Source organism: Falco punctatus, assembly GCF_963210335.1.
Source record: "Falco punctatus genome assembly, chromosome: 13".
NCBI lineage: Eukaryota > Metazoa > Chordata > Aves > Falconiformes > Falconidae > Falco > Falco punctatus.
Genome location: NC_137593.1, coordinates 571,665 through 843,333, shown reverse-complemented (window position 1 = coordinate 843,333; position 271,669 = coordinate 571,665). Strand labels below are relative to the sequence as shown.

Below are 271,669 nucleotides of genomic sequence, written 5' to 3'. Positions count from 1 at the left end.
AAGAGTAAAGCCTTTTCCTTCTGGGGTTTGCATCATTAGTTTCATCAACTGACATCATCAATGTAGCAAACAGTAGGAAAACTGGAGTTACCTTCACCAGCAAAAAATGTTTCTTCCGCTAACCAGCAGTCTTTCCCAAATGGAGCGTTTGAATGTAAAGCCAGATCCAGGACTTGCAAAGTTCCAAACCTTGAGTCGTGATCTCAATTTCTAATAAATAACAAAATACACATAAATTGCAGAATGTAAATTATAAGCTGATCTGATTTTACTAAGGTTTTGGAACAGTCTTCTAAGAAGTACCTATTCCTGGGGTTGTATTTGGTGCATTTTTTGCAAGGACATGGATACCATGCGTGAGGAATCTATTCTTCCCATCCAGATATTTTTCAGGCAAAGCACAGGCACGCTGGTCATTTTTCTGGGCTTTTCAGAGGTTCAGCAGCCTGCTCAGAGTAACATTTCTGACAAGGGTGAAAGGTACCCAGAAATTTCAGCCACAAAGATATGACAGATAAAATTTCCCACGGGTGCCAGCCACCAGTGTAGGAGCCCAACACGCCCTCAAGGTCTCCATCCGAACGGCAGCATCCCCAGTGAGGGGTCCTGTTCTGGTCTGAAAAAATCACAGATAAAACAACAAAGATTTTCTCACTTGTCGTGAAGCTCTTGCCCTGCTAGGCACAGCACGTTAGCAAACATCACCCCGCCTTGGCTCTTCAGGCAATTAATTTTATTGTGTTATTAATACATGGGCTTATAAAGTGTTTAGAGCAGGGCCAGTACGTGTTCCCTGCAGTGTCAGATACGCAGCTGGGGAAGTCTTCATGCTGTGATTAATGAGTAAAACTGTTTGTTAATTACTGATAAAAGATGAACTCATTGGCACACTTTTGCTCAGACTGTCATTTGCTTTGTTGTGTTTCTTCTGCATGGAGCTGAAGTGTCTCCAACACCAGACTGCTTGGGAGATATATGGTGGCAGGTCAGATGACAACGCTTTCTGTCTAGCTCTTTTCCTTCTTTATTATTATTAAAAAGCCATCCAAAGCCTGAGCTCTTTCTCAGGCCTTATTCCACAGATATTAAAAAAATGAGCTCCTTTGGAAGGGCTTTCTTCTCTCTCTCGAAGGTTTCCTGCAGCAGTGCTCCCCGGGAGGATAGCCGGACCTGAGCATGGCACGGCTGTCTGCCTCCCACACCTGCTGGGCCATCGGCGCTGCCTGGCAGCTTGCCGGTGCGTTCGGCGCCTTCCCTGGCTAAAGCGGCGGCGCCGCGAGGGACTCATTGCTGGGGAGATGCCGGTATCACACACATGTGAACACCACGCCAGAGCGTGGAACAGGACGTGAAAGCAGAAGAGCTAAGCAGAATACTTTCTTTCCCTACAAATGCCATTAGCGATTGCTAACGCCATGAAGGAAGGGTCTCCAGAGCGCGCCACCAACGTGTCTGCTGCCAGGGCTGTGCTGGGGCCCCGTGTGCCGTCCCCTCATGTTCCATCCCCAGGGCAGATGCCCACCCCAGGGCTGGTGCCAGGTGCCAGCAGCAAGGCCACCATGTCACCGACTGGCACGGATTTGCCATGATTTAGGCTCTTGGTTTGAAAATGTAAACGTGCTGAGATGTTTGATTCACAATTCACATGACAAAGCCCTGGAGAGGCCATGGCACAGCATGGCAGCCACTTGAAAAGCCTCAGAGGAGCATGTGGCACTGTAGCCTGTGTGAGACTGGGGAAGGGACCAGGGGGACGCTCCCCGGGTGGGCTCCAGCACTGTCCCCACAACAGCAGCCCTGGCGGGGAAGTGCTTCATCCCCGAGGGCCGTGCAGAGCCATAAGATGACACCATCATTACAGGGCTTAGCATGTGTTATAGTTTTTGCGGGGTTCATAGAATCACAGAACGGTTTGTGTCGGCAGGGCCCTTAAAGCCCACCTAGCTCCAGCCCCCTGCCCCGGGCAGGGCCACCTCCCCCCAGCCCAGGTTGCCCGGAGCCCCGTCCAGCCTGGCCTTGAGCCCTGCCAGGCTTCTGGTATCATTTGTTCTTACAGATCATTATTGCATTTTTAATTCTATTTGGGATGCCGCTTCAAAAGAGATTCTGGGCACTGGAAAGGTGGGCAAACATGACCAGAAGACTTACTGAGTAGCTGGGAGACCAGCAGGTTTCAGGTCAAAGCCTAAAGAAAAGCCTTACTGAGGAGGAGCGGCTCTGCTGAGACCCTCGGCCAGGCAGTGGGTGCAGGGGGAGCAGGCTGCTGCCCTCCAGCCCGACACCGTCCCCCACCACCCTCTGTGGAGGCAAAGGCTCTTACAAATGTCCACTTCAACAGCTGTTGTAGAAACTACAAAAATCAGGGCAAAACCAGGGTGTACAATTGCTCATGGTTTGTAAACAGTTCTACATTACTTCATTTTTTTTTTTGAGTCAATAACACGATTTCATAATTACACAAATTATAGTGGCTGCAGTATAGATGAAAAATTCATAAAGCAATTTGTTCTTCCAAACGCACATATCCTTCATAATGCTGAAAGGCTCCAAGTTTATAATCAGCTGGGTTTTTTAACAGAGAATTTCTGCTTTTTTTCGGGGGAAATACCTCTCATTAATACTTGTTCTCTGTTAAAAATATTATATTTGAGCAAGAAGCAGAAATTTAAGAAATGCCATCCATGTATGTCATAGCATTTGTGTTTTACAAAGGAGCTAACGGGCACATACACTCACGTATCACTCATACACAGTATTTCCCAGGCAGGACATTTACTATTCAACAGAGCAGGATCTGAAAGAGAATAACATAGCCAAGAAGTAACAAGAGCTAAAATAAAATAATTCTCCAGGGAAACTGTGTACTAAACTCAGCAGGGATGCAGCCAGTTCCTGAGAGCTCCAGGTAGCTCTGTACGAGAGTCCCACTGACACAGGAGAAAAAAAAAAAAAAAGTCTTCCTAAACCCCATCAAAAATCATTAGGAATGCCAGCAGGGGAAAGCCCCTTTGCGCAGCACACCCGCGCAGCATGCACTGCCTGGCATCCCCCTGTAGCTGCTTCGTTCCCAGGGCTCAGTCACACTAGCCACTGCTGCCACGAACCTCATTTATAAGCCTCCCAACTTCAGTGAAAGCTCTGCAAATTTCTTGGCTCAAAGGAGCCAGGCAGTCACGCAGACCTTTGTGCTATATATAACCCCCTAAAAATGTCAGTGCTCTCCTATGAGGGGATTTATAAACTGGCTCACATCTCCCCAAGCCAGTTTGCTCTTTGATAAACAGACTGGACATCTGCTATCCTGCTCCAGTGACAGCACACGTGGGGCTAAGCAGGAAGAAAATACCTGAACTTCTCTGCCTTTTCAATATTCTGTTATATGGCCCCACTGGCATACATCTTGCCAGGCAGCATTTCTGTCACTGGTATCATCCATAGTTAAAAATACCAGGATTGAACCGTACAATAATGTTTATACACTATGTGATCCCGACCCCGCAATACGAGCTGCATTTGTGCTGACATCCTTTGAAAACAAACTTAATTCCAGTTTTGTTCACATTAATAGTTGTTAACTGCAGCAGGCTAATTGGCATTTCCATTTCTGACATCACAGTGCCAGCAGAGAAGGGCTATGACACGCAAAAACTTTTTTTTGAATTAATATTTCCATTGCCCTGGAGACCCCTTCCATTTTCCAACACTTGTGTCTGTGCTTTTGATGAGATGGTAAAGCCCTAATGAAGCTTTTGCCAAAGGGAACAAACTTTACGTTACACCTGGAAACCACAGAATGCCCAAGTTAGTTTACTTACAGATTCACAGACTGGTTTGTGTCGGCAGGGCCCTTAAAGCCCACCTAGCTCCAGCCCCCTGCCCCGGGCAGGGCCACCTCCCCCCAGCCCAGGTTGCCCAGAGCCCCGTCCAGCCTGGCCTTGAGCCCTGCCAGGGACGGGGCACCCACAGCTGCTCTGGGCAGACTGGGCCAGCGCCTCCCACCCCCACAGCACAGAATTTCTTCCTAAGATCTCATCCAAAGGTCCCCTCTTTCAGCTGAAAGCCATTCCCCTTGTCCTGTCACTGCACGCCCTTGTAAAAAGCCCCTCCCCAGCTTCCAGGTGATCCCTGACACCATGCTGTGTACAAAAGCTGTGCAATTAAATCTGGTTTTTTCATCTGTGGGATAGAAATGATGATGACTGGCAAAGGAAAAAAACCAAACCAGCTAATATGTTAAACTGAAGCTACGTGTTCAAATGATGATCTAGTAACATATAAAACTGAAGGGGGAGAATCCATTTGGAACGTCCTGAATTCTACTTTTTCTTCCCCCACTGAAAAATAATAATCCAGGCCACTTCCATCAGAACAGACAGAACTGATCCTATGCTGCTTTTTTCTTTTTCTGTGTTGAAGGGTTTTCTGTTCCAAACATATCAGTAGCTTTAATACTTTCTTACTAAAGCTGAAGTTTGTCTGGCCAGACGTCTGACTCTGTTCTTCTCATTATTTTTCTGAATTTTGATCAGGTCTTTGACTCTATTTTGAAAAGTAACGATCTTAAAAGTTTTCAGGAGCAGGAGCTTTTTGTTTGAAAAGAATGAGGACACTTTGATTAATTTGTAAGGGCTTATCTGAATTGGAGGAAATGTGGGAAACAGATGGTCAATCTCTTCTCTCCCTAGTTCGGGGATAAAATACCCTCTCTCCTCATTTTCATCCCCATGTTTGCAGATAACGGTTTCGCCTTCCTGCCATATCTCATGTCAAACAGATCCAGACTGGAAACAAAGGTATCTTCCTTAGTAAGGGAACTACTAGCAGGATCCTAATATTTTTAAATTAGAAACCAGTGTAATTTGTAGTAATAAACTGGGGCTGTGAAAGACCCTCTTGTACCTTCTTGTGTCATTTAGGCAGCTTCCCTAGAACTCCCCACGAGAAACTGTGTGAGCGGAGCCACGCTGGCCGCCAGTTTTGCCATGGGCACATCGGTGGGCAGCAGCGGCAGCACCTCAGCGCCCCTGAGCTCCATCCGATAGTCACAGAATCACACATATTGGAAAAGACTTTCAAGACCATCAAGTCTAACTGTAAGGAGGAAGCGGGTTGGCTCGGAGAAGTAAAACATTTAATTCCTGAATATTGAAGATGGGAAGTACATAAACACAAAGTACACTGGGTAAAATTGAGCGATACTTATTTGGCTTCTGTCTTTTGCATTTTTTCCTTTCAGAATTTAAATCCCAAACAACATTGATAGCTGTTAAAGGCCCTTCTGCTGTATTTATTTATTGCTGAATGTATCCAGGCATAACAGATAGTTTTAAAGAGTGAGCTGGTGAGTGCTTTGGAGAGCAGGCTGACAAATCCTCCAAACAGCAGTTCGGACCATTTGTTTATATTCAAGACTGCTTTGCCCCTTGGACACATGCCAGCATAAGCATGGCATTTGAAATGGGTGAGCCAGCCGTGCTCCCGTGCTTTTCATTTTTAATACTGGAGAATATCTTTATTTCACCTTCCAGTTAACTTGATTTGTGAATCTGGAACCAGAAACATTCTCATTTCACATCAGGGTCAATATATGGTGCTCCATTATCGCTCAGTTACTGGACTGGCAAGGTTACCTGTTCATGCCCCACCCTGACCTTCACTTTACTGAAACACCTTTTCTTCAGTATCAAGCGCTGGCATGAGACCTACAACACCATTCATTGTCACCAACAGCTTTGCTGTTCGACATTGCTTTCAAAATCCCATTCCATGCCATGGGAATAATGAAGATCTGCAGTCTGAGTATGCTACAGCCCTTCAAAAATGCCATCTCCCCCCTTAAGGTTCTCAACTAATTTCATTTCTCCCAAATCTGAAGGACTAAGAAGTGGATCACCAAGCTGAGGTGTTGATCATTTCCCGAAGTTTGTTACTGCAATGAACCTGCCACCGCCAGCCTCTCAAAGGACGGGCCTCCTGACAACGCAGCGATTTAAGCCTCATTCATGTGAGAAATACAGATGCCTAATATAGCAAAGTCACAGACTGTTAGAAACAAAATAAGGTCTATCCCCATTTGCTCCAAGGAAGCACACGCTGTCACTTCCCAACACGCGCTCCCGGGTGTTGTGTGCCGGCGGGTGCCTCTCCCTTTGCTGAGCAGCACAGGACGCAGCCACAGATGGTTACTGCAGATGTTCAGGCCTGGTGCTTTAGTTAATTTGCTTTTTCAGTTCCACCCGTTATCACCCAACACCTGGCAAACAGCCAGTAACTCCTTCCCTGCTACGAGCAACCTCCTTGCCCTTCCAGAGCAGTATCACATTCCTGCCTGTACCAGCTCAGCCAGATTGAACGTTAACCCCTGGCAGGGTTCCCCAGCCCTCTCTCCCCCTCCCTGGGCGGGCGAGGCCCCCTCACGCCTGCGGCACACGGTGCCTGGATGCCGACGGCCATCCCCGGCACTGCGCTGCGGAGGAAGGCTGCCCTTGCTGGCTGCACCGCACACCCAGCCCACTGCCCGCCCCCACCGCGCCTCTGCCAGCTCTCTCCTTCCCAAGGAGGGTCATGCCCACAGCCGGTCACCAGCCGGCATGGCTGGGAGTCTCCGGCGCTGAGGGCCAGCCCGCTGCCCCACCAGTCAGTGCTGCTGCCCTTTGCCCAACATGCCAGCTTCACCTGGGCATCCAGGGGCTCCTACCGAGCCATGTCATCCAATTGTGTCATTATCCTCCCCTTACACATCCTTAATGATATTAAAGGTGATTTGACGTAACCTCACCCCTTTGACATACATAGAGAAGAAATATTTATTACTGACCTCCTTTACTAGTCCATCCTTTCTGTGAAGCCCCGCAGAGCCGTCCCTTCGGTACCATTTCATCAGGCACATTATCACATGGTTGCTCAGCCTACAAGGCAATGGCACCGTGCTCCCTCGCTGGTTACAGCTTCCAGCAAGAGGCGCATTCTCTCTTGCTTCTCTTATTGCTTCCCTTACTTCACTAGGGAGACTAGAACTGGATTTACCAGAAGGAAATTGTTTTTCTCCTCCAAGGTGGTACATACAGCCCCCTGCAGTAAGGCTTCTGGAAACTACCAAAACCACTGCCAGTGTTTTCAAAAGTCATTAATCCTTAACAAATGGAGATATAGGTTAGCTAGCCAGCTGCTTCATATGGATTCACCCCTTCTGCTTCCTCAGCACCGGTAACTTATTTTGGGAGGAGTTATGTGCATGCTAGACCGCCTTTCCAATTAAATGCAAGAGTAAAGCACAGGGTTACTTGTGTGCTACACATAGAAGAGCTTTTTTTAGTCTCCTAATCCCATATAGGTGTATTTGCCCACAGCCAGTATGCCAGCCCCGTGCTGGCAGTCACTCTGGCAGCCTCCACGGCTGCAGCGCACAGAGAAGCCATCACACCAGTCACAGCCTGACCAAGCCGCCGCTACCCCGGTCTGATTTTACCAATCTCCTCCTCTGGAGTAAAACCTGGAGACTCTGGATTTTACAAAACCACAGAGCAGCTCACCCAAAGAATTAATCACTGCAGAGCAGCCCACCTGAAGCAGTTGCTAGCTGACAGCCCCTGAAGGGGGGCCATGTCCCCACCTCGCCCCCACACCTTTGGCTGACAGACACCCAGCCAAAGCTGTGCTGGTCACCCCGAAGAAGAACCGTGGCTACAGGGTCCCTTGCAGGCAATGAGAGCCCCTCCATGTGATGTGTCATGCCGGTGTTGAGCTTGAGGGTTTCCACCACTTAGTACAGGCTTTGGCAGACTTTACAAACAGATGTTTTCATTTACCCTCCTTAACAACACTTGAATTCTATCCATTTTAAAACTTTAATTCTTAACAAAACAGTTCATAACAGTCCCCCAAAAGAAAATTAGATCTGCATATATAACACTGTTTTCAAAGTGATATCAAACCCGTAACAGTTTTAAATGTTTACTGGAATTAGAAATACTCAGTATTAGAAGCCAAACAGAAGTAGAAGCAACTCCGATACCTTCGTCAAAGAAAGAAGTATCTTCAAAGAGAAAGAAAACAACTAATTGTTGATTTTTTAAGTATAGATATCCATCAATCTAACTCTTTAAATTTTATGACCCTGTGTGCCAGACAAGACATAGCTTCCCAAGCCTTAGTGTAAACAATACTTATGACAGCCACTGAAAAGCTCTTGTATGTCTAATAAAAAAGGAAAGAGACCAGCAAATATCACAAATATCTCTTTACTTACTCACGACCAATCGTCATTTCTTCATGCCAGACTCAGCTCTCCAGTATCCTAAACTAGCCTTCACAGGCAAGCCCAGTACTCTTTTTTTAACTAAATATAAAGTATTAGACTTGTACACTATGTCATAGTTGAAAGCCCACAAGCACTCTTTCACCTAATAATAAAAACCCTGACATTTTATTGTGGATACATTCCCTTCAACCTTATTTCCCCCCCTCCAGAAAGCCCAAGTGCCAATTCATGTACGAGGAACACACAACGGCATTTATCGTAACAGCAGAAGACATCCTGTAGCCACTTCAGTAAAAAGAAATAAAACAGGATTTGGGAACTAGCAGAAATAACAAATCTCTTCCATAAGTAAGCTGTGGAACATGTGGGCATGGTCAGCGAGGTTTGCCTTGCTCCCCAGGAGCATTCCACTCTCTCCAGACCCTGTGTCAGACACCCAGACACCCTCATCACGAGCCTAGTAAATCCCAGGGGGGCGTTTGAGTCTGCTGTGATGCTCTGCTCACTGCCCTGCGCTCGGGGACTCGCCTGGGCACCAGCACTTTCCTGACCCCCACCCCGAGCTCTTCCACCTCTCCCCCACAACCCATCCACCAGGAAAAACACTATTTAAGCCAAAATACTGTAACAATGCAGCAGCCTCAGCTTCTTGTTTGCCTGAAGCATTGCATTTCAAACAACTCCAGCTTGTCAGTTTGAGATGGAGGAGACCATGTTAAGCAGAGACCCTACAGGAATTCAAATCCTGGACATGCCGCCTCCTGAAAAGCCACAGTGGGCAATAATGCGTAAATTCAGGGAAGAAAAAAAAAGTCATTTTCCCCATCTCTTGCCTGGTTTGTGTCTGCAGCAGAGCCCCTGGCTGTCAGGGCCATGCAGCCAGTTGAAGGGGCAGCCCAGGGCAGCCCCAGCCCCAGGCTCACACAGGACTGCCCCCTAACCCAGGCAGCCCCCTCAACACGCTGTCCCAGCAGACCAGGTGTACCTGTCTCCTGCGCACCCCCAGACCGAGCCCGCAGCTCCCAGGAGAACACTGCCCAAGGTCCCCACGCAGCTCCCAGAACGCTGCCCAAGCTCCCCAGGCCCGCTTGCCCCTTCCCAGCTGCACCAGGCCACGCAATCCAGCAGAACAGCCATCAGCTGGAGCAAACACAGGATCACACCTGAGGAACAGGTCTACCCACCTTTGTTGTTTTTTTGTGAAACAAGCAAGGGGCTGTTGCATGCTTCAGCAATTAAATGGCGTTTTGAACTGCAGTTCGAGTAGAGGCATCAAATAGTTTACCAGCCACATTTAGAAACAAAGAAATTCCTCGTGGAAGGACTGTAGCCAACTACTTAGTTAAATATTAAAAGCAACTAACATATGTATACTGCTGTGCTTACAGAAGCAGTAAACTCTGATCTGTGTGAAAGCTCTGGCATTTTGGCACTTTATCAAAGTATTTCCTTTGCTTTGCAAGAGGGTTTTATATATCTGCAATCCAAAGCAAGGGCATTTTCAAAGTATTTTGTTGCAAAACTGCCAGGTTGCACAAGTGGAAGTACGCAGCAAGTCTTCCTTTACAGACAGTACAGCAATTTCAAGAACAGAGACGTTTGAAAGGATCACAATCTAAAGGACAACCATCATTTCTTTTCCAACATTTGTTACAGCAACATCGGCTGATTAGCATTAGCTCGCCAGCGTGGTGTTGGCTAGGTTTACCACTGAAATGCCGAGACCTATTAATATTGCTGGCTCACTTCAACACTGTGAGTAGCAGAACGGCTCCAAAATAATACACGGGCTTTCATGTATAGTCACACTAACAGTACTTATGTAGATGGAAGTCTACAACAGCGAGCGCAGTTCCCCTCCTGCCAACAAGGGAGATTAAAATTACATTTCAAAGTGAAATTTCACATTGATGTGAACATGGACAGTAATTGCAGGTTAGCTTGCACATTGACTTAAATAATTACATTATAATGAGTGTAGCAGACATGATTTTCTGTGCCCCACATATTTCTAGCTACATAAAGAGAATGCCTGGTTTTTTTCCCCTTCATATTTTAGCAAGGGAGTTCAGTGCTCTGGCAGCAGCTGTGCCCCTGCTCCAGCCAGGAGCCTTGTGACAGTGCCGTACACCTTTTGGTACATTGGTACTTGGGTTTGCAGCCCTTCTGCCAGCTGCGGCAACGCCAAAGGCTGTCTCCCTCCCCTTCTCTATCACCAGGCCTGCGTGCCAGGAGGGAAATGCCCTTCCTCTCGTTTAAGGCTGGCTGCATGGCCCGGCCAGGTGGGCACACGGGTGCTGAGGCCAGCCCACAGCGGAGGCGTGGGGCAGCGTGCCAGCAGGGCACCGTGCCACACAGCAGCGCGGGAGCTCAGCGCCCGCAGCCGCTCTGCCAGGATGCTGCAGCCTACCTGGCTGCTACCGGAGCTGTGCCGTCAGCCTTTCGGCAAACAGCCCAGCTCGGGCCACCAAACGCCCTGCTGGGTGCTGCTGGGAGAGGGAGCCAAGACAGGACCACCAGCCTTGGTGACCTCAGGGTGTCCCACAGCTGGTCTCAGCCCCTGCTTGGGCACAGCCCTCCCCACCTGCTTGCACTGTGCTGAACAACAAAACACGGTCCCTGCAGTGAAGAAATGTTGGGGCTTTGGGAACTGTTGCGTCAAAGCACAGCCACGAGCGCTCAAATGGAAAAAATTACCCGTAAGTTGGTGTCGGCGGGGCTGTTTCTAAGAGGACAGGCTGGGGAGGAGGGTGGCAGGACCTGCCCTGGCTGCCTGCCATCAACAGCCTTTGACACTGGCTCCACGTTGCACCTTGGCACAGTTCGCTGCAGGGAAGGAAGAGCGTGGCAAGGAGGTTGTTTCCACATTTCAGCTCCCACGCTTTCCCTCTGGCCCTGGGGGGGGGGACAGCTGAATGTGCCTGAGGAGACGGGGCGCAAGCGGCATCCCGGGAGAGGACCGGCTGGTACCAGCCCCTCCAGCGTGCGAGGGCACCTCCGGGGAGCCCAGGCACAGCAGTGCCCTGGCAGCCTGAAGCAGCTGAGGACGGGCTGCTTGGTTCCCTGCCCAGAAAAGGGCATCACGTGTTTACCACTTCACTGAAGCAATGCTTAAAGTTCTCCTCCAGCCTGGCAAATTGAAGTACTCAAATCGATCTATACTTCCGCACACACTTGGTCCCACTTTTTCTTTGATGCGTAATTTTTTAAAACTGATAACCAGCTCAAGTACGACATCGATGACTTGGAGCAGACCACACAAAACACACTACCTGCTTTTTATAGGTTCCTTAATCTCTGCGTAGCACTTCTGGGGAAGGTGAGCGCACGCCTGTAGCCCAGCGCCATGTCGGTGCTCCCAGGGCTGCAGCTGGCCAGGATGCCGTAGCAAGCGGGAGGTTTCCCCATGCCCACTGCCCGTGGGAGGGCCAGGCTGCCCTCACTGCCCAGCTGGGAACCAGCCGGAGCTGCTCAGGGCCCTGGCACAGGACAACCCATGGGGCAGAACCACAAATTTCTGCTCAGCACCAACCCTGCGCTTTGTAACTCTTCACCCCCAGAAAGAGGCAGCAGCTGCCAGCGCTGGGAATGCGTTAAGAGGAATAATACTCTTAAATATTCTAAATGAAAGAAGTGATTTTATTTAGGCAATGCTCTAAATCAAAGAACAATTTGCTTGAGTGATTTTTTTTCTTCCACTGGTTGACCAAATGATTGACATAATATTGTCCTCACCATATATATGGCTTGTCAATCCCCAAAACTTTATTATAACTACTAGAAAACTTGATATTTAGGAAGAGGGCTTCATGTTCTTTGATGACAGCTGGGGCAGTACAGCTGGCAGAGCTTTTGTTTGGCTTCTGCAGATACAGTCATCACAGTAAAGTCTTGAATTGTGGCATCTCACACTAAATATTCTTCTCGAGGTAATGAAAAATCCACTTGTGGAAAAACCATTCTCTGTGCAAGATACAGAAGGCTGCACAAGGATGCAGGGGAATTTGTTGACTGCATTACTGCAGACAGTAATAGAATGACTTTCCAAATACTCGGAATTAGAAGTTACAAAACATTGCCATAGTGATTAAATCCCTAAATGACAGTCAAAGCTCTATATGTGCTGGACACCAGATTTTGCATTTTAGAAGAGCGAACTGACTGTCCCTGCAGGTGAGAGGGTCTGTCTGCACTGATGAAATGATGAAACATATTGCCAGAGTACAGCAGCTCTTCCCAGAACCTGCACCAAAAAAGGGTGCTGAGCCTAACAGAAATTTGCAGCCTGGCCTTGAGGTCTTTCAAATAATAATAAAAAATCTACATTAAATCTGATATTTTGTCATAGCAGTAGTAGATGGCAACGGTCCTTGTTACGCAAATACACTATAGCATGTTACAAGTGTGAGAGAAAGACAGAAAAAGAGAAAGGAGAAAGAAAAAACTTAATTCCTTACCTGAAGAGCACAGCAGCAGATACAAGGGCTCTGGAGAAGACCAACATTGTCAGTCCAAGGGCCACCTGCCTTGGGACTGGCTGTTTCTCGGCTCCGAAGAGCATTCCTGGGGCCCTGTGCCCAGCCAGCACCACCCCAGGCACGGGCAGGGCTTTATGCTTTACAGCTCATGGCAGAAAATGGGATCCCGGGGCTTAAACCAGATATTTAGGGTCACTCCTCAGCATGCTGGTTACAGGTTCGAAGGGAAGCCCTGCGGTGTTACAATGGGAGTTACACCCCTTGCCCCAGAGGTCCCAGGGCTCGGCTGTGGCTCTGGCTCCCGATGCAAAAGTTACATTGATATCTGATGTCTGTAGGAAATTTCTCAGTCACTGCAGACTGCAAATGCAAATTCCAAGGTATTCCAGTTCACAAATCACCACTGCCTCACCCTTCGGTGACTCCCTGGCTCTTCAGTAAACCACAGTCCTCAATTTCTTTAGAAGATGCTGCTGATTCTCATGGGTCTAGTTGAGACCTACTTTCAAACACATCGTCTGCTATGAAACACTTTCCAAACAAGCATTTTTATGGCACATATTTTCCCAGTCTGAGGAATTAACCAACAGAGATAAAGTTTTAGGGCTGGCGCTGGGTTTGCAGCACCTCAAGAAGTCACATTGCTTCATTATGCCGCTTCCCCTGCCAGCAGCCCTGGTCCATACACACCCACACCCATCCCTCCATGCCCAAATTAAAAGTTATCAGATCCCCCAAAAAAGGGAAGACAACACAAGTATTACTTCTTCCTCTCACCTAGGATCTGAGTATGGCCACGGCAAAAAAAGAGACACCCACAATTTCAGGGATTCTTCTGTAAACACGCATTGCTGGAGCACTACAAACGGGTTGATGTACCGCTTAACCAAAAGGCAGTGACAAACACAAACCCCAGCGGACAGACAGCAAACAGACAGAAAACACCCCAGTCACTTCACTTTGACACAAACCAAGAAATTCCATGATCTGTTTTTCTATGACACAACTGTCCATAGAAACAGCCATCCCATTTGTAAACTGTACAGGCTCGTGACTGCATTCTGTAAACACTTGCTTCAGAGCACAGCCCTTCCACAGTGCCGTCCCACTTAAATAAAAACAGAACAGTGCTCGCTCAGTGCAGTTCAGTTGGTGCAATCGTCACCAGCTCCGGGCACAGCAGGGCATAGGGCAATATCTCCAGGGCCCAGGGTTAATGATTAGTTTATTCCGTAAATGTAAGCTGGATTTTCTAACACAGCATTTAAAGTTGTACTCTTTATATTTCAGTAGTAAGCATTGATGTATACCATAAAAATCAGATTCCAGGTGAATGAATATTAGGACAATTTTTAATTATTTTTTTTTTTTGGTGAAAAAGGCACTAGCCTTTGGGGGATACACAGACCTATAAGGCTACACACAGCACTGCTGGCGGCAGCTTTTGTTTACCTGTTGAGCTGTCTTTACCCCAACCCACGAGTTTTCTCACTTTGCCCTTCCCAATTCTCTCCCACACCCCAGCGGAGGGGAAGGAGCAGGCGGCTGCGGGGGCTGAGCTGCCCGCCAAGGTGAAACCACGGCTTGAGGCTGCAGTGGTGCTTTGGCCACGTGTGAGCTGAACTGTCACCAGCACGGAGCATGGAGCTGGAAGTGATGACTTCAGTGATGCTAATGAACAGAAGCAGCAAAAAAAAAAAAGGTCAAATTCAAAGTGATCTTCAAAAGCAGCTGTTAACTGAAATAACACCATATTTGTAACTGCCACATCTGGGATCAACCAAATAACACTAATTTTGGGGCACTGGCTATCGGTGAACTGGGATGGCCAACAGTGGAAACAACTTCAGGATTGCACAGGCTGCTTCGTTTGGGTTCTGCCAAAAGCTCATTCGGACTGCAAAGGGCAGAATCCCCACGGCCGCATTCCCTGGTGTAGCTGCTGTGCTTTTGGAGAGACTCAGCTTTGAGACAGCATCACCTTCAGAACTGCACGCAGAGCAGCTACAGCTGGTCCTGCTACATCCCACATGCAGTTGCGCACCGGAGCTAAGGCTGCGTGTCAGAGGGGAGCACTGAGCTGGCCGGTCCTCTTGAGAGATTTATTATTAATGGCCATGTTGGGTCAGAACTACCTGAAAGATGAAAATTTGAGTACACTGGTATGAACAGCAAATACCAGACTGCAGCCAAATAGTCCTGTCATTGTATGGCAGAAAACCAACTGACAGCATGCGAAAGAGCAAAGCTATATGCTGAGATTTGTGTTTCTACACTTTCGCTGTCCCACTCTGACAAGCATATTAAAAAAATTACAGGCTTTGGACGCTAATGTCATGATCATACATAAGTAGTTTTAAACATTATTTATGTTGGGATTTTATCCAGTCCTGCAGGCAACAACAAAATTCATGGCAGGGTTACAGAAAAGCAAACCCTTAATTCCTAAACACAAGAAACTGCTGAAATTTACTTTTTGTGCTCAACACCTGGTAGCAGCAGAAAGACTTAATCTCTCTAATAAATCTCCCGGTTCCTGTGTTTGTGCAGCAGCTCCACTGACACACACCAGAAGCCGGGGAGCAAATCATGATGGGCATTTTCAGGCAAGTTGTCTTCCCCCCGCTGCAGGCTGGTCTGCCACATCCACGGCAGGCTGCACCCCCCGGCAGGGCACGGGGGGCTCTCCAGAGGAACAGTCCCGCAGCATGTGGGATCGTTACTTGTACCTTGTGCTTTAGAAATGGACATAAAGAAGAAAAAAATATGAGAGATCAAGTTACAGAAAGACACAAAAATAAACAGAAAGTGCACATCCAGACAGCAAGTCCATGAAAACAGATTTACAGGTTGCCTGTCAAAGGCATAAAGTGGAAGCCTTCTTTAAAATAAGATTTAATTCCAGCACAAGGAATCAAATTGAAGTACTTCATGCTAAGAAATACTGTTTGAGAAAATTACATGTAGTTAGATCAGTACATTATACAACAGGTTGAATCACTGTAGTGATATGCAGCAGCTTTCCAAAAAAAATGATTACTTTGGTATAATTAAAAATAGCAATAAAGTAGCTAAAAGGAAGCATTTAAGTCTGTTAGTATTGTTTTACACAAGACAAAGATCAAAATAAAGTGTTATATAGAGCAGTCTGAAAACTGTTTTATGTAGTACACAAGCTTATTCTTCCTTGCGCAGGTGGTAGGTCTTGAAAAGCTACTTTCATAAGCATCACAAAAGTCACACAAAACTCCTTGAAACCTCATATATTTTACAGTAAGCAGAGGAACTATTAAAGAGAACAGAATAATTAATATTAAACATTGATTCCTCTCTATTTATTTTGGTACCAAGGTCAATTCTGATGTTATTTCTTCCCTTGCCAAGTTGTACCAAATACTATGCCCAAAGGTATTGCAGTCAGGAGAAAACAAAGACTATTAACCTCTGATGGTAACTGGAAAACTAATTTCTGGCTTCGTTAAGGATACTACTAAAACCACTCCAGGAAATAACGAAATCAAAGCGAAGGAGAGAGCGTCTGCCCACCTAACTCTGGCTCCATGCCCAAGATGAAGAGGAAGATAAATGATGCACAACTGGTCCTAGGCAATGGCAAGGGTGAGGACTGGAACAGGCATTCAGAGGTCACAACGCTCATCCTAAAAGCCAAACAAAACCTGAACTCTGTGTGATTTTATGGAAATCAAGCCATCTGAAATGTCCCATGACATTTCTCTGAAGTGAAGCAAAACACGCCCAACACCCGGAGCAGGGTCTCCCGAGAGTCCCTCCTGGCTGCCTGCACTGCCAGGCCCTCATCACGCCAGCGCCACAGACTCGAGTGATGCTGTCTGGGGCTGGGGGTCCCACACCTCCCATGGGGATGGAGCCCACCCTGCCCTGGCTGGGGCTCCCAGCGGGCAGCACCGGCAGCAGCTCCCTGCACCCAGCTCCTCGGGCAGGGTTCACAACAGAGCAAGAGATGCACCAGCTTCACAGCCCAAATGTCAAATTAAGGTTCGGGATTAGATCTGCAGGCATGGAGCAGACAAACCCTAATAAAACATCGCAGTAGACAACACCAGCTGGTTGAAAGAGCCATACATCTGCATTATTTAAGTTAGACCCACTGAATTCTTGGCTTGGGTACCCAGAATTTCAATTAAAACCCCCAGAAAAGCACCTGCTGTCCCCCCAGCCCTGCTGATCGGGCACTCTGCTGTGTGCTCCCTGCTGGCCAGGTGGCTCCTGCTCTCCACAGGATTTATTTCCGGCAGAATGGGACACTCATCCAGGCAGCTGTTAAGAACAGACATCATCTGCAGCGCAAGCACTCCAGCACATCGTTTTCCCAAACAGCCTGAAGATTGTGTTTCACTGGGTGTTATCATATTGAAACAGCAAACTTCACCACATGCAGGGAAGCAAAATTAGGAAAAATATCACTGCCATCATACTTTTATGCTTTAGTCCTTAAAAACTGCTGAAACAGGTTTCTAATTCAATTGAAGCAGCTCTCTGCATTACACTGATTTTTTTTTAAATGGGATATATCTGCTCAAGTACTGTAGAAAAAGCCCCTCTCCTGTCTTCCCCTCCCAGCCTCTCCACACGGGAGCCAGAGGGCTCACCGTCAGACAGGGTCGTGCCAGTATCCCACCTCCCAGGTCAGGCTCAGGCAGGAGCTCAGTGACCACCGAGGTGACCAGGACAGCAGCCCCCGGGGGCCAATGGTGTGGGCTGCAGCTTGGCTCCAGGCAGGGCAAGCTGGCTGATGGAGAACAAACCCAGCGACCGGCTCAGCTGCATTTTTTAGAAAACCATAAAGAAAAAAAAGTCCTGTCTGGGTAGGCTGATGAAGGAGAAAAAAAACCCCAACCAAACACAAATGGGTGCTCATGATCTCATTTCAATGTTCAGAACAGTAATCTATCAGATCACTCTCCTCAAACAGGCGTATTGGACAGAACCCTTCACCACGGACAAGCTCCAGGTGGGAGCAGGACAGACGCGTGGGTCTCGCCCAGGAGGCACCGAACACCCACCGTGGGGGGATCCTGGCACCTGGCACCCGCTCTGCCAGGGTGGCACCCAGGCTGCCCCAGCAGCTCGGGGAGGGGATTGCACGTGCTAAGGACTCGAGGGCCGTTTCTGTACTTGTTAAATCCCAAAAGTGCTGTGGGCTGGCATATTTTCAGAATATCTCAGTGAGGATTTGCTGCCCCTCGCCAAACAGACACGGCCGCGACGGAGCAGCGAGGCCGCCTGCTCTCCAAACACATCAGGCAGCACCGAGCGCAGAGGCAGCGTGAGAATTCAGCACAGCCTGCTGATGTTCTACAGGCACCATCCTTCCTGGCACCTCTGCTTTCCCTGCACAGATGATGTTACAGCTTTCCAAGAGAGCTCCCTGCAGAAGCACTCCTCTTGCCTCCCCTCCCGGCAAAGCCGGGCCAGGAGCAGGTGGCTTGTGCCAGGAATTAAATTCCTCTGCAGGGAGGCTCCGGCCTGCAGGTCCCCGGGACGCTCCGAGCAAACGGCTGCTGCTGGCGGAGCTGCCCCGGGAGGAATACTCTCCCTGCAGGACCGTTCAAATAAGACCTTAAAAACAACAAAAACAAAAAAAAAACCCACAACCAAAAGGCACCAGCAAAGGCACCTTCAAAACCATGGGTGTTAATGTGCAAACTGATGCTAAGCTGATGTTACAGCCATTATAAGATCTGGAGTTGGTGTTTTCATGCCATTCAGCTCCATTTTACAAGGAATTATTTCCCGTTCCTTCAACATTTGTGTCCAAAAGCCCCATGGAACTGGAGGCACTTTTACCAAAATTTGCATGAAGAAAGTTTAAAGTCACCGAAAATGTCTTTGGGAATAACATGCAAACGTGCTCAGCAGCAAGTATGGCTGCTACACCACCTACACCACAGACTTCTCCTTGGACCTCACAGCACAGCTTCTCGGACATTTAGGCACCCGACAGACCACACACATGGTTAGCCCAGCAAAACCAAATTCTTGAAGATATATTGCAACTTGCCACAGGGTGACTAAATACATTGTTGGCAGTTTCATAATGACCTCCCTAAGATGCTCAAAGTTAATTAGAAGAAGATAAGACAAAATCAACCTGGAAGCCAGAGAGGCACTGAAAATAATTTGCTTTCATATCAGGAAGAGGTTATTTCCCTGTGACAGAACTACAAACGTGAACCTCAAAAGGCAGCTTTGCTTAGGGTAGCCGATATCTAAATCCTCCCCTCAAATATATAAATTTTGAAATCACAGCAGAAACCAGAATTTTTCCACACACCATAAAGAAAAAAGTTCTTTTAGGATGATAAAAGTACTTCCTCTCCACTCAAAAATATATTGTTAGATATAAAATTATGGCAATCGATCCTCACACATAAGCTTTTTAAATTCAGGCTTTTGTAGAAGTACACTGTAACAGGGTAATGTTTGTTTTTACTGGCTGCTGCTCACCCTGGAGGAATCACCAGCCATTGTGCGCCTTCAGAAGGAGGATTTCCTCTAGTAAACCTGTCAGTGAAAAACAATCAGGCATCCTGATAGCTTTATTTGGTTAGAAGAATGGTAAACTCATGAAGTGCCAACAGCTATTCAGTACAAGAAGATTAGATGTGAGCAGCCAGGGCTCATCATTTAAAGTAATGACGATTTGAGACTTTCCATTAGCTGATTAGAGGAAATAAGATGCCGGGGTTGTTTTTATTGTTTAAAAGACCGGGGGGGGGGGCGGAGCAGGGGAAGGGAAAGTAAAAATTTCTTTTAAGCTAGCTTCCATGAGCTACCATTACAAGGATGGAGAAAGCACGTCTGAGCCAAGCCATTTGCGGGACCGGCAGAGGACAGGGGTGCGGCACGGCGCACCTCCCGCGCACGCGTCCTCCCCGGGAGCCTGCGGCGCGCTGACTCCCGCCTGCTCTCAGGTCACATTTGCTGTTCGTGCTTTCGTTTACATGGGATATTTCTTAGTATTTGTGCTTGTAAACCAGCTCTACAGAACAGCATTTTTGCACATCACTTCCCATTTGCTACATCTACAGAAGTGTATATTATGAGGAAAGTGAGACCTTACAGGAGCATATTGATTAGAACGAACATCTGAAGTATACATCAGGGACCTGGTGCTGGAAAAGCAGGAGGAAGGACTATACCGAATCAAAGTACTCTTATTTCTAATTTCATACTAAATTTAATACCAATATGCTTATTAAAGTGGTATTTTCCACTGCAAGGCATGCAAGTGCATAGTTTTGTACTGCAAATTCTAAACTTCTCTAAAAAACCTTTAATAGCTTCCCAATGCTTTGCATGCAGCCACATGATTTGCAGTGTAGAATCCTATTAAATCCCTTTGAAAATATCTCAGCCAATCACTATTAATCATACATGAGATGACTAAGCAGTAATCTGATAAGTTGGATATGGTGCCATTACATGTTAATATTCTTTATGCAAAAAAAAACAGCCATCAGAGAAGAAACCAATGCCCAGTGTTATTGATTGGCAGTACAGTAACCACACAAGGAAACCTCGAAGCAGCAGTCCAGAGGAACCAGTGCTATTAGCATGTAACTATAATTCATTGATGCAAATTCAGGCCTGTGCTGGTCTCATCACAAATTTCACCTGCTGTGTTCCTACAAAAGTTTGGCATCGGTTTCCATTGAAGCCCTGTTGACCATTGCCAAGGCCCCTGCACATGCCCCACGCAGACATGTGTTTTGCCTGTGCCTGGTGCCCAGCAGCCTGGGCAGTGCCAAGCTCTCAGCAACAAGGATCCCCGGGCTCTTCTGGGGTGGGAGTTGAGATGGGGACATTTATTTTTTTTTTTTGTCAGTCAAGGCCTCCATTAAACCCGTCTTTCGCTTTACCTGTTGAACTGTCTTTATCTCAGCCCACGAGTTTTCTCACTTTTACTGTTCTCATTCTCTCTCCCATCCAGCCATGGGGAGCAGGCGAGCAGCTGGGGGGGTTGCGCTGCTGCCGGGTGCAACCACATCACACAGGCAGGAATATCGCTCACACTCACCTGCTAACAAGAGTATTTTCAGCCAGGGGTCCCTAGCTCGGTACTATTTCTTGGTTTTGCTTTAGAATTTCATCACCTGCAAATGCAGTTTGTTGAAGGCAATGATGAATTTTCCTGCTTCCTGACCTCGTTGTCGGACAAGCCCAGCAGCCCCCGTTCACGTGCTGCTGGCTTCTCCCACCCACAACAAGCACAAAAGGACATTGCGTGGGTCGGTCCAGAGCGCAAGCCAACGGAACGGGTGCTGCGCCCACCCTTCCCGGCCAGCTCACCTCTGACGCGTGGCGGGCACTGCTAGCCATGCTGAGCCATGCCGAGCCGTGCCGGGAGCTCCCCTCCCGCACCCCCCCTCGCAGAAGCAGCCCCTTGCTCCGGATCAGGGAAAGTGCCATCTGGAAGAAAAAAGGCAAGTGTTGAGCTTCAGAGCACACTGAACATCATTCGCCCCCCGCTCGAATGAATCAGTCTAAATATTTAAATGTTTGTGATTGAAGCATTCTAAATGTAGTTAAAATATTCTAAATTTAATCTAATCTAAATATTTCACAGGACAGATTATTTTTTTAAAGCGACTCCTCAGAGTCAGAGTAAATCCATGGAAATGAATACTCCTTTCTAACCGCTTTCCCTGTATCCATGAGAGTGCCTTCCCAAGAAGCCATCGTCTCACGGCCGCTCAGTTCAGGAGACAGATTCTTACACTACAGACACCCCTTCCCTAGAGCTTTTTTTCCAGCCTCTTGTACCCCTGGCCCCGGCCCCAGGCCTGCCGAGGGCTTGCTGGGGCTGGGGAGGGGGGCTCGCAGCACCTGGCACACCGCCTGGCACACCGCCTGGCACGGGCATCACCGCTCACACAGTGGCCAGAGGCGAGGAGGCCCAGAACAGCCGGGAGGCAGCTGGTGCCGGGAGAGCCACAGGCAAGGCCAGCAAGGGCACTGCTGCTCCCGCGGCCAGCGCTTCCTTCAGCCTGTGCAGTCACGCAACACGTACACAACAAAGCACACTTTACTTGTCATCTTCTCAGATACTTGCTGAGATATGCTGCAATAAGCAAAAGCCAATGTTTTAAAATAAGCAGATGACACATGACTAAGGAAAAGAAAGGTTAATAGCCAAGGATGTTCTTAATCAATGTCAGATGACAAATCATGGAAGAGCCAATACATTAATAGGTCAATACTTAATTTACTGATTTGGGCATTTGTGTTCCGTTTGGAGCATTTGCAGCCAAAACGCGCTTGAGCACAGTTTTACACCTGAGACTTGCATCCTGCACACAAGAAACTTTTCTTCTGCCAGTACTACCCAGGCACTATTTTGCCCAGTGCTCTTTAACTGAGGCAAAGGAAGACACCAGAACATCCTGAAAATATCTTGATATATAAAATTTTTTTATTGTCAAATTCACATTGTCATCAAACCCCAGAGAAGCATCTTTGATGCCAGCTCACACTACGGCAGTTTCTGGAGTCACTTCAGTGTGCCATAACTGTGGTTTCCCCTTGCAGCCGCTCCATGCCAGCATCCCCCTCCCCATAACAGCCCGTTATTTTATGTGCTGGCACAGCCAGTGTCCCCGGCCAGCGCAGTTATGTCTAGCGCTGCCAAGCACCGTCTCCAGCCCTGGGCAGCCTGGCTGCCCGCTGCCGCTCTGCAAAGCAGTCCTGTGCCTTCAGTGCGGTGGCAGCGCCGCAGCCACGGTGCCCTGCCACACGGCCCATGCCAAGCCCGGCTGCACTGGGGCAGCCCCAAGCTGTGTTTTCCCAGATGCCATCAGTCATGCTGCCGCGGGGCTGCCCAGCATCTGGCAAAGTCACGGTCTGGCAGAGGGTGGGGTTAGCTGTTCTATGGCATCTACATCTTGGGTGGAATAAATCCCTAAAGTCTTAGTTTATGTTAAATACTACAATAAAATGCTACATAAAGAAACAGCAGGTTTCAGCATCTTATTCTGCGGGGGGGGGGGGGGTGGGGGGTGGGGAGGGCAGGGGGAAGCCCCATCTCTTCAACAAATACTCACACTCTCTTTTCTTCCTAAATTAAGAATGGAGAAGTCTGTACTGAACAAAAACTTACAAGTTGAAGTCATCCTCACCTGTATTACAAAGGGTTATAATTTTCAAAGAAAAAAAGTACTTTAGGTGCCTTTTCAACATAACTCACTATTACATCTTTTACATCCCCCAAGGCTGCACTTACACAGCCACTTCAGCTTCTCCATCTCCCAGAAGCAGCCAAGTAATTAGCACATAATTGATCTCTTTGCTGAACCTCAGTGGTTTTTTATTGTCAACCCCTATAACTCAAACCTTGTTCCTAAGAGTTACAGTCATTTCTAGCTTCAGCTTTCCCAGCTCTCCATATCACAAGTGGGCAGCATTATTCGAGTTAGCAGGTTAACGATCTGGATGTGTCATTAGAGAACATTAAAGAATGGTTTCTGTTCTGTTGATATGAAATAATAACAGAGGACATAAGCAAAATTTAGATTACCTTGTTGTTACATTGATTTTTTTCGGGGACCATTGCAAGCAGAGGCCAAGCACTCCATCCAGGGGCTTTTCCTTCATCTCTCCCTTGCACAGCGTGGGAACTTTGGCACACGGCTGGACTGCCCTCCTGCATGGCAGAAACACACACTGCTGCCACCGCAACCCCACTGCCACCGCAACCCTGCTGCCTCCAGCCTGCTTCAGGGCCCACAGCGCTCTCAGCCTAATCAAAGGTTTATACAAGGCAAGCACAGAGTAGGCAGAATCAAGAGAAAAGCCCCAAAGCAAATCCCGCCAGCCAGCCAGCTTACAGAGAAGTGTCTGCATCTGCATGTTTCTCCACCAACAGAGACATTAACAGTGACCAACAGTTTTTAGTGGTTTTTCAGCCCTTCCTAAGGGTGATTACCTTCCCACTTACTCATGTTATACTCATCAGTTACATTGATAGCTCCTGTGGTTAGATACAGAGGCAGAAAATACAGTGTTTGAACTGTACTGAACTGCTGCAGGGCCTAACCAGTAATGCTCTTCCTCACCACCACTCCTCTTGCCAGCCTGGCGCAGGAGCATCCTGGCAGGGAGCGGCTCTACTAACCCCACGCTGCCGCGGTACCCCAGGCAGGGACATGACGCTGGGCAGGGACCTGACGCCAGGCTCCTTAGCCTGGCACATGTGGGAGCGGGGAGAGTGGCAGAGCCAAATCCCCATCTTGGGCTGGGACGGACAGATGGCACGTGTGCCAGAACAGCATTTCTGATGCTCCTCACTGGAGCTCAGGGGCTGGAAGGTATGGGTTACCCAGCAGGGGCCATCAGCCTCCAGTCCTCTTCATACACAGCAAAGCCATTTCGTTTAAAGTTGGTTAATGTTTTGATGTAGCATTGGAAGACTAAGGCCTTTAGGATTTCCATCGCATTTGCCTCAGGACAATATTAAGGAGAGGATGCCTTTTGAAGGAACAGCCTGAACTATCATGCAGGACCGACGCAGCAAAGTCTTGGCTCATCCAGCAACGTCCATCTGCAGAAGACCGTGGGCGCTGTATGCCTGCCCCACCTTTGCTCCCATGTGTCACAGAAGGCATCTTAGCAAAGACCGGTTCAGCTTCACATCACTGCACAAGCTCCCGATATATATTTCCATTGCTAGATAAACCAAACCAGGCTGCTTTGTTTCTCTACAGTAATTCCTGTTTCCATCTGATGGTTCATACCACAGCCCAATGACACACAACATGCTCATACGAGCTTTGCTTACACAGATCATCTAACAAGGCTTTCCCAAGAAATGCCACAGTCAGCAGTAAAATTTTCTGCTGCACTTCATTACTTAGCTTAAAAAAAGACATTTGAGGAATGTAATCTCTTTCTTACCTTTTCAGCTGGCTCTTTCTTCACACATACCTGGCACAGCACCCAGGGTGCCCCCACCCACAGCTTGCAGGCAGCACTCTGGCTCCTATGTAACCCCTGCTCAGCTGCCGTGCCCCGGCTGATAGAGAGCCCAGGGCTCCTGGGGCAGCTGGGATTTATCCCCTCCTCCAGCTCATCCGTGCTGCTGGCCACCCCCAGCCCTCCAGGTGTGGGACCCTGCCCCGCACCTCACCACCTGGCCCGGGGGCTGGGAGCCTGGCTGCCTGAATGGGAAAGAAGGGATCAAGCTGCCAGCAGCGGGGAGATGTTTTCTGCTTCTCAACAGCATCACCCAGACAAAGCAGGTCTCCAGGAAGGAAAAAGATTTACTAAGAGCAAGCCTTACAGTAGCTGAGAAAGCAGAACTCCAAAAGTCAGCCTGCAAGCTGACTTCCATCCTGCAGCTCTGGCCTGACTACATCAGCAAGCGAAGGGAGAGTGCAGGAATGGGCGAAGTGAGTCAAAAGCAGAAGTTAAATGTTTGGCCTCACTTACGTGGATCGCAATCAAGGTAAGTATGGAAAATTAAGAGAAGTCTAACAGCCACCTTGCCTGTGACATCAGACACCTGCAATGCCCTCTCCTGGGGGCGTTTGTGCATTTAGGGCAGGCCCTTGTGTTGCTGATCATTTGCTATAGAGCTGCTTTGAACAAACACGTAAAAATGTAATCACGTAAGCCTGTGTTGTACTGCACACTTCAGGTGCTGCTCATAGACCTTAGGGGTGCTGCTGAGGTGACAACATTTAGGCAAAGAATGGAGTGCATTTGGCTGGCTTACAGGCTCTTAAAGAATTAAGCTCCTGCTGGGCTTCAGGAATTTAGCTTAAATATTTTTAGAAAGTGGAAACCAAACCGAAAACAGCAGAAGTCAGCTGACAATATCTCTGTCGCTGCCTGCATTAGTAGTTAAAAATCCGAGGCCGTCCAGCTGCAGGAGGCGCGGTGGCCAGAGTACACTGGTGTGCCCCCTCACGCGGAGGGGTGCCAGTGGGCAGCGGGGTGAGCCCGGGGGTCCTGCACTCACACCACAGCTGAGCTCGTGTCCAGCTTCCAGGACTTCTGACCCTGCAGGCAGCTTTGCCTGGCACAGCGCTAAATCTACAGCCGCTGCAGCAGCCTGTGGGCAATCCTGTTCTTCTGCAAAGATATTCGTATAAATGATTATTAAAATAATGTAGAGCAGAAGCTGCTTGGGCATAGGGCACTGCTGGAGAGCTGGTGGGGAAAGGAGCAGGGCTCCTGTCCGTGATGCAGGCATGAGAGTGGCAGCACTGCTGGGGCAGTGGCAGGGCAAAGGGCACTGGGCACAAAGGCAAATCCTGGAAATTCCCTTTAAATGGAAAAAACACCGTAGGACACTTTATGTACTCCGAGCTGCAGAGGAACTAAGCTTTGCTTGCATTTTGAATGAATTAAAAAATGCATGGATGCATTTTTCAGGCCACTGCTCTGACAGGTGGGTTCAGGGCCAGTCATGATTCCCTTCAACAGGCGGGTCCTGCTCCCGCAGCTCCTTCCCCTAAAACCAGGCATCTCCTGGAAAGCGATTCTTCCTCTTTCAGGCTGACACATCAGGCGCCTAAAAACAGCGGTTAAAAGTAGCCCAATGTCTTGGCTTCTGCATTCGACTGGGAAAGCAGCTGGCTGGGCCCAGGGCCCAGCTCAGCACCGGCAGAGCCGAGGGCACCCAGCGCAGCAACGAGCCCCCTGGCTGTACCCAGCACTGCCCATCGCAAGGAACATTTATTTTTAGATCACTTACCGCCACTAAAACATACTTGGACTGTTTTCAGTCTGACTCACAGTCGAATTCCTGTTTTGGAGGCCGGTTTTCTGTCCCCACCCAAAATGAGGGAAGAACGAAACCAAAAACCCCAGCTGGACCAAAACCAAAGCCTGGCACCCACGGATCCAGCCCATGCTGGTGCTGCATCCCAAGTGGGGCAGAGGGTGGCTCGGGGGCAGCCGGGCTCTTGGGCCAGCAGTGACGGGGCATGGTGCGGCTCTCCCCGCGGAGGGCTCACGGCCACAGCTCACGGCACGTACCCTGCGCCCGGCTCAGCCCAGCCTCGGTGAAGCCTCAGGAGAGGCTGTGCTCAGGGCGGTCATTTCAATTTGCCTGTGTAATGCTCAGGAGCGGTGTAAGTAGAACAAAGCAGAGAGGAGCACGGTAAGTGTAAGTTTAACATAGAGCTTTTTATCTTCACAGTACCTGGGATGTACAAAACAAAGCCAGAAGCCTGCGAGGGGTCACAGGGCTGGAAGCCCCATGAGAGCCAGGGCCGGGAGCAGCACCGGTACCTTGGGGCGGGTTTTACAGGTTTATACATTTTGCCTGTGAAGCGAGAAACAGCCAACCCATGGAGGGCCTGGAGACCTGCCCCCTGGAAGCCAAGCAGGCAACCTGCTGCGTGCCTGGGCAGGGCAAAACCAGCCCACTGGGGTGGCAGCTGTTTTGGAAAGAAACTTCCATGGTTTTCTAGCTGGACACTACAGACTATTTAACTTTGAGATAACTTCTCTAAGGAATCCCTTTTTATCACATTTTTGCTATCTTTAATTGCAAGGCCAGAAGCACCACAGTAAAATGTGTAATGATCGGAATTTTCACCAACCAGTTTGGGTAACTGGAAGCAGATGGGGATTTTAGAGACCACCACTAAACAGAGGGGACAAATCTGGATTATCCCAGAAGGTGAAAGGGGCCAGATCCCAGCAGGTCTCCACAGCAGCCAGGGTGCCTGGGTCCTGCCTGGGAGCCCCCAAGCTGAACAGGGCAGCTTTTATGGAGTCTTAAGAGAAGGGAAGGGGGGGCAGGGGGGGTGCTGCCCCCACGCTGGGCCTGGCTCAGCAGAAGCACGTGCAGAGCTCCGAGCCTTGGGGCACATGCAGAAGGTTTCTTACCCTGTGGCTTTCTGTTGTACCTGCCATGTAACATCACCATCACCATCGCTCCCCACTCCCATGGCCGTGACGGGAGTGATGTGGGGTACGGAGGCCCTCTGCTAAATTTTCCTTCTAGAAGGAGCTAGTCTATACTGCTTGATCTTTATAATTTGTTGTCTTCTTCCATTCTGAACAGATTTGTTCTAAAACTTAATTGTATAATTAACATGGATTTTTATTTTGGCTATATACATCTATTTTCTGTCTAACTTCATCTAGAGTGAAACCACTCGCCTGTCACAGTTACTGCAGGTACACAGGTCTGACCTCATGGCTGCTGGCTTTGAGCAGGAGGTTGGATTAGCTGATGTCCTGTGGTCCCTTCTACTCTGAGTTATCCTATGACCCGATGATATTATGCATTTTTATATTATTAAATAGGAAATATTTCCTAGGATTAAACAACAGCTCATCTTACAATAAATAGCCAATAAAATCTAAGTTCTTCCCACATCTCAGGTGGCCCACAAGGTCAACCGCTGGAGTTCAGCACCTGTAGCGTGCACATTATAAGAGGGAAACACTGAAAATGGCAATATGAGACACAAACCAACGGTCACCACTGGGGAATTTTGGCAAAAAAATGTGAAACTGGAAATAATATCTGCCATGAGAAATCTCAGGTGATGTTGGTGTTGCCTACCACCTGGATCTGTCAGCGCCACAACCTGTATGGTAGTTAGTGCTGTGAAAGGTGGGTTTCAAAAGCATCAGGATTTCTAATCTGGAGTCTCAAACTGGTTTCAACAGGGTTTGTAAAGGCAAATATGAGGGGCTGCTGGTTCTATCGCAGCTGAGGCACCTGCTCTTCAGACAGGCTGGATGTGACCTGTGCCGGGCTGGAGCGTGCAGCAGAGCCCACTCAGCGCTGGGGAGAGCAGCCACCCAGGAGGATGCTGGCGCCAGGGCTTGTCCTCTTGGGGAAGGAAGCGAGCGCTCAGGGTGCCGTTTGCTTAGTCAGGGCATGCAAATATTTCTGGTTTCCTGTTCAGCGGCTCCGCTCGTTTGTGGGCACCACAGGCGGGTTTCAGGCTGGGCTGCAGGACACGGTCCGGAGGGGCAGCGCGGGGCACCCCTCGGCCCTTAGACCCCGCCTGCCGCAGCGGTGCTCACCCCTGTGCCCCCTTAGCAGCCTGATGCTGCCACTTGGTGCCAAATTGCCAACGTGGTGGGGGTTTTGAGTATTTTTCTTGCAGTTTAATTGCATGGAAACCAAAAAGAGCATAACGGCTGCCAGCCTGTCCTTGCTTAAGTGAGAGCTATTGCAGTCTTTCAGAATGTCAGCTAAATGAATTAATAACCAATTTTCTAAATAGCTAGCCTCTGTCTTTTAAAATGTTGTGTGCTGTGATATGATCAGTACACACACTAGAGAAATAATAGCACTGCTATTATAAAAAAACCAGTTGATGTAACGTATGGGAGATCTGTTACATAGTGCTGGCCTCTCAGATGCACAGGCACTAGTTTCTAACTTTGCACCCTTTTTATGATGGATATATAGTATATATTAACAGAAAGAGTATATATTTAGAGATGATGATTACTTGCTAGGTACCAAGCCACGTGGGTAAACGCAACACCAGTGTATACACAGGGAAGTATCCTTAGTGACTCAATGCACTTAAGGAGCAGATGACCCTGCTCACCTCAATGGACACAGCAAAACAAATCATTGAACATATTAATCTAAGAACTGTCACTACACATTGTTTATGAAGAAACATCACCTCCTGGCCATCAATGACCAGGAGATGGGATGCCACATGCTGTACAGATGCATCTCTGGTGGGGAGAGGGCAGTAGCATCTGCCACGTCCATGGCTCCAGCCCTGTCACGGGGCTTGGACTGGCCCCGTCCCTGCTGCCTGGGAAGGCAGCAGAGCCGGACCCTGCCCAGATGCTGGTGGGACCAGAGCCATTGCTGGGCCAGCAGCACTTCCTCTTCCAGCAAACCCAGCCCCAAGGGGAATCACTGCTGGTGTGTGCTGATGGGAAAACCAGACCTTGCTTTGATAACACTGTGACAGGATCATGTCCTCGTGCCTTGGCTGTGGTGCCCATCTTGGAGCACCCTGTGCCCACCCACGGGCAGGAACGAGCCAGGATGAGATTCAGGCAGGGCCAGCTGAGCACCCACCGCCCCCCCCCCAAGCCTCTCTGAAGGGGCACAGATGTGCTTTCTTACATCATTAAAAGTAGGCTGTGGCTTACCATTTCAGATTCATGCAGGCCTAATTAAATAGATACTTTAAAATTACTAGTGTGGATGCTCCCAGGGAAGCTGCGTGTCTTCATCTGCCCTTCTGCACGCACAGCTGCTGGGGGAGGCTGGGCTGCCAAAGCTACACTGAGCTAAGTATTGCACAAGCTGTTTTCTGGAAAGTGGCGGCTTACGGATCTTTTGCCTTCTTCCTGCCTGCCTGCCTTCTGCATGGGACCTGGCCAAGCGCCTGGCAGCCCCTTCCGTTCAGTTCCCCACTCGCAGCCACGATGCAGATGCTGAACTGACATTTGCACAACTGGCCGTGCTGCCGTTTCACCACCTAGCACACATGGCCATCACGTGCAGGAAAAAAGGGATGGCTAGTATCACAAAACTGCCCCTTGACATCAAGTGGTGAAGAAAGACATTTCCGTACCCTGTGAAGACGGTGGCAGTCACCAGAAGAGAAACACTACTACCGAGAAGGAAGGGCACGTGGCAGACTGCCCACATGGGCATGGCTCTGACAGGGCTGGGGGCACCAGAAGCCGTGGCAAGCCCCTTGCCAAGGAACCACCTACCTAAAGCCAGGAACGCTGTGCGGGTTGCAAATCGAACCAAGTGTGGTATTCCAGCATTAACAATATTGACCACTTCATTACACTGACCTCACAAGTAACTCTGCCAGGTGAACAGGGAACAGAAGGTGCAATCAATGGCGTTGTGGAGCCGTAGGCATTGCATTTGGTTTGGCACATTCCTATAACACACATAAGAGATCAGGCTAAACAGATAGTGGGGTTGTGTTGAAAATGCAAAATTTCCCTTTTCGCGTTCTCTCTCAGGTCCAAGATGGATGGCAGCAGTGAAAGCAAATACAGTCAGTCAGATATAGAAGCTGACAACCACAAATCTCTAATACAGAAAATATTAAATTCAAACAGCACATGCATGGCCTTTCCACTTCTGCTATAGGATTACATATGTATTTAAAAAACCAAAACCCACCAGTTCCTCTTGTGCCCCACACAAGCCATTCACAAGAAAAAGAAGCCACTGAGCTGATACAGGAAAGCCACAAATACCTTTAGAAAATCCACATTCCTTTGAAAAGTCCTGTTCTGTCCACTGCAAAAGGCAAAGGTGAGCCTACTTTCCCTGGAAGAAAATTATTTCGGTGTGTTAGACTCCAACTTTAAAAAGCGAATATTCAACCTGCTTTTGGAAATTCTGCTCTTGGCTTCTCGTATTGGGATGAACATGCATAACGTCACACCCAGCTGAATAACTGCCTCTTGGTGCTACCTACAATGGTCCTTACAAAACCAGGAGGCATTTAAAATGGAAATTCAAGCACAGCCTTATCTGTCCCAGGCCACGCTGCTGTAACACGCATGATGGATCTTTTTTCCACCACTGACAGAGTGATTTAGCAAGTTACAAAGCAAAAAGAGAAGAAAATCAGGATTTATGTACATTTCCTTCCAGTCAAGACTCTGGTTAGCGCTCCCCGGGCACCCCTCTCCCCATCACCACAGCCTGGCTGCCGCCTCCAGCCCCCAGCCAGTGGCTTTGGCCAGGAGCATCGCTGGGGGGGACAGGACTGCCCCCACCCCAGCAAACCCCTCGGGGAGCGGTGCTGGAGACATTTGTGCAATGTGACAGCAAAATCCTTCCCGCAGCATCCCCCCGAGCTTGGGGGCATCCCCAAAGGCACCTGGGCGTAGCACCCAGCACATGTCACGGCCACCCCAGAGGGACACAGGCACGGGTGCTTGTGCGAGACGCTCACAGCGGGAAGCAACTACTTTATCCCTCCAGTTGAGCCAAATGGGTGCTTTTGCTCACAGACTTTTAGGGTGCTACTGCAGAGGCAGTGGCTCCATGGACATTAAAGAGAAGAAACAGCACATAAACTAAAACACTCAACACAAAGCCAGCTTTTTTTATTATTACTTTTTTAAAACAGTAGTTTTAAAGCAGAGTTTCTTATCAGACAGATGGGTATAAAGCTATTGCAGATGACCACCACATCAGAAAGCAGAACTGAAGCTGTCTCTGATGAGACACGATGGGTGGTCCTTTCCCCCTGCCCTGGGAAGCAGTGAGCCCCCGGGGGCTCCTTCATCACCATGGGGCTGCCAGCAAGGGAGGGGGCTGCCTGCACCCTGCCCAGCACGCCCTGGTGCTCTCCGCAGGCCCTTCCCCAGCCCAAGCTCGTACCAGCTTACTGCTTCATCAGTCTCTTTGCCCTCTCTATTTGAGGTCAGGTCAGTCAATTGGAGAGTAAGTTCTGCTGTTGCAACGATTCCGCAGGGACATTAGGTAGGGAACTGGTTTCTTGTTAGCTCCTGTTTCATTATTGGAACTGTTAATGAAGTACAAACTCTGAGGTCCAAATTCTGCTTCAAGCTATACATTCTGCTCGTACTTATAGATAATTGCATTAGTTAAGTAAATCTATACTTTGAAAAGTGGCTGTGAAAATGGCAGTATAAGCTTGCATAGCTGTCTCAGCGATGCTCAAAGGCAAATCTCTGTTAAGAACTGAAATGACAGATTTTCTTGTTTTTACTCCTGCAAACTGAGTCTAGCTTTAATATTGAAGCACAAAAGAACTGTCTGCACACACACACATCTTCACTGTCTCAGTGGTTCCATGAAATGCTTGTAAGACCAGCGGCCAGACGTTACAGCTTTCTGCACTCCTCGCACGCGTTACAAATGCAAACAGCAACCCAGCCACGGCCTCCCCTCTGAAACACCGACGAAGCTCTCCACCTGGCTGTTCGCACACCCGCCTTTTTGCCGCTTCCAAGGTGCCAGCCCTCACCAAATCAGCGAGGTAAATCTCCCAGGAGATGTGGGGTTTGCAAACACTTACACAAAGGAGGCTCAGCTTGCTTTGTGCTGAACATGTGAATTAGTGCCCCTGGCAGTTTTTCCAAGCCTAGGTCCAGCCCAGCATCAGGTTATGGATCACAAAGGAACCGTCTGAGAGCAGTGTATTTTCCCTCTGAGAACTACCATGATGATCTCTTATTTTCAATATTAACAGGCCACAGGGCATCCTGCTACGAGAGCAGAGTTTCCTGCTGTACTGTTGTACAGGGAGCATCGCTTCTGGTTTGCTGGAAGCAGGTCAGCAGGAGGAGGTCTCCTGTACGGTAAGGTAACAAGAGCATTTAGAGGAACACAATTAGCTCATGCATATTCCATAGCATAAAGTTATCTAAAAAGATGGCACTGTGCATCGGCAAATGGCTTCCCTAAGCCAGTTTCCTCCCCACCATCTCCCACTACGAGAAGTCTCCTTATTCATTCATTTGCCGGTGGCTGTGCATCTGCTCAAGAGCTGCCTTATTTTTGCCATCAGCATCTCTCTGAAGTGGTCACCCATTAAGAAATAAAAAACGGGATTAATGGCACTGTTTAAAAACGCAATAGGTCTTGTGATGGTGTAAATGGTGTTGATGATGCCCTGCATGCACACAGAGATGTTCAAGGCTGGTATTCGGGAAGCCAGTCGGACATTGCGCATTATGTGATAGGGAGTAAAGAGCACAGAGAAGATCACCACCGTGAGGATGACTAAATTGAGAGGTTTTTCAAGTGTCAGGAGAGAATTGAGTTGCTCACTCCTGTCTTTAAGAAAAAGAACCATCTTCACATAGAAGCAGCACATGATCAAGAGAGGGATGAGGAACCCAAAGACAGTCAGGAACATGCTATAGATGAGGCTTTTCATGGGGTGTCCAGAGCTTGCATAATCAAGACACTTGTAATTATTGGCAAGCGTTACAGGCTCCAGGAAATATATCAACGGCAACAGTTCCAGTACCACCCCGATCCATATGGCAACAGACACAATAAGGGCCGTCTTCCTCTTCTGTAGAAAATGGTCTCTGAAAGGGTGTTTTAGGAGCATGTATCGGTCAATACTGATAGCGGTGAGGAAAAGGATGCTGCTATACAGGTTCACATGCAGCAGGAATCTGTTGCTGTGGCACAAGATGTTCTCCTTTGCCCACTGATGTCTGGAGTAGCTGTTCACAAGTACTGGAAGAGTACACAGAAATAGTAAATCTGACAGTGATAAATTTAACAGGTAGATGTTGCCGCTTTTCCAGTTTTTCAGGCAGAAAATATAGCCAAACACAACAATGATGTTTCCAATGAAGCCTAAAATGAACTCAAGGCTGTACATGGTGGAAAGATAATATTTTTCGAGGACTCCGTTCATCAGCAAACAGGAATCTGTCTCATTCACAGCCTGGAAAGTCAACAGGGAAAAAAATAAACATCAAAAATTAGCAAAAGATCGTTGCATGGCTATTTCTATACTGTTGCTGTAATAGATGAATCTGGCGTGCAGTTTCCTTACAGCTAACGCAGTAAGTAGATACTCAAACTCAGAGAATACCTCTCATGCACACATGATTTCTACTTTCAGCTGTTGACCAGAGTTACTGAGCAAGATGAAAACTTGCATGAGCAAAAACCTGCTTGAGGAGTTTGAAGTAAGAGCAGGACCTGAAGCACCTGCCATGACATGCTGTTTGGCAGTACCAGAGGCTGGGAAAGTGAAACATGCCTGTCACCGCTTTGTCACAGCTCTTACTAGAAGTCATCTGCCTACCTGTTACCCAACTCCGGTCCCATGGTCCCTTCACTCATCACTAAAGCAGAAGTCCCCTGTCAAGACTGATAAAGGATGAACTCATTAGCAGCCATACAGCCACGCTCTGACAGCATTACTCAGAATTCATTAAGTCAGGAGAGGAATTAATCGAACCGTTTCGTCATGCACTTTGTAGGGTTTTGCTGGTAACTCGGTACCAGGATTGCGTGTAAAGCATTGTCAAGATGAAGCACGTATCCTGTGCATCACAGCAGATGTGCTGGAGCACTTCTGAGCCATTCCTGCATACACAGGGCCTTTCTGCTCCTGGGGTTTTATAAGTTGCTCCTGTTTTCTACAAAAAGCCCTCCCAAGAAGGGAAGGTTCAGTTACGACTGAGACCTCGTTAACATGAAAGCAAGTGCCATCCAGGGGACAGTCCAGTCAAGATCAGGACAAAATGCCTGCAAAGCCAAATTCACAAACTTTAATTCACTTTTCTTACTAACTTCCCACAAAACGAGAACACTGTGTACGATTTACTCAGCCACAGCTTGTCCCTTCGGCTAAATCCGTGCCCGTGCCCGATGGAGCACCCCACACCCAGCCCCATGGAGCAGCCACTCTCTGCCGGGATGACGGTGGGTGCCGGGCTGGCAAACACATAGCTGCAGCTGCAGCAGTGCTACCAGCACCACTGCCAGCCCTCCTGCCCCGCTGTCTTGTTTGCTCCTTGGCTCCGAACAAAGAGCTTCCCCTTTCGGCCTGGAAGTAAGTAGCACAACCAATATTCTTTAAGGAGAAGAGCTTTCTAGGAAGCTGCACCAAGCATGAGTTTGCCAGAGGAGAATTTTTGCTTTATTCCTGAAGCTTGTTAAAAAAAAAAATGCTTTCATGCTACAGGGAAAGAAATAGAGTAGGAGCTCAAGTGCTCGCTCCTCTCCCTCCTCAGGCAGACATGTATGTACACCCACCTGCAGGGGAACTGCAAGATAAAGCTTTTAGTGAGAGCCTTTGGTCAAAATATCAGCAGAACAATTAGAAAGCAGGGGAGAACAAAGCGTTAGGAAAAGGGGATATAGATTAAAACTGAACTCAAACTAAGTCTAAGGTCTGAAAAAGCAGCAACGTGACTGCCACAAAAACTGCTAAGGACAGTCTCCACAAATGACGTGAGAGTTTTAGGTTTCCAAAACTGCTCTGGTGTCTAGAATTTGTTAATAGGTCTCTGCCCTTAAAGCACTGTATCTTATTTTAAAGGTAGATCATGAGACAGAATAAAATACAGCATATACAAAATTTCATAAAGTTTTACCCAGCAAATACCTACACTTGTACCGCGTACAGCCGGAGGCAAAAGTTACACAGCCATGAGAGCTCACCCTGGTCAGAATAACCTCACCCGCAGCACCTAGCCTAACCCTGGCTGCTCAGGCTCTCAAGAAGAAACTCAACACTAGTGAGACTTTAATTGTGGAAAACACTGCATTAGCATTAGTGCTTTAAATACAAATAATAATTTAAAAATTACTGTATTGACAGATACATCGATTTAGGTAGTTGTTAGAAAAAGACTGATGAATCTATTTTAAAGAAGGCAGTCAGGGTAGAACAGTTAAGGGTTCATCCAGAGACAGCCCAGCTAGAGGAAGAGCAGAGTCGCCCCGAGAGCCGCGGGCTGAGCACCAGCTCGCCAGGCACAAGGGCACCTTACCATGGCCAGGCCCGCGTGCTGCCCCTCCACGCCTCTGCCTCATGGACCCGCTGCACCGCACCACGCCGCCTTTTAACCCGGTTTGCATGTGGCTCGGTCACGCCTGAGTCAGGGCGAAGGCGCTGTCTGTTTGGCTGCGCGGGGCGGGGGCAGCTGTCATGGGAGGAAGGTGCCACACGATGTGCCCAGCCCCGGGGAGAAGCAAACAAGCACTTCCCCTTTGCAGAGCCGTGTTTAGGAACTGCCCGGGGAGGACAGGAGGGCTGCAGCCACACTCCGCACCGTGGGGAGCCCACAGCCAGCGCCTGCCTGGCACTGGGCTCCGATCAACCACCCCTTGTGGAACGGTCCCACGTGGGTGACACGCAGAGCCCACGGCGAGCGCGGGGCCGCCAGGGCAAAGCGCTTACCTTGTGCGGGCTGCAGCGGCCGGCGAGGCAGAGAGCCCGGCACTGCTCCCCGGGGGGTGAGGAGGAGTGGGTACTGCTCTCCATTCCACCTTGCAAGAGATCCCGGAGGCTCCAGGAGGGCAAAGCTGGTGGCTTGAACCCCGACCACACACCATCTTCCCCAGCCACAGAACAGCCTCTCCTATGACACTCGGAGACCAACGCAAGAGATACAGCAGCTCAGTGGCACTCTATAGCTAGCAAGCCAATTCAAACAACTTAATTATATTAAACAGAGCACTGAAGAAAAGCACTTCATTTTCATATAGTAATGCATTTCAATGCTTCAAAGCTTGCCAGTTTATTCGTTGTTGCCATATAATGTAATTATCTGTTTAACTTTCAGGATAAATGTTGCTAATGTAAAATGACAGCTCCACCCCAACCAGCACACCCAAACCAGTTGATATCAGCACAAAAACTGTTTCTTGCTTTCAAACGATACAGTGGCATTATACAAAAATGGTTAATTATACAGAAGTTGTTTCTGAATTTTACCAGCCCAATGAAATCATAATTTTAAAAAGGCAAATCAGAAAACAAACAGATGTTGAAACTGCCCACTAGTTTAGCAGTGCTGTGGGCCATGTCGATGCTTCCCATGGAGCAGCTCTGGTTTTGTGAAAGCCAAGAGCTCTGACAGCTAAACTCAACAAAACATGCAAAACCAACTAAAGGAATAACCAAGGGTTTCCATTATGCCTGAAATAAGTCTTTTAGGTCTGCAGATCTTTTGCCACAGCTACAGGAGGGATTTCGGTTTCCTAACTGTGATCAGCAGTAACTTGGCCTGAGCTTTAACAGGGCAACAAGCTCCATGTCTGTGTCCAGCGGGGAGACAGCTACCAAGGTACACAGAACTGTATGGAAACTGAAGGCAGCAACCACTTCATTTCTGTACCAGTATCACAATATGTGCCATAAAAAATCCAAAATGGAATGGAATAGGCACTGATAATGTAAAGCAAGTCATCATACATGATTGGTGATGGAAATTCATGGCAGATGAAGCACTGTGACACAACTGAATACGTGTGTGCAGAAAGCTCACAGTAAATGAGCCACTAAAATGAGACGTCCTTCAACGGCCAAGTAAAGCCTAAGTAAAGGTAAGACATTACGTTAACCCATCATTTTAGAGTGCTACTTTATGTCAGTAATGATTTTTAAGGAAAACAAACAAATTAACTGATTATAAATCACCACAGCTTTCACACAACTGTATTACAAACCTTGGAATCTTTCAAGGAGGCCTGGTAGGTTACACCGGGGAGTGATGCTTGAAGCCCTGGATGAAGCACATCTAGTAGTCACAATATATCTGGATTTTCAAAAAGCCTTTGATGAGGTTCCACCTACACAGATTCATGAAGAAATCCGTTTACTCTGTGGGTTTTCCTGGGTAAGTCCTGGAAACCCCCGTGGGCACCAATTCCACCGCCCAACCCGCTCCTATGAACACACAAGTCCTGGGGCGTGTGCCGGTGTGCCCAGCACACTGTGGCACTTAACAACCCCAAAATGGTGCTTACCGTAATTTTGGATCTTCCTTCTCTGGAATCAGCTGCCACCGACAGGCGGGAGGGGAGCCAGGCTGGCACCAGCCAGCCACGCTGGCTGCCGGGGACTACGGTGGGGCACGGCAGGGGTGGGAGCTCAGCCGGTGGGCTTCAGCCCTGCCTTCATTCCGTGAGAAAGGTTCAGATCCAGTTTCTTTGTCAAATGAGTCAAAACTTCTGCTTTTATAATAGTCACAGAATTCTTACCATGATATTTTTTACGTACTGTATTTTAATATTATGATTAGATATAACAAGATCGCTAATAATTCACACTTCATGTGAACAATTGCCAACATGTACATAAGTGCCAACACATACATGATGCCTCATGGCGCATCACTGACTCACCTGAGAGCTGAGAAGAGCCAGCCCCACCAGCGCGCTGGGGACTCGTGAGCTCTTCCAATAAGCACACACGCAATGGTACGTTACTGGGAGCTAGATTATTCCTGTTTCACTCCTAGCAAATGCTGCTCCCCATACAGGTTCAGAGACAAATGCAAAACACAATGATTAGAATTCTCCCTGCAGCTTTTTTTATTTACACAATTTCTGGTACTTTCTAGGCACATCATGAATGGTCGCTCAGAACAAACTGGAAGCATTCAAAGCAATCAAATGAAGTTAGGTAGCATTATGCTAAAGTACACCTCATGCAGTTCAATGGTAATTAAAGGCTGTTTCTTTTTCCTCCTATAAAAACAATGAAAAACAACCAAATTTTGGCTCAGAGGAAAGGATGGTGAGCGGACAGCAATGTGTTTTCGCAACTTTTTTTCCCCTCTTGGCTCCATCTCCTCTACTGACTTGTTGCTCAAGACAGAAGTTTGGACCTCTTCAAAATACTGAGGCCAACTCCTACAACATGCATTGGAAGAGCAAAGGTGCTTTTGGAACAGATGGATCTCCTGTGCTCTTGGTCCTGTGCCTGCCCCAAAGACCACGGCAGTGACCAGCTGTGGGACAGCCACATGCCAGGGTAACCACTGCTCCTGAACATATGTTACTGGGAAGCAATAACCCCCACAGAGTGCTTTTCTCTCAAAACACTACACACCTACCATCCCTGTGTGAGGTTAGTTTCCAGCTGCTTGCATCCTTGATGGACCGTTTATTTACAAATGAATTCATAAGCAACTGATGGTCTTTTCTGACACACCAGGCTTTAGGAAAGCACCAACATTCCTATTCAGTTCTCTGCTCCAGGTTGTGGTAGATGCTTATTTTATTAAAAAACAACTACATGCAAACAACCGTCCACAGCATCCAGTAAAACCAACATCTACAGTGAAAATAGCATTGTGTGGTCAGAATTACCAGGGTGCATGCTTTGCCTTTCCAGAGCACCTGAGACCTGTGTTTGCCAGATAAGGTCTCCAGCACAAGTAATAAAGAAACTTTAATTACACCATGTTGACACACCTCGCAAATCTCTAAACACTTGGGAAGCTGGTGAGGTTTTCCAGTCTTTGACTGAAAGGCAGAGGGATTTACTTTTCAAAACAAATTGTGCTTGTGAAAGACGTTGCTCTGCTTGGCAGCAGCTCGCAGAGTCACACTGCACCCCATGGGGTTGACTTGGGAAACCTGTTGCTCTCCATATCTGCTAACTGAGCCTTCAATCACACAGGGGGTTTTAAAGGGTGTTTCGAGGAATACAAGGTCTCTCATCTATAGCTATGTTGAAAGAACAAGTTAATACAAGTTGCAAAGTCAGCACTGGGGCATTTACATTTGCTATGCAAGTCTAACCTTCCAGACCAGATTTCGGACCAGAAGTGAGAAGACACAATTATGGGATGGGAGCACACCAGAGAGGCAGGGGCGGAAAGCACAGTTGCTCTGAGGGTGCATTAAAAGCCAGGTGAGCAGGACAGCAAGTGCCTGCAGGCAAGCTGCGGCATCCCATGGGGAGCCTTCATGCAGCAGCGAGCATCCCTGGAGTGCGTCAGCAGCGTAGGGATGGAGGAAACCGGAGCAGCAGGAAGCGGCCTCAGCCACTGCACACAATTTCCTGGTCCTGGGTACATGCCCATAGGGACTCATCAGGAGGGAAATCCATCCCAGACCCGGGAACCCTCATTCCCACAGCACTCCAGTTACACGCTTTTTTGTTACACACAACTGCTTTTTCAAGGAACGCAGCCAGAAGTCTCTTCACTGAGAAACACCCTAATGCAGCCACCGTCTGTTCAAACAGCCCCTAACAACTACAGAACTTCTTTGCGCTGTTTTGATAGATGTCTATAGTATTTCTCAAGCAAGCTGTTGAAACTGTGCCACCCAGATTTAATCCTGCAGCTCCCAGGCAATATGAAGCAAGTTTGCAAAAAGTAGGCATTTAGGCTGGGAGACAAGGGCAGGCTATGGCTGTAAATTAATGCATTGCTGTTAAATTCATTGGGTGCTTTAGCAACGTGCAGGCTTTAAAGAAGAAATGCAACTGAGTCAGGCAGTCAGGCACGTTTGTTGTCATTAAATACCCATTAGTCAATTTACATTAGACTGAGGCCTATTAAACAAGTAATGCATATTTAATGATTTTTTTATAATGCATTTACATTTGACTGATTGGAATGAGTCATTACGGTTGACCTTGAGTGAGGTGCGGTGCCCTTCCTGAGGAGCCTTTTGAACAGGGGATGTGTAGCTCCACCCAGGGTTCGCCCCTGTGAGCAAAATGGAACATGGGAATGTTCTTTTAGGTTATCAATTATTACTAGGAGAAATTAGTTACACCTTGCCCTGGCCACTGTGAACCGGCAGAGGAGCACTTGGCAGCGACAGCAGCAGCACAAACAGGTCAGCAGCACCTGCTGCTGCTGCACACCAGCCAAGACGGCACTGGGCAGAGCCTGTACAGCTGGTTACCATAAATGCTGTTTCTGCTCTTGGTACAAAGAAAGGACAGAATCAAATATTTACTTTTTTTTATCTGTGGCTTGCTTACATTAGCCCAGCAGTACCCGATTTCCCTGTGCTCCAGAATAAATATGCCCCATCTCTCCCCTCCTTAAGTCCCCAGGCCAAAGCCGTTGTGTTTAGACTCTGGTGTTTGTTCACCAGCTCACTCCCAGAAAAACCATCCGTGCTTTCCACGCCTCTAGCTCTCTCCGAGGAAGGGCCCACAGCACTTCCCACCCCAACTGGTCTGTTACCTAGGGACATCTATAGGGTGCCTCGGGTATTTTAGGCGCTAAAAGCAGCACACACCCCGGCAGCCTCACTTCAGCCCCCCGCCGTGTTCCCCCGAAGGCACGGGGCAGCAGGACCCGGGCTCCAGGCTGAGCTCGGCTGGTGCCCCGCGGCAGAACATCCCCCTCAGCTGACCCCCAGGGACAGGAGCCAGGGGACAAGCGGGCACTGAGGGGCCATTGCCCCCACAAGCACGAGGAGCTGCCACCGACACCAGCATGGCGCTTCGGTAGCTGCGCTACCACTTTCCAGCTGCGGGCTGGGACAGACCCTCGGAAGCCCCCAGCCTGGGGCCAAGCTCTTGGCTCAGCTCCTCCTGTTGCAGCAGCCTCAGAGAGATCTCCCACCCTCCAACAGCTCCTGCAGCTCAGCTGGGCAGGCTCACCGGTAAGGAGCACCCAGACCAAACGGTCCCCGCAGCAGCTGCTGCCAGGCCAGCCAGGCACCCGGCAGCGTGCTGGGAGCAGCGTGCTGGGAGCAGCGGGCAGCGCCAGGCACCCCAGCGCTGGCTGTGCCGCTGGGCCCAGGGCTCCTGCCCCGCCTGAGCCTGCAAAGCCGAGACAAGACGGAACCGCTTTAGGGGTTCAGCTTTCAGGGGAGCCTGTGCAACTGCTTCTATGAAGCGCTTAGTGAAAACAGTGAATATGCTGAGCAGCACCAGTGCGACTGGGCCTTAAACTGGATTTGTCAACGGGGAACAGCTTAATCAACAGTTCCAAAAAAATACTAGAAACAAACCCTATTTGCCATAGTTGTGGGGTTTGGGGGTGGTTTTGGTTTGTTGGCGTGTTGGGTTTTTTTTGAACTAGTACAGTACTTCAACAAAAAGTTACGGACTCTTAAAAAAACTGATAATGGGGGAAACCCTAATTGGAGGTGACTCTTTATCTCTGCCTCCACTCACTCACAAGTGGGAATTCCATTTTCCCTGCGTACTTCTACCACTGCATCCGTTTTATACATGCCTCTCCCCCATCAGGCTGCTCCTGTCTAAGGCACACCATGATAATGGGCAAGGCTGAGCTTTGCCTTTTACTATCAAACACCAAATTTCACTTCGGTTTCTACCGGGAGATGGAACAAAGCCTTCCCTTGGGGGGGCTTTTACTGTTTTCTGCTCTGGATAAACACGTTGCTTGCTGCAGCTTCAGCCTCTCCTGTCAGGGACACTGACGTTGCAATTTTCTCAGTCTCATTTTGTGCCTCACCAAGCATTTCAACTCAAAAAGTCTATTTTTGGAACCTAATCAAAAGCATATACAGTCCAATCAATCATGAATCCATATTTAGGTGCTGGTGGTTAAAAGACATTTACTTCTTGTTCCAAGCAGAGCCCTGTAAGAACGTGCAGGGGGCGCCTGGCTACACTGTTAGCATTTTTGCTTAGAAGGTAAGTTTTGCTACTACCTTACAGGCATAAAACGTTTCTAAAGGTAAGAAAGATCATATCTCCATGTGTCTTTCACCCTGTTCCTCTCACTGCCAGTATCTCCACTGCTTTATCTCCTCCAATCCTAGCCAGATTGTCCACTATTTTAAGCATTTGCCCTTCAGGCATGGCTTCACCTCCTCTTTCACCACCTCCCCAGGCTCTCCTCTCAGCCACAAGCATCCCACCAGCAAGCCTGCCTTCCCTTGCCAAGCCCTTCCTAAAGCCTTCCATGGGTATTTGTTTGAAGAAATGGGGGAAATGCCAGGACCCACACCCAAAGCCCTCCCTGAGCTCTGTCCCACCGTGCTATGCCTGCGTGCGGGCAGCACAGGAGGGGCCAGCAGCCCTGCCGGGAGTGCCATGGCAGCAGGTAGCCATGCCCTTCAGACAGACTCCCACCACAGCTCTCATGGCACCAGGTACTCCCTGTGTCCCTGCCGCAGCCGATGCCCACCCTGTGACAGAGGCAATGCCATGTCCGTGGCACCATAGACAAGGAGGGTGCCCCAGGCTGGCTCCCACTGGGCTGGCATGCTCTACGCCAGCACAGGCAGTGGCTCCCGTGGTGCTTTTAGGCCACCCAGGCTGCCCTGGCCAGTATGTGCCCAGCTTTTCTGTCTGCTGGGAACAACCACCATCATCCTGCTTGTCTTGATGGTCCTTGTGACCAACTGAGTGATGGGCGAGCTCTCCCCAGCATCCAGACTAGTGCCACTTCATCAGCGATGCCCCGGTGCCCCCAAGGCAGGTCAGGCTCTACTAAGTGTTCACATTAACGGTAACAGCAGAAGTAAAACAGCGTCTCCCTGTGCTTGGCCCGGAGTGTTTGCAATAGCTACTGCATGTAAAGTCAGCTGGTTCTTCCTTTCCGATAAATGGGGCACTTGAGTGGTAAAAAGTATATTGCATTAGAATCAAAGCCAAGTTTAATCTTTCGATTCAACATAAAGATGAAAGAGAAAAACAGAGCAGTCATTGCATAAACATTCCATCTAAGCAGGCTGTGCACACTCAGGAAAAAAATGCAGAATTACTAAAGATTCAGTATCTCCTATGCAAAAGAAAAAAGCAGAGTGCTGGAAGTATGTGTTTGTGGCGTGTTGTGATTAGCTTAAAACCAATAGCCAATCGATGTGTGTATTCATAATTCAAATTTTTTAGGGCTTATATTAATATACAGAATATTTATATAGAGGATATTTGTTCAAGACTGACAGCTTTTTTTAAGCCTATAAAGCTACTAAGCTGATTTTATTTTTAAAAATTCATATGTAAAACCCACTAAACAATTTTAAGGATAATTGGAACATAATACATAACTTATCAAATAAGTGGAGCACAGAACATACAGCAGTGCTACCTAAGGCTAAGATCTCCACAGTCTTCCTTTATCTGATGGATACCCAGTGCTGTTTTGTTACACAATTTCCTTCTAGCATAGGGATTAAAGTGAGCGATTACCAAGTAAGAGAAATGCTTAAAAAAAACCCCAAACCAACACCACACATACATAAAAAACCAAAACACATGAAAAATAAAACACACCACAAAAGAAAAAGCCCAAACATTTGCCCTGTTACCACCATCCCACTCTGTTTTCAAGTGCTTCCCTTGAGCTGTGCTGGACAGGGACAAGAGCACAAACCCAGCTGGCGCGTGGGATGGGCAGGGTTCCACAAGCTGCTTGCTGCTTCATGAAGTCAGGTCCCTGCACCCCTGCCCACCCCATGGCCTGACAGCAGCCATGGGGCCTTGCCGGCATGTCCCACAGGACAAGGGAGCCCACCAAAGGGAACAAGGAATAAGCGGCCACCGAGCACCTCCCATGTGCAAACCATGACCTTACCCATTTGCACAAGCGTGTGCTAGGAAGACATTGCGATAGGAAGAAACAAGCAACCGACACAAGACATGGGGCAACCAACCCTTCTGATCTTGGCCAGGAGAGAAATCCCAGGGCAGTCCCAGCAGTTTACGTGGTTCTGAGCTCAGATGACAGCACTGAAGGAACACTTAGCTTAGAATCAGACTGATTTTCCTGCCAGAGAAGATAAAAAACGCTGCAGTCCAGGTACTGCAGGGCAACACAATGAAGACTGCAACCACACCCACAAGCTCACATAGCTCCTGCTCTCCTACACTCCTCAGTCACAGCCAGTGACTGTGAGCCAGACACACTAGAGCAGTATTTTCAACTCATAGATTCTCGTTTAACCACTCAATATATCTGTTCAACAACCGGTGCCCTACAGCTAGCTCCGCTGGACCAGAGACAAACATGATCGCTCCATGAAAGGCGTCCTTGATGTGATCGTGTGTGACAGGAACACCTGCTGCCTGGAGACGCCTGGCATACATGACTCCATCGTCCCGTAAAACGTCGTGCTCGCAGGTGAGGATATAGGTGAGGGGCAGCTGGTGCAGCTGGGCATCACTCACCAGCAGCGGGGCTGCCCTCCGATCCAGAAACCCTGGGTACTTCTGTGCAAGCTCAGAGCTGCCGTAGGTGGGACTGCTGTAAACATGATCTTTCTTCAGCTCTTCAGGCAGCAAATTGCTCCAGTTTACAAACTGAAACAAGTGGCTCGATTCGACCGGGACATGCCTGTTGGAGGCCATCGCTTCCCTGAGGGATGAATCAGAAGTAAAATACTCACTCCAGAACTTGACCATGAGTGACTTCGGTAAAATGAGCTTGTTTTTGTTTTCTTGGTAAGACGGCAAATTTAGGTCAAGGGTTTGAAGAGCAGGGTAAATCAAAGCTTGGGCTTTGAGTTTAGTTTCCACTTCAGTGTCCTCTAACAGCTGTAGAAGAAAACAGAAGTAAATACAAAAAGTCATTTTATAAAAAGTCATTCATCCAAAAGACATTCTGTCACTTGTCCCACACTGGCAGAAGATCTTAAAAGTAAGGAACTAACACACATTTTACAGCATAAGCAAAATAAGATCATCAATAAACCCAGGATATATTGGTTTAAAGACATTCTAAATTCATAGGCAGGTCACCTAAAACAGTACGTTGTCTTAAAAATTCTCAAACACCAAATATAATTTCATTTTCTTTCTTATGCTGAAGGATAACAATATTTGGGAAATATTCTTTTTGAAGCACTGATGTCTTCCGAAGTAGTAACAAATGCTTTTTCTATAACTATAGAAAATTTCTATTCTTATAGCTTAAAAATTGCAGGTTTCTGCAGATCATTTAATCATTTCATACAATTTAGAGCTTATCCATTTGGTTTTCTAACACTGAGGTGTTAGAACTCAAACAGCTACATTTTTGTGCATTTTAGACATGTGAAAAATAAAACGTGATGAATTGAACACTGACATTTCTTCTATCATCATTTTTCTCTCTTCACTAATAAATTTCCACCTTCTTCCTCATCTTTTGCCTTCAGTGTTCACAGCAAATTCATGACCTTTCCGAGAGAGATGCACTACAATCCAATTAACTTCTCAAAAGAGCAACAGCATCATGCTGACTTTATTTAATAAACCTGAGAAAGAAGCGCAAAAGGCACTGAAGCATGTGTCAAATGATACTGGAACATTTAGTTGTTTTTTTTTTTTTTTTTTTTTGGCTGCCATTTACATCTAAGTCCAAATGCTAAAATTCACTTTTCAAACAGCATACTTAAAGCAGTCAAAATGTGCTTAAGGACAGAGTGATATATGCCCCAATTATAGGGCAGAGAGCCCTTTTTTTAGGGTATAAAGGTTTGGAGGACATGATAGCATCAAAGCTACTTTGATGTCATTAAATGGCTTGAGTAAATATGCTTGCCTGGCAACTCAGAGCCCCCACTGACAGCCCGCAGACTGCAACATCCCAGGTATACAGACCATGAGACACATTTGGGAGGTGCACTTGTTTTGAGCAGAGGTTTTTGTTAGCCTTTTGTAAGTTTTCATGAAACAACAACAAAAAAATTTTTTTTGAGTTAGCAAACCAGGTTTTTGGGGGGTTTTGGTTTTGGGTTTTTTTTGTTTGTTTTTTTTTTTTTGTTTGGTTTTTACCTGTTGTGCCACAGCTGCAGCTAAATTGCCACCTGCACTGTCTCCTGCAACACAGACCCGCTCTGGGTCCACCTCATACTGGGAGAGGATGCTGCTCTGGAGGAAGAACTTTGTTACGGAATACACATCTTCAAACTGAACAGGAAAACGGTATTTAGGTGCCAACCTGTAACTGTTAGAGGCAAGGAGAACTGTGTTACTCCCTACTATTAATAATTAATAGGCTTGCTAACATCTGCCCCAGTTGATGACTGTTTATTATTTTCTGTGCCCAGAGACATAGGAACTATCTATCTGTCCCGGAGGACCCAATATTTTATTACCCACCCAACTTCATAAAGCAATATCCAGAATAACCATCAACCACAATTCGCCACTGCAACCTTGACAGGTTCTATTATGAATAGCTTTAAAGCTAGCAGGAAAGCACTTGGGGGGAAAAAAAAAGCTATTGCAAAATTAGACTAATTGAAATAGATTAATTTATTCCAAACCCTCAACCCATCTAGAAGGAGAGTATCTCTTACCTGACTGATACCACGACAGCATTTAACCTGTTTGAAGTCCATCTTGTCAGATGATCATAGGATTTCATGCCTGAAATTAAATGAGTCAGAACCACAGACTGGTTGGAGTGGGAAGGGACCTCTGGAGATCACCCAGTCCAGCCCCGGCTAAAGCAGGCTCTCCTAGAACAGGCTGCACAGGATCATGTCCAGGTGGGTTTGGAATGCCTCCAGAGAAGGAGACTGCACAGCCTCTCTGGGCAGCCTGCCCCAGTGCTCTGCCACCCTCGCCTTATAATATAACCCAGTACATTTGGGAACAGGCACATACACAACAGCATTTTCCTCTTCGCAGAAGCTTTCAGGTGACTTTCCAAAACCCCCACCTGGGTTTAAGCAGTGAAATACCCATTCTCCAACCCTTTCTGCAATGACTCCCATAAAACAAAAGACAACACTGAACACAAGCTATTGAGATCTTTTGTACAGACCCTGGTACGGACAGAGGAGAGCTTACCTGCCTGTCCTAGGCACCATCCTCCACCATGGAAGTAGATGACTGCCCTTCTCAGCCCATCAGACGCCTTTTGGGGCAGGTACAGACGGACAGCAATGTTGCTGAACTCTGTGTCTATCACTGTAACGTTTTCATCAGACATGGGCGCAACGTAATCTGCAGCTGTGATCAGCATCAGAACTTCCATGTAGTGCATCAGACCCAGCCGATCAGCAACCTCAGCCTAAAGCCCAAGACAAGGGGAAACAGCACTTTAAGAGAAAGTGAGGCTGCATTTAGATTTCTGTAAAGCCACTTGATACTGTGTACGAGTGTGTAAAGCTGCCGTAGAAGGTGCTAAGCCAAATGCTGCTGACTCTGAGGAGTTGCTGTCTCACTCTGTCATGCTGTCCAGCCTGCACTCTTCAGCTCCCTCACCTCCCATTGCTGCGTGTGAGGCTCAGCAGCAGCGTCTGAAAGACAGCCCAGGGCACACCACCGCTTCTCATTGCTAAGACAACTGGAAGCGCAGGCACAGAAGATAACAAGGATGCAACAGAGGGTGTGGAAGAAAGCAGAATCAGCTGAACTGTCCCGACACCCAGCAGGAGGGTCTGCTCAATGAGTCAGACCACCTCATCTTTCCAGTTACCACAAAATCAAATAATAGTGCTCCTGTGGTGAACTCCAAAAACAAAAGCAGCCAGTACTTTCAGGATGCCAAGGACGCTGGTGGCACAAACACAAGGATATAGCAATTTGACTTCAAGCTCCACAATAATTTTTAATGATCTGTTCCGTCCCAGTAGCCAAAGAGCACCAATTAGAGACGAGTACCTTTACATTATTAAAAGGAAATACTTTCTCTAATTTGAGATGTTAAAGGCAGAAGTATTTCGCCACTTTACCACAGTCTTGCTCCATTTAACTTGTTCAGTTTACACGTAACAGTTCCATTAGTTACAAAACTCTCTGTCTCTCTATGTAACCAGTGCTCCTACTGAATGGCAGGAGAGTTGAGCCCTGTTCATTGTCCCTTCCACGTGGTCGGCCGAGACAAAGTTTCCTCACACTGCATGTACCACTACACCTTCCAAAGCGATTTCCTGCTCCATCATCCCTGATGAGGATGCAGCTTTGTCTGAGCCATCCATATCCTTTCCTTACATTGGTTTGATACTTCACATTAAAAAGCTAAAAATAACCCTGCCACCAACGTTCAGATTTCCACCAGCCCTCTGCCAGCAAGGCAGGTCCCTGTTGAGTGAACCGACAGAAGTACAGCTCTGGTGTGGCATGGCTGCAGTCGCCCAGCACTGGCTCCAGCCCAGCTGAGGACGATCCCAGTGGCTCCCTGGCCTGGAGAGACTCTCCGTGGGACCAGGAGGAACATCCTCCAGGAGGGGAAATAAGGATGAAGCTAATCAGGATCTCTGCCTGCCTGGTAAATGCATTAACATATGGATCTTAATAAAACACCCATAGGGTTAACTTTTTTGAAAGGGTCTTTTCCTCAGAAATCCTGAGGTACAGCAGCACTGAAGCCCCAGCCCTGCACAGCGCTCCAAGGGGAGAGAACAGGGGAGGCCACTGATACCCCAGGCATCATCAGTGCCCCTGGCAGAGTTACACAACAGGCAGAGGAAAACTTTCCCAAGGGGCTCCGCAGAAATTCCCTGACAGAAGTGGTGTGGTTCAGGGAGTTCAGAACCAAGTATTTGCCAACTTTTAATACTGTTAAAACAACTTCCTTTTAAATCCATGTTTTAAACATTTATTATGAAATTTTATGGTTCTGCATTAGTTTACAATTATTCTAAGATGCTAAATAAAGTGAAAACAAAAAAACAAACCCTAGCAAGTAAACCTGCAGGTGAAATACAAGTTCCAAAGTTTAGTATTTGTGACCTTTGGCACTCTGACACCACAACAATTTATGATGATCAAAGAATTTCAGAATCCCTTTCACTCACAGGCTATTTTTAATCCTCGAACACAGAACTTTTTTTAAAAAAATTGTGTTGGCTTTCATTATATGGAATCTTTGGTACACAAGAGTGGACCCAAGAGAAAACATTTCTAAAGGCATTTGCTACGGACCATGCTAGAAATGCAGACCCTAACAGCTCCTTCCAAAACCAGCAGCTCCCAAAGGGAGCATCACGTTTCCTCATAGCTGCCTTGGGGGAACTGTGACAAGTACAGACGTGACCGGTGTTTGCTTATACATAAATCTCAGTGGCTCTTTCTCCCTTTTTCCCCTCTTATACTGGATCAAACTGTGTTGAAACGAACTCACTTCTCACATTGCTTTTAAGAGATCAGAAATGTATTCTAAAGCCATATTCAAAATCTGTAATAGACAACAAAATTACGTAAGAGAACAAATTCACAACGATTGGAAGGAAAATAAAGCTTTCTTTTTCTATACTGTGAAAGATAGTGTAAATACCTATTTAAACAAAAATTCAGCCACATTAGAGATCAAGTGTGGGTAGAGTATGATCTCAGCTGTGTGAAATGCCAGCAATGCAAGGAACCCCCATCACGTGTAGCCTCATTAAAGCACAGTATGCTGTGGTGTTGGACCTCCTTGCAGCTAGAAAGTAAAAATAGGACGGACTGCTTCATGATCTGGGAGCATTATGTTATGTAATTCCTAATGATATATTAAGAAATAGCTTGCAGGAGGGTAGTTGGTTTGGTTTTTAGATGAAAGAAGTTAAGAATACAACTTTAAATTTCCTTGAAAGCCATTTGCCAGTTTACTTTCAGCAAGTCAGATAAGAACTTAGATATCTAGTTCATTTCAAGCAAAATTGGAAGAAATTTCAAACTAATTTGCATATACCTTTTCAGTTTAATGTGTACCACTTGTGCATATTCTAGTTAAACACACAAAAAATTAAGAGCTGACACTGATAAAAAAAGCACTTGTCTAAATTTCAGGGCACGGTACAAGGCTCTGAATAGGCATAAACAATCCTGAAATTGCACTGATAGAACCTAGACCAGAACGCTTGGTTTAGAAGATAACTGACTTACCAACAGGCCTAAGTTTATTCATCTGGTTGGAATTTTTCAGTAAAACAAACGCTTTTGTGACTGTTCCTAGCACAGTGTTGATGTCTCAGAGGAAAGCGCATTGGGAAATGCCCAACATTGCCATCAGGGTGGCTGGCTCGAGCGCGCAGGCACACAGGTCCTCAGCACTTCACATGGGTTGTTCCCACAGCAGTCCCTGTGTCAGCGCCCTGCCTGCGCCCAGGTGCCGCGGGGACAGCGCGGGCGTTGTGCCACAGAGCTGACCACGGCTTCTGCACCTTGGCTTCTTCATAACAGCCTCCAGAGACGGGACATGACCCAACTTCCCACACAAGGCTCTTAATGGCCTCATCACAAAGCAATAGATAGGATTAAGTAGTAAACCCAAGTCCTTACATGTTTTCTGAAGGTGAAAAGCAGATTAAACTCCAAGCAGGCTTTTTAACAAGAAATAAAATAGCTTTTTATTATATATAGAACCTACCAGAAGTTTAGCTTTTCAAGAGACGCTTTATTCTTCCCAGGAAGAATTCACGCATGCACGTGCAAAAAATGCCACATATTAATTGATCACCACTTGAAAAGTGTAACATGTTGCATTCAGGGACTGGTGGTGTAACTTGTACAATCTAACCCTGCTTGTCTTGCTGCTTGTGATTTTTTTTTCCTGTAAATTAAATTTAAATCAACTATTTAACTATCTTCTATATATAACCTACTTTTTCAGAAGTTAGAAGAAATGAGAACACTGCTAAGACCTCACTGACAATACTTGACAGTGACTGGCACCATATTTAAGAGTCACCTCTGAAGGCTTGGACCAAGCGATGCTGGGAGCTCTGCCAAGCACTGTGCTTTGGAATGGAGACCAAGACAAATGGGCAGGAACTGGCACACTGCGCAGAAGGAAAATGCAGGTCCTTGTCATAAGCTCAGTGAAGACAAACACACACACATGCCAAAATTGCATCATTTGATCCACAGTGATTACACAGTTTACATAAATATTTCTCAGCTGTTGTATTTTCCCTGAGGATTATCATCTTGGAAAAATAAATATATAGGTCAAAACAAGTCTTGCTGTAATTCCACTGAGCTTGTCAAACTCCCCCACGCTGGGACGAATTCCTTCAGCTTCAGGACCAGGGCTTTTCAATACTCTCAGAGCTGTTTTTTCCACAAGCGGACCTTTTACATCGTGGAAGACCACTGGCCACTGCCTGTGGTTCAAGGCCACTATCATAGAAAAACACAAGGAAATCACACCCTCATCTGAAAAGTCTCATTGTCACCGATCTGAGATTACTGCATGTTATGGGGTAAGAGGAAAACCAACCACTTTGGGGTGTTGAGCTCCTTGTGCTTTGGAAAGTGTTTTCCACAGTCAATTTCCCTGTCTTCTCTAAGGGGAGCATGGCAGCAAGGACAAAACACCCCAAAACCCAGTTATGAGGAAGGAAGCCCTGGCAGGCAGGGTGCAGGCAGAGTGCCTGGCACTGCTTTTAGCAGCTTATTTATCTGAACGGGCAATAAATCAAGTGGAAGTACCCCGCCAGGTGAAGGTCTATATCAGCTGAACACGAACCCTGGCAGCTCATGAGCAGGGCTGTAAAGGGCTCAAATGCAGATTTCGCCACTTCTGAGGAGCCCAGCCAAGGGCAGAGGAAGCTTTGAGAGGTTTTCACAGAACTGCAGCCAGGCAAGCATTCCACTAGGAAGATGCCGTATTGCATTTCATACTTCCTCCATGCGTTTTATCTTAGCCTGCACACACATGGTGCTTCCTGAAAATATACAAATAATTCTGTGCTTACAGAAACTGGCTGGCTTATTCTTAGAGGCTATTCCCCACTAGACAGCATGTAGACGCAAGGCATTATAATGTAAAGATGCAAACAGGGACATGCCTAGCCTCCCTTCTGCAACGAGATGGGCATGAACAGCCCCTTCAGCATCCCATGGGCCGGGCACACCGGTGAAACCAAGCCTGGCCACAATCCCCTGCAAGCTAACCCAGACGAGCCTCCGACTGGCCTTGGGAGCCCCTCAGCACTCACTGCCATGCCCAGCAGAGACCTGGAAAACAGCCTGGCACAGGCACACAGGTTTTATTCAAAGGAGTTACTCATCCAGTCCTTTTTTCAGGACTGCACCATTAAATCTTTTCTAACTATCTTTATAGCCATAGTTAACGTAAATTTAATGCTTGATTTCAGATACTACTGTCCTTTACTTAGTATATCACCATATACATACTATATATGTATGTATGACACGTATATTGCTGTAACTCTATTAGCCATAAAGGCACTGAGAACACCCTCTGCTCCGTAGCTCTCTCCCCCCTGCCAGCCCCACACCGAGCCCAGCACCAGACTCACCAGATGCCCTATGGCCCTGAAGCTAGCCGTGATGAGCATCAGTTTCCAGGGCTCCTCAGAGTCCTCAGGGATGGGGGTGTAGACATAGTAAGCAAGGAGGACAGAGGCAAGGAAGAGGCAGAGCAGCTTGGCTCCCATGTCTGCAGGCACAGCTCCTCCCAGGCTGACTGGATTAAGTGCTCTCACTGACTAACAGCTACAAACTGGCACGCTTGCACAGGGCAAAGTTAATCCCATGGTTTGTTTGTGTCCTGGCCAGGAGGCAATTTCTCATCCGATCACCTGGGGCAGAGGTTATGCTGCCATGCAGCTCCTGAGAAAATTTATTTCTTCAGCAAGGTGTTCAGCCACCCAGTCCAAGCTGGCACTTCAACCCCAGATTAAACGTCAAGGCTCCTACACGCCCATCACCCCCGCCTCCTGCATTTGGCAAGACAGCCAGGAGGAGGGGTCAGGAGGAAAGAGGCAGTTGAAAAATAAGGAACAGAAAGTGTGTAACCTGTGAACTGAGGGCTGCCGAGAGGTGACAGTCAAATGCGAAAAGATGCATTGAGTATTCAGGAGCTATTAGCTGCTGCTCCATAACACAGCTATTCAAACACAGCCCAGTTTACAGATACCCAACAGCGTCAGACCACAGGCAATAACAAGCACCTCCTGCTTTGGCAAAGCACACCCTTCATTTTGTACTAACACACCAAACCAGCTGTGCAATAATAGGTTTAGCAGAAAAAAAAAAAAGAAAAAAAAGAAAAAAACCCCAAACACCTAAATCTTTTACAGGGCAAGGCTTCTGGTTAATATTTGAAAGACCATATTTAATTGCCATTATTCTCAGGATTAAGAGATCTATGCATCTCCCAGAGGCGACCACTCCTGCCCACAGTGGACTCCAACAGGTAACAGTAATCCCACTAAGAAAACAGTACAAACACAGGCACACACAAAGGAGAAGGGGTAAAAAAAACACCTGCAGCACCAAGAATCCTGCTTTAGAGATAAACTGAAAAGGTAAAAAGCTCAATTCAAATTTGAGTTATTTCTTTTGCTGAAGTTTTTACCCACTGCAAAGAAGCACCGCCAGTTGTTCTCTCACACTGAGTAGCCCCTGGGGATGGAGCATCCTTTGGAGGACCAGCAAGCACAAAGCTCGTGTAAGGCTTTAGTCAATCTTTCAAATATTTCTTTATTTAAGTTCTGGGCACCTCCAAAATATTCAAGTGTTTTGAAAATCAAGCTGTTCTATCCCTCCTCAGCCCAGAATGGGACACCCTGTCCTCCCTTGTTGGTCCTTCTGCAGCACAACAGCTGGTCAAAGCCCAACAGTCTTGACACCGCTCCAACAAAAACAAGAGACAACGCTCCTCTGTGACCACTTTGCCTATCCCAGAGGCCAGTGCCAGGTGCTGGGGAAAGGGGCAGATGGATCCAGCCCAATGGAGGAGTGCTTGCCTTGGCCCCACGTCCCCAGTCCAGGCAGCAGCAAGGCTGTGTTCCCAGCAGGCACACACGCACCAAAATGTGTGGACACACGGATCAGCCAACCCCATCTTCTCTTTTCTACAGCTCAGATCACCCATTTCTCAGGGGCTGGCTTTGGAGGCTGCGAGGCAAAAGGCAGATAAAGAGGCAGGTTTCAGGAAAGAGGGGACAAGATGACACAGACTGGTGAAGAGGAACAGAGGATGAGCCCTGTCCTCCTCCTGTCCCAATACAAGCTCTCAGGACAGCTTGCTCTGCACAACCACTGTTTTGGCACTGGCAGACAGCATTAAGGAAGACATAGCCAGACCTGGAACTACTACAAAATTAGTTCTTTATGTTTTTGCACTTCAGGAATGTTTTACCCTCCTCTCGCAAGCCAATCTCCAGCTGAAGCATGGCTGTGCAGTTACAGCACGTACCATGCACCATCCTTGTGCCACGTTCACCTTTGACTTAGGCAAGGGCTCACAGTGCTCAGCCTTCAGATACCAACATCTTATCTCCTGGCAGAGCCAGCCCTCCCAGCAAACTGCCACAGCAACCCACCCTGATGCACAGCGGTACTGATGAGAGAGAATAATGAATTGAATTCACTATTTACCTAAGGCAATCCTAAAGCAACAACTTCAATATGGAAATGCCCAAATTGTGCCAATGTTATTAGAGCTCTTTCAGTACAAAGGACCAGCTCAGACAGCACAAGACCACTTTCAAACAGTGGATGCGGTGCCAAAGGAGACATGTGAACATTAAAATCCAGGTCAATCCCATGCAGTAGTTACCCTTTGCGTTACACCCCAATGTCTAGCCTCCACACTGGGGCTGATTTTCAGAGCCCTGCACCAGCACTCACCGCTGCCAGTTGGCTGTTGCAACTCATACTTTCCTGCTATCCACTGCTTTTTAAAACAAACAAACCACATTTTTCTGCTCTTGCTACATATAGCGTACCAACAAGAGTGTCACACAGCATAGCCTCCTTCCTGTCTTCTGAATTTTCATATATTCCAAGCTACTGGTGTTTCAGAAAATAAGGAAAGAAAATTAATGTAAACTTAAGTGGACTAAAGCCAGGGTTAAAACTGCAATGGAAAGAAGAGCAGCCAGAGCGCAGCCCTGCCTAGGGCCAGCAGCCCCTGCAGCCATGTGCTCCACGACACAGAGGATCAAGGTCACTTCTGCCTGTAACCACATACTGCACAGCCATGGGAAGACTTGCATGAACTAGCTTAGACACTGACCTGCTACTTAATAAGTCAGCCCCGCTAAAAATAAGTATTGTGACAGAAAACTGAGTTTTCCAGGCTGTGGTTTGTAAGGAAGAAATATGCGGGAGTATAACTTACATGTTTGTAACAGCAATGTCTCTCTACATCTCTTCCACTTCTTGCACTCTGACAGCATTACTGTGAAAAGAATCATCCAGGTCAACCAAATTCTGCCCAAGCAGACACCTGGGAAACTAATTGTTTTAGGAAAACACACCAGGAAATAAACCTCTTCAAAGCAGAAAGCATTTGCAAGGCTGTCCAGCAAAAACCAGTATTGTCTAGCCTAAATGGGAAATAAGTTAGTACAACCAGGTTGTGACTCAGCCCTTAATAAAAATATAGATGAAAATATAAGACCTAAACAAATGATTGATCAAAGACTATAATGCAGTCCTCTTACCCACATTTAAGGATCCTGTTCTCAATAGGATCTATTTCTAGAGGGGGAAAAATGAGAGATTTGGGTAAAATTATTAGTATCTGACTTACTGCAAAATAATTCTTTTTCCTTGTGTGTTAGTGTAGGTTCAGTAGCTGTACAGGGGCCCTCAGGCTCCGGGTACAGCCCTACAACAAGGGTACAGAAGCGCCTCATGTCATACTCCAAAAAAGTAACTCTGGAAAGAGAACTCTCATTTGGGAGTTTTTGTCAGTGAAACACAAGTGTTCTAGAAGCTTATTACATTTACATATCAATTGTTACATGTATTTCATGGCTCTGATTTTAATTCTCTCCTGCTTCTGGAATAACAAACATCCTTGCTGTTTCAAAGTATGACACACTTTCTTCCACCAGGTGCAGTGCCAGTGCTGCAGGTCACCCACCCGTGCCAGCGGGAACACTTCCCACCTCACTCACCCCATCCCTGCCTCAAATTTTTCCTTCAGTTTGTTTGTGGGGTGGTAATTTGTATATCGTTTGCATGAGCTACATGCAGCGCTCTCAGATTGATTGTCTAAATGGCTGCTCTACCCAGATCCCAACCAGGATGCATTTAGCAGATGATGAATGACGACTCGGGTCACACAGGAGGGTTCCCTATACCCACCCTGCCCCAGGGGCACAAATGGGCACCGGTGACTCCCATCAGCCTCACCTGGGACCCCCTCCTGCCCCTGCACACGGGCCCGAGCGCAGCCCTTGCCTGGGCTGTGTCCTGGGGGTCCTGTGGGCACAGCACTGGTGCAGCGCTGGCTGGACTGAGGGGTGCTTTAGCAGCACAGCACCCCCGGTGCTGCCGGGGCAGCCTTGCTGTTAGTGTTGGCACCAATCTGATACTGTGATGACTGCGGTGGTTTTACGTATCTCACTGGGAAGGGTCACACCTTCATCAGCGTACGGAGTAACAGCTTACCAAAATAACAGCCAAGGACTGGAAGAAGCAGGCAGGCGCCATGCCTGAGCAGGCTGCTCACACTCCGGTTACCACCCGGCTGGGCAGGGACGCAGGGGGTCCGGGTACCACTGCCCTGCGCCTGCCAGGCACAGACACCTCGCGTTGGGCACAGGCAGCTGCCAGTGCCCAATCCACCCGGGCAGGACTCCAGGGGTTAAAGGATAGAGACATGGGCATCAGAGAGGGAAAAACTGCTACAGCCTCAGGGACAGGCAAGCAGCTTGGCAGGGCAGAAACTTGTCCCCAGCTTCAGCAGGAGGAGGCCAGATGTCCCAGGCACCTCTGCCAGCTGCTGCTGGTGCTTGTACAATGGCTACAGCCACAGGGATAAAAGGAAAAGCAGAAATACTCCAGTTGCACTGCACACCATAGTGATTTTTTTTTTTTTTTAATTCTAATATATTTCAGGAAATAAACTGAAAAGCCACGGGGAGGCAATACAGCACTGCAGAAGGTTTCCTTTCCACCAAACAATAGTACTCAATGGCATTCAAACCCCAGTGAGGAATACTGGTTCTGTAAGCCCTCCTGTCTCTGCAGGGCAAGGCTCAGCTGTGACTGTCACCCAGAGACTCTAACAAGGGCAAAGGACACAAAGCAACACCAGAGCTAGTAAACATTGTCCATGTTTGCTTTCAGTAAGACAAGCTGCAACCTTATAGTAAAAATAATTTCTTCTTCTGTCCTTTAATACCTCTTATGGACATCTGCTAAGCAATCAGTACAGTTACAACAGTGTGGGGCTTCTTCAAAATGCAGCAGCACCAGACCTGCTACGACCGGTCTTCAACACAAGAACACACAGTAAATAACACCTATTCAGGAACCAGCTTAAGGCAAAACATTAAAGCAAACTAAAGAAAATCCACATCAACCCTAGACAGAGTTATTAACATTCGGAATTTAAGCAAGGGATATTTTGTGACTTAGAGAGCCATCTGACCCTCAGCACTAAAGGGTTGCATGTTGTTCTGCAACAAACTGAAGCATTTTGATAGCAAGTCATCCTGAGCCTCTGACGTTGCATTTTCCATCGCTCCAGTAGCTTCATTTCATACCAAGTTCATAAGCTTCATGGCACCATATTGCTTGTCCCACACCACAATCAAATTGTCTCCCAGCCTGTCCTCAGTAAAGGGCAGTGGCTGTGGTTCATACCCTTCACCGTATGGGATTAAGACTTCTTTGCACCAGACACAAAACAGGATTTTGTTGCCCAGAGGTGAAGATGAATCCTTTGTGTGCCAAACTTCAGCACATCTGCAAGAGGACAGAACTGAGGTCTCAAGTAGGGGCACCACTTACTTATTTTTTTCATATCCTTTTTCTGCCCCCAAAGACTCCTGCATACCTCCACCTCTTCTCTACAAAATAGGTTTGAAAATTCTGTTTTAGTGCTGAATATATATGCTGGGATTCACTGGGAATTGAATGGCTTTTAGTTTAATATTCAGAAGCTAGCACTGTATTTCATATCCCTTAACTAGGCTTCAGTCTGTTATTTCTACTGTTACTTCTTCACTGTTATTATCTGTGCTTTTTAATCATGCTTATAGAACTTGAAATTGACCTGCTTTTTATAAAACGAAGAGACTGTATTCACAAGGCTTTCTACAAGAGAATCTGGATATTGTTTTCCCATCTGTTGTTTACTACTGAATTGTAAGTTGTATAAATAGAAACAAATGTCTTATTTGAGAACATATTAATGCTCTGAACTGAAAAAGCAATGCACTGAAACTTAAACAAGCTGAAATTTAACATATGCAGTATTTCTGAATACATGACAAAGCAGCAATTCCAGAAGCACGCTACGTTCATAAAAGCATTAAAGTATCAAACAAAACATTTTCCAGCTCAGTCTAAAAAGCATATTATCATCAGACTAAGAGAACAGAAGATTTCAAACAAGTCAATATTTTGTCTTGATGGTTTAAAAACGAAATATTGCTTTCAAACATTTTACTTTTTACTGGTTGGGAGAAAGGTAGCAATATTTTTTTGTCTTTATACTTTCTGTAAATACTGACTTCCAGCTTTGTTTTAATTTTTGCCACTGACTTGAAAAAGCAATTTTTTTTCAGTTCCAGTAAGAGCACGCAGTCATCACAAACACTGAATGGAGGGATATTAAACAATAGTGTTATCTACCTAAACGCCTTCTTTACGATCTCCTTAATTACCTGAATTCTGAAGGTTTTTGCATGAACAAAAATAAATCCATTTAAGATTTTTAGATATATAGTAACATTAAGAGATTAAAAGTGAAGCTACTAGTCCATAACTGGTATAAAGACACAGTGAAAGGTTAGCTGCTACCTCTCAAACACCTAGGAGAAGGGAACAGCACCCCAGTGAACGTGACTACACTTGCCATAGGTGTCCGACAGACTTTTGTGCCGGTGGTTAAGCATAGCGCTCAGCGGCTGAGGCATGCCTACTGTGCAGCTGCCACAAAACGTCCTCACCAGCAAGCGCAATGACGTCCTCTAAAGCTTCAACCACCGTCACCCCAACGCTCAAAGAGAAGAAAGACCCAAAGAGAAACAGTCCTTATATCTCCTTCATTTCCTCACACACAGGTTGCAAGAGGAGTGACTGAGAAGAGCAGCCCGTAGCAACACACACGCCACCCTGGGAGGCAGGTCACTGCCTGCAGCCTTCTGCCTCCTCACTCCCATACCCTGCGCTGCTCCTGCTCGCTGCGACCTCGGCTCGCAATCCTTTAAGGAGCAGTCCCTCTGCCTGCCTTGGGGATGACATGGAGAAGGAGAACTGTAATGGATGTTTAGCTCGCTCCCCTGCAGAAACAAGTCAAGCAGAAGCCTGCAGCAAGAGAAATTTTTTTTCTCTCATCTATACCAATTCCTCTTTCAAATGAGGAGGTATGCTCAGTGGAAGAAAAGCTGCAGGGCTGTTACATGGGTGCACTATTTCACACAAGAGCCATCTCACTCCAAACCAAAACAGTGACTGCTCTGGAAGTAGATCAAGACAGTAAACTCCCTTACTAAACTCACATTAAACCAGAAATCTAACCATACTTTAAACCACCTTCGCTGATCCCTGTTCTACATTAAGTTTCAAAGTTCAAAGCAACTTAAGAAACACAGACTTGTAACAAGAGGTCTGTGTTGCTCACACCTCTAATTTCCAGCTTCTCAGCGTTCACGTAGCTCTAGTTTTCACATAGTTTCTCATTTTTACAACAATAAGTACAATTCTTGAATTATGGATCCATAAACAGATTGCTGAGAAGCTAGATTTCCCATCCCAGGAGAACAGAGAACGGTAGAGAAGAGACCTGTGGGGCAATCAGCAGTAATCTTACATAAAATTAGAGCAGTACTGATAAAATCTGAGTTCAAAGCAGTCATTTAGGAAAGTGGACTGACTGTGACAGACCACAAACAAGGGAAGAAACCATTCGGTAAATGTTTTCAGTAAATCAGTGTTTAGATTTTCTTACTCAAACATATCTTTGAATTTATTAACGTATATATACACATATGCACACAGAAACATATATTTAAGACTGAATTCTGAGATTAGTAATGCTTTGGGATTGCAGAGTCAATGGGCGTGCCAAGGACGATGAAAGGGAGAGATATTATTCAAACCAGAGGTCTATACATTTTTCCAATGGAGTTTCAATGGCATTTGGGGGGATTTAACTGCTGTTAAAGCAACAGAGCAGCTCTGAAATGTAATTTCAATAGCAGATGAGAAAACAGCATGATGAAAACCAGAATTTAGTTAGATTTTCTGTTCCTCTTTCAAAATGAACACTTTGAGAGGTTTCTGAAGAGTATATACAAGATTATATAGAATTCCCATTTGGGTCTGGGATGCAGGGGACCGATTCTTCCCTGCAGCTCCAGACACACAACCAGACCATCGGTCCAGGGCAGCCCTGCCACCCTGTGTTGTGCATGGGGCAAAAAAGCAATTGCAGGTTCTTTTCTGATATTATAACCCACAAATTCAGAGAGGGAAGTTCACGGTAATCCTGGCTCACACAGACCCAGGGGGTCAGAAGAGCTGTCCAGTCTAAAAAGACCAGTCACTTGAATGGGACTGCAGAACACCAGAGCCTGACTGCATGCAGAGACAGTGTCTGTCCTGCCAAGGCACCTCTCCAACTCTGCTAGGAACATCCCAGCTCCTCTCCAAAAGTGCTGTGGAAGGCAGCCAGCGCTGTACAGCTCGAGGACACATTGCTCTCACTGCCCCACTCCCTTTCTCCAAAATTAGGAAAAAAGTTCGGAAAAGGTGGATGGGGATTTCAATGTGCTAGAGAGGCTCTTTGATGCTGCTATTAAGCTAAAGCAACAGTTAACAGAACTATCAGAAAGTAACCATTTATATTAGACCTAATGTTTATTAAAACAAATACACAGTAGTGTCAGACATTTAATTGACAAGGAAATAAGAAATGGTATGAAACTGTTCATAGTTGTACACATACAGACCAGGGGAAGCACTCAGCAGAAACAGTTCCCAGTTATTTCTCCAGCAGACTTGCTTCATGTTGGCGCCTCCTAGAATCTGACCAGCCTGTACAAGTCAGACTCTTCAGCAGTAAGAAATGAATAGCCTGAAATAAAGTAAACACTAGAATGTGTTCATTAACACCCATGCAAGTCTGTGTGCCTCTGACTCTGCAAATTAGGTGAGGAAGAAGATGCCTACCAGAAGCAGTGATGGCCCCGCAGACACTCCACGGGTTTGCACATAGTTCAGAGCACGGCACCATCGGAGGTGCTCTGCTTTGTGTCTCCTTCAGACGAGTGCGATGGATATTGACCAATTTCTGAACCAGCCTTCCTGTTAGTGTAAGGCTGTGTAAAGTCAGCATGGCTGTTTATGACCTGCTCTGAAAATCTGTACCAACCAGCTGAAACACACAAGCTTGCCCCATTCTACTGCTCTCACTCCTGAAAGCTCTGCTCTGGGTAGCAGTGATGACAGGGAGAGCAGGGGACAAGCACAGTTTGGAGGTACCCGAGCACAAACACATGGACATACCAGTGCTGCTCATCACCCAAGAGCACTGCACAGGACATCACTACCTGAGCAAATCACTACGCTTGTGACTCCGGGTACTTCTCCCCACTGCTCATGTAAACCCAGCCTGTGTAACTACTTGCTGCCAGGACAGCACTCTGTACACATCTGTTCAGTGTAAATGCTTAAGGTTTGAAATTTAGGATTACTCAAAGGAAGTGCACTACTCTTGGTGGAAAAGAGAAAGGGAGCCAAGCATGAGCACTCCCCCAACAGAACAGCCTTGCTGTGATGGAGCTGAGGCCGTCGACACTGATTAAATTGATCAAGGCATTACTACCTTCCTGGAGCCTGCAAAAATACAGACAGTATATAACCATGGTGCCAAAGGAAAAAAACCTTCAACTCCCTGACTTACTTTTCTGCGTCACCTGAAGTATCAACAGAGAGAGGGACATTTGAAAACACAGCACCAGTTTTCTATGGTAACAATTCAGCATTTCTATAATTTGCAGCGTTTTGTTTAAGAAGCCTGAGCTCAGACTGAACACATTCCTTTCAAGCAGCCTGTTCCTCTGATAACAGAGCTGTATGGAGGGAGTTTTATGTCCTTCGGTTTGAGCTAAAAGTTCCTGATGGTGAAACCTTTCACTTAGGAGAAGCAGCAGACAGCCCAGTTTCTCTACTTCACAGCACTTAGAAAAAGGTCATGTACACTGACAAAATCACTGCTAGCAGCTCAGAAAGGATATACACACACCTCCACTCACCCCCCTGAACTCTTCACTCCCGAGATTTATACATTACATGATTAATTTTTGACAGGTATAAAATCAATTGTACCAACATTAATGACTATTTATTTAAAATTGTATTCCACTAATTACCTACAGTGTCCTAGACAGAGTCCAAAAACAGATAAAGATGTCTCACATCAGAGACTTGGCCATGTACACTAGATAGTCTGCATTAATAAATACAGCTTGCTAAGCTATATAAACAGCATAAAACAGGAGGCACACACAGATTTTAGAACATGAATCAGTTCAGTGACTGTTCCCCATAAATCTGCTTTGAAATGAGGAGCACTGCATTTTAAGAAACTGAGGACAGACTAAAAGGCATTTCTGGAGCAGTCTGAACTCACAACCTCTCTGCAGACCCACACAAGCAGTTGGTATCAAATCTGCTTGGGAGCCAAGGCATCAGAGGTAATACGCAAATACCCTTAAAGAGATTTCCAGCTTGCACTTCTGTGTCCCCTTAGCATCTGTGTTTGCATCCACTTTGAACTGATTGTTTCCCATCAGGATTTTAAAACTATACAGCTCCAAAACCAAGTGACTTCAGAGCACAAGCTGCCTGTTCACAGTAAGGAGAATATTAAGGAGTGTGGGTAACTATACTTGCTTGTATAATTCTAAAATTATTTTGTATTACACATGAACTAAGAGAAGGCATATGGTCTGTGGTTCAACTTACAACTTTATTCATAAACAAAGGCAATAAATTAAATAGAACATGAAACAAAACATATTGAAAGCATCAGTCCTTGAGCCTTGGGTCTGGATGCAATTTTCCCCCTATTAATGCTCTATTTTTATTTTTTTTTTTTACTTCCCATTTTATTCTTACAGGAATGATACCACAAATCTGACCCCAGTATTTGTCAGCTCTATCAGCATGTTGCCTGCACTAACTGTACCTAACTGTATTTCAAGTAAGTATGAAAAGACCATGAGCTCTTAAATTGACGATAACAGCGAAGAAATGTTTTTTAAAATATCTTTTGAAGATTGCTTTACTAGATAGTATTTCTTAGTCTATAATTCATTACTTGTGCCGAATGGGTACAGTGCCTTAGGGAAAGTGTTGACTTTTAGAGGGGACTCAATTTGCCTAATTGCTTATGTTGTGTTAAGAAGCTTACTTGGTACATTTGCTTTGGATTTCAGCTCTCCAGTGCCTGTGTATCTGACCTGTACTGACTATCAGGCTATTCATTAGCCAGAATACTGCTGTTTTCTGAGGTACTGATCAATGACAGTGACACCACACAACAGACTATCTGCAAAGCCGCCACGTCAGGTTAGCGAGTTTAATGTTAATTCAATAATGTAGTGACCCTATTGTTAAAATATGTATATAGCCAAATACATTCTCAAGGGAGACTATACCAAACCTCTAATCACCACAGAGGAAAAATCTTAACAAGAAATTCTTTCTGAAGGTTGTGAATGTTGTCCCTGATTGCCTCAGAGGCTGCAACATATCCCATGAGCAGTGCAACTATTCTCTAGCTGAATCTTTACAGCATTTAATAACAAATGTTGCCACAGCAATATTCCTACAAACACCCAGGAATAAAGCAGGCAAAAACCTGTGATACATTTTGGTACTCCAAATGCTGAAGGAAAAAATAACTAGCAGAAACAGTTTTGCTGTCTGATTCATATGACTGTAGACACGATTTGCCCCTCACTGTAAGGTGTATTTCATGGGTTTATTCCCCTCCCAAAGCCATTTCTTATTTTTATTTCTTCCCCAAAGCTATTTCTCTAGCAGCTGCAGGAGAGGTGCCATGTGCACACCTTCCAGTAGTGATCTGCAAAAGGGCACTACACCCTATGTAAACAAGTCCTGCTTTCAGAACAAAGACCAAATTTCTGTGCAGACCTCATTTCTAGCAAAGTTTTCTCTTTCACTTTTGAAGCAGCAAATCTTTACTTCCTTAATTTGCTCCTTTTGTGAACAGGAGAGGGAAAGGAAAACAACCAGGAGTAATTCTCAACAACTGCTGAAAACACCAACATAAAAGACTCTGGAGACTTTTTTTTTTTTAATCCAAGAGAAGGTTTAGCCAAAGTGTCACTAATACTTGGCGTTTACATTTGTAAGGGAAAGGTTAAAGGAAGCTAAAAATGCTGGGCTAGCAATTACTTGTCACCTGAAGTCATACCCACATCAGTTGTCTGCCAGCGCAGTTATGTATTCAAACTCTTTCTATGCCCAGTGGAAAAACATAGGCTTGACCAAAGTAAATGACACAGCCCTGAAAGGTTATAAAGTCATCTTATTGATCTTTGGAACATCTTAACACTCTGAAGAAACGTGGGTCACATTCAATTTGTGCCAACAGAAGGTCCATCCTGTGATAGTATTAGAAAACAGTTTTAGCATAATTATACCATGGAAAGGCTCTGAAATACCCTGGGTAATTTCCCTGTCTGTAGGAACTGGTTTTAGCAGCAACTTCACGTTATGAAGACTTAACTGCAGTTGCTACTGACTTTCAGTTAGAATTAAATTCAAAAGCATGAGAAATTGAGCAGTAGCTGCATGTCCCACAGATATCACATATACAATGCATTCACATGACTGGCAAAGCTAAAAGATTTTATCTTCACATTTCCATGAAGATTATCATTGCAAAATGCTATTTTCCCAATAAATCCATCTTTAAAGCCAATCTCACACTAGCATTCTAGTTTTCATTCACTCAATTTATTGCAAAATCATTCATTTGGCTAAAATGAAACACAAAACATTTAAAACTAGAATCCAAGATACTCTCATTTGGCTACACATTTTATTCCATTTTTTCACATGTCTGCATACTGCCTGCTGTCCGGCACACCCAGCCATACTGAATCAATGTTCTCCCAGCATCTGCAGCCAGACTGTGGCTGAAGAGCACTGGAAATCTCAGGGAAGTCCAGGCCACAGAGGTTTGAATGAACTGAAATCATCACAAAACATTGGCAGATTATTCAGAACAAGCCAGCTCATCACAATGAAATGTGCAGTAAATGCTAGTGCATTAGAGGAGGCTGAACAGTTCTGAAACACTCCTTTGCTTTTCAAACATAACAGAGCTGAATGTCAATAGTCACACTAGATACTAGCAATGTATTTTCTCAAAATACCCTGCAAAGCGTTTAGAATCATGGGTTACCTCTGACTGTTCAGAGAGCTGAGCTGACAAAAATCCCTCCTGGAACAGTCTCACCAGTGTAAGGTGTAAAAGAGTGAAGATTCAAGCAAAGCCCAGTTACAGTGGCTCCATCTTTCAATGCACCAAAGCTGTACAAAAACTAGAAGAAAATAACAGGGCAGAAAGCATTTTGGTTGCTGTTAAGGTTGATGTTAAAAGTCAAGCCATTTAAAACCAAAGCCAAAATGTGACCTCAGTAAACACGCTGTTAAGGGAAAAAAACCCTCAACTTCTGTGTAAGTATAACCATGTCAGTATACTATTGACATTTACCTTATTGCTTTATTTTTATCTATGCTAAATTGGGCCTAAGGAAGAAACATAACGTGATAGCTATCATAATAATTAATGAAAGAGAAAAAAAATGTTATAAACACACCTATAGTTTGAGATTTTGGAGATCTCCCTCCCATGCTTCATCTCCCACTTGCTCTTGGCTGGAGTGAGCTCATCAGCACACAGCTCCTGGTACCCATCTCTCACTTGTACTCCTCCAGTCCACCTTCGCTCCCCTGGGCTCTGCATTACTGGAAGCACCATGCCCATGTGGTCCCTGTAGCCAGGCACTGCAACCAGCCACAGACACTCACACAGGCCGCTGAGCCCCAGAAAATAGCACAAATCACACCAGAGGCTCTTCTGGAGCCCACTTCTGTGCACCAGATACAGAGGACCTGGTTTGTGCTGCCCAACGTCCCACTCCAGGAGGAGCAGCAGTGCAGTACCTCCATGCACACCTGCATGCTGTGGGTACCATGGCCCCTCTGCCTAGAGAGCAGAGCCTATCCTATGTTTGTTTGGCTTTTTTAGAAGTGAATTTTGTTACATTCACTGGTGTGCCAGCTGGGGTTGGAGTACAAGAAACAAAAATCCCCCCTTCTTGTTCTTTCTTTTCTTTTGCAGAAAGGAAACAAGGAAATACATTGATTTTCCTGTCCTGCAATGCATTTTTCACTTCTTTAAAAACGTGGATTCTTCTAAGTCTCTGAGATGGCCATTACTGAACCATAATCACACTAGTAAACCCTACCTATGTGCCCCTGAACATTTATTTTCGCATCAGAGGTCCATATAACATGGCAAAAAGACGGAGCAGATCAGTGTGTGCTGCCATACAATTCATGTGTAAAATTTGGCTCAAGTGTCAACCCAACAGTACCAAACCCCATCCGCAACTGCAAAAGTAAGGCAACGGTACAGTAATTACAAGCATTGTATGCTGACTTACTTTCTGGCAGACTAATCATGGGCATGGAGTGCTTTAGGGATTTGTGAGCTAAGATTTGTCCTGAAATGCAGACTGGACAGTTCCAGGGTAGCTTGTAAGCCTAGGAAAATGGTGAGTTTTCACGTAGTGGCTGTTTTGTCACTGTTGTTATTTTAATGGCAACTTCTGACCTATAACCATTTTTCACAGACTAAACGTGAGCACTTCCTTCATATTTTATTACTTTCAGAGCTGCAAATACTGAAGCTGAATGCAGTGACAAGAATTTTCACTTCAAAACCTATCTACTTAATAGTACTATTAAGTCTTCTGAAAATTTTGAAAAATATTTAGACACTCCTGTAAATCCTTATAAATGGGATTTTTGCTCTTACTTAGTCTTTATTCCTATTTCACTCCTGACTGAACTTAAGGAATTTGAAGACAGTCACAGTATGCAGTTATTTGATGTCCCTTTTGTAGCCAACCTACTTTTTCCAAAGGATAACCAGGATTCTCTCTCTATGGTACTTTCACAGTCTACCTGCTTGCCAGAAAAATGGCCAGAGTAACACAGGTATTTTAAGTGGGAATTGTTATTAATTCTCAGTAAGTTAGTGCTTAGAATGAATACACATGGAATGATTCTGAGAAATGTTGCAATGTTAAATAATTTTAATAACCATTAAGGACATAGATTTACAATAATCGAGTGATAGTGTTTATTAACTGAAGGTTCATTACAGAGACATTTATTATGTTCTAAAACACCTACAGTGCCCAGCTGGTTGCAGTGCTGCTGCAGAATCCCGGCTCAGTCTCCAGAAAACAACTCAAGATCTTAAGCTGAAGCTGAAGGGACTTTGATGCATTTGCAATTGCAGCAATGCAATTGAGTCCACAAGGCTCATCATCGCTGTGTCTCAGGTTTCTCCATTAGAGCACAGCCAGTCCCAATACTTCTCACTGGATTGAAGTGAAACTATCCACAACCATAATTCTCCAAAATCTTTAAAACCCATTTCTGACTAATAATAGTAGTGCAAGCTAAGCAAGTAACTCTCAAACCACTTCTCTAAATGTCAGGTGGGTTCCAAGACTGCATAAAAGCCTATGGGAAAGTGAAGACAGGACTGAGAAGTGACTTGCTGCTTTACACCGACCAAGTAAAAAGGCAAACCTGAATGTCAGTACCTCCTGACTTCCTGGCAGTTTTCAATCTCACAGCTCAGACTGCTTTGAAGCCCACACAGTTACGAAAGCATTTTGGAAAGTGCATCGCATAGTTTTCTCATGTGTGAAAACATAAAACAAGCTGCAAGAGAATCCATAGCCATTGCCAATAACTAACACAGTTGAGTAAAATACTTTGAATATTAACAAGACCAAAAATACTGCTAGGACTTGACCAAGGACTGGCCAAAAAGGATTGACCAAAAACTTCAGAGAAATAGTCTCAGAATGTGAATGGTATCAAAGATTCAAGAACCATAGCCCTTACTTTTTAAATTGGCAACCGGCTTTTCTTGTCTTGGCTCACCACAAGCTAGTGTCCTTTGGCAAGCTTCTTGCCACATTTTCCTCTAAGACATAATGTGCAGTTATCACCAAATCCTGCATCCTTTACACTCTCAGGGATGCAGCAGGGAATAGTTGCTGCATGTGCAGAGTGAGTGCTACCTTCCAGAGAGGCTGCTGGGGAGGCTGTACAGGCAGCAGGGCACAGGAAAGGTGGGCAGCTGCCAGATTCTGGGGAAAAAAAGATCTCTTGGAAGCCTGTGTTACCTATGTTAGCTTGAAGCTTCATCCAGCTTTCATAAGAGTCAATGGAAAGTGTCCCTAGGATGAACCATGTACCTGCACCAGTTCACACATAGCAAGAGGGTTTTTCACCTTTAGTAAGCAATAAACAACTTCCAGGTTTTAATTCCAGCGGGATTGAATCCAAGTATAGTGCAATTTTGAGGGACACTGATAATACACCCGATTTTGAAATAAAAATATCTTTGTCTGCAGTTTTGTTAACTCTAATAAAACGCAAATTTACAAGAAAAAGGGTATTTTAAAAATTGTAAAATGCATTACAGAAGATTTAGCTTCTCCAAAACAGAAAAACCAACTTGAGGAGCCTTACTTCAAGCCACAGAGAGGCAAATATAAAATTATCACAGTCTGTATTTAAGTGGAAACTCTTGAGTTCCTGAGAAACTTCATCCCTTCTTCAGTTCTGCTGTAAGCAGGAACTTTTACTGTCACCCCTGCTGTAATCCTGCCCCAACTAGGAACTTTTACTGTTTTTCCATAGACTGATTTTTTTCTGGCTAGAAACATACATTCTGGCTTTAGCTCCCCAAGCAAGTTTATTCTAGAGATGATCACAAAGCCAATGTTAATGTGGAGAGCCTGCAGAGTACTTTGCTGGCAGTCACTTCCAGAAGCAAGCTGGCCATTAATTACAGCAGCCTTATGACACAGTGTGGCTCTGATTTCCCACCTGCAGTGGCCTCCCTGTACCTGGGAGGTAAAAGCCACCCGGCTGGGGACCAACCTGGCCCAGTCATTCCACACATCACACTTTCTGGTTTCTGCTGGGAGAACTTCACCTCCCACCAGGCAGGGACCCCCAGCAGAGCCACAGGGAGGTAAAAACATTCTTAGCTTCTTCCATGGGCCAGCAGACCCAGGTCCTCAGCGTCTGACCCTTTTCTTATTGCCATCTCATACACCGCCTCACTGGAGGCTTGTGCAGCTCTCCTGACCATCCAGCCCCAGGGCTCCTCACCCTGGAGGGCCTGTCTCTGATATTTTCCTGCACTAGTTCCTGTAACTTACACATTTTCTGTGTTTAGTTCCTTTGCTACTTAAATGAAAAGCAAGGAAGGCCTGAAAGCTGTTTGTCAGTGGGTTTGCACTAGGAGTGGATTTGACCCAGTGTGTTTTCCCAGGCTTTGCTACCCTCCACCCAGCCTCCCAAAGGTCCTTCCCAGATACCTGCCAGCTGCAAAGGGCCAGCATGGCCAAACATTTCGGCAAGATCAGCACTTTTGTCAGATTTTCACAGGAAATCATAAATAAGGACTAGATCCCAGTCAACCACCAAAGCCAAGAACACTAGCATCTCTGGGAAAGGTTTACCTCAAGCCTAGATACATATAGCAAGAAGTGTGGTAAGAGTGAGCTGATAGTTATCCAAGACAGATGATTGGATATTTCATGGTAGAAAATTTTATTAAGTACGTACAGTAGTAATAGCCAAATTCACCAGAAACAGGAAGTGTGCACAGCAGCTTCTAGAGTTACTACAGCAGCATACACCTAAGTGAAGGAATGTGAGAGCTGTCGCATTTCATAAAAACGTTTAATGTTTCCTCGCAGAGAGCTCAGCCAGACATCAGTATTCAAACCAGGAGTCCTGTTACACTACTCCTGGCTATGAGAAACAATTCTCTACTACCTGGGAATGTTTTGCTGGTATATTGGAATTCTGCATTAATTTTTCCCTTAAGTAGAATGACATTCATATAATAGCTTAGTACTCCCAACAGCTAATTTCCAAAAGCTGGGCGGGGGGAGAAAAGCAGTAGAAAGGAGAAAAAGAAAGCACATTTTTCTTGCAAACCAAAGCAGTAAAGTCAGCAAGATTCTTTGAGTGTCTTGTAAAGCAATAACACAGGATCTTTCCAGCCAGCTGAGGCACTGCCTACAAGAGGAAATTGTACTAGGCTAATCAGGAGTGCAGTACTGAACCAACGAACAGCCTGTGTGGCCACAGCTTCAGCGAAAACTGTGGCATTTCCTATTTGTACACTCGGAATAATTAAAGTAAGAATGGCTCACAGAGTGCTCCTAAAGATTTAACAGGAAAATAAGGGCTTTAACAGGAGAATAAAAAATTACCACCTTTTCCTATAGATCAGCATAGAAGATCTCCATCAACACCTATAATATTACAGCATTTTTGTATTTCTCTAGAACCTCAGTTTGACAAATACGAGCTACCAGTGAGACCAGTGCCTTCATAAAACAAAGTGGTGTTTTCAATTTATGCAAGTCACATGCTCCTTTACTGTGATGCCTACAAGCATGAACTAATGAGATGTGTGAAAAGAAGGGGGGCTCAGGGGTGGAAATCCTTCCTTCAGCTGAGTCCAATTGCTCAAACATTGCTACAGATGGTATTTTCCCTTTGCACCACTAGCTGTCATTGGAATGAAATGTAGTTTGGAGATAGTAATCAAGTATTCGAAAATAAGCATTGCTAATATATGAGGATAAACTACAGCAGCTGCCTCTCACTTCACATTGCACATAAAACAGGATCCCATGACGAACAACCTCACACACTGGTTTTAATGGCCGCATGCATTTTTGTGGCAATTCAGCAGTTGTTTCTCAGAAGATGATTAAATACATTTAAATGAGTATGTTGGGAAGTATCTTAGCAATGGTTAACAAAGAAAATTTCATTTGCATGGTTTTGGGTGAAGCAGTCCACCAAGTCTTGAGAGATCCATACATTGCAGAAAAACACAGACCTCCCTACCACTAAGGTTCAGGCTGTCCATTCCTTAAAAGGCTGATCTCACACGTGCAGCAGCAGCCGTCTCTTGAAACATCATCAGTCATTTCAGTGCAGGCAAGGAAGGTTACAGCCATATTTTACTACCAATTTACCTTCAGGAAACTGGTACAATGTACAAGATAGCACTATATAACCACTGACATCAACACAAACTAGAGCTCTAGCACTTTTACAGGGTAGAAGACAGCAGAGCACCAAGTGTTAACTTCTCAGCAAAAGAGTCACTTACATAGTCTACTTAATAGCATTTAGCAAGACATGATATAATGAGGTTTAAGGCATACACTGTGTTTCTGTACCCCCCCTACAGATGGATATTTTTGAACCAAGTAAATGATCTTTTAGTCAAACTAACAGTTGTCAGGAACACTTAAACAACTTGATCCAAAACCATTCATATCAGAGTCCTTGTTTGTGGTCAGTAACTGATGACACTATATTTTTTGTAGCCACACTTCCCCCCCCCCCCCCCCATTTGCACCTATTTGTAACTGGTGCCCCACGGTGGCTGCTCAGAGCCTGGCCCTGCAGCATTCCATCACACCAAGGCAGGGGGTTCAACGTTCAGCATGTCTCAGTGAGCAGACACACACGAGCACAAATACGGCAGATAGCACAACTGCCTTGGGCAGACACATCCTTAAGTGCACAACCTTGCTTAACTTTGCCTTATCTCACTTTTAATGTGTAAGTATCAATTATACACCATGTGTGAATGTAAGAAAATGTGAAAGAGCTTTATTTCCAGGCTACAGCTACATACTGCACGTTCCACTCCAGGGAAGTTTAATGCAGATACCAGAAAATGTGCTTGGATTGACCTATAGCATCATGCTGACCACCGTGGGGCTAAGCACACAGGGAAAGCAGCACGTTATCAGAATTTATCCACATGACCAAATCCATTAAAGCACCAAGGAAAAGAGACATAGTGATCCAAACTGAGCTTGGAAAGAAATGGGAAAAGGCTATTTACTGCCACCACTTTGCTCTCCTGCCATTCAGTTTGGCACAAAGCACAGCCTTCTTCAAGCTGATATGCTTGCACTTTAAACGTAGTTCTCCCTGTATTTATCTAGATAGCTGTTTCATACAAGACACTAGCGATCAACTGCAATCATTCTGAAAGCACAACAGAGGTGGATCAATCCTGCTGCATACAATAAATGTTCACTGATACACTGAAAATATTAAAGCATTATAAAGTATGGTTCATACACAAAATCCCAATTATCACAAAACTGGCAGGGAAATGAAATGTTGGCATGTTTTGCAAAGAAAGCATATAAGCAAAACGTAGTTTATAATATCTCTCTGTTTTATCCAACAACATGCCTTAGTGGCCAACTGAAGATTGATTGGAGCAATTGAAAAGTGAAAGACACCCATTTGTAGTAGCTGCAGTAACTCTGATATGCACCCATCACAGAGTATTGTTTCCATCTTCAAAGCATTACCAAGATCACCTGAGCCACTTTCAGAGATCAATGGACTAGGGTGTTTTGAACTCAACAAACATGTATAAAAATATAAATACGTTGATCTCTAACTGTTAACAGTCAGTTTCAAAATCGTATCACAAGCTGATGTGTTTTAGGCAATGGATCCTGCATATGAAATTTATGCAGCTGACTGCTGCATACATGGCAGTGGTCACAGGAACTACAGTGAAAAATCAGGGAACTACAGAAAAAAAACAGCATAGAATACTGTTAGATGACTAGCAAACTAGAGGGGAGCAGGCCTCAACAAGAGGAGTCTTAAACTTCTTAGTGCAATGTCTTAACAAATTTTAAAGTATGTTATGTTCAGTGTTCCTGAATTCTCTGCTGACTGTTGCTTTTGTGCAGTATTTCAGTTTTAACACAAAAGTACAGCTTATAATATTGGGGAATAGAAAAAATAATGAAGAATAGTGTGTACACCCAGAAAGACAGTGGAAATTTCCACATTGACTTGTCAAGCCAGTTCAGAAAGGAAATTAAGCTAAAACACTCCCTCTGCACAGGCATCAGAGCTGCTGAACACATTATTTGAAGGAATGTATTTGTGAAACTTTCAGTGCAAAAACCTTTGTACTTGCACATCTGATTTAGGATACTATTCTGGTATTTGCACATTCAAACAGCTCCTTACCACTATTTTCAAACTCCTCGACTGCGTATGAGACATGCTTTCCTACTTGAGCAATACAAACTACAAAACAATAAGGTTTCAAAAGAAAACCGATTCTACCTAACAAACTAAGTCTTTGAGGAACGCACTATGAATCCAGCGTTTCTGCTGAGCTGATTAAATGTGTCACCCACCTTTATGCACTGCTCAGAAAACAAAGAAATCAAACTGTAGGAAGGCTGAGCTTAACTGGAACAAAGCCACTAACATTTGCATGGCACATTTGGATCCAACCTGCAGACTAACGATTTTTAAGCAGAAAAACAAGCGTCATTCTCAAAGAAAACTCAAGCCTGAACTGAAGCCAGATCCTTTTTAAATGCTAAATTTCTACGCCCTGTTAACACTTATTTCACCTTTTTATAACTTTATTGCTAATAACAGTGATATGATTTTTAAATACCAGCGACCTTGAAATTTGTTTAAAAATCCCGTTTGAACTTTAATAAAAACGTCTCGCTCAGGCTCTCACTGTAAGGCTTGCACAACAACCTGCCTGTAATTTACAGCTGCATTACTCATTCGGTAACAGGTCCGCAGGGAACCTCACTGCTGAGTTCCTTCCCCACAGCATACTTTGCTTTGAAGTTTTCAGCCACAGACCCAGGGTCTTAGCCCATGTGTACTTGTTTAGCCGAGCCAATAAATCATGCAGCTTCAGCCTCCCTCTTAAAGAGCTGCCTCTTGCATAAAATGATTTATTAGAAAAACAGCAAAGTCACGATATACTTCTTTTTCATGAAGGTCTCTAGCTTTTTTGATTAGTCTGAGGTTTCTGAAGCAAATACTTGAAGGAGTCATCTTGCTCACATTTTCCTTTGTTTAATTTCTAGCACCAAGTTGACATCAGTCTTGTGATATATACGCTGCAAAATCAATGCTAGGATTTTGCAAGCACAAAATCTATATCTAGCACAGTGAACGACAGACGCTTTAAGACACAGTACTTCCCTAGAATCAAACACATCAGGCTCCTCCACACCTAATAAGCAAAAACATCTTGTAGATGTTTTTATGTTTTTCCACCGTGTATCACTCTTATACTTCAACTGCTGAAAGGAAGTTTTCCTGAGGTTACTGCTCCTCTTAGGACCGTAAAGATACATGTTATTGTCTTTTTAATACACGGAATAAAACTGCAAAAATTGTTGCACACACACTGCTTATCTCAATATCAAGATAAACAAATAACACTAGTTCAATATTTGCATTGCAAGGCCTTCAAGGCAGTTACTGGCGCCAAACTTTTTTTTTTTTTAAACACTGCTTATTACAGACATGTGAAATAATATTGCAGTAACCTTCTCTTGCTTCAAAAATCATTTATCCATATGAAATAACACAGGGTTTCATCTCTAAATGCCATGAAAAAAACCCTAGATGCTATTTCAGCTTCACCTGTGGCACCCCAGGCACCAAGTCAAGCAGTAGTAAGGCCCCGCACAGGGCTGCAAAGGTTACAGAAAGCCCTGCTATACAGGTGGCAGCTACAAGGAACTCGCAAAATCAGCCTGCATCCTCCCACCGTCAGGAAAACACAGAGGAGCAGAGCTGGACGAGATAAGGGAATGAGATCTTTATAAGGCTCCTCCAGCTGACTCAAGCTGATAGCATTTGCTCGATATATTTCCATTCATTTACACCCTCAAATATATCCAGGCACTTTCAGTCTCTCAAGACAGAGCAGTCACACAATCTGAGCCGGAAAAAGAGGAAAAAAAAGAAAAAAAAAGAAAAAAGAAAAAAAAAAGAGAGTGCTGGCAGAAAGTGAGCCAAATGTGTTTGTCAGAGGCATTTGGATTTGCAAAATTAAGTCCTCTATGGCCAATTCTGAATCCTTGGAAACCAGTGGGAGTTTACTTATGTCATCACTGGATCAGAATTTGGTTCCTCATCCTTACTTATTATGACCTAGAAATTAAATCCAGCTCATATACAACGAACAAGATATTTTCTATACATATTCACAAGGGAAGAGTCTTCAGAAAGAGCAGAGGAAGCAGTATGGCACACCTGCTTTGTTTTAGAAGACTTGAACCAAAACCATGTGGGGAAAAGGGAAAAGCCAACAAAAGACCATCCATAAGAGAACATTGGGTGGAACAGAGGCTCAGCATAACGAAAAGTGCAATGTGTTTCAACAACAAAGAAAACATAAGCTCCATTATTTTACACTACTTTCCAAAGCATCTGCATGTAAAATGTTTGATCTATTTGGCCTCTCTGCCAGATGTTTCTTATTCTTTTTATAGTAGAGATGGGTGAGAAGCAGAGGGCACTTCTTCAGTCAGAGCAGCCTGAGTAGGAATGCCTGTATTCCCTCTTACCTCCCCTGGAGGCAACCTGAGCTTTGCTGCCGTACTTGGCACAAATACTAGTCAATCATGGATTATTGCAGCTCCCACAATTTTCAATATGTGAGTAAAAAAGTTTTGGTTTGGGTTGAGCAAACAATTGCATTTAACTCCAAGTGCTTTGTTTTAAACCAAGCAAATTTTTAACCACTTTTCAGTGAAGATGTTATGCAAAGATAACATGAATTTGAGAACAGATTCTGTCACAAAACCCAAATATTCCACAAAAGAAGAGTTTGATAAAAATGTGAGCCATGCTGATGTGTTGGCAGCAGAGTCCTCCTGCCAAAAATCAGATGGAACCTTATCTGCTGTGAAATCTAATCTCCATTTGAGGTGTTGTCAAAACACAGGTACAGAGGCAGCAGACCCAGCCTTCTCCGCAGTGCCTAACGGCAGGTCCTGCTGCTCGCTCAGGGACATGGCTGCCTCTCCTCCGACCAGCAAGACACGTTTACCTACAGGTGGGCAGACCGGAGAGATCTGGGCAAAGCAGCTACAAGGAAACACAGGTGAAATTACACCCATGTGTGCTCTCAGCAGTGTTTTGTGAACACACTGGCCTCATCCTTCTATCAGTTTCCTGCAGGGCTGCAAAACAATCTGCAAGAGTCTCAGTCCCCTTCAGAAGTGTTCATTAACTTTATCTTCCAGATGTGTAAACCCAATTACCAAAGTTTTGCTTGTAAACAAAACATTAGTAGTGCCACTCTGTGCAGCAATAAAACCCTTTCTAAGTCAACATAGTTTTCTCACCACCAGAGGAGATAAACACTTTCTGACTTTCACAGCTTTGAGCTTTGCTTACTTTGATGTTCTTGAGGCTTACAAGATTATGTGCACATATGTGTAATTGCAGAGACTGCAAGACTTCCCCATTCCTGTTGCACAACTGCTTAACCCTCTTTTCTAGCTAACCTCTCCATACATTTAGCTTACTTTTCAAGCTTTCTGAACACTACCTTCACTTTTAGTTTAGAAACTACTGCTGCCCTTCTGGGCTCAGGCCTTAAAAAAAACCAACCAAATAATCCAAGCCCAAACCCCAACGGTCCTCATAGACTGAGGCTACAGAACAAGGGTTCCTCTCTGAGCTGCTCCAGGTGTTGCTCCATTCATCTTCCCTGAGAGGCATTTTTCCACCGCTTCAGAAGCGGCACCAGAAGCCCAGTAATTTTCCTGGTAGGGCACCGGTTGGATGTGCAAGTATCCAGGCATCATGAGCTAGCATGGCAACGCGAAAACAGCAGAAGGTTTTGGCAGAAGGAACCCCCTGTTGCCTCAGGGCTAGCACTCCAAGTCAAAGCCCACCTGTGACAGCAGCAGCTCTCTCAGGGAAGTTTGAGACTGCAGGATGAACTCTCACAAGGGCTGGGGTCCACAGCAGCTCAACCACCTTGTCCCCAGTGGCATGCTGCAGACAGTCCATGGCACACACCCAAAGTGAAAGCCCAGCACTGCAGCTCCTAGTGAAAGAAGCTCACAGATGGTTGCTGCTACTCAGCAATTGACACAGGAACAGAATTAGAATAAAATTTTATTTTTAATTATGCTTCATGCCATCACAGGAAGAGTGGTGCACAAAAGTCTCCGGTTTTGCCCCACACGCATGTTTTTGCTCTCACAACTGCCTGATGTCCTTCTAGTGTAGTCACCTTGGACTTCACATTGTAAACAAAAACAGAACAAAGCCAAAGGTTATCTGTTGAACAAACAGTAGATAAAACAAGCTAGAAGCCAAAAGCATATGAATTTACAGCTAAGTACTTCCAGTCAGTGACTCGGGTCTTGGCTAATCTCAATGCCCAAAAATGTCTTTCCAGGATGGTGGTTGCCTGGTTTTTTTTCAAGGATTCAGAAACGAATTGAGTCTTTTAATAAAGAAAAAAAAAGAAAAGAGCCAACTTGTCCTCTTTTTCATTCTTTCCTTTCAGTGAAAATAGAATTCTGAAAGTATTTTTAAGAAAAGGAAAGTCTGCTTTAGTTCAGATGCTGGAAAACTGATGATTTTGGCCAGGTACAGTCCTGTTAAGATAGTTCTACCTATCCTCTGCTTTCCCTGTTGAGTGGGTAACTTGCCTTTCTTAGCTGCTCTAAGGGCCATGGCCTCCGTTTGAAGAAGATGAAAAGCCAGTATGACTTAGAGGCTGCTACAAGTACACCACTGTATACCACCCTGCATGCAAACACAAGTCAAAACACAGAGAAAAGAGGAATAGTAAAGCGAAGCTGCTTTAAAACTACATACTCACTGCTTCCAATTGTTAACTAGTACCTTTATTCTCTGTTGTGAAATGAAGGGAAAAACATGCAAAATTTTCACAAATTAAGATTAAAATCTTCTGTGACTAAATGTAATATTTACTTGAAGTAAATCTGGTATTTAGAAATTTGTTTTTCCAAGTGCTTTGAACATAAACCAGACTTTATAAATATGCTGGGAAACATTTAAACTTCAGTCAGAGACAACTGTTTCATTTCAGAAATTAACACTGGCTTTGGGCTGACAGAGAAATAGCTCAGCATGACAAAGAGGCATCATCTGGGCCTTTGATGAAGGACAGCTTATGGCAACAGATTTTCAACTCATAACTACAACACAAGCCCATGTTATATCACATTACAGAGAGCTAAGCTTGCTTTGGAAGTAATTTGTTCACATATATTATCCAAGTACCATCAGCCCTAAGACAGCATTGAGGAAAAAAAGGCATTTCCTTTTCATACCAAGAAAAACGCTGAAAAGCATGAAAATGAGAGGCAAATGTTGTTGCAGAAGGAAGAAAAACATGGCTCAGGTTTCCACACAGAGCTGTTGAGCACGTGGCTTAAGAACTGCTGAAAGAATTAAGGGTACATTCCTTTCAGCTTGATTCAACGATTTTCTTCATATAAGAATTACAGTATTAAGCTTACTGTTGCGGAAAGAGAACATATTTAGCAGCTTTTAACAGAGAGTTACTAGCTTTTAATAGAAACTTTTCAGCCAGTGTTCACAATCCACTGCAGTCTTACCCGAAGACAGGCATTTAAATCTTTACTGGTATAGCTACAGTTACTTGTTTCAGTCATTCAGGAACAGAGCTATTGCCAATGTCCTGATGTAAATAAAAGCTCGTTTGTACAGCAGTAATACATTTTTACCTATAGATAGTTCCTTATGGCCAGCTGAAACAGGCATTTCTGACACCCTTCTTCTGCTTGGTAAACCACAGGCAGCACCACAAGAGACACAGCCAGGCGCGAGGGCCAGCCACACTGCCAGTGCCCGCTTCCCCGGCACTGGATGCTTGGCTCCACGTCAGTCGTGTGCCACCGCCTGGCAGAGCCCTACACAGCCATCCACCCGCCCCCCCAGCGGCGCCAGGGCCCCGTGCCTCTGGCTGAGCTCCCAGGAGCACCATGTGCCATCAAGAGTGGTTCCAAACAATGTTTATCAATATGGTGAAAGGCGCTTTTTATATAAAAATATAAATATATGTATGTGTATCAGGCACCGGTTGCTGTTTCAGCACAAAACCAAACCCCAGGTGCCAGACTGCCAATAGCCCACTCGGGCTGCAGCCCTGACCCAAGGTTGCCAGCTGGTGTTGGGAAGCACAGACCCTGGAGAACGAGGGCAACCACTGGCACGGGCCCTCCTCCACTGCTGGGGGTGCAGAAGCAAAGAGAAAGAAGGCAGCCAACAGCCCAGAGTGCCTGACCCCAAGGAGACCAGCAGTAAACTACTAACCTGTCATGCAAGAGTCAACTGTGCTGACTGAAAAGCTGATGAGTTCTCTCACACAGCCATGGTGACAGGTTTTTGAGCCAAGCCGGCTCTTTCAGGAGCCCCTCATGGCAGCAGAACGGCCCACTGGGAGGTAAGTCAAGCCTGCAAAGGGTAGCACAGGTCTGCGCACCGGCGGGCTGGCAAAGCTTGCTGCCAAACATCTGGCGGCAGACACAAGGCCCCATGCCTGCAGCTGGGTCTGGGCTGCCACAGACAGCTCCTGCCAGCAGCAGGGCCGGGGCTGCTGCCCCTGGGACCCATCAGCTGCCACTTGAGTTGTCACTAAACAGGCACTGCCCCATCTTCAGGAGCAGACAGGAAGCCCGAGATATGCAGGGAGGTTTTTACAGAAGTGAGAAGACCACACACCCTCCTCATAACACCACCAGCAAGTAATCTTTCCTACTCAAGCAAAATAAAATCTCACAGTGCATCAGCACTGACCTGCCTTGAGGGGGACATATGGCAAAGCACAGTATAGCTTGTTTCAGAAACGCAAGCTACTAATCGGATTAAGATAAGGTGCTAAAATCATTTTTAAAATGGTAAGATTCTGTAATCTAGATGGAGTCCATAACCTTCCCATCTAATCTGTTTTCCTTTAAAAAAGGGGTTTAGCCACAGAATGCTAAAGAAAACTAAAAATTATGTTCACCCTTTATTAAAGGTTTACTAAGGAGGGGCAAAAGAAGGTAACAGTAAAGAAAAGTGCTATTCATCTGGAAGAAAAACAAGTGCACTTCTACTCATACCAAGTTTACTGCTGACTGCCACTGGGACAGGATGAAGTGCAATTTGTATTTCTTTTCCTATACAGAGCTTAAACTCTCTGTTGTGCCTGTAGCTAAAGAAGCAAAAAGCAAAGGCTTACCAGGCATTTACTAACTCGCCCTGTTTGCCTGCAGACACTGGGACAACGGCTGTGCTGTTCTGGCCTGGACTCTTCACAAAGCTCAGATGCGTGGATGTCTCCCTCATCCCCTCCGCACACCACGTGCATCAGAGCTACACCAAGCTGTCACACACAGGGAACCTTCTTGCCGTGTGAGTGCTTTTGAAGCAGACCCTATTAAACAGGATTTCTCCCTCTGTTCACATGTTAACTAATCTAACAGCCTTTGTTTCTCAGGGCTGAGAAATATGCACCATTATGCATAGCAAAGAGGAACAAGTCCTTGAGAAAGTGAATAGATTTTCAAGTTTGGATTCTGGAAAATGCCATTTAAAAGACTTTACAAGCACCTGCAATTTGTAATGCAGACATGTATTCAGTGGTTAACCTGTACCACAGAAGCACAGTACAGCAAGCTTGCTGGTGGCAGTATGGAACCCCACAGAAGGAATGTGACGCAGTCCTCCCCTCACCTGTTTGCTGGCCCCTCAGCGACCAGGCGAGCTGCAGAGTCCCCAGTCCCCCTGCAGCCTGCACAGTCCACGCCAGCGGCAGAGGAAGCTGTGGTTTGGCACGAGTGCTGCTTCCCTGCCAGAGAGACAGGCGGGCCTTTGAACATGCCAGACCACAGGACTGAGCAGCAAGAGGGAGCCAAGCCCAGGAACATCCATTTCAACATTTCTGGGAAAGCTAAAACAGCAAGTATGGTATTCTGCTGCTATTGCACTTTCTGCTTGTTGATTGTTCTGCTTCCATCTCCTGCTCTCGAAGGCACAGTTCTGCCTAGTTCTTCCTTCACCCTCCATCATCTTCACAGCTCTTTAAACACACAACTCAATGCCTTCCTCCCTGTGTCAGAAAAACCACCTACACACCACTGAAAGATACGGACAGGGTGGAGGTCCCCGCCCCCCCTTACTGTGTCCTGTAAATTCCTATCCCAGACCCTTCCCACCGCCCAACCAGACATCCTGCCTTTGCACCTGGCTCCTGCCCTTCCTCATTCTCCCAGTGATCCGGGCTCCCTGGACAAAGCGTTCCTTAGCAGTCGTTACTCTTGTGAAATATATAACAGACTCAACATGAAATGGAAAAACAAAACACTGAGTATCTAACCAGCAAGCTTATGGCTTATATGCTGCATTGCAAATGAAGACATGCCTTTAAAAGAGGCTATACTGATCATCTGAAATTTGCCTGTCAGTTCAGTAAATATAATTCAGCTACTGCATGAATGATAGATGACAATTTTTTTCAGTAAAAAAAAGTAAGATCACATGCACTTAGACTGTTCTGATTCATATACGTTGCTAAATATAGCCACCCTCTTTAAAGCCATTATTTTTCCCTAGTGCAACAAAAAAAAGAAAGTCATGCTTTTGTTTATGGGCTGTATTGAATTAAAGACTTAGTAAGATAGTCAAAGTTTTAGGTTCTTAATCCATCACTATTTAATTTCTGGATGCAAGCCAAGGAATAAACAGAAAAGAACATTCATTTTAGTGGCTGTCAAGTTGCTTCCAGATGCTCTTTCTGTTCCACATCCCTAATAGAAAACTAATAAATAAAACCAGTTTATGCTGGGCTGAATACAAGGGATCTCAAATCACAGAGCCCGAGCAATCACCAGAGGAACCCTGCTTGCCCAAGGTTCCTGATGGAAAAGCCACCCAGCCCAAGGAGCCTCACCTGCAGCAACAGGGAGACAAGAAATGGGAGTAAGGTATAGGGTAAATAAATTTAGGTTTAGTGTACTTTGAAAGCATCAGATTTCTTGACTTTTAGAACAGCAGTCCAATATTCTATAAGAGTTTTTTTATGGAAGAAAACTGTGTTTTGGAATAGTTTGCAACATTCATCCTTGGAGAGCATATTACATTCAGTAATGGAAAGGTCATTCAAACTGACTTACGGTTCTGACACAAACCAACAGAAACATACAGTTAAGTCTGAAACATACAGCATGTTTCCAAAACAAATGAAACATAATAGCAGTCACTTAGGAAATGAGTAAGGGAACACTCTGTCCTCCACCAGTCTGTTCTTGCCTTACATATAGGCCAGTACAAAAAACTTTAGCTCAATCTAGCACTGCAGAAGGGTGCCCAACCTCATTGATTAAGCTCAGGATCAGCAAGCTACTCCAGGCTAGCTGGTTAACAATGGCATTTCCTTCTCTGTTCCCTCTTACTCCCATGAACATGGCACTGATGGAGCCCAGATCACAAAGGAAAAGTTAAAGCTAACAGCCCACCGATGGGCCAAAACCCCATTTCACACCTGGGTTAGACAAAGGTACGGCAACCACCAAAAAAGTATTCCCCATGTAAATAAATGTTGTTACAAGTAGAAGTCTATAAGCTCCTTTGGATGTTTCAGATTGGACTCTGGATTCATGGAATTGGAGTGAAATTCCCTCCGCTGATAAAAACCAAGTTCGTATTAACTTCTAGGCCCAAGGAACCTAGACGTACACACTTGCCAGTACATCCATAGCTCAGAGCCTCCCCACTGAAACAAAGCTCAAAGTGCTCTAGAGATACCTTCGGTCATAAAACTGATCAAAATTCCCACCTTCCCTTATAGTCAGCAAGTCAAGAGTGCAATACAATAAGCACAGACTTTTAACCATCACCTTTACTGAGTTTATTGGGAATTATACACATGATCTCATCAGTGTTAATGCAAGTTCAGTAGCGTACACTCCTGTACGTCCCACCTCACATATTATCAAGGTCACCTCTCCTTGAGACATAAGATATTTGGATTGTGGCCCAGTGTTACACTGAACTTATTTATACACTTAAATCAGACTTTAAACATTTCTACCATTACAGTTAAAAATTAAAGCATCCATTTTTTAAATTGCAGAGTAATATTTGGTTTGTATAATATTTTGTATATTTTTCTGTACAAGTACTAGGTTAAACACAATCTAGAAACTATTTTGTAGGACACAGGAAAAGTAACTGCACAGTATTATTCAATGCTAGAACAAAAGTAAACAACACAAGACAAATAAAAAAAACACAAGGAGTCCCATCTTGAGATGTTTGTAAAGTCATAATCGGAAGAGACCCTGATTTCCCCTGTGGTGATCCATTTTAAACCAGAGCACAAAATAAACATGTTAAATCTAATAGATGACAATGCAGCTTTAGCGTTGTTTAAATGCTGAACTACAACACACTCAAAGCAGAGTTTAAAGCAAGCCAGTCATCCCTCATTTAATTTCGTCATAGGAGACAGCTATTACAGGAGCTTCAGATAGACAACAGCTACACAATGGTTACTGTGCACCATTAAAGAAGCCGTGGGACAATATTAAGACAAAAGTAGCAGAAGAGACACGCAGAGATCATTATCTAGCTATAACCTCACAGCCTCATTATAAGAATTAAAAGTTTTTTAAAGCATTTTTAATTAGGCATTTTAGACTAGAAAATTGAGATACACTCTACTGAACATATAAATGGAAAAAATGACAAGTTTAAACTCTTCACTTTTCAAATCCATATCACACTTTCACACTGTCTTCTCCTCCCAAATGACTTTTCAGATACTATTAAAGATTGAATAATTTCTATTACTTACATTTGAAGGTTTTAAAAGGGCACACCAAGCATTCTCCCCAACCTTCTTAGCTTATGGACGCAAGTTCTTTGCAAAATCAACACCAACATTACTTCACTTAGCATACTCAGTCCCAGAGACCATATATTTACTAACTGTGTGCTGGTATAGCTATAGCAAAGAAGCCTTCTAATGAAAGTGAAACTTACAAAGGAAAGTATATTTTCAATTTTATGCGACCTGCCATGGAAAGTTCAGCAAGCAAAATAATGCACGTTAACTAAACACAGTTCCTATACTGTGAACAAGCATATCCTAGTGCAGTGTTCAGGCTTTCTTACCTTTACAACAAACATCTTCTCTTCCTTCCTCCCTGTATTTCACCCCAGAAAAACCTCTAATTTTCTAGTATTGACCTTGACTTAGAAAGACCCATACAAGTATTCCTACATTTGTAAGGCTTCTCATGTCCTGCTGCTACTGGTCTTCAATCATAAGCCTCAAAACAATTTAACTGAACACAGAACAACATTAGGCCTTACCAAACAGAAGGTCTAAGCCTATGCTTACCTTTAAGTGTCCCTGTAGGATTGTGGGCAAAATATTAGGCACAGTGTGACTCACTCTTCTAACACCTGAAAATAGTGACATTCTCTAGCTAATTAAAAATGCTGACAAATGGAAAGCAAAATGTATCAGCTGTGCAGAAGAAAGGCTGCAGCTGAGACCTGAAAACCTAACATACGTGACTTTAAAGCATTCCACTTTTAAATCTTTTATTTAATTGTAACTGAGAAATATGTAATTGTAACTGAAATAATATATTTCAGAAACATATGCTCATCTGCAGCTAAGAAATAAACCACCATGCCTTGTTTCTTTTACCATGCCGTACCTTTTTCCTTCTTTGAGCAGAGGGTTGATTGGTTTGTTGGGCGGGGGGGGGGGGGGGGGGCTGTCTGGTTTTTCAGCTATTTAAAAGATTAATTAAAGGCCAACATGTAGGACCATCTCATGAGATGACAAATTCTTACTTCATCACAAGCAAAAATGATGTGTCATGCATCAGCTTTTTGTTTGTTTTCAGTTGGCTGGTAGATGAATTTTAAGATTCTTACTAACAAACTACCAGAACATCTTCATTTAACCACTACAATGTACCTATAGGTTACACAGGTTTATAGATTTGTAAGTGACAACACACCACCCCTCTGGACTCACTTATTTTTACCCAAGACACTGGCTAATAATAATTAGCAATTGTCAAATGGTTAAAGATGGTATTAGCTGTTGAACGACAATGCTATTGATACATTAAATCATTAAAGATAATTTATTCAGGCATATATCTATATATATTCACACCATTTTTGCATTAGAGGAACTATAATCACATCATTTTATTAGTTAATCTTACAGCGTGATGTAGTACAGCTTTACCCAGAGCATTACGATAAATAAAAGAAATAAAGAATGATGCTTTAACTACTCACTTTCCCCAGGAGCTATGTCTACTGCCCAGCAGGTGCTGCATGCCTCCTGGTGGTGAAGTATTCTGAATTCACAATGACTGCATTTATAGGCACTAATTTCTAAACTATCATATTTGGTAGTCTAGGAGTTTCAGTTCCAACCCAAAGTATACAAGTGTACCTCAAAGTATGCAGAAGACAATGGAAATACCCCAGCTGATTTTGGCTGAACTTCAGAGTAGGAAACTAATCAAAGAATGGCTTATCTCAGAAAATTCACAGTTTGAATTCGTATCATGCCCAGTATGCTCAATTTCCATCATGACACATGAAATTCTACAAAGTGCATCTGTGAGCCAAGAGACTCAGGAGATGTGTGCACTAGGAGAGAACAGAGCTTTAACAAAAAAAAAGTCACTCTGTCAAACAAAAAAGACCTGTAGTGGCTCCAGAAGAACAGAGACAAATCTTTTAACCTTGTAAGATTTCTCAGTTTGCAAACTATTTGCAAATATATGTATTTTAAACCACACAGGTTACATTCAGCAAAAAACAAAAGCAAAACAAAGCTGCTGGTGCATTGGTATATTCAGGGGAAAACAGGTGAAGCTTTCCAAATTAAAATGTAAACCTCAGTCATGCTTTCTGCAAACTAGACAAAACTTTCTGCACCTCACACACTAATCAAAGCTATCAAATCATAGCAAAATTACTGGTAGGATATGAATAGATACAATTTGGGTTGGTTTGTTGTTGTTCTGTTGTCTCATGGAAGACAACAGTTTTTTATTATATGAACTGCTTGTATCAAGACAAGGGGAGTTAAATCCCTTAATTAAAGGCACCTGATTGTAATTTTGTAGAGACACATAAACAGAGAAGTTTCTGCATACTCTTGGCATAACTTTTTTTAAAACTGCATATGCAGGAGTCTTCTAATATGTTTCTTCACTTCAGATCAAACAATATCATGGGAGAAATCACAAGTCACTTAGATCAATCAAAGCTGGCTGTAAGAATTTTCTGACCCATGTGGTTACTTTAGAGGTACAGTGTAAGACTGGCATTTGGGATTAAACAGTCATGCAGATCCTGACAACTTAGCAGAAACCATCTACAAAAGAAAGTACTCAAAGTGTAAATTCTCCAGTTTCAAAGTCAATTTTTAAAGCTAAGAGCGGAAGGGAACAGACTACAAGACCTAGACACTTACAACATGCAAGAGATTCAGTGCTGCAATATTTAACTGCTTCTGTTTGTGTAGCTCATTTTGTTAACATTTTATAAAGCTATGTTCATTCAACTTCTTGGTTCTTCTCATGTTTTACTTTTCATTAAGGCAGTCGGTCCCAGTTCAACACTGCTGGAAAGCAGTTTCACTGGCTGCCATGAGAACTTTTCTGTGGAACCCATACAGAGGAAAGGAAAGGCAGTAGTGAATTTACTCCCTGCTGTAGAGCTCCAGCACAGTGACCGTCCTCCACTGTCCATCAATCTAAAAACCGAGCAGTGACACCAGTCTGAGGAACAAAAACTGTTGTATAACATTTGCACCAAATCCTCCTACCCTCCAGGACCCACCTCATAAGCACTCAGCATCGGAAGCCTTTCCAATTTCAATAAAGCATTGCCTCTGCAATTCACAGCATAGACACAAAAAAAATCCACAAATCTATGCAACTCCATCAGAATCAGATAACAGGAGAAGGGAAGAATGACTATGTAAGCTTAGACAAAAGGAGCACAATATCCAACTAGCAGGAGTGCAGGATATTCAACCTATGAATTAGCACACAAATCAGTATGCAGGCATGTTGTGATTGTTACAGATTCCAGATCAAGTTTTGTTGTTTTTTTTTTACAATAAAAGAATAGCTCACCATTCATATGAGCATTTGATTATGGCTGTCCCTTACATTGTCCTGATGATGACTTGCTCAGGCGATGCTGAACCCACAGGGGCACGTTTGACAGCAGCCTAGCCATGGTTTCTGTCTGAAGGCAAGGGCACTAAATGATCTGCTGCAACAGCCAATCACACTGGGAACCAAGCCAAGAACTGCAAGAACACCCTTCCCCTTGCAAGGGTCATCCACCCAGTCAGACACCAGCATGATCCAGAGACTGACCTTGAAGTGACAAGAGTTACATATGGACTAAGGCATAGTTTTGTGTGATCTGCATTCACTGGACTAACCTTTCTGTATCAGCATAGCTATCTTCCGCTGGCTTATGAACAAGGCCCCTAAAGCTTCCCCAAGATGCTCAATCTAACTTGTGTTCGTCCTGGTAGCTTGTTTACACTGTATACTGCTCAAGTATTCCTGTTCACAGCAAGTAATCAAGACATTACAGCTGCTGCTTCAAATTAAATTTAAATTAAAAGAATTCTATCATCCTCATGCCTTTAATAACACAGACAACCAGAAAACCTGCCACCTTGTCCCACACGTGGGAATTCGCAATGTGTAGTGGCCATCACGAAACAGTAACATGCTGGGTTAAGTATCCTTACGGAATATTCCTGCCAAAAGCAATCCAGAGACCTTCAAAATCTGATTTCAATACAGCTTTTGAAATTCAAACCGTTAAAACCCACCGCAGGTAAAACACCAAGGCTCAGGCTGTACGCCTGAATGTGTTTGCTTATATGTATGAGAGAATCTCAGCCCTCTGTGTGTGTATTCCTCTGATGTACTACTTGGTCTTTTGGAGAGCAGTATACAGCACTGCATTGCATAAAGCAGATGTGACTTACAGTCCTCATATTAATAGTTCCACAAATATACTAGCAACTCAAAAACACTGATTGTTTTTTCAGAATAGATTGATGCTTTGCTGGGAGCTTGCCCCATTCATTACAATGGAACTTAAATGCCTGACTATGACCTTGAGCCACAGAAGAATTGCACTTAAGCGTGTTTTTTTGAAAATTCCCAACAAGGCACTGAGTCACATAATCCTTTTAAAGGCTGTCCAACAACCCACCAAGACAGCCCTTAACCTTATGATACTTAGTTAGTTACCCTGTTAGTAACCTACATTTCACAGTCCAGCAAAGGAGATCACGTGCTTTAAAGCTTATTTGAAGAAACTGATTTATATCAGAAGCTTCAGTCAGATGTCAGAGTTCTTTATTGCACAGGAGGTACTGTGATCACATCTAAACCTGCTATATTTGCTTTAGAAAACCTGTTAAGGCTACCTGAAGATTTGCTACTTTGACTTACTGTGTAAGACACGGTAAGTCAATGTAAACTTTGCCCTCATGTCTAAGAAGTTGAATATATTACATATTGCAGCAGAATTCTCTCTATGCTCACTCAAGCACAGTTTAATTTCTTAAGCACTCAGCCTCAGAAGCTGAGATTTATAGCTCTGAAGAGTACATTGGAAATACCACACTGGAATGTAAAATACCAGTCTGATTCTGGCTCTGAGTGTTAAGCATTGTCAGAACGCTCAATTCTGCATAAAAGATCCAGATATTTAAGATTTAATTTGGAGCATGTAAGGTTAGGTTAAGACAAGCTGAGAAACTGGAAATATTTTACTGAAAGTGTTGCATAATTTTGTGCTTACAGCCTTATCCAAGGACTGTGACCCAGTACTCATTTCATTGGACTTGGAGGAGGCATGGGCATACACAGCATCTGCTCCAGAGAACCAGGTAACAACAGTGATTTCTTTCCAGATGTAGCAGTACTTACTGCTGGGTTGTTCTCTTATCTCAGAGTTGTTCTTCAGGCTTCAAAAACTGGCTGATGCAACTGCACCAGATCACATCATTGGGTTTTTCTGTGTGTAGATTATGGCAGAAGCCATACCTTTTTCAAGGGAAAATAGGTTTTGACAGAAGTACAGGGCTCTAGGAGCTTAGTGACTGCTCAGTCCAGCACTGAGCATGGTCAGTTTTGACAGATTCCCACTCCTGCCTGCCTATTAAAAATGAGACAGTGAGCAGCCTTACAGAACCATAGAATCATTTAGGATGGAAAAAACCTTTAAGATCATCAACTCGAGCCATTAACTAGCACTGCCAAGCCCACCACTAAACCATGTCCCTAAGTGCCACATCTACATGTCTTGTAAACACCTCCAGGATGGTGACTTAATCACCTCCCTGGGCAGCCTGTTCCAATGCTTGGCAACCCTTTCAGTGAAGAAATTTTTCCTAACATCCAATCTAACCCACTCCACCTGGCACAACGTGAGGCCATTTCCTTTTGTCCTATTCCTTGTTACTTGGGAGAAGAGACCAACATGTACCTCACTACAACCTCCTTTCAGGTAGTTGTAGAGAACCATAAGGTCTCCCCTGAGCCTCCTTTTCTCCAGGCTAAACCGCCCCAGTTCCCTCAGCCGCTCCTCAGTCGACGCGTGCTCCAGACCCTTCACCAGCATCATTGCTCTTCTTTGGACATGCTCCAGCACCTCAGTGTCTTTTTTTGTCATGAAAGCCGTGTGTCCTGCAAAGCAAGTCCTTCACAGTGAATTACATTCTTGGATATATTTGGATCTCACACATTTCTGTTAGCTTTCTTCTTCCAGCACAAATTTAAAACTTCTTTTCCTACACAGATAAGAGATGGTGACATGCTGCTTTATCACAGATTTTGATTTCTTTATTTTGTTTGTTATTACTTCCCTATTTAAGAAAACAATAAGACAACCTGATTCTGTCACAATCAGACACACAATCTGGTACCATACAGTGAACTGGCACAGAAGACATTAAAAGAATTTGGCCAGCAAGAAGCTGTGAAGAAAAAGAACAACATGAAAACATTTTGCAAAGGGCCTTTAAGGAGAACTAGCACAATACAGAGAGAAGGGATAGCGTAAGGAGGAATAAAATGAGGCAGAGTGGGAATGTTGTGTGACAGGAACTGAGGCACCTGGAGTACTGATCTGAAAAACAGCCGGAACAGTCTCACAAGAAAACAGTGTACATGGACGTGGTGGGGGAGGGGGCAGGAATAGCCAGTATCTGCAATGGAAGAACAAATTAAAAAGCAAACATCATCAAACAAAAAACAGGGACATAATTCAGATAAGAACTGCATTAAAAAAAAAATCACTGACACTGATGCACAAAACACATCAGTATGGTGTTCCTTAAAATTGTGTCCTGCCTTCTTAATGTAATTACTTTTGAGTCCTGTAAATGAAGGGATCATCCACCATTTCCTTTGAGATCCCAGCTTTGTGATTCAGCCCCATCACAATTTCCTTGAAGGAAGCTGATAATATACCTGAAGATACGCAAGCCTTACGCAGCAACTCCTGACTTGCACAAAACACACACAGCTTCCCTGCACCTGTTTCTGCTGCTGCCTCACCAGGAATACTAGCATTCTGCCTCACAAGCAGGGTTGGCCCTAGAGATGCAGACTTGCCGCTTGGAAAGTGAGACTATTCCCTTTTTCCAAGGAAGGAAAAAAAAAAAAAGCAGGGGTGGGGGGTGGGGGGTGGGAGGGGGGCACGGAGAGAGGAATCATTCCTTCCATACATCATTTGCTTTCTGTGACTCCATTAGAGTTTGAGTCATTTTGCACTGACTTGTTCATGCTAAGGAAGGAGAAAATGCTCACTAAAAATGTAAACAAAATAATTGAAAAGCAAAATAAGAGCACCAAATTATGAACTCTAATACAGGGTGGATTAGTGTGTGCACTTGAAAAGTCTGTGTATATTTGGCTCCGTAGGCCTGGTTTTCTTCAAGGATACGGAGTAGTTAAGTGGTGTTGAAATATGTAATAAACTTTCACTTCCAGGGCCTTAGACTTCTACTTCATTTGAACAGTGGTTTTGCCTGAATAAAGATCTCCATACTGAAGCTTGGAACTGTGAGTTTTATACCAACACACCAAACTAAGGTTCAGGAGATCTGGTTTGTTTCCTTGTGCTACCACAGATACTCATGTGCTGTTGTGCAAGCTGCCTACCCATCATCCAGCAACCTTCTCCCTCTGTGCCCCGAGACCCTCTGGTTTCAGCTGTGCCTCCCACTACCTCGCTGCCCAGCCAGCTGCCCCCGAAATACAGGTCTCCCTCAGGTAAGCCAGTTAGTTAGTCACACAGCTCGGAATACAATGCCAGCAGAAGTGAAACAAACATAGCGCTAATGACTGTAACTTGCCTACTGTGAATTACATACACTTCAAAAAGCATACAAACTATACCAAGTTACACAACACTGCCTTTCCTCCTTGGTTATATCATATAAATGTACATTAGGAATTGAACTGCTAAAAACCAAACTGAAACTGTGTTCTACCTTTGGTACAGATAATTTGCTGTGAAGACGCAGTTTGAAAGTACTTTCTTAATTCAGCTTTCCTCTTCTTAGCACTACTGAGCTTACAAAGTCAACCACACTTTCTTGCCAAAATATAGTTTTGCTTAACAAAAAGCTCCCTTGATTCTCCCCGGTAATGAATTCCATCTAAAGCAATGTCTTTTAATAGTAGACATGCCAGAATTTGCCAGCAAAACAGAGAGATCAGCATGGGTTTGTATAACCATTGTATTTTCCATAAGGCAGCCGCGTTAAATCACAACCACATTACAACGTAAAATATTCCACATGTTCTTCAGCAACCTTCTGGAGCAAGAACTTTGTATTTTTTGTAATTAAATACTCTGTTTCTCAGAAGCATTGTAAGAGCTGGGTTTTAATTACAATACACATAGTGTATCAGTACTCTTTTCTTAATTGACAAAGTACATTGTAATTTTAATTATTTTTTTTTAATGCAGATTTTCAAGTATGTGCTTTTGGAAAATGTTCTCAGAAGCAACTTCAGTCCCTTTTCTACAACAAATTATGGAGACTAGTACAAATCATTTGAAAGTATCTTTCACCTCATGTTTATACCCACTAAAAGCCAACACTGCAATGTGTCGCTCCAGAAGCCTTGACCTGAGTAATCCAATAGAAAAAAAAAATACTAATGAAAGCAATTCATACTTTGCCCTTCAGACTGTAATTAAGATTTAGAAAATATGCCTAATGATAGCCCTATCCTCTCTTTAGTGCTTAGGGGAACAGAATTCAGTAGGACCAGGGACAGTGTGATCGCTCGTTTTTCTTTGTTCTCAGGGTAGCACCTAAAAATGTTAGCACATAATTTAGTGCCAGCGCTCAGTAGAGGCTTTGTTATTTTTTCTGAGACAAATGCCAGGTAGCACAAGCAGGTTTAGTGTTTCTTGACGTAAGCCCCCATGCTGAATCAAACTAAGACCACCTATATGTTTCACAAAGACAACCACTGGGGTGGTAATGAATGTCACCCAGGAGGTACCTCAAGTACAGCTCTGGCTGGCATACATGTAAAATCATGTTACTACCAACTTCCTGAACTTCTCATAGTTTGTGTTACATTTCACAGTTTCAGAATACATTCATTTTTTTTAAGCACAGATCATCATGATGTTCTTCGCTGTTAAGCATACACAGTCATTTTATGGATTTAGATCACTTCCTTATGTTCAATTTTGAATTTGTTTGAACAATTTTAGAACCTTTAAAAGGTATTTTTGAGGTTTCTTCTTGTCTTTTAAAGTTTGATCTTACCATTACTGCTCCAATTACATGTTTGCTATTTGCAAAGAAAACACAGTGTTAGCTCATAATAGGATGTTTAGTCATCAAATTATTCCAAGAAGTAATATAGGGAATTATTTATCAGTCAGCCACCGCAGAAATATATCCATGCCTGAAAAAAAAAAAAAAAAAAAGAGAAAGTAATTTAGAGTTTATATACAAGATTTCACTACATTGTTTATGTTTTCTTTATCATTGTCTTTCATTTTTAATCTTAAGAAAAATTGATACTGCCCCTAACCAGACAAATAATAACACACCTAGTGTCCACTCAAACGTGTAATACCTGGCTCTTACAGTTAACCTTTTTGCAGGTGTTCTGAGATTTAGTCAATATTGAAAAATACTGTCATGCTGTGGATTAAGTGTTTGCAGTTTTTCATCTTAATATAGGTTATTTTTTCCATTCCGATAAATTAATCCCCCTGCATATGCTTAATCCCTTTTCCTGGCTTTAGATAAACTCTGCCAAGAAGGGACTCTCACAGATACTCCAAAAGCCTTTTCTTATTTATTTCCCCTGGAAAAACATTATGCTTTGGCAAAAAACCCACTCTTTCTGAGGACAACCTTAGAAAGCATCATACGAAGATTGTCAGCCTGCTGGGATAAGCAAGCAATGGTGAGACACTTAATCCAGGTTAGGCATAGTGCACTTATTTAAATCCCATAAATATGCAGAATTTACCTGATATTTAGGCTGGTGTTTTTTCAGACATGTTTGACTAGCTGTAGTTTTGGTTTCCATTTACAGGCATCATGACAGGACAGAGTTACGTACCAAAACATAGCAGTATTGTCGAAACAGCATAGTACACACCACCCATGGAAACGAGAGGTAAGCCATCTGAATAAGCAAAAATACAATTTTCAATATATCATCCTCAGAGAATTATTGTTGTTACCTGTGTAGAAACAAGTGTAAAACACTTAATCGGTTTCCTTGATGCTGCAAGAACAGAGACCTTCACATATTTTTTACCAAAACAGTCAAACAGATTTAGTTTGTCCTAGAACAAGGCTGACGAGAAAAGATAAATACTTGGGTACATGTACTAGAGCTTCTGTTTGACACCATGGCACAGAGGCAGATGTAAGCCGATTCATGCTGACTTCAGATGCATTGGCTTTCCTCAAGGAAAATTGAACAATTTGACAAAATTAGCATGTCTGATAAAAATATCAATGCTGTGGAAAGTCCAAAATCTCAAGAAAAAAAACCCCAAAACATTTTGGTTGAAAATTCCTAATGAGTTCCAGGCATAAATGACAATCTTATATGAAGGTTAATGTGAGGTCCATTGCCAGGCACAGTCCGTTTCCTCATAGGCTTCCTTGCACACTACGAGCATAACCCAGCATCATTTATTTATGTGGATTATGCTGGTTTTCTCTCATTTCACTCTATACTTTGAAGCCAGTCATCTTCTGATCTTTTAAATCAGCAGCAGACAATATGTAAACCAGCAGCAAGAAAGTATTAGACTTTGCTTAGGCAGATTTATTTATGACCAACACAACGGCCTGAGCATTTACCTGTAAGAAAGCAGCAATGGGTTGTGAGTCTGGCCAAACCTACCCAGAGTGCCGTCAGGAGCGACTTTGCTCTGCCTTTGGTATAGCTATACTTTAGATAGGGTGGTTTTTTTGTGGAAGATGTGTAGCAACTATTATCAACCACCAATGACTACAGAGGCATCGTGTTTCATATGAACAGGAGTATTTCTGCAAAAGAACATGGGGTTATGTGACATTGTTGAGGAGCTTGTTTCTTGAAACAATACCGATTCTTTGCTCATTTGGAACATAGAGATGGAGCCACAGATGTGTAACGCAATCAGAACTATCATAAACCTGAGTGACAGCTGAATAATTTTGTGTCTCACCCAAAGCATCTAAAGTCAGCTCCTGTTTGCCATGCACAGATAGAATTTTGTGGCTGCATCGCAAACAGCCACGTTAATGCAATTACTTATGTGCTGCATGTTCAACTAACTGTTCTCTGAGGGATTAACGCTGACAAGAACCAGAGACAAGGAGTGCCAAGTTCATTTGGATGGTAGTGGGAAAAATTCAGGTGCTGGACAAAAATCGGCAATGCTAGTACATGCAGAGTTGTTGGTAGATAATAGTGTTTAAGAGGCAGAGAGGGGAGTGAAAAGCTACAGGGCTTCTCCTGGCACTGTTTGGAAGATGCATTTGGAATCACAGAACGGTTTGTGTCGGCAGGGCCCTTAAAGCCCACCTAGCTCCAGCCCCCTGCCCCGGGCAGGGCCACCTCCCCCCAGCCCAGGTTGCCCAGAGCCCCGTCCAGCCTGGCCTCGAGCCCTGCCAGGGTTTTCTTCCAAAGCTCTGAAATTTTAACTTTGTGCATGCAGTGATGTACTAGAATTTCCTGTGGCTTAGAGGGTTCGTGTCTCATTTCTAATCCTGACTGCATAAGGATGTAATTAGCATTAATTAAAGCATCTCTGAAAATACACCTGTAAAGTTTAGCAGTTCAAGAGCTATTAGAGAGCCCAGGTAACCACGTGTTAAAGCATCTACTAACCCGCCCCAACGCAAACGTTCAGTAGCAATGTGCCATCAGTCAAATTTTTCACAGTCATAAACACCCCATAGCAAAACATAAGGAGCTGAAGTACCGGTGGGCTTGATGGAGAAAGGAAGGGAAAAACCGCTCCCCCCAAGGTGCGCTTGTCGGCAGGGCGTCCTCCGCCAGGTTTGCGGAGGGGCCGCAACTGCCCCCGACGGCAAGGGCCGCTGTTCGGTGGGTGCGGGGCTGCCGGTACCGCCGGCCGCGGCCTCACCGCACGGCCCGGCCGTGCCCGGTGCGGGGGGCGCGGGGCGAGACCGGCCGTGCCGGGGGTCGCCCGTGCCGGCAGCCCCCTCGAGGGCGGCCCTGCCGGCCGCGGGGGCACGGGCGGGCTGGCAGCCCCTCGGGAGCCCCCGGCCCGCGTCCCCACACCCCCCCCCGGGCGCGGCGGCGCCTCCCGGGAGGAGGAGCCGGCGGCGGGTCTCTCCCCGCCCGGCCCGGCGCTGCCCTGAGGTAGCGGCCCCACCGAGCACTCGGCCGGGCGGGAGCCGCCGCTGCGGAGGTGGCGCAGGTAGGGGGGGCCGGGGGCGGGACGGTGGGGGCGGCCGGCGGCCCGGCCTGGGAGAAGGGGCGCAGGGCCGCTCTCGGTCCCGTGCCGGTGCCGCCGCACGGCGGCTCTGCCCGCGGGCTTTGAAATTCGTTAATTTTGCATGGAATAATTACTGGCAAGAAAGGAGCTGACGTGTTCCTCTTGGAGGATAAATTGCTAGCAGATTTATAAACACGCCGCATAGCCGGGGTCGTGATGCCACGACAGCCAAGTGCGCCAGTTCCCATGTTGGCTTCCCTCGGAGATTACACTTTACCTGTAAGCAGCAGCTCATGGGGCGCATGGCACTCGGACGAGGAAGCTGTGAGGCTGGTTCTTTAAAATGGCAAACATTCTGGACGTTGCACAGGGCTGAGTACTGAGAGGGAAGCCAAGAGTTTGGGGTCTGTTTTGTGGGTTGGTTTTTTCTCCAAGTTACAAAATTCTTGTTCTTACTGCTCTTGTTGAGCAACTCAGCACAGATGCCACTGTAAACGCTTGTGTGTTCGGTTTTCCTTGTAGGACTCCGTTCGCTTTTGCTGCAAAGGATGGTTGCGTAGCATTTTCCTGCAGGATGAAGGCAGCAGGCAGAGGCACACCGTGGTGGCTGGGGACCCTCCTCGCTGTCTGCCTGGCTGCCCTCCCCAGCAGCAGTGCCTGTCCCAGGCTCTGCGCCTGCTATGTCCCCACCGAGGCGCACTGCACGTTCCGGTACTTCACAGCCGTCCCACCGCACATCCCTCCAAACGTCGAGCGCATCAACCTGGGGTACGTTTAACATCAAGATTTTAAATATTCTGACCAGTTACCTTTCAATACTTTGCAAAGCAGTAATTAAGAGCTTCTGGATTTAGGGCTAAAAATTACCCAAAGCAATAAATAAATCACAAGAGCTTAATGTTCTGCAGCATTCAGGATCGGTTGCAATCACAGCTAGCAAAGACCACCAACACTAAGTGGAAATTTTGGGGATATATCACAGAGCACGTAAGAACTTCATAATGTTGTGAACTTAAATGAATTCTTTTATATTATCCCAACATTTTGCATCTGTAACATGGAACTCGGAATCTGAAAGAGGGAGAATTTTTTCTGGGAAAAGATAGTTCAGAGCTCATTGGGCTAGAAAATTAGTATGTGCGTTAAAATCTTCAGAGACTTTGCTGTGGCGTTAGAATGACATACAATGCTGGTATCTATGCTGGTATCTATGTATTTTATGCATTTATGTTCATACGAAATAGCCCTTGTCTGAATATCTCAGGCTCCCAAATGGTTGTTCTGTGAGCGGTTAAAAGGAACAGGGAGCAGATTATACCCAGGCTCACCTGGCTGGTTAACATAGTTTCCAGCAAGTGTCCTGTCACATAATCAAATGAGACCAGTCAGCAATATCTGACTCATATGTGTGTTGCTTTTGATATGCGTAACTTTTGCATCATCCAGATGTGTATGCAGAAAATCTAAAAGGAAGTTTTCATTGGAGTCTTCCCCTTGTCTGCCTTTTGATTCCAGGCAGCATATCCAGATCCCAGCTCCTGACTCCTGTCTGCCCTTTCCTTCTGTTGATTTTGTCAGTGTTGTCCAGAAGTGCTGTATATGAAGTCTTACAATTCAGTATCAGTACTTTTAGAGGACTGTGGGTTAACTGGAGGTGTAGGGCATGTGCTTGAAATACATTAATTACTACTATGAAAAGGCTGTCTATCTGACTGGTGAATTAATCCAACTTATTTGTCACCACGGGGCACGGAAGGTGTGACTGTAGCATGAGAAGAGTCCCTGCGTTAGCTAATCAGGTCATGCAAGTGTGATAGTAGTTATGAAGTCAAAGGCATTGCTGCATAGGTACTCAGCAATTGCAAGGCTTACACAACACCTAATTCTGGGGTAGCGCAGCATCACTACTGTCCGTAGTCACACTGGCTGGACTTAGATGTGACCAATAGTCAAACCTCTTCTAGCAGAGTAGCTCACACTTAAAGGGTGTTCTGTTTCATTTTTGGTTTCCCTGTTGAAATCCAGCCTTGACTGTCCACGCTGCATGCATGTACGTGGAAATCTGTGGAGGCTGAGGCTCTGTCTGAGCTAATTAACTAGCAGTGTGCACCACTGAACCTCTGTGGAGTGGAAATAAAACTCAAGACGTACAACTGAGATGGGCAGACAGCATAGTCCAGCCAAGGGCCAGGGTGGGATGGCAAGGCACTCTGCAGAACCCACCTGCGCCATGGCCTAGGCACCAGCCATTGCCATTCAGGGCCCAGGAGAGAGGTCACACCCCAGTACCCCTGGTTCTACCTGATCGATACTGCAGCACTGGGAAAGCCCTCAACCAAAAGAAGGCGGCTTCAACCGTATCACCAAGCTCTGCCGGCACAAGAGCTCCTTGCTCTTCTTCAAAGCTGAGCATCCTTGCCTGCACAGTTTTGCAGCTGTTTTCCCCATCCACTGTGAATATAGTCTCAAAAAGCTGCCCTGGAAAAGTTACCAAATTTTGTGCTAAAGTGAAGGAATGACTTAAAATTTCATTGTGGCAACCAGAAGTGCTACCTACCTTTATATATTTCCACAGAGTTATTCTTTTATTTTGCTTTTGCTTGTTTGTTTTAAAACTTGTGAAGTCCCCTGACTTAAACCCAGGTCCTCTGTTACAGTTACAACAGCTTGCTTAAACTGACAGAAACTGACTTCTCTGGCCTGGAGAAACTGGAGTTACTGATGCTGCATAGCAACGAGATAAATACAATCCCTGAAAAGGTGTTCAGGGATCTATATTCATTACAGGTAAGAAGTAAGTGACCTAATCTTAGTTTTTGTTACAACTTTTAAACTACCTGCAGTAATACTAATAAACGGAAGCAGACCAGTGGTCCGTAGCATTTTGGTTTCATGTTTCTTATTGTATCCACATGACAGACAACAGCCTTCAGGATCCAGTATCCTAACGGGAAATGTCTTTCCTTCCCAGGTGGGCATTCATTCAGGTACAGTTTAAAGAGTCTGACAAACATACTGGTAGACATTCTGTGAGGAATATCTTAATGGGCAACTGCAGCTGAAACTCTCTTTCAATGAGGGAGAAAGACTGCAGAATTCCAAATATTGCATCAAGTTATTTCCTGTGGTGGGAAATTTGTCTTTAGTTAATTTGTTAGTCAGTATTTTTCTTTTTTTTTTTGAGGATTGTTTTCCATTCAGATTTCCCTTTCCCTTCAGTACAGTACAGTCCTTTTCCTATCTTCATTAAAAAAAGGCCCCTACTGAACAGAAACTGAACATAGTACATATAAAAATTTAATGCTTTAAAAAAAAGACATTTCCTTGGTTTTATAATTTTATATATGTATTTTTTGACTTTTAAAAAATGTAGTATTTGACATCCGCTTTGTTCTTTAACTGAAATATTACCTATATTGTAAAAATTAGTAAATGTACGGTGCCATAGAGGGATTCTGGAGCTATCTCAGTTATCTCACTGTGCCATGTAGGCATTCATGGCAAGTACCTACCTGATTATTTCGGAACAACCATTCCCAACTAATTCGTGTACAGGTAACACATTCTCCTGTTAAATTTCCATCTAGAGCTGTTATTAACTGCTGTTAAAATTTAATTAAATTAAATTAATTAAATTAAAAAATAAATAAATAAAACTGCTGTTGTAGCTGTGATAAACTAAGAACATGAGAGGCCTGAATTGTTCAGACAGAAAACACAGTACTGGCTCAGTTGCTGGTTTTAGAGGATCAGGGGCAGGGGTGAGAGGGAAAGTCAGAAGCCAGGTGAGCTTTGGAGCATACAGACCTTCAGGTTTCAATAACTCTCATGAAGGGTTGTTCTGTGCCTGAAAGCTTGCTCAGTAACTCTTTGCAACTGACTTAATAAAACAAGCTTCATGGGAGTCATATAAGCTTTTCATCCCTTATTGGCAAGCAAGATGGCAACACAATTATAGAGAGTTTTAATGGAATTGTATTTGGCAAATAAACTTGCGTGTTATTGTGATTTTGTACTTTTCCTCATTAATTTTCAAAATACAGAATTCTTGACTGTAACGGTATAATTCCAACAGGAAAAGTAACAACAAAAAGGATGTCTTGGGTACCATATTGAATACTTCAGCAATACAGCAGGTTTGTTCATCTCATAGCTACGAATTTCACTTTTAACCTGTCAGCAACAAAATGACACCTGAAATTTGGGGTTTGGCAAGTGCACATCTCACATAACATAAATCCTGAAACTGGAAACGCACTTGTCAGTCCTGTTGGTTAAACATCAAACACAATAGGCTGTTGCATGCATTTTTATACTCATAACACTGGCTGGAACAAAAGCCACTACCACAGTTTATGGTCAAATTCTGCTTACCCTTTTTGTAAGTGTGGTTTCATTGGGATTTTTTGGAATGAGAAATAAGCATTGCTTTATTTTGTGTTTTTGAAACACTGCATTTTGTAAATGTGACTGTAGAAGTGTCACCCTGATGGACTGTTGTGTTGAAACAAGAAAGCATCCTTGTAGTCCTGCAACTAACATCACATTTAAAAATAATTCCTCCAAGTTTTTTTCCAATCACTTGCACTACTGGTCTGGTGAAGCACTTTCACTTCACAGAGGTAACCATCAATCAAAATTTGTTAGGAGTCTCATAACGATATAACATGGGCTAATATTATACATCTGTTACTTTTTCATCAACAGGTTTTAAAAATGAGTTATAACAAGGTCAGAGTACTTCAGCAAGATGTTTTCTATGGTCTAAAGAGCTTGGTGCGGTTGCATATGGACCACAATAAAATTGAATTTGTAAATCCCAACGTTTTCTACGGACTCACATCACTGAGGCTGGTCCACTTGGAAGGCAATTTACTCAAGCAGCTTCATCCAGATACTTTTGTCACCTTGCACTATAGCCAAATATTTAAAATATCCTTCATGAAGCATGTATATTTGTCTGACAATGTGCTGGCATCGCTACCAGAAGAAATGTTTTCCTACATGTCTGAGCTAGAGAGTGTTTACCTTCATGGAAACCCATGGTCCTGTGATTGCAATCTACAGTGGTTTGCAGAATGGGCAAAAGAGAGGCCAGGTGAGCTGAAGGCCTTGTTTATGCTTTTTAATCATGTCATAGCATCTTATTCTTTCTCATAAAGGTAACTGTGCTTTATTCATCCATTTATTCTCCCAGAAAAGGCTGGAAGACAGGATTTTTGTAGGTGCATGTGATCAGGATAAACAGATTAATACCACTCAGTTTCCCAGATTAAATGAATCTAGTGGCCTTAACCCATTCCCAAGTGCAACTTTCCTTAATGGAAGGTTTTCCTCTGTCTGTCCAAAGATTCTGTGCACCAGGAGAATCCACAGGGAATTAAGAAAGCTCATTTTTATGGAATTGGCAAGAGTGAAGGCCACGTTGTACTTGATTCTTCAAAAAAGAAATAAGGAGCAGGACTCAATGACTTTTTCTGTTGCTGCCCTGAGTGGAGGTTGGACACAGTAGTGTAGTGTTACTCCCTAAACTGCTAGAGCTTGTCTCTCTCAGAAAAAAGCTACAGCCACGTACTGCAACAGAGCCCCCCCTGCATGGTGTAAAAGCACAGGGACCAAAGGGTACTGTACTGAGCTGCAACAGCAACAGCCCTTATGAATTTTCTCTGATCCAACTGCTTAGGTTTTCGCAAGTTACTGCAGGTTTTCACAGGTTGCTTTAAGATAAACTTTTTTAATATTTTAATATTCAAAGTAACGACTTGCTGGTAGCTAAGTCTTTTTTTTCTTTTTTCTTTTTTTTTATAATAAAAATTGTATCACAAAAGCTTACTGCATTTCTCTTCCCTTCAGATCTTATAAAGTGCAAAAAAGACAGAAGCTCCGGTGCTCAGCAATGCCCAGTTTGTGCTAGTCCCAAAAATCAAAAAGGGAAAAGCTTAGCGGATGTTCCTTCTGCATCTTTAAGCTGTGCTAAACCAGCCATACATGACTCCCTGAAATTTAAAAACCTTACAGTGCCAGATGATGGGGATTTCAGTTCCGTATCTCCCAGGGACTTCTTAGCTCCTATAGGATCCATGGTTTTGAACATGACTGACCAAGCCGGAAATCGAGGTAACTTGGTTTGCGATATCCAGAAACCTAAAGAAATGTCTCCAATCTCATTTGACAAAGATGGCGACAGTACAGCACTCAAAACATCATTCTCAGCATTTCTTGTGTGTGGCATTGATTATGAACACATTCAGCAGCTATGGAGCATACTGGCACTGTACAGTAATTCTCCCTTAAAACTGGAAAGGAATGTCCTAGTGACTAACGTGCCTTTTATTAGTTACAAATATAAACAAATCTACTCTGAAAAAGACGAACTTTTTACTAATATAGAGACTGAACTGAGAGCTGAACCATCCTGGTTAATGCAAAGCAAAGTGGCATTACAGCTAGACAGGACAGCAACCACACTTAACACATTGCACATCCAATACTTTACGGATGCTCAGATTATTTTGCCTGCTGCTGACAAAAAAGAGGTGAGAAATAACTGGACCATCATCTCCAGGGACAACAAAACACAAACAGAGCACACTGTTTTAGTTGGGGGGACCGTAGAACTAGAGTGCCAAGCAATTGGAGAACCAGCTCCTGCAATCGAGTGGATATTGGCTGATGGGAGCAAAGTTAGAGCTCCTTATATCAGCGAGGATGGAAGAATCATAGTAGTTAAAACTGGAACATTCACATTACGGACAGCTGATACTTTTGACACTGGGCTTTATCACTGCATAGGCACAAATTACAACGATGCAGATACCCTCACATTTAGGATTACTGTGGTTGATCCTTACGTGGAACACAACAGCATAAACGGAGCCCAACTTTCTACATTTGTTGGCGAAACACTCTACCTTCCCTGTACATCCACTGCTGTTCCAGATGCTGCCATTAGTTGGGTGTTACCTGAGCATGCAATTCTTCACCATTCTGTAAGAAACAAACATATTTTTGACAATGGTACCTTGAGAATACAAGGGGTAACAGAGCGAGACAGTGGCTACTTCAGATGTGTCGCAGCCAATCAGTATGGTGTTGATCTTTTAGTTTTCCAAGTGCTGGTTAGAAAAGATGAAACCACTCTAAAGAAAAAGCATGTGGCTGCGGGAGAATGGGAGGAGGGCGATGGCTCTGGCAATGCAATGCTGGTCTCTGCTACAGCACAGAAACATCCTTTAGCTACTCTGGCTACCTTGACAGCTAATCAGGAATCTTCTGCCTCAGCAGCCAGAAATTGGGTCACACAGAGTGCACAGAAAAGGAATAGCTATGGGAAAATCACTTACAGGCACTACAGGGACAAATTAAGCAGACGGTTTAGAGGACAGAGAAGACAGTTTGTTTCCTCGGCCAAGAGAGTCGATCCACAGCGCTGGGCAGCCTTTTTGGAAAAAGCAAAGAGGAACTCAACTTTGATAGAAAAACGAGGACAAGTTGCAATGAAACCACGTATTCAAGCCCGTACATTCTCAGAAGTACCTGGGGATGAGGAGGAAACATCGGGTGATCTCCCAGCTCCAGAAGAAGAATTCATGATGCCAGTAACAGAGACAGCCACTGTATCTATGCCAGGGAGAGCAACAGAAAGCATGGTAACTGCAGAACCTGAGATGACTGCGACTAAAACTCCTGCTGGGAAAGCCTCTCTCCTGGTTGCTGAGGTAGTAACTCCCTTACCCTCTCCTTTTTCACAGTCTGTGTCATCTGACAGCAGGCAGCCACAAACATACCTAAAACCTACAATTACAAACTCATGGGAAGGATCCGATTTAAGTCAGATACCAGCAAATGGTATAAAACAATCAAATGGAGCAAGCAGAACATCTACAGTCTTCCCTGCTGGGCAAAGGTTTGTATATTCTGGGGAAGGTAATAACCAGCATTTAACATCTGTACCTGCAACACCCATGACAGATGTTACAGGCACCAGCAAGTCTGTAACTTCCCAAAATGCAGAGGACAGGTTACGTGTTTTTACTGAGTCTATTGATAAGAGTTCAACCAAAACAGACCAAGTATTTGCAGTGACAGTCAGCGAACCAAGTCTTGAATTTGGTCACATTTATTTTCAGAGTACTCAGAAACGAGTAACTCGTAAGCCACCGCTGGCCTCAACTATCATGACTCACCCACAAATTCAGATTTTCCAAGATGTTACAACTCAGGTGCCCCAGGCCCAGCAGCAATTTGGAAAACAAAGGAAAATTTCTGGTAGGAGACGAATTGTTAGGCCAGGACGTATTCCAAGTATGAAAGAACAAAGGTACAGTTTTGGGAGGCCAGGATCTGTCAGAGGAAGCACAGCTGTGGCTGCAGATGTTCAACTGAATATGAAATATGTATCACATTTTTCAGCCTTAAATAATTCAAGCAGCTCCATCAGCCCATTTAGCCCAGAAGCACCTCCGTCCTCTCCCTTGACCATGAATATGCCATTGGAGTATCCAGCAGGTGCTCGTCAAAACACAGCATTTCCCAGTGAACAGGAAAATGAACCTAGTGCAACGCAAAAAGCTACCACAGCAGTCATGCCTTTTATTACAAAGGGCATGCAAGACACTCCTCAATGGAAACTGGAGAGCAGTGCTCAATTTCAGGCAAATACCGATCAAGTCCAGTCTTTTAGCATCAGACCACCACCAACAGCAATCCGCACAGCTCACGTTGCTACAGAAATTACACGTACTATAAGCAGTAAGATACTGTCTACCCTTGAATCAGTCTCATCCAGCATTAAGCCTAGAACCTCACCAAAAAATTCCCAAGGAGGAAAAATTGCTTGGGAATGTCTCTTTGGAAATGGTGCACAAAAAGAGGTTCTGAAGGAGCTACCAGAGCAACAGCCAGATACGTGTCCATCGACGGGGGTATCAACCATGCTTCCTAAAACTGCAGCAGTATTATCCACATCTAAGATGTCTCCTTTGCACTTTTTGCCTATTTCAACAGGTAGGAATCACAGCAGCAGTTTCTCATCTTTAAGCAAACCCATCCGTTATGGCAATGGTAAGTCAGAAGAACATCTTCCCACTGCAAAACTGCGTTCTTCCTCTAATCCTGCAACGACTGCAACCAAAGAAATGGATATAACAGGTTTGCAGCCAACAGTTACACCTATTATTACTCCTCAACCTGACACCAAAATCACCAAAAGTAAAAAATCCAGAGTGGAAAGAAAGAGAGGTCAGCGGAGGAAGAGGCCTCCTAAAACATCTGCTTCACAAAGCGTGACTGCAGGCCACGGTACTGCAGCAATTCCCTCTGTGAATACAGCCATGCCTGTCGTGGCAACAGGTAAATCATTAACTATGCCTACAAGTCTTCTGCCTGCAAAACCTCTCTCTGAGAGCATTAGCACAGTCTCAGTGACAGAAATGCCAGCTCTGCACATCCTGAACACACCGGGCGCACCTCAGGACATCCCTACAGCAGGCACGCAGGCATCAGCAACCCCTGTCACATGGAGAAGCATCCAGTCAGCCACGCTACCCCCCAACAGTCGCATTGCTCAGAGCCCTGCTGTGCCAATCCAAACCACACCACAGCTTTCAAAGCCTTTCAACGCTACAGGTGTGCAACCTGCCACAGTCTGTGCAATGCCTGGGTCAGAACCTGCTCAGCGCATCAAACCCACCACAACGGCAGGTGAAAAATCACACCAGAAAATGGAAAATAAATTTATCCAAGAAAACCATGTAGCACAACCCGCATTCCCAGCAAGAACAGAGTCAAGTGTTCCTGCTGCCACCAGAGTCATCGCTCTTCCAAGCACTCAGCATCCCACCCCTCTGCCAGCCCCAACAGCAGTTGTGCCACCTGCACATACTGCAAGAACCAACGCGCCTCCCTGGCGGGAGATCAAATTCTGGCAGAAGCCATCTGCTAAAGTCACGAAGAAAGGCAACACGTTAACTGTCAATACACTGACCGTACTGAAGGCATCACAGGTTGTGACTCCATATGCTCTTCTGTTGGGAAGGGACAAGGACAGGTCTGCCAAAGGCTGGTCTGAAAAGAGACAAGATCAAGAAACTGCCACCACCAATCCTATAGCCTTGGGCCCATTAAGCAGAAATAGTTTTGCAAAGCCCAGAGTAATCGGAGGAAAATTAGCTGCTTTTACCGTGCTAGCTAATTCAGATGCTTTTATTCCTTGCGAAGCTACTGGTAAACCCCCTCCAACAATACAGTGGACCAAAATACTGTCAGGTAAGCTTGATAAACCTCTCTAGGATCTACCTTCCGTTATAGTCTTGTAATTTGGCAGATGTTTTGTGTGACAAACTCAAGTACTGTTTCATTTAAGAGTACTGTAAAATATCAGTGAAAAGATGAACTTGGAAACAGTGAAAAAGAAAGATATCCCAGCACGCTTGCTGGAGCGTCTTAATTACAAAACGGTTCTTTAGGGAAATAATAATAAAATAAATCAATCATCTATATTTAACCATAATTCTGGGCTTATTGTGAGAATATTTCAGTGTTTATTTATTCAATGTTACCTGCTATTTCAGAACAGTGAGACAAAGCAAAAAGAGAAATCTGTCTGTGGTAACAAACCAACCATCAAATCAAGTTAAAGCTGTGCCAAAACATTCCTGAATATGCACAACTATGCCGAAGTACTTTTGGATATGCAAAGCCCCATCTGCTTTATCCAAACTTTGTCTCTACTGAGGACTAAGTTTTGTTTCTGCTTTAAAGCTTTCTCACTGTATATGTAAAATACTATTATTTCTCCCCTTCTTACCTGTTGTCTTGGTTATTTGGGTACAGTAGACCAGGACAGGGAAATTGTTTTCAGGGACCAAAGATAAAGAAGAGATTCTGATGTGCTGCACTGTTGTCCCCTTGCTTCCCTAGGGACTGATGCTCTGGAAAGCCGAGGTGATGGCAGATGGACAGTGTTTGCCAACGGCACGCTCGCCATCACTCGGGTGGACCTGGAGGACCGTGGGCAGTACCTGTGCACTGCGGCCAACCCACATGGTGTGGCACGGCTCCTGGTCACCTTATCGGTAGTGGCCTACCCGCCCCGCTTCACTGGTGGCAGGTTGCAGCTCCTCACCGCTCACTCCGGAAAGCCCATGGCAGTGAAGTGCAAGGCTGAGGGCAGGCCTCCTCCCACCATCTCATGGGTTCTAGCAAATAAAACGCACATCTCCAGCTCTTTCACAGGACATAACAAAGTTCACATGGAACCGGATGGCACTTTAATTATCAAGGAAGTCACTGTTTATGACAGGGGCATCTACACATGCATAGCTAAAAACCCAGCAGGCACTGACACACTGGTTGTAAAACTGCAGGTCATCGCGGCACCTCCCACCATTCTGGAAAAGAAGAGACAACTTGTCGAGGGAATGATGGGGGAAAATCTGAAACTCCCATGCACCGTGAAAGGGAATCCTCAGCCCACTGTCCACTGGGTCCTCTTCGATGGCACGGTGGTGAAACCTCTGCAGTTCATAAACGCAAAGCTGTTCCTGTTCTCCAATGGCACCCTCCACCTCAGCAACATCGCCCCATCTGACAGCGGCAATTACGAGTGCATAGCCACAAGCTCGACTGGCTCGGAAAGGAGGGTGGTGAGCCTCATGGTGGAACACAGAGATACACTTCCAAAAATAGCTACCGCTTCTCAAGAAATGACTCAGTTGAATTTTGGGGACAAGTTGCTTCTGAACTGCACCGCAACTGGAGAGCCAAAGCCCAGGATCATCTGGAGGTTACCCTCCAAGGCAGTTGTTGATCAGTGGCACAGGTAAGAGTCTCTTCCCCCCACCCCACCCCCACCTCTTTGAAACTTCAAACACTGTCATCTGGCGCTCATCTAACAGCCTGCTATATCACTGAAACAATACTTTGTAAACTAAATTAACTTTTAAACATTTAACAGCAGTGAAACATCTGTGATGATGGCTTGTTATTAAATGTCTAGTAACAGACCATATTCATTGTTATAAGTGGGCGAGGTCTCACCAAAATGAATACAAGTCCTATTTGAATTAAGGAAACTGATGTTAATCACGCATTGGCTGAATTTTGTCATTTTATAGGCAGAAAAGTTATTTACAAGAGATTTTCAAAGTAGGACTGGGGAGGAAGAGGCTTCTGTACTCTCTGCTAAGTCTACCTTTGAGGGCTCCCCCCCATGCCCCCTCCCACAGTCACGCTTCATCTTCACTTTGGGAGAGGCAGCACCAGACCAGAGCTGGGATGAGGAGGGAGATCCAGGCCTGTGCCCTGCTGCAGGAAAGGCAGCCAGAGAGCAATCACTCAGTGCGAAGTATCGTTCTGGACAACATGCAGCAGTGCTGCTAGCTGCCCCAGCTGGGCACAAGCGTTGCGGGTTATCTGCAAGGAGAAGCATGAGGGAGAGGAGTGCAGGCTGGTGGGATGAGGGATGCAAGGTTCAACAGGCTGGCTTGTTCACAGAACAGTGTTCAGCGAGGCAGAGGTGGCATTGTGCAGCTTTGCGTGCCCACGTGGTGTCAGCAAGCACACATATCTAGGTAACGACAAAAGAGGCAACTGCATCAGGCTATAACCCATCGGGTGGGTGGGTGATGCGGACACAGTGCCTTTGGAGGGAACGCCTGTATCATGTCATGCTGTTAATACTGTCAGTCACTTCCGGTGCTCGGTATTCCCTTCCAGCATTTTGTTCCATAATTCTTTTCCTCATTCTTCCTCCGCAACAGAATGGGAAGTCGAATTCATGTCTACCCCAATGGATCCTTGGTTATTGAGGCAGTTACTGAAAAGGATGCAGGTGACTACTTGTGTGTTGCAAGAAACAAAATTGGAGATGATCTGATACTGATGAAAGTCAGCATCACAATGAAACCAGCCAAGATCGACCAGAAACAGTATTTCAAGAAGCTGGTGCCATACGGAAAAGATTTCAGAGTGGACTGCAAGGCCTCTGGGTCACCCACACCAGAAATATCCTGGAGTTTGCCAGACGGGACAGTGATCAATAATGCCATGCTGGCAGATGACAGTGGACACAGGTCTCGCAGATACGTCCTCTTTGACAACGGAACTCTGTATCTCAACAAAGTTGGAGTGACAGAAGGGGGGGATTATACCTGCTACGCTCAAAACACACTGGGAAGAGATGAGATGAAGATACACCTCACGGTCATTGTGGCAGCCCCTCAGATAAAGCACAATTACAAGACATACATTAGAGTGAAAGCTGGAGATAGGGCATTACTGGACTGTGAAGCTGTGGGAGAACCCAAGGCAAAAATATTCTGGTTACTACCTTCCAGTGACATGATCTTGTCATCAACGGGCAGACACTTCCTGCACGCCAACGGTTCTCTATCCATCAGTCAGGTCAAACTGTTAGATACCGGGGAGTATATGTGCGTGGCTCGCAATCCTGGAGGGGACGATACAAAATTGTATGAAGTGGATGTTGTTGCTAAGCCACCTATCATAAATGGTTTATATGTGAACAAAACAATTATGAAAGTGACAGCAGTGAGGCATTCAAAGAAACAAATTGACTGTAGGGCAGAAGGTACACCTCCCCTGCAGATCACGTGGATCATGCCTGACAATATTTTCCTAACAGCTCCATACTATGGGAGCAGGATTGTAGTACACAAAAATGGGACGCTGGAGATTCGGAACTTAAGGCCTTCTGACACAGCAGATTTTATCTGCGTGGCACGTAATGATGCAGGAGAGAGTATGTTGGTGGTGCAGCTGGAGGTACTAGAAATGCTAAGGCGACCGACGTTTAAAAATCCATTCAATGAAAAAATAATAGCAAAACCTGGGAAAGCCACCATGTTGAATTGTTCTGTGGATGGAAACCCTCCACCTGACATAAGCTGGATGTTGCCAAACGGCACATGGTTTTCCACTGGCATCAAGACTTCCCAGTTTCTCACAGGAAGCAATGGTACCCTCACCATCTACAATCCTGATAGAGACAAAGCAGGAAAGTACCGCTGTGCTGCCCGGAACAAAGTCGGCTACATTGAAAAGCTGATCATCTTGGAGGTTGGCCAGAAGCCCAGTATTCTCACTCGCCCAGTGGGGCCAGTGAAGGGCATTAGCGGAGAGCCGCTATCACTTCACTGCCTGTCTGATGGCAGTCCCAAACCACACACAGCGTGGACCCTGCCAGGCGGCTACATGCTGGATCGACCGCAGATCAACAAGAAATACATACTGCTGGAGAACGGCACTTTGGTTATACGAGAAGCCACCATTCATGACAGAGGAAGTTACATGTGTAAGGCCCACAATAATGCCGGTGAATCCTCTGTAACTGTCCCTGTCGTTATTGTAGCCTATCCCCCAAGGATTACAAACAGACCGCCGCAGACCATACACACGATGCCTGGAGCAGCGGTTCAGCTCCACTGCAGAGCACTGGGGATACCAAAACCAGAAATTACCTGGGAATTACCTGACCACTCAGTACTCCCCACAGGTCACCAAGGCCGTGCATCTGGGAGCAAACTGCTTCACCCCCTGGGGACACTGCTCATCCAGAATCCCCAGCCCTCCGATTCCGGCGCGTACAAGTGCACAGCGAAGAACCATCTTGGCAGTGATTTAACAGTAACATACATTCATGTCACTTAAAGTAAGAAATACAACATGAATGATTGTTAACAAAGTCTACAGCTGGACCGACTCATTCTTGGCGTATGTATAATCAAAGGCAGCCGTAGGCATGGAAGTGCCTAAACACACTTAAGAGTGGTCGATCTGCAATGACTGTAGAAAAGAGAGGAAGGACTTGGGGAAAATTAGACTTAGCATCATTACCTGGCATTGGTTCTTTCAGTGATTAAACAGATTTAAATTAAAAGAAACTCAAGGCCCTTTTGCTCTGTCAGCAAACATTGAGTACCAAACAAAATTACTTTCTGGAAATGTACCTAGAAATTTCAGTGAAGGACAGACTTTCATATTAGTTTAATATTGTCCACCTTCTATGACTGTTGTGAACATGGATCACATTAAAGCAAGAGTATCTGAGAACCAAAGAGCAGATTTTATTGCGATGCAGATTACCTTCTTAATATGAACATTTAGTATGTTTTTTTTAATAAATACTCAATGGTGAAACAAGTAATGAAGTATGTTTAATAATATAGCTCTGTTTCACACAGTCTTTTTTGCAGAACTTTGGGATGATACATACAGAACAACTCTGCTCTCATTTTGAAATGAGAGAGTAAGCTTTGTTTAGTGAAAGCACAAAGGCCATGTACAGAGACACTCTGGCTTGGCATAATTTTCCTATTGTCACAAAAGCATTTGTTGAAGATTTTTCACTAGAAAACAAGTGCATCAATTTGCACATAAATTTACAATTCAGATTTCTCAAATCAGCAGACAGCCCTAAGCAGCAACCTTCTGTACCTGAGGGAGAAATGCCTCCGCAATGGTAGGAAATGGTTACCTACATGTTTTATTCTCACAAATCACAGACCGGACTGGTCAAATACATCTTTAAAAGTTCAAGCCAGTAACAAAAGCTCAGTTTCTTATTCTTCCTAAGAGCAAGGTTAATGTTAGGACAGAGGGGTGCATAGATGTAATGCAGCCTTTCCCTTTAAATCCGCAAATCCAGGATCTCTGTGTCTTGTAGAAGAAAGGGCACTGTCCCTACACCGCAGCCAGCAGCGCCCAGCATGGCCCAGTCCTGCTGGAGTGGACCAGGGATGGCACAGCTGAAGCCAGGACTGTGGGAAGAGAGCAGTCTCTTCATCCGTTAGAGAAAGCCTCATGGATGTACAAAGGGTTCTGTAACCACGCCCTGCCTCATGAACAATTCCAGCTCTTTACATGATTTAAAATAATCAAAGAAATCCTAGCACGGTAGCACATCTGTGAGATGCCACTTACAAGAAGGGTCTGCAATGCAACTCCTCAGCGTTAACGTGACAGCAGCATCTGAACCGCCTGCAGTACCATCTCTTGGCAGCAGCTGATGAGCTCAGTGAGAAAGTATTCAAGTACAAAGAGCTAAATGGAATTTCTACCTCATTTAACCACATCACAATCAGCCTGGGGAATTTTTTATTTTTTTTATTTAAGACTATAACCTCAGCCTTGATTGCTTTTATGCAGCTTTGATCATTTCCTGATGTCAACACACACATTTTGCTGTGCACTTGTTCCCTCCTTGCACAGTGTTGATGTAGTAGCACTGCAATGGTTTGACAATATGAATTTCACTGGTTAATATCTGTAATAGCTTTAGCTACTGTGAAGAACAGAAAATCTCCTTAAAAAAAACTGATCAGAAGCAATGTTTACATAGGACTTACCTGACTATTGTAAAAGTCAGCCAAAATCTACTTTTCTACAGATTTCCATGTAGTGTTACTCCATTAGCTGGCTGTACGGCCTCCCCAGTCCTCGGAGCTTGTGCAGTGCAGTCTTCTCCCCTCCCCACAGAACACCTGGCTGCAATACCATCTATAAATGCTTTGTATGGTAAACTAAGCAAATTGAGTTAATACAAAGTAGAGAAAAAATATTCCTATGTGTATTTTAAATGTAGTCTGTGTTCCACTTCCAAAATGAATGCATTTAAAAAAAATAATCATATAGACTTAACTCCTACATTACATAAATAGTAATAAATTTATCATGTTTTTTCAACTCTAATACCAGCAAAATTATGATATATTTGCACAGGTTTGAATAATAATGATTTATTTGTGGTAATTTTGATTTACAGTTTACTTGTGGTTTTGCAGTCAGCTGATAATACATAATACCTTACACCACTGAAAGTCACCCAGCTGTCAAGACTCAAAATGCGGAATGTGAAATACTTACCGTACAACATCGGTAGCAGAGACAGGTAACGGGAATAACTCATCTAGGGCAGCTTCAGCTACAGAACTGCTGCCATCGCAGGGGCGCCTTTGGCACATTTTCCCCCCTCGCTGTGTGAAAGCTGCTAAGAGATTTGTTACTGGAGGCACCAAGTGAGACAGAGAGATTCGCTTCCCATGAGGCTTCACTGGGAGCCAGAGACTTCCCTCAGGAAACGGAGCAAAACCCGCTGACTGTTGGAGCCTCACTACTATGTCATGCGCTCCTTTAGAATCAATCACCAGTGAACTTTATATTAAAAAGACCAAATATGAACCACTGCTACTTCTAGTAGGTTTATTAACGTTACATTGTGGCTTTTAATATAAACTTTAAGAAGTTCTAATACAAGCAATAGACCCACTTCAGCACCTTCTTACCACAATAAGAGCAAGAGATAATTGGTACTTTAAACGAATTTTATAAAGTGCATATGAAAATTACAGTCAAATAAACACAATTTAAATTGATGCTTGTTCTACCAACAAAGGAGGAGGTGAACATTTTAATGAACAAATTAACTTCTATGCCAGAATTGGAAGTGCCTTTCAGTTCAGTAGTTTGGTCCAGTGCAGTTCTTCTAAAAAAACCCAAAACCACAACAAAACCAAAACAAACAAAAACCAACCAAACAAAATACAAGGATAAAAAAAAAAGTGTTTCCCACAAATAAATGAATCCAGCATTCATTGTCCTCTTTAAAAGTAACAGGACCTAAAAAGCACCAAATTCATAAAATCTGCAATAACATTCTTCAAATAGGCCCACAAGTCCATATATTTAAATCTAGTTAAACACAAAAAAAAAATCCCCAAATGCAAAAATCCCACCTTGTTACATATTCACATCAACTGCAGCACAAAAAATAATTACTGAAATAATAAGAGAAGGAAACTAAAGTCTGCTTTCTAGCAATAACTAGTGCATTGTGTTTTGAATGTTCTGTTCTTCAGTGCAAACATAACATTACATCTCCCTTCCATCTCTGCTTTAGAAGTGTGACGGATGCCCGTACTGGTTTACTCCTTGTTGTGGCTGGTTACCTGGTTGATAAAGCAAAGGGAAGTGTTTGTGCCTTATGGCTGTACTCCACAGAAATACAGAAAAATACCCGTTTCATGCAGCAGTAGCAAACAACACTCGGTACAGTCCCTTATGTACCCAACGCATGCAAGATGCGTGTGTTTCCTTGGGGACTTTCCCTGCAGCACGACTGCAGAAGCCAGGGAGGAAACATGCAGCAAACGGCAACTGGCCCACTGGCCCACCAGCCCCAGTGCTGCAGTGACTCAGGCTTCTCTGGTGACCAACAGAAACTTGTGGGATGCACCAGCACCAGAATTTTGGTATTACATCACTACTGGGACAGGCAGACAACTGTCATCAGGTAAACCACTTACAAGTATATATGGCAGCACATCTCCAGAAAGATAATTCCATATTCAAATATACGTATGTACATCTACACACACACACTTACTGGAGAGCTGCTTCTGGAGCTGCCTGACCAGCGCTGCCGTCTGCTGTTGCTGCTGCGTCTGCTGTAAGCCTTGCCTCGGAAACTGTGAAAGAAACATGAAAGGTGAAAGAAACAGGCAGAGCGTGCGTGCTGTGCCAGGTGAGCCTGCAGCTTGTGCCACCCCGTCAGCTGCTGCTGGAGCTGGGGAGGGGGCAGAAGGTGGGCAGGCCGGCCTCTGCAGCAGGTCCCAATGGATTCTAACAGCACAGCAAGGTCACATGGAACAGGCTTCGAACTTGGAGAGCATTTGTTCCCTTCACCCCCTGAAATCCTACACATTTCCAGCTGGGTTACAGGTACCACCCATGCCCAGCTGCACGCAAGGGACAGAGTCAGTCTCTGGCTTTCCCACCCCTGGAGAGGCCAGTTTTCATCCTACAAGTCACTCTCAGCTGCTTTACTGTCTGCACTGCTCAAAGACAAGGCAAATCAAAACTGCAACTCAAAACAGACAGCCTTTTCAGCATTTTTAAACACATGCAGTTGAAGCATAATAGTCAAAAGAAGCTTCTAGAAAAGTTTTTTCCCAGGGCAACGGCTCTTCAGATAAAAAGCAGGGTAAGCAGAAAGCACAGGCTGCTCACTTTGCTGCACGCCTGCCGCAGGGTGGGACCCGTGCACAACTCTTGGCTCCAGCCGAAGTGGAGACAGATCAATGCCCAGCCAGCTGGGCCAACTCCTCCACAGAGCAAAATCATCATCCTTCTGTTCCCTACCCAAGGCCCACCAGGACTGAGACAAGGACTTTCCTGCCCATGGCATTCAGCACAAAAGGATTAGACACAAAAAGCCACCAAAGAGATCTGCTGTTACTAAATTAAATCATGACTTCAATCACTTGGAAAGTATTCGGTGTAAATGTACCGACTCTCACATATTGGCAGCCTATTTACTGACCCATGAAGGCTATCGTTCAGGTAAGGATGGGTAGGAGAACGAGCACCCACTTTGCTTTCCACACCTCTGGCTGTCACTCAGAAAAAAAAAAAAAATCATTCTCTATTAACAACTTTTGTTGATCATCCACGTGTATGTCAGAGCATGGAATATATTACACACCACACTACTGCATTAGGACAGACAGACCTGCCACAGACCGCCTGCGTGTGTACCCCAGTGGGATGGACACTGCTGGTGCCAAAGGTCTGCGTATACCAGCAGCATTTTCTTCACTTGGAAAAATGCATCACTTGTATGAAAGAACAATGCCTGCGCACCAGCGATCAGAGACTCCTGAGGACAGCTGACGGCACAGCTCCCTCATACCTTGCTACTCCTGGGAGGGAAATAGTGATGAATGAGGTACTGCTATGCCAGCAAGCACAAACTGAACCAAGCCTTCGCCATTTACTGTGTCTTCCCCTCAGGGCCTCCGAGCTCTGTTTCCCAAGTCCTGCAACTTTCCTTCTCATTAGATTTGATGAAAATGCATGTGCTTCTAATTAAGTGATTTTTTTTTTCTGCTTCTGCAGAAGGATACACAATACACCTTACCAGTTTGAAAACTTGGTGTGCTGAATAAAAATGGAGTTATTCAATACTCTAACAACATCATAGGCGCTACAGAAAATGCCTGTGCTTTGTTTCAGTGAAACCTTTTGCTTAATGAAGGGAGTTGCAATGTTTTACAAGACTTCAGCATCTTTTCCCTTTCTGAAACCAAATCCTGTACTTAAAATACGTTGTGTAATCTTCTGGCTAACAGTCCTTAGTAAATGCTGACTTTAGTCAAAAACATTAACCACACCAGGGTTTCCTGGGGACATGAAACCAACACACAGAAAGCCTTCTGCTGTGCTAAGTGCTGGGAGAGGAGCTTGCAGCCAGGCAGGTGCTCACTCTCTGCAACTCTCTCACACACGTTGTTTGTTCTTGACATAAACACTTTAAGAAAAACTCAAAAATGAATGCAAATTATCTTTCAATAGCTGTCAGATAAATGTCTTTCATTTATCCTTACTCTTGCACTTACAAGCCACCTCAGAGTTTCTCTATCAGATCACATTGATTAATGCTTTTAAACTCAGAAGGTAGCTATTTCAGCATTACTGTTATTTTCTCCATTTTTCTATAGCAAACTTTTTCTAGTTATCCTCACCTACCCTAAATATGCCTGGAAAAATTGCCCAAATACAGGAAACAAGCATAATGACATTATACATTCAGTGGATGTGTCCATAAAAATTACTGGGTAGTGATAGTGATTTGGTAAGATTGTTCCCTAAACGATAAAAAGCTCCAATTCAGCATACAGGAATGTCTCAGAAGCGATTTTGTTTGCACAGCTGTCTTCGGGCAGCTCTGTTTTATGACTAACGATTTAATTTAAAAGGATCTTCAAACAATGAAACCCATTTCTTCCCCAGCCAGTTAGCAGTACAACTGAGAAATCAAAGGCCCGAAGCCACCCGTGATGTGACCTCAGGCAGGGCCGGGAGCCCAGCAGTGGCGAAGCCACCAGTGGCCGCAGCTGACACCAGAGAGAGCAGAGCGAGCACGGATGCTTGCACAGACACGGCGCAGAGAAATGTCAAGAATCAGCACCCTACATTTCCAAGTGAGTGCTTTTCTCAGTGTCACATCAAAAACTAGTTCCACAACTAGCATCAGTTGTGTACGTGATCCTGCTTTCACTTCAAAACATTACAGAGACAGAAAAATCCACCAATTTATATGCAGCAGCTACAGATTTCTCATCAAGTTTAAATTTTTAAAGTTAGCAAGGGCTATTAATTATTACTATGATATATTAACTAGGATAACTCTCATAAAAGTGCATAGCACAGCAAGCATAAACAGGAAGAATTAATTCCTGTGGCAGTAAGGCGTTAATTTACTTTCACCTGCTGCTCTGGGACTACTAACAGGTATCTGTACACCCCCAGGATGAAAGATCCCTGACTTTTCAGCGGGGTTTACTTGGTTCTGTATCAGGTTTTCAAAATAGTCATGTATTTATGCTGCAGTAGGAGTAAGACTGAAGATGACTTTAAAGCACCTCATTATTTCCCCACCTCTGAATTTGCACAAAGAAATTTAAGGCAATTTGTCTGGGCAGTCTTATTCACTGGTGATGGAAAAGAATCAGAACAGCACCAGTACCCATTTTTTAACTATATCCCCAAGTAATTCTCAAAAGAACTGCTATGGGTGGTTATTTGTATTGTTGGCAAATTAACCATTAGTTTTAAATCAATACCACGAAGTGTAACATCAAAAAGATATGTTAAAATGAACTTTTCCTACACACACACACAAATCTCTTTTTTGCCCAAAACAATGTGCCGTCATTGGCCCAACTTTGGTGTCAGTTTTGACTGAATTGGTGAATGAACCATGGAAGTGCAGGAGGCAGTGTGTACTCCGGTCCTGGAAGGAGCATCTCTGAACAGCAAACTGCAGTGCACCGCTGCAGAGGCGCTGAGGGTCCAGCAGGGCAGTGCATGAGCCCTCCTTGCCACAGCCAGTGTTCACTTGCCTCCCCATCAGAGGGTCGGCAGGCAAGGTCACCCCCAGCGACACCTCAGCGCATGTGTGACCCACCTCTTGCCACGTTTTGGCGAGACGGACACAGCTGCGTGGTCTCCTGCGGACAGGTGCAGTTTTCCCCTGCCCACGCTTGGAGCCTGCCAGGCGCTACCTGGATGCACTAGGAGGCTGATGCCGGGAAGCTTACACAAACCCTCTCCCCAGACTGCCACACCACCCGCCTCGGGAAGCGACCAAACCCACCCCCATCACTACCCTGGCACCTCCCGGAGCACCTGGCAGCCACCTCTGCTTACCAAAGGCTGCTGTGGCTGCACGGGCTGGAGACCAAGCGCCTGCTGCTGCCCTGGCTGCTGCTGCTGCAACTGAAAGAAGATGGGCATTGAAGCAATGATGAGACGACACACGCTGCCTCGGGGAGCGACTGCGAGCCAAGCAGGATGGCTTTTCAGGAGTGATTTCCAGCACAGGATCAGGGCTGGCTTGCTGCACCGGTTACTGAAGGCCCCATTTGGGAGAGGCCTCACAGCTCTCCACTTCCTGCACCAGCCACACCAAGGCTGATGGGGAGCATTGTTAATAGACAAAAACTCAAAAGTTGGTACACTTAATTTACTACAACATCAAGATATTTTGATAGAATACATTATCATTCCACAAGAACTGGCACAGATAGTAATTGCATTAAAATGCAAACATAATCTGAAAAAATAATTTGAATAATCAGAAGGCCATGAGAAGGATTTTTAATGTAATTTACTTCCTCTGTGCCCAACCCTACATATTTAGCTGATACACTGACAATTCTCTCCAAATTAAAAATATATCATCAAATCAAAATATAGGAAATAGGCCAGATGGGCAGCAAGCCCTTTGATTTAATTCTGGTATACATTATAAAGCCAGAGCAGAACCACTGCTTTGGTCTCACAGTCTGCCAGGCCATTCTCAGATTTAGCTTCCCCAGAGGCATTCTACAATCTCGAAACAATGGAAGTACTGAATTTTACTTCTACATCCAGAGCTCTCCTTTGGAAGCCCCAAATGTAAACTGAATTACTGCACTCAGGTAAAAGCAGTTCGGGTTTATATCACCAGGCTCTGCTGCTCTAGACTTGAAGACATGTGCAAGGCGAGCACGTAACCCCACCACCTGGCACGGTGATGCTTACACTCCCTCCCTGCACTGAGACACCCTTTGCCTCTAACACAGCCGAGTCCCTCACCTGGAAGAGCCTCTGCTGTCGCATCTGCTGCTGTCTCTGTCTCACCGACTCCGGAGGCAGCTGCACTGAGTTCAGGGTTGGGTGGGGACCCGCAGTCGATGCACTGTCCAGTCCCCCTCCAGCCAGGGAATTTGGCTGCAAAGGCTGATGGCTGAGTCTGGTCAGGGGAAAAAAATAACAGATTATACTTCATTTACAGACAGAGCACAAGTTACTCTAGGAGTACTCAACTATAAGCTGTGACACTAGGCTTCCATAGATCTAAAAGACATTACATTCTACAAGAAAAATACGTTTCCAAACAGGAAAGCTTTGAAAAATATTCCATGATAGAAGCTGTACCACACCATTGCCTGGTAACTGATGAAGGTAATAACACGTTCCTCTAAACAGAAACAGATCCAAGCATTCAACTCTTGTTTTATTAGGAAGAGTGATGAGTTTCTACAATTCAAGCAAGAATTCCACATAAGCACCAAAATGTTCTCCAGACCGAAAGATCTCATTACGATGAATTTAGAATTGGTCATCATGAGGTGGTCTTTTTACTTTCTAAAACACTAAAAAAACACACCAAGAAAGTGCTTTCTTAGGATGTTATGGGAGTAATTTAACATTGACAAAGCAAAAAGATATACATGGGGAAAACATGCCAGCTAGCTAGCTCATAATTTAGCTTAGCTGTTTAAAACTCAGTAAAGCCGAGGCGGTCCATGTTAGCAGCTTTATTCCTAACCCAAGGCACCCTGTAAGCTTTACTACAAGGCTGTCAACCAAGCCAAGGCCAAACTTTCTGAAGAGGTGCAACCCTACTCATAATTGAGCATATTCTTCAGATATCCGGACTTGCAAGAATTTAACAGAAGTTAAGGAACCAGCAGAATATACCGTAACATTCACAATCCCAGAAGCGCCGACTTCATTAAATATAACAATATAATGTTATAATTCAATATATAAGCACCAACTTCAACAAATACAGCAATTGATTAGCAAGTCATTTAAGTACACCTGAACTTAGCATCTAAAGGAGATTTTAGTTTTGGGATCAAATTAGAGCTGAAGCAGAGAAAGAATAGCATCTCTACTTGGTAACTGAGCACATCAGCGGCACTCCAGGATAAGTTACACAGGAACAGCGAGACAGGACTGCAGTTCTGGCAGCCAGACCACCTCGTGATGACTGATGCCTACGCGCAGCTGTGCTGCTTCAACGAGCTCACAGATGGGGCGAGCGCTGTGCTGCACAGGTACCCCATCACGGCTGCGGATGGGCAGTGCGTGCAGAGGCACACCTTGCAAATTTCGACTGTTCCCCACCCCCCAACTCCCTCTTTAATTTAAGCCTGTGTTTTGGGGAGTCACTCTACATCTATTTGAAGTGGAAATTAAAAGTGATAAAATTTCTGATTCGGTTAAGAGCAGAGCTGGACTGTCACAGCACTCCCAAAACCAGCCAGCTGCAACAAGGTCTTTTACCATCACATACCAACACACTCTTCACGACAGTCCCTCTGCTGCCTTCTCCTAGTCTCTCCTCATCCAGAGCACACGTTCTCTCTTCCCTTCTCTCTGCTTCTTCCTCCTCCCTCTTCATTGGCTGCCCAACCACTTAACAGAACAGCCACAGCTGCACCTTGTCTACATCAGCCAACCCTGAAGCCAGCCCACAGTTGTATATTATCAATTATAATTAACCCAGCTTCATTCCTCTACACTGGACTACGCTAAAGTGTTAGAAAAAAAATAATCTGATTCAAGACCGTCATTGGAAACACCAGTTTTCTACCTTGTTTACTCTGTGACACTCTCTTTTATAGATTTCGTTCCTGCTTAATTTTCCTTCTGCTTCATTACATTTCTTTAACAATTAATATTTCCTCTTTCTCACAGGCATTGCAACTTAGCTGCACCTCCAAACCAAAATCAATTTAGTCTATTCAGGCTTAGCAAAAATTCATTTGTCTATTGCTAGTTAAAACTACCAAGTTAGTCTTGTGTTTTCTTGACTAGAGACTCTTTGGTGAACCTGGAGTATTTTTTGTTTAAAACCACACATGTTTGCATAATATGGGTACCGTATCTGTGTGTGTAGTGAAATAAGACCCAACAGCTGTCTTTAATAAATTAATTTTTATGTTCTACAAACACACAGGACAACTGGGCTACAATACGTGCCAAGACTAACTTAAAATAAAAATTGAATGAGGGAAAAACCAGGGGGAGATCGGAGAGAAAGGCATATTTATTGCTAATTAGACCCAACTTTAACCTCATTTTGATTAATACACTTTATTTGAAATAAAGCCTCAGACCTTTAAACAAAATTGCCATGAAAATCCTGCATGTTACCAGCTACGAGAGCTGCAGAGGCTCACCGCTGAGTGCCTGTCAAAGGCTGGATATATGCAGCAGCCTGCTGTTGAATATATCCGCTGGGCTGCTGTTGCATCTGCCGCAGCCTCTCCATCAGCACGGGGCTGGAATGAGCTGCTGAATATGCTCGGGGGTTGTAGCTGGGGGAGAGCACTACACCTGCAGGCTGCTGCTGCTGCAAAGGCATCTGAGTGCTGTACATTGTGTATCCGTGAGGCATGCTCTGCAGGGAGAAGGGACAGACCAGTAACTTCACTGTGCCTGTATGTAACTTAGCTTAACTGTAAAAGAAAGAGACGGACATTATCAAACAGCCCAAGCTTGGGCAGCCAGAGGCAAGTCAGTGAGACGCAGAGCTGTACCCATGCCCCGACCTGCCAGCCCCCACGCTGCCTGTACCCCACGTCCCTGCGGGTTCAGGCAGCTGCAGCGTGGTCACAGGCTGCAGGACGGCATTTGCACCATGCCACCCTTCCCCGACAGGCCCCGAGCACCAGCGGGGCTCTGCTCCACAGCTCCATCTCCTTCTCCCCCCACAAAATCCCCAGTACCAGAATGACCACGACATAACAGAGTTACTGGTATCTCACCTGACATTGCCCGTATTTCAGGCTTAACACTGAAGTACACTTGCCTTTACCAGCAACAACATTAGGAAAAATTAGGAAGCAACCACATTAAAAATGTTTAAAAGCCAAAGCATGCAGAGACCACAAGCATCCTAGAAGGAGGCCCCACCATTACCCTCGGTCACCTGCACAAGGCACATCCCAAGCACAGAAAAGCAGGCTGGGGGCTGTTTAAAAGCATTTTTATGCAGATGCTCTATGGGAGTGATGCAGTACCTGTGCTTGCTGTAACCCTGGGTACTGTGGAAGCTGAGACGGTGGTCGAACTTGCGGAGTGAAAATAGCAGCTTGGTCCATTGGCTGACCCTGAAAGACACATAACCCATCAGATACAGCCTCTGCACCCCAAACAAGTCCAGTTCTGGACACAGAACCCACCAAATTGTGTCCTAAAAAGTCATGGAGAGACTTGATCGCTTCCTTCAAGACAGCACCGCTGCTCAGTGCCAAACTGCTGAACTGTATTTACTCACAGGGAGATGGAAGAATTGACTGCTGTCTGATGTCTGACACTACTGTAACACTGCAGCCGTGAAGAAACAGCCATTTGCTGAACAGTCCTGCCAACACACTTAAAAATGGGGTTTTGCAAAGGATTAGAAAAAAACATTCTACCTGTCTTGAAGACAGTACATTAAATTATACAGGAAGCTTAGAGTGAATTATTATCTCTAGTATAAATACACAGTTGATATCTTTCTCAGGCTAATTATTGGCTTTCCCCTGATGAAGCACGCAAAATGCTGATTAGCAAATTTTATGATGACATACAAAATACCAGTATGATAAATGGATAAGCAAGAATCTCCAGCTCCCAAGCAGTACAGCTTGGAAACACACTCTGTATTTGTGATCAGCAGACAGCCTTGTTTGTTCACTTCAAATTGCCTCAATATTTATGCCCAATTAATGGCAACTCACTTAAAGATTTGAACTATAAATGCATTAGGATGTTTTGCAGCACCAGGAAAAAATAAAATGTTCGACTTAATTTCAGGACCAAGATTGTAATAAAAATGGCGAATGAGAATTTGCCAAGGATACAATCAAGTCTGTGTATTTTCCGTGCAATTGTGATGCTGCACAGCTGCACTTGATCACTCTGAAAGCCATTCTACTCAAACGAAGCTCAGTAGCAGACACGAGCTGGAAGCCGTGATGCTCCTTCCCTGTAGTTGCACTGTTCACCACAAAAAACTAACAAAAACCCCAAGCCCTCCAGCAAAGCCTTCACCACTTTAACCAGGCTATCCTTACAGAGATGTATTATAATTCAAAGCTAAAAGTGACTTTAAGAACACGCTGCAAGCAGCAACATGACAATCAGGGCTACCTGGTGGAAAAGATAATCTCCCACAGGACAAAATACCGAAGCACCATTGGAACTCTCCTCCTTTATCTGCTCCCAGCCCTTCAGTGGTAACTGTACCAACTGTTGGCAAGTCTGTAAGCACAACCAGCCGTCCTGCAGTTCAGCTGTTATTTTGCATTGAGCTTAAAAATACATGCATCCTCATTGACAGACCTGGGAAACAAGCAGAGCTACCTATTGTGAACGGGAACCGCTGGGAGAAGCAGTACAGTAGAGAGAAAGCGTTCCAGCTTCAACTGATCTGGCCCCAGGAGATACAGACAGCTGTGACCGGGGCTGGATTAACTGCCCTGTGCTCTGGGTAGAGAACAGACAGAAGGGGTCAAGGGCAAGATGCAAAACCAGGGGCAAAGCTGCCACAGGGTTGTCACATACTCAATTTTTTTCATACCTTCCTTTCTTTTAAAAGCAAACAGAAGAGACTGACCTAGCCAGGCTGCGTGCCAGCCTCTGGAACCACAGCTAAAGGGGTTACAAAGGTGCAGACAAGGCAGCAGGAAGCTCGGATACCACAAGCTATGCCAAGGAGGCAGAAGCTACACTAAGAATTTGTTTTAAAAACAAGCCAATATCTTGTGGAAAATTCCTAAAAACAAATTAGGGAGTATAGAAGGTGCTAACAGAGTAACATCTGTCAGGCCTGACAAAAGTTCAGACAAAATTAAATTTATCTGGAAAAAGTCTGTAAAATCAGATGTGGAGCTCTCAAAACCACCACCTGGAAGGTGAGGAACTCAAAGGCTGAACAGCACATACATCTGGCAGGTGGGATGCACATAAACCCAGTGTCAGCCAAATACAGGGGGAAGGTATTCAAGCACTTCAGTTTTTTTTCTTTTTTTTTTAATGGAGGCAAAAGAAGAAAAACAAAAAAAGAACAAGAATTTCTCCAAGAAAATTGCTTCTGAAACTTTTCCTTAAGGTGCCAATCACAGGATAGATCAAGATGTAACCTCAAGTCACCCAAAGGTGAAATCTGATAAAGCCATGACTGATTTCTAGAAAAAAAGAAGTAGCCTTAAGCTTTTCTCCCCAGTGATACAAGCCCCCGTGTGGGTTCTGCCGGGCTGGTGTGCAGAGCGGGGCTCCGTCTGCTGTCCTTTTGTTTCTCTCAGTGGCAGCTAACCTGGTGCACCCAAGAGCAAAGTTTGTCCACTCGGGTCTATGCAGCATAAAGTGTTCATCCAAAGTCAGTGGAAGTTGTATCAATGGAAACTGCATTAGGCCCTAATTCTGTAAGAAAAATACTAAATAAGCAGCTGCGTGATCCCAGCAATACACAGTGGGCAGAAACCCACAAGTGAGTTTTGTCACTGACCTTTTTGCCACCGCCTGAAGTGCACACGAAGCAGCGGGGCCGGCAGGGCGTGTGACTTGAGAGCAGCATGCCCGTACTGCAGGCTTCACTGCCCAGGCCAGGCAAGCACCACACGCAAACCCACGTGTGAAAGGTAAGCAAAAAGCTGTTCGTTAGGTAGGGAACAGACCAGTTTATTCCATGGCAGCACATGGCCACCAAGCAATCTCCTGCATTGTGAGAGAGCACTGCATTCCTGAGCAGCAACAGCAGATGTTGCTAAATTCAAAGGGGTACTTCTCCCTCCAGGCATAATTCAGTAAAGAGTTAACCAAACATGCGAGCCAATTGCTGCAAGCCAGAACTGTGCATGCATGTCAAACCAAAACAACAACAAAAAAAGAAGAAACCCAAACCTTTTTACTCAATGCTAATGCAATGTTACAGTAATAACCACTGTGCTCTTTGTTCTACATGCACCCTAAACTGAAGCAAAACGTACTGCTTTTTCCTGCTAAGATATGGGTCCATTGTGTATTTGCAGGGAATTTTCTTCTAGGTGGTGCTGGGGCTGGCAAAAGTGATTGTAGCAGCCTTGACACAGTAGGCTGACTTGACCAAAATCTGACCAAATCTGACTTTGAAAGTAGGTAGTAAAACACTAGCACTTATTTAAATAAGATGATGAGGATGATAGATTTGAGAGACCTCATGGTATACTTGCTGCATATCTAGATGTGCCCAATTAATTGCAAACATGGTGATCTGTACCCTATTCTGATATGCTATCAGCAATAACAGGAACGATTGCACATGTGTAAAATATGGACAACAGGGTAAGCAGCAAAGCTTTTATAAAAACACATTTTGCATTGTCTTTCCAATTAGTGCTTTTAACAACATTGCAGTTTCCTTAAGACAGGGCAAAAGTCCTGCAAACTATCTCTAAACCTGCTTTTCTAATTAATACCTGGAAAGCTTTCCAACACAGATATTAGGGATGAAAGTTCATGCCATTATTGGTTTTCCCCAGAAACAACTGAATTCTATGAAACAATAATTTAACAGGTAAGTGTTACCTGTTACTTGCTTTGGAAGTAACAAAATATTATTCTATTAGTTATTCTAATAACTGCACATCCTGCCACAGCTCAGAAACAGACCACCAGGCAGTACACTGTCGTGCTCAGGTGGGACAAGAAGTATTTTGGAAGCTGCAGCCCACACGGGGCCAGGGGAGCTGACCCTCGCTGCCTGAACTGAGCCGCACAACTGCGTCCCACTGCAGCGGGAACGGGCCCATGCCATGGACGCTTCAAGTGCTCGTGGCATTTGCTGGCCAAAAAGGGCGTGTGCTCCATCCCCTACTGCTCATCGGACAGGCTGGTTCTGCTACAGTGGGCAGCAGCGGAGAGGAGCAGACCCCACCGGCAGTGGTAAGAAGGCAGCAGAATGGGAACAAACAAACCATGCTTAGAGGGACACGGCATCAGACATATCTTGCAGCCAGCCTGATCTTTCACAGCAAGAAGCACAACAGAAGAGGGAAAAAAAATTGATCAACAATATAGTTATTGTAAATTTTTGTAAGAAAATGAATATTCTATGTGAGCAAGTATATTCACAGCCTTCCCACATGCAGCCACTGCGCTACCTAGGTGAGAGGAGTGCCAAAGCATATCATTCTCATCAAAAGCAAAGTGTGCAGCCTGTGTGTTCAAAGAAACCCAGAAAAGAAAAAATAAAAAGTTCATGGTCTCAGAGTGGTTACCATTATGTTGTCAAAGCCATCCTGAAGGGATACAGCAGTGCTACAGACATCCTAAAGGAAAAGGACAGGCGAGAAAATAGCAAACAATACAAAGAATATACACGATTAGGCTTGGATTGTTAGTGGAGCAGTACAGCACCTTTATAGAGCTCACCTGTATGTAACTCAAAGAATGACGGTGTTTAGGAATGCTAACAAGATCCTTTTAGATGTTTTTTATGCTTATGAACCTCAATACTTTTATGAAATTTATGAACAGAAACTAAATGTGGAAAGGACTCCTTACCATGCACAGGAGCCTATCAATTCCATACATAATACTCAAACAATTTTTAACAAGTCCTGCTCTTAAAGACCTTGCACCATAGCTATTCATTTCCAGGAGCACAGCATGTATGGCACAGCGCTAAGGAGCAGAGTCCTGGACTGACTTTACAAAACTGCCCAGACCACTGCCAGTGACTTCAAGCTGAGTGGGTAATTCCACTCAGCAGCTGCAGAAACTTCCTTATTTAAGCTCTACCCAACAACATACACCACACAGTAGCAATGCTTACAAATCATCTTGTTCCCAAGTTTTCAAATACTACCTTCAGGCTTCTACACTGTGATAGCATTTTCTACTCTAAATCCAGGACTGCATGCAGAACTACAAGCTCCCCAGGGATGTGTTCCCGAAGGAGCACACCATGCACGCGTGCAGGCAGGCATCCCACTGGGGCAGTCATAGTGCCAGGCAGCACACAAAGTCCCAGTGCCACTGGGACCTCGGAGGGGCTTCTCTGATGGCAGCATTGCCAGCTCACACGTAGACAACAAGGAAAGCAAAAAGCATGGCCTGGTGAATTGTGCATTCCTTTCATTACAGTGAAAGTTTTCACATATCAGGATGAACTAATCTCCCCAAACATCCAGAAAAGCAGAATGTTAGAAGCAGATGGAAAACAACGTGTCCATCTGTGGTACTCCCCAGCACGCCGTGAAGGACCTGGCTGTGCAGACCACTCTGTGCAAGCAATGGGAAACAACAGCTGGGTTTGGATGGCTCTGGTTTGACTTAGTTTACATCAGTTTAACTTACACTGACTTATTGCTGAAATAAAAACATGGCTGATACGGAACTGCTGACTGATGAACATCCAGCACGCGTTATACATTATCTGAAATAGGCACCTGAACCTACCCTGTCAAACTGTACTGCAGCTTTTACACTGTAAAAGTTCATTCCAAATCTTATGAAAAAAGTTCACTGCAGACACCTTATCATCTTATTTAGTCATGGATTCATGCCTTCATGATAGTTTATTTTCCTTACTGATAACCTGTTTATGTAGCACTTTGGAGAAGTTAACCATTGTTCTTTACACCTCAGCTACTGCCCCTGTTTGAAACCAAAAGGGAAACACAGCATTTTTTGTCCTCTAAATGTGACAATGTTAAACAGCAGCATTCCTTAAATGTGAAAATGTGTTATTTTACATCTTCATTTACTGCTTTTTGATCCATCTAGCCATAAGTACAGATCATTATTTGTTTACTCAAGGCTCTTATTTAAGCTTGTATTCTATCACAGTAATTGAAAGCCAGTTGAACCTAACACTAAAATAGTGAGATTCTGCCTAATGTAAGAAATATTACAGGGTTTCTATTAAATAAGGGGCAAGAGCTCACTGTAGAGCCCAGTATCCTAACATGTAGGTTACCTAATCCTCAGCACCTCATAATGCCCACAGGACAGCAGCGAGGGATCTAATACCCACTGTACCACTGACATGGTAAAACACACACCTAGAGTCTTTGGGGCCTTGGGGTTTTTGGGGTTTTTTTTTTGGTAAGGTAGAAGACAGCACACGTATAGGGAAACCCTGGTTTCACAATTATGAACAGCCCCATATAAAACTACTGTAGCCCATCAGCAATTTAAGCACTACAGAGGGCTTCGCATGCATTGTAGCAGACATTGAAAGAGGGATGAGAAGGATAATGAGGGAGGGAGCTGTAACAAAATAGAGACAGCATACCAGAAATTACGAGGATACTTGCTGAAAAATTAACCTATTTTCAGCAAAGAGGACACATCATGGAGTTTGAAGGCAAGGTAGCATAAAGGCAATGTAATATATACTGCAGTGAGGGTAAGAATGGGTACGGAAGGACAAACAGGTGAAAAGTTACTGGGTTTACCACCAACTACTGTACACATATTGCTGATTATCTGGGATCCAAAACCCAATTTGTTGCTCTTGCACCATCGATTCAAAAGCAGCCTGTCTGTAGCCATACTCTGAAAACTAGCTCAGATGCCAAAGGGTGTTGTGCAACAGCCATGTGCGGTCTGGCGTACAGCAGCTGCACTCTGCCGAAGTGTTAGGAGAAGTAGCAGCTACTTCTAGAGAACATGGGCATCTGTCTGCACACATGTATGGAAAAGGCTCTTGCCAGACCTCTTGGATTTTTCATTGTGAAGAGCATTGCTGTGCCTCTGCTGCTTACTTGTCGCTCAGTGGTACATAGCACCATGCAATTCCACTATGAAAGCCTCTGTGACACAACAGGGAACACCATCAAGTAGCAGAAGGAAAACCTGATTCTATGAAACACAGCAAAAATAGAAGGGACTAAGGGACCAAAGGGCAAATGAAGTTTAAATGCAGATGGTCCTGGTTAAGCAATATTTGGGGAATTACTGCAGTGGCTAAATATCAGCTGGCTCTCCACTCCATAAACCTGTGCAGGGCAAGCAGCCCCCAGGGAAGGCAAAAACCACTGTGCTGCTCTTCAGACAGAGGTTTGAACAAACCTGTTGGAGAGACCGTGACTGTGCTTGCTGCCTGAGGAGCCGCTGCTGCTGCTGCTCTTGCTGCAGGAGTTTCATCTGGAGCAACTGCTGCTGAGGTGTGATTGCATGGATAGAGGGGGGCTGCATCATGGTGCCGGAGCGCCGCTGCAGCATGTTCGACAGGGCTTGCTTCGTGTTTGTTGGAACGAAGGAGCCTGTCGGATCCAGTCTGGAACCACCTAAAAACCACCCAAAACACAAATGTGTTCTCTGCCTTCGTAAGAGCATTGTTGGTACAGATCACTGCTCATTCATCAGCTCCTATTTGGTTAGCTCTACAGTAATGGTGATAAACTTATCTCTGCAAAGGCAGACCACTAGTGAACTGGATTAAACCGTATTACTGACCTGAAAAATTGAACAGGCAAAATAACTTTGAGGACTTCCACTTGTAAATGAGAAAGAAAAGCAGAAAGGCTATGGGCTGTTGCACGTTCTATGTCACATAAAACATTTGACTACTACTGATGAAAACCAAAGTTGCATGTCAGATTAAAAGCGTGGTATGAACAGCTTACTATGTCAAGCCAATTTCATAATGGGATGGCAGTAATTTATGCACTCTATGCTACTTGATAAAAATCATGTATCTATATGTCAGACTTACAAAGTTAATCTTACACATTTGTTTTTAAAAGCTGCATTTCCTTAAACGTTTTAGCCGCTGTCTGGTATATTCTGAAGACTTTTATACACTTAGAACACAGATCTAGTTGTATTTGGAGCTTCAGAAAAAATATTTAACATTTATAACTGGAACGATTCTAAACTTCTGCGTAATACCCAAGGACACAACAGTATTTCTCAAAAAATCATAAACTGCTGCCCCCTAGAGCAGGTACAATACCTGTTAAAGTGGGTACACATTAACTGGAAAGAACAAAACAATCCTACAAAAAATGAAGCTGAAAATACCACAAAGCTGAAAAAATGCAAGCCCGTGGATTGATTTATTCCATCTAGCAGATGTTAAATTAGCCACCATGTTCCTTGGTATGAATCAAAGAAGAAATAAGCCAAACATAAGGCATTTGTTCCTTTTAATCATCCCTTCTCTTCTTTCACTCCTCATTGAATTTCTACTAGCTTTCTTGTACTATTCACCACAAGTAAGTCATTCTTGCTTATCTACCAAAAAAGTTTAATAGCTTAACAGAGACAGAAAGTTTTTCAAAAAACACCCCCAGAGACCTATGGCTAACTAAGGAATAAAATAAATGCCATCAGCAGGCACAGCCTGCTTTGGAGAAACAAAACATGGCTGTGAGAAGTCAGCTTTTGCCACACATCAAATAACGCCACGGTGCTGTGCCTCTGCCTGCCAAGCGCACACATACCTGGTGGGAGGGGCTGGCCCTGCACGAAGAAGCCGGCCTGCTGCGGCTGCCCCACCATGTTGTAACCCCACAAGGCAGACGGCGGATGGTGCATCATTTGAGAGGAAATTGGCGAGTAAGTAGGAGGCACTCTATACAAGTTGTTCTGCGGATATTCCTTGAAATATACAGTAAAAGCGAATGTTACTGACATTCATACCTTACTAACTCATAAATAATGCCAATTTTCCTACTAAATCATTAAAGGCCAGAGACAGTTCCCATTGTCGTCTGCAATGATGTAAAACACAGATTAAGTCTCAGGCTGCCCACAGGTAATTAACAACTTCATACACACTCCATCCATTTCTACCTTATTGGTAAGTATTTTCTGCAGGCTATGGTAAGGTATATAGCACAAGGACAGTTACAGTATCAGTATATAAGTAACAGGAAGAACTTAACTGAAACATCAAATAACCCAGAAAATTATCTTAAAATTACAGCTACTTAAAACGCAACACGTTGACAAACTAGCTGGGTACTGACAGAATACTGCCACTTCTACAGCATGTACGACCAGGCTGGCAGCAGAGTGAAGAGGACAATTGCACAGAATGCTGCTACTGGAAACGTACATTGTTATTTGGGTGATGCCCAGCATGTTTCTCAAACCCTTGCTCTAGGTGATTCTTCAGCTTAGGAACCCACACCTCAAAATCCAATAAAAACCAAAAAGGTAAGTATCTCAGAAGCCAGAACAAATCTCACAGTAAAACAGTTTATATCTGTAAAAGAACCTCTTTCAAATTGGTTTCCATTTGAATGGGACCTGGGTTTAAACTGTGTTTGATCTCAACGTAATTTGAACTGGAGGAATTTTAGAAATTGATACAAACAGCTGTACTTTACACCGAACAAGAGAAAGCATATACGGAACCTGAATAATATTTAGTAAGATCTAGTCTACTATATTTTACATAGCACGTAAGGTCCTGAGCACTGTACATTCCTCTACACTGAGCTCCACTTGATACAAAACCACCCTCCTTCCAACCACCTCCTCTCATTCCATTTATTAGGACCCCCTCCTCCAGGTGCATAACAATTTCTGAAAGCAGCTAAGACAGCACCATGCAACATCAGATGCTTCAGCAAGAGAGGTCAGGTTTTGTATGGGGCACCAACTACTTACATCAGCTCTTGAGCTTGACTTTGACTTTCGCTTCCGACTCTTTGTCTTCTTCTCATCGTCTGTGGCGTGTTTGCCCTGATCTGAGAGCTCTCCTGACTTTCCTTCTGGTTCCTGAGACACAGGTGTGGTGGGCTCTTCCTCCTCCTCTTCTGGAGGAAGGGGCAAGGGCTCGAGGTAGTAACTCCGTGGCTTGGGTTTGGTGTGCATGTGGTACAGGAGGAGATGCTGCTGCTCCTCATATTTTATTACTTTCCTGTCAACGCGAACTGTACCAAACCATGCCCAAGAGAGAGGAGCAGGATTTTTGTGGCCTTCAAATAAATCCCAAGGGGACACCTTTTGTTTTGTTGAAACCTGAAGGCCCTGTTTCAGAATAAAAGTGAAGTTAGCATTTTAAGAAAGTTGGAATGCTACAGCAGACAACTTGCTTTTGTACATCATTAGTTGAGTCAGGAAAATCCAGTAAGGATATTTCCCCTCCACAAAATGTACCGAATGCATACTGGTGGAATTTTAACCTCTATCTGAGGCTGCCACTACATAAGAGCAATTATATTTTTATAGTACCATTTTCTTGTAGCTATGCTAAAATTCTCAAGTTCCATCTCTCACATTTTGAAGGAAAAATCAAGTATCTATCAAAAATTTCTGATCTGAGGATACCATTCCTAAAAGTTTACATATTCAAATAAGGGGAGAAAGCCTAAGCACTAAATCACAAAAAAATGCCTACCCAGTCTGCAGAATAAAAAGCTCTGTCCTTCTCTTCTAAATAAATTCACTTACAATTATGCATCCCTTCAAATTCCCCAAAAATCCAAATATACCCCAGCCCCACCCTGCCTTTTTTTCTCTGTCTCTTCTAAGTAGGATCACCCTCCAGCCTCCTCCCAGCAGGTAACAGGTCAAAAAGTTCCCAGGTCAAATGGGCTCTCGCATGTAGGATTCTGCTTGAAAAGCAAATACTTTGTAAGAGCTTTTGCTGTTCAACTCCTAAGTCAAATGTCATTTCCTTTTTGGCAACTTCTGTGGAGTTGGACAATACCAGTCAAGACCCTATAGTGCAAGCTTATGTCAACACTCATCACATTAGCAGTTACATACTGCCCACGTGCTCTGCAGATTCAATAAGGAAGGGCATGCAGCAAACATCACTGATTTTTAAATAAATCAGAAAGTGAAAGGTTACCCAAACTCTTGAATTTGCACGAGTGGCATAAAACTGTTTCCATTTAAGATGCATATATACCTAAAGCTCTGAGACTACCTGCAAGGATCAGCAACTCATCCGGGAGAGGAGGATGGAATCACTGCCAGTGCTGGTGCAAGGTCCAAGTCATGCTAGGCTGCCTGAACCCATTTGGCTGGGGTTTAACAGCTCCCTGCGTGCCTCTCTCTAACCCCACTCCCGGTTTCACCCTCTGCCTGAGAATTTTCATATGGATCACGCAATCAAAATCTGTGCAAGAATATCTGGAACAGAAACACATTTGATACCAAAAAACAGTCTGTCATTTGCAACTATTTTTAAAGGTCTTATTCGACAAGCCAGCATTCCTCACTTTTGGCATCACTGCTCATAGAAAGCCTACCTGTTCAAAAGAAACGCAGTGCCATGGCTGAAGCTTTCGTAAGGACTGGGGGTGCACCAGAAAGCTGTATTACAGGAGATGTACACCAGAAAGCTGTATTACAGCAGACGTACGCTGCTTTTATGATACTGCATATAAAGGCATGTATTGTACAAGCTGTACCTGTTTGCTTGAATTCCTAAGCTTCAAAAATCACGGAAAAACTGAGGTGAAAAAAAACATTTACTCTTGCCTGTTTCTTATCAATGGAGTCAAATCCCGCAATTTTGTTCCCCTTGGTGTCAATCAAGGATCCCATTGGCTCACAAGTAATAATATCACATGTCTGCTTTGGCAAAGGGAGCAGCTGGCGAACCTTGTCAATGCTTTCCGACCGCTTGTCTCCCAGCTCCTTCTAGAGAATAAATACATCAATCAATCAAACAGAAAGGGAAGGGGGTGGGGAGAAGAGAAACATTTCACTGCTTTCAGTATTAGAAAATGTCCTGTTTCTGGATGAATCATTTCCTTGTACTTTTACTAAATTTAAACAAGTGGCTTTGCAAGGGGTTTTGGGGGCTTTTTGCGTGGGTTGTTTTCTTTTTTTAAAGAATGTAAGTTATCTTGTAATCTCTTGTTTAAACAGAATGTAAAAACCATGTAATATAAATTTAGTGTCTCAATCATGATTAAAAGTAACTGTCTTGCAGGATCCCTAATTTTAATTTATTACCAAGAAAATACTAGAAGTCTGTCTTCCCACCCCCACACTAAAATTTTATTTTCTCCTTCTACTCCTTGTTATCCTAGTGCTGTTTCAGTCTTGCTTCGTTTTCCAAGAGGCCTTCCCAGACACTAGAAATGACAGGATTAAAGGATGATCACAGAAAGCAATTTAAAGGAAATGCTGAAAATGGCAAGACATAACACTTACTTTTAGTTTTTTCACTAAATTCATGTAAGCCCTTTTGTTCTCCTCAGGCCCTCCTTGGGAAGCGTTTGACAAGTCCGAGGCAAGTGTCCCATTGATGAGGACACCCAGCATATCCAGCACGGTTGTGAACAATTCGCTGAGAGTAAAGACAAGCATTACCCTGAGGAACTACCGATTGCCAAGAGATCCAGGGACAGCTACTCAGGGCAAAGGCCACAAACGCAGCTCTTCAAACAAGCCAAGTTTTTCAGGGCGTTCTGCATACACACATACCTCAGCCTGCATGCGTCAGCCCCAGTCTGTGCATGCAGGTGGACTGTCAAGACATAGACACAAATCTTACTTATAAACCCCAGCTCAGAGCTACAAACAGCATGAACTAACAAACAGTCACTGGGAATTACAGGCTCCCAGACTTCAGAATGTGCTCAGGTATGTGCTTGTTAAAGAAGAGCATCAGTAGTGGCTCCAGTGCTTTCCAAGGCAGAGGTGCTCCCTAACCAAGATCAGCACCGAGCACATAAATTGCACTCAAGTAGTAATAGCATAAGGGTAAGGAAAATGTAACAATAATATACATACAATCTAAACGTATAAGCACTAGGGACATGAATTAGCTTGTTTATGTAGCGCAGACATACTTGTTGGTTTGCATATCCACAGTTCCTGAAGTGATTATCTGCAGGAGCAGAAGTGCCCAGTCAGTGGTCCACTGGGTGCTCCTCTGCACAGTATCAAACATGCCACCTACCTGCAAAATAATACAGCAGATAGCAAGGCTCTGCATGTATCTCATATAGGCACGCTTCCTTTATCATATGGATTCCTTATGAATAAAACTGCTCTCCAGTCCCACAAATTCTTTGTGCTGAATGCTATCTTGAAAGGCTGACTTTAAATAATTTTTCTTCCCCACCCCATATTCCCAGCAAAAAGGAACTACAGAAAAGCAAAATATTATTACACTGCTCCTTCAGTTCCCCATCCTCACTTTCATGTTTGATGCAACGAATTGAAGTTGGTGAAAAAATTATCAGAACTGAAAAGGTGTTGAATTAGAACTTTATAGTTAGCACTTTGCTCCCACACCCAAAACGCAGATATAATAATATGGTTGTAACAATAAAAATAATAATATAGTTATACAACTAATATAATAATATAATGTAGTTGTCTAACGATATTGACTGCCTAATTCTGTAAAATCCTTGCTTGTTACATGGGGATAAACCCGTCAGTGGACAATGGTCTGGAATGTCCACAAAAAGATGATGCATTTCTGAGCTTCCAGGGACACCAAAAGGAAGAAAGCAGCACAAAAATAAGGCATGAATAAGGTATAGGCTTGTCCTTCCCATTCATTTTATATGAACAATGTCCAAACATTATGGCCAAGAGCCATCAGCTGAAACAAGAGGGACGGGCAGAGCAGAGACGAACGCCAACGGAGCAGAGACCCCTGCGTCAGGGCCGAGGGGGCACTAACAGCCCTTGCTGTCCCTGGCCAACCCCACTGGGGCTCCCCCTGGTCCCAGCTCTGGGGCCCCAGGTCAGGAGCCTCAGCCTGTCCCCATGGCCCTGCCCGGCCACACCAGGGTTTGTCTGACCCCGGCTCCCCTTGCTGGGCCTGATCCTGAGTCCCTGCCGTGGGCTGATGTCCTTCCATGGACTCAGCCTGTCCCCATCCCGACAGAGGAGCCTGATGCCTGGAGGGGCTGAGGGACCCCCTCAGCTGCCAGCTTTCATTATGCCCCGGCCCCAGCAGTGCCCTGACACAGTGCTGCTTCCTCCTTACCACCTACTCCAGAGTAGCTGCTACACCTTTTTATAACATCAGGAAAACCACAGAAGGTTTTCTTACCAAGTTAAGACGAAGTTGTAGAGCTTCATGCATCATTTGCCGAGCTTTAACATCGTCCTGGTACCGTTCTTCCCTCCAGTTACTAAGGATCTAAGAAAAAGCAATTGAAGTATTTGTGACCATTATCTATAAGGAATCATAAAAGATTATTAACTTTTTTATCCTCGTGCCTGCTTAAGGTTTAGAGCAGAATAAGCAAACTAGCAGAGGGGCAAAAATTAATGTGTAAAAACCTGATAATCTGCTATCAATTGTGTGACTAGAACTTCACGTTGTAGCAAAAAAGAAAATAAGCAGCTTTGTTACACATTTATTAAAAACATTGTTTCAAACACCCTACTTAACTGTTCACCACAGGAAAGTAAACAGACCTCTTGCACTGGATGCAGCTTCCCAACAGGATCTGGGGGATCGCTGGGTGTGAAATGACCAGAACCTTAGGGAACCTGGACCAGCTGCATTTCAGGGGAGAGACCATACAGCAAAAGGAAAACCCAGGCAGCAGTAACACCAGGGCGGGGAAGGGGGACACACCATCAAAGGAATTAATTTAACTAGGATGTTGACATATGCCATAGCCTTGACCAGAGCAGGGAGGCAATATGAGAAAATAATGGCCCTACAGGTATCAACTTTCACTGTCACAGTAACTCAGAAACTAAAGACAGAAAAAAGGAAGCATGGACACACTACACTGGGCATCGTATATATTCTTTTAAAGACAGTCCTAAGGAGCTATTGTAGGCTAGAGCATGAATCAGATGGGAGCAGGAAGCCTTGAGCAGAATCAGCAGAGGCTGTGAGTAAGCACAAGTGATACAAGGAGAGAGCTGCGGGCAAGGGGCCAGTTTGGGACTAGCAATATTGTTTTTTAAAATATGAAAAATCCTTAATCTGTGCCAGCTGGAGAAGATTAAGGGTTTTCCTAAAGAAGGAAAGTTTCAAACTTATAAAAACATTTTATGATCAAGCTAGAGACTGAGAACACTGTTCCTCTCAGGACAAACATCTTTTATTGTTTTTCCTGGAAAGAACTGGAGTCAGACTCAAGTTCATTATATTTCTCTGTAACAATTTTAGAAAAAAAGATATATTCACTCTCAAAAAGGAAGAAAGACCTCCCCATTCTTCCTTCCTTGGACTGTTCCTTTTGGCACACCATTGCACTGCAATTATCCTGCTTTTATGCCATCTCATACACAGAAAACTGATGACACATAAAACATCTAAGAAAGGGTGCTCATGGTTATGCGCTTGTTTTACCTGATTAACTTGATTCTGCAGCGATGTTAGAAGCCCTTCTCGTTGCTCATCCTGTCCCTTAAGGCAAGTAAGTACCAATGAAAGGAAGGGTTGCTGACTCAAAAGAGACATGCTTTAACAGACACAAATACAGAAGTCAATTAGTAAAGTGATTTTGATACTTCCCATCCTCACTCCCTTCCTTGTTTTGTCTACTTTTTTCCCCTGGAAGTGGCATTGCCTGTATTTATGTCTGTTTCTGCTTTAGTAAATTAAAGCCTTGCCAGACGAATTAAAAAAACATGCACATAAGAAGACAGTGCACCAGCCAGCATAAATGCACATAGTATGCATGTCACTAATGAGAACCCACCTAGCTCAGGGCACTGAGAATGACCAGTAATTGCATGGACACTTGAAGGCCTGACTCAGAAACAGGACATGTCATTTTAAGACTACTTTGATAACCCAGGGATATAATTTTAGTGGAGATTAGGCAGCTGAAGTTTCTAATCCATGTTAGTAGTCTGAAGTGAATCCCAAGTAAGCTTCCCCTACAAGCACTGATTAGAATGACAGCTGCCTAAACTGCACTAGAATTCTAACACAGGCTTAGTAAGTAAACTGAGGTGCAGCTTTAGCTGGCTGTTGGAGACATGCCATACCAATGCGAGGGCTTTCAAAGTCTTTATTTAAATTAATGTGTCTCCACTATAAACATAAAATTAAGACAAACTGGAAGAAATACAGGAACAAGAATTTGAAAGTACAACATGTGAAGTAGAAGGAAGTCAAAAATGTCAGCAAAGGGACTTGAGTAACAGCTCATGCAATGATTTTTGCAGTTTTAGATATACAAGCTCCTTGACAATTTAATGCGTCCATAAGCACAATATAAATACAAATCCACACATACATGTGTCTATGCATTACAAGTATTCATTTCAACTGTTATTTTCATTAGGCATTTAACTTGACAATTAGTATAAAGGAATGGCAAAATCTCAAGGTCCCATAAAAGGAGCAAAATGGAAAGCCTGCATTTTCAAAAGTCATGTTAAACTGAACATCATGGTAGGAACAGCTGATCATTTTCTCATTAATTTTGCGAGGAAAAGTTTACAATTTGCGACAGTTACTGCAATCACTAGCCCTGCTACACAAAGCTGAGTCTGAAAAAAGAAAGACAGATCTTATGTAAGTTGCATAAAATTTCATACTTTCCCATAGTTTCATTGGGTTTGTGACTCACAGAGTAGTAAAGTTTGGTTTTGATCAAGAAGAGAATGAAAAGCTTCGAAAAGCACACAAGGAAGTAATTTATTGTTACAACTAGAACAACTTCGTAAATGCTTTTACTTCTGCACACAGGAATAACTGTGGAGGAAGGGCTTGACAGTTTCTACAGGCATTTTATTTCGGCTTTGAAAGAGGCTTGGTTTAGATTTCCTACATTAGAGCTCTCCCGTAGGAAAAGAAACATAAGACAGAGAGAGGTTCCATGTTCCCTTCTACTGATGCAAGTAGCAAGAGAGCCAGTGAATAACAGAAAAGTGCTGAAATGCTCAGGCACACCTAATAAAGGGATCCAGAAAGCAAGATGTCTTCTTCTGTCTAACAACAGATCAGGCAGGTATTGCAGATGAATTAGGACAAGGAAGAGACAGCTTCATAAAGTTAATACAAAGCATACCTAACTCAAAAACTGAACATGGTGAACAGTAGTTCTATAGGTTTATATATCACATAAGAAGCTTATCAAAGAAACAGTCCAGATGAACTAGGAGAGTCCAGCATAACACAGCGTTATGGGCATACTGCAGTTACGATGGAAAGAAAAAAAAAATAATTAAATCTTCTAACCTTAAACAGAATATAAGCTAGGTGGAAGAGGCTGGAAAATAGCAATAGATTTAAAAAGCTCCACAGAATTTAATGACAACAACAAGTCAAAAATCAATACATGCAGCACACAAAGCCCAATTACTGGTTCCACGCTTGGGGAAAGTATACTGCATGAACGACACTGAAGGTGATAAAAAAAGACAGCACATGCTAGTAACATGTAAAAACAAGAAACTTATGGTGGGACCATATACAACCATTAAACACCACAAGCTCTTGAGAAGTGATTTGCTTTCTTGAACAACTGTACTTTGGAAGAGCGTCACAAAAAGACAGACAGTATTGGAAGCTAAGAGACCTTTTTGTGTATAGTATTCAATGTTACTTCTATCATAGCTCTAAGAAAGTACAAAAAAAATTACAGGCACTATGGAAGAATATTTTACTAAATAACCATTAAGTCACTAAAATCCTCGCGTGCTTGGGAAGTTAGAGATGAGCTTAAGCTTAATTCCCAACAGTAATTAAATGACATGACAATTACGGGACCTTAACGGCAAGAAAAGCAGCCTAACAGAAGAGACAGCAAGTGCTCTAACTGTTCTTTGAAATCTCCAATAATTCCCATCACCAAGCTGCAGAATCACCACTAGAAGATGTCTTACAAAGCTTTCTCGCTTCCTCCTCTGAAACTAATGATATTTCTTCAAATTTAATGAAACCTGTTTGGGGTTGATAACTTTTTTGCTCCACAAAAGTGAACCAATGAAGTTTTGTGAACCCAAAATCCAGTCCTCAGTAAACTCCTCCTTCAAAAACACCTTTCAGCTCTGCGCACAGGGATTTCCCAAGGTCGTACCTTTTTTGTTTCTGTCTATCTCTTTCCTTCTTAGAAGATGACCCCAAATGCTGACCTTTCTCCAGCTCCTCTCCTGCAGCTTTCAAGACCCTACCTTGAACCGAGGTAGGCAGTTTTGCTATCAAGGGAGCCACCAGCCACACTCCTCGCCGCTCAGAGGAACTAGAATTAGAACAAACTTATTTCAGCCAAAATATCCATGCAGTTTTGTAACCAGTATTAGCTGTTACAAGACTAAACTGCTTTAATAAAGCAGTTAACACAATGCATCTGGAGTAACTAGTGTGGACTGAGCAGTCAAATTTCTGGTTTCCAGAAAATTCAAGAATAGCAACTACATTTACTGTTAAACAAAATAAACAGAAGTAACCTTCAGGTAACTCATTTCTGTACATTCCTGTTTCAAATGCAAAAAACGTCTAGGCAATTGACACAAAATTAAGCATCATGTTGGCTAAAATAATTAAAAAGGTGCTACAAAAAATACCTTAGGAATGTCTTTTTACCATTCTGTCTTGTATTACTTGTGTCAGCATTTCCAACAGAGTTTGGATTGAAGAGGCCTATACCAGAGTTAGAAGAGTTATTGTTTAGATCAGCGGATTGCTGAAACACCTCTATTGTCGCCTTTGCAATATTATCCAACAAGCTGTTCATTTCAGCCACAGACCCAGAACCCTACAGTAAAACATAAGTAAACTAGCACATTCATGGTATGTTTGTTCATGGACTACGTTAAAATTTAACATACTTTTTTTGCATTAAATATTTAGATAAGAAAGTTTGAAAACAAATACTCACAGGCTCCTTCATGCACTGTTTGATCATTAGTTGCAGCTCCAACCAAGACTGCCGGAGAGTCCACTGATCTAAGTTCTAGGTAAGAATTAACATTACAGATACAAGTGTCAACACTGTATATGTCTGAAGAAAAAGAAAAAAAATCTCATAATTGCATACATTACATGTCAAAGCCTCAGCTTACAAGCAGATCATCACCATCACTACTCTTTTTAACAGTCTAATGACATGCCAAAATATCAGGCCTATTGAAGGATGTATGTTAACTTCCACGTTTTTGCAGCTAATATTGTTACTTAATACTTTTAACCACACCAACTTTTCTGAATAAAAATCTTGCTCTCTGCAAAATCTGAGTTTAGTTAAATATGAATTAGTAATTTGCTCTTTTGTTAGTAATTACATCAATCCATGGCATCGCCATCCAAGTGGATTTGTTTGTATTTAGCACAAGGCCATCTAGGCACAGTGAAAGGCAGCAGCTGCAGTGATATTTTGCAGAACACTGATCACTGTTTTTCCTGGTCCAGACATTGCCATCTTGATTCTTAACAGGTCTATTCAAAGAAAATAAGTTTTGTAGTTTAAGAAATGAAGTGCCCCTAATGCAGCTGAATTTGAAGAAAAGATCAGTTTTCCACTGTCCATGAAGGTGCTGGAGCCTTTTTCATGGAGTAGGAGTGTGTTTCCCCACAGTGCAGTCACAGAGCCCTCCTGAGAGAATAGGCATCTCCACCTGCACAGCCCTGAAAGCAGCTCCCTTTGCAGTGGCTTTCTAACGACCGACAATGATGAGCGTGCTGCATGCTTGTTTCTCCCACAGCCGTGGAATGAGAAGGAATGAGACACCCAAAGTCACACTATAGAACATTTACCACAGACACTGGGGATCCTGAGCACATACAATCTTTAAAGTATCTAATGCTTGATTGCACGAGGAACTGCAATTCAATGTCACATGGTGGTGCTGCTGATGACCGGTTAAGAGTCAGTGCATCACAGGTAGTTCTTCCACATTTTCCCCACAGCATTACCTGAAGTATGCGTTTGATATGCTGCCTCTGAGGGTTGTCACCCTCGGTGCATTCTTTAATACCATGGGGATAACAGATAAGTTGAAGGAGTTTCTGTGCTTGCTTGTTTGAAAGAACGGGATCCAAAATAAGATCTTTGTCCGTGCACAGCCTCTCAGGTTCTTTTAAACAGTGCTCTCCAACCCATTCCTGTAAGTAATCAGACAACAGATTCACGAGACAGTTTGAAGGCAATATTGACTTTTGGTAAGCTAAACGGAAAATTGATTTTTCCATGTGCAAAACTTTAAGTATGGTTCACGCAACATGTGAGATTAGAAATGTCTCCTGTCATTCAGTACCACCTGAAAGTTTAAGACTGTTAACAGGCTTTGCAAAATTAATTTCTTCTATACTTTGAAAGCAACTTTGTAATAAAAAATATGCTACTGCAAAAGCACCTTGAGCAGACAGCTGATGGACTGATCCTACTGTCCTCTCAAAGGGCTTGAGATTCAGGTAGGAAAAACAGCTCAATTCTGACTAAGTGCAGGGAGATGCTAATAACTAACTAAAGCAATTCCCCCTCCCCGCAGTAACACACTATGCGTTTGAATCGTGAAAATCAGGAAACCCAAACAGAACTCAAATACTGGCATACTTCAATGTTCGTTTTGCATCAAAACACATGTTACACTTTTCAAATAAAAAAAACATTGTTTCTCCAAATTAAGACAGAAGAGTTGTTTTAGAGGTTACCTGCTGGCAAATTGTTCTTAGCACATATCTAGCATACTCGCTTAGACTAGCAGTTTCTATGGAAACAGCTTTTCTGCATGATTTCAAAGTGTGAGAGGAACCCCAGATTTCATCCTCATTGAGTTCATCTAATAAGCCTCTCATATGGAAGTCTTCACTCTTCAAGGAGTTGACATTGTTGCTGCCAATTTCAGCATCACCTGCACAGCGGAAGCACAGAAGCACAGGGTGAACTTCTACCCAAGCCCCCACACCCCCCGACCGCTTACCCGCCCAGGGGATCTTCAGAGGTACAGGCCAGCTGAGGAGAGAGGCAGTCGCATTCGTAAGGGCAGCAGTGACTCTGAAAGCCACCATGTTCAAAAGTATTGTCCACTTGTTCATTTTGCATCTTTTTAATGGATGTTTCAGAAGTAGGAAAAGGTTTACACAAATCAAACACAAATAAAGCCACTATGTGCTCAACAGGAAAAAGTCTGCTGAGCATGCGGAATTGCTTTGGCAGGTAAGGAAGAGTTGTGTTACTCAGTCTTCTCAGATGCCCCTTTTCCAAGCCTTCTCTCTTTATTAACAGTCCACAGATCAAGCAACATGGTTCAAACAGTGGCCCCTTGGCCCACCTTACCATGAACCTCTTGACAAGAGAGACTCATCTTCCTGGGAATGGAAAGAGGCAGAGCACGCTGTGGGAGCCTGGCAAACACTGGTGAGCCCCTTCTCTCTGCACGGCACTGGCACAACTCTAAAACCACCATCTACCTGACACCAACAGGGGTGACTGGAGAAGCAATGAAAAAGTGCTTTGGAAACAACGCCAAAAAAAATCAGACCTGGAGCAGGTTGCATTTTACGTGTTTACGGGCCTGAAACCTCACACAAGGAACATGCAACTACAGCATGTGGCAGTGGGGAAACCAGCCCAAAATGCTGCACACAGTAACACCCCAGATGCTGCAAGGCCATCCAGGAATGTGTGCGAGAAGCAGACTAACAAAGCCTAATGTTTTAAGTTAGCAGAAACTCCTGAGGATCTTACTGATGCACCATACACGATAGTCATCCCTTAGAAAACCCCTCAGTTTACTGTCAAGACCAACAACTAACACGACGTGACAAGGCTAAATGGCTGGCTTCAGCTACTCAAGCACACACATTCACACCACGGCCTCTGGTTACACATATGCTAGGATTTTTTGCTAAAATCTACAACTACCAGCAAAATATTTCAAACTACTGCACCAAGGAGACCAACAGCCTTTCAGCAGCTGTAGCCACATCCCCAGACTACTACATATTTACACAGAGTGCCTGAAGCACCAGGGTGCACTAGGTCTTCCTGTGCACTCAGTTCTCCCATCACTGTTTCTGTGTTCCCTGGTACTGCATTGCTCTGGACAAAGAGTAAAATAATAATGAGGATTTAGTAGAGTTACTGCTAAGAAAAACTGCCAACACCTGCGCCCGCACCCTGGTTTGTACCACTTAAAGAGTTACTCCTAAATAAACAGCACACAACCCTCCTTTTCACAAGGCCGAACTTGTATTTGACAGCTTGTCAAAGCCAGGGCACTGACCAAGTGACAGCTTGCAGCAGACAGCAGTGGCTGGGACCGGCCCCCCAGCCGGCTCACCCCGCTCTCCACTACACCGGGCACGCTCCTGCCCCGAGCTCCACACGGCCAGATGCAGCACGAGGAATAACTCCTGACGGGGAGGGGAGAGGCTGAGCGAACAGCCTTGTCACTCCGGAGCCTGAACAGAAACCATTTTTAAGTAGGCCAATCGCAAAGCAACAGAACATACCCTGGGAAGGGAAAGCAGTTAAAATCCCTCAGTTCCCCCAAAATCCAAGCAAATCCAACCCCCCCCGTACCCCTGACCCAAGGGCTGGCAGGGAGGTCACATCAAGCCCTGCAGGTCCCAAAGCCCAGGACAAGCAAAGACTGCGGGAAACAACCTGACGGGAGCCTGTGCCCAACACACGTGAACAGACGGCAGCAGTGAGCAGCCCACCCACGCCCTCCCTACGCTCAAGCATCTCATGAGGTTGTGAGCACAGCTACATCAAGCCCAGATCTGTACCTGTGAAGGACAAGAGAGAAGAACCTGGCAGGCAAACAATACAATGAAGAGACTGATACTAAGCATGAAGCTAAAGCCATCCCAGAACACTTTGATAAAACTTGTGAAGAGGTTTAGTACACCCAGGAGCAGATTACTGCAGCACCATCTTTCACTGTGTGCAGAGATTATTTTTTTTCTAACACAGATTATTACTCACAAAGCTTCCTCAGCACAGAACTGGAACAACAACCATTTATCTGATGCTTTTCCTCAGTAAAACAAGTAGAATTTTTAAATAGCTAATGTCAGGTGCTGGCAAGAGACATCTCCAAATATAACGTTCTAGGTGTAGGAGGAGATGTGCTGCAGCAAAGGCACAAATCAACTGTGTGCCCAAATATTCCTTCCCATCACCCTGCACCAGACCCTATCCAAACCACATCTCTGCACAGAGGTGAAACAACAGCTATTCACACTATGCACCATTAATGAAGAAAAATAGCAAATCTCAGCACTCTCAATAGCAGGAGAACATAGATAATAGCCATAAACATATCTCAAACTCACTCTCAAATCCATCAGTCCATCCCAGATAGCTATGCCTTTAAAATCTTTCCCAATGTAGTCACATCATTAAGGATCATGGGATTTTTGAGACAGTTCTGAGACACCGGCCAGCAATAATGGCACTCTAGGTGGAGGTATACCTCTGTGGGTATGTCCACATCTGGAAGATGTTGCGCTATAGGTCACAAGAGCTTTAACTGAACTTAATGCCAAACCAAAGCTCTGAGACAGTTACTTATTTGAAAAAACAATGCACTCGTCATTCATGGAGAGTTGCTTAGCAGTGATTCTGTTACGACTTCCACAGTGACAGACACATGATTTGTGGTAAAACAAAGAAAAAGGTGGGAAAAATTATCCGAGACCATATTGCCTCTCTATATTTGAGAGGGACTTGCCTGAGTTTGAAATGTACTGGGACTTGGTGGCAGGGTAGGGGTCAAAATGTGACAGTCACATCTGCTTAAAGCCTTGTCAGCTGGGGCTGACTCACCAGAGAAAAATTCTGTCTCTTGACCTGTGGGGGAAACACTACTCACACGCTACAGAAGCACCCAGAGCATCCACATTTTTCTCTTGTCCTCAGGGTTTTCCTTTCCCAGGAGCATTGCTAGGGAAGTGAACTAGCACGATCTGTTTTTTACCCAAACACTAGAACAAAAACATTACACATGACTCTGCATAACCTTACCAAGCATCAAAATTGCTTTTAAAACCGCAAACACAGCTCCCACTTCTATACTGTTGTGAGCAGCAGCCAAGAGGTGACGATCACAAGAAGAACGAATTCCGGGGAATAATTTCCCTGCGGAAAGAAGAGTAAACCTTGTAGAAAATTACTGTTACTCACCAACTAAAATGTCTTTTCTACAAAATCCTTCTCATCTAGAATAGCTACTGAAGTACAATAACTGAATGAAGAACTGAATTTTCTGAAACTGCAGACCAACAGGTGAGTCACTGAAACCAGCTGGGATACACGGTTAGGCTATATTAACAACAGAATATGCTGTGATCATTTCAATATAAAAAGGAGCCTGTTGTTTCACTGGGTCCATGCAAACAGTAAACTTAACCAAAACAGGACACTGAAGTGTATTTTGGTTTTGGACTTCACAGATTTAGGAAATTACTTCCCTCACCTAGTCTTCGCAACAAATGAGGCAAAATCAATTAATATAAACGCCTGTTGCACAGTTAAGCCTAATTCTGCAGCTCACAAGCAGACCGCAAAAGATGTCAGTGAGTACTTAGTTTCTAACTTGAAGGAGAAGGGAGGGAGGGAGGGAAGGAGAATGGATGAATCTACCACCTTTCTGAGGTGCCTGATGGAGGCATACGTAAGAAAAGTCAGTAACATGGTCATGTTTTGCTTGACTTGTACTGCTTCCTAGAGTTCAGACATGATTTTCCCTACCCATTCAAATCCACTCTTATTTCTAGGGAAGCCTGGGACCATGTAACATACTTACGTTACTCAGACGGCATTCTTCACAGCTCTTACTTGTTTTGCTTAAATTGCAATAAAAGTTTATTTATTTCTGGTCAAAAAAGAAACTAATATTACTTCTAGATGGAAGAATCTGACACCACACTTAAGAGCTGAATTATTTTTTTTAGCTTTCAATTTCATTTTCCCATAGAAATTGTCTTGTCATCAAATTTGCTGAAATACTTATAAGTAAAAAAACACAGGTTATTTCCAGGCTTGTTTCCTTTTAATTGTTGGGTGCTTTGCCCTTGCCCTTTTCCTTCCTCTTTTGGTCTGTGGCAAAAACACACAGGTCAGACCACAAAATATTCAAATTTGAAAGGAAAGAGAACTACATTAAAACATGCTGAGAACTAATTTCCTCATGTTTCTTCTGTTGGACCAGATGCTTTATTATACCCTATTTAAAATTGCATTTAATTTCAATTTACATGCAAGGCTACTAAACTGCATGATGTGTATTATCCCTATTAGTTTTTGTATCACTGAGAGATGATCCACTACACAAGCTGTCACTGCCCCAACAGTACTTAGTATGAAGGAAGGTGGGGACTGTGATAGGTACTGCCAACAGCAGCACCGGCACAAAACCAGTATTAACAGGTCCCAGGCTCACATGACTGTTTCAATGAAGTTCCAAAATAAATGAGAACTATCAGGAGAGAACAGTGCTTCCAAATGTATTCCTCTTTGCTGAAGTGTACACAGATACTGTGTTAAAATTTAATGTTCTTTTTAAAGATGTAATATTAGTATGACTGAGTTTTATGTCAACATTATGCCACACCTGGGTGGCCAGGTGTTGCGAATGAATAAGTTTCAGCAAGCTTCTATAGTGTTACATGCATATAAAATGTTTCTGAAACATGTAAGAATAGTATGTATCAACTTTCCGCTGGTGAAACGTGTAATTTTAAACAGGTTATCATTTCAACTTGCACACATGAAATCTAAAGCCATCAAAAACATCTGGGTTCACTTTCTGAAGTGAAAGGACCACACAGCAGGCAACTTACCTGTTCCCTGGGAAAAGAGGCAGACCTGGGGTGTCCTGAAGAGGTGCAGGAGTAACCGACAGGTCATCCTTGCCCCAGGCTCGGCATCTGGATCTCCACAGGCTACGGGAGAGGGGACACGGACATAAGGCATCTGCCCAGGACCTCCCAAGTCCCAGTGACAGGCCTGGAAATGCTCTACGTCACAGCCCCATTTTAAGCATGAATACAATAATTTTGTAACAGGAATCAGCATTTATGACCTTGAGCCAATAAAACCCAGGAAAGAATAATACCATTTTTGGTTAAGCAAGAGACCTAATTAACAGCAGAAAAGAATACATGGTTAAAATGGGTTTTGACAGTCAAAGCAGAAATAAGACACAAATTCAAGCAGAAAGTGAGAAGAAATGTGTGAAGTGGCTAACAAAGAAGACCACAGCTACGGTACTGCAAGGCTGGAGGCAAAGTCAATGATGTCAGAGGGAAAATGCCATCATCAGGCAGACTGATGCCAGAAGGAAAGGCACAGCCTGAGTAGAACCAGCAGATATCTGAGCATATAGCACGAAGCAGAAAAGAGTTGTGAGCAGAAGCGTGTGTTGCATAATACAAAGGGATAGTGCACTGTCAGCAGCTCTCCACTTGTCAAGGTGTGTTCTCTGATCTAACTTGGCTTCGCTCCTTTTGGGAACTGCAGGGACACACATGCTGCAATGCACAATGGGTGGCATTTCATACAAGAACGCAGTTCAGAACACACTACTTATTCAATCAATGGAGACTTCTTTAGAAGCCTTAATTCATTTTAAGTTTTTCTCCTGGTATTTTCTTACCAGCTGCAAGAAGAGAAGGCAGTGCAACATGCTGAACTACGTCTTCCAAAGAAAAGCACTGCCGGGCGATCAGTATAGCAACGAAAGTGGCCAGGGAATCATGGAACGACAGGTCACTCACCTTGAAGGAAAAACACTGCAAGGCTTCACATAACTGCACACACCATAGCCATGTTTATAAAGGAATTAACTATCAGAATAAACAGTTAAACGTTTACCCAGAAGCATTTGTCTCTACGTTTTAATGCATTTCCCAAACACTTTATGGCAAATACTGATAGTTCTTGACTTTAACAAATACCTATTTCAAATACCTATTTCAAATACCATGAATTCTGAAGTAAAAAACATTAGCCTTACGAAAACTTGAGAAAATTTTATAGTTCTATAAAACCAGGTAACATTGATACTCTTCCTTAGCTTTACGACAAGACTATATCCCCAACGTACACAACTTCAATCTGTTCCTAAAGGCATATATAATCAAACTATAGGTAAATACATTGAATCAGATATTAGATAACATTAATCACTATAATCCTGCTAACGTTAACAGGACGATGGTAACTTACACCAGGAGAGTAAGAAACAGCAAAGTGTACCACCCCTTCTACAATCTGAGAGGCAACACCAAAACAGGCTCTTTAAAACAGAGGTTTACACATCCATCAGCATTTCAGAAAAAAATAAATGGACATGCCTGCTCCTTTTGAAGAGTATCTCTGATATACTGTATCACTTCATAATAAAGAACAAAAAATTACAAAGAGAAAGTTCTAAGCGCTACCCAAATTCTACATTAACCCTGAAGATGTAGGGAAGAATAAAAATCAACCAGAAATCTCATTAAAAGCCTTGAAAACTTAAATGGATACAGGACTAAATTTGTCCTCCGCACTTTGTATTGAACAGAAAAGTTAGTACACCTCTAAGCACATCCTAGGGAAATAGGTTTAACAGGCATTTTGGAAGACATTGAACTTACATCCACACTGCAGAGCAGATCATTGAAACCCCAGACATGATTTGAAGAGCAGCAAAGAGCTTTTACGACCCCTAACCACTCTGAGCTAAGCACCGTGCAGCATGCTGTCAGCTCTGCGCAAAGGTTTGCTATGTCATTAATCCTAGGAAAGAAGAGAAAAATGAGTACAGAAGCAGGACCTTTCATGAACAATACATGTTTAGGTCAAAGCAGATCAGCGCCTGGCAGAAGAACCAGTGTTTCCTTACTTAAGGTGGGGAATTATGTCTAAATGTGGTTATGCTACTGTACAAACAACATATAGGAACTAGACAATCTTTAAGGTCCCTTCCAACCTAAACCATTCTGTGATTCTGTGATATAACCTAGTGTTAACTCAGTGGTGGACAACTAGAGCATCTGGAAAATAAACAACCAGTATGTGACCTGTATCCCTAACTTGCATCCATCCAACCTACAGTAGCATAGGGTCTTTATTTTGTGTAAACCCTACCCTGCACACCCTGAGTTCCTGCGCAGAGCTGCTCGGGAAAAGGACCGGAGCACCCCAACCCTGCTGCCTGCAGCCCACCACGGCAGATGACCTGCCCTCTCTATGGGGGCATGCTCTGGCCTTCCCTCAGCGCTGCTGCACCAACAGCAGCTCCATCCTCTTTCATGCAAAAATGTCATGGAAACGTGGTACGCATGGTGCACACCTCCCCAGTGCCAGGCCACCACCGAGGTCTCACTGCAGGAGCCCTCTCCATGCCAGGCCAGCCCTACTGTTTAGGTGGGAGAAGAGTCACAAAATCAGTTGGCATTAATGAATTTTACTTCATAGATTGCATACTGTGTGATTCAGTGTATGATTCAGAGTTACATAACATTTTAAAAAACAGAGAAGACTTGACTCATCCCAGTGCAAGTTATTTTTCCTCTGCTCCACAGTGAAACTTGTTTGGCCACATTTAGATGTTCCCTTTTGTTGTCCTTACAAAACTGCTTCCTCTCAGCTGCTCTGCTCTGCCAAGGACGCGCCACATTTCATAGATTCACAGAACGGTTTGTGTTGGCAGGGCCCTTAAAGCCCACCTAGCTCCAGCCCCCTGCCCCGGGCAGGGCCACCTCCCCCCAGCCCAGGTTGCCCAGAGCCCCGTCCAGCCTGGCCTTGAGCCCTGCCAGGGACGGGGCACCCACAGCTGCTCTGGGCAGCCTGGGCCAGCGCCTCCCACCCCCACAGCACAGAATTTCTTCCTTTAACCTGACTGTCCCCTCCTCCAGCTGCAAGCCATTCCCCTTCAGGCACTGGAAGCTGCTCTAAGGTGTCTCCGGAGCCTTCCCTTCTGCAGGCTGAGCAACCCCAACCCTCAGCCTGTCGCACACCAGAGGGGCTCCAGCCCTCCGAGCATCTTCCTGGCCTCCTCTGGACCTGCTCTGGACATTTCAAAGTGGCTTCATACTGAGGCCAGGGTGAAGGACATAGAACTGCACACACTTTGGGGAGGAATCAATCAGAAAAGACACACACACCCCCCCCCCAGTTTTCCTTAAGTCTTGTGGACTGTCAGCAACCTTAAAAAAGACTGCCAGCTACTGCTGCACCTAGGCCTAACAATCACGCCCAAGAACTTCCGAATAAAAATTGGAACAGAATCAGAGCAGAACACCAGGTTCTGCTGGTTTTGATTGTGTAAGAGCAGCAGAGGTGCTGGGAGCAGGGGTAAAGGCTCCCACTGATCCAAAAATCAGTGTCTGTTTCACCCTGCACTGCTGACTGCAGCACAGAAAACCAGGGTACAACAGTCTCAACGCTGCAGTGCTGCAGTTTGCGCAAGGCAGCGGAGTCTGTGTGTTTACACACTGGAAGGAGGAAGCAACTGAGAGAACATCTGAATTATGAAAGAAAACATACTGTCAGTGCAAAAGCCTGATACTGATGTTGTTTTACTGCCGGGCTTCTTCGCTATACTTCTTGTCAGTGCCTTGAGCTCATCTAAGAAGGTCTAATGTGGACATGAGACCCAAGAAGCATCATGCTGAACCAGGGCAAAGCGGCCACCTGACTGGGGCAGGAGCCGGCACCTGATGGTGTCAGGACACAACCCAGTCAGTGCTGGGTGACCTGCTGCAGTGCTGACCTCGTCCCAAGCTCTCATCACTGGAGATCGACTTGAACTAGCACCATGAGGTCCCAGATACTCATAAAATCTGTCAGCTGTTACAACTCTAGCAGCTTCTAGCCAATGAAACTCTTAATACCTTAAAAAAAGGGAAAAAGGGGGGGGGGGGAATCTACATACTACATATAAAGATGAAATTCAGAATAAATGAATTACACATTTAATAAATTCAACACCGATTGTATCAGAAGGAAATGACCTAATGCAGAACCTTTCCTCATTTATAGGCTTCCAATGAGCAAAAGCTGCGCTGAGCTGTTCTGCCTCAAACAGCCTATCTGCTGATACAAAAAGCTTACCGACTGTCTTACAGTACATACTTTCTACTCATTCCTCCATTTTGTTAGATTATGCAGATTGATTTAATGAAATCACTCAGAGGAAACTTACTGAATACATTTTCAGCAACCAGAAAGAGTAATGAATGAAAACAATGGCAAAAAGATACAAATCAAAACAGTGAAAGGAAACCTCATATACGTCATGTAAAAATCCATCCAGTTCTGATTCCAGCACGGTTTGCCTTACCTGCCTGCATCTTGGTGCCCCATGCACACGTTCATTAGCGCATTGCAGACAAAGCTGTAGCGGTTGGCTGCGTTGTCGCTCAGAATCTTGCCCAGCATTGAGTAGTTAATGCTGTGAGCTGAGGGATTCTCAATAAAATCTAGCATGAACTCTGGGTCCCACAGTAAATTGGAATTCGAAGGCTGAACATTGCTGTATATTGTTTGCTTCACCTTAGAACAGGCACTACTGAGGAGAAAAAAAAAAAGAAAAAAAGAAAAAAAAAGTTGCCAAAAAACGTACTTTGCAGGAATGCTGTGGAACATGCCATGTGGGGTTGGAAAATCCTAGTTTGGTTACCGTTCTGTACACATTTTCAAACTCATTTCTGATAAGGAGCATCTACCAGAAAATAAGGCTGAAACATCAATTTCATTCAAGTTTTCCTGCAGATAAAGTCTCAAGCTTCCAAGATGCTTCTATGGCATTTCTATGACTGAAATCGTGAGCAGCTGGATGAGGACCACACACTCTTTCCTTCCTAGCAATGACTTCCTGGAGCATCAGATGTGAAATGTAACAGTGCTTCATAACGCTGCCCCCCCTCTTTATGTGTTATGACACAGCGAACTGCAGTGGCAGTAAGAAGACTTAATTAAGGAAAAATGAGAAAATTTATCTAAATTAAAAATTTCCATTTAGTAATAATGTGACATAACAGACAGCTTTTTGAAAGATTAAATCAGTAAATGGAGAAGGTAACAGCTTGACATTAACAGTTACGACAAAAGGCTAAGAAATATTTCAGGCTAGGAATACCTGTATGTTAATGGGCTTTCCTCAGGGGGAAAAAAAAAGGTGTTAATGAAGAAGACAAATTTCACACACAAGATGTTCTAAGGGGCATTTCTCTCAAGCATTGGGTCTTACACCACAGCTGGAAACAACATCCACATGTACAAACTTCAGTAATTATCCCAGCTGGGAAGACATCCTCATTACTGAAAAGATCTGTCAATTGAAATTAACTTAAAATACATTAAACCTTTGGAATTTCTTAGAACTCCACTAGCGCCTGGATCAAAAGACAGAGGAAGCACTGTGCTGCCTGGAAGACAGACGTCTGTGACCTGAGGAAGGAGCACGATGTGCACAGCAGCGCCTGGACGCAGGGCTTGGAGGGCAGCCCTGGGGCCCTTGCCACTGCGCTGCCCCTGCACATGCTGCTCCTCATTGGGATGCTCCAGAGCAGGAAGAAGAGGCTGTTAGCAGGATAATTAATCTACAAGAAGGGTAATTAATGGCCGATGTTAACCCTTGGCTCTAACAGCCAGTGTGACAGCAAAGAAAGAAAACCAACCAGTGGAAAACGAACAGCCCATACCCCAAATATCAGGCACTATTTAAACGGGCATCCTGGGCACACGTACATCCCCGACACTGCCACACCACAGCATTTACCTGCACTTACCCCACGGGTCACAGAAAGAAAGGCCCCAAACCCAAGCGACACAATACTAAGTATGTGAGCAAAGCTGCCTCTGAAACTGTACTTGCACAAGGAGTAATGGTGGGGGAGTGGTCAGAAAAGAGATTTAGGGGGGGGGGGGGGAAAAGTGAAGGAATGATTTAGAAAAAGGAAGTTTAGCAAATGCAACTAAATATACCGAGCATACTAAACCAAAACATGCAGCTCACTTAGTAAAACACGGTCACAAGAAATACTGCAGATGACATCAGGAGCCGACTGTGAAGCACTGCAACATATGGAAGGTAAGTCTCTAAATTTGACCATTTATGACCTGTACTTTATTGTCACTTTAAACTGTCTTAGAGAAATAGCTGAACTTACAGCATGCTAAAAAGGAACCAAAAAGGTTGCCATGTACAAGTTGCCAGACAACTTGTTTTGGTTTTGTTTCAATTGCAGCAAGGAAACCAAGAAGAAAACAAGCGTAGCACTATTATCTTACAAAAAGCTGTTTAAAAAATTAATACATAAATTTTATTACCAGTTTTCAGAGAATTTCTAACTCCACTTGGCTGAAAAAGGGGGTTTATTATTTAATATAGGATTTAATACCCTAAGTATCTCTGTATTACTAAATGATGTTTTTATTTGCTACTGTTGATTAGTATTAATAAAAATGTTATTTTTTATTGTGTTACTGAACTTTAGGTTTTAAGCAGAAAAATGAACATAAGACTAAGACACTACTGTAGTTCTTCTAATTTTTTTTTCTAGCATTCCTCTTATTAAATGCTACTGTTCCCATGTGTTTGTAAACCTATTAAAATATTATTACCGAGAATTTTTTTCCTGCTCCCTATATGAAATGAAAACCACAAATCTGAAACATGCAAACCAAAACCAGGTATATAAACTAGGAGGGGAAATAGTAACTGAAGTGGTTTGTAAGTCTCACAAGACGCGGGTTTGCATATGAAAGGTTTCCACTCCCCCTTTAAAAAGTAGGAGCCAAAAACACAGCATATGGGTACCTAAAATATTTTTTTAATTTAAAATCAAGGAACTGAACAGTCGAGCAGAAAACTTCACAAACTCAAACATGTTTGTGCCTCTCCCCACATCAAAGGAAATATTTAATAGAATATTACAGCTGCGTCAGCTAAGATTTTGTTATTTTTCTACCCAACGTTGTATGTATTACAGCCAATTTGCTGATGCATTATAGGAACCAAATCAGTCACATCACAATCTGCAAAAGCAAAGGTGTGTGGAGGTGGGTCCAACGCTGCACGGCACAGCTGCCCCAGCAGCCCACTGGAGCTGGACGGCCCCCGCTTCCCCATGCCTGCTCGCTGCACCCCGGTGCTGCTGGCTGAAGCGCCCCACTGAGCTAACCACAGCGCTGCAAGGAAGGCTCAGCCCCTGCTGCTCCACAGCAGGTACCCACTCAGAGCGAGGACTTCGCAGGCTCAGGACCACACACTGCACTGCCACACCGGCACGGGCAATAGAATTGCACCAGTAAAGGTAAAGCAGCAGAGGCAACAGCATATGTTGGCAAGTGTTGGAACAGGCTGCCCAGGGAGGTGGTGGAGTCACCATCCCAGGAGGGATTTAACAGACGTGTAGACGTGGCCCTTAGGGACACGGGTTAGCGGTGGGCTTGGCAGTGCTGGGTTAACGGTTGGACTTGATCATAAAGGCCTTTTCCTATCTAAACGATTTGACAATTCTATTTTCCATGGAAAGCAAACCAAACTGAAACCACAGCAATCTACATCAGTATACAGGCTAGACAGCGGTGAGAAAAATCCCATTACCACCCACCTGAAGAGGTCTCCAAACTTGCTTCTCAGGTGGCTACAGGACACATACAGATCATAGAGGTAAGCTAGAATACACCTTTCTGGGGACGAACACTCCGAGGGATTAACGACGTGCTTTACCACTCCGCACAACCTGCAAAAATAAAACCATTTTGAGTTTGTTGCAACACACCTTAGCGTGTGTCTCATTGTTACCTATCACACAAACCCCACCATTAGCTGGGCAATGTGATGACAGACAGGCTAAGGGGACTCACATGAAGCTCACCTGAGCTCGCTTACAGCCTTCCAATAGTAGTGTGACAGTCGGTCTCACTACTGAACCTAACCCCATTTTTTGTTTAAGAGAGAAGACCAAAAATACTTTTTGGGAAATTGTAGCTGCCACAAACCCTTCAAAGACTTGTGCGGTTTGCTCCGAGTTGAGGATGAGGCAGGCATGGTAACGTCGCAGCACGGCGACGATGCAGACGCACAGCCCCGTTGTGTAGCTTCCTGCCAGGCTGGATGACTTCAGCAGCAGCTCTGCCTCCACAACACTCAGCTCGTTCAACAGCTGAAAGTGCATACACAAAGTCAACGAATTTCCAAATTAAACAGGTAGAGTAAGCGGAAAAAAAAATAAAGGGAAAACTATCTGGCAAAACAAAATTAAATTCCTTACTCACTAGAGAACAAGGGAAAGAGGGAACAAAACAAACTGCTAAAGTATAAGAACTGTCCCTCAGAACTGCTCTTCAGAAATACATGGCATTTCTGGCACTCAGATGCTTTACTGTGTAATATGATGGTTCTGTCTGAAACAGTGAAGCCCATCCTAAAATGCTTTGTGCTAAAATAATGAGAATTTTATAAATTTTGAAAGACTGAAAAATAAAATACATCTATTGATTCTCTATAACTGTCAAAGTAAGACAGAAGGGAAGTATCTGGCACTCTGTTTCAGAAGTCAGGAAACCGGAACAGATAAAAGCACATGGCAGCAAATCAGGAGAATTTGCAGTCCATCTCCTGGGTTTTTTTTCTGGTTTTACAGAAAATGTATCACAGCTTTATCCTGATGTAACCCTCCCAAAAAATGAACCCTGTTTACCTGTATTGCAAAGTCGATCAGTCCATTGATATTCAGCGCTGGCTCCATGAGATCAAAGATGAGTTGTATATGGTGAGCCAAAGGAAGATGATATGATGTTCCCGAGGCAAAACTAGTTATCTGTTCAAGAACGTTACTGGAGATCTGTGAAAATAAATGTTGAGAAGTCACATGGTGACTGAGGGCTTCTCAAATACACTAGTGCTCCAAAAATCCTGTTTTCTAAGCGGCAATAGCAAGTGACAGCATTTTGCAGATAAAAGCACTAACAAATAGTACATAAATATACCTATTACTCTACTATCCAGCAAGTCAGTTGTAATGCCGTTCTATTTTCAAAATTGACAGCAGAAAATGGTGTTCTGCTGCTTTACAGCTGAGTGTCAAGCTGTTCTTAACTTCTACAATACCAATTTTTATTCTGTGGAGTATTCTGCTTTAAAGAAGAGGTAAAATAGTTTTTCTTTTCCTCTTACTGCATTGTAATTTTGTTATTGATGGTTTTCAGATAATTAATAACACATTATCCTGCAAACAAAACATGTAATAAATTCATTCAAAAGACTAGATCCAAAGGTGTCTTACAAATTAAGTATCAAACATGTACCTCTTTTTCTTTTTCTTAAATATACTTTAAAACAGTAACACCTGGCAGAGTGATGAAATCCTATGCTGATACATTCCCACACTTACAAGTTCTACTATAAACCAGGAAAATTAGGCTTGTCATTTAAAACAAATTATTTATGTTTTCCAGGCAGCCACTAATACAGCTTTTTAACAGTAAACATTGATGATAAATTCTAGTATCCAGAAAAGAATAAACTGTATTATCTACCAGCTTCTCAAATAGACACACTCAGTGTGTTGCACAAAAAACACAGAGTTCACTGTCTTTATAAACACAGATACAGTAACATATCTTACACATACGCAAGAGATTAGTTAATTAGTACCTAATTTACCAACAAGCCTTAAACAATGCTGTTAATGGAAATTTATGTAAAATTTATTTCAAATTTTCCATTAAAAAAATCTTGACATCTACAATAATTCAGAAAGCTTCTTGCAAAACAAGCAAGCATCACCAGCCCCACCCCCCCAGCAAACACACACAATCAAACCCCCACATATCTACTGAAGCAGGTATTTTAGAATACCAAGGCAGCATTTTTAATCTTGCCTTTGAAGAAACACTGCACTGAAAATTCTTGGTATATACAAAACACTTCTCAAAACCTAGATTTGCTTCCTATTTGGTACCTCTACAGCAGAATGTAAAAGGCTACAATTTTATACGAGGGAAGTACCTGAGATGTCACCTGATGTTGATCAAAATAGGACAGTTGCTGTAGTTTTGTAAACACGGTCTCTAGGGTTGGAAATGCTTCTTGTTTGGTCTTCCTGGCTTTTTGCCCTTCATCCCCAACTTAAGAGATAAAAAATTATTTTGGTCATTTTATATTTAAGCAGGAGCCCTAGTAGTTTCGCATTATTACCAATTTAAAAGACAGCAACACTCCTCAAAAGCTCGTGACTACATAAAAACCTATTTGCCTCAGTTTTCCATAATACTCAGGACAAATATTTGCCACAGCATGTAACAGCATCAAAGCTACTTCGAGGTTATTCCAATGCAAAAAGCCAACACCCAAGAAAAACTGAAAAACAGCCATACAGTTTTACTAGGAGGGTAAGGAATATGTATCACTCACTGGCCAGCATCTCATTTTCCAGGTTTTAGCCTAACGCAAGTGTTTACAGACAAGTTGTTATAATGGAAAATGGGGATTTCTAAGCAGAGTGGCCCTTGGCTGCCCTGGCGTGGCTGGCAGACCGCACTTGGTGCTGCAGGACTCTGTTCAGTACTTCACCCAGTGACCGTCAAGGGGATGAAAGCCAAATTACATGACCAACATGCACGGCTCCAGACAACTTGCCGAGCACCTCACAGCTCCTGTGATCTTTGCTACAGGCTACCATACAGCAGCATTAAAGCATTTACCACCCATTTCAGTAGTACTCTTCTTATTCAGAATTTTGAGGATGTCTTTGGTAATCTTCTTCAGCTGATGCCTCGCTTCATCACGCTCCTTACCAACGCCATAAAGGAGAATCATGCGCTGGTTACACTCATGACTTGAAGATTCATCCTGAAAAAAACAGGTCATGAGTGAAGTAACTTTTTTCTGCTATCACCTGCAGAAACCCAACCCAAGTTGCTCAGACTGCAATAAACAATAGCTAACTCCTCGTCACAAGCAGGATCTCCTGTGGTTACCAGTGTGGAGGAAACAGTGCCAAATGAATTCACTAAAGAGTAGGGTAAAAATACAGAGGGAAAAAATGTGATCTGATATTATGAATCCAGTATGTATCTATAACAACTGAGACAGAGGATGCATACGGGTGACCCTCCTAACTGTCCCCTAGACTGATATTCAGTAGCAGATTAGTAAAATGAAGACAGATGTCTAGAAACCGTGTGACATTTCTCTTATTATGTACAAGTCAATTGAAAAAAAGATGCAGCCCAACTCCTAGAATTCAATTTTGTACATCCCAAAGAAATTGAAATACATATAGTTTATTTAAATTGCTTATATTTAGTCTTTCAATAAAATGTATCCTAAAACGTTGATGCACCGTATATAACTTAAAAACCTGGAGCACTCCTCTACAATTCATATAAGGTATAAATATTTTGTTCAGTAACATACTTACCTTTTCCAAACTAAGCAAGCGCTACATCTTCCAACTACTTAAAAAGTTCTTAAGAAACAAGGCTGTGTACAAAAATACTACTAAAGAATCACAAGGCAAAATGGCAGTAGACGGGACTGTAACTCTGTGCTCTGAAAGTTGCATGGTCTTACAAAACACACGCTCTCTTTTAAAAATAGTGACTCCCTTAGTAGGTCAAAAGCAGGAAGTAAGCCTCTAATGATTTTTAAAATTCTGTTTCTCTCTCTTCTAGAGGAAACAAAAGCAGAAGCACTGACAGTGTCACCTGGAATTTGCAGCTGTCTAGCTAAGAAACCAGTTCAAAGTCGGAGGAAGGTCTAAGTCTCCGCACTGGGATGCACAGCTGCTCCTCCAGTCTCTCCTTGCTCCGAGGGATTCACGCATGAACGCTCCTGCAGGCCTGCATGGCGAGGAGCTAGCGGAACTGCGAGCAGCCTCTCTCAGCAACACTACCTTCCCACCGCAGGAGCCACCCAGGCATTGCATCACTTCTCAGCAGCACCCTACGGTAATCTGCTCTTTGATTTTGGCTGGGGGGAAGGTGTCTGATTTGTGCATGTTTAGGGAGTACTTACTTCATTAGGGTCAGACTTGGCAGCTGAATCCGTGATGTGCTTCAAAGCATCAGACAATTTATTTCTGTCTTACAGACAGAAATAAAGCCTTGGAGCTCTGTAAGGAAGATGTCAGGGATGTCTGGGAACTAGCTGACAAAGCATGAACTCCCCCGAGTGCCTTATTTTACAAAGGCAGAGATAATACAGAAATATAGCAATTTTTACAGTTGCATCGCTACACACCTGAACGTTACTCCTTTTGAAACGCAACACTGACCAATTCAGCGTTCCTGCCTGGCTTTCCCAGGCAACCGGGCTGCATCAGACCTGGTCTGATCAAGGTTTTTGGAGTAAGAGCAACAGTTTTCAACCTGGCCCCTGTTACCAGTTAGGCAGATGTCAGCCTCCTGGTGTTTGTGGGCAACCAGCCAACGGAGGAACTCTTGGTTTTGTGGCCAGGGTGGGCTCGGAGGGGCACAGTACTATGCAGGGGGCTCAACAGCACCTTCATGCAGGTGATCGCTGCAAAACATGGGAGGCTGCTGCATGTTGGCTCAGGTCAGTGAAGCTCTAAATTTATTTGCAACACACACAGCACCGGTAAAGCAAGCGATTTAGGAAAATGACAGGACAAACTGTCACATTAGAAGTAAAGGTATCCATTAATACCTACATAAATGAAGCTACAAGTATCTTCAGACCTTGCTGGCAAATGTATAGCCACTGAAGTAGCAAACGCCGTTAGCTGCCCTAGTGCCAGTACACAGGGCTGAAAAGCCGGTACTCCTCTCCCACTTTCTTCCCCTTGGAAGCAACAAACGGTGACTTTGTGGGGTGCCACATCCACCCGCTGAATACCCGGGTGAAATGGCGGCAGCCTGCAAGCAGCTGTTCCCAGGTCTGAGCAAGGGCAGGCAGGGGGTGGCAGGGATCAGCTTCAAGGACAACTAAAAGTGAGGCTGAAATAACACCACTGGGAGAGACTGACAGCCAGCCAGGCTGAAATACAATAAAAAGGGGTATTTGATTCCTTTTACTTCAGCCCGGCACTGTTACATCCCCAGTCAAAAGGAGTTTAAATGCTATCCCTTCCCGTGCCCAAGAAGATGCCGAAAGGGGCGTTTCTCCTTCCTCCCTGGGAGGAGAGAGACAGTTTGGGCACACGTGTGTCAGACAAGCGAAATCACAGCCCAGGCCCCCAGGCACAGCCGCACCGAGCAAGAGCTGTGCCATCACCTACACGGTGATGGGAACAGGCAGCGTGCCGCCAGCCATGCCGCCCCCCCAGCCCACCACCGTGCTGGCCCCTTGCCCAGCCCTGACTGCAGGCCTCGGGGAGGCTGCGCGGGCAGCTCAGGAGGTTAGGATGGAAGCTTGGGAGGTTGGGATGGGAGCTCGGGAGGCTGGGATGGAAGGGCACCTCAACATTTCAGCCAAGGAAGATGAAACCAGGCTACCTTACAAGCATGGCAACATCTAGCACTCTTCTCCTGTAGAAACCTGACATCCCCAGCAAAATAAAACACAACTTACAGCAGTCAAGATCCCCACAGAAATGCTCCCAATGCAAAAATTAAGAGTAAAAAGGTTGAAGTCTTATGACAGATTAACTCATGATTTCATTTTTTTGTTTTTACAGGGAGAGGGGAAAAGACAAAGTGCAAATGAAAGCCACAACCAGTTTCAGCTACTCTAGAAACAACAGCAACTGCACCAGTGATAACAAAATCAGTCAAGTAATTTTTCCTTTGCTTTACACAATTCTGTTCCTAGTGGGTATCATCATGAACAGCCTGGCAATGTGGGTCTTTTTTAAAATATCCAGTAAATCCAATTTCATCATCTTCCTGAAGAACACTGTCATTTCTGACTTCCTCATGATCCTGACTTTTCCATTTAAAATCCTCAGCGATGCAAAATTAGTATCATGGGTACTGAGAGGATTTGTGTGCCAGGTCACTCAGGTTGTATTTTACTTCACCATGTACATTAGCATTTTGTTTCTTGGTCTAATAACTGTTGATCGCTATCAGAAAGCCACTTCACCATTCAGAACATCAACACCAAGGAGCCTTTTAGGTGCTAAGATCCTGTCCACAGCAATTTGGATATCAATGTTTACTCTCTCATTACCCAACATGGTTTTAACTAACAAGAAGAAAACACCCAAGAGCGTAAAAAAGTGTGCCTTCTTGAAATCTGAGTTTGGCTTAGTCTGGCACGAAATCGTAAACTATATTTGTCAACTTATCTTCTGGGTTAATTTAGCAGTCATAGTTGTATGCTACATACTTATAAGTAAAGAACTGTACAAATCCTATAAAAGGACAAGATGCACAGGAAAGGCATCCCAAAAGACTGTAAATCTGAAGGTCTTCATAATTATTGCAGTGTTCTTTATTTGTTTTGTGCCATTCCACTTTACTAGAATCCCCTACACTTTGAGCCAAACAAGAGACGTTTTTGAATGCTCTGCTCAGAACACCTTGTTTTACTTGAAAGAGAGCACGCTGTGGCTGACATCACTGAATGCTTGCCTAGATCCATTCATATACTTTTTCCTTTGCAAATCATTTAGAAAGTCCTTGATAGACATGATGTGCAAGCACACAGCATCATCAGAACTCGGAGCACGGATGAAGGAGCAGAACGAAGGAGATGACACAGATGAGACGCCGCTCTAGAGCTAAGAACCACCCATACCTGTTCTTGGCGGGCAAAAGCAGCACAAATTCCGCAAAGAATATCTAGAGTCACCAACTTCCTTAGAAATTGTCCTACAGATGAAGCACAAGCACCCTGGAACCAACATCACTGGTTGCAAAAACTAGAAAGCTTGAATAAAACAAGAGCACCGCCTGACCACCACCTCCACACCTGTCAGAATTGCTAGGAAAAGGTTTTAACTTCTAGTTGGAGCTGTAAGGAAAAAAATTAAACCTGAGTCATTAAGTACTACAGATGAGATTATGAACTGCAAAGATTTTACAGAAATAACTTAGCTTGGGCCAGAGTAAAATCCATGACAACACAAGATCTGGAAAATGCAAACAAAATCCACAGTAAACGTGATTTTTAAATGCAGGGAGTTGTCACCTTGTATACAGCTGGCAGACAAACAGAAATATAGGACATATAGATAAACCGTTTATCTTTGCAGATTTTTGATAACAATAAAATTTTGCTTATCTAATTATATGCTTGCAATTCTTAATCCATTGATCAATAATTAATAGTTGTATGTCAGAGGAAATTATTTCATAATCAGGCTTATCTTGATGTGAGTTAAATCTTCAAATACTTTACCCTGCTATATGAATAAACAAAAATGTACACTTTTATAAAGAACAATGTGTAATATTAGAAAATATACAAATACTATTTACAGAATACTTAGGTCTTAGGGAAAAACAGACTCACTATAGTAAGATCTTTACTGATTATTAAGGGAAGCTTTTTTGCACTACACAAAAAATTTAACCACTTCCTTTTTTTTCATTTGGGAAAGCTGAAAAAGAAAACCAGGAATGTATTTTCAGGTACATAACATTTTCAGGAATCATAACAACTACACATGAAAAAGACCCTAGGCTACTGCAATAAATTATGCTTCATTTATCATCACTGCAAAACAGCTCCAATTCAGAAATACATTTCACCATCATGCAAGAGCTCAGTCCTGGCAAAAGCCATTGCCTGTCGACCCTTCTCTGGTACTTATCTGTGCCTGGCAGCGCACTGGGTGTTTTTACAACGGATACCCAAATTTCCTAAAAAGCTGAAAGACAGTTCACTTACTTTAGCACTCAGCCTTACAGTTTATGCATCTCTTAAAACCTGCCTGGACAAATTAAATATTTTACAAAACATTTTGTGCACTGCTCATTCTGGTATATACGCCGACACTAATTACAATCAGTAACTGGGTTACACTGCAGAAAACAGGGCACCATTATTTCCCTGGAACTGGCGCTGCTGGTCACCGCAGAGCGTGCTCTCCACAGCCAGCCCCACGGAGCCCAGGACTGATAAACTCCAGCTGATGCCCCCCACCCAGCACTCATTCCCCCCATTTTTTGTACCTAAACATGGAGAGAGAGAGTAGTAATTATCTAGCAGCTGCTTTTACTGATCAGATGAGCTGTTCGGACAACAGATCCTACAGCCACCTGCGAGCCATCCAGCAGTCACTGACGGGATACTTGGAACCTGCCTCTGGCAGCTGGGAACAGCGCCAAGGGGCCAGTCTGGGAGAAAACATGGAAGATGCTGCTTTGGACATCAGTCCTGGGGTATTGCAATGGACCCTCTCAGCTTTGCAGAATCCCTGCTGAATGAACAGAAGTCGGGGCAGGCAGCTAGGGACAGCTCTCACTGATGACAATGGCAAAGGTGACTTTCATCCCGGCCATCCTCAAGGCTCTTTGCTTTCTGCCAGCCATTTAATGACAACATCAGCATGCATACCTACATTAACCACAACGTATATGCTAATGCACAAACTTACTGTCAATACAGCTGCAGCCTGAGAACCCCAAAAAGCAATTCATGTCTGCCCACAAAGGGATGGCTTGAACGTGAGCCATTTCCTGCAAGGCAGCAAGGAGCCAGAACCCTCCGTCACATCATTTGACAGGAAAATAAAAGACAAATCACACGACTAAGTTAAACTCATACAAAAAATTCTGTTTACAGAGAAATGTACTAGATTCCAACATTATACATAATAAACACATAACAAATACAAAGCATACCATGTAGCAACAGCCTCTGCCAGACCCAGAAAATAGCTGTAACCAGCACGCTGTATCACCTGGCTACACTGACAACAAAATAAACCAAAAGTCCCATTCTGGAGATCAAAAGTCAAGCTCAGGTTTATGTGTCAATATTAAGAGGCCACAGAGGGAGGGGTACAATTTCTGAATATGGTGGCGCACATGATTTTGTAGCTGAGTGACCCACTGTAAGGATGACTCTGACCTGATTCTCTGGTCACACATTTGTTGACTAGTGCTGTCCAGAACAGGGGAGCGCACACACACAGACAAGGGCTCAGAGCTACATTTGAGGATTATCCTGGAAAACTGTCAGGAAACACTCTGTGTTTGTTCACCCCACATCTCTAAAGGAGCCAAATCATAATGGCACATAATGGCACATAGGTGCCATCAGGTCTGCCTCACACAAACCAAGAGCTGGAAAACGTGCCTGTCTCAATGGATGTGGTAATTTTTTTTCTTAGTATAGGAGAAAGCAGTGTACTTTCTGACAGAGGGCAAAAGGGAGAGAGAAAAACAACAGCAAACATGATTAACTAACTCGAGTGATACATGAAAATGAGGAAGGAAACAACATACCACACCAACAGAAAAAGTCTCGTCTTTCTACACATTTCTCCATTCTTAATACTTTGCTCGACGCTTCTGTTGGCAGAGGAACAGCATATGAACCGAAGACAGCCAAACACACTCTGAAACAGTTGCTGCCAGGTTTGCTCAGGTACTTGCATGATTGCAGCGTTCACGTGGTGTGATGGGGCACTCTGTCATCTGCCTTTCAGATGTAAGAGGCTGATAACCAGCAGTGTGCATCTTATGCGTTACTTAAAATTGTGCTGAGAAAGGAAAAATGGAGTATGCTTGGTAAGAAATACCAGGAGTCGCTTCCCCAGAAGCACCTTGCTTTTGGGACACAACTGTAAAATTTCTGTTTAATGTTAAAATACATTTCCATGTAAATGGTGCTCTAGGTAATATGCTGTTATACCTTGCTATCGTATTATCTTAGGCCTCCATAATGAAAATATACCATTTTAACTTCTCACTAGATGTTCCTTTGTAAACAACTTAAACTTAGGCAAAGATTTACATTTTCTATGAACTAGACCGGCTGATTTCTATTGAATGCACACTCAGGTTTTGTGCTTATTTGTATAAACTTGCCAGTCACTCTAAGAAACATGTAATTTTAAATATAGAATGTTATATTTTATGTTTTCTCTCTCTTTTCACCCAAGTCTATTGCAAACAATGGGAGACATCGCAAATGAGAGTATTGTCAGTAACTCCAGTGGAGCACCCTCCTCCACACAGCAGTGCCACCGAGACACCACGATCACCCACCTCGTCTTCCCAGTACTGTATACACTCATCTTCCTTCTGGGACTCGTACTTAACAGCCTGGCTTTTTGGGCTTTCTTCCAGATTCCAAGCACATCAACTTTCATTGTCTATCTGAAAAATATCTTAGTTTCTGATTTTATAATGACCCTGATGCTTCCTCTGAAAATCCTAACGGACTCTGGCCTGGGACCATGGCAACTCAAAGCTTTTGTCTGTCGCTTCTCAGCTGTAGTATTTTACAATACCATGTACATTAGCATAGTGCTACTCGGACTCATTGCTTTTGACAGATTTCTCAAGATTGTGAGACCTTTTGGGAAGTTCTGGGTGCAAAACCTGACCTCAGCAAAGATCCTGGCGGGTCTGGTCTGGCTCTTCTTCTTTGTTCTCTCTCTGCCTAACATGGTCTTATCAAACAAGAAAGCAACACCCCAATCAGTGAAGAAGTGTGCCTCACTGAAGAACTACTTTGGACTCAAATGGCATGAAGCCGTCAATTATATCTGTCAGTTTATTTTCTGGACTGTTCTCATCCTCATGTTTCTATTTTATATAATTATTGCCAAAAAGGTATATGAGTCTTATATAAAAACACGGAAGAAAAACAACAAAAGTGAACAAAGGATCAAGGGAAAAGTATTCATCATTTTCACTGTGTTTTTCTTATGCTTTGCCCCCTTTCATTTTAGCAGGGTTCCCTATACTCTGAGTCAAACGACCACCCACATGGACTGTCGTCTGCAGAACCAGCTCTTTGTTGCGAAAGAAAGCACTCTGTGGCTGGCTGCCACAAACGTCTGCATGGACCCCCTGATATACATGTTCTTGTGCAAACCATTTCTAGAAAAGGTATTATGCAGGAGAATAAAGACATTTCAGAAAACAGTTCATACAAACCCCACAACAGAACTGGACACACGAACCTCTGCTACCGAATCTTGACTGCAGCTTCATGCTCTACAGTCTCTGCATATTCATAGAGAACTTAAAAAATACTTTATTTCTGCTGTGGAAAATGAAAAGGCAGTTGTACTGTAATATTAATACTTAATAAAAATGTCAAAATGGAATTTCCTTATTTACTCTCACTGCTCAGTCTTTATAGACAAAGAACTGTCACTGCTGGCCCTGATCAAACACCGATCCCCCCCCCAAACTGTGCTCTCCTGCTGACACCATCACTGCTAATCAAATGCTGCAGAAGCCCCGCTGTGTCGTGGCAGCACCTGCCCAGCCCCAGTATGGTTGCATGCATGCCACACAGCGCCGTGCTACCTCAGAGTCACTCATGTGACTTCCAGCCATAACCACGCCGGTCTGAACAGAAAACCAGCATCGGTGATGCGTAAAACTACGGATGATCAGTTTGCAGTCTCGTGTTGCTCTGCTGCCTCTGCAAAGCGAACCAGAACGGAGTTTTTTCCAATTTGGTCACTAATTCGTGTCCACGTCACAGGATACAGACAGACTGTAGCCCATGAATTAAAATACCTTCCTATAACCTAAGCCAATCTACAAAATAATTCTATCCGCTTTAAACAAGAATAACTTACTTGTTAACACTTAAGCAGCTTACTGACTATAGCTGCTTTTAAGGATGATTTGGCTTTAATTGGGATCAAACCCCAGAGCTGTTAACTTTGTATGTCAGTAATTCTTACGCTGGGTGTCAGCTCAGCCAGCACGTCACAGGGCAGGGAAGAGGAGGAACCATACTTGACAGAAGGAAGAAGGACATGGTTCCTCCCCATCCTTACCCGCCTCTCTCACACATAACTGCTTTCCTACTGCCTACACTGTTTCACCATCCTTCCTCTCCATCCTCAGCGGGGCTTTGCGGGAGGGCACTGCTGGCAATACCCCAGCCCCCAGAGCACACTCCTCGCCCAGGACAGCAGAGAACCCAGGATTGCTCCCCTGCCACAGGCACCCCAGAGCTGCGTGGCATTCACCTCTATCCCACCACTCGCAGAGAGGAACACCCAGACATGTCACCCTTGGTGGCACGTTCCCCATTCCCAGTCCCATCCACAGGCAAAGAGAAGGCAGCAGGCAGCACTGCCTCACCCTCCTCGCCCAGCAAACCCTTCTCCACCTGGCTCACTGCACTACCCGCAGACCTCTTCCTTAGCTGTCCTACAGGGGAAGTCCAAATAGACTGTGCCTAAAGAGAAATGCCTTTCTAATCACAAATCCTGGGATTTATTTCACTATTTTAAGACGTGAAAGAGATACCAACCGTTTACTGACTCCAACTCTACAAAGCATATAAAAAAACCCCACAAAACTGTTAAACTTACCTTAGCCCTCAGCAATCATAGAACCACAGCATGGTTTATGTTGGAAGGGACTTTACAGCTGCTTCCTTGCTTCTCAAACATGTTGCTCCTGCTGCTTGTCCCCCGATATACCTGCCACCCCAGATGACTACCTCTGCACACTGCTCAGGTGACGTGGCATTGCAGAAGGGACCTCAGGGAAAGCATCCCAACTTGCTCTTTTCCATCGGCCCTACTGCTGGCTGTAGCTCCCGTCACCCCCTGCCCACTGCCCCGTACCTGGGCACTCAGCTCCTGCTGCTCTGTGACACTGCAGAGCCGAAGCGTGCCAGTCCCCAGCACCTCGCTGAGGAAAGAGCCACGTCCCTTAGGAACAAACTTCACCTCTTCTCAAGCTCTCCTGCCAGCTTCATGCCTCCTCACAGGTGCCAGATGCTTTGATCACCACTTGATTGCTATTTTTAGAAATTAAGTATTTACAGCAGCCTAATACAATCACGCCGGTTGCTCCACACAGCCTGTTTTTTTAAAAACTGTTCTTAGATTACTGTGCATTAATTACATCTGCCTTTGGGATTCCCCAGCCTCTGCCACACAGGTAGATGTATGTCTTATTTAGCAATTTCTACTCACTCAATCTTCTCCGCTAGGCACATTACATACTTTCTGTAACTGTAACACCCTTTTACAACTGGAAATTGAACTAATCCCCAGTCAGCTTTCAGTTGGGTCTGAACTTCCCTATAAATCAACCTTATCTCAAACGGTGTTTCTCTCTCTCAGGATTAATTGCTATTCAGGAATTAATTCCTCTCTCCCCACACATACACAGTGTTTAACAGGATTAACTTCACTATTTTATTTTAGGTACATTTTTAGCTGCTAAAATAGTCAACACTTCAGCAACTGCTTAAAGAAAAGTATGAGGAGCCTGAAAACGTTTCTCTAAGCCTGTTGATGTAGCACAGCAATTAATGTAGTGACCAGAGCTATACATCAGGAGAAGATGGTTTGTAAACCAGCTGTAACCTTCCACCAGGCAGGTGCCCATGGAAATCTCTGTTCCTGAGCTTTGGGCATAATAGGGAAGAGTTCAGCACGAAGCTTTGCAGCTTGGTCCTCCCTCTTCCAAATGAATCACACCAGCATAGCTGCTATGAAGGTGCCCAGAACTCTCAGCATGGACTTGTATCCAGCTCTGGATTTAAAAGTGGAACTCTGGGCCATTTTTGTGGTTATTACAGAGAAAGACAGTAAAATAAAATGAGCAGTGTGGCAGCAATAAACTATGAAAATGCTGAAGAACAGAAAACTTACTCCGCCATGGAAGTTTGGGGTTTTTTTTGTTTTCTCATTCCTACTGCTTATAACACCAGGCTCACTTAACGCTGTGCATAAACACATACTGGCATTACACACAGTCAGAATTACGTACTAGGAGCCTGCATGTAAGGGTGGGTGTAACCACAAAATGGGCTGAGTTGCTCCTTAAGTAAGGGGTGTGCCAAAGGTTTCAGAGGAGTCTTAATCATCTGTTTTTCAGCTGCTGCTTCTTAGGTAGGTAAAAGGCAGCCAGAGTTACTAAACTCTGCAGCACAGAAATGCAAAGTGACTGCAAGAATAGAACATCTGGTTGATCTACTTACAGGAAAAAAAAAATTTCCCCTAAATTCTAACATTTGGGATTTTGCACTTTTTTCTGCACGTTTTTAGTTCCCTGCCTCCAGATGGAAGTAAGAATCCTAACAGTTAAAATGCCTCAAAGTTTAGGTCTCTGATTTTTAAGCCTCAAACAAATAATCAAAGCAACATGTTATATTTTACACCTGACCAAAACGGAGACATGTTTCAAGAACAGACTTCCCTCAGAGAGGAGGAAGCCATCAGCCTAGACCACAGGCAGAGAGTACCAGAGCATTCTGCTCTTCTGGGCCCTCCAAATTTCTTTAGTGCAGTCATGGAATTTAGGTAATTCAGTAAAGTTTACAAGTGTATTCAATGCAACAGTCACAATTTTTCCAAAACGGATTTTTCTCCCCACTTAACTTGAAAAGGCTGGTCCTGACACTCAGGAGCTGCTGAGAAAAAAACTCTTGCTTTTCCTAGATTCAGCAGTTGGACAAGACAGAGCAAATGCAGGTAACGTTTCCACATGTGTGCTTATGTGTGCTTAATCCGGCCCATCACCACCATGGGGCAGCAGCAGGGCTTTTCCTTTCCACATCGAAACGTTCACTTGCTTGGCTTTGTCTACGCTCCAGACTAGAAGCAACAAACAACCTAGAAACTGGAAAACTGGCACCAGGGCTTACACTTGTTCAAACTATTGACACTTATTGTAAACATTTTTACAGGTTGTTGGGTTGCCAGTAGGGGAACTAAAGGGCACCAGGCAGCCAAGTTTTGCAGCAAATCAATCCTACTTGGGTACATAAAGGCTTAAATACATTTCTTTGTATTTTTTATTTTACTTGTGTTTCAGAAAAGGGAAATGCATTATACTTTTGCCTAATACATGCACCATCTAGCCTTCTGAACTTTGTATCAGACTGCCTCTCCAGAAGGACAGCAAGTTAATTCCTGAATGCCTAAAGACAAATTCTGCACTTCAGAATGCAGACTACGTGTCCCGACTCTGGCACAGTGATACACATTCCTCCATCAAGGCTCCTACAACCCTGAGCACTGAGAAAACTCTCATAACACACAGCAGTACTGCAATTAATTAGAAATGCAGAACAACCATTTGCATCATGACCAAGAGCTGGGAAGCCAAGTCAAGCAACAAAGATGCTACCCATACGATGACACGCAAATGCACAGAGCCCGCAGGTCGCATGTGAAAACTAAAGACACTGCAATAGACCTAAGCCTATAGACAGGATCAGCCAGCCACCGTGTGTAACTTCAGGTTACCTAGAAACATAGCATGAGGACCTCAAGGATGGGGGGGCAGGAAGGGAAGGGAAGAAATGAGTCAGTTTTTAATTAGCTCCATTCCCCCCTCCTTCCCTTTTAGTGACAGCCACCAAAACAGTGATTGAAGCAAACCACCTAAGGAAATGGGAAGTGTCAAACTCCCATGAGCCAATTTCATTGACAAAAGCACCTCCATCTTGCACATCTGAAGATACAACGCTGGAGGAATCCTCCCAGTGTTGCAAGCTCTGATCTTGCTACCACTTTTCTATGTTTGAAAAAAAGAAAAAGCCAGTCTTATATTATCCAGGTGGCTAATCTGCTTTAAAATAACCCTGTAGTTCATATTGCTAAATACGATAGTAAAGGAGTTTTAGAATGAAGCAACACAGTAGTTGTTGCAATAACGTTGTTCAGGCTCTTATGAAATCTGAGAATTGCTCTCTAATCACCAGAATACAAAAAGGGATATCCAACCTTTAAATAATGTGAACAACAGTAAAGTTCTAAGTTAGCTTTCAACTTTTCTTTACATCAGAGCTTCACATTTCTTTTGCATTGTTTTTATGACAAGCTCCACAGCATTTCCTTTTCAAGTGCCAGCTAGTCCCAACTTGCTCCAGCCTGAGAACAGCCAAACATGTTTGAGTTAAAAGCCTGCTAGGGGATGCTATGACAGTGGTTTCTAACCCATCAAGTTTTACTGATACACCAAATACAGAGATTTTAAAGAAAAGTGAATGTGCCATTGCACCACATCAAAAAACCCAAAACATTCTCATGTAGATTTTAGGAATCTATTTAGCATACAGACTTTGGTATGTGTACTCCATTCACAGAGTACCAACTACTAAACCCTTGGGTCTCTGTAAGAAATTCATTTGTATTTTTAAAACATTTCAGTTTTCACTTCTAATGTCTTCCCTTCTTCCCCACCACATGCCCTGCAGCACTGCTTCCTAGACCCCAGCCTAGGACAGCACCAACATCAGAGGTGCCTGAAGAAGAGCAGCGCAAACCGAACCATAATGCTGTTGTGTTGTGTCTTGACCGAATTCTGCAGGACTGAGCCCAGAGAAATGGACGCATCTGCCAGCACCTCCCCTGGGTCAGAATCATGCCCCACTCCAGGGATGCAGTACAGCACCATGCTTGGGAGTGCATGGTCTTGTGCAAAACACAAGTCAAGTGTGTAACTTTCAGATTTAAGTGTTAAAACTGCTGTTTATGATCTGTCTGCAAATCTGCTTCCAGCCCTCAGCCACTGCACTTAGACTTCCCAGTTCCCAAGCCGCTGGTCCCAGGAGTCTGCTGTTCCTCAGAACAGAGGCAGAAGCCAACAGAGCCCCGGCGGAGGGGCATGCTGTCAGGCAGCCTGTGCACAGCAACACTGGAAGCAAGACCAACACAGTGTGAATGCTTTGTTTAGTGTGCAAGCTGTGAAGTCTCTGCTCCTCTAAGGACCTCTGACACTGGAATTTTGGGCTGTCCAGACATCCCAGAGAAGAACCATCTATTATGAGGTATGTCAATGGAAGAGAGGTTGATTTCTCCTGCAAATTCTGCAGTGTTTCCCCTGAAATGTCAGAGGGCTTCTCTTCAGGAAACCTACCTATGTGACCTACGAGTGGATGTCCACTGTTGCATCTGGATGTGTGTTCAGATGTAGCTTGAGAGTGACGCTTTTGGAAGATGGGAACTTCGAAGAGTCTAATTCCAACCAATTCTTGAGAAGCCAGCACAAGAACCCACCTTCACACAATTCCCCCACATTCAGAGACAGGACACAGCTTGACAGCACCAGACTGCGAGCCCTGTTCACGTCGCTCATCTCCACGGCCCACATGCCTGATGGCAGCGAGTCACTTACAAGCCAGCCTAATCTCCAGCTGGCTCCTTGAAAGGATGCACTAGCCAAGAGGTGAACCGAACAGCTTCAGATGGGCAACTGGCCTGAGATGTGGTGAAGATAATCTGTGTGCACAACAGCAGCCACAGACCGTGACACTGCACAGCTACGCCCAGGTCTGGGGTCCTTTGCACAGTCAGGCCCCACAGGATACAGACGGAAAATCACCACTGGCAATACCCACAGGAAAAGACCAAGAAGTCACCTTGTCAGAGCGTATATTCACAGAGCCCTAGCACACATACTGACAGGTCTAAGTTGCAACAAAACCAAAGAATAGACTCTTTGGCCTATGGCTGTTTTACCAGTGATAACGGGAGAGGAGACCACAGTGGTGGAAAAGTGGTGAAAAAGGTAAGATGCAAAGCTGAGCATAAACAGGTCTGACTCCCAACATGTGGTGTCAGGGAAGAGATCTGAGAAATCCCCAAAAGAATAGAGAAAGAGATTTAAATGAAATCCTCTGAATTCTCAAAAGGAAGGAGATGAGGCTAACCCCCAAAATCAGCACAGAATTTGCACTGCACCCTGTCCTCAGGTAAACCAGATCGTACTGAAAGTCAACCAAAGAACTCACAGTATGAGGCCCATCAGGAGCACAATGAACAGAGGCAGATGTTCTCACAGCTCTGGAGCCTCCCAGCTACTGCAAAGCCATGGGAGAAAGGCAGAACGAACAGCCTTGTACACTCCCCAGAGGCAGAATGAGGTCTTCACTTAACGGAGAAAAAAGACAGTGATTATTACAGAGACAGGAGATTAACACCTTAAGAGACACAATGCTGAGAAATGAAGCTGTTTGTGCTGTTTGCATGGCTACGCAGTGAGCTGTACCATACCTGAGCTGCACTAACTGAGAATAGCACTTACCACCATAACCCAGGGTGGCTCCCACTGCTCTCTCCACGGGATAACTTCTCAACTAGGAGGAGCAGCCTACAAGGCCAACAGTCAGGCACATACTCCTGTCTTACACAGGCTTCACTCAGAACAGCAAACTGGATCACCACAGGTAACGTTAGGGTGGAAAATGATTGAAAGCCATGGTGGAGGTGAACCAAAGAGTGGAAGGAAAAACAGAAGGCACTATTAGCCTAGAAACAGGACAAGCAGCTGGGAGGGGAACAAAACACAAGCAGCTGCTGCTGGAGCACAAGGGACAGTTGAGAGAAGGTGAAATGGTGGCTGGCACACACTGCCCTACATAGCCATGTGCAAGGTCTGAGTTCATCAAATCTCCTCTCCCTAACTGCAGAAAAAGCCTTCTGCATCCTCAGGTGATGCGATGTGCGCACTCCAGCATGTGCATGCAACAGGGACCACCAATTAATGTCAGAATATCCAGCTCCTGAGATCAGTTTGGCAGCTTGTAATAATAAAGCTGAAAACGTATGACAGAAGTATAACACGTGTTCCTGCTGGCTTCATTTGCATTAGCTGGTTTGCCTTGCAAAAGCTGGTCTTCAAAGATGAGCTGTGTCAGAAGTCTCCTATGATCAGGGACTGTACCTGATTCAAGGGAGAAGTCCTGAGGCAAGTAGGAATTTTACAGTCTGCCCACTAGCAGAAATGTGAAAATTAGTACCAGGCTCCCCTAGACACATGGCCAGAGGAAGCTGTTCACAACAACGAAGGCAGTTGGTAGGTCCTGCTCTTGCTCCTCACAAGGCTCCACGCAGCTGTCAAGGGCACCTATGCACAAGGCTATGCAGTTTCAGGCAAGGGCACCTGGGGATTCAGTCCCTCAGATCTTTGAGGAAAAAAGAAAGAAAAAAGAAAAAAAAGAGCGTATGGAGAGGTCCAGGCAGAACAGACAGAGCAGTCTGAGAGAAAAGTGACTCTGCAGCCATTGCACTCTTGTAGCATTAAGCTTATTTTTTATTTTCTCCTGCAAGTTAAATGAGGGAGAAATAAATCTGATTTCTTTTTAAGAAGGTGGCAGAAATGGTAAATTCATGACTTCGTGCTCTACTGACACAAAGCAAAATTCTGTCCTGAGGTAACTACTGCCATGATTATTTTGATGCTGTTAAGGCACTGAATTATCTTACTCTAAATGTGTGTGCACCCAGGACCACAGACAGCCCGACTGCAGAAGTCTGTGGGCTCACAGAGTCATGAAGAACACCTTCACGACAGCAAAAAGCCTGCAGTAAACACAGTCTAGTTATTTTAGCTTAAATGTTTAGCTACAGATTTAACATTTTACTTTCATCCTACAAGCTATTTAGAAGAGAGAATCTGTTCAAAGTATGTTAAAGATGTCTAAATATAGTCAAATTAATAATTGACATGATAATCTCAATTAGCAGATATTTGCATCTATCCAGCACAAGATTTTTCAGTATCACATTGAATTCACATTCACCCTGCAGCCAAAACTGTATTAACCGAAAGGCACAGGCACGGTTGCACAGGTTGCTGTAAAACAGAACTTGAGACTGTTTGCAGCGTCTCCCTGCATGAAGACTGCTGCCTTTAACAGGCACTAACCCACCTCTCAGGTGAATCACTGTCTGCGTCCTGGGCGCCCGAGCTACTCCGGAGCCAGGAAGTGAGCGGGAGTGCACCGCTCACCTACCCTGGCATGTGAGTCATTCCCAGGAATGAGAAAGCCAGTTGCTCCAGTTGCTCCTGGCCAGGGGAATTCTGACTCTCTGATCAGGTATCGCAAAAAAAGCCATCGGAAGCAGAAAAGCCTACTTCCAGATATGGTTTACTTAACCACCTTAACGCAAGAAATACTCTCATGCCTACTGTAGTTTCAAGAAGCGTTCCGGAGGTGTCTAAGGCACTTTGGAGATGCAGCTCAGACACAAGCAGAAGGCAACAATGGCGACAGGTAAGTGATCTTTGACCATCTGAAAAGCATTTGATAAGTTGTTCTGTGAATCGTCTTGCTCTTAATCACCCTCAAGTGAAAAGAAAACAGGAATTAAGATACAGGTGCCGAAAACCAGGCTTGGAACCGTAAACTGAATATCAGATCAACTAAAAGAATGAAAGTTCTCAAAATAGCACAACTTTACTAACCTTTTATTTATTCATTAAACGTTACTCGTTATCTTTTTCCCAATGGGAAAAAAAAAAAAAGAAAAAGTTTTCTACTAATCATTCCTTCTAAGATACGAATCGAAGTGCAGGAGGGTTCATGGTTTCAGTAACTTGCTTCCTGGCAGAGGTTAATTCATATAAAGTTGAGATTCAGTAACTATAACATCTGAATTTGTTAGAAGAGGTTTGTACTGTATTCCTTTTCACCTCTTTCAGTAAAGGAAAGCATACTTGAATTCTCTTAATTATATTATACAGAATAAAGGTTCTCTTCCTTCATACTTCACTCAGATCATGTTAAAACTTGTCAGGTTCACTGGAAAAACCACATAGCTCCGAACAAACAACTTACAAACTATACATCTGATTAGTCTCAAAGTTTGGGAAAAATATATGGCGCTTTCAAAAACCTATGTCATTTAGGGAGTCTTTCAGATTGAAAAGGTTATTCTTAGTTAGGAAGAACTGAAAGCAGCAGTCCAATTAAAGTTTTTGTATGTTAAAAAATGACTTGCCGTTTGTGCATTGTAAGGACTATAGACACCTGCCTTTACCTGTGCTTGGTCTGGAAAATCTGGTAGCATTACCCACTTTTTTCACATCTTTTTAAAGAAGATTCTGCAATCTTCTTTCAAAAAGGGAAACTAGGAAACTGGGGCAAGCATTCAGCAGATGTCACAGATTCACTCTCAGAAGTACAGGCCCCGGATGCGTGAAAGCCTCCAGCATTTCTCCGGCTACGAGCCTGCTCTGGCAGCCACCTTACTCTTTGGGTAGGCAGCCAGCTCTCAGGCAGCAGCCAGACCTTCTCCTCCCTCCCCACTCTACGGGAAGGGAGAGCTGGCAGCACCTGGGGACACCCCCCAGAGCAGAGGACGTGGGTCAGCTCTTGCAGGAGGCAGAGGAGAGCTGGACAGCAGAGGTGGGAGAGAGGTGGAAACCGCACAGGGACCTCAGAAACAGAAAGCATCTGTTCTGCATTAGGGGGTGTGAGAAAAAAGCAGCAAATTTTCATCAGCACTAGCCATGGGTTCCTCCTCCCTCCCCAGTGAGGGTTGCCTCTCCCAGCTCAGCCCTGCTGTCTCACCCTCGGCTCCCCTCCCTAGCTGCCAGGGCCCCCCGCCGGGCAGGGAGGGAGCGGGGAGACCAGCTCGCCCAGCATCTGCATCCTGTCATGCACTAGCACGCACCCATGCCGTGTGCTGGAACCCCAGAGCTCCCAGGGTGCCGGGCCGTCAGGCCGCGTGGATCCCGGGAGCGTGGCTATGCTGGGAAGACAGACACCCAGGCAGACCGGGAACGAGCACCGGGAGGCAGACAATCACAGCCTGGAGTTGTCTGAAACAGAAGTAGCCCTTCAGAGGCTAGATGCTCCTGCTCAACCGTGAAGCCTGCTCTCTCTACTCACTGCATGTAGCAGTAGACCAGCTATATCCAGGAACAAATGAAGGGGGAAGCTCCTTCTCTTTCTATGACAAGTCCATTGCTCACCTTCGCACAGCAAAGTGCAGAAAGCCTTCCTCTTCGACCAAATGAGCACCAGCAAAAGCCAGTCAAGACATGTGCAGTAAGACCGCAGCATCAAACTCAAAGTGTGCAATATTTATTAAAACTTTGAAACTAAGCGAAAACACTCCTGACATAAACCAAGAGCTACAGATCTACTGTACTGCTGCCAGCTCTCAGGGATCCACAGGAAACCAGGCTGCAAGGGACACCAACCCAAGTGCTGCCAAGAAAGCTCCAGAGGAAGTCAGTGATATTAATTCTTATGTTTCAGTGGTCTTAACCCTTCCAAACATGAAATATAACACACCATCAATTTAAAAAAAAAACATAAAAAACCTGCACCCTCAATTATCAAAAGTATGTTTCCACATCTGACCAACACTGAACCTCACATGAGATACTACAATAACCACAACTTCTTGGTTTTCCTCTGATACATCACCAACCGACATTTTCCCAAGTGACAACTGATAAGCAGTATAAATCGGGCTTATATTGCCTTCCCTGCACCAGCACCTTCTGCCACTATACAAGGAAGAGCCAAGAACTGGCAAAGCAGCGGGGTCAGAGGAAGAGCTGCAGATCCCTGCAGCCAGCACCCTGAGACCAGCCCAGGGTTTGCAGTCCATCCGTTTCTGAGAACGCCGGAGTGGGAACTCTCCAGGCTACTGATGAAAAATCTGGGCTGTACCAGGCTGAACTTCTCCCAGTCACACCCCAAAATCCCCGTTGTCCTTTTCCTTCCTCTTTGAAATACTGGTATTGCTGCAAGCAGCTAACATGGTCAGTTGTGTCGTAGCACAAAAAAACTCAGCTGACAACAGCAGATGAGGATTTTTTTTCCTTTGGCAACGTAAATTAGAATTGCACACAGAAAAACCAACAGAAATTGTTTCAATGCAAACTAAAACACTTAAAAGAGAGACTGGAACTACTAAAAGTTTAAACGGCACTGTCCAAATGCATGTACCAATAATTCCCCTCCCCCCCCCCCAGCCCCCCAGGTATTTTTTCATGGTATCCCCTGTAGTATTTGAGAGATGTGGCAGATGCACAATAGCCAGAGCTACAATGGGTGAAGCTGTAATGTGATCAGTCACATACTTTCATTCCTATTCTTTTTGACCCAGACAACACCTTGACTGTTTTTAAAGTTTCATTACGAGCTTTTTAACAATGTTTTTCATTGCACAATACCAATAATCAAACCTACAAGCTAATACTTTCAGCAAAAAGCTCCAACAAATCTAGCCTGACAAAGCATCTTCACCTCAGAGGCACGGAGCGAGCTGGCGCCTCTCGGGAGGTCCCTGCGGCAGAGCAAGCCGGGCTTGCGGGTGGCTGTGTGGCACCGGGTGGCTGTGTGGCACCGGGTGGCTGTGTGGCACCGTGCTCCGCAGCAGTGCTCCGCAGCAGTGCCCAGCCCGCTCGCCTGTGCAGAGCCCAGCTCCTCTGGAAGGAGCTCAAGACCACCCAAGCACCACATGCTGAAACTTGATAACTAGTTTTTGCTTTTTGCCCAAACTACTGTGTTTCTAAAATTTTCAATTTAAAAGACTATGACTTCAGGATAATAAGGCACACTGGATAAGTAAGAAACTGGGTAAGTCTGGAATTGAAGGGTGATTATTTAAAAAAGATTTCCATGCTGCCCATTGCGCCCATGAAAACACAAGCAGAACAGGAACAGAAAGGCTGGGAGAGAAGCTTGTGAAGAGATTAGAAGAAGCAAAAGCTGAAGTTATTCTGGAAAAATACATGTAAATATATATTGCTTCTGGCCTCCCCCTTGGAAGGGAAGGCTAGAAATGTGACCTGGTGAGAGATTTAACACTGTGTCTTCCAAGCACCAAAAGAACTGTTGAAAGAGGACAAAGTTTGCTAAGGACACCAAAGAGGGAGGAGCAGCTGATACCCCAGCAGGTCACGCTGCCATCCAGCAGGACCTGGACAGGCTGGAGAAATGGGCCGACAGGAACCTCATACAGTTCAGCAAGGAGAAGCGCAAAACGCTGCCCTGGGGAGGAAGAGCCCCCTGCACCACGACACACTGGATGCCAACTGGAAAGCAGCTCCACAGGGAATGATCCGGTAGACAAGCTGAATGTGAGCCAGGAGCATGCCCTTTTAGCAAAGCAGGCCAACAGCCTCGCAGGCTGCATTAGGCAAACCAGTGCCAGCAGGCTGAGGGAGGTGATCCTTCCTCCTGGCCCAGCGCTGCCGGTGCCTGTAGTGCTGGGTCCAGATCTGGGCACCCCAGTGCGACAGAGACACAGACATATTGGAGCCCAGCACGGGGCTACAAATATGACTCATGTACTGGAGCATCTGCTGGACCAGAGAGCTGGGACTGTTCAGCCTGGAGAACAGGCAGCTCAGAAGGACATTATCCACGTGTACAAATACCTGAAGGGAGGGTGCAAAGAGGATGGAGGCAGGCTCCCGTCTGTGGTGCCCAGTGACAGGACAGGAGGCAGGAACTGACACACAGCAGGCTCCATCTGAACGTACAGGGGTTTATAAGTGGTGGTGTTCTGGTTTGGGGTTTGTTTTGGGGTTTGTTTTTATTTTTTTTAATTACTGTGAGGCTGTTCAAGCCCTGGAACAGGTTTCCCGGGGAGGTTGTGGAGTCTCCAACCTTAGAGATACTCACGACCTCACCAGACATGATCCTAGTCAGCCAGATGCAGCTGATTCTATTCTGACCAGTGAGCTGCAGCTGATGAGCAACTGCAAAACACAGTGTCGGGAAGGAGCTGAAAAGACCGCAGGCGGAGGCTAACCCGGCAGCAGCGCACAGGCGGTGGTGCCAGGGGAGAGGCCAGGATTGCACTGCTCAGAACTTCAGGACTGCCACCTACACCTAATCCCACTGAGAGCCCTGCACATGGAAGCTGCATCTTGCAAGGCATATTCTTAGTGGTTCAGAGCATAATTCCTAAAGGATTATTCCAGGGCATAATTCCTAATGGTCTTAATGGGGTTCAAAGAAAGCAACTCTACAGGGTTACAATACAGATTCCACTATCAGTAGGTTTTCTGCAACCAGAAACAACCATCAACAGCATCTTCTACAAAGAAGCAAAGGAAACATTCCAGAATTAATCCTTTCCTCCTGTCTAATTAGAGGCTGCCATACTGAGAAAACATTAATTATCCAAACTCTGCCAACCATTGCATTGCATTCACTTTTTTTTGATGTTGTTTAAAAAAAAAAAAAAAAAAAAAAGGAAAGAAAAAAAGGCAAGCAATTGCAACACACAGCTCCTCCACCAACAGCAGCCATTTACCTGTTGCCCAACGGGACACCGTTTCTGTTGGCAGTTCTCCCCCAACTCTTCATGTAAAAGCAATTGCAGCCTAAAGCAGGCGTCCTTTAGCACTACACTAAATACTGCACTGCTTCAGAAACCGCTGGCCTTTGCTGTAGAAAAGGCCAGCCTGCACACAGCCAACGGCTGCAGCCAGCCTGCAAAGGGCAAAGCACAGGACATGGGACTAGGACACACAACAAATGCGTGACAGTAGTTTCTGCTTTTTGGTCATGAAAAATGCACATGCTTGTCATTAATGCAACAAAGGATGGGAAAGCATTTCTTCAACATCATTTAGGAACTACAATGCATATTCAAAAGGAAAGATAACTCATCTATCTTTAGGTTCTTCAAATAAGTTTAAAAAATAGTCTTACAGTCATGATTAGCAACATTTACTAGATTTTGTAACCTCTGCACAGAATCTCTGATTGAAAGTAAGTAATACTAGTCCATGAACTTTTAATAAGGAACAGCTCTAAAGACAGAGGTGAAGGTGGGGGGAGTGAAACCAAAACCAAAAACATGATAGTTCAGGCAGCATCCCCAAAAGGTCTCATGTCAGAGCTATCCCACATAGGGGAAAATAAGGGTTCATAATCATTCACTTGAAATGAGAAGAAAATTAATGGTTAAGTTTGGACAAAATATTCCAAAAGTGACTTAAGTTTGACTTTGAGAAAATTAGATATGTCTCAATAATTATTTTTTTAAAAATGTGGAAATCATGTTATCCTAAGGGCGTATTCCCCCAAATTTGAGAATTTTGCATATTAAACAGTATTATTTAATGCTTACTGCAGCACTCTGCTACACCCAGCTCAGGCTATCCTGCAACTCTAAAACCACTGAGTTACAGGTGCAAACTCAGGGTGAGATTTCAGGCAATACCTACAGTACAGCATGAGTATCTATGAATAATAAAAATAGCTGGTTACTCAGGTGCAGGGTAAAGCTAGTGCAGGCACTAGAAATAGGTATGGTGCTTTTAGCTGTCATATACAAAGGACCAAGAAAGACTAAAGCCCAAATTTCAGTAAGCAACTGCATGCAGGAAGCTCTACAGGTTACAGGAATGGCATACAGATAAATTTTTTTCGGAGATGTCTCTTGGGCAAAATGACCATGGGGAAGGAAGTCTCCAGTAACACCATGTCTCAATGCAGATGTGGAGGGACTGCTTCTCCCTCATGCATACCAACACAGATGTCAGCTCAGTGCTCAGCACAGGCTTCCACAGGGAGGTATGCTCCCCGAGCGCTAGCGTCATCGGTCTGCTATGGAAGACAAATGGATAGGATGGGCAGGGACAGGAGAGCATCCTGGAGACAAAAGCAGCTGCTGCACCAGCTGAAGGCAGAGGGAAACAAGCTGTACCGCACCTTGCCCAGGGCCAGGACACCGTACTGTTCAGAGATGCGTGAGAGAAAAGTCAGGCTGGAATTAAGGGGGAAGTTCAAGGAGGAACCTGAAAACCAAGAAGGGGATTTTGTACTAGACACTGTAACAGATGAGAAGCTTTCTGAGCAGAGGCAGTGGGTTCCTGTTTCTGGATATGACTAAGCAGACAAGCACTGTAAGCCACAGCTGAAGACAGTTATACTCCAGTTCTTATTTTCCAGCCTCTCTGCAATGCAGTTGGTTAAGCATGGCAGTGTTACCACATTACAGGGAACTAGCACACACAGCCTGCATGCCCACCACCACACTGCTAGGAAGGCGGGCACTTGGAGCTGAGGGCACAAAGCCCCACAGAGGGCTATTTTCACCCTCAGCCACCCCACATTGAAGCAGTTCCCAGTCTGAAGCAGCCAACACGTGCCAGCTAGCTGAGTCAGACACGCAGGGTGGTGGACATCACCATTTGGCTCAGCCAGCCTTTGGCAGGCACGCAGGAGTGGGCACTTGCGGACACTACCACTGCAGCAAAGCGTGGCCGAGGCAGGGCCACCCCAGGAGCTCCCCACCCCAGGCAGGGCCAGTGACACCAGGCTGCGGGGCCATGCCTGGTCAGGGCATCTCCCGGGATGGAGATCCACAGCCTCCATGAGCAATCTGCACCTGTGTTTGACCACCCACACAGTAAAAAGAGCATTTTCTTGTGCTCAGATATAATTTCCAGAGTCTCAGCTTGTGCCCACTGCCTCCTGTCCACTGAGTAGAAAGAGCTGGGCTGGACTTCCTCCTGCCAGGCAGCCATGCGGACTGCAAAAGCCTTCTCTGGCCCAGGCTGAACCACCTCAGCTCTCCCAGTCCCTCCATAGGTGAAAGATGCTATACTTGGTATATGATTTGAAGGACAATGTCTTACAGATGTTTGCCTCATTGCTTAAACCCCAGCCCTGAAGCCACTGCAACAGCTACAAGCTGTGCAAGATGACCAATGCAGAAAAGAATGAAACAAAACGGTCTCTGTAACTTAGCCGTTACAGTCCAATTTTTCCACATAGAGACAGAAACTGCAAAATGGGGCAGATGCTTTGGTCTACAAGCAGCTGTGGTCCTGCTGCGCACAGCAAGTCTCCAGCTAACACAAACATCACACTGGTTCTTGTCACCATTTGCATTGCAGCAACAGCATCGCATCTCTTGGCCCAGCTGGCACAGAAGCACAGTTCCAAGAACGGGGATGTGACAACTAGAAAAACACAAAAAATAATAAACTGTGCAAAGCACAAAAGTAAGAGCCGCATACTCACTCACTATAGGTACAAATTCCAACAGGAATATCAAGTTATTCCACTATGCATTACCAGTGCATTAACATACACTTTTACTAAACGGGAGATGGACAATCTTTAACAGAGGCCTGTGAGGAACAAAAAAGTGGTAGTGTCCTAGTTGCTGAATTGGGCTCTCTTTTAGTTAACATGGAAGAGCACTAATGAAGATAAATAGATGCAAGCAAGGGAAAACAACATTAAAGCTTGCTCAGGTGATGCAGTACAGGAGTGGACTGAAATAAAGAAGACATCAGGGGTGCAGGCTCCACTTGTCTGCTTGCAGAAGCTTTATGCACACATACACTTACGCTGCAGCCTACACCGATGCTTTTTTCACCTAAATCTTTACAATTAATTCAGTGGTTTGGTTCTGATGGGCAACAAAAAAAGAATATAACTTCAGCCAGCCAATTGCAAATTTAATAAACTGCTGCCTCGCATTTCTATTGTTTACATTAACTCTGTCATTTACCAGACTTTATGGTGATGAACGCAGATTGACTGGCAAGAAGCCACACATCAAAAAGTTATGTGCTCAAATTAAATTGTATCACTTAAAACTCCACAGTCCTATGACCTAGAATATCTAGTCTAGTTCACAAAGAGAATTTTCTGATTTTTAAAAAGTTGTAAATAGGATGAAAAAAGAGCAATTTGATTTGAGGATATAGAATTTCTTTGAACAGTGAGGGGACTTAAAGCCTGAGCCATTAGAAAAATCATACAGTCATTCCCTACCCATATGACACTGAAGTCTGCCATTCCACCTACTATTTAATTTCTCATCTGAGGTTATAGCACTCATGCATATATACCAGTCTATCAACATTAGCAGTAAAAGATTACCTCATCTGTGAAACAATATGTACTTAACTTACATTTAGCGCAGTTGACAGCCTTTAGGGGAATGACAGAGGGGAAAAAAACACCACCAAGCGCATAAACTACAAGTAGTAAAAAGTATTCTGGTTTAAAAAGCTACTTGAATAAAGGAGCAGCTTCAAAACCAACCAAGCAGAATATATTTGTATGGAAGAATGAGACAGCTGATTAGAATGAGATTGGTCAGAGAAAAGTATTTGGAGAACTCGACAAGGAGTGGAAAACCAGCCTTGCCCAGCACAGAAATACCATATTCAAACAAAGCCGCTATCAGAGTGCAGAGTCAGTGAACAATTAAAAAATATCTTAAAATACTCTGTAATTACAGAGAAGACAGTCTTCACCTCCCATTCCAAGAGAACACATGGAAAAGGGTGAATTCTCCATGTGTGCTTTCTTCCTGCTCCTAGAGTCTGCAATATAGTTGTCTTGATCAGAAAAAAATAAAGCTTCTGGAGTACTAGGATACACCAGATTTGACTCAAATGAGCCTTGCTCACCTACCCTAGCATGTAAATAATGAAGCCACACTACTCCAAGCGCTCAGTCTACCACAGTACCGCTTAGCCTGACAGACTTAGGTAGGAAACTATAGAAACACGTTTGTACCGATGAGTCTAAGCAGCACCACCTCTGCGTATCCCAAAATTTTGTCACACAACCAGCTCTGTGCCTGCAAGAGGCGATGGTGCCTGCACTTCTCTACTGCTCCACACAAACCTGTTTGAGACTTTAAAGCTTGAAACTACAGCAGCATAAGGGAAAGTCTTCAGCACGTAATTAGGGCAGCTGTCAGTAGGTGTTGTCTCTAACCTCCACCCCTTGCATGCACCAAAGCCTCCCCACAGAGCTCAGCTGTGCCAGCAAGGCAGGATACAAGAACACTGCTAATGCCGTTTAGCTGCCACGGTTTACATTTGTGAAGAGCTTGCTGCTTTCTTTTTCCAACCCATACTTTGTTGGGACGTTTTTGGAACATTTTTTAACACTGAAACCATCGGGAATAAGATGACACAGAGATACCCATTCAGAGTCTCGATCCTAACTGGCCTGCAGGAACAACGAGCAAGCTGCCAGTACGGCTTCCAGCGACCTGGATTTCCTTGGGCAATTAGAGTGTGATCACATTTTCACTGGCCAGGAAGACATATGTGGCAGGGATCCCCCATGGTCAGTACTCTGGGCAGGAATCATCAAGCCCGTAAGGGATTTGCTAAAAGTATGCATTTCAAGCCAGCGCTGCTTAAGAGATGAGGTGCTGCTGCTCCTGTCCCACATGCAGCACCTTCCCACACTGCCTCTGGAAGGGAAACCGAGCCCAACAAGCGAGCAGCCAGGCTGCTTCAGCAAGCATAGATTTTGCATAGACTGAGGAGATAAGCACCTGAGCAAAGTTGCAGGACAAGCACAGGAGCAGGGCTGATACTATTAAACCCTGAGAGTCACAGGTGTGCCCGTCAGAGACCAGGGACTGTAACACTTTCCCCAGAATGGCACAAAACATGCCTGTCCATGCAGAGCCTTTTCTTACAGTGATTTAGCCATTTCTGGTCCAAGTGACTGCAGCCCATCCTCTGCAGTAGTTTTCAGCTATAAAACTATGGGCTGCATCCCAAGACTTAGACTAACAGCCCAGTGGATTCATGGAGCAGTACCTGAGAAACAAGACACTACCTACAAGGAGGAAGGAAACTGCATTTTGATCCACACTGAACAGGGGCTTGAGAGTCTCAAGGACGTTGTGGATGGCCTGTCTCTGCTGATGGCAAAGCACAGGATGCAGACAGGAATGCGAACAGCGCAAGCAAGGCAGGGAGAGGCCAGAGGGCAGCTAGGCAGAGATCCCCTGCAGCAAGGGAGCCTTCTCACCAGCGTCAGAAAACATCCACCGGTTTTCTGAGACAGAGAACCTTTGAGTTCAGAACCTTTAAGAGAAAGAACCTTTGGAGAGCACAGGGGCTGTCCGTACGCGAAGAGGCATTCACAGATACTACCTGGTGTTAGATTTGTACGGTCTCTTCGTGACAACATCCACCTAAAAGGGTGGATGCCATGGTGGAAAAAGGAAGAAGCCTTCTTTGACAGGATTTAGAGCAAATCCCTTCAGGATCTAGAGTAATGGATAGTGCATGAAAAGTCCATTTAGCACAGATCTGATCCCCAGCTCCATCAGACCCTGCAGTATTTCCCAGAGTTATAGCATAGGAACACAGGAGTCAACAGATGCACTGCCTTGAATCTCAGGCAACACACCCAATGCTTTACTAACTTCTCTAGATGAGGGATCTGGGAGAGTAAGTGCTTGAAGAGCCTGAGAAAACAAAGCTTTCCAGGGACCACAACCAGGAATTACACAGACTTAAAAGGAACTCTGCAAAGCACAGAAATAAGCATCTCATTTGCCTAAGACGACAGATATGCATCTTTTCATAAAGTCACACATTCTTTTGATCTCAGTGCCTCCTGGGCAAAAAAAGGATAGCTGCAAATCATAAACAACAGCAAAAAAGCGATAGGTTACTGCTTCTCAGACCAAGAGAAGACACAATATCTACAAGTATCTACAATACCCCTGACAATCTCATTATGGATCCCAGTTGTTATCAGAGCAAAGTATGCCAGATAGGAAGCTACATCAATACAAAGCTTAAAATACCAGAATTAGAATTTTTGCTACGGCTTTAAATGTAATTATTTGCTTTACTGCCATCTAGCGACAACTCTGCGCTGCTCATAACAGCGATAATCACACAAAACAAGTTTAGATCTCCAAAAGCGCTTCAGTAATTTTATCATCTATTCATTCCCATATGAGAGACAGTCAGGTCCAGTGTAGTTGCTAACATCTGAACTATTTTTCTGGTTTTCCTACTAAAACTTGTTAACAGAAAGTGAAGCATGGAAAAATTAATGCATTTGCATACTGTGTGAGTAAAGCAATAACCTGGAATGCAGTCTTATGAATTAGTAATGTCAACATTTCTTTGAACAATATCAAAACATTATAAAGCCATTATAGCATAAAATGAGATTTGCAGGGTTTTAGTATTTCCTGTAGGCTGGCTTCTGAAGCATTTCATTCAAAACCATGAGAAACGAACAGGAACTTAAAATTTCCATCCTGGTTTGCTGGATAGACTATAAAATTATACACACATATCTCATAACTATGTCTGAAACTTTTTTACTTAAAGAAGTGGGAGATGATAAACTTTTTAAAAAAATGCCACTCTCAGGCATCCATCACTGTCCAAGATCAAAACCAAACAAAGGCGGTCTAAGCAAAAGATGCCAGGAGTAAGGTCAAGGGCCTTTACTACGGAGTAAGAAACCCACTGCTACAGCAGCAGTTCATAGCAAAGGCATGAGGCCATGAAACCCGCATGCTCTGGCAGCAAGGAGGCAAACTTCACCTACTGCAGTAACTGGGATGGCATGTTTGCAAATACTTGAACACTAACCTATTTTTGAAGCTGAGAAGGGTGGTGTAGAAATATCCACCTGGAGACTATTAAATCCAGAACCAATTTACGAATAGAACATTCTTGGCCAGGCTGTTAGAGGCTCACTAGCCACAGCCCAAGTTTTTGGAAAGGTTTAGTCTAAGTTTTTTGACAGAAATCAAAATAAGGAAGACAAGTTTTAAAAAGTTGAAATCCAATGTATTTTTACAGAAGTTAAAGTTGAACTGGAGTTTGCTGGGACAAAAAACCCATGCAAGATAACACAGCTAAGGACAGCAAAAAAGCTGGCTGCACACTGGCACCGATCTCTGCAAAGCACCGAGGGGACAGACAGCATGTCAGAGCTGATCCCAGCACAACCATTTGCCACGTACCTGATGCAGACCTAAGGAGGAACTGAGGAAGTAAGATCGCAGAAAACGTTAAATGAAGTGTTTCAGTGGCGACAAGGAACCCAATCACCATGAAACAAGATTTTCTTAAACCTCATTTGTAAAACAGCGCACAGTATTTGTCTGTGGGATTTAAGGAAGCTTATCTTAACTGGAGCAGATACAGAGAACGGCTGGTATCTTCAGGTCTTGCAGAAATACAAGAAGGGTCTGGGCTTGCTTCACCACAGTAAGCGAAGTCTCAGTAGAGCAAGAAGCACACACAGGGCTAAGTATCAGAGATGGAGATGGGTTCTTTAAATGAAAGGAACTGGTACAAGAATATACAAAAGTGTCCACAGAGACAGTTGGGCTGGAAATTAGAATAATGTTGCTAAATATTATAGCAATAAGGCTCCAGCACAGTTTTGTTAGTGAAGTGGAGAAAGGGAAATAGTTGTACACAGTAAAACTGATAGGCTTATGAAAACTAATGTGGCAGGACTGCCTGCAATGATGCAGTGGATGCCCAGCTGTCAGTGAAGATGTGGCAATGAAGACCTCAATAGCAGAACAGCTGTGCAGCATCCAGAGACTGGCCATCAGCACACCTCAGCCCTTTCACTGGGAATTCTAGAGGATGCCTATTTCACAAAGCTTTCGCCATGCTGGGGAGAGAAAGGTGGGGTCTTCTGTTTTGCTTTGGATTTAATTCCCATTTATTTTCCCCAGAACATAATGCTGGCGCTGCTCATGCCGCATCCTGGATCTACAGCTGCCAGTGGGACTCCTGAAAAGCACTTCAGCTGAAAACCTACAGCAACACAAATGATGGGGTACAATTTGTCTTATGGAAAACTGCCAGGTAAAATACTGTTGGAAATTTCGCAATTGAGAAGTGTTTACTGTATTACCGTCAGTTCCTACCAACATTTTAAAGAAGCCAGTCATTTCAGAAAAGGCTGTCTAAATACTGCTGAGTGCTGCCACTGTGGGTGTCAGTCCCGGTTTACCACACCAGCCAAGTTCAGAGTATAAACAATTTGAAATAAAATGTGATACAGTTTTATGAGACAAGTCTGAAGTATTTTCACAAACATTTACACATGAAATCTTAAAATCTCTAGAGATTGATTTTTAAATACAGTTCAGTAAACTAAGATTTAAATGAGTGTTTTAATAAGCCTGAAGAGTCTCTGGATCCAGAGTCCTATCCCTTAGGTAAACAGATTGCCTTGGCTCATGAGTTGCATTCTGTCAAGACAGACAACAGCTGACACCCTGTAATTGTGATTAATAGTTCATCCCTGACTGGCACACGGCTGCACCCACCCACACCCCATGCAGTACGATGGTCACTGCAGACCCCATCCTGCAGCAGGGAGCGCCCAGCTCCACCTGGATGGCAGGTGGGTTATGGGATCTCAAATCCTTCTCACATTTCGCTAACTGGATTCACTGGCTCTCTCTACAGAGAATTCCCTCCGTGTTTCTTCAAATATTGCAAAGAAACGTTTATGTGCACAAATCACCCCTGCCGCATGGCAGCCAGCGCCAACCAGAGCCCCCCAAAAATGGCACACCCGCTGTGCCCACGGAGCACATCCCCGTGCTGCAGTGGAGCGGGTGGCTGCCACGGCACAGCCACAGCAGCCCGTGGCAGGGACCAGCCCCGCACACAGCACAGCACCCAGCCTGGGCCTCACCTGAGCTGCCAAGCAGCATTCACCCATCGAGCTGGGTTTTCTGGTCTCCTCAGGGCAGCAGGAAGGCCAGGCAGGGAGCTTGTGGGCAGCACAGGAACCTTGGGAATATATACACACTCACACCCCGCATTTTTTTTTGCTGTCAAACTATGTGCCAAAGCACCCTTGTATTTCAGCAGGAAGCACAGACGCTGTGCTCAGAGGCTAGCAAGACATTTGTTTGACACGTGCATTACTTCAGAGCACTGTTTTAAAACCTAGGTTTTCCAGGCTGTTAATCTGAGCAGCCTCCAGAATTGCCCAGAGATGGGACATTTTCTAGAGGGTGGCTCTAGAATGGCCCCATTTGTAGAACACTAGAAACATACTTTAAACTTATTTTCCCTCATTCACACAGATGATCGTCTGAGCCAAGACAACAGTACCTCATCCAACTCCACAGCAGGCTTACTTGGGAACTCCACACACAATGAATTCACCACCATCGTCTTGCCTGTGCTTTACCTCATCATCTTCCTGGCAAGCATCTTGCTGAATGGCCTAGCAGTGTGGATTTTTTTCCACATAAGAAATAAAACAAGTTTTATATTTTACCTCAAAAACATTGTGGTTGCCGATCTTCTAATGACACTGACGTTCCCGTTCAAGATAATCCAGGACTCACAGCTGGGACCATGGCACTTCAACTCCTTCCTGTGCCGATACACCACAGTTCTGTTCTACACAAACATGTACACCACAATTGTGTTCCTCGGACTCATCAGCATTGACCGCTACCTGAAAGTAGTGAAGCCTTTTGGAGACTCCAGGATGTACAGCATCACTTTCACCAAGATCTTATCTGCCTGCGTTTGGGTTGTAATGGCTTTCCTAGCTTTACCAAACCTGATTCTTACAAATGGCTACCCAACAAAGAAGAACATAGATGACTGCATAAAGCTGAAATCTCCACTGGGAGTCAAGTGGCACACAGCTGTCATTTACATCAACACCTGCATGTTTGTCGTGGTGCTGATAGTACTGATAGGATGCTACATTGCGATATCCAGGTACATTTATAAATCGAGCAAACAATTCATTAGCTCATCAAGCAGAAAGAGAAAGCATAATCAAAGTATAAGGGTTGTCGTGGCTGTATTTTTCACTTGCTTTCTGCCATATCATTTGTGCAGAATACCCTTTACTTTCAGCCATCTAGATAAAATTTTAGATGACTCTGCACATAAAATCTTGTATTATTGTAAGGAAATGACACTGTTCCTGTCCGCATGCAATGTCTGTCTGGATCCAATAATTTACTTTTTCATGTGTAGATCATTCTCACGAAGGCTGTTTAGAAAATCAAATATGAGAACCAGAAGTGAGAGTATCAGATCACTTCAGAGTGTTAGAAGATCAGAAGTGCGCATATACCATGAATACACTGATGTCTGAAGCCACACCCACAGACTTTTGATAATTTGCAAGGGTGTATGTATATCATGTAAATAAAAGGTATCTTTGAGTATCTGACCATGGAAGTTCATTAAGGAACGTGCAGACATACATAGATTTTCCATTGCAGCTTACTAACATCCATCTCAAAATTCAAAAGCTTAAATCCACACAGAGATCACGTTCACTTCAGAGGGGGTTTGGGGGTTGTTTTGGGTGGGTGGGTGGGGTTTTTTTAAAGGCCAGCACAAGCTAAGGATGCCTCAGCTCAGAAAGCAACCAGGAGCTCCAGGAGGCCCCAGCCAAGATGGACAAGCTCTGGCCTTGGAGTGGGATCCAACATCCTCGGGGTTCAGTGGATGGCTGCAGAAGGGCTTGTAGCAGGTGAAGGCGAAGAGGTGGCCCATGCTCCTGTGGAGACCCCTGTGTGCCCACTGGCAGGGCAGCCATGGGGCTCGGTCTGCCGAAAGCGTTTTGCTGCTGGCCGACCACCTCTCAGCTTTCCCTCTCGGGTATTCGTGGCACTGGCAGCACCATCTCGTCCACAGATCAAACCTAGCAAAGTGCTTCTCACCCCTTTCAAAATACCAAACATAAAAAATTCACACACGACCCTCGTTTAAGTCTCATCTCAAAAAAAAAAAAAAAAAAAAAAAGAAAAAAGGCCAAAACCCACCAAACAAAGAAAAAGACTGTTAAAACAGCTTTTAATTCCCATTAATCTCATTCTAAGTGAGGGCACAACAAGAAGTGTCCCTTGACAGACTTGCATGTGACAAGACTAAGCAATCAACATCAAACTGAAAATTCCATTTCCCAGCACTTTCTATGCCTGCCTCATACAACACAAATAAGACTTGAAGCATTAGGATTTTTTTTAAATTCAAAATTATTTATAACTTCAGCTGCTTTCAATTCTTGGAAACAATAATAGTGTGCAATAAGCATGTGAAATTCATTTTTGGAGGGCAGCTCAGGCAACACCTTTATGGTATTATTTTACAACATGGTACACACAACCAGAGCAGAGGAAATATTAAAGGAGAGGATCCAAAATCAAGGCAAGAATAAAAAAGGAATAATAAAAGGCCAACACAGCAGCTGCTACAGGAGAAAGTGTTGACTAACAACTACATTATTTAAAAAAAGAAACCAAGCCCTGGAGAGTCCCCACTAGAGCTCTGCTGGCTGGGAGACCTCAAGTCGTTTCAGTGTGATTCTGGCAGGTACTCCAGACTTGTTAACAACAAGGGCACCGCTTGTCGCAACTGCTGTGCACACATTCCCGAGCTGGTTCTGCACCAGCTCGTCATGGCAGAGCGGGGCAGGCAGCCAAGCTGGCTGGGGCACCCACACGAACATGGTGGTGAGAGCCACAACAGGGTCCAAGGCTGCTCCAGCAGCTCCTCTACCCCAGGACATGGTGCAGGGACCTCTCAGGGCAAGGCCGAGGCAAAAAGACAAGTTCCTTCTCCTTTCATAGCTGCACTCTTCAAAGGAGGCCATCTCCCACCAAAGGGCACAGGCCATGGTTGCCTCCAGTGCTCCCCAGCAAGCTCAGAGCAGCTCAGCCAGGGGCTCCAGCCCAGAAGGCGGGACAGGGTGAGCACGGGCTCCCCAGGGACGAGCTCCCCAAGGGCTGGGAGCAGGACTTGCAGAGGTGTGGGGAGCCACCCCCAGGAGCATGAATTCAGTCGCTCTTGGCTAACACGACCGTGAATTCACAGCGCTCCAGGAGCAGCCTGGGCAGGAGCGGAGCAGGGACAGCTCCAGGCTCAAACACCGCGCTGCACAGCCCCGACACCTCCTCCCCTTGCCCTGCCACCTCCCCAGGCACCCTCTGCGGCACCGCAGAAATCAGCAGGGAGGGTAAGTTTGGCCACTCAGCCTGTCCACTACAGAGCTGAGGCTACAAGGATGTGTTTGTATTTAATCCTACAAACAGAACAATGTTTATATGAATCATGTTGTCCTGTACTTCACCGGGGATTAAAGCAGAATCGTTTGGAGTAAAAGCTGCTCATACAAAAAATAAAGAGCCAACCTAAAAAATACAAATTGCAAGGAACTGACAGGTGTTTTGAACAATCAATTTTTATATGTATCTTGTGCAATGTAGTGCAATTGAGCAAACAGAAGATGGCAATAGTCCATCAGCAAGCACCTTATTCACATAAGGACTTCCTTTTAACAAAAACATTTTGACAAGAAAATCCTGAAAATGCAGCATTCAAGTAACAAGCGAAATACTGCATTGGAACACTGCATGATGAAGTTTTCTGCTGAAACAAGGGGTTGGCTTTGGGGTTTTTTAACAGTTTAGTTTTAGATTCTGTTCTATACATAATGAAAAAGTTTAAGTGTAAGATCATGTTTGGATAATATATTTGGATTAATGTAAGTATTCTGGAACAACTTACATTGTTCAGGGGAGATAATTTCTGGAAAGGAAGATAGGATGTTTTGTATATTTATCCCACTTTAAATAAAAATATTTTAAATGGCTAAAATACCACAGAACAAACCTGCTTTCCAATCAGCTCTGTAGAAAACTATGTTCACACACAACCTCAAAGACTAGTTCTGGGATAAAGTTTGCCATTTTGAACTCTTAGGGGTCTATGCACATACAAAACCAAATGAAGAGAGCCACTTTCGGAACTGGGTTGCATAGTTTAAATTCTCGTAAATGAACAGCACACTGCATTGGTTTTGTGAAATTGTAATATTTAGGACTGGAGATCAGTTACATAGACAAAGGCATTAATAACCAAAGACTCCCTTATTAGGTCTTACGTGGTTAAAGAAAATAAAGACCAAGTGCATCTGGTCTCCCTTTTACATTGTAAGTAATAGTAAATCAAATCACAGAAAGGTGTATGGCTTGTTAGAATTGTGCTCAATAATTAGCACATTAAATTCATATATACACATAGACCACTGGTCTCTGCTTTGCACCTATTCCCCTTTTAACACTTTGACAACACTCCCAAGGCTACAGGAACAGGCAGGTACACACAGCTTGTCTTCTCCACTAGAGGATATGGCTACACAACATCTCCCAGTAACAAGCTTATTTACTTATGAGGCTGCAACCTCCCCACTTTGTGCCCTCCTGTCCACGTGCACATTACCCCACAGTAAGGCTAAGGCAGTTGGGTCATGCTACTGCACATTCCCTGATGTGCTCCATGGGCTCAGCACGCAAGACAGATAGGTATCATTGTATTTTTACTTTCTTAAAGTCTTCTCCAGTATTAATTTCTTGAGCTGAATTTTTCTATGTAATATAAAGCTTATCTTGATTTACCCAAAACCACCTTTTGTCTTGCAAGAAGGCATGCAGACCCATTACAACAGGTTTTACATCTGCTTGGAGAGAGATGTTAGACTGCGCAGTCAAAACTGTGAACAACTGCACCCCTTACTAGATGGGACTACAGCTGAGCGTGTTACTAGTGGACAGACTATTTGCAGAGTAACGGTGCTACAGGCAAAGATGGCTCTTCCCACCTTCATTGCCCACTACTGCTCAGAAACCTTTGCCAATTGCACCATCGGAACTGATGCTCATGGCCTGCTAGACTTAAGGCTGCTCAACCACAGACAGGCTATGCGCTTCCACCAGTCTCCCCGATACCTGGTTTCACTCAGGTTCTTCCATTCTCAGCATGCTCTAGCTCCTCCTCACCGTAAACAACAGACAGTTGAGTCTGTCTCCCACACACTTCACTGAACTAAGTCCTATCAGAAGCAGATCACAGAATAAGCACACACCTAAAATTAAACTGAAATATCCTGACTCCCTAGACAGTATTTTCAATATATAGTACAGCAGAGTATTTCTATGTGTAATGTATGTACACACAGACACACTCTATAGGATTCATCATACGTATGCAGAGCAAGAAAGCTTGAACCCCTCTCAGAATTGTAACCTTTTTCCAGGCAGGTGGTGGACTACCTACCCAACTCCAGCAAAGCCCAAAGCGATACTTCAGTGAAAACACGCCTGTTTGTCCGTAACCAGGGACCACAAAGGCCAGGCGAGGAGACTGCAGACCAGGTGTGCAGGATTCTCCCCTTGCACAGCAGGCAAGCCTGCACACCAAATGGTGAAGCTCAGTGACTGCTGAAAACATGATCAGATGGCCACCCACATCTCTTCTAGCATGCAGCATACTCCCCTTACAGGATGTGCACAAGCACATACTACACTTTCTCACTACCCACTTATTTTTTTAACTAAAGGCTGCATTTAGATAGGATTTCCTCCTGAGAGGAACAGTACTGCTGTTGCCTAGTATGGATTCTTACTACCAAAAAATCTACTATCCAAAGCAACTGCACCCGGGGTGATGCCCTTCAAAGATCAACCCGAAGATACCCTTTCCAGGGAACCAAAGAGATAAAGCAACCAGTAGTTTCTGGGAAGTGTAGGCCCACAAGGGAGCAGTGGGGCATCCGTATGAACTCCCGCACCACAAAGAGACGATGCAGCCATGCACTCCCAGCACACAGGCCAGCCAAAATGAGTCTCTGCTCTGAAGCCTGACAGCTTGGATGCATACAACACTTCACTGTAAAATAACCCCCAAAATAAGTTTACTTTATCTTGACAGGATGTATGTGTGATAATCCTTTATCACTGTTTTTTGCACACACTTACATATACAACAGTTCTTTGATGATAGCATTTGTGAAATATTTTCCCAGGGCTAAAAATGAATTATAAAACAATCTCCTACTCCCCAAGTACCAGATAACTATAATTTGTCTGGATTTGAAATGGAATTTTAGTCCTTAAAAGTTCTTCTTTAAAGAAATGAGTACAAGAAAGTTTGTAGGAAAAGTCTCAGGCCTTGATCTATTACTGTCACTTCAGAGAACCACGTGTGGACAGAAGCATATGTAAATTTTGGTTGTGCAGTCTGAGACTCCCATTTTTTATAGGACCCTATAAGTGAAACATGGTTTTCCAGGTGGAGGCATGACAGCAGATCAGACCCAAGAACGCAAGGAGCACACAATTCATGAATATTTGTTTTTGTTTCTCTTTTTCTTCATTTAGGAGGCTTTGCATTAAATTGTAATTGAGTAGCCCAGCCAGAACTCTCCATGCCATGGGGTTATTTTGGAAGAAATGTTTTTTGAACATGTACTTAAGAGACAGCTCCAGACTGCTGTCTGTGCAGAATTTTTGTCACTACATACATTATGCTCTTTACTTTTGAGGTTTCTTTAGAATAAACTTTACTGTGGCTTTCCATCACTGCAGCTTCCTAGGAATCTTAAAAAAGGAAACTAAAACCCCAAAAGTTCTAAAAAATATATCTTTGTACCGACGCACACCACAATCTCATGAATTAAGCAATCATAATTGTGTAACTAGCACAACTGTGACTGGGATTATTTAAATGTGTCTCAGCTGTGTTCTCAGCTCTCCCCACTGGACCCTGTGCAGGAAATATTTGCCAGCAGCTTTGCTACAGGAAGACACAAAATCCAGAAGTCCTGCAGTACTTTTGTAGTTAGCATGCCTTTTAGTAGGATTATTCTATAAAAATATTTGTCTTGTTCATCCTGCTTTTTATCAATTCAAAAAGCTTGGCCACAGGTACAAAACAATCTATGTGTTTTCACATTTAGTGGGGTTGGAAGCACTGACTACTTAATTAGAAGGTTTTGATAATGGGGTGCAGACCTGTAAGATTAGTAGCCAGAGATACTGCTTATATAAGGCAATGGTTTGGTGTAAGATCTTTCATTTGGAAAAAACCCAAGTCTGAATGTCACCCCTATTCCTGTTCGCAAAGGCTTCAAGAGCTGCCACCCCAACTTGTACTTCTGTCATCAGACACATGAAGATCCACACTACCACCACCTGCCCTTCCAGTCACCAGACATGCTCTGATATGCCATCAATTTTCTCCCATGTCTGTCTATGTGTGTGTATATCTTCCAGTTCCGATACACAAGTCCATCAGCAGGACTACAAAAAAAGTCTCTTTTCATAGGCACTGAACTCAGACAAAAAGTTAGAATTATTTTCTTAACAAAATGCCAGCTAGACCAGCAGAAGTGAATTTTGGATTTGGGGGGAAAAAAAGACTTGTATAGCTAAAGGTAAAATACATTATCAGTTTGCCTTTAAGCCACCAAAATTATACAATATACAGCAGGGGTCTTCCTAGTAATCATGCTCACTTGCTTGCTTTCTAACCCTTTGGAAATAACACCTGTATCTTTAGATCCTTAAACATTAAATTTCACTGGCATTTTGAGAAAATATCCATGTCTGCGTAACAAAGTGACCCTCCAGTTTGCCTTGCTGTTTAGAGTCATTCCAATGAAGTGAAACTGTACACAGAGCTGAGACATCCTGCCCACCCTTTAAGCTCTTAATCCCCTGCACTGGACAACTGCTTACTTCTCTCACAAGCATGCAAAAAATTATCTGTGCTGCAACATTTAATCCATCAGCAGATTACATTTGAAAACACTGCGTTTTTCCTTCTTTTGGGACTCACATACTCATGGAGAGCTTCACACTTCGATCTTTTACTGGAGGCAGCACTGTGACTGACATACTTAGTTCTAGTTTAACAATTCCAAATAAGTTTTAACCAAGAATGACATTTCAAACCAGAAAGTACAGCCATGCCATTAGGCTATCTGACAGCGACATATTTTCATGAAGTATGAAAAAGTTATCCCCGAAGTTGCTCACCCTTGGATTCTGTTATCTTTCCGCATATTGCCATTTTAAAAATAATTTCATATCAATGGCTATGAAGCTTAACTGTCTGCTGCATCATGAGACCCACACACTTTTCAGAGAGAAACCCACATAGCATCCACGCATTTCAGCACTTCAATTTATATTCAATATGACTCTGCCTGCTTAGAATTGAATTCCCTTCCCAACATACACTGGCTACTTGTGATCTTCAGAGAGGAAGCCCAGTGACACTTCACTTCTGGTCCGCTAGCAATGGTATCTTGCCTCTATTGCTCAAACACTCTGCAGCAGCCAGAGCTCGCTGCAGCTTCCCTGCACGAAGCAGTGCTGAGGACCACCAGTGGCACAGCCCTCCAGCCCCATCCTCAGGAGAGCCAGCTGCTCTGAGCACACCAGGTATGTCCTTCCCTGAGATCAGCTAAGCAGGAACGAGCATCCTCTTAACTTAGGCTTGTATCTGCACTGTGTATTGCTTTAAATTAAAATTCCACCCTCAACTGAAGTCTTGTAACTATTTCCATCACAAGCCGTTTTTAAGGTATACATACCGGCACTGGCATGGTTCACAGGGGCTTACATATTTCATTTTGTGTCTTCCCCTTTCCTGGTGAAGAAGATAACAAGCTTTGCAAAAAATATGTATGTAAACAAGATCCTGAATGTACCAGGGCAATGAAGCATCCTGGTTCCATGCACAGCCTGGAGCTCTGGACGTCTATAAACCAATGAGTGCTTTACAGTGAGAGCACCACCAGAGTGGGCACCACTATCTGTCTGCCTTTTTATTATTTTCTTCCTAAGCAATGACTCCTGACCACCATAAAAACTGCTTTGTGAGTTACTCAACATATTGGTTGGAGTTAGTTTAGCAATTTTGTATTTCTATCAGAATATGATCAAGTTTTAAATAATGATAAATACTGAAGAGACAACTTTGGACAAAAACAGCATGTGAGCATATTAAACACGTCTGTTTTACTATTACATCTATATAAAATTACTCACACACAGCCTTTTTGATAAACTCCACTGCCAATAGTCTGCTAGAACTATACAGTGGAATCACTCCATTCAAATTACAAACCTGATAATATGTGTTTTGTTTAGTTTGTATCATGTTTTAAGTACAATGATGGTCATCAGAAGCCCTAAACAATAAACAAAATGGAAAAATAATACAACAGAGAAAAGTGAAGTGAAAGGGAGCAAGGAAATGTCACTAGCCAGACTGAACACAGGATGGCTATTTAAAGCGACTGGAACCACTTTAAACATTTAACATGAGAAGGTGCATTATGAGGGTTGTTTTTAAGCTTTTCCTCCTTTACCTCAATACATTAAACACACATACAAACTTGTGTTCTTAACTCGGTAATAAAAGCAAACACAGTTATCTTTATTTCCTTCTGGGCAATAAGCTAGTGAGCTACAGCACTAGACTGGAAGCCTGAGGAGCAGGGTCACACTCGCCACCCAAAGATCCACTCAATTTATTTTAAAATACTTTGTATTCAACTCCCCAGAAGTATTTTGCAAAGAAAACAACCCTTGACTTTGCAAGAACTAAACGACAACTTTTGACTTCAACCTAAAGAAATTTCTCGTCTAGAAAGAATGAATTTAAGATTCCAATCAAAGGCAGGCTGCGTTTAACAACTTTTGCCTACTCTCATTCTGGGGATGCAATTACATTATATAAGTACAGGGCTAGTATTGTTTTCTTCAGAGGAAAAAAGCCAATACAAAACTACAGTTTGTTAAACATTCACTCACTCAACACCAACCCCAGAAGTGCTAACTTCCAGAACTCCATTACACGAAGTTGAGAAATAAGGAGAGGCAGCGCTAATTTGCAGCACACGTGTTGTTCAATGTATCTTTACACTCAGCTGAGAAGTAACAGCTATACCTGCCATATGCACATTACACAAGACAGATTTCTTTTAATGTTGTCAGGGTTGACAAGACCAAGATGCTTCACTTTCTGTTTCAAAGCATTCTCCAGTTTTTCTTGTGGGCGGGGGGGAGCACAGCAGCAGCATGAGGGATGGGAAAGGATATCCAAACAACTATGATCCAAAGTAAGCGATACATCTACTGTACAACAGCAAAGCCCCATTTCTAGCATGAGAGCAACCACAATCTGATACAAGACATCAGGAAAGGAGCTCAGTGTTAGAAAGCACTGAGAATCCCTTCTAAGCAAGCTGGAATTTTTAAAGTCAGGGAATAATAAACATGCAATCAAAATCTAAACATGCAACATGCATGCAATCAAAACTGTGCTACAGTTTGCCTCTCATACTGAAGATCAACTCCAGCTCTGTGCTTCAGCTCTGACTGGCCTGGGATCAGTGCATGCTAAGGTCACACCCTGCCCACGTGCTTTCATTAAAAGCCAGAAGTATCTAAACCACAAGTTCTGTCCCACTGACAAACGAACACCTCGTGACTGATGACGACGCGTAAGGGGAGAAGATAAATGCATAAGACTTGCTGCTTTAGTACAGAATTGGTCAATCTTTTGAGCAGTTCCCACTTTCCGCCTTGCAGTCCCAGAGCCTGGTATGGATATGACTGCAGGGATTTCGCATGTACCTACACTCGCCAGAGACTAACAGGCTACCACATGTAAAAATCAAGAGGTTTCTCCATGAAGAAGCACCTTTTTTGGAAGAATAAGGTCTATGCACGCATCCCCCCCCAAACTGGTCATTTCAATTCTGTGCAGCCTCAGAGGCTTGCATGATCAAAACAGTGGGGAAGATGACACCACACTGCTGAGATGACTGCCAGGTGTGACATTGCCAGCAAACCTCTGGTTAGTAATGAAAATTAAAGTGTAAATCTAACCAGGCGAATCTCCTGACAGCACAAGATATTGAATGCACAACGACTCAGAGCGCCAACGGATAATCGCATGGACTTTCTAATCAAGACACTGCAGAGCAGAGTCCGGGTCTGTGGATTTTATGACACTAAAAAAGGAAATTTGCAGGCAAAGCACGGAGGAAGTTTACTGCTCTTATTTATAACAAAACGACAACAGAATCCCATGACCGAAAGTTTCCATAGCTGTTTCCATCAAAAAAGAAAGACAATGCACGACTATGTACAGAACTCAAATGTGCCTGTTTCTTAATGGTCATTTGGTTACGACCTTGTGGAGTGCTTATTCACCAATGGCATCCCAGAGAAAACTAAGATATCTCTTTCATACTCAGATAAAGACATAAGCATGATGCTTTTCTCCCTCTAACCAGAGCAGTGAGACTGCCCAGAAAACTAGTCCCAGGACAGTACAACGCAGAGGAAAAAGGCAGTGGGCTAGTGGGACGGGACAGCTCTGAGACCTGCCTTCCTCGAGGCAGAAGTACTGCAAGGTCAGCGTAAATACTCCAGATCACACACCTGTGCTCACATCCACCTTAACTAGAAGTCTATTTTATAGATCTAAAAATATCAAATTACTGAGTCATCATTCAGGGATGGAGGCCTATGATTGGACTGTAAATCAGCTAACCAGCCCAGGAAGGAACACTACGCTTCAGAAAAACATGAAAGAGAAATTGCTCTGCACTGCAGAGAAGAGCTAGATCTAGCTCAAGCTCGCTGTACCCAGGAGCAGGGCACAGCTCTGCATATCCACACCTCCTGGCATGAACTGAGCACACGTGCAGTAAGCCTGAGACATTCTAACACTGGTAATGCAGATGTGGCTGAAGGGACTTCTGTTCTCACACGTGTACAAGTAACATTAATGAGCCCCGGTCATGCTGAAGTGTAAGAGCCATCTCCAGAAAACCAAGCCATTCTCCTGGCCGGAGTCCCACTCCCATACCACATCACTACCCTCAGGTCCAACACGGCGCACAGTCACCTCTGCTGCCAATGGAAAGCTCATAGGTGGTTTTGGGCCACTTTGAGGAAACTGGGAAATAAAAAAATTGGGGTTAGAAATAACATACTAAAAAATAGTGCTTCCTTCTGTCTCTGCCTACGAAACAAAAGGCACCTGCAGCATAACTGCAACAGCAGGGACTGCACAGCGTAGCATCTTCAATCCCTCTGCAAAAAGCCTGTTGTGATACCAGACCTGCAGTCTCCCTTGGAAATCCTGATGTCTTCTTAGATCTGCTTTGTAACCAGCTCCTCAGCTCCTTTTCAAGCAGCAACAGAGGGTAAAAACCCAGCTTTCAGTTACAGGAAAGTGGGGAAAGCAGCCTGGTGCTGGTACCTTTGGAAAACAGCCAGGCAGGAGGGTGAGGAGAAGAGAGTAGGAAAAAGCATTGGTAATTAAAGCTGAAAGAAACCTGGAGAAGCTGGCTACCGGCCTGGGCTGTGCCCTGGAATTCACTGCCAGTTTGCTTTGAGGTGCTAAGTCTTCAAACAAGAGTATCAGCTTTGTTGCAAGGCATTTTACCAGAGCCGAGTCCTTCAGTGATGTGTTTGCCTTATTAGCCCGTAGGAAAGACTATTTCTGTTGCACAAAGGTTGGTAGTTCAATCCAAATTGTTGGCTGCGGGCACAAGTCCTGATTTTCTGATGAATCAGCAAAAATGGTTATTCAGTTCTTTGCTAAATACTCAGTTGCTTGAAACAATAGGAACAACTTTTGAATGTTTAAGCTATTTTCTCACCACGCAAATTTTCCCTTTTGCTGGGTCTTTGAACAATGGCCTCCTTCAACAGAAAGTTTGGGGTGCTGCATATAAAGTGAGAACTGCCCTGGGAAGGAAGAGGTTTAACTGAGGTTGGTGGACAGTTTTGCTTTGCCAAGAGGTTCCTCTTATCCTTTGTTTTACGTTTCTCTTTCAAACTCACTTATCTTGACAGACAGCACTTTTCTTCCTCTTCTGCTAGGATCTCATCTGAACACAAATGGAACATTGCTTATTTTAATTTTAGGCTTAGATCAGGAAGCTATGGGAAAAAGTTTATTATGGGTCACACCCTGAAAGTTGACCTTGGTCTCAGAAGGGATATCAAGGCTTCTGTTGCTGTTTCTGGGGAGAGATAAAAAAAAAAAAGCCAACAAAAAAAAAACCAAACCAAACCAACCAAACAAACAAAAAACACAAAGAAAGGGTGCTTTTTTTGTTTGTTTTTTAGAATGAATTACAAACTGTCTCAGAGGGCCAGAGGTTTTTAAAGCACTTGTGACCAGCCAAAGCCTTATCTGACCCTCTCCTCTCATCCTTGCTGCAAAAAATGACAATAGGGTGCATGGAAAGAGATGAAAAGTTTGGCTGACTAGGTGCCCTCTGGGGAGCACCTGAAAAAGCTTTGTGCATCCTCCTGCAGCTGCAGAAGGTCTGCCAGAGGCAAATGGGGCAGGCTTGCCCTTGGATAAGCCTCCTCACCCCGCACTGCAGTCCAGAGCAGCCAGCTCCAGCTAAAGCCTCCCAGGGAACGGGCTTCGCAGCAGGGCGGCACGCTGGCACGGGCAGGCCCCAGCGCCAGCTTCGGGCAGCAGGCGTGCTCGAGGAGACTGTGGCAGCCCTGGCCCAGCCGAACATGGGCAGGGAGCAGCAGCACTTCACCCTTTGGAGACGTGCTCCTGTCACACAGCCGAGAGCCTGGGCCACCTCCAGCCCTGCACAAAGCTCAGCTCTGCCACTGTGAGACTGCAGCCCAGCTGTAAAGAAGAAACAGCTCGTGTTGCCAACAACTCATGTCTCTCAGTGTGAAACTGGGCTCCCAGCTCACAGGCATGACTCCTGCCTAGCCAATTTCCACATTCAGAAGGAGGATGAGAACGGAAACAGAGTCTGTATTTTTCCAAAACATGCTTCAGTTAAAATAGTACCCCATGATGAGCAGGGGAAGGAACAGGCTTCTCCAGGGCCCCCTGCCCGGCCCAAAACCCTCACCGATATGTTGAGCCTCAGTTAAAGGAACATGTCCCAGTAACGGCAGTTTAACAGCCCCTCACCAACCCTGGCAAGACCCCCGGGGGTCCGGCAAAGCACTCAAAGCAGCATGGCTCCCCCCAGCTGCTCCCAGCCCGTGCCTGTGGCGCTGGGCACCGGAGCAAAGCAGCAGGCTGGTCGCTATCGAGCCTCCCCCAGGAGGGAGGGGAAGGGCCCAAGCGGGGCGCAGGCACATGCAGACACTGGATGTGCGCACGTGTGTGCACACACCCACAGGGGAGCAACTGGCACCGGGAATGAAGCAGAGCAGGTCATGCCAGGCAAGTGTGCTGAAAGGGTTACACTTGTGAGACGGAAAAGAGTGAAGGGACATGCAAGTTCTCCTCAAAGCCTTCTAAGGACTCTAGGTGCATGTCCTTCCTGAGGAGGGTTAAAACCTGCAACCTCTGGCGTTCACTGCTTCTTCCCAAGTTACAAGTTTAGCCCTCTCTTCTCCTGAGGCACATGAAGAGCTGTAACTCTTTAGGGCAGACAGATTTCCTCCTATTTGCTTGACACTGAAGCCTGACAGTATGAGGCATGGCGCACAAACTCTATGGGATGTGAATCCTAAAGCTACAGCCCACCAGCCCCCAGGGAAGACACAGCATCACAGGGCCCACAGAAGCAGTGCCAGGGAAGCAGGCTGTCATCGGCAGGATCCCTGTGCCAGGCAGCTGAGAGGGGACCAGAGTGTGCCCTGCCTCAGATGCCCAAGAAACTGAAACCAAACTTCCACATCACAGCACCTGCCTTCCAGGCACAAAATGCTCAGATTTGGGTTCCTGGAAAGGTTGAAAGCTCATACTGCCGCGTAAACAGAATATAAGGCAGGTATAAAAATTCTCAATAAAACAAACATCCAAACTCATCACCTGAAAGCAATGAATAATTGACAATTATGGTTCTGAACTGGGAATCTTAGGAATGAGAGAGGGGCAAGAATACTCACAATGCAGAGACAATTTTGTCTCTGAAGATACTCCCTCATTTCACTAAGATTCAATGAAACTTGAGGGGAGAAAAGGTCTGCAGGATCAGGTTAGCACACACTGGCCCTGTGTAAAGGATGTGTACATGACAGCAGTGCTTTAGTAGAAGGTACATTAATTTGTCCACACCTTTTGGCTCCTTGTAAGGTGGTAAACACCCATAGAAGGAAAGTCCATGAGGAAATTGTGTCTTTAGGGCTCGAGTTAATGTAAAGCAGAGCTCAGGTCACGTACTAAATGTTCATTAACACTAATGTACACAACTTACATATTTCACTTTTTAAAAATAAACATATAAACTTCAATTTCTCTCCCCAAACCTCAGATCTCATTCAGGATACACTACTTTCCCACATTCATGGAAAAGAATCTAATTTTTGCATTACCATACATTTCCACTAATTTCGTCTCAATTTCAAAGCCTCCCAGTGAACATATGGGAGGAAAGGGAAAGGAGGAAGACAGACAGGTGATTAAGGTTAAAGGAAAAGAAAAAGAAAAAAGAAGAAAAACAAAAAACCCAAAAACCCATACACCAAAGAGTCATCACTTATCCCAAGAACGCATCTCCCAGCCTTTGAGCACGCCCTGAACAATGACAATGTAAGCCTGTACGCTCCAGTTCAGAAAACTCCCATTAAAAAAGCAGAAGCTATCAGGGTAGTAAGCTTCACAGAGAAGGTCAGAGCCAGGCCTGGGAACAGCTTAAGAAAAGAAAACACCAGCCTTTAACTTAGGATTGCTTACTGCTTTGCCAACTGCACAAATGCATCTCTCTTGAAACCAGTTCAACGCTGTTCTTCATGGAAGTTACGTGTAAGTACACAAAAATAGCACTGGCCATCTGCAGCGCTTGATATCTCGACCACATTTGGCCAAGCAGCCAGGCATGATTCACCAGCTCTTCAGCTTCCTGCTTGCAGAGACACAGCACACTGACCCACCAGCACTACCGAAGCAGATAATGAAGATAATATCACAAAGCATTTGCTTAAAGAACTAAAGCCTATCCAGCTGCAAAGGAGCAGCAATGGCTAAAGCAGAGCACACAGAAGACCGCACTCCAGCCAGTAAGTAACAGAATCTGCTGTAGCTTACACAGTCTTTACGGTGTTTTACATCCTAAGGCACTTCTAAAGGGCTTATTCTGTAAATCTGTTTCATAGCTGAAGAGGGACCACACATGCAATTTTATACTTCTTTCCAGGTGAAAGACTCTGCCTTTTCATTACACATTTCTGTACGTTACCAATGCTTTCAAACATTCTCTTCTGATTTTTAAATAACTACCACTATAATTTCTTTTTTTTTAAATCAACAAATAATGTGAACAGAAAATCATCCATGCATTATGCAAACCACAAACAAATTACTTAGAACACAAATGAGCACTCATAACTGTAAATAAATACAGAAAACCAAGGCAGACAAACTCCCACACCTATTAGGCTGAGACACGGAACAGCCTTAAGCTACGCCAAAGGCTGCTTCTCTATAGGTAAGCACTGCTCTGTTTTGTGTATCTTGGCAAAAGATATTTTTCTTAAGCAACTACTTTTTTAATTTATGACTGAGGAAACATAACTATATAAACCCCACAGATCAAAACATTAGAAAATAGAATTAAAACCCAAATATTTAAATGACAGATGCTACTATTAAAATAGAACGTTAAGGGAACAATTTCTTTATGTAAGCCACATTTTACTTCTTTAAAATATTCAGGTTTAGGACAATAAAACTACTAATCATTAAAATGTTTTATTAACATATTGTCCCGGTTTTAGCTGCCACAGAGTTAATTTCCTTCCTCACAGCTGGTACAGTGCTGTGGTTTGGATTTAGGATGAGAACGATGTTGCTAACACACTGATGTTTTAGTCATTGCTGAGCAGTGCTTACGCTAAGTCAAGGGCTTTTCAGCTTCTCATGCCCTGCCAGTGAGCATCCTGGGGGGCACAAGAAGCCGGGAGGGGACACCACTGGGACAGCTGACACTGACTGCCCCAAGGGATATTTCACATCATATGATGACATGCTCAGCATACAAAGTGGCGGAGAAAGCTGGCCAGGAGCTGCTGCTCGGGAACTGGCTGGGCATCGGTCAGTTGGTGGTGAGCAATTATTTTTCATTTGCATCACTTGGTTTTCTTGGGGTTTATGTCTCTTTTTGTTATTTTTCTTTTCATTAATTTTTTTTCTTATTACTAATTTTTTTTTTCAATTATTAAACTGCTCTTATCTCAACCCATGGGTCTTTCCACTTTTACCTTTCCAGTTCTCCCCCTCATCCCGCTGGGGGCGGGGGGGGGAGTGAGCAAGCAGCTGCATGGTGCTTAGTTGCTGGCTGGGGTTAAACCATGACACATACTAGAATAATTCCAAAATTGATAGTACAGTTACTTCTAAAAGCTGATCTGTTTAATCCTCTTAATACAAAATCATAAACTGACCATTCCTCATACCCTGGTCCTAACTTTTCCTCTTACATCCACTATTCCATAATTCAGATATTCAGATACTGTAACTGATAGGAGACAGGAAGAATCTGGGGGGGGGGGGGGGGGGCGGGGGGGCGGGCCCCGCGGGTTGAAGCTCAATTAAAAGAAGCGGAATATTTGCATTAGATCTGAAAATGATCCCACATGCAAACAACTCAAAGCATTCTCCATGTTTCTGTGTGAACATCAGGGTTTGCACAGATACTTCACAGACTCTAATCTTTTAATGTTAAAATGTTGTGGGTTTAGAATAATTTAGACCCTTGTCTAAGAAAACAGAATGAAAAGTTTAACTTATCAGGACAATTAGGCTGTTACATTTCAGATTTCAAAAGCAGCATAGGGACTCCTGGGCAACAAGAAGAGATGAAACAATTGCTGGTGGGTTTTGCAAGACAGAAATAAAATTCCACCCTTGGGGCGTCCTCAGGCTGCAACTAAAGGAGCTTGCACTGCCTGCTTGTTTTAACAAGAAATACACAATCTTATCTACAGCTGCACTTTACACCTGTTGGCTCTCCTTACTCGCTCTGTCCTTCAGAACACCAGATATTAATCGTATATGTCAAGAAAACATCAGAAAGATCTTATGTGATGTAACAACTTTGGTCAGGAAAATCTGTTATAAAATGCTGTCAATGCTAAATGCTGTCTGCGCTAACTGGTGCCATTTTATGTGGCATGCTTTTTTCTGCCAAGCTATCAGCAGTAAGCTTTTTACTTAAGCTTTGTTCATGAACTCAGCAGAAGCGATGCACAGGTGGGCGACACGCTGGAAGCACTGTCGAGGCAGCCAGACCACCCCCCCGCAAGTTCAGGCGTGGGGCTGCCGGGGCTCCAGCACCTGCCCACGTTACCCCCGCTCACCCCCACCCTGCCTCCGGCCAGGGCAGTGCAGGGCACTTCATTGCTGTCATCCAACCTGGGGACAAAAACGTTTATTTTTCTCGTGGCTGGCTTGCCTGAAAACATCAGCCTGCAACAGTTTTGGTTTTTTTAAAAGAGTGAGAAGATGGGGAGAAGAAGGAAGGAGGGCAGCAAGGAGAACAAAAGCTTGGTACTCGGTACTCAGACCTGAATCAGTTTTAGCAACAGATGTTTTGGGTCCAACTGGAAATGAAAATTCATTTACAATCATAAAAAAGTCAAGACCTTTTACTGCAATACTGCATACTTCTGAGAACTGTTGATGGGACTCCTCTCAGCCCAATCACTGGCAGGAAATGCTTCTAACACATCGAACTTAAAAGCTTGGGAATGTTTTTTCCAAATATAAGGAATGAGAAACACACATAAAATCATTAATTCTTAAGAATTTATGAACATTGGCTGTGTTACACAAAAAGTCAAACCTTCACACCCCCATCCAAGCCCATACAACCAGCCAAAAGAATACAGGCAGCCAGGGGCAAATACAGTCCCAGCAACGAGATGTCACAGCTTTATTCCATGCTTTTTGTTAAAATACCACTTTAAAAGTTAGATGATACAGCCAATTTTTTCCAAATTGAGTAAGTCAACTGCTCCCTTCAGTTAAAGAGATGAGTAAGAAAATCCATGCCAGGACCTACTGCTGCCCAGTGCAAAGCAGAGGGCTGCAGAGGGCTCCAGTGGTGGTCAGGTGCTGCCACTCTGCTAGGTGGCACAGGGTCCCTGTCTACAAGGTCATTCACGGGGCTGCAGTCCCTGTGCAGGCATCAGTGGTGCTAAGTGGGGACACTGCCAGAAGGGTCGACTGCACATGGCTTGGCGATGCAATGCACACAGGAGGAAAAAACACAAGGCTGACAGTTCACAAGGCCCAGCAGCACCATCAGGACTGGCACACGATCTTAGGAAAGCCCCACAGGACAGCATTCTGAGTTGGAAGAGGTCCAAGTCCAGCTTTTGTTTGATTCATCCCATGTTTAGGAAGTCGGGAGTTTGTAAATAACAGCATAGCATGAAAAAAACACTTCATCACCAACTGCAACCTCCTCCCTCGAGTATCTTAAAATTTTGCCCTTTGGGATCAAAAGTGAGAAGTACTGCTAAGATGTAATTAGTTGTTTACACTTCTGTTCTTCCCCTTACTAACCACAGACAGGACATACCCAGACACCAAGGCTCATCTGGGTTGGCAGGAGCCACTGATACTCATGGGGATGCAGCAGCAGTGACCTTCACAGGACACATGGCCTTTCTCAGCCACTTTCACAGGGGATGCTACTCTCACCGGCACTCCGAGGAGCTGCCTGAGTAGAAATATGGCTCACTCTGTCCTCTCACACCAGACAAGAGTGGTCTTGAAAGCAAGAGATGGAAGGCACAGCAGCAAGGAACAAAGACTCTCTAGAAGTCACTGTCACATTTACCAGTCCTGCTTTCCTCTGAGCCATGCTGGAGGATGGGTGCACTGAGTGCCATCACATACGATGCTATCGCAGTTTTTCACTTACTGCTTTCTGCAACAGGAATGCTATTTTGTATTTTCTATCATCCTGGTTCAACTATTCATCCTCCAGTACATTCTATGCATCTACAACAAACAAGAACTACCACCACCCAGTACACCATTTTAAAGGGTTGGATTACTACATGCTGTATTTTGCATGCTTTTAGTCTCTTAAGTATTAAAATCCAGACATTGCCTTACAACAAATGTTATAATAAGAACAGAAAAATAACAAAATCTTCGTCCCTTGGCAAACTCACAAGAAGTCAAACAGACCAACATATCTCCACAGTCACAGCAAATACTCCTTCCACAGGAGACCAGCCATTACAACCACGGACCCTGAAGGTCTCCACCTGGGCACCTACCCCACTGGCTGCCAGGCTGAGCACCTTTGCGCAGATGCAGAAAGGCTGGAGACCAGCCCCGAGAATGCACCAGCTGTGAACCACCCAGGTGACCAGAGGAGAGCACTTTCCCTTGGACAGCCCCTGCTGGACCCTGCCGGTTCTGCCCCCCAAAATGCCCAGCTATGTGCCTGCAGAGAGCACCCCAGAGAAACGACAGCCAGGATCCCACCCCCTGCAACTCACAGCTAGCAAGCCTTGCTTTTATTTCCCTCTGCTGGTCCAGCTCCTAACAAACGCGTGAGCACGCCCACCCTCCAAAGCCCCACAAGGAGACCCACAGCAGCCTGCCCTGATGGTTTCCAGCCAGCAGCTGCCTGAGCGCTGCTCAGAGCGGGAGCTCCGGAACGTGGGGCAGGCAGCTCACACCACAGCAGGCAGGGGTACACATCCTAACTGGGGCTGCTTTCCCACTGGATTACACCAGCATGGCTGGGACTGCAAGTTCAGACCACTACCAATATTCCCTACCACATTACAAAGAACATCTTAAAAAAAAATTATTCTTCTAGCACAACTCAGCACAATTTGCAATTGCTTTATTTTGTGTATTGCGCTTCCTCTTTCTCTAGATTTCTCATAACATCAGAGGTAACATTTGGCACAATCTTCCACCCTGATAAACTCCATTATGCAGTTCAAAAAAGATTTCTGGGGACAGTGAATGCCGTCAACAATTCCTGACCCCATAATTGCATTCCCTATTTATTTATTAGACAGCTGCATTAATTTCCATAAACAGCTAAAATGTGAACTCAGTACTACAGAACCTTTATCATATTCAAGGTAAAAAAAACCCAAACTTGTAAATATTACTCTTATCTTCAGTAAAGCAGCCATAAACTTTTAAATTTGACAACCAAGTTACAGAAGTCAAGAAAAAGTGCCTTAATGATATTGGAAGGATTACAAATGATAGTGTGAGGGTTTGAATACAGAAGTAACTAAGCATTTGTAATGGTTTATGTGACCTTCCTTCTGTGCATTTTGCCAAGCAACGTGATTTGCAAACTGAGTAAGTTCAAAACTTTTATATATTTTACCAAATCAGTCTTGTTAATTTGGTGAATCAAGTTTGCTTGTTTTGCAGTATAGTTGATATTATTTACACAGAATAAATATACTTCACGCTGGACCAAGCATTTGAACATAAAATGCTGCTGAAGTATGAAAGAGTATTCTCACAAATCACAAATTGCTGGGTGCTAATACATACCCTCCAACACACACCAAACAGCAGCAGTTACACAGCAGCAATAAAACAGATGTTTTAAGAATTGGAAAAAGGGGGTGTGCGTGCAAGAATCCTTAAGCTTAGTCATCACCACAAGTAGCATTTGGACCAGAGTCCTACACTGACCCACCAATTAACATCAACAGAGAAGTGTTCACAGTTTCCAGATGAACCCTAGCATGAAATGAAGGGTGAATACCTGTGCCATTTCAAGCTGTGTATTGCTTAGTGGAGCTGCTGCAAGTTCTCAGTAGAGAAAAGAATGTTCTCGTTATGAAGGTTTAAGGGCAGCTTGAACAAGAATGCAACCAGAACAAGCATGGAAGGGCAGCTCCTCTATAAAGTGGAAGCATGCCTTCTGCCAACTACATGCAACCCATCTCTGCAATCCACAAATCAGCAGAGCATGGCCACAGCAGCAGCAGTGGTTATGAGGATCCAGAAGCACCAAGCAGCTGTATAAAGGCCACTCGGCTAGACTGATTCTTTACCAGAGCACAGGAGTTAGACCATGTAGTGCCACATTGCCACAGCTCCTACGGGATTCACACTGGGACTCATGGCTGATGGAGGAACAGGCTAGCAAGGCAACAGTATTGGCTACCAGTGCTGAACTATTCAGAGCAGCAGGGACAAGGCATTCCACCAAGAGCTGAGTGCGTGACCAGGTGACAAAAAGAGCAGATGAATTTGATGACAAACACAAATTATGTGACATGCAGCATCATAAAAGCCTCTAGACTTACCCATGCAGTGATGGGCTTCAGGTTGAACATGACTGCTCTATGAGTTTGTCCCTAACTGATCTTGAAGTCCTCCTGAAAGATCAGAAGACTTGTCTGCAGTACTGATCACTACAGTCAAAATAGGTATTGCACTGTGGGAGCCCCTCTGCACCACGGAATTACTGTCCTATGTTATAATACACAACTCTAAGAAGTGTATTTTCCAGTCTCTCACATAGGTCTCCCAGCAAGAAACGAGGCCCTGTGCCTGAGAATGGAAGGTGCTTTAGACCCTTAACAAAGGGCACCACAGCAGTCAAGTCACAAAAGGTAAGGACATGCCATTGATATTGAAAGATCTACAGTCTGACTTGGACTTTGGCCTCCTTCTCAACCACAGTTGATAAACTTGCTGGTATCAAATGTAAAATTTATCGAGGGTGTCTTTCATGCTACACAGACTCAACATACTTTAGAAAGCTTTAGGGCCCACATCTCTAAACATATGCTTCTGAAAAAATCCTTTGTTGTATGATGCCTCAGCACAAGAAATACTTCATGAACTCCTATCTGCTACTAAGTGCAAGTGTACTTTGCTTCAGGAAACCCTACAGAGCAGGAACAAGTTCTAAACACATCATAAGCAGAGCAAGAGTCCTGCTTAGACAGCCTGACAGGAGGAGAAGAACACGTACACAGTAGACAGCAAGGGGAAGAGAACAGGTTTTAAATACAGTGTGTTACCATCTTAAATAAAAATGCCATTCGCTACTGGTGCTTTTCCAGGAGACCCTTCTAGTCTTCGCAACGTCACCCTAAACCTTTACCTCCTAAATCTTATTAGGATTATTACCTCCTAATCTTAACACACCTATTCACATGGTAGTTATAGCACCTGCTCTCCACACCATCTTTTCCCTTTAAAAACCCAACCAAACAAAATCAAATGCCTTGAGATGACTAGAGCTGAAACATAAAGATAGGATGGCAGGTCACTGTATGGGAGAACTACCAGAAAGACATTAACTACAGGCTTCAGGTGTGACCACGGGTAAATGCCTGCTCCGTTATTATCCATGCAAGTTCTAGAACAGCACCTAAGCACTGGTCAGCTTTTACAGGGTCTGCAAAAAGGACGCAGAAAACAACACAGCAGAGGAAACAATTTTGCCTATTTGAAAGAAAATTTCCAATTCTAGTTATTGCAAGGTTGCATTCTGTTTGAATCTGCTACACGGAGGCTTCAGCTACTGACTCTGAATTGTGGCAATATGGAAATTCTTCTTTTTCTAAAAGATGAGGTGGGGGAGGGGGAGCGGGTTTCACAGCTCCATGGCACTTATTTTCCAGTTGCCTAGGTTCCCATTTGCCAAATGCAGCAGCATTAAATCCCGTAACTGCTCTGCCGTCCCTACAGAGGACAATCCAACCCCCTTAGACATTCTGTCAAAGAACAGCAGGCAGCAGATGTGACTTTTTCTTGGAGATCCTCTAAAATTTAAATCTGACTGACTTGAGAGGACAGCTCTAGCTTCTACATTATGCTAACACACACACTCCTGAGTGTCGTGCTACTAAAAGTTTAAAGCAAACTGTGCTAGCTGCACATACAGGCTTCTTTGAAGTGAACATTAGAAAATACTGGCATACACTAGATATTTCCACACTTGACTAACAGAAGAGTGTTTTTTATGTCTGTAAACAAAACAGAACACTGGTTCAAGGAATATTTGTGTCCCCCACATGCTGCCTGGTAAACCAGTGCTAAAAATACATACTACTCCTTTAAGGCTTAATGAGATGTACTCAGAGTCACAAAAATCACTTGGCCCAATCCCCCTCCTAGTTGGCAGTGCATAGGCTTGCTTACACCCGCAGAAAAGGGGCAGCACAGGGCATGAGGACAACGGATTAAAGTTGAACTGAGAAGCAAATGGATTTTCTGTTCCAAACAGCAGCATGCCCTTCAATATCATCAAAAAGTGAGACGGCACCACATGGAAAGTACTAAGTATGCATCCCTGCTGGAAATGATATGGTGTGGAAACATGGTCATTTCTGAGAAACATGCCAAATTTATTTTGAAGTAAGAGTAGAAAATTTGTACTAATTAACAGAAACCATAGTACCATTTTATCTTACTGAGACAATCTTTCTCTGCTTCTAGGAACAAAGATATTGTAAGATGTTCAACTCCAGCACAAACTCCTTGGGAAACAACTGCAGCCACAGCACAGTAATAACTAAGACAGTCATTCCCCTGGTCTACTGTTTAATTTTCATAGTAGGACTCTTGCTGAACAGTGTAGCAGCATGGACCTTTCTGTATGTTTCTAGCAAAAAGAGTTTTATTGTTTATCTCAAAAACATCGTTCTTGCTGATCTCCTAATGAGCTTGACATTTCCTTTCAAAATTCTTGCTGATTCAGAAATTGCACCTCCACAGCTCAACATCTTTGTGTGCAGATACTCTGCTGTTGTTTTTTATACAAACATGTATATCAGTATAACATTTTTTGGCCTCATAGGTTTTGACAGATACTACAAAATTGTAAAGCCTTTACTCACCTCCTTTGTTCACACAGTTAAGTACAGTAAGGTGGTCTCCATAATCATATGGCTATTGTTAATGCTTATATCATTTCCAAATATGATTTTAACTAATGAAATCACTAAAGAAAATTATTCCAGAAAATGTATAGGTCTTAAAAGTGAGCTTGGCAGACAGTGGCACAAGGCATCAAGTTATATTTGCACAGGGATTTTCTGGGTTGTTTTTCTTCTTCTAATAATTTTTTACACTTCTATATCAAAAAAAATATATCGCTCTTATAAAAAATTCCAAAGGAACTCAGAAGTGACCAAGAGAAAAACCAGTCGTAATATATTCAGTATCATGTTTGTATTTGTCATTTGCTTTGTACCCTATCACCTCTGTAGAACACCATACACTCTAAGTCAAACTAGCTCACAATTCAACTGTCAGTCAAAAACATCTCTGTACTATGCAAAGGAGTTTACTCTTGCACTGTCTGCTGCAAATGTGTGCCTTGATCCCATTATTTATTTTTTCCTTTGTCTACCCTTTAAAGAAAAGCTGTATCAAAAACTGCATCTCCAGCTGAAAACCTCAAGTGATGTTGAAATTTCTAAATCCAGAAGATCTAATACACTTCGGGAAGGTATGAACATAGTGTAGTCTGAGGTCTGTAAAACAACGTACATTTCAGAAAGTGCATTCAAGAATGCAAATGTCTCAAACTGAACAGATGAGACCCATCAATAAAACTGAAAAAAAATTTCAGTGTAAAATACCAAGTGGTGTTTTTCTGTATAAAAACATTATTGCATATTGCCAATATATTTACTATGTGCTATTTCAGCTGATGCTATGATTGCATTATGGTGTGACACAACCTATCTGGATATGAAAAAGAGAGAGAGGAGTAACTGGAACACCACATTCTGGAGCTCCAGGCCGTGGTTCTCTGAAACGATTATCCAACAGACCCAATAATCAAACTGTTTCGCTGTTGTTTCTCACAAAGCCAGTCACAACACATATGACTATCAACAAACCGGCCTGAAGGGCCTGGAACAACCCATCGCTCCACGTTATCTGGAGCAGACCCCTCAGAAGCAACACGAGCAAGTTCAGCCCAAGTCTCTCTGACTTGGCCTCCACCAGCCGATAAAAGAGGACTGAGATCCAGAGGGAAAGCTCTCTCCTGTGTTTACCAGGCCACAACATAAAGGGCTGAAGGCAGCGTGCAGCTTGGGAAAGGACTCTGTTCTAACAACTGGGGGTGGGGTGGGGGTGGGGGTGGGGAAGTGAGAGGAAGGAGGGAAAAAAAAGGAGGAAAAAATACACATCAAATCCATAAAGATCTGCACAGAGCCTGAAAACCCCTTGGTAAAGTTAAGCTAGGGAAACATTCTATAAAATTAGGAATTAAACATGAGTAGTTGTCACCCTTGGACACCCAACGTCAGAACATTTCTATAAAATGCAATGCTCAATATAAGCAAGTGTTTAAAGAGGATCCTTCTATAACCTAACCAGCCTAGCTACACTGTACCATATTCCTCAGGACTCTTCTGAAAGAACATGCTGTACGCCAAAAATGTTCACACCAAACTGACTGGGATCTTAGTAACTCCCTTGCTGTTGCTGAAGAAGGAGGTAAGAACACTCAAGGAGCAGTCTGGAAACACACACACAAAGCTGTCTAGAAACTCTGGGACATATTTAAATCTCGAATGATTTGTTGGTTTTCCCATGCTTTTGGCACAATGATAAAGCATTTCTCTCTGTATAAAGGTAATACCTGAAAGCCACCAACCTTCTATATATAAAAATAATCTCTTTTTAAATTTTATTTTTCAGTGAAGCTTTTTTTTTTTTTTTTTTTTGGTTGGTTCTACCATTGTGCAGGGAAAACACACCAGTGCATAAAGTACCCACAAAAGCTTTCAGGCAGTGGCTCTGGAAGATTAATGCTTTCATTTTACTTAACAAAGATGACATAGGAACAGAAAACAGAAATAACATGCTTCACTTTCTGCCACTGTGTTTCATTTCAGTCCTAACAAATAATCTCTCAGGGTGAATTAAACATATGGTCTTTTAACCTTCTCCAAGGCTGTGGGTAACATTTCTCAGCCTGAGACCACCAATCTACAGTTAACAGTATTTACCATCACAGAGGATTATATTTCAACTAAAAGATTGGACAACTCTGTGGAGTTTAAACACACCTTTATGGAGCGTATTTACCTCCCTTTATTTCCCACTTGCCAACCACAAAGCATCCAGCACCCGACACCTGAGGAAACCTGGATATTCATCCTCCTCCTGAACCAGCCTTTAGGGAACATGGGTTGTGTTTTTAAAAGAAAACGCATAAAAGATTATTTATATGGTTCTTTCAGAGCTCCCTGACTCTTGTCAAACTGACACTTTGCAGGCTCTTCTCTCCAAGCAGGGGAAATAGTCTGTTGGAGAAGGGAATCTGCTGCTTTGTGGGAGATTTTTTGTCATTTATGGCAAAAACACTTAGTTCCTTACATGGCATGGCTTGGTATTTGCCTACGTAAATCTAAGTAATTGCAGCTGTGAAAGCACACTGGCATACAGAGATGAAAGCAATTCTACAGTATATGTTTGTATAACTTTGTAATTACTTTCCAAGCTTTGAAAAAATTATTTGTATTGTAAAATTGTTTCCTCACCCCACCAGATTAGTGATACGGGAATGACAAAAATTTACATTGAGGCACCCAGAACGGATGCCAACCAACACACTGTTTCACAAACGACAGTAAATTTCTAGCTTTTCGTTTGCTTTGACAAAATATTTCTCCAATAGCTTCACTAGTCACAAGATGCTTCTGTAACCCCTGATCCTACTGTCATCTGCCACTGTGTGACAAGTCTCAAATAGCACTGTTATTAAACCAAATTTCTACTCCACTGCCCCAACTTTGCTCTTTATTTAGCTATGGAAGGGAAACTGGAAGGGAAAGGTATGGGGCTGATTTTTTGTCTGCCCTGGGTAAGTTAATTCTTTCAAAGCACATCATGCCTCAGATAAACCTAGCTGGCTCCTCAGACACCCAGAAGTCTTGTGGTCACAGTAAGTACCAGCTCTTGCCTTGTCAACTTACACCTGGAGGAACTTCCCTAAAATTCTTTCCATGAAAGTCACAGGCAACCCAGAGCTAAACAAGGTTCCCTTTTGACAGTGACCCAGTCCTCAGCTGCAGCTTATCCTCCCAGCTTACGCATCATTTCCCCCCATGGCAGCACAGGAACAAGAGGTTGGGTTTGGTCAGTTTATTCTTTGGAGAGCTGATTCAGCTGGACCTGGAATCTCTCTCGCAAAGGCATGGTGCCCCTGGCAAGAAGTGGCCGCGGCCAGCTGCCAAGAGATGTCAAGCACACATTCGCTCAGAAAAGTTGCCATGCTCACACATTTCAGCCTCTCCTCCCCCAGCCTGGTAGGGTTCCTGGTCACTCCTTTGTGAGGAGATGTTGTTCTGCTGTTCAAAACCTTGAGACAGGACCCAGGTAGGGTGGGATAAATCTGCTTCAAAAAGCCCATAAACACCTCACCCTTTAAACCACGCATCCTCTCGTAAACCTGCCCTAGTCATCAGCGACACTGCACAGCTGCCTACTCAGAAGCCAACTCAACATTACACCGGACAAATGACAATGCTGCCGTTACTGTGCAATGGGTTATTTATGTTAATATTGTGGGGTAAGGCTTCAAAATGGACCATTTTCTCTGCCACTAATAAAGCGCAGTAATTTTCCAGGAAAAGAGCTGAACCTAGTAAATGGAAATCTTTCCTCCAAACACCATTTCAGGACAGAAAGCTCACTCCACAACTGCCCTGACATATAAAAATACCCTGGTTGTGCAGAAATCAGCAATATGACTCACAGAGTTTAATTTTGCAGGATGCCGTCTCAAAAAATGATCTCTACTGTAAAATAACAACAAAAGCAACATACCAAAGAGGCGGCAGATGCCACTTTACCTGACAAGGCCACACAACCAGCAGATGTAATGGGGCAGCACCCCTTGTACTGGCTAACTTTAACACAAAAGGAACAGGAGGGAAGGGCTAGCTTCCCTCTGCCAACACCCATATTTTCTCATCTCATCCCAATAATTAAGTCAAATAAATAGATTTTTGTGAGAAATTTTCATTAGCAGATCTAATAATCATCACTTCAGGGCACTGCATATCTGTAAAACACTGTTCAAAAAATTAAAACTAAGTATTGATAATTGGTGGAAGGCAACAGGACAGGCTAAGGAGCTCCTTGCTATCTGACAGGAGACCGGTGTGCTCGGCTGGCTGCTGATGACATTGGTGCCCAGGACATGGTTATCTACCTGTATTATCTGGAGTTCACAGACTGGTTTGTACCAAGCAGACCAGATCTCCCCCCTCTCCAACAATGGCAACAGGCTACACTAAACACACCTTACTTCCTTATGCTCTGAAATCTATATCCATCAGTTTTTTCTTCATCCGATATAGTTATTTCTGCTCAGAATTTGTAACTACCCCATACCAAGATCACTCCTATTTTTCATTTACAATGCAGATATATCAATGGGATAAAAAATTTTAATCTGTCAGTGAAAGTCATGAAAAGACATAAGAGAAAAGACTAAACTGGATAGTTTGTACGTGTTTGTACACAAAAAAACCCCACCTTCTTGGCTACATGATTGAAGGACGGCAAAAACACCACTCAGAGATTGTTCCTCAAAGACATACATCAATACCGAAACAGTGACCATGACAGCCAGGCACAGGAAGAGAGGAAAACTCTCTCGGGACAGTTTGTACCACCTGCTCGTCACTGTGCCTCTGATACCAGTTTTGAACATTTCTCACAATTAAAGATAACCTGGAAGAAAACCAACTGTTTGCAAGTGGTTTTTCCTGTCCACCACCACATAAATGATACAAATCATGATACAGCCAGGGTTTCCCATCAATTCTCTATGATATATCAACTGCGGAACTTCTACCTATGTGCATCTGTCTGGCTTGCACAGGCACATAAACACACACTGAAGAAATCAAAACTCAAAACTCCAAATTAACTCTCAATCTTTCAGTGCCTTTAACAGCACAAAGTGCTCATCCCCCGTGAGCAGAGCCCAGAGGGGCAGACGCCTGCTCTCCCACACCCCAGGCAGTGCTGCTCCACACAGTCCCGACACTCCCCACGCACAATGCTGCAGTATGACATTTCACAGCTTCAGAGAGTCAAACCCCAGGTAAGGAGGACCCACAAGGACTCCAAGGTACATCCAGACTCCCCATCCATACTGACGGCTCTCACATCCTTCACCTTTCCCCAGCTCCTCTCTGCATCCCCTGTGGGTAATCCAGCACGCAGCCTCCAGGAGCCAGCCCCACGTCTCCCCGCTCTGTGACACCGGAGCCCTGGGCTTTTTCTGGACACAAAACCTTTCTCCAGTTGTATATGCAAACTGTGGTAAGGTATCAGAAGTGATCCCGATACAAGGACCACCCACATCAATCTTTGCTATGTCCAATTCAAAACACAAGGTATCCCGATGCTCTTTTAAAGGTCATTGCATTTCGAGGCCCGGGGAGGGGAGGGGCGGGGTGGGGGGGAGGGGGTGTTTAAAGGTTTAAATGTTACTTTTCCTACCTTTGTTGTCAGAAAAGATTAAATCATTTTGGCTAAATTCCTGCCCACACCAGCACCCTTTCCCTTCCTTTCACTACTCCACAATCCCAGGAGTCAGCCTAAGCAGGCATGAATCATGGAAAAATTCAAACAAAAAGTAAAAAATTCAGCAAAGTTTAAACAACCAAAAATAGGGTTTTATGATGAGAAGCACTCAACAACCTTAATTACCACAAAATCTACCATCTAAAACTGTAATTTATGAATGAAAATGTCCTTTAAATTAGACATATAGGTAGGGGAAGAGGATGACACTGAACTACAATAAAAACAGAGAACTACAACTCAGTAGATTCACACTCTCATGTTTCTTCTCCTCCTAAAACATTTCTGTAGGAAGTATAGACTATTCTTCAGTAAAGGCTTACCTAACCATCACTTTGCCTTTTTAGACTTGGAAAAGTTTTCTGAGCTATAAACGGACTCTACAGAAAAAGGGGAGACAGTGAAAAAACTGACTGAATGCTACACTTCAAGTTTTTTAAAAAATAAATAGAAAAATACAAGTATGGAAAGATCCGTTTTACATGATGAGCGTAACACCATAAAATTAGTCCATGTTTGCTCAAAACCAAACATGGGATCATCCCAGAGCATGAAGCTCTGCAAACATTTTGACAAATATGGTCAGAACTTTAAGCTTATGACTAAACTTAAAACCAGACATTCTTAATTTGTTTCTTCACAAAGCTCTGGTGCGTGATTTGTAAATTCCTGTGGATTCGCAACTACAACTACATGCTAGCATTTTACGGTTTCAGTGTCATCATCAGGACCTCAACACCCTAGCCTAGTGTTTTCTCCAGGTTTAAAAAAAAAAAAAAAAAAAAAAAAGGGGGGGGGGGAAGCTTAATTCTAAATATTTTCCCTAATGTATCTGTTTTATTTTCAATAATGCTTGGCAAATGTCCAAAGGCTTAGAATTCTAATTGTTATCAGTAGAATCTCTATGCACAATTTAAGTTTGCAAATTAGGTTGCAACGCTAGGAAAAAAACACTCATTAGATTTCAAAAACCTGGAATCTCATGCAGGAATATTACAATGAATGAGGACCAACTACATTGCAAAATCCTGATTCCAGAGAGATTGTAAATGTAAGATGTATGGAGGAGGAACAAGACTTTCAGATTTTTAAAAACAAAAGCAAAGGAACAGCCATTGATGGCACACACCTGCAGCCCCACATCAAGAATCTGGGACTAACCTGATGGAGGCTTTAGGAAATCCATGAAAAAGTCTTCAGGCATGACAATAGCAGGAGAGAGTGGAAATTGCACTGCTTTCAGGTCAGCTAGGTATCATCCAGCTTATAGCACTATTCACCATTCCCGTCGGCTCTCTGATGTGGACAGGTTAAGCAACTCTGACCATCTTCCCTCCACAAAAACTTATTCTGAATCATAATAATCCATGCTACCAGCCACATTATCATGTCTACCTCAGCTCTTTCACAGCCATATTCCTCCCCACCGTTCTCTGTTTTGTCCCGCACAGCACCAAGTGCCTGAGGAGCAGCTCAGCACCATACTACATGGGGCAGAGTGCGGAGAAGGGCACTGCCCTCCGTGTGCCTGCCACTCGGCTGTCAGCTCTGGTTTCAGGAACAGGAAAGAGAGGTCTCTCTGGGCTGTTCCGTCAACACTGACATCTTACTCTCACCATTCTTCTAGGTAACTTCCACGTGATCTAGTTATTTGAATGCTGGTTTTAACTGCGTCAATCAGCACATTTGGAAACCACAGACATGTTTTAAAAAAAACAGCAGACACTGCCAGAGGAAAAGATTAACACGCTATCGGACTGTGAGAGCAGTCACCAAGAGACACCAGACCTTTGCAGACTAATGCTCAGAAGACCCCAGAGACCACTAAAGGCAGGTACGTGCTTCTAGCCTTTGTCTGTTCCAGCCTATCTAGTTCTACTGAAATATTAACTGTGCCAAGTGCATAGAAAGTCAGGCTCAGGTATTTACCAGAACAGCCTTTGCTTTGTCCATAGTCAGCGTTACTTGCCTGCAGCCATGCTGCAGCCTTGGAAGCTCCAGTTCCAGCACTATTTCAGGGCTCAGTCTGCCGAGCTGCCTCTTCGCTGCTTGCTCCTTACCAATACTGCATGTACCCAAGCCTAATTCAACTCAGTTACAGGTGTTCAGGACAACAGAGACCACCTGCAGAGAGACCACCTGCAGAAATCCCACTGCAAGAAACAAACTGCTTTTACTCCCCATTTTAAATCACTGGAGCATCCACAATCATTTTGGTTTACAAACTGTGCACATCTGGAGACATAGTTTACAGCAGAAAATAAATGTGCAAATGCAGTAGTTCTCTTACATTGTATATTAAAATTAGGAACAATATAATGAAATTAAAAGTGTTGCAGCCTCATACTATTCAAGACATAAATGTATTGATTTTCATTCCAAGAAACTCTACTGAACATGTCTCCTTTCCCACAGACATTCTATACAGCAGTCTGACAATATAGCAAACAAACAAAAAAAACCACCTCGGTTATGGAGTAGCATATTTAGTTAAAATGCAACCAAAATTTTCTACTTTCCTTCCCTATAATTTCCAGTGAAGCCTAAAGAGGAAGTGAGCACAATTATTTTATAGCTGCTTCTTTCAAAATGTGCTTTTTCTAAAGGCTGCATAAAAATACACAATTAATTTATCCTCAAAGCAGGAAGAGAGAGTAGTTTGCAAAAACTTTTACTTGATTAGAACTACTCGCTCATCTGAAATATCCACTTATTGGTTTGATGGTGCATTAACTTTGGAACTCCTAATACATGTTTATAGTACAAGACTGCTACAAATATTGCCCTTTTTTTAGGCACAGTTTCAATTGTTCAAAATTAATTTAGTTCAAAAAAAATTTTAGTACGACCATTATTAACCAGATGCCTAATGTAAACAGATTCAAACCTTTTTCTTTGGTGTTTCAGTTAGGGGTGGGGTGGGGTGTGGAGAGGGTGGTTTTGAATCAAAGAGTCACTGAGGAAGACTGCTTAAGTGGAGAAGTTTCTCAGAAGTCTATATGCTTTCAAGAACAAATCCTAATACATCTCCAAACTTTTCTGACATGAGAACAAAGCCCTCTTGAGCATCTGTGAAGCAGCATGAAGAGAAAAAAATACTTCTTCCCAATTGCATTTCTTCCATGAAATTAATCAAACAAAATTCTCAAAGAAAAACTACTGTCAGTCAGGAAAAGCTGATGTCATGGATGTCTTCTTCGTTCTTTTTGTAGGTTCTTGATCTCTCCTAGTAGCAAAATCAACTTGCACAAGAAATTTACAATGTCAAGCAATGTTTCACAATGCCGTGTCGGTGAAGAAATGGAACCTTTTACCTATTTTTACTACTTGATTTTCCTAATAGGAATTATTGGAAGTTGTTTCGCACTATGGGCATTCACACAAAAAGGTCAGAAATGGAAGTGCATGAGCATCTACTTAATTAACCTCTTAACAGCAGACTTTCTGTTGACTTTGGCATTGCCAGTCAAGATTATTGTTGACCTAGGAGTTGCATCCTGGAATCTGAGAATATTCCACTGTCAAGTTACAGCCTGCTTCATCTACTTGAATATGTATTTATCAATTATATTTTTAGGATTTGTAAGCATGGATCGTTGCCTTCAGCTAATGCACAGTACTAAGATCTACCGCATTCAAGAGCCTGGATTTGCCAAGATGCTATCTGCAGTCGTGTGGACAATGGTCCTCCTTATAACAGTGCCTAACATGGCAATTCCAATAAAAAACATTGAAGAAAGACCTGGTGTGGGATGCATCGACTTCAAAACAAAATTTGGAAAAGATTGGCACGTGTTTACTAATTTCGTATGCACAGCAATATTCCTGAATTTTTCAGCTATGATACTGATTTCCAATTTCCTTGTGGTTAGACAACTCTGCCGAAACAAATACAGCGAGAGTTACGCAAATGTGAAAAAAGCCCTCATCAACATACTGCTTGTAACTGCAGGCTACCTGCTATGTTTTGTTCCATACCACATTGTTCGTATCCCCTACACTTTGAGCCAGAACAATACCATAACCAACTGCTCTCTGAAACAAGCTCTCTTTAAAGCTAAAGAATCTACCTTGCTGTTCGCAGTATCAAACCTCTGTTTTGACCCTATTCTGTATTACCATCTCTCCAAATCATTCAGACTGAAATTTACTGAGACGTTTGCAGCACCCAAAGAGGCAAAAGTTTCCACAGACAAAGAGGTACCAGACAGAAGTGAACAGCAAATGCAAAAGTACCGATTCTCAAATACATCAGAAGAGCATGCAATCCGCAGTATGAACAGCCATAATGCAATCGCAAGCATGGCTACCATGGTCAACAACACTCCTGCTGAATCATAAACCCAAGCAGAAGGAAAAAAAACTGTGGACTATACCAATCACTTCGTTATATGTTCACATAGTAGGTCTGAACTAGCAGAATGTTTGATAATGCCTTTCAGAAATAGGTCCATGTACCAGTGATGACCTACCAGGCATCAGAACACTTAAGAATACATGTTCAGACAGGCTCAAATATACTTACATGTATTTATGGGAAACACCTGAACTCACCTTTTCTAAGTTAAATATATTAAATGACTTGCTGCAATCAAGTGAAGAGATTATTTAACAGCAACTCTTCAGCTGTGAAGTTTTCATATACACAACTAAACCAAAAGCATTTTAGAGGGCATTATTTACTCCAGAAAGTAGTTTTAAGCTGCACCGATTAAAGATTATTGTACCCGTTTACATCATAGCTCCAGTTTTTATAAATAAATTTGTTGTTCTTGCCAAGTTCTACTGCCTTTCCTTGCTGCTGCTTCAATGAATATCAAAAAAGCTAACGCTATTACAGAAAATTCAAGGAAATTTAAAAATTAAGATGAAGTGTAAGTGTAAATATTCAGTGCATTCTGTTTGCTTGGTTTTTTTTAAATAAAAATTTATAAAACAGCAACTAAATGTATTAATATTCTAGTTCACTATTACTTTCAGAAATAATGCATATGTAGAATAATCAATAATGAAAATTTTAAAATCAATTTGCATGGGCAAAATCCAGCTATCTGGATTAGCTCCATCTGTAAATCAAAAAATATTTCAGAAACAAACCAAATCAAGTTATCTTTTTTTCTAATCCTTATAAACAGGCAAAGTATGAATAAAACTTTGCACAAGCATTCAAACTCTCCTGAATAGAAATAGCTCACTCTGTATCCTCATAACAACTCACTTGCAATAAATCAGAACCCAAACTCTGTGCAGTAAGAAATTTAAAACAAAGAAAGCTATTGTTATCACCTCATAATCTCACATGACACTTACTGTATTGAACTTTTTAACAATTTTAAATCCTTTATCATTGTTGTTTAAAAATAATATTAATATCAGTCTTGAGTAGATGCATTCCAGTTCAAGGCTTGTTCAATATTTGGGCCCTTTTTCCAGCACAGCAGTAAACATGAGAAGTCGTCTGAATGAGGGTTTGGGATCTGGAATGCTATTCATGGGGCTTTCTTCAGTTCCCATAAGCCTACAGACAAACACAACAGCAGCAGCCAAAAATCCACGCTAGAAACAGCAAGGAGTGGGTGGGAGGAGATAACACTATTCTGTCCCTTACATTTCACAGCTATTTCTTTCAGATATTTTGGTATTCATCCATCTGTCCAATGACGTATCAAATTTTCTATTTAGCAAACTTTTGTTAGACCCTGAAAGGTGGTGGTTTTATTGCACTGCCTGTCTCCTTAACCAAGTCATCAGACATTACTATACCTCTTATTATGTTCTTGCAGCTAACCCTTTGGATAAAACAGAGGTGCCCTTGTGCTGCACTAAAGCCACCCTGCAGCATACAGTGTGTGCACGCTGGCAGCAACAGCACCATGCAAACTGGTCAGGAGCCCCCAGGCAGAGGTCACACAGCCCAACTCTCTTCAGACAATGAACTTCTCTTCCTTTAAATGCTTTGCCAGCACATCAGGCAGGACCGTTACGCACGCAAGTACAAAGGTCACTCACCAGAGGTATAGGGAAATGCGTTGCATATTGCAAATGACGAAGGAGGTCATAACTGGATGGGAAAATCAGTTCTCTCAGTCTTTCCCTCTTGACTGACTTCTCGCTGGTAACTGAAATTCTTCTGTCTAAAGAAGAGTTCACATTCTCACAAGACTCCCCAGGCATCGGAGAAAAAATCTAAGTCATGTAAAACAAACGTTTAAGGTAAGTGTAACCTCTAACTTTCAAAATCCAGCAACTGCATTCAGAGATACGATTTTGTTCTTGCTTACAGTTTCTTTTTAAACACCTGAAGTTTTTCAAAGATAGACAAAGCAAGGGCACTTGTAATCAAGCCTGAATTTTAAGATACATATACACATTATGTCTTCTCTATGCATATCTCCACTGTTATTTAGACAAATTTTAAACTAGCAATATTCAGCCAGATTCAGACTGATCTCCACACTTCTTATGCTTCTGTGACACAGAAACCACGATAAGCTATTCCAGTGATCAAGGGAAAATAATGAAAAGGGTGAAGTGGGAGGTGACAAGAGACATTGTAAGCAGGCATGGATATACTTGAAACCACCAATATGACAGATGTCAGGCAGAAACAGGGGTCCTGATATCCTGCAAATGGATCTGCACTGATAGGTCTGGGCACAGGAGTCCTTGCGGATGCAGAACGAGGACCAGTCTAAAGGAAAAAACTAGGAGATTCAGGAGTAATGCAGAATCAGGCTAAAAGTAAGGAAAGAAGAGGGGGAAACAGATTTGGAAGACAGAGCCAAAACATAGAACAGTCACTTGAAAAGCAAATGGTATCAATGGGGTTCCTTGATATCAAAAAGTGGATAGCTCTGAATATTTATTCACGCTTAACTGTAATACACAGCACCCTGAACACACTGGGGGCAAGGGGGAAGAGGAGAAGGAGGGAGAAAAGACTGCACATGCAAGTGTGTGTGCAGGGGCACAACTAGGGGAAGCACCGCAAAGCAGTAACTTGTCATACAGCAGAGATACAGAGAAAGGAGGCGATGCACTGACACAGGAGACACAGGGACTGGATGCCAAAGGACACTGGCTGTGGATGGAAGCAGCAAGGTGGTGCTAGGGGCATGGAGAGACATTCAGTGGCAACAGCAAGCAGCAGGCACAGGCTTCAAAGGCATGCAGAAAATTGAAAGTTAAACCTACTGGAAATTCCGAACCAAAATCTGCCTTAAAGTCACTCTTGTCTACATCATCAAAAATACTAGCGGTTCCTGAGTCAATGCCCATATGTTCCATAATACTATGATCCTAATAATTGCCAGAGAGAAAAACAAGGATCAGTCACATTTTATAGAAGACCCATTTAACTGATCACAGTTAAAACCAAGCACTCCACCTATTTAAGAATTAAGAAAAAAGCACTGACAGTTTTCAGATACTGACTTTTAAATCTTTATGACAAGCCTTAATTCACAAGGTATTTCTAAAGCCTAAATCCACAAAAGCATAGAAAAGGGCAGGAGCCAAAGGGGGAAACAAAACTTTACAGTATATCCCCATGAGCAATTTTGCCCCAGGGACACTTACAGAACAGAAAGCTGACTCTTGTACCTTCCTAAGAGTTATTTCCTACTTTATTGTACCATGAAAGGCAACTTGTAGAAACCTCCTATATTTCGGGGCAACTTTGGCCATGAGACCAACTTAATAGACATACAAAAGAAATATGAGAGAATGCTTTAGCTGCCCACAGGCACTACATGGACTGTGCAGCAGAACAACAGGCTACATCTCATCACACGAGTACAAACATGGTCCCACAGCCTTGAGTTTAAAATTGTCTTCCTCTTGCGCTACTTTTAGAAAAGGTTATGAACTGCTCATCTGATGGAAGGCTCGGCACTGCACCTGGGCTGCACATGTACACATCACAAGGTTTGGTTTCACAATCTCTGATCAGTGGCTGTGCAGCATACACACTGCCAGCAGATGACCACACTGCGCATGGCTCACACCCATGCTGTGCCAGCATGCTCCATACCATACAGAAGATGTGGGGCTTACTCCAGGCTCCACATTGACCCCACCTGCTTAAAGTTCTCCCTTCTCTTCACTGAAGCACACCTGCAAGTAATTTTTTCCACTGGTACATTTAGAAGTCTACATTGTGCCTTTTTGTTTGTTTCAAGTTACTTAGCTCACCAGACAACTGTCAGTTAAGTATATTTGCAGCAAAACAGCAATATTTACAGCTATGTACAAGGATGAAGCTAATGGATCACTTTCAATCTTCTCAAAGAGAGAGAAAGAGACAGATTAAAAAAACTTAATATATCTGAAATATTAATGCTTTGGTTAAAAAAAAAATATCTACATTTAATGAAACAGAGTACCAAACATGGGAGAAGTAGCATGAAGTGTTACCTCCAGTTTCACATCATGATCCTTAGAATAGTGTTCATCCACAGTTTCCCCATTAGGTGAACGTGGTCTAGTAGTTGCAGTGATGGATAAGTCTCCACGTGATATTAAAGTGCACATGTATGCATCGTGGGAGAAAACATCATGCCGAGTGAATTCGGAAAAAAGCAGCACCAAATTCACAAACTCTGTCTTCTCATGATCACTATTTGGGTCAGCTACCCCCCAAAAAAATAAATAAAATAAAATTAGACCAAAGTTTCAACTTATACATATTTGGGTTTCAGCTATGCAAACTGCAAACACCAGCAAATTAATTTTAACGGCCTACTAAAAATGTCTCGGCCATCCTGCACAGGTTTCTCTTTGTCTCCACAGAACAAACCACTTCCCATCTGATTCATGTGTTTTGGCTTTGCTGGCAGCTCCAGGCACAGGACAGATTTCAGCAGTGGATCCCAGAGCATTCTACCCCATACACACCTGCCCCAGTTGGGGTTAAGTACAGCAGTTAAGTACAACATTCAACTGTTTCTAAAAATTAAGAAGAGGGGGGAAAAGGATGAGGACATCCCTTGTGTGAAGAAAAATTAAACCTGAAGCCTTGGATTATAACAGACCACGCAAGAGTTGTCCTTTCCCCCCAAATTATACTACTATATTAAATGTTACTGTCTTATCTATAGTACTTTCATATTCATAACAGAAAATCTTTTAAAATACTTTCAAAGAACCCAAAATCTCTGCATGCCAGGCTTCCAAGATGTAAAAGCAGTAATTTATTAAAGCTTGATAGTTTAGTGTATTTTATCTGTTACACGTGCTCATGCACATCAGGAAAAAGTTTATTAAAATAAATACATGTTATTTTGCCAGTGCCAAAGCAAAGCCTAGAGAAATACATCATATAAAATTTTTTTATTAAGTTTTCATTTTTCACAGCTATATTTAAATTGACTTTTTCTGTACCACAGAAAGGTTTGAAACATTGCAGTTAACAGAAAATAGCTTTATAGCACGCCAGCATTACTGGGCAAAAAAAACCACAAAAAACCTCCAGCTCCTGAACTACCAAATCCAAATCATCAACATTTATTTAAAACAAAATTATGCTTTACAAGTTCAAATTAGTTCATTATATAACACTATTTCTTTTTAGAAATTCTCACTGCACTGCTGCACAGAAGCTGTAACAGTAAGCCCACCAGCACACCAGCTCAGGGCCAGAACTCTTCCCTGCAGCCCACAGTCCTGCTCACCTGGAGTTGCCTGCCGTACACCAACCCCTCAAAAGTAAGGTGTGCAGACCAGACGCTGTATGGAGCAGCATCAAAAAACCACACCCCTGCTGATGATCTGCCCTCCTTCAAAACACAGCCATTACATGCTTTCCATTTTTGGAGACACAGAAGCTCAACCACCATAAAAACAATACAATACCACAAAACTCGTCCAATGCTTGAAAATACTGAGGAATATTTCAAGCAAGGAAAACATTCCCTAGCTGCCTGCTGCTCTCCCTACCCTGCCTTGCAGAGCTACTCAGGTGAAGAAGGACGATACCGTGTTTGAAACAAGCACATCAGAAACATGAATCTAAATAACACAAATATTTCAGATGGTTTATTAAAAAACAGGGTCACCACTAGCACGAAAATAAAGCACTGCCACTACCTCAGGAGTCTGTAGTAATTTTTTAAAGAAGTTTCGCCTTTTTTGGATGTTGAGAGTTTTCAGCATCGTGTTTCAAACCACTGAAAATCCTCTTTATTTTAAGGGCACCAGGGATTAGGGAAAAAAAAAAAAAAAAAAAAAAAAAGCACTAACCAGCAGTACTTACGATACTAGAAACATAGGCTACAGTATCAGGCAGTTTTATTAGACCAAGACATTTCATAGAGCAATCTACGATGAACAAAGATCCTTTTTCCAATCCACCTATTTGTCAGCTAACAGCTTTCAACTTTAACACTTGTGTGTAATTTCCAAGTCAGTCACTTCTAATGTGGATGTGTCAAAAAGAGGCGAGTGTTTGATGTCAAATAACCACAGAGTGTATTTTCCCCAAATCTCTTAACAGCTTAAACAGAAATAAACTTACTTTCTGCCCATTTTCCTTTTGTGAAAGAAAGAAATAAGTATCACAGAAAGATCTTATAACAAGGCAGGAGATTTCTCAAAAAGTGGTGCATATGAAAATAGAGCAGATAATCACAGGAACTGCAAAAGACCTGCTACAGCAAAACAGTAACTTCAGCAGCCAGATAGCAGACCAGTGGCTTCTGATCTACCTTGGAATATAAATTAGTTAATACTCACATAATGAGGGAGCTTGTGTATCTAAAAACCTTAGCAGGACATTCTGAAAAACAGGAAGACTGGAACCTGTCAAGGAGGCTGAAGACAGAGATTCCTTTTCATCTAGGACTTCAGATTCACCACATCTCTGCACAGTTAAATAAATTTTTAAAAGCATGTATCTAACACCCAAATGCATATAACATTCCCACAATTTGCATCTGAGGCAACTATACATATGATTATCTCCTACCTCTTCATAAAATCCAGACTCTCTAGAACAACAGGTTTTCCCCATTACCTAGTTTGGTTATTTCTAAGGTGTTTTATTTAATCATTTTGGATTACTTATTGAAAAGGAATGCCCGAGACATGTACCATCATCTGCAACAACATAGTTTCATATAAAAGTAGAAATTTAAAGATATATAACTTCCAAGACCAATGTGAATATGAAAGGCAACTCCTCTTGTTCGCATAAATTGCACTAAATATAGTAACAACCAGGGCAAACATCTCTGCTTTGAGTGGATTTTGGTGCCAGTGAGGCAGAAACAATACATGAAGCTCCCTTCCCTCTAATGAATAGTTTGTGGTGAGGACCAGACAAAGCAGAGAAGCTTTAGAAAGTGAAAGTCTTTTTACACCTCATAATGTCTGTGTGTCTGTCTGCCCAAATGCACAAGTGCTCTCATCTCTCTATCCCCACACCCAGGCTGAACAGACACTACACACCATTTTCCTGGGGACCCTTTTTTCTAGGAAGAAAAGAAAAAACCAAACTAAACAGAACCCCCATCCAGTAAAAACTGCCTGCCAGGCATTGCAGGGATGCAGGTGAGGCCAAGGTAGCGGTGCTCCAGCTATGGGGAGGTACCACTGGTCCAGAAAGCTGCTTCAAGGCTGCAGTGAACACACTGCCTCAGATAATCCTCACTACGGAGCAGATTTAGTATTACTGAAGTTTCAAGAAGTGTCAGCTCATGCAAGCTGGAGTAGGATCCTTTCCCACAACATTTTACGCCAAAGACACTAGTGTCCTGCTTCTCCAGCGAAATGTTGCATTTCCTCTGAAAAGAATGGAGTTCTACAGAATGCAAGATTTAAAGTTACACTCAAATTTTGCCTCAAAACAGATCTTCGTTTTGGAAACTTCCCAGGCTCCCCCACCAACTGAACAGCTCTGCCTCACTGGCCAAACCCACAGCCCTCTTTTTAAGGCACTCCAGTTACTGTGGCAGCCCTTTATTTCTCTATTTGGGCAAGTAGTTCACAGAAGTAAAATATTTCAGACAAAACAGACACAAATCAGCTAACATAGACCATTTTGAGTTTGGATGCAGTTTCTTTATATTTTAAATAGAAGGCTTTCTCATTTAAAATTTATCTAGAATTTAAAAGCTGTATATTGATGAAAAAAAATCCCCAGTGCTCCAAATGGCATCAAACTTACTTGTTTTGTAATGAGTAGAGATTAAAGCGATGTTTCCTTAGAAATACCTTATTTTTAAGCATACTGTTCACACTATTCTAGAAGTAGAAACAACTTACTTCTGCTTCAATTTCTGCTTGCCTCTTCTCCAGGAGTTTGGCTACAGCCATGGCCCTGTGCTTACCAGACCTTTTACAGCTCACAGCCCATTCACAAAGCAGCGTCACCACAGCTTCGTCGTTTGGGGCTACCTGTTCAGTGCAAGAACAAAGACAGAAAACGCTTTCACCCACACAGCCAACAGGCTTATTTTTGAGCAAACAGCTTGCAGCAACCAGTGTTCTGGGGGATGAAGACAAAAGCCGAGTTTTGTTCTTTAGTACTGACAGATGCACACATTTGCTTTATTCGTAGTGTTTTGAAATGAAATATAATCTGGAAGCCAAAGAGGGAAAATTCAGTTTTCACACTGGTGATGCTCGAATCAAAAATTTCCTTTATCATAACGTTGCTTCACAAAAACAGAAAAGGGTGATCTGCTTTATGAGCAAGAGAAACAGGAAAAGCACACCACACAGAGCCTCTCAACCCAATTAACCACACAGAATTTACGCTTTCCCTACGTTAATTCTTCCAAACCTCCGCCACCTGTTTCCCGATCATTACTTGCATCCCACTGACACAAAAAAAAAAAAAAACACACCTCTAATCTCTAAATGTCTATCCATCAAATAACCAAGGTCAAAAAATTCCCAAAAAGCTCAATTTACTTCTGACCTAACACAGAGATTTTGAAGAAACAGTACATGTCTTTAGAAAATCTGTATTTACGGAATAGCAGTGTGATATAATATGCTTATATCTATTAACTGTTCATCCAATCTCTGTTTACACTAACCACCCACATTTTGGAAGTAATTTTTTCTTGTGCAGTACTGAACTGGATCTGCTGAACTTCCTCGCTCCTGCCCAAGCTGGCGCCCGTCTCCGAATGCTTACATATGACCAACCTGCAAATTAAGCAGATGTGATTTTTCCTCATTCTCCAAGATGAGTGGAAACTACAGTTACAAGTAAACATTAGAAGGGCTAGAGTCAAGCACAGCACCCTCAGAAAGCAAGCCTGGAACCTGTCAAGGTTACTTTTTTCAGAGTGATTAGGAATTACAGACCCCCAAGCACAAAAGTTACTGCTTCAAAGCCATCCCAATTGTCCTCCTCAAAAATTACAAAAAAAACAGTGCTTATGCTAAACAAGGCTGGTGTGTATGTGCACACTTGTCACACACAGAAGCTTCCTGTAAACACACTTCAAGGTGACAGAGAGCCAGTGATACTAGATGACTAGGGGCAGTGGGAGTGGAGGGAAGAGGGGAAAATGTTTTTCTCTTAACCTAAATGAAGTGACATGGTAACATCACCACTGCTATGGTTAGATGCAGCCAGCTAACAACAGAGTATGGATACTATGTACTTTTGAAGGCAATGCAGAAACCTGAAAGACTCTGATCTTCACACGGACTTCTTTCCCTTTCTACTAACAAGAGAAACCATGCCAACAAAAAAAACCCCAAGCGTTTCGCAAGCAGGAGACACCAACTCAGAGCTTGGGCGCAGCGTGTCAGGTCACCCATTCGCTGAAGCTGCGCCCGCACTGCATCGCACCCTGCGGCAGCCCAGGGACAGCACCACAGGCCTCCTCACCCTCGCTCACAGGGAATGGTGCCTCTCGCAGAATGGCCGAGCAGCTTATCTTCTCAAACAAGGCGCACGTGATGCTTCTACAACATAAGCCCTCCAGAAAAGTGAAGATGGAAAGCCCTGAAGAGATGAGGCAATGGGGCACTAATGCTGAAGGTCAGAGCTCATTGTGCTGGGGCAAACACAGAGAGCAAAATCCTGGCAAGAGAGATTTAAAGAAAGGCTTACATAGGGTACTTCTGAAGGAAAAAATGGTTGTAAGTGTCCCTACCTGGTTTTGTTGTGGCATAAAGAAAAGTGCTTAGGCTGTTTGGGAAATGTCAAATTGCAGAAGAAAAAAGCCAATTTTTTTCCCTTCAATTATCTTCCTCTTGAGAGGAATGAGGGTGCTTTTCCTCCAAGGAATACGCACACTGTACAAACATTGCTAGCACGCAGACACTGAGGTATACATATGCATGTGCACATGTATATGTATCTCCTTCAGACACTGCCTGAGGTACTAAGCCAAGAATATGAGCCTGTTACTCAGCTGTCCTCAGAGCCATGCTCAACTATACTAAGCACTGAAAAGCAAAACTGCCAAAGCCTGCAGTCAGTGAGCTAACCACTTCCACTGCTGCTGCTCCTGCTGCTCAAGGGAACAGATGTTTAAGCCCTATGACAAATGTGAGAACAGCCCAAAGTTAAACTCCTGTCACCATATACAAGAGTACACACAAACAAAATTCAAACCGAATTTATGTGCCCATGTTTTGGGAGTCCTAGTGAGTATCACTTGCAACTTCATACCTGTGTCACTTACCTCTGACCACTACAGACACCAGACTTGGCAGGGCCTAGCTTGCCTCCACTGCTGAGCCCTCCAGTCCCCGAAACCCATCACTCTGTTTAGTAAAATGGGAGCACCGTGCTGCACCAAGCAAGCCCACGGAACAGGTGTATCACAGATGTCAGTCATACGAGACCAGCCTGCTCAGGGTGGGCTCCCATGTGGGCCACAGCCAGTGCACCCCCAGGTTACAAAGCCAGATGCCAGAAGGCCATAGGCACTCATCATCAGACATGCACTCTGTACTTAAGAGGTTGTCATTAACAAGGTATCTTATTTGAATTGCACACACAACTGTTACGGTCAAGGGCTAGGGCTTACTTACCCAAGCACATTTCTTTCATGTTTTGGTTGTTTGTTTTACAGTCTTTTATGAAACTCATTGACAATAAGCAGATCAGACTGTGGTCAACAGCAAATTGCGTATTTAGAGTTTTAGGTATTAAACCAGCACGTGTTAACTGTCAGGGTTTTTTGGTTTTTAAACTAAAGATTGCATAAATTACTTCTATGATACCCCAAAGAAAAAAGAAAACCCAGGGCAAGCTGACCTTTTTCTGTTAAAGCTGGATGTTATTTCAGTTATGTCAAGAAATATTGTGGGAATCTTACTTTTGAACAGCACTTCCATGTGTAGCACTGTATTAAAATTCTCTTAAAAGGGAAGAATAAAGGACAAACATTTGTGCAACTCACAAGAAAGTAGCATGAAATTATACTGGTCAGGACAGCACTGAGGTCTACATAAATTAAACTTCAGGAGATTTCACAGAATGACTGATCTGCTTGCTTCAAGCAGCTTTTTTTCAAGGGACAATCTGTTTTTTTCAGGTGGGGGTGGTGGAGGTGGTGTTAAAATTAAACAACTAGAAAGAGACAGCTCTACAGTTATGAAAATGCAGACAGTTAATTCTCTTTTTAAACAAGTCATCTGCTAACACTGTGATATTTATTAGTGTAAAAATATATCTCCCCAATTCTGTGCCTATAGAAAGCAGAATTACATTCTCAGAGATGTAAGAATCCAGCATCACCACAAATTAAACACCTAGAAGTGATTGTGCACCTCAAAAAACACAGTGTTGATTCTGCAGTTTCACATATATGCAGAACATAACCTCTTTTGAAAGGAAAAAAAGCCTACCATAAATACTTAAACCATCAAAGGTGCTTATCCGCCTAAGAATTTCAATCACACTACTTTTAAGTGCATAAAACCAGTGAGTTTGGTTGTCAGGAACTTACATGTGCAGCAACTAAAAGTAAAAAAAAAAAAAAATTATGTGAGAGCAGGTACTTATTTAAACCCTCTGATACACACTTCTGTTGGGCAAGCTGACATCACCAGAACATTTCCATTCATCTGGCTCTGGGAACACGGGCCCCTGCAGCAGCTGCAAAAAGCAAAGTTGAAGTGTCTAACCAGCAAATATTTTATTTTGTTTTTGACTGAAGATAATAAATACATTTGAAAGCTGTATCAAGTCCCTGCAATATAAATAATTACCCCAAACCCCTACATTAAGTACGCCTCTACAGCAGTACATGGGCAGTGAATGACTACGCTAACCAACCCACACCTCATCTGTAGAGCCACAAACTGGAAAATTAGTAAGTTCAGTGCTGGAAACTCCAGTGCTGAGTACTCGCTGCTTTACTGAGTACACAGACAGGGGCGTGCTGCTCCTGGGAGCTGGGGCGGCAGCAGCCCGTGACGCTGGTAACACACATCGCAGAGCTCTATCTCCCTGCCCCGCTGCCTGCTGCATGATTTCCGCCTGCCCTACGTTCACATGATAGCTGTACCTCATCACTTCCCCCCTTCCACCACGTTATTTAAACATGGTAAGAATACAGTTAAGTAACCCCTCTCAGAATAATCAGGCTCTGGAATAGTCTCATTTGGGATCCTGAGTCTGCAGACGGTCTGGCCTGTGGAAGTGCAGACCACATTTCAGAAGGCCTCAAACTACTGCCTTGAAGAGTATCATTAAGATCACATTTGTACCCTTAAAATCTCAGGGGCATGAAAACAAGAAAGATCAGTTCACACGTCACTTAATGAATACATTTTGTAGGGAAGACAAGACAAAGGGTACAGGAGTAGAAAACAGGTGCGGATAGGCAGGAACTGCAACTCCCTTGGTCCAGGTGAAACCCTCCCATGGACAAGACCCTTCCTCAAGATTCCCAAACCTTCCACGAGGCCTAATGGAAGAAAAACACTTCAAGGTGACATCAAATGGAAGATATTATCTGCACCAAGTAACACACACCTGTGAAGCAAGATTTGAAGTTCAGGCAGCTCACTCACAACAGTTGTCTTTTAGCCATGACCCAAAATAACTGTAACCTTCTGAAAGCCACCCGTCACACCCTTTCAGAGAAAACCAAAGCCTAATTTCCCCCAATTTATAACTGGACCACAAGGTGGGTGAAAAACAGAAGAAAAAAGCTGGTTTGGTTTTACTTTTAAAAAAGGCACCGCAATTACCAACACAGGAAAGTATCAAAAGGAAAGTATTAAACATTACTGGTCCTGATAGGTTTGGAGACAGGAAGCCAAAAATACTATTAAACCTCTGCCTCCTGTAACTCTGAGCCCTTTCCCCACTACTCCTTGCTTTTATTATTTAATTTAAAAGTTTGCTACTAAGGAACTAGTTTGACATTGCACTAGCTAAGGCCACCATTGAGGCACCTGGACTGCAGAAGTTACCATTTTGTGGTGGAGGCAGGAAGAGCAAGGCAATAACGCCCAGGAGCTCAAATCACTAAGCAAAAGGAAACCCCAGCCACCTCCTATCTCACCCAAACCTCTCCTGACAGCAGCCAGCTGTGTGACTCAGTGCCGCCGGGCAATGCCCACGCTGTTTGTCACACCTGCATGCCTGGGAGCTGCCGCCCAGCCCAGCACCCTTCCTGCACTCGGAGCTGCTCACGGGCATTTGCTGCAGGCAGCTGGGTGCGCTGCCTCTCACACCACCGTGCCTGCGGGCCTCAACACCTTTCAAAGGAGAGAGGTGAACAGCACCTGAAAAGCTTTTCTCCTGCCCAGAGACACAAGGCTGCTTCTTGGCGGGGGGCAGCAAAAAAAGCTTATAGCAGGTGTGCTCTTACGACAGTCATAGATGCCTATATATATATATACACACATGCTCACACACAGATATATGTATGTGTACACATATGTGTATGTGCACACGCAGATCTATGTGTGTGTGTATATATATGTATACACATACTTATATGGCTATTCCTGCTCCTTTCAAAACAGGAAGATACTGAAAATGTACTCAATGAAATCATGCAACAAATCCGGGCAGGTGCTTATTGCAAGCCAAGCCCACGCCACAGGAAGCCAGTCTGTCCTTAAACCATGAAGACTGTTAACAAAACAAAACCAACAAATCTGATTGCTTCCTAGTACAACAGAGTTCAGACTCAATACACAGAGCTGCTTTATTCCTAATGTAGAATTTTACCATTTAAGAATGCTCCCTTCACATACTAACTAAATCTCTTTTTTAATGTAGACTATCTAAATAAATCTGTAATCACAATTCCAATTAGTATTTTCAGATTAACTCCTCAGTGAAATAAAATTAACTTTTTAATATTAAATTCCAAATCTGCTTTCTAAGATGACAAGGCATTTTCAGAATCCATATTTCGATTAAGAAACAAAGAAGGGGTACAATATAGCAACATTTATTAGTACAACACACTTTCTAGAGAGAACGGGTGAGGAACACAAGAGCCAGGAATGAGAGCACTATCAGATTTTTGTAGAGAGTGGGGAAGAAAAAAAAAAAAGGGGGGGGGGGGGATAATAAAAGAGGGGCCTGTGTCATCCACAAATGCCTAGCTCAAAATCCCAAATCCACGCAAATTAGCTCTGCTCACAAAACAGTCCATATACAGCTCATTCCATTTGAAAACTTATCTGCACATCCATAACAAAGGAGCTCCTGAGGTGTACTGCTCTCTATGGAAAAACTGTCCCCAAAAGTTTGGGTTTTTCTAAAATCTAAAAGCTGCACTGACACTAGCAATGCAGACTAAAATATGGAATATGAAAAAATGCCTCTGACTGCAGCCCAAGAGGGATAGTCATTATAGGATGGCAGGCAAGCTCTCTCTACATGTGCACCACAGCACTAACAACAGCTCAAAGACAAACCCTTTTATTGGAGTACAGTTTGCATATTTGCTTTAAATTAGGAGACCATCTTCAACAAGATATTAACCTCTGCTTTGAGCTTGTCTAATATAAGAAGAAAATACAAGTTGTGTGTTCTTTTTAAGGACCCTATCAGTTATTTGAGTCACAGAATAAATGTTTCCCTTCCAGAGAGGTTTTGTACTTCAACTCCCTTAGATGCTCAGGTGAACAGGAATCTGATGTTGGATTTACTGAAATAATAAAGGGTGAAAATACCCACACCAACAAGCTTCAGGTAACTGTGCAATTCAAGCAACTGAACAAATACTAACTACATTAAAAATATTATAAGAATGCTCAGAGCTCTATTTTCTCATGTGCTTGTGGAAATACTCTGATTCTGCAGATATTTCTATCCATTTTATTTTGCTCATCTTATCTCTCTTACCTGTTATGCATCCCAACACACTCAGATTCACGTCCCTTCTGTAGTAACAAACTATTAAATTGTAGCTTACCCACTAAAAAGGTGTGGTTAGATCTCCTTTCTCACAGACAAAGTGGGGCTGGGGTTTTTTTTGTTTGTTTCATTTCCAGCAAAGCGATCTCAGAAAGACAAATATTAACTCTCTGCATTTGTAACAAGCACTGTTCGTGAGAACCAAGTTCAAAACAGGACTTTTTCACTCTAAAATGAAAAACATCTCTTGGCATCATAAGAATTCAGCTGGACTTCAAAGGCAACATGAGAAGCAAGACCTAAATACAAGTTCAGAGACCTAAACTCTAAAAGCAATCCAAGGCACAATTATCCATGAGGTTTCATGATTCTACACAATGATTTCAAGATATTTAGTATCAGTACTTAAAACACCAAGCACTCTCCCCTTTCATCCATTTACCACTGCATACTAGCTAGTAAACACCAGTATGAAGTTTCATTTAATAAAGTATTCCTCTCAAAGCTCAGGTATATTTCAAGCTATACTTAACCAAATTGTATTTTTCTACACAGGAGACTATCAAAGACTTATAAAGTCTCATCAACCATCCTAAACCAAAACAAATTAAGAATTAAAGGGGGGGGGGGGGTGGAATCCTTTCTCAATTCCCTTCCTTAGTTCTACCTGTGAAAGACTGAGACAGACAATAAAACACAGGTAGACCAAAAGTTAGGTGAGAGTTGAGAGGGTTTAAGCCACAAGATGACAGGTGAACTCAAAGAGGAGTTTTCACAGACATTATGAAAAAGTCGCTATTGCATTCTCTAGCTCATGCTTCCAAGGACTCTATTTTTTTGCACGAATTGACTCAAGTCTTCAGAGGGAGTGACCTTTAAAGGCAGTGGAGAGAAATCAAAGCTGTTCCCAATCTGGATGAGCACAACGTAACTTTAATTTAAAACTCTATGGTAGCAATGCAAACTGTTTACTGCATTTATTTATTTAAAGATACCTTCACAATAACTACTACAGTGGTAATCATTCTGGAGCTGTGCACAAGAGATGTTCTGAATCAAGAAAACATCAGATGGAAAACACCTGCAACTGTAAATAAGGCCAGTAGTTTTCTCTGCAATACCATCTCAAATGAAAGTGAATTTACTGGTTTTTGCCGCGTCATAGATTTTGAGACATCAAGTCCTCCTACTCAGCCCATCTACTGAGAAACTAGAAATCAGTGAAGCAGAATTAGAAGTGAAAGGTCCCTTGCATTACTCACTGTGCACATAGCCATGCTCCCAATATAGTACCATTCTTACCATATTGTGATGCTACATTTTTATTGGTTGTCAGACCTTCACACCAAAAGAATTCAGCAACTGTTATCATCATTTGGAACTTCATGGATGAAAAACTGAGCATCTGACAGATGGATTAAGTGCTACTTTCTGAGTTGCACACAGAGCCTGATGGAAGCCCTGTGCCTGTAAGGAAACCTACCACATGAGCACCCAGGCTATGATAGAATCATTTAGGTTGAAAAACGCCTTTAGGACCAGAGTACAACCATTAACCTAGCACTGCCAAGGCCACCACCACAAAACCATATGTGATCCATGGCTCAGATGAAGCTATTCTGATGGGATTACACAGGGACCATCACTCCTAAGACACAAAGACAGTTGGAGAGAAACTGCAAAGCAATTCTTATCTCCTACTTAAAGTCTGCTTAATAATGCAGCATTTAATAATGCAAACAGTGCTCCTCCATGCTAAGTCTCTCCAAAGCAGTGGAGAAGCATTGGATTCTCCTCCCACTTCTTGTGGCCTATCTCAAGGTCAAGAACAGAGGGTTCTGGGTCTGGTCAAAACATGGATTTAACATAACATTTTCTCACACAGCTTCAGTGTGCCACCTCTGTTATACACAACATGATGCTCAAAATCCAAGCCTTGTTCAATGCCTGCCATCCATCTGCCTGATGTGTCCTACTCAAACTCAACACATGGCCACAGCTCCATTCCGTTGTCTCATGTTCTGTCACCAGATCCCAGCCTTCAGAACCATTCCTCCGCATCTCCCTGTGGGGCAACTCTTCCCTCTGCCGGGCCCAGGACGCCTGGCCTTAAAGCCAAACTGTCTACACCTGCCTATCCTCCCTCACGTCTGTCCTTTGCTCTAACACTTGGAAGTCATGAGTTATGTATTAAAACAATTCTGAAGAAATCAATGGTGTGCATAAAAGCAGCACCCTGAGCACATCTGTCTGTTTTCACTCTCCCTTAGAACAAACCTTGCAGCAGGAGCCACCCTCATTCCATTCCTGCACATGCCCAGTGCTTTGGAGCACCACTCTCATAGGTACTTGTGCTGGCATCATTTGCAGTCTGCATAGCAACACTTTGCAATCCAGCAGGAAAAATGGACAGGAAATAGGATCCAAACATGTTCCAGCTGGGCTCACATCAAAACAGTGGGAGTAGATATCTGTCCTTCAAAGTACATATTGCTTTAAATAACTATGTCAGTAGGGAGACATCCTAGTGATGGCCATCTTTCTTACAAAATAAAAGTCCTTACAGGCTTACATGAGTTGCCAGCTGAAAACAGAGCACACACAATCTCATAACTCATGGCCTTTTCTGCCAAGAAAAAACAGCCTAAGTATTAAGGAGGAAGGAAACAGAAACAATAAAAGACAAACAGCATCACATGTGGTGACATCCTTGTGTGCTTAACCTTGCTGCACCAGAGCTGATGAGCAGTGGGTGCAGCGAGGCACCAACCTTCACTGGGTGTCTTGGTTAAACCATGACACTGGGATGCAGGGCAGGGCATCACCCACCCCAGGTGCTCACCACCAGCCTGCCTGGGAGGTATAAGCAGCTAAACGCTACGCTGGTCACTCAAATGTAATTTTGGAAGCTCCAATCAAAATGTACAAGTACCATCAATCAGGCATTCAGCATCCCAAGGCAACCTCTTGTCTAGCTGCCAAAAATTAAGCTAGAGCCAAGCAACAACGAACAGCCTTGAGAACTCCAGATGTGGTTAAGAAGCTGCAGATAATTTTAAAGTTAAATTTCACACTGTCTCCAGACCCAGTAAGGTAAGACTGAAACTTTCAAAGGTAATTTTTCTTCTTTCAGAAAGAAGTCAGCATCTTCTTTGCTTCTCTCTTCCGAACAGTCTCCTGCAACTAATGTGCAAACATAGGCGCACTGTCACTTGCACATGACGCTGCTTTAGTCCTACTCAGCATTCTTCATCTCAGAGTAAAATGTTGTGCCATTAGAAGATAGGTAGCCCTGCAAATTAACTAGACCATAAAAATTTGGTTCCCAGAACTGGGGAGCATGTACTTTAAGGGAGCTGTTTAGGAGGCAAAACAGGCATGTTTTCAAGGCAACCCAACCTCACATCATAAAGTACCATAAAACAAAGGCAATAATAGCAGACAATCTACAATAAGAACAGAATAATTACTTTCAGAAGTCTCCCTAACAAAAGTGCTTTTTGAAACACAAAGAAAGGGTTTGCTAGTACAATTGTAGCCAGAAGCCAGAAAAACTTTTTGCAATACAGGCAGGGAGAACAGGAAAAAAAAAAGAAAAAAAAAAGATTAAAAAAACCCACAAATACAACTGCAGCAGGGCAACAGCACAGAACCATGTCATCTGACCCCATGGCAAAGAGAAACGAAAAGCCAGCACTCAAATGACAAAGCTTATCATACTGTACCCATTTTAAAAACACAAAAAACCTTGTGTGTTGAACTCCTGACTTCATCCAAGCATCAGGGTTAAAGAACTTTCAGCAACTTCATCTGCCGCTGTAACAGCTCTCCTTCCTCTGTTTCTCCCTCATTACCATAATAGTGTCTTTGAAATACAAAGACAATGCTGGCAAGCATCTCACTCCTACTTACCGGTTCTGAGCTTTACATACAGAGTTTATTGGTAGGTACATCTCTCTGGAAATGCTTCCAGAGATGTTATCCCCCAAATATGATATTCTGCTTATTTACTGCAAAGTCATTAAAATGCTGATTGCCAATTATTATGCAGTATTTCTGTGCAAAGGGTCTTGAATTAATGTTTTTAAAATATTAATATGAGCAGCTATGACAGATTCACTAATGTTTTCCATTTTAAAACTTTACTTCAACAGTGTATTATTAAAGCCTGCTATTTCTTCTCTTCCCCAAACACTTTCCAAGGAAACTCAAGAGTTTGACATCATACATAGGCCCAGTGACATTATCCTCTGATCTGCACTGTACCAAAAATAAATTCAAAAAAGGAGGAAAAAACTGTAAAATGGTAAGGATTTCTGATAAGCTTTTTCCACAAGCTCTGAAAATGGTTCCAGGAATACAGGTGAAAACATGAAAAACCAGAGCAGTATATAGTTTTAGAATATATGTAATATATTCTATAGTATATAACAATAGATGTAAAAGTTGTTATCAAACAATAATCCTGAATTTTACTTGGCAGCACCCAAAAAAACAAACTACAAAACCCTGAAAGATCAGTTCTCCTAAGAGAGGTTTACAGTACATAGAACTGAAGAATTCAATTACAACAGCAGAGAGCTGTTTTCTCCTAATAAATCAAATGTGTATTTTTTATTTACTACTTGACAAAGAAAACACAAAGCTTTTGGATCAAATATACACTACACACAATTCTCCTAAGTAAAAATAAAATCCATTGTCTACAGATTATGAAGTGAGAGGAGAATGTAGCCATTACCTCTTGGTTATCTTTATTCTGATTTGCCCAGAAAATCTTATGATAAAGTGTCTCCATTGAATTGCTGGAATCTGATCTGTCAAAACAATGCCGATCCAACACTTCTAAGGTGTGCAAAACTCGACTGATGGTCACCCCTAGAGATGGGAGTCAGATGGGGGGGTGGGAGGGTGAAGAAAAAAAATGTTTACACAGGAAGACACTGCATTACATCCATCTGTCAAATCTATTACTAGAATTAATCATATTGCAAAAGCATTATACTCAAAGAAGAACAGATGTAAACCCTAAAGCTCCCAACATTTTTTTCCTTTTGAGCTGTCCTACCTGCGGTTGATTCTTGGCACTTGTCAAAAGACCACCGCACCTCCACAGCACGACCTCTTTGTTTTATCTGCTGTTCTACTTCATAAATCTTTGCCCGAACCTGTAAAAAGAAGACAGCTGCTAATTAGCTAGTGGTAGGAAGTCTCAATTTTCATTTCAGGCTTGTGACAGCTTTCCTCAGCAGGAGCAAGGTACCCTATAGTGTTCCACAACACTCCCTGCATTTGGGAACAACAAACTGAAGTATATTCTATTCAAATGCTTTTTGTCTGTCACAAATCATCTTCTACCATAAACTATTTTTTCCTTACATCTGAGCTAGCTGAAGTTAACTTTCAGCATGTCTGAAAAGTCATATCTCACAGTACAGTACGCCAAGCTTCCTTATTTGCCATTTTACATCTTAAAGTAATTTCAGTTTAATAACAGAAAACATCTGACTGTAAATAAAATCCCTGGTATTTTCACAAAAATCAGTACCCAAATAAAGTACAAAGTCATAAAAAACTAGCACAACGCTATTCTTGAAACTAGACCTACAAAAATATCTAAACTTGGCTGTAGTCCTAATGATCACAAATCATTAATTGGGAGATAAATCAGATCTTAATAATCTGACAATGAAAAAAGCTCACCTGCTGATTAAATGCTGAATTTCCACCTGGCATAGGTAAACTAGATGGAGCAACTTGAAGTAAATCCAGAGGTGAGCCTGGATTAACGTTCTTATTTTCATTTGTGGAATAATTCCACACCAAGGCACTTGGGCAACAAAGAGTTACAGTCTGCAAACAATAGTATAAAACAGAAGTAATTTCTTTCTCTAAACAGGTGTGATAGACAATACGAACAATAACAGATTCCATGAGACTAGAATCACTTTTGGTCTAACTGCTACAGTGAAAGAAACAAGAAGAGAGGCCTACGCACAATTACTTTAAAACACTCATTTGAGGAAATTCAGCTTCTCTATTAATTATTTAAATATATATGCGTTCCATTCTTATTTGCACTGCTTTCATAAAACCATCAAAGAATATCACCAAAGGCTAATTTCAGTCAGATCCTTTCTGTGAAACTTGAATGGGCTTCAGAAAAAAAGAAGTAATTTTGGTGTTCAGCTTACAGAAAGAAGCTACAAGTGAAATACTAAAATTTAAGAAACTAATTAAAATCAACTCTTCTGTCAAGATTTTAAAGCACAAGAGAGTCACTGAAATGCACCAAGAACTAAAGATTTACTTAGAAAGATTTTCTGTTGACAAGCTTCAAAGCAGCTTGTCAGAAGGTACATATTACCCTATAGCTGTTGGTGTTGTACAGAGCAAAAGCAGAATGCTTTGGTGTTTTGGGGTCAGACCTTACATATCATCTAAAATGATGGCAATTGATTCTTCTTACAGATGGCTATTTTTGAGATGGCTGGACTACTTCTTGGGAAGCTCCCCCAGTCCAGATCCAGATTACAAAGCAGCACCTTAGCAAAATCATTGCTTAGAGAAATGCTCCTCTGAAAAGGAGGAGAGTTTGTCTGAATCCAGGCTGTCCTCTGGGCCCACTTGGTAGCACAAGGCAAAGGGGTAGGGAAAAAAACCCAGAGAAAACACACCCACATAGACAAACCCAAACAGTACATGAAAAGCAGAAAGACGACCAGCTGTGTGGCTAGTGGAGAGCAGCTGTAAAGCTGCCAGAGTACACAGGTATACCCCAGCAGCCCAGGATGGAGCCAAACGCTGACGTTCCCAGGACAGATCCGTGTTCAAGAGGAAAAACATCACAGCACACTGAGAGCTAGACAGAACCTAACTTCCTGACCCATACACCCTCAGCAGAGAGAGGGATGCAGATCTTCTCCCACTTACTTTCTTCAGAGGGGGCTGACTGAGCCTTCCCTGCATACAACCCAGCCTGCCTCCTGGCTCTGGACTTCCCACACTGTGATGACTGTAGGGGAAAGCAGCAGCCCTCAGAGAGAGGGCTGCATACTGCAAGAAAGTGTTCTTTTACTGCGGGGGTTGTCCAGCACTGAACCAGGTTGCCCAGAGAGGTGCTGGAGGGGTTAAAAATCCAGCTGGACATGGTCCTGGGCAATCTGCTCCAGCTAACCCTGTCCGAGTGTGGGGGGTGGACAACGTAATCTGAAAAGGTCCCTGCCAACCTCACCCACTCTGCGATTTTGTGATCCTGCAAGCATTCAGTATACTCCTGATACCACCACACCAGGACATCTCTGTGCAATACCCCCACCCCCACCCCCCACCCCCCTGCACCCCCCCCAAGACAAACAGCAGGAGGGCTTCAGGAAGTCTCACCAGGTCAGCACTCAGGAAGGCAAACAACAACTGCCACTCACCATACAAGTCCTTTTTTAGAAAACAATTTCTGTCTTGACAGTTCTGCTATTGCTGAGCAACAAGCTTAAGTGAACAGTCTCTTCTGCTGATGAGGCAATACAAACTGCTCATAATTCTGACAAAAACAAAATGAAGCAGCCTGCAGCGGCACCAAGCATCAGTGACAAGCTGGCAAAAGCAAGGGAACCCTCAAAGGTTAGAACTTGCAGGAGCGTGTATGGTACTGCCTTCTGCCCAGCCACACTCAGCAGGCAGACAGGGCCTGGCAGAACCATGTAGGCTCACTGCGGATAAGGATGTGATGGCAGAGCATTACTGCACCAGAAACACTCCATCACAGAGGGAAGGCCTGGGGAAGGCCATCCCTGGGCAGCGGAGTCACTCTTTCCTGCAGCAGAGGTGCGGACAGACACACAAGCACCACAAGCTTCTCCAAGTGGTTCCACCATCGTGCCTCAGCCCCTGTGGAGAATCCAGCTTCCTACTCCCTCCAGACCCACTCAGTCCTCACCCTTTCATCAACACAGGTACATTTAAAACCACAACTAGCACACCTTGTCACACCCAAAAACCACTGTTTTCCAATGAACTGCATGGTTATAGCCTTGAAAACAAACAGCAACAGAACATCGGCCTACCTGCAGCATACAACTGAGTCCATACACCAGTGGACGGTGTTGAGGGCAGGAGAGGAAATCTGAGCAGGCCAGCTGTACTGGGCTCACCACAGGACCAGGCGCAGTCGGACTAGGGGCTGCCAGAGGAGGGTTACTTGGTCCAATAATCATATGAGGAGAGTGTGCAGCTACAAAGTTGGGACCATCACTTAGCAATAAAGACAGGCGTCTGGCACAAAAATAAGCAAGGCGACGGGATAGGTAAGCTGACTGAACAAACTCTTCTGAATACTGAAATTAAAAAAAAAAAAAAGCATCGTTTACTACACAGTCTACTCCATGTATTCATTTTCTTTAACAACCTAACATTAGGCATGCATAAACTGGAAGGGATCACCTGCAATATTTAAGAGTCCAGAAGATAAAAAATAAAAAAAGAGCAGCTCAAATGCCAATCTGTACTTCTGTCTCTTCAAAACTTCATCTGCCCTCCAGGACCAGTTACAGTAACAGAATCCTACCAAATCAAGTTAAGGATTATAAAGTATGAACATTTTAAAGGTGTTTATAAATTCCAAACATGCACTGTGCAATATATTTCCTTAAATGTCCTAAGTAAAAACGTTCATGTAGGTTTCACCACCACAAATATTAAAATCATTCATGTATGAATCACCCTTATATTGACTCTGGCTTTAAAATATGCATGTACCTGCAACATTAGCGGCAGCAACAGCTTAAGAAGATCATCATCAGTGGGTCTGATTTTTTCCAAAACATCCAGTATCCACGTCAAATACTCGTGTCTCTCAAGCATTCCTTCCTTAAAGGATTTAACATAACAGATCACATATTAACTGGGAGCACTGAACAAGCAGGTGTGTAATTACAAGTTTCGTTTCATTTCTGGTTTAGGTCTCATTACCCACATCAGCACAGAGCTACCAAGACCCTCAACCATGCAGGAACCAGCCACCATCACAGCAGTCCTATGAATAGGGAAGCAGCTGCGTACAGCAGGTCAAATTCGGCAGGCTGACTTACTGCTGACAGACTCCCTCCCAGCAACCCTTCCGATATTTCTAACCTTGGGTAGAAACAACCAGAGTTATTCTGGGCTAGAACCACGTGGAACTGAACAGCCAGGCCACCATTCCAACACCCAAGGCTTCCCGCGCCACGGTGGCTGCAGCCTGATATAAAATAATTTAAAAGACCCTTAAAAACATGGGATACAGAAGAGAGAATAATTGAATACCTTGCTGCAATCGCAATCAGGCACGCTAAGAAAATCAAAGCTTTTTCAGCTAGCAAATCTTTAAAATGAATTAGCATTTACAGTGTATGCAAGTCTTATGACAAAAGCTACCACTAAGTTCTAAAACTGAACTTTCCAAGAATGGTAACCTAAAAAATATATATATATATATATTAAAAAAAATACATGCACTTCTTGGAGTATTACCTGAAACATATAAAATGACAATTTTTCATTATATTCCCACTGCTTCAGGGCTTGTTCCATCTCTTGAGGCATCACTACAGAGCTGTTGCCTTGGCTGGAAGTCACATGATAGAACTCTGCAACCTTTGCCAGCTGCTCCCGAAGGTATTTGGTTACAATTTGAGTCCATTCTACAAAATAAGCCTACAATTAGAACACTTCAGCTGATAAAAGGTTTCTTTCACAGTGAGATTTGAAACAAACTTACATTGCCTTTGTCATCAAATATATTCCTCTAAAGCATTAACCCATGGTTGCATAATGCAGCACCTAGTGGGAATTAACAGACTCCTTACATGCCTCTCCTGTGCATTGGTCTCAAAGCACAGATACTGTCAAGTGTGTAAGCAGCCTGCTAGCTTCGCATGACATAAAAGGCACTGACACAAAAATATGCCTTTAGGGAATCACCTGTCTCTTTCATCAGATTTCAGCATTCAGCCACAAAACAGCCTTGAAATAGGTAAAATAAATATACTCCATTACTTCCTTCCATCTGGACCTTTACGTCCCTCTTCCTTCTCCTTCGAAATACAGCCAACATAAAACTCACCAGGACTTTGCACAAGCAATGGGATGTAAAACTGTTCTTTCTACAACCATTCTGTAACAGACAACTCCTCCAGATTTTTACTCTGACAAGAATGCAAAAGCTCAGGAGCAGTTTCTTAGGTCACAGTGACCAGCACAGTGCAGAGGTCTGCAAGCAAGACTGATTATCTTTCCTTTGTCCTAGATAAGTCAGTAGTGCTGTTCAGCAAATACAGAAACCTACTAAAAATTACCAGGTTTTCCTCCATGCTTCAGCAACAATTCTGTATTTAGCATAACCTGGAGAAATTAGTGAACAAACTTGCTTGGTCATACACATAAAGCTTTGGGAAAAGAGGAATTGTAAGGCAGGCATTCTCTTAACAGTAACTGGAACAACCAAGGTTATTTCTTAGTATCTCAGAGACAAACATCTCACAGAGCTGTATTTAATCAGCATGCAGCACATTTCAGAAGAGCACACTCTTCTATGAATACATAATGCAGTTGCTTTGACAACCTAAGCCTGTTTACTGTCAGTTACAGGAACTACCACTCTCAAACACAACTATTTTTCACTGTTTACTACCCACCTCAGACTTCAGCTAGCGCGTTCATTCTTTTTTCCCTTTGCATTTGTAACTGGCAGTTCTGTCAACATAAACAGACTACATGTTGAATGCTTTTCTACCCATATCCACTGAAATTTCTGTATGAAGCTAGCGGGTTTTAGTGTTTCCATAGAGCAGTTTAACCACATTACTTCAAACATTCACTCACTTTTGGAAAAACAATTCCAAATCTACTACTTCAAACTTATTTCATGTGACAGTATGAAAGAATATTTTCCCAAAGCAATTACCAACATCTCTGTGCCACTGAGTTAGGAAACCATGCAACCCCCTTTCTGTTACCTGAGGCACAGATATAAAACATTTTGGGAACTGTCAAAGGCTGCTCAGTAACATGCAGCAAACTACTTCCCAAAAAGCTCTCAATAACCTTTGCAAAACAGGGAATTTGGACAGAGGACACAATCTTCAGTAACCTACTTCAGAATACTTGTTCGTAACAGTCATGGGTCCCTCAGCCCAAAGACACCTTTACCGGCTTCCTTCATCCTCGCTGTGAAGCAGGTGCCACCATGGCACCATCCTGAAGCAGAACCAGAGCAGGAGCACCTGCCTACCCCGATGCACATGAACCTTCCCAGTAAGCACAAACCCCTTTTACTTTAAAGAGCTACTACTCCCAGCCACAGCAAACTAGGTCTAGACCAATTTATCACAAGAGTGGACAATCTGCTTTCCTCACCTCCTCCTTACTCCCCTTTCTCCCCCACTTCCAGACAACCAAGAGGGTGTTTGTTTTAACTCCACCCTAATGAGCACACGTCCCAAGCAAAGGAACAGCCCCAGTCTTGGTGCACAGCATCACCACTTCAGTCCCTTAGGAGAGGCACAGATGCTCTCTTTTCACTAGCAGAGCTATTCACACCAGATTAGGAAAACAACCAGCCCACGCTTGCTGTCTGCTCCAAGCCTCCTGCTAGGGTCTACTCAAAAAATGCTTACAACCTTGAAGAGGAAAGGGAAGACAACCTGAAAGGCTGGAGAGAGGGGCTGTTCAGCATCTCTTGGTGTGAAGAGCAAAAGGGGAATTTGGGAGAAGGAAACTGCAAGTCACCCACCACAAACAAGAGGAGCACGCCCCTTCAGCTATTATTATGCATTTAGACATTAGAGGTTGTTTACCAATATTTGGGTCAGTGGCCTGGCGTTTCTTGATTTTAGCTTCAGAAATAGCAGCATAGTAGGCACATGTCATTTTGATCAGCCATGCCGCTCGCAGCAGTGGCACAGAATATTTTGCTAAGTAAGCAAAAACATCTTCTTTTTTACTGAGAATAGGAACCTGAAATGAAACAGGAAGCAAGTTACATCACACAGTCCAAATAGCAGCTGGCACCTGTGGGTTAGCCCAGGCCTCCTCTGCTCAACCCCGCACTACCTGGACAGTGGCAGAACTCTTCATCAGCCTAGGAACTCGCTACACTGCCAGCACCTGTTGTCTAGACACACAGAAACTAAGAGACTTAACGAAAAAGAGATACTGCCCCACACTTCCCCCACGTTTCATCAGGAGCATCCTTCCCCCTGCTTAGACATGCCTACAGGGCCACCAGCAAACCTCTCAACACAGCCAAAGACATGCAAAGTGCAGAAACAGTCCTGCAAGCTAATCCTCAGAAGCTCTGGGAAATGGATATACCAAGGGTTTGGGTAAGGGCTCATCGACACGGATGCTGTCAGTGTTGTTGGGTGCCCCTGGTTCAGGAGAGTCCACAATAACCAGAGTGCACCAGGGAAACGCAGCCTGGCCAGCCAATACAGCCTGCACTGGCTATGCACACAACAGGGCTGGTCCCACAAGACTTCCAGGTAAAGAGTCACCCTATTGGGTCACAGCAATCCTTACACTGTTCACATAAACGTAGAATAATTTCAAAATGCATTGTTAAAGCAACATATGTGAGAACAAGACATTTCATACCCAGTGCAGACAGAAGGGAGCGCAAGCACAACCTACCAAAAAATCCTCATTGCTCCTTCAGGCACGCTCAACCTTTCTGACAGAGTGTGTGAACAGAGGTGCATCGGCACTGAAGACAGCAGCAAACAAAGCACTGACCCTCTCCTGTTATGTTCTTCAATGGTCAGTCTAGGGACTCTACAGAATCGATTTCAGTGTTCTTAACATGCTTATTTACTGTTATCGGTGGGTTTATAAATATGGTTATTAAAAAAGAAAAAACAAACTTAAAATAATGAAAGACATCTCTCTAGCAATTCCAGTCACAAAGTTAACCTCTTAGAAAATTAAGGGGAAACATAAGGTGGTGGCATGCTTGCCACAGCAAAGCTCTTGTTCTTCTGGTGGCTCTACTGGTGGCAAAGCAGCACAAATTCTTCACCAACTGCATGGCAACAGACCAAAAACTGGTGAAACTTGTACCTTCTGTTATTTTGATCCATTTATGCTCAATAGTCTTGGAGTACAAGTTCCCTATTTCAGTTCAATTTATACTCATAAAAACTCCCAGATACTGTCAGATTAGCTGCTTGTACACAGAGCTCCAGGAAAGAAAGGCACAAATAAAAGCACCTTTATTACTGTGTTCTAGATACTGCCTTGGATGAGTTTTAATGACCACTTCAAACTTATTTTGTGCTGCTGTTCTTAACAGCATGCAGGATCCAAAAAGATAGCTCAAAATTGCCTCTTCCAGTTATACAGACTGCTACAAAGCAGCAAGAATTCTCCTTAATTGGAAACTTTAACAAGAATGCAACTAATAAGACTGTTAAACAAAAATTGTTAATACAAATTTAAATGCAAAGAGCACACAAAGGGGTTGGAGTTAGCGGGTAGGTTCTTTTAAGAATGCATCAGCTTCCTAGCTTACTATGTCCTTGCCAGACACAAGAATTTCTGTAAACTGTTCCTTTGCTTGAGAAATAGACCCTTGAAGTGAAGTGTACAGGCAAAGAATCTGGCTGTCAATACAATAAACATGCCTGAGCTGAAACATAGTCATTCAAAGGAACTTCTTACCAGCTAGATCCCAAGTTCCCCTTTGCCCAGGCACCCTCCTTGCAGAGAGGGAACACACTGCACAGCAGCAGCTGCCTCCAGCACTGCTCCACATCCAGCACGTTCAGAAATACTGCCCTATTCTTACAGCCCAATTCAGTACAAATCAATATCCAAGAAATGGAGGAAGGAGTATTTTGATACCTTTTTTGCTAAGAGAGTCAGGGGTTTACTTCCTGCTAAATCTGTGAACCAGTTGTGAATTGCACTCTGAGACCGAGCAGTAACCAGCCAGTAGTTGTCTTTGGCATTTACTTGTGGTTTCTTCTTCCCTGTGTCCTGGAAAGTGTTAAGTTTTAGCTTTTCCGCTAGTATGCTGCTAAAGTAAGCGCCAATCTGGTGAGAAAAAAAAAGGCAAAACATATATGACAATGCAGTAAGTAAGCATCTATCCTACATTAATGCACGAAGGATTTCCACGTGAATAGATGCAGTAATCACTCTAGTCCAGGCTATCAATCTAATAAGATTACACTTTAATTCCCTGCAGCTAGGAGATGAGGATTCTTGATTTTAAGCACCCATACAACACTTCTGCAGTATCATTGCAGAAGGTGCAGGTCAGCAAAACCAAGCCCAAGATGGCCAGGCCCCAGATACCAGAGGTACAGCTGCCGCTTAGGCCAGGTCATGGTGAATACCCAGAGCCACATCCCTTTGGCTGATCAGCGTCTCAGATTCAGGCCGCAGTTCAGGGTATTCTTACCAGGTCTCAGAACCCTCCTCCCCTTATTTACACTTTACCATAGCATAAAGTGTGTAAATACTGGCTTTTTGCTTCTGTCTAGAACAAACCACGCTCTAGCAAGAACCATTTTGATTGTCTTTCCATCATTAGTTACAGCAGGCAAAGGTTCAAAGATCTGGGTAACCTAGGAAGTGCTCTGATTTCTATTCCAAACACCTCCACTACTACTCCATACATCCAAAATAAAAAGCTTTGCAAGATTTGCTTCCCCAGCATTTTCAATCCCAAAACAGCAGAAAAAAAACCAATATAAGTTTTACTTCCCATGTAAGCTTATTTACTTTTCAAAATTACTGTAATAGAAACAAATTTTTAGGCCTGTCAGTAAGAATAAAATGTTTGATTTTCTAATAAATATATTCATAGCTAGGTAATTTTAAAATATATGAAAAGCTTTTAGGAGATACTGAACTTATTATGGTAATACTACACTTAAATCTTCCAAATAACTACAAGCACTTTCTTGTGAAATTCCATTTTACTTTTCAAACACTTATGTTCAATAGTCAAAACACGAATAATTAAAACATAAGACAGAAAGCGCGTGCAAGTAACAATTCTAGAAAACAAAATCAGAAGAATGTAACAGTGATATGGAGAAATAGTGTGAAATGGGGACAATGGACGTCGATCGTGATTGTATATGTCTGCTCAAGGAATGTGGGTATGGTGACTGGTCATGGGTGCGGTGTCTGGTCACATAGGCACACAGCTCTGAGGAGAGAGACAACTACAGTTTTGAGGAGACGCCTGCCCTTCTTCCTCTAACAAAAGGGGCTATTTAAAAAGGAATGAGAAAAGGATGAGAGACATTCCAATGCTATCTAGAGGGAGGGAGTGCTAAGTCTCCTTGCTGGAGAAGATTGGATGGTCACAAGAACATGAATCACCTACAAACCTGCAAGACCACCACATTCCAGGCAAAGGACTGATAAGCTAATTAACATACGAAGCGGGTTTAGGTAACGAATATGTATAGGCGTTAATTGAATATTCATTTGTTTTATTGTATAAATGCGAGATGGTTCGTCACTTCGGGCATGCACGCTTGTGGAGGAGCGATCCCCCGTGCATCTGCGTGCAATAAACATACCTACTTTATAACTTTCGAGTTATAGAGTCTAATTCCGCACATCAACAGGAAAAACTTTAACATTTCAACAATAGCAACCCTGTCATTTACTTGTATCTCTTCTTCCACTAAACTAAAAGAGCATCAATGTGTAAGTAAATTCACACTTTCCAATAAGCCATAAAAAGTTATATAGTTTAAAAGTCAAACAGCAGAAAATTACTTTGGCTGAAAACATTTGTATAAGCTTCTTGACAACAGTCTCCTTTGAAACCACTTCTTCCTGCTTTCCCAACAGAATGCGGGGGGGGGGGGGGGGGGGGGGGGCAGGGGGAGGCTGGGTGTGCATGAATCTGGACAAATCCCTCATAGAAATACGGGACGTTGGGTTTTTTCCTAAACAGCTACTATTTTCAATTTGAAGGACTAATATTTTACTTATTTTTATTGCTCTTCTGTATATCACACTTCTTTGATTCTCAAAAAACACTGCAGGAAAGCTAAGCTGAATTTCACTAGACAATCCAAGAACATATTTTCAAGAGACCTGGACCACAGTGACCAGTTTCTCCTGGCAAAAAACAGCCTGATGAAACAGATAACAAGATGAAAGCAAGCTAAAGATGTGTAAATACTAGGAGCTCCCAGGGAAGGAGTCACTACTGTCTTTGTAAGTGAAGCAAATAAAAGAACAAGAGCAAAAATTAACATCTCTTCTACACTGAAGTGTGCTAGTCACGTTTTGCTCTTGGCATCCATGTTTTCCTCTGAAGGCTGATAACAGTAGATAGCAGAAACACTGCGCAGCATTCTTATGTTAGTTCTGTAATTAACTTTAATATGAAGACTTCCAACTAGAAAGCAAAGCAGTCAAGAACTAAGTGCAACCCCAGCCAGCTTGGTTCCAATTTCAGTGAATATACTCAGACTGAAAAGCCCTGTCTTACCTTTGAGGCATTAATGACAATATTTCTAGCAGATCCATGCTCATCTCCCGAAAAGGCAGGTTGATTACTGAAGCCTTGCTTCACATTCACTGCAGTAAGTTCATCCTGCAAAGTGTTTTAAGAGAAAAAAATGAAATGACAATTTAAGAAGTCACATAATTCTGAGAAGCACGTTTTTCTAAAGAAAACGTATGTATTTGCTAGTATGTTCCACTCTGCGTTCACCTGAACCCTCAAAGCACTTTGCACACCCAGGGGATTTCAGTGAAGGGGAACACGATGCCACTCCTATCCTCCAGTCCCCAGTAAGTGTTTGCCTTACTACAGGCTTCAAGGCCATAACTTGATAAGGATGCCACTTGTTTTCCTGAAAGAGGATTGCTGCCCGTGAAAAGGGTAGCAGGAAACAAGGCCTTGGCAGCCTTCACAAACCCTGGAGTGTTCCCTAGCACCCAGCTATAAATCTTCCTCATGAAAACAGTGCCAGTCACCAGCCATCCTGACCAGAGGAAGGGCAGCTGCACACCCTCCTCTCCTCGAGATACACCAGGATCACTGGAACCAGATGCATTGCTCCACAACAGAACTGCTGCACAACCCTCGTTATCGCCAGAATCATGTGCATCCATTTTCCCAACATGAAAACATGTTTGCATCCTTGTTTTCTTGAGTTTAAAACATTACCATTTCACTTTGTGGCCCCACAACCACCATTTGAGAACATCTACTGAAATAAGAAGCAGACCACCTCCAGCAGAAACAATTTCAAGTGAACATCTGTCCCTGTTGCAACAAAACCCATTTCTTCTGAAGTTACTTTCACAGTGGAAGCATTACTAGTCTCCTAACTACCAACACACCTTCATTTTGCTGCTTATCGGTATTTAAGCAGGCTTAGCTGGATCATATTTGCAGAAAGAGCACAGACCAGACAGAAGTGGGGTCAGTAGCATTTGGTGGAAACACACACCCAAGTCTTCACAAATGCAGCGTGTAACTTCCTAAGCGAGCCCCATCCTTCCCTGTCTTCACTCTCTATCTTCACCAAATTAATATTCTTCCATGGAGGCTATGCGTTTACTCACTTATGCAAGATCACATGCCTGTCAGACTAAGGTTTACCTGCACCAGTTGAATGGGAACTTGGCTTATTTGTTTTTCTTAATGTCCCTCTGAAGAGAAGGCAAGGATCTCCCCCAAAGAATCAGTTACTTCCCACCAAAGGTACTCTACACAAGTTCAAGCTGTCCATGAACCACTGGTAGTGGGTGAGATAGTGGAACAATCGCCAAGATGACTGTGAAATAACCTATAAAAATGAAGAGCAACTGCCATGCAATCAAACAAATAAAATAGGCGAAAATAAAGTTAAGAATGTCATAATTTTACTAGAATATTTTATTACTAGTTTTGGGCCACATGTCTCCCCAAAAACAGAAACCCAGAAGCTTCCGTTTTGTTTATCCTGATGCTTTGCAATGCATTTTGCTTTTCAGTATTTTTGCAAAGTTCGGGAGTAACACAGAAAACAGTAATGTATTTAGAAATAATCTCTTCTCTCTAGAGTTTATGAAGTTAGCAAGCCTCATCTGAATTTTAAATGAAATCAACAAGAAGTGCTGGAACACTCCTCCACCCACACTATCCCCAAGACAGCCTTGAAAACACAGATAAAGGCAGAGAGGAAAGTGATCAAAGAGATTATAAGCAAATAAATAAAAGGTAAATGGCAAACAGATAGAGGTATATGTTACTATTAGTGCTATTTCCATGGATAACCCCAGTTGTGTTATCTTTAAACTTCTCCTCCTTCGAAAAAAGCTGTCTGTATATCATTATGCTGAAAATAACTAAGAACCGTATGTTGTACTGCTGTATCTACCACTGCTGTAGGAACAAGCTGCGGATGGACTGACAACGAAAACACATCAGTGTTTTGGTTTTGTCTGTCTCAGATTATTAGCTCAGATTTCTCTCTGCCTTCAGCAGCAGCTCAGAAATTTTAAACATGGAACATAGCACAGTTGCATAACCAAACACCGACTAAAATGAAAACACACATCATCTGTGAATGCAATGCACAGAGACAGTTTTACAAATTAACAATAAAATGGATGTTCACAGAAGCTCTCATTACATCTCATCTACACCAGCTCCATTAACAGCTCAGGGTCATTGCCTAAGAGCACAGCCGGCCCCTAGCAGAGGGAAAAGCTTCCTGGGCAAACAGGCAGCAACACCAGCACAGCTAAGTTGCACAATACTGAATGTAGCAGGGTTAGGCCCGCCTTCACTTGGCTTGATCTGCAAGCCCTGGCCTAATGAGAGGACAGGCGTGCTGCATGCTGCTGTCACTAAGTGACACGCTCTGCACTGCAACACGCTGGATCCTCTGGGCTCCTGCAGGGATGCCAAGCTGCCTTTCAAAATGTCAAGCAGGGCCCCAAGCGAGCCCAATCAAGGCTTAAAACCTTTTGCAATTTTAAATAGCCAAATGAACATTCAGGCCCAAATTGCGTTCATTTGTTTCAGAAATAATTTTAATCCTTTTGTGTGGGATATTCAAGACCCACTGAAGTACCTGCAGCGCTCTCTGTGAACACAACATGTAGAGATGGCTATCTTTACAGAGAGGAAGCCCTACAGGAGCTCAGCTCTACAAGAAGTCAGACCCCAACTTAAACCTGCACACATAACTTCACCCCATCGCAGCCAGGACTCCCACAAAGCATGTTCAGAGGAGGCACCTGTAGCACCTACCCAGCCAGCTGTGGTCGCGGCATTCAAATCTAGATGAGAACAAATGCACTGACCGCTAGGACCAAGCATCGAAGCATTATTGTTGGGTGTTCTGGACTGTACAAATCCATATTAATTTGTTTTTAATTAAGAGGAACAAGGTCTTTCAGCTTAAGCATTCTTCTCCTTCCTTATTATTGCAGTAACACTTGCTGACTGCAGCACCAAAACAGTAAGAGAAAAGCAGAAAGCTAATGATGTCTAAAGGTTTTGAAAAACAAGGAACTGGCCAGTTTATTCCGACACCTGAGCTGAGCAAACAGATGTTATATAGAACTATACTATTCAACAGTCAAAAACAAGGAGTTTTTGGAAGACATTCTTTTTCTCCCTGACCTCAAAATATTCCTTCAGCAAATAATTTTAAAAGTCGTCTATATTAAACTCATGAAAGCAACAAAACTGATCTTTTTAACCAGTCATTACTTTTAGATCCTCTCACATGTTTGGTCTTTTGCTTTGTGTCTTTTTATTACAACAGGGCATGTACTTCCAGCAGCTCAGAGCAACCACCACCTTAGCTTGGAGGCCCAAACCCTCTGCATGAAGGTCCAGGATTCCAACCTGTGGCGTAGCTGCTGCAGCATCAGCCTTCCACTTGCACTCAGCTTACGCTACCCAGTGTTGAGCTTGGTTCAAACAATGAGATCAAATAATAACTCCTAGAAGATGCTGTCTCATAGAGTTCGTTACCTGGTATGCAAAGAGCCAGCCTCTCCTACAGAGCTGAGATATCATTTATTGCATAAATTTGCAGAGATGGGTGCTAGGTGGCAAATCCACAAAGCTAGCCCACCTCTCACACATGGTAAAACATTTCATACTTTGAACAATTGTTTACAATTATGTTCAGTCACACTTAATTCTGATGGGTTCTTACCAGCCTGGTATCCAACTTTCTTTTCTTCCATGGTACATGTTCTATTGGGAGGGGGCTTTGTTAGTAGGGGGCTTTCTTTGCTTGAGGGGGTAACTTTCAGTATGCTAATTAGCATAGTTCACACACAGTACAAGTAATTTTCTGTTTGGTCTTATTAACCATTCGGTTCTCCTTGAGCTTATCTTGTTACACCCTAACTTGACATATTTGTGGTGCCTATCCCTTCTCCCAAGGCCATGTTTTGTTAACTATTTTCAACATGTTCCATTTTTCAAATTCTTTCTTGTTTTTCATTATAGATATTTACATACTTTGTCTAAATTTCAAGTTTTATCTACTACTGAGCCAGCTGACTACAAAAAGACAGTATAAAATACTGTGCCAGTTATAGATTACTAAACAAGCTACATTTCATGATGAAGAGAGGAATAACAGTATTTAGAGGAGCATTACCCACTCTGAAGTAACGGCTCAGAAGTTGCAAGCAAGGAACTGCCCTACCCAACGGCCAGCCACAGGCAACGGAGACTAGGAAGATGAAGTTCTGCTATAAACAGATATGGAGAGGGCCAAGAAAGACTCCCAAGCGGCATAAGGGGATTAACACTGGAGAGGTCTCTCTGACAGAAATTTCAGCTGCTTTACCCATCCTACCAGTGAGAAGGTGGTCTGGGCTACTAGAGATTGTAGACGTCAGGGAACTGAGCCTTGAAAGGGTCAAACCATGCATGCTATGTGCAGAGAAGGCAATTAAATTTCCTCTGCCAGAAGGCTATTTCTCAGCATAAAATGATGTTGATTGTGCTTTTTTGTGCTTAGCAATTGAATTAAATTGAATTTAAAAGCATTACTCACAAGTAAAATCACCAGGATCTGGCCCTGATGATATGGTACATTCAGTGGTCATATCTTTGGCTTGTAATAAACACAATTTGTGTTATGTTTTATCTATCTTATGGAGATAACAACAATCCAGAGCACAAGAAGTGTTAGAAAAATAGTCCACTGGAACACCTGCCATCAGCTGCTCCTGCCAGGGCATGATTTCCAAATCTCCCTCAAGCTCCACAATCAGCAGCAGGAATTGCTGATTATACGGAGAAACTATGTGCAAAGCACTGTCCAAGGTTCAAAAAAAAAACAGTACAGAAAGACAAGGAAAGCTAATTCTTCCTAAATCTTTCTCTTTTAGAGCAATACCAGGTGTTAAAAGCAGCCCCAGCAGGTAACTGCATTCAAGCAGAAGCTGTGCGCTATGCAATTTAAAGACTTCCCTTCTGCCACCCCCTTATTTCTGCAGAGAGCATGGAGCACACAGGACACACGCCAATGCTCAGGGGCTAAGCGTTACCCCAAGCTTTTCACATCTTGTAAAGTAACAGATTCCCACCCAGCACTAAGGTGAATGCGCTCTGGAGCATGAGAGCACGGGGTCCCTGGAGGTGCTAGCTTCTCTTCTAGCAGAGAGGGAATTTAGAAAGGCACAGGGCGACAGCTGGCAACACTAACATCACCAGGCAGCCCCTTTCCACCTCTACTAGGACCCATAAATCCGCATTTGTCTCATTTTTCCAATGACAGAAAGACTTCACCAGCCCAAAGGCTGGAATGGCACAGGACTGTTTCCTGCAAATGCCCCCATACAACACACACTAACACTGCACGTACACACATGGAACAAAGACTTTCCCCAAGCCACATTTCAATCACATTATGGCAAATAACAACGAGCCTGTTGCAGTTCTACTTACAAATGCACCCATTAAACGTATTTTAAATATTAACCATCTGGGCACTTGCCACTTCCATTCTTATTGTAACCGGCTGCATATTTATAAATGTGTCTACAATAATCAATCCACCACCTGACTAAAAATATTCAACAGTCCAGAGCTAAAAATTCATCTCCACACATTGTCATAGCTGAGTTCAGATACAGTTCTGCATGCCTGGTCACGATCACACACCAAAGAAAATATGTTAGAGAAGTATTTCTAGCTACCATAATCATCAAGTTTGTGAGTATGATGAGTAGTGGCATAAGGGTGAACAGCCAGAAAAGATGCTAGTAGTCAAAAAACTGAGCTATGTCCCAAAGGATTAGTAATGGACTTGAATATGCATCTTTTACTGTGTGCTGTCCAAGCTCCTCTCAACCAGCACTGACCAACAGTCACTCTCTGTTGGGCGCTCTCCAGCCTATGTGAGCCAGATGATAACGCTCATGAACACTTAACAAATTACCCTTAATTAGCCTCCTTTCTGGAAGTCTCAACAAGACAACAGACCAGGGAAAGAGCAAAGCATGAAGAGCATTGCACAGCCTACCTGCTGCGCTTGCTCTGTTTAACTGGAGCTCATCCTCACAGATGAAGCCTGATGGCTTCTACAAGCGTCAAATTCAGCGGGACAAGAAGGGGCCAGGACCACCAGAAGAACAGGACATCCTGGACCACCAGGCAAGAGGCAGGGGTATCTGACACACACAGCTTCCTGTATGACTCAAGACACAACGCACAAGGCAAATCTCAGAGAAACCCACTGACTTTGCCGGGAGACATCCCATCCACAAAAGCCCACCAGAGGCTCCTTCCACCCACCTACAGAGGGCCAACGGCTCAGAAGCGAGGCTGGGAAGCCAGGCTGGGGAGAGCCCACAGCCAGCGCCATGGCTTCTGGCCGTGCCAGCCGTGCTGCAGCACCCACCCGAACTGCACGCTCGCCCCCCTGCCCCGGCTGGCGGGGGTCTCCGTGGGTCTGGCTGGGGCACCTGGGAGCAGGACAGCCACAGGCAGGCACACAAGTACAAGCTACAGCCCTGCTCACCTCTGCTCTGTGTTTTCAGGTGCGTTTGCTGACCTCCAAAACCCTCCAACCCTTCAGAAACACAAGTGGGCAGTTCAGCAGGCCCACGCTTGCCTCGGCTGGTGGCGCAGCTCACCCTCACGGGCCGGGGGTCTCCCCTCACGAGAGGTGACCGTACTCCTGACAGGCCCCTGTCCCTCACGGCTGGCGGCCCGGGCCCCTGCCCTCCCCGCAGGGCGAGTCCGGCTCCCGGCCAGCGGGGAAGGCGCCGAGGCCGCGGTGGCGGTGAGCGGGACCGCCGCCCGCGCCTCGCCGCAGAAAATGCAAGTCAGCGGGCGGCTCCGCGGCCACCCGGCGCCGCTCAAAAGTTTCGGGGGAGGCACCGGGCCGGGAGGCGAGGGCGGCGGCCCGCCGCGGGAGGGAGGCGGGCACGGGGCTGGCGGCAGGGCCCCGGCACCGCGGGCACGCTGCGGCCGGTCTCACCTCCTTCTGGCGCGGGTCCTGCGGGTAGACATCGGGCGGCCCCAGGCGCGGCCGCTTGAGCGGTCTGTGCTCATAGCTGAGGAGCCCGAAGGCGGCCATGATCGCTCATGTTCGCCGGCGCGGCGGGCGGGCGCTGGAGCGGGCTCCGAGCGCCAGGGAGCAGCACTCGGCGGCTCGCCCCCCGCCTCACCCCCGCCGCGCCGGGGGCGGGCTGCGCGGTGCGGCGGCGGACGGGCGCGGGGGCGGTGCAGCCCGGCCCACACCGGCTCTTCCCGCGGCAGGTGTCGGCCGGGACCGCCCCGCGCCCTCCTCCCCGCCGCGGGCACTGCCGGCGGGCCCCGCGCTGCTCCTCCGCCACGGGGCGAGGGCCGGCGGATCTCCGGGCCCCGAGGGGGCTGGGCGCGGGCCTGGCGGGATCGGCTCCCCCCCGCGGGCGGCCGTGCTCCCGCAGGGCCCCCTTCCGCCGCAGGGGCACGGCCCCCGTGCCTGGTCCCGTTGCTGACGCGGTTCGCTTCAGCGGAGGAGTAACGCAGGTGGGCGCAGCGCCGCGGGGGTACGGCCGGCACCGCCGGCACGCCGCCGCGGCAGGCAGGAGCGGTCCCTCGGCTTCCCGGGGCGGCTCTAGCGCCCGGCGCAGCCAACCGCGGGGGAGGGCGCAGCCCCCGCCGTCCGGCCGGGCAGGGCGCGAAGGGCTCGGCTGCTTGAGGTCTGTCGGAGAACCACAGCTCCCCTGCCCCTGACTACGGAGCGGCACCGTGCTGCTTCGCCAGCAGTGACCGTGACCCCTGTGGGGCTGCAGCCGTGGGTGGCGCTTGGACGAGGCGCTTGGTCCATCTCCCTTCGGCTGCCGCTCCCGGTGCACGGCCCCAGGCCCCGTGCCCCGCTTTTCCCGAGGGATGCTCCCAGGGGCCCGCCTGTACCACCCAAGTGGATCCGCTGATCCCACTGGATCGGCCAAGCAGGAAACCTAGTGTCAGTAGAGGTGCGGTTTCTAATTAGCGCACCTTCAGAACAAAAGTAACAGGACATCACAGCCTGCGGGCTCCTGGGGCCCCGGGCACAGGTGGCTGCCCGCACCCGCCTTCCCACCGCGGGGCTGGGTCGCAGCCCGTGTCCGCCGTGCAGACGCCCTCGTCCCGCACGGCGCCGGCTCCTTAGGTGCTGGAGCGGTAGGTGCATCCCTGTATTCGCATTACAGTAAAGCGGCATGAAAACACCTTCTTTCCCCTCTCTACCTGTTACGTGTGCCAGGTCCTCTCCTGGTGCTACTTCTCCAGGCCAGTACAAATACGAGGTACTTTAGAAATACAAGATTAAACAATCAGTTGCAAATAAGTCTAAATAAAATTAACAGCAGCACTCTACAAATGAGCTTAAGTTCCAATGTAATATGGACAAGAACAGGAAATACAGGCAAACCCCATTTTTTTTGTCTCTAAGCAATTCTCTGATCAAGCCACAGACAACTTAAAAGCTGAGGCTGAATAGGCAATAGCAATAAAGTTGAGTAGTAATGCCCTACCCTGTCTCCTATTTGTTAATGCATCATCTACTTAAATCTTTGCCACTTTTGTACTGAGTTACTTTTCACGCATCCAGCTGTGGTGCTCACCAAAAGTGAGGATCAACAAGTCTGAGATCATCAGACTTTAATATCTACCTCTGAGGTGCCCTCCTTGACAGATTTATCAGACTTTGTATGCAATCCAAGGGCACACTCCAAAGACCAGCAGTGTTTATCAGCTCTTTTCCTTCACTCCACCAGTGGATAAAAATGTTTCAGAGCTTTTCATAAGTTACACTGGCACACTAAATCAGTGTTGTGGTCCCTGGCTTTGGGAAGATTAATATCACTTACGTTTTAAGGTAGTATCTTTATATTTTATTCCTGAGACTTTGCCAAACACATCTTGATGCATTTAAACACACAGATCCCAGTCTTTTGGTGGTGTTTGTGTCATGCAGAATGGTCTGACACTCTCATGATTGCACCCACTGTTCTGCGTTGATTTGCCTGCATTTTACAGCACCCCTATAGCGCAGGTGTCCCAGCAGAGACTGGCCCCATGAAGTCCACAGGTCAGGCTACAGATCTGCACTATCCACTGCTCCTGTCCTCAGTTCAGTCCCTGATGTTTGTGAAGTCCTGGTTCAAATCCAGTTTTTTTTAAACCCTCAAGCCTGAAAACATTCTGACCTGAAGCTTTAGGGTTTTTTCCAGAAACACTGCCAGGGAAGCCAGGTTTGGTTGAGCTATCTCTGTTCAGAGGGGAAGAAGTATTTCACATTGCCTTCAGTCAAGTGAGTTGTGCCTTAAGTCACCACTTTAGTATGGGAATTTGAGGAAAAATCTCTGAATAAAGAAGAATGGCAAATACTAGTTCATGGTATGGGTTTTTTTTTTACCATCATGACTAAATTCTTGTCATATGCTGTGACTTTGCTGATGGTAGTTAAAAATAGAGGGTAACTTTGAAAATACTGGGTTAATTATTGTTTATATGCTTTCTTCAAGGACATCTCATTTTTAACATTTGCAGGTCTATTCAGTTCCCATGGTAATGAGGGACAAATGGCACCACTTGTTGGCTAGAATCAGCTGGAGTGCCATCATGCAAGCTTCCCACAGGTGTTTCTGCTAACATGCACATCACTGGGTCATTATCACTCTTGGTGTTTTCATCCTGAACACTACTACAACCAAGGATGGCCTTCCTGGTAAATTGGTATTAATTCTACAGCAATTGTGACACGTTGGAAAAGAGCAAAACAATCAGCATCAGTTTTACATCTATCATGAGTCATTACATGACTGGATATATAGAAGTTTTCATCCATAGAAGTTATAAAAATCCAGATCTCTTGCAAAACTTGGCAGCAGTTTTGGAGGTCCAAAAATCTTTTTCTACTCTATCTTTACCATAGGATAAATTTAATTGATAAAATTAAAAATAAGCGTCCATTTGACTGCAATGATTGCCAAAGATCGAGTTCACACAGCACATTTCAAGCCCCATTAGAAATAGCATGCTAATACTGCTTTTCAACAAGTTACTGTTCTTCACCTGTCTGTATCTCACATTGCATATTTACCCTTCAGTATAGCAAACCAGGGTTTAGGCATCTGTGGGAGAAAAAAAAGGAGGTGGTTCTTTTCCACTCCTCATTAACAGGCATTTGTTCTCATCAAAAATAGTTCAGTGCATTTTTTGCAGTGGTTGTTCACCTCATGCACTGTTGACCTGCCTTGGTTGCCAAATGCAGAGTCGGTGAACTGGAGTGGTACATAGTGCTGCTCATGCTGGGGACAGACTGAAAGAGGAGCCGAGCATCCGCAGTTGCGACTGAAGTCACAAGGATGGTAGCATTTTATACATCACCACTAGTACTCACATGTAATCTTATACTTACAATGAAAACTGAAATTAATTAGTTAATCTTCATACAACACTCCAGTGACTTGGGTTGAGAAGCATTATAGTCTATTTCTTTAAATTTAGGGTTGTTGTTTTTTTTTAAAGTTTAGTAGTTGAGAGAAAATTTGAGGTGAAAGTACATCAATGACAATTTAAAATCAGCCCTTTTCAGGAACAGCTACACAGGAGCAGACAACACCATGTAAACAGGGAGGAAAAGTGCCAAGCCCTCTACAAGGTTAGGCACAAGCTGAAAAGCCTCCCAAGCCTCCCATTGTGCCCCATACAGGTACAGCATAAGAGACAGGACCCCTGCATAGCTCATCATCCAAACACTCAAGATTGTCTGATAATAAAGCCTTGCCCTATTTTTTTTTTAAATAAGCGAAACAATGGACAACAGTCTTTCCTTTATCTTTTTCATTGTGTGCATGCCTGAAGGGAGAAATGGATATTTAGGGAGACAGGAAAACATTCCATCAGCAATCTGCTTGCAGAAAAGCCAGGACCAAAGAGCAGGACCAAGAGGGAGCAGCAACCAGCCAGGATTCAGGGAGAGGTCCCAGGGTGTAGCATTGCTCTGCAGGGACAGGGAACAAAGGAGCTGACACCTGATGAAGGGCAGAAGGCAGGGAAGAGCAGCATGCCTCCTCACCAAGGGCAAAGCCCCAAGCAGCCAGCATGCAGCAGGGGGGCTATGGCAGTAATGGCTGGAGCCTCCAGAGCCTGTCTGAGCCACTGCAGAGAAGGGCAGTCATTTCCCATACTGCAGTGAAAAACAGGAGCAGATTTAGTAACACCTTGGACATATGGGATGGGAGAAAAGACTTGAGCAAGATGAGTAAACTGCAGAGGAAGGCTATTCTGCAGCAAACAGGATGGAACTACCAGGAAAGACCTGACTGCAATGCAGGCTGTGAAACTGCTCATGATGCTGCATGAGGCACTGCTCCCAAAAGGAGCATCCCAACACTCGGGCCAGGAATTAAGTATCATCCCAGACACAGCAGAAATTTTACAATATTCCTTGGCTACTTCAGTTTTTAAGCTTGTCCTTGAACTGTGATTCACCTATGTCTTGCTTCTTAGTGTGATATTACCAGAAAGTGGCGAATGTAATGCTTCTGAGGGAAGAAACCAATGTTTCTGTTTCCCCTTTTTATCTTGTGATTTGCTGCACCTTCTTTGTTCTTGTCATACATTCAAAGCAGTATTTGTTGTGGGGGAGCACACAGCGTTTGCAATAAAATATCTTCTGTGATCATCAGATACCTCAGCTTCACTTTTTCCGTTAATTATCCATTAGTAAATAAGTCAATAATTATCCACTCTGTAAACCTCTTATTTGCTTCACATGCTTTAGAAGTGGGAAGATGTTACAAAAACCTGTCAGAAGTTCACTGAAGGAGACCCTTCTTTTCTAAAACCAACAGCCTTTAACATCAGAAAGCATGACCTTTTTCCTCCCCCTGTACTTGTTTGATAAACACAGGACCAGATACCAGGAAATATTAACTGCCCAGAAAGCAACATTGTGTTACTGCACAAACACAAAGAGACCCTGTCAGATGCCTCCTTAGTGTTTGCTGCAGAATTCACAGCTGGAGTTAGGAAGGGACTTGTATTGTCTGCCATGGCACATATTAACTAAACTGTTTTCAAACAAATGCAGTCAGGATCCATAGCTGGTAACGAATGTTACCAGAAAAAGTTACTCCAGGGCAAACTCCAGGACAATCCTTCACTCTAATTTCTAGCTTCTCTATGCACAGCATTATCTCCAGCCCATCCTCACACCACCAGCCACTGCCTAGCCTGCTGCAAGATACGGCTGGACCATGGCAAACCCCCTCCGTGCTGGCTGCTCCTGTATTGCCACCTCCACTTTTCTGAGGGATTCTGAAACATCTTAGCTCATTCAGAAAATTATGTAATTTTCCACGGCATAAACTATTTCTCCATATGGAAAGACTATCAGAAAGCTGACTCTTGGAAAAAAAGCATTTATCTGCTTTGGTGACTACAATTAAAAATTATTTCCCCTCATCAAATTCTTCCAGGACATGGCCATTTTTATATGCATACGTTCAAGTCTGTTCCTTTCACTGCTATTGCGTTGGTGATAATCATAGTAAAACATCAGAGTCCTTCAAGGAAGAATAAATGCATTCTGCTCAAGTATTCAAAACAGTCTTTAAAAATGAGCATTTTCCCCAAACCTGTATGGATTCAGCACTGTGCACAGTGCAAGCTCCATGGTTAAGGATCCCAGCAGTACAGCAGCATGCTATTTTTTTGGTTACAACAATCACACCACAACCCACAGCTTTATTTAAGCATTAGCTTAAAAAAAAAAAATAGTAGTAAATCGTTTTTCTGTACACAGCCTTGCTTCATTTTAATGCCAAGTAATGCCAAGGTTGTCTCAAAACCTGTGGTTAAACCAGACTCTGTCTTTAAGCCTATGTGATAGGATATTCTTAAACCACTTGAGTACTCCTGCAATGGATATGCATCCAGTTAACAAACCACTAAGTTGATACGGTCAGGAAAAAAAATCCAGCCCTCTGTCTGCCAAAGTGACTGGCAGTCAGATTGATGCAGATGGCCATGCTTCTGGTCCCAGCCGAGGCCCTGAGTCAGCCACACCCTGGAGGATGGGTTATTTCATGCCTCTGACTTTGGCTCGCACAAAGAAAGGCAAGTGCCCAGCTGCAGCAGGAGCCCAGCAGTGCATGGCCTGCACAATGCACCGGGAGCCAGCGTGCTGCTGAGCCTCAGGGTAGGTTGGGTCTTCTGTAAAGAAGAGAAAATGTGTTTGTGTGCATTTGAAACCTGAACTGAAATGCTTGTCTAAGCATTCTACACACTACAGCCAAAACAATATAATAGGTAAGACGCTGCCCTTGCCAGGGAAAAGCAAGTGCCCAAATGCAACCAAATACTGCAGAGGGGCCCTCCTGGCGTTGCAGGGGTACAGTGTGTTACCTGTGCCATTGCATTCAAAAAAAGGTGGGGGGGAGGGGGGAAGGGAAGAATAAAGCAGCTTAGCATTGCTAGTTTTAGAGGAAAACCTGGAAAAACAAAACCCTCTGAAAACTTCCTTTTTGGAGGGCAGATAATCAGATGCAGCAGCCAAGCCTGTGTCACATCCCCAGCTTGCCCAATCAGGCAGGGGGCTGGGAACAGCAGAGCACTCAAATTACCGAGAGGT

At 44.0% G+C, this 271,669-nt stretch overlaps 9 protein-coding genes across 34 annotated transcripts; 6 read left to right on the top strand and 3 right to left on the bottom strand.

Annotated features, from left to right (window-relative positions):
• Positions 1-31,791: 31,791 nt before the first annotated feature.
• On the bottom strand, positions 31,792-36,834 carry SUCNR1 (succinate receptor 1). 2 transcript variants are annotated; one of them, XM_080410295.1, is made up of 2 exons: positions 36,612-36,834; positions 31,792-34,139 (listed from the first exon to the last, which is right to left on the bottom strand). In XM_080410295.1, exons 1-2 carry the CDS (start codon positions 36,693-36,695, stop codon positions 33,189-33,191), a joined length of 1,035 nt encoding a protein of 344 aa, XP_080266421.1. In that variant the 5' UTR covers positions 36,696-36,834; the 3' UTR covers positions 31,792-33,188. The 2 variants fall into 2 exon arrangements, with proteins under 2 accessions (XP_080266421.1, XP_080266422.1); XM_080410296.1 differs by lacking the exon at positions 36,612-36,834 and adding an exon at positions 36,202-36,584.
• A 7,201-nt stretch (positions 36,835-44,035) lies between these two features.
• On the bottom strand, positions 44,036-81,890 carry AADAC (arylacetamide deacetylase). Of its 6 annotated transcripts, none has more exons than XM_080410239.1 (6): positions 80,499-81,890; positions 78,845-78,941; positions 47,889-48,111; positions 47,393-47,462; positions 46,866-47,037; positions 44,036-45,644 (listed from the first exon to the last, which is right to left on the bottom strand). In XM_080410239.1, the coding sequence occupies exons 3-6, from the start codon at positions 48,082-48,084 to the stop codon at positions 45,036-45,038; spliced, it is 1,047 nt and encodes a 348-aa protein (XP_080266365.1). In that variant the 5' UTR covers positions 48,085-48,111; positions 78,845-78,941; positions 80,499-81,890; the 3' UTR covers positions 44,036-45,035. The 6 variants fall into 6 exon arrangements, with proteins under 6 accessions (XP_080266365.1, XP_080266367.1, XP_080266366.1 ...); XM_080410241.1 differs by lacking the exon at positions 80,499-81,890 and adding an exon at positions 79,910-80,482; XM_080410240.1 differs by lacking the exon at positions 78,845-78,941.
• Positions 81,891-97,117: 15,227 nt separating this feature from the next.
• IGSF10 (immunoglobulin superfamily member 10) lies at positions 97,118-114,591 on the top strand (the record flags this gene model as incomplete). 6 transcript variants are annotated; one of them, XM_080410150.1, is made up of 7 exons in its annotated part: positions 97,118-97,190; positions 97,731-97,976; positions 99,866-99,995; positions 101,916-102,306; positions 103,062-107,474; positions 108,129-109,029; positions 109,970-114,591. In XM_080410150.1, the coding sequence occupies 6 exons, from the start codon at positions 97,783-97,785 to the stop codon at positions 111,876-111,878; spliced, it is 7,938 nt and encodes a 2,645-aa protein (XP_080266276.1). In that variant the 3' UTR covers positions 111,879-114,591. The 6 variants fall into 6 exon arrangements, with proteins under 6 accessions (XP_080266276.1, XP_080266277.1, XP_080266275.1 ...); XM_080410151.1 differs by lacking the exon at positions 97,118-97,190 and adding an exon at positions 97,207-97,487; XM_080410149.1 differs by lacking the exon at positions 97,118-97,190 and adding an exon at positions 97,512-97,621.
• MED12L (mediator complex subunit 12L) lies at positions 114,415-265,178 on the bottom strand. 12 transcript variants are annotated; one of them, XM_080410154.1, is made up of 44 exons: positions 265,040-265,178; positions 258,073-258,177; positions 255,450-255,641; positions 253,406-253,565; positions 251,082-251,251; positions 250,329-250,439; positions 249,638-249,907; positions 247,278-247,427; positions 246,643-246,742; positions 246,316-246,452; positions 234,536-234,667; positions 233,006-233,132; positions 230,690-230,904; positions 229,469-229,573; positions 228,284-228,460; positions 160,049-160,196; positions 159,354-159,472; positions 158,044-158,187; positions 157,343-157,506; positions 156,952-157,083; positions 153,675-153,902; positions 150,985-151,126; positions 150,000-150,135; positions 149,185-149,286; positions 147,368-147,481; positions 144,046-144,245; positions 143,308-143,496; positions 142,274-142,348; positions 141,960-142,150; positions 141,473-141,634; positions 138,790-138,901; positions 137,527-137,616; positions 136,307-136,416; positions 135,666-135,801; positions 134,985-135,146; positions 133,161-133,523; positions 131,987-132,143; positions 130,611-130,828; positions 123,587-123,676; positions 122,744-122,964; positions 120,366-120,522; positions 119,436-119,504; positions 115,612-115,693; positions 114,415-115,174 (listed from the first exon to the last, which is right to left on the bottom strand). In XM_080410154.1, the coding sequence occupies exons 1-44, from the start codon at positions 265,136-265,138 to the stop codon at positions 115,122-115,124; spliced, it is 6,516 nt and encodes a 2,171-aa protein (XP_080266280.1). In that variant the 5' UTR covers positions 265,139-265,178; the 3' UTR covers positions 114,415-115,121. The 12 variants fall into 12 exon arrangements, 10 of the variants coding, with proteins under 10 accessions (XP_080266280.1, XP_080266284.1, XP_080266283.1 ...); XM_080410158.1 differs by having other exon boundaries at positions 150,000-150,120; XM_080410157.1 differs by having other exon boundaries at positions 153,675-153,899.
• Positions 163,010-165,214, top strand: P2RY12 (purinergic receptor P2Y12; the record flags this gene model as incomplete). Its single annotated transcript, XM_080410298.1, has 1 exon — positions 163,010-165,214. The coding sequence occupies one exon, from the start codon at positions 163,010-163,012 to the stop codon at positions 164,027-164,029; it is 1,020 nt and encodes a 339-aa protein (XP_080266424.1). The 3' UTR covers positions 164,030-165,214.
• On the top strand, positions 167,366-168,542 carry P2RY13 (purinergic receptor P2Y13). Its single transcript, XM_080410297.1, has one exon. The coding sequence runs from the start codon at positions 167,378-167,380 to the stop codon at positions 168,410-168,412; it is 1,035 nt and encodes a 344-aa protein (XP_080266423.1). The 5' UTR covers positions 167,366-167,377; the 3' UTR covers positions 168,413-168,542.
• On the top strand, positions 191,246-197,310 carry GPR87 (G protein-coupled receptor 87; the record flags this gene model as incomplete). Its single annotated transcript, XM_080409575.1, has 2 exons — positions 191,246-191,299; positions 191,961-197,310. The coding sequence occupies 2 exons, from the start codon at positions 191,246-191,248 to the stop codon at positions 193,032-193,034; spliced, it is 1,128 nt and encodes a 375-aa protein (XP_080265701.1). The 3' UTR covers positions 193,035-197,310.
• P2RY14 (purinergic receptor P2Y14) lies at positions 203,638-217,340 on the top strand. Of its 3 annotated transcripts, XM_080410301.1 has the most exons (4): positions 203,638-207,750; positions 211,932-212,071; positions 214,209-214,311; positions 216,149-217,340. In XM_080410301.1, the coding sequence occupies exon 4, from the start codon at positions 216,167-216,169 to the stop codon at positions 217,178-217,180; it is 1,014 nt and encodes a 337-aa protein (XP_080266427.1). In that variant the 5' UTR covers positions 203,638-207,750; positions 211,932-212,071; positions 214,209-214,311; positions 216,149-216,166; the 3' UTR covers positions 217,181-217,340. The 3 variants fall into 3 exon arrangements, with proteins under 3 accessions (XP_080266427.1, XP_080266425.1, XP_080266426.1); XM_080410299.1 differs by lacking the exon at positions 211,932-212,071; XM_080410300.1 differs by lacking the exons at positions 203,638-207,750; positions 211,932-212,071 and adding an exon at positions 207,759-208,794.
• Positions 223,438-228,276, top strand: GPR171 (G protein-coupled receptor 171). Of its 2 annotated transcripts, none has more exons than XM_080410285.1 (2): positions 223,438-224,104; positions 225,487-228,276. In XM_080410285.1, exon 2 carries the CDS (start codon positions 225,536-225,538, stop codon positions 226,613-226,615), a length of 1,080 nt encoding a protein of 359 aa, XP_080266411.1. In that variant the 5' UTR covers positions 223,438-224,104; positions 225,487-225,535; the 3' UTR covers positions 226,616-228,276. The 2 variants fall into 2 exon arrangements, with proteins under 2 accessions (XP_080266411.1, XP_080266410.1); XM_080410284.1 differs by having other exon boundaries at positions 223,439-224,108.
• Positions 265,179-271,669: the final 6,491 nt, after the last annotated feature.

Excerpts from the sequence above, each read along its gene's own strand:
- GPR171 (XM_080410285.1), top strand. The coding sequence starts at position 225,536 with ATGTCAAGCAATGTTTCACAATGCCGTGTCGGTGAAGAAATGGAACCT.
- SUCNR1 (XM_080410295.1), bottom strand. The coding sequence starts at position 36,695 with ATGGAGAGCAGTACCCACTCCTCCTCACCCCCCGGGGAGCAGTGCCGG. Across the intron at positions 34,140-36,611 it reads GCCGCTGCAGCCCGCACAAG|GCTGTGAATGAGACAGATTC; the intron begins GTAAGCGCTTTG and ends TTGACTTTCCAG.
- P2RY14 (XM_080410299.1), top strand. The coding sequence starts at position 216,167 with ATGTTCAACTCCAGCACAAACTCCTTGGGAAACAACTGCAGCCACAGC.
- P2RY13 (XM_080410297.1), top strand. The coding sequence starts at position 167,378 with ATGGGAGACATCGCAAATGAGAGTATTGTCAGTAACTCCAGTGGAGCA.
- MED12L (XM_080410154.1), bottom strand. The coding sequence starts at position 265,138 with ATGGCCGCCTTCGGGCTCCTCAGCTATGAGCACAGACCGCTCAAGCGG. Across the intron at positions 157,507-158,043 it reads TGATCGACTTTGCAATACAG|CTGTTGAACGAGCTGAGTGT; the intron begins GTAAACAGGGTT and ends ATGCACTTTCAG. Across the intron at positions 138,902-141,472 it reads GATAGACAGAAACAAAAAAG|CATGTCTCTTTTGAGTCAGC; the intron begins GTACGACCTTGG and ends TGTCTGTTAAAG.
- AADAC (XM_080410236.1), bottom strand. The coding sequence starts at position 53,431 with ATGGGAGCCAAGCTGCTCTGCCTCTTCCTTGCCTCTGTCCTCCTTGCT. Across the intron at positions 47,463-47,888 it reads ATGGTGCCTAGGACAGGCAG|GCATGAAATCCTATGATCAT; the intron begins GTAAGCTCTCCT and ends ATTTAATTTCAG. Across the intron at positions 45,645-46,865 it reads CTGCAGCTGTGGCACAACAG|CTGTTAGAGGACACTGAAGT; the intron begins GTAAAAACCAAA and ends TTTCTTCTACAG.